The sequence below is a fragment of the Rhinolophus ferrumequinum genome, chromosome X (assembly GCF_004115265.2).
Source record: "Rhinolophus ferrumequinum isolate MPI-CBG mRhiFer1 chromosome X, mRhiFer1_v1.p, whole genome shotgun sequence".
In the NCBI taxonomy this organism is placed as follows: Eukaryota; Metazoa; Chordata; class Mammalia; order Chiroptera; family Rhinolophidae; genus Rhinolophus; species Rhinolophus ferrumequinum.
Window position 1 is genome coordinate 94776290 of NC_046284.1, and position 260499 is coordinate 95036788.

At 39.6% G+C, this 260499-nt stretch overlaps 2 protein-coding genes across 2 annotated transcripts; both read right to left on the reverse strand.

Moving 5' to 3' along the window:
• Nucleotides 1-32812: 32812 nt before the first annotated feature.
• Nucleotides 32813-33148, reverse strand: LOC117027191 (protein FAM136A-like). Its single transcript, XM_033114691.1, has one exon. The coding sequence runs from the start codon at nt 33146-33148 to the stop codon at nt 32813-32815; it is 336 nt and encodes a 111-aa protein (XP_032970582.1).
• A 46354-nt stretch (nt 33149-79502) lies between these two features.
• TSPAN7 (tetraspanin 7) lies at nt 79503-213252 on the reverse strand. Its single transcript, XM_033104190.1, has 8 exons — nt 213112-213252; nt 103373-103561; nt 99370-99444; nt 96280-96375; nt 94702-94857; nt 88649-88732; nt 80722-80797; nt 79503-80454 (listed from the first exon to the last, which is right to left on the reverse strand). Exons 1-7 carry the CDS (start codon nt 213190-213192, stop codon nt 80729-80731), a joined length of 750 nt encoding a protein of 249 aa, XP_032960081.1. The 5' UTR covers nt 213193-213252; the 3' UTR covers nt 79503-80454; nt 80722-80728.
• Between the last annotated feature and the right edge of the window lie 47247 nt (nt 213253-260499).

Sequence of the window (260499 nt, forward strand, 5' to 3'; positions counted from 1 at the left end):
GGTACCTACTAATTTGAGGAGACAACTTTAATTGCTACCTAATTGAGTGACTCTGAGTCATTCTGGGAGAAGTGGAAGGACACTGATGTTTTAGGAACCCTGTGAAGTTCAGGGGGCTCAGCGCCAAAGGTGTTTTTGTTACCGTAGCCATTTTTAACCATACCTTCATCTGTCCATCCTCCTGGCCAGTGTGGGCTGAGCAAGTAAGGATTAATCAATATTGAATAAAATGCTAGTCTCATTTCCCAGACTATTTACTTCACTCAACTGTAGTGGTCCTCCCACCACTCTCTATTGTCCCCATGGGTAAACTTTGAAGTTGCATGAATTGTCCTCAAGTAGACAAACATTTCCAGTAGGCATGGGAAAGCAGCATTCAGAGGTGATGACTTCGCCCCCACCAGTGTCTGGGCCTCTCCTTCACATCCTGCTGCCCCCGGTAACGTAGTTCAGGACTCTGATCATTTCTTTTCACCGTATCGTTTCTTGACTGAATTATTGCAACAACCTCCTAAGCATCCTTGCTTCCAGTCTCTCTGCTATATTTGTCACCAATTTGTTTCCTTTTAAAGTTGCTTTTAATTATCTAAACTATCTCTACATTTCCAATGTCAAAATAATACAAGCTTTGTTCAGAAAAGTTCCGCTTCAATTGTTGGTTCCTCCATCCTGCTTCCTCCCTCTCCTCTACAGGTAAATATTTTTATTAGTTTTTCATTTGTCCTTCCAGTGATTTTTATTTTTGTCAGATACAGCAAAAATGTGTGTCTATACATGTGTTTATTAGCATTTTCTCCCTTTCTTTAATGTAAGATAGCATGCCAAATACACTGCTTTGTGTCTTTTTTCTTAAAGACATATTCTGGAGATGTATTACTGTATACAAATCACGCTCATTCTTTTTTATAGTGGCTTACTAGCCTATTGTGGGGATGTACTATTCTTTTTCCAACCAATCTCTATATTGAACATCAGGGATATTTCAAATCCTTTTACTGACAACAAATTTAAGAAAAATAAATTTGGCAGCAATATCACTCCCTTGCTCAAAAATCTCTGTGGCTTTCCATTGTCTGCAAAATCCAAATGCCCTAGGTCTTCTAAAGTCCATCTTAACCTACCTTCCCAAACTTATTTCCCCCCCACTATTAACCTCGTGTAGCAGCCACAGTGGAACCTGTCTTCTTCTCCATTCTCCAAATTTACCCTGCGCTTTGCTCATGCAGTTCCCTCATCTGCAATTACTCTTCCCTCCCATCCCTTCCCTTCTACTTCTTCCCTCCACATTGGTTAAAATTATTCCTCAATCCCTAGAAGAAAAGTAATCTCTCCGGGACACCTTCACTGATTCCTGTACCCATCCACACCTTTCCCCAGGTGAAATTAATCACTTCACCATGGTATTCCCAAAACATTGTACTTACATTTTAGTATTTCATTTTTTGCAATTTACATCACGCAGTGTTTCTGGTTATTTATATCCACATCACCCCCGTAGATTATGGAAAAACAATTCCAGCACAGAGCTTTTACATGGTTAAGTGCTCAATAATACTTGTTGAATTGTTTTTATTAAATGTCTGTAAAAATAAAGCACACATAATAACTACAGCCAACATTGCTTATGGCTTTAAAAAACAAATGAATGTCACTCATCCTTTAACTTGCTTTGTTTTACTCTACTGGGTGGTGGGTGAGGGCCCAAAGCAATTCCTGAAGAAAAAAGAGTTCTCTGAATAACTAAAGGTTGTTATTTTTGTTTTGTACAGCATATTTATGTAGTTTTAAAATTACCATGTTTTGACACATCAACTTTCCTCTTAATAGCTTTTTGCCAGCAACACTAAACTTCAAATTAAGTTAGTTAGGTTCTATTCAGAATGACTGCCAAGCACTTGTAGAGTTCAAACGGTTTATTGATAACTTAAAATCAACACTTGAATTTAAGGACATAAATTGTCACTGCCCAAAGAAACTGCTACGGCAGATTCAAACCATATATAGGGTCTCTTTAACAGGTGTACAGACCTAATCTCTTGGAAGCTACTAGAAAATCCTTGGAAATATTTGATTTACGTCTTTCTTGCAAGAAAAAGAAACAAATTTTATTAACCATCTTAATAAAAGTTGTAATGAGCTCTTTCAAGGGAATTTAATCAAAACTAAGACAATGCAGTACAAAGTTTCTGATTCTAGAGATGTCTTTCCAGACTTTTTGGAAGACCCCAGAGGTCATATCAACACTCATGGGATTCTGTCAAATTCTAACTGACATGAATGTTTTTGGTAGGTTAACAAATGTTAGTAGTGGTGGGTAACCTATTCAGTATATGAATAGAGCATACAGTCTATACCTTAAAAGGATGACAGTCTTGTTAGATATATGAGACTTCTCAATGGGAGAACTGTCAAGGAATTTGTGGCCATCTTTAATCTACCACAGACTTGGTTCAGGATAGTGACTATGAAAATAAGTAGATCCCAGGCTTAGCTCTAGCACAGAACCCCCATTGATAGCAATTTTCTTGTCACTTAATACATATCTAATGGATTAACAAATAGATATTAGAGATATTGTGGAGAAAAAAGCTGGGGTCTGTGGTAAATTGTATGGGGGAGGCCGAGGAGGAGGGAGACAAAGGGATGAAGTTATATAAAGTTTGGAAGCTGATGGGCCCTTTGATAGTAACATTGAGCAATTTCAGGAAAGGAATATTATTTCATTTTGTGATGGATTGACTTTCAAAAACCACTAAGACCATTCCCAGAAATTGTAAATTTAAAATATTAATAAACAAAATGTTAGATCATATCTTAAAGGTAAGGAACATAGGTGAAGATTTGGAAATCATGGAATTCCAAGCAATGGTTAAAAATGAAACAAAATATTTCATCCATGGGAGAGACTATAGCAGTTACAATTTTAAACAGTCACTGAGCAGCACTATTAATAAACACTATTACAAGAACATTTTTGTTGCCCTTATTAGGGTTGTTCTCCCATTGGCGTTAGTAGGTGCTCCGTAGAGATCAGTAATAAAGATAAATCTGAGAAAGAGCGGTTCTCTTGCCAGAATTTCAGGGGCTTCCCAAGTTGTCTTAAATCTGTGATCAGATAAAATACGTTTGATTCATATTCCATTCCATGTTTTCAAGTTTACATTTTTTTATATATATAAATGTGGATCTGGCCACCTCTAAGGCAGAGGAAGCAGAAATTTCTTGTGAATCAGGTTTGATCTGGCTGAGGTTTGTGGAGAGGCTCTTCCAGTCTTGCATTTAAATCCCTCCCTGCCTTCCTGTAGCACAAGTTGTAAAGTGCTCCATAACCCCGTGACCAGGAGAAAAGAGAGATTCTACTGAGACTGTAATCTCCCTCTGAATAGGTCTCTGACGAGGGCTGGTGAGGGGTGATACATCACGCAGCTCTCTCCTCTAAAGGTGCCCAGTGTCACCTCCACAGTGCTCCACAGTGCTTCCAGCTCGGGCTGGAAGACAGGAGAGCTTCCTGGGAGCCTCAGATCGAGGCCTCCCGCATGTAGCACGCACAGCACATTAGCTGCTGAGCAATAGGCCTGGCCCACAGCCTAATTATTAACATTTGAAAGTCAGCTGCCGGGCAACTGCAGGAATAGCTTCTATGACATTTAAAAATATGGATTTTTCTCATCCTTTTTACTGGACAGGCCTATTGCATATTAGTTTCTGGATATACTGTCACTGCTATCGAAGAAGCCATCTCCACCGTGACTACTTTGACTATTGATCAGCAAGGACAAGGCACATTCTTCCGGGGACAATAAACACTAAACATATATTGGAAAATGAATAAGAGAAATATTCATATCACAACTATTATTTAATGCTAATACTAATATTATATTTATGTAAGCATTTAGGTGCTACAGTCTGTAAAGAACAAATAGTACCGAAACCTCATCATTATAGATAGTATCCCTATCCACAGGATATTTTATATTCTGTTTAGATAAGGCAGACGGGTGTGTTAGAACTGTATCTCATACATTCAATCAATAGGCCATAATGATTCATAAATATAGAGAGAGAGTTCACTTAAATGGATGTGATCTTCCAGGCTCGGAAAAAAACCTTCAGAGTTCCAAGGATTTGCTAATATGCAGTTAAGAGAGTATTTTAGGCTGGACATATTGCCGAATGCTGTAGAAAGTGGGTTACCTTTTAGAAAAGGAATTTCTTCCACGCCCCGTCCAATAAATGAACCAAGACTGAATGTGGCTCTGGGGAGAGACAGGGGGTGAGTTACACTAGATCCGACATTTTCCTGCAGTCACTGACAGATTCTGAGATAAGTCACATCCTGCGTATGCTTAGCGCTGTCATGTTGCTTCTTTCTCGAGGGAAGCCAAGGACCAATGCATCCACTGAGTGCTCAGCAGATCATGAGAAGGAAGCATCTGTTACAGAGATGTGCCCAGTGAGATGGTTTGGAACTGCTCTTCTTAACCCTAGATAACACTCTCAGTAAGGGCAGGTGCTTGCCTGATGTCTAGCTCATTGGTTTGCGAGTCATTTTGTACTGTGGCTGCAAGGGGGCAATATACATGTTCAAAGTTGTTCCCTTCATTATCTGATGTTTTAGCTGGTTCATTTAAAAAATTCAAAGAATAAGAAGAATATCCCATATAAAGTGGCTATAAAAAAACTCAGGAACACAAATATTTAAAAAGCACTTTTAAGTAATAATAATAAAAGTAATAATACTTTACATCTATAGAATAATGTATACCATGTAATGCTTTGTTAGTAACTTTGCATACATTATACCGGATGTTTAAATCTCGAAGCCAACCTACAAAATGTACAAATACTTTATAAATGATAAATAACTTATACCAAAAGCAAATTAGCTTAAAAATTAACTTTACAGGTGAAATTATTTTAAATGAAGAGAAAATCATTCTTTTAGTGATAGAACATTGGCACCAATACCCCAGAAAGATAGACAATTTGACCTCAGCTTTAAAGTTGTCTTCCTTGTTAATTTCCATAAAAACCCTAAGATTTGTCTAATTATAGGGTTCTGCATTCATTGATCTCACTAATTCAACTGTTTTATCTGAGTGCCTCTCCTGAATTGATAAATCTAAATTGCACATTTTCTAAACTGCTAAGCTCAGGAGAAATCGTGAAGGTGGCCCAAATGTCTGTTGGCGTCTTTTGCACCCATCTAGCACCATCTACTGTAACTTTGTAATACTGGATTTATCATCCTTTTCTTAAAACTGTGATGTTTAGATTCCTTTACTCTGTCCTGGCATTACTCAGTTCACCAAAGGTGTGTTTTCATGGTTAAACTGAAAACTAAACAATTTGGGTGGCAAAACATATAAAAAGGAATTTAAACTTCGTGGCATTGTTCAATTTTATCATCTAGGTATAGGTTTCTCAGATCTCCTGGCTTATCTTGAAGTCTGTTGTTGCATAAGCTGTATTTCTGCTAAAAACCTTTTTAAAAGGAATGAGCAGTTATATATGAAAAAACAGTGAAGCCCTTGCAAGTGCTTTGTCCTGGAAGAATGTGTGTTCACATGATTCACACAACTTATTGTTTTATCATTTATCTGCCTCCCTGGAAATAACAGGACATAAAGAGAATGAAATCAATATTCTTTTCTACTTGCGTAGCACAAATGGATACTTACTTGGGGTCAATAGTCCCTTTTGAGGGTTTTATGTAATGTTCAAAAATACTTCTACACCAGGTAGGGAGAGGGCAGAGGACGGAATGATGGAGGCAACATAGGGTTAGCTGTAGTTATTACCAAGGTCATGGCTTTTGTTTTGAGCTGTGGATTTGCAGGTGATTATTACATTATTCAAACTAACCAAATAAACAGAATGAAAAATTAATTGAAGCAGGCCATGAATGGACCAATGATAAAGTCCGTCATGGACAAAGGATTCTGATAAATCCAATTCTTTGCTTGTACAATCCAGTGCTAAAAGGAAAAAAATAGGAAAGAAAAGATTTCTTCTTTGGTTAGAATACTGGAAACCAAAGATGTTCTGCCTAGTTTTTGACAAGTGAGACAACATCCTGAGTCAGACCCTCAAGACTAGTTAGGAACTGCCTAACTAGTTTCCTGTTCTTCAAAGGAGTTTCCTTGTCACTAGTTTCTCTACAGGCTATTCCATCTACACGTGTTGTTGCGTTGCTGCAACGATTAGGAGATGGTACATCTATGCATCAAGAGACAGATACAAGAAGGTTTCTAGCAGCACTATTCATGATAGCCTCAAACTAGAAACAATCCATCAACAGTAGAATTAATACAAAGGCATACTCTCTAAAGCAATGAAAATGAATGAACTACAGCTACCACAGAAACATGGATGAAGCTCACACATACAACACTGAACGTAAGAAGCCAGACACAAGAAAAAATATATACTACATTACTGCATTTATATAAAGCTCACAATACAAACAATATGAAACTAGGTTTAAGGAGTGCGTGCTGAGGTGGTAAAACTCTAAAGGAAAGCAGTGATGCCATTATCATAACAGGTGAGTGGTTACCTTTGCGGGGCTGATATAGTGACTAGAAAGACACATGAGAAGCAGGCCTCTGAAGCACTGGCTATGTTCTATTTCCTGACCTGAGTGGTGGGCCCATAGGTGTTTCCTTTATAATTCCCTTACCTATACTCTTATGATTTATACACTTCTCTGGATTTCTGTTGTATTCCACAATTATGAAAACAGTTTAAAAACAATTAATGAAAACCGTGCTATGTTTCTCCACTGTCCACCCAATTCCCCATCTTATTAATTAGAACTCCCCATATCTGCTCCCAGCTCCTAGTCTTATCTGGTTCCCTCTTCTCCCCATCCTGTACAACATCATCCAATCAGATTATACTCGTCAGTCACTGTACTTTTGCGACTTCTGTGCCTAAATGCCCATCTCCTTCCTTCAACCCCATTTCTACCCACTGAATTCAAATCCATCTTTTTAAGGCATAGCCAAACCGAGACTTCCTCCATGAAGTCATCCCTGAATTCCTTGGTCAAAATAACATCTTCTGCCTCTGAATTCTCATTTCCATTTGAGTCTCTCTTATAGCAACAACTATATTTTCCTTGGTCTGGTTGTGTGTGTGTGTGTCTTTGTCCATAAGCAGAACAGTTTTGAACACTGTAGGTGCTCAATAAATATAGAATAAATTCATTCTTCAAAAGGTGAATGAGAATAATTATCCATTTGGCTGTTTGGAACCTGAAATACCTTTGTAGAGGCTTGTTTACAAAAGAAAAAAAAAGGGTCATTGTTTATTATGGCCACACTGAAGAATAAGTCAACCCAGGCAGTTGAGTTTACTGGCTGTTATGAGAGTCGTGTTGTACCATTCTGGGAACTGACCTGCAACCCCCAAGTTGGTTATATGGGTCACTCTACGCTGCTGGTCCTGGGGTTGTGACCCACATCAGTTATGTGGAATATATCTGGAAGGCCCTAGAAGCTACTGGGTAATTCCTAATGCATATATGAAGACACGCTGTCTGCATGTGAATGAGCATTTGTGGCGATCACACCACTTAGTGAGCATTTGCATGAGTGTTGGCTGGGGGTGGGCTGTGTAATTACTTTGTAAATCCACACCTTACAAGGGTACATGTTATTTGATAGAATTGAGAATACGTCACTCTTCGTCCCCTCCCCAAAGTCTTCGGAACAGTCAGAGAAGAGAATGAAACCAGGCGTTAGAGAAGACTCTTAAGTCTCCTTACAAAGCAATTGGGGAGGAGAGGAAGAGTGATGTATTCTCAATTCTATCAAATAACATGCACCCTTGTAAGTTGTGGGTAGCTGTTTGCATGCAGAAGAGCATTCCTAAGTTAGGCATTCCTGAGTCAAGAAATACCTATGTCGTGAGTGAGTATGTTTGTGTGCATGTGTTATGGCCTATATTTGTGAACCTGTTCTTTAGCAAATGAGCCTCTCTATTTTGGTTGACTTCACAGAATCATCTGAAAGTAACTGAAGTGTCACCACATTCTGGAGGTGGGCTTATAGTAATGCAAGAGTTGACTTAAGTAGAACTTAAAATTGAACAGAAAAAAACAAAACAATAAAGAAAGAAAAGATTCTGGAGAACTTTGCTTGGGTGACTTTGAAAGGCACATAAAGTATTTTTGGAGGAAGGGTCCTGTTAATCTGTTTTTCCCCAAATCAGGACTAATTGCTCAGATTTGGGTAGGGGGGAAGCGTTGGCCTTAGTGGTTATTGGGCAGGGCCATTAGTAGAGCCACAGGATCACAAATAAGTTAGTTTTGCATGTGGAATCTAAAATGCGTTATACACATATGGAATATTAGATGCAATGTGTAGCTAATGGCTAACAAATGTTTGAAATTCAAAGCTATTCCAGGAAAAGAGGAATGAAATGAGTCCGTGTTATATTCATTAGGCAAACGGCCTCAAACATTTGATGTGTTTCCCAAACATTCTGTGAATTGCTGGCTTTAACATGTTGCAATTTTGTTGTTTAAAAATTATTGAGAAAATTCAGTAGAAGCCATCAAAATGATATACCACAAAACGATCTGTGAAGAAGGACTTTTAATATAGAAATAGGAGAGCACTCCCTGTGCTTTTTCTCAGGTCCTAGATGAACTATAGTTCAGGAAATGGAAATCATGTGATTAGAAAATATCATTAACTTTCTTGTTACTATGTCATGATTTTTTAATGGTTTGGATAGTTTCTTTACAAGTCCCTTACGCAAACTCTAAATCCAAATAGTTATCTCCGTTTTGGAAAAATTTGGCACTCTCTGTGAATTTTTTCTAGTTGTCCATAAGGAAACAGCAAAAAATCGGTGGCTGTTGAATTTGCTAGTTTAAAAGTATTGCAGCTGCATTTTTCACTGGGGTTCTCTAAAGAAATGTGGAGTTCGGATTTTAAATGTCGAGGTTGTTCTTTTTCTCTTTTCCTTTCTTTCATTTATTTATTTATTTATTTTTTACCATTGTCATCGGCGGTTCACAAGTGTTTTTCAGTTGTGGATGCTGGTGAAAATGAAATAAACCATAATAAAAATAATTTTGTCCAGGTGGTACATAAATCAGTTGAGGAAATACAGTTCTTTGTGGCAAATAAAAAGCATATGTATTACACAGTGCACCGAAATGTTATTGTTCATCAAATGAATGTTATAGATGTGTTAGGATTTAGAGACGTGCGGAAGAAGAATATTAGGGTAGAACTTAGCAATTTCGCATATTTTTGCCTAATGTGGAATAATTGGAAACAAATATGTGAGGAATTCTACATGAATTAGGCAGAGCTGAAGTTCATTTCAGGGGTACATGGGGATTTCCCCCATTAGGAAGATTATCTGCTATTTCCGCTTAATTTATGATTTGTTGAATACTGCTGAATTACTACCAAACTCCAACTAAAGAATTAAAAAATAGAAACTACAGTGAATACCTAGAAAAATGCCTGATTACCAGCGTTATCTGGAAGCAACAGGAATGTCTAATTGTGTGTGTATGTGTGTGTGTGTGTGTGTGTGTGTGTGTGTGTGTAGAGTATATGTGTATAAAATATGTCTTTTCTCCCCCAATTACCAGGGTATGTAAATTCTTTTTCTAATGTGAAACCACACATTTTCATCTATGTCCTTTCAGTTTTTATATATACAGATTATGCTATATTATTTTATTTTCCTCATTACTGTGTTGTTTTATTATTTTCTGATTGTTTTATGTATATTGCTTCCCAATTTAATTTCAGCTTAGAAATGATTTGAAACTTTTTAACCCCCCTTCAACTCTTCCCATAACGTGTCTAATACATAAGATATGTAGGTACTCAAAACTGCTTTTAAACAAATAAACGGATTTATTTATTTGCTATTATTTACCAATGAGTTATCCTAGGAGATTAGACTGAGGGTTCAAGGATTTGATGCCGGGATATAAAAATAAAAATAAACCTTTAGAATGTTATAGTTTGTTGGCTTTAGTTACAGCAATCATTTTCATATTTTAATATTTTTCAGTTCTTTGTGTTTTTCTTATATTTTTAGGTCAATTTTGAATCAAAGCCACCTGGTGATCAGGATATGTTAGCAGGGGTACTGATCCTGAACCTACTTTAGTGCTTAGAATGTGGTCAAGCATGCTGAATTAATGAGTTAATGTCTAAATGAGGCATGAATTAATCACTTTTTAAAGAATCACCCCAATAAACTTGAATTTTAAAAAAAGATTGACCTATTGCCCTTCACAATTCTGGGTCCTCATTTACAAACACATGTAGAGAATAATATTGGTTCTGGAGGTACTTTAGGAAGTCATCGTTCACAGTTAGTGTGTATTTTGTGGAATGTATGAGGAGGGTAATCACGACAGGGCACCTTCTCTACTCTATTTACTTTTGGGACCGGAAAAGGAGTGACGAGTGCTTCAAGGAACTTAGGAAATCAAGAGCTGACACACGGAACTTGGGAAATCAAAGAGCTGGTGGTTCCGGGCACTCAGGTTTTATGACATTTTCAACATCCTCTAGCTAACGTAAGAAATGTCACAATGTGTCCGATCATGGGTCCAACAGTCTTGTGTTCTGTATGGAAAGATGATACCATTCCCATGTAAGAATGTGACAATTTTCATCCATGACATCATCCTTAGTGTTTACGAATGTAACTTGAACTTGCCTAATTTCCCCTAGTATACTGATAAGGTTCTATTATCCATGAATTGATCCAAATTCTCCTTGACCACATTTACCTTCTCATCCTGCCCAGCTCTGTGGGTGTAATGAGTTCCATGTGTTTACTAGTCACTGCATAAACAAATTCTTCATGTTTGTTCTAAAACCATGCTGTATACGTTTTAGGATATACTGTACATTCTAGACTTTCATCAATAAGCTCATGTTCATAGTGGCCATACCTTGTTGGTGTTTTACATGTTAATCCTATCCCCTCTGTTTTAGGGGAGAATTATTTTCGAAAGGAATGAAGATGTTCTAATACAGTCTTTCACATCTAAGCCCAAATAATATACACCCATGTTTTTCAAGCTCTGAAAAATTCTTTCAGAATAAAAGTTTTTCAGTGTTAGAGTTTGGAAACTCCCAACTCCCTTACAATAGATTGGTTCTGTAGCAAAGAAAAAGATTTGGTATGCAAACACTCCTAGCCAGAGCACATACTGACTTTCATAATTCACTCAGATACACCAGTCTAACCCTCAATATGTGATAAAAATTGATTATCCATTTAAAGTTGTTTCATGGTCCATGCATGTGTTTCCACTGGTATTTTAAGTGGCTTTACATAGAGTGAAATAGCATTACTTAAACAGTAAAGTATAAACATAATATGGCTCGTTTATTAAGGTCCCAATGCTGCAGCTGGAAGGCATCCCAGGCAGTCCTGATGCATAGAAAATGTCACTGTTCTTGGCTTCATCACTGTGAGACAATTGAGACACCTCTATGTGGACTGTGACCCTTTTCTCCTTTCTCTGTAGCTATAGATGAGACACTGCTTTTTTCTTTTCTTCTGATCTAAGCCATTTCTTGTAAGTTATGCATTGTGTACCTGAGTTGTTTGGTAATAGTGTTGCAGCTGAAATTTCAGAGTGGATTGAAATCCATTTGATTCAAAAGGTTGGAGTTATCATGTTTGTTGATGGCTATTGTCGAAGGAAGGACTATGGTTGGAAAGATCATGAAAAAAAGGTAAATGAAACTATTGACTTTTTGCATAAAATCCTAATGAGATTTCCCAAATATCTTCTGTTTTGAGAGTTGGCCATACCCCAGGGATGCTTGTCATAGCAGACACTGTTAGTGCCTCACCCATATCTTCTGGGCATTCACCATCCTTGTGCAAGCCAACCAGATGGCCTCCAACTGACCACATCTGCAACTCTTTGCCTTTGGCCTTTCTCTGGTTGCCAGAGCCCCTTTGGTTCACCTGTAAGTCAGGCTGGCATTGCCAGGGAGTCAATGATAGAAGTTGTCAAATACCCCAGTTACCTTGGGTGGAATATTTCTAAAATGTGATCTTTACTGTCCCCGTGAGTTCCTAGTGGGATTGACCTCTGGTTTCCCACAGTGGTACCTGCTCAATACCACATGCCTTGTTGGACTTCTCCCCTCCCTCACTACCCTATCATTACTTCCTGGAATTACCTCCCAAATAAACTTGTGTCCTTACTTTTTTGTCTCAAGGTCTGATTCTGAAAGAATTAAACCTCAGACACCATATATATATATATATATATATATATATATATATATATATATATATATATATATTTCTTTCATGCTCTGGCTCAACCTCATATGAATTGAATCAGTATCTCAGGGGAGTGAGGCCCAGGAAATCCATAGTTTTAACACATACAAGTGATCCTCATGTGCAGCCCAGTTTAGGAAACACTGTACCTTTTCACCACAATCCCTGTCTCCCCGCAGATCTCAACAGTGAGAAGGGAAGCTGAGAATGGCTTCCACAATATGACAGCCAGCAGTGAAGTGGTATTCACAGTGTTAAAAGATGGCTTCCATCACCTTCTTCTTGCTGGGGATCCCATAAATTCTAGGAAATTGTACGTGAAGTTTGGATTAAGGCAACCTGCCCTCTTAGTTTTAGACTTTAGAGAGGTCATTCTGTTTATTTCCCACTTGGATGCCATAGGTTAAGCAGAAGATTCTGAATTGTTTATAGATCAAAATCACTGGGATGTATTTAAAATCAAACTGCATATTTAGAATTTACTCTGGTTGATTTCAGGAGAAAACAGTGGCCCACTATGCCATTCAAGACAAAAGCCCTACTGCTTAACAATGAAGAGTAATACTAACTGAAATTAGGGGCGAGACCTTCATTATACCTATTAGCATCTTTTAGTAACTAGAAAGAAAAGCTACCCAAAGCCAATCCCAAACCTTTGCCAGACCAGGAGTAATGAAGCATTGATGGTTCAGAAGTCACTAAGGCCATTTCTTGCTCCATGACTTTAAAGGTTTAAGGATAATTTGGAGAAGTCTGAACAAAATCACTTTGAAACCAAAAGAATGAAAATGCATTTTCTGAGGAAAAAAGTAGAAGTATCTATGTTTACTTAATCTGGAGAAGATGCCACTAACGGAAAATAAGACCAAATTGTCATTGGACCAGGTCTCAAAGAATCAGTAGGCTTGTTTGAAGAATATATTTTACATATTTTTATTATTGAGAACAGCTGTGCCTGGGGAAGGATGAGGGAGGCCATCAAGGAAGATTTCAGAGAGAAAGTGACTTTTGTCCTGAGGCTTGAAGACAAGAAAGCATTCCACAGGCAGGGTAAGGAGCAAAGGCAATATAGGCGGTACGCCCAGTGTGAACAAAGCTGGGAAGTTCGTATTTGGAGCTTCTTGCTGACTGTCGATCAAATTCTGTATGTTGCAAACATTTTCTATTCTCCCCTAGGCCACCAACCCCTCCCTGACTCCATTTACCTCTCTTCAACATTACAGACATCCATGTGAACTTGCTGACTTTTCTTTCTGGCCACCTCAACATGTCTGTATCTTTTTCTACCTTCTTCTCACCAATCTCAGAGATGACACTCTCAGAAACCATAAATTCAGCCCACTGGCTGATTTCTTCGGGACAAATCCTCTGCTCTTAGACTAGCTCTTTCTTCTGTATCCATGATCTCATTCACCCCTGGTCTTTGTGATTTTTGAGCCCTCTCCTGACTCTCCTCTGTCATCTGAAGTCTTTCCTACTCCAGTGATTTTTTTTTTTGCTTTTTCTTGAATTGCATATTCAAGTTTCCCCTACCTTTGAAAACAACTCCCCCAAAATACCCTTCCTTTTACCTCCTTCTCCTATGAAATGTTAGCCTGTCTCCTATCCCTTCCCCCCCAGTGTTCTAGAAAGCTTAATCTATACCTGCTGCCTCTGCTTCAATACCTGCTCCCTCTGTAATTTCTTGTAATCTAATTCCACTTCTTCATAAACAATCTTTCCCTCATACCACTGGGCTGCACATGCTTCAGGGGTTTACCAGGGACACTCTACGGGTTCTGCAGCCCGCATAACAATTGGCATTGCACGCGTGTCTCTACTTTTCTCTGGTCTTTCTTCCTCAGCTTTAAGGGGTAGAATTCACTCCTTCATTCACTAAACATCCGTGGTTGACCCTATCCAGCTTCCCTGCTGGGTGCCAGCTTGATGCATATACAAATAAAGCCTCTTTTCCCCTTAAGATGCTCACCGACACTCATGTCAATATGTTGGAATACAAGCATGTGCTAAAGACTCCTGGAATGCTGACTAGGCAATGATGAAATGAGTCTAGGGGTTGAAAAAGCTTTGGGGGTGACCCCAAGGGCAGTTGTAGCCTAAAGAACCATGTCGACCGTCATGCTGTTAACAGCAGTGGAGGAGGCAGAAGAGGAATCTTTAGTTTGTGGATGATGAGTTCAGATTTGGCTGTGCTGAGTACGACATGGCAGCCAGATATCCAGGAAGTTGAGCCAGTCTGCCTGGCACAAGATACAGAATAAGAGGTGGATTTAGTGATTACCTGGCTGGGATGGGGCTGACACTAGAAGAGTGGGTGAGATCAACAAGAGACAAGGCCAGAGAAAAAGAACAGAAGAGATCAGGGCTGTAGCTTTGTAATAAAGAGAGACCAGAGATGCCCTAAGGAGGGCATTGGCCCTCCTTTCACATCCTCCTCCACACCATCAGGAGAAGGATAGATTTGAAGCACAGATCTGTTCTGGTCACTTCCTTACTTCCATACCCTCAGTGGCTCTCATTGTGCCTACAAGATAAAACAAACAGAAAAAAGAAAGAACAATCTTCCTAGCATAGGACCTTCAAGGTCTAACCTCTGTGAAAATGACAAACCTGAAGCTGCCCTACTTCGGGCACATCATGAGAAGGCAGGCTTCTTTGGAAAAGACAATAATGCTGGAAAAAATAGAAGGCAGCAGAAAGAGGAAGACCAACTAGGAGATAGATTGATTCCATAAAAGAAGCCATAGGCGTGAGTCTGCAGGAGCTGAGCAGGGCTGTTGAGGATATGACATGGTGGACATCGCTCATTCATAGGGTCGCCAGGAGCCGGAGCTGCCTCAGTGGCAGGTAGCATACTCTATCACCCCTCCCGGGCAGGGGACTTGCTCTAATCCAGGGGTTCTCTACCTTGAGCTTGCATTAGAATCACAGGGGCAGCTTGCTAACACACAGATGTTCAGGCTGCACCTCAAAAGATTCTCATTCAGTAGCTCTAGGGAAGAGTCTAAGAATTTGCATTTCTAACAGTTTCCTAGAGATGCTAATGCTACTGAATGGACCACACTTGAAGGACCACTGCTCTAACCCTTGCAGGCTCCTCTGACTAGGACAGAGTTCTCTGCCTCTGTGTCTTTGCCAAAGATATTCTATGCCTGTAATTCCACCTTCTTTTTATTGTATATGGTGATGTTCTAGAAAACTTCCTGGACAATTTTCCTCGATGGCTGTATACCATGGTCCCTCACCCCTCCTGTTATTAGTTATTGTGCACCCTTGATAAAGCAGGGATTCTGCTAGATTTGATTTGCCAAGGCAATTCAGAGAGCAATACAATTTCAGCCCTGAGCTACTGCTGGATGGGGCCAATCTTGATATCTTGATGTGCTGCCTGCCCCCTCTTCCCTCCCGCCCCCTTAACCCCCCCCGCAGGACCCTGGGTGGTCCTAAGGCTTGTGGGGTGGGGGAAGGCAGAGGGGATCAGCAACTGTAAATGTGAGGCTCTGGAGAATGATCCTGGGGCTGATGGTTGACAGTACTGGTACATTTGTCTTTTGTCCCCCTCTAGAACACAGATTTCTTAAATGCCAGAGTAGAATTCTCTTTGTATTCTGTGCTGCCTACAACTGCCTTGTACATAAGAGGTGCTTATTCTTGAACGAACGAAATGAGAAACAGCAGTGTGTCCAATTTGTTATTTGCTTCTAAGTTTATTTAAACAGAAGAGGCCATGACAGATGACATCTGTGCCATATACATTTGTCACATTTATGTCACATTTATGTTAACATGCAGCTTTTGAAAGTACATTTCATACTATCTCCATTATCTTCTGTTATCCTCCCGTTTTTATCTGATCAATTAGGAGGTAGCTTTTGACCAGCTGGCCATTAGGCAAGGAGACATATATTTACCTACTTGATAGAGCCTAGGAGACTAGGACAATTCAAAATAGGGCATTTCTAAACAATGATTTAAAAAATTAAGATATTAACTTCACATAACTTTGTTTTCCAAGAATAAACAATTTTTTTTTTTTAAAGGACAGCTCAGTGGATTTGAATTTTTTGGAAGACATATCAGGCTTTTTCGGATCACAACACAGTAACACAGCACCATTTTGCCATCTAGTGTTGCAGGTCAGTATTACCTGTGACTGAAGCACCACGTAGTTTTCTTCAGCCTTTACTAAAGCTCGCGAAGATGCCTATGTCTACGGGGGTTGAATTGTCTTAGAACACCAAGGATCCTAATTTCTAAAACGTCAGTCTTTCTCATCCTTTCCTTCTCAAAGTCTTTGGTAAACAACCAACCTGAGCTAAATTCATAATATATTGCAATTGTCTCCTTTGAAATCCCCCACATGCATCTGCTGGGAGATTTCCTCCTTGGGGGCAACGGACGGTGGAAGAGGACAGTGCAGACAGAAGTAGGTCAAAGTCACTCAGCTTCAGCAGCCATGAGGATGGAGCGCAGCCTTAGAAATAGACGTCAGTTGATGAGGAAGCCCAGTGTAAAGGTTACACAGGCAGCGACCGGAACACTACCAGGGTTCAAATCCTCATTCTGCCATTGACTAGCTGTGGGACATTGGGTGAGTCATTCATTCAGTCTCTGCATTTTGATTCCCTCACCTATCAAATGGGGATGATGATACTCTCCGCTCGTATGATTATGGTTAATATTAAATGAATTCATACATGGGAAGCATATGTGCTTTCTTTATTGACTGAAATATATATATTTGAAATATTGGTCTACGATTTACTACTTTTGTGAATTTAAGCAAATTTCTTAGCCTCCTTGAGCCTCAGTTTCCTTCTTTGTGGGGATACTCTTTTTGGTTATAAGCAGTAGCATATCTACTATATTTGACACCCAGAGCAGATAATTTTTAACACTCTTTTCTTCCATATGACAAAATCTTTTTCAGTAATGATCATGAAATGAAACAAATGATTATAACAGCCAGTGAAGAAACACAGTGTAAAATTTCCTTTTATTAAACTTTCATTCTGGTAGATGAGGGTAAGGGGGATCAAATATATGGTGATGGAAGGAGCACTGACTCTGGGTGGTGAACACACAATGTGATATATAGATGATGTATTACAGAATTGTATACCTGAAACTATGTAACTTTACTAACCATTGTCACTCCAATAAACTTCAATTTAAAAAAAGAAAAAAGAAGGGGAACTGATTGGCCTCTACCAGGGTCTCACAACCGGGTCAAGCCAACATTTAAAAAAACTATTAAAATTGTTGTGTCACCTCAGACACCCTGGACAATACCAACAAAAACAAGCAAACAAAACATTTTCATTCTAGTAAAAATGTAAAATAAAATAAAAATGAATATTCCAGTACCAAAAAGGAACAAGAAATTGGATAAATAGTTTTATTGATATTAATGTATTTTTTTAAGGAGGGGAAAACCATATGAAGAAACATGTTCAATAGAATGCTCACCACGTGCTCCAAAGAATGATTTGCACCTAGGGTGACAGATTGAAGCATCTTACGTTCTATTTCTTCATTTTCACAGTCATTGTACTGTCATTGTGTTTCCCAATCTACCATTTGAAAGCAGGAATATGTTGCACCACCAGGGCTGAGACAAAACTGCACTCAAAATGAGCTCGGATGATTCCGAACCAACACGAACTTCCTCTAAAACTGAACGTGTGTGGCTGAGTCACATGTGACCTATTGTATAACTGAGGGTTCTCTGTATCTTCCATGCAGAAAACAGTGTTTACTAAAGGGTAAGTCATGAAACTGCTCATTTCAAGCTTTCACATACCGGGGGTGCCAAAAAATGTACTCGTATTCATCTTTTGTTATCGGTATGTGTTGAGTATTACAGTTTTAGTACAGTTTTTTCCTTTCTTAAAATGTGTATACATTTTTTTAGCACCCTCTGTATGTTCTTTAAAACTCAACAGTTACACCTGAAGCTGAACAATAATGAATGTCAACTACAAGTTTGTATGTATCTGTATGTATATATGTGTATGTATATATATACATATGTATATGTGTGTATATGTATGTACTTACAAGAAGCGGAGTACAGCATTAAGAATAGAGACAGTGGAAATGTAATGGCTCTGTGCGATGTCAGAGGGATAGTGGATGGGGGGAGGGGGGTTCACACAGTGTGAGGGATATAAAAGATAAACGTCTAAGTATTACTTTGTCTTGTGCACCTGAAACTAATAAAAAAAAAACTCAACAGTAAGCTTGGCAATTTTAGAAATTAAACCAATTAGATATTTGGGAGGGGAGAAGAAGAGTATTATGACTGACATTGTTTAGAATTACTTGGACGTGTTGATAATAAAAGATATCAACGTTTAGTCGGTTTTATTATTCTTTTTAATTCTACAAACAATTCATCCTCTTATTGGAGGTTTGCACCTGGGGCTGATTGCTCCCACCACCCTGCCCTTGGTACCCATTTCCTGCAAACGTTAAATGAGAAAAGCTGTCAGGACAATGCATTCAATATTGAATATTTAATATATCTAGTATTCTTCTTCCATGAGTTATCTCCTAATCCTCCTCTTCTTACCTACTCAAAGCCTGCTCTCCATCCCCCCCATGCATATATATATACATGAATAAATGATTTTGAGCCTCCAGGTGACCAGACAATGAATGATAAGCTAACCAACAAATCCAGTATTCTAGATTGTTTGATGATAAATAATCAATGGCTTAAGCTTTCATTTGGAAACATGGACCTAGTCTGGATTTCTTCTCAGACATCTCTCAACACCAAAAGTTACAGTTGTTCCAAGGTGTCTTGGCATTAGGGTGTAAAGGTACCACTAATGGCAAGACAGGGTATGGCCCACAAGCCTGTCATTTGCCTCTTTGCTCTCAGACCTATTCCCAGCCCTTCACATTCACCACTCTGAATCACAAAGCACTCCAGTTCCCTGGCATGCGGGAAGGTTAGGCCAATAGGAGGTACATGCAGAAAACTGGAGAGAAAGAGGAGGGGAGAAGCCTGTGATTTCCCCATCTTCTCACTACCTTAGGCAGCATCTCTGCAATAGCTATATCTCCTCTACAGAGATACGTTTCCTGAAAAGTTAATGAAGCTTAAGCTCCAGGGTCTCTCACTTGTACAGGCCCTTTCCAATGCCCTGTGTGTATAATTTTTTAACAGCTTTATTGAAACATAATTTACAACCCATAAAAACCAGCCATTATAAGTGTACGGTTCAATGATTTTTAGTAAATTTATCAAGTTGTGCAACCATCACTACAATCCAGTTTTAGAATATTTCCATCACCCCAAAAAGTTTCCTTGTGTCTCTGCAGTCAATCCTGGCTCCTAATCTCAGCCTCTGGTAATCACTAATCTACTTTCTTCCTCTATGGATTTGCCTATTCTGGACATTTCATACGAATGGAATCATATAGTTTGTGGTCTTCTGTGACTCGTTTTCTTCACTGAGCATCATGTTTCCAAGGTTCATCCATGTTGTAGCGTGTGTCAGTACTTCATTCCTTTTTATTGCCAAATAGTATTCCATTGTATGGGTATTCCTCATTTTGTTTATACATTCACCCGTGGCTGGCCGTGAATATGATTTTACATTTGTAATTTTGCATTCTTTGTCTTAAAAATGGTTCCCCATTGTGTGTTCACCACCCAGAGTCAGTTCTCCTCCCATCATCATATATTTGATCCCCCTTACCCTCATTGGGATTTATAGATGATGTGATACAGAATTGTACACCTGAAATCTATGTAATTTTACTAACAATTGTCACCCCGATAAATTTAAAAAACAATGGTTCCCCAGATCGTGTAAGCTTTGGGTCCCCCAAACCTGGAGCTGCCTCTGCCTCTGTGGCTGTGACCCCGTGGCAGGCAGCCTTCCAGAGGGCCCCCCATCATCCTGACTCCTGGTATTTATGCCCTTTGTAATCCCTCCTTCTTGAGTGTGAGTTGGACCTAGTGGCTCCATTCTAATGAATACAATATGGCTGAAGGGTTGGGATGTCACTTCCAAGATTAGGTCACAAAAAGACTGTGACATCCATCTTGCTCTTCCTTTCTTTTTTATTTCTTTATGGTTTCTTTATTTGCTCTTCCTTTCTCAAATTCATTCTCTCTCTCTCTCTCTCTCTCTCTCTCTCTCTCTCTCTCTCCCTCTCCCTCTCCTCTCCCTCTCCCTCTCCCTCTCCCTCTCCCTCTCCCTCTCCCTCTCCCTCTCCCTCTCCCTCTCTCCCTCTCCCTCTCCCTCTCTCTCTCTCTCTCTCTCTCTCTCTCTCTCTCTCTTTCAGCCCTTGCTCTAAAGAAAGAAAGCTGCCATATTGTGAGTAACCCTATGGAGAGCCCTACATGGCAAGGAACTTATGTCTTCAACCAACAGCCAGTGAAGACTTGAGGTCTGCCCACATCCATATGAGTGATCTTGGAAGAAGATCCTTCCCATTTGAGCCTTGAGATAACTGCAGCCCCAGCTGAAACCTTGACCACAGTCTTGTGAGAGAGATCTTGAACCAGAACTGCCTAGCTAAGTCGCTCCCAGATTCCTGACCAGCAGAAAATGTGGGGTAATACATTTGTTGTTTACAGCTGTTAAGTTTGGGCATAATTTGTTATGCACCAATAGACAAATACAAGCCTCCAACTGGTAGCCTCTCCCAGTACCCACTTGACAGCCTTCACTATGTCTCTAGCTCTTACCAAACGACCCCAGCTTCTGGGCTCTAGTAACGCCACCTCCTCCTGTGTCCCCCCGAGTCTTAAGGGTGGTAGCACCTTCCTGCTGTGACTAATCTCCGTGCACCTCTTTGGCCTCTTACTCTTCTCTGACCTATATAACCAGCTGCTGGTATTAACCCCCCTCTGTTTGAAATACCTAGAGTGGTTTCTCTTTCTAACATTGCAGGGGAAAATATTTCATCTTCTATGACATGTAACCTCACTTGAGCCTTCACAAGTCTATTTAGAGAAGAGAAAAAAATTAGTGTGGGACCGAGAGTCTTGTAGGTCCTAGAATCAGTCTTCACAAATAAAATAGGTTAAGACAGGAAGCCACCCACTGCGCTACCAGATAGCACAGCAACAGTTCTGAAAGGTGATGACAGTGACTGTGCAGCCGTTCTCACCGTTCTAGTCCCCGGTGAGCATACTGGAGCAGGGAGAGAGGGTGTGTGAGCAAGAGTGTGTATCTTCCAACGGCAGCAGCTGTCCTTGGGATTCCCCTCTGCAGAGTCTCCCTGAGACTATGGCAGGGCACGGGCAGGTCTAATGGCTGCACAAGGGGTGGACATGATCACGATCTCAAGCCCACCTCCTCTGGGGCCTGGACAGCTTTACGGAGGGTTCCATGTTGCTTATGTCATAGCCTGGCTGCCCTGGAGATGGAATTCCACCTCCAACATGGTGAAGCAATTGCTATAGACTGCTGGAGCGCTGATACACCACCAAAGGTGATACACCCTTTTCCCCTGGGGAACAAAGAAGCTACTCTTTCCTACACCAACCTGGGAAAACAGAAAAGAAGCCCTTGGGCTTGGCCCCTCATCTTTCAGTCCCTAGCTTGGTTGAGAGCAGGGACTGTTAGTTAGGGAAGTGTTTTGCTTGGAAACTGTCTTTGCTTCCAGGCCCTAGCGTGATTATTGCCTCTTCTAGGTGGGGACCCAAGAGTAAACTGAGCAATAGAGTAGCCCCTGGCATCTTTTGGCCGCTAGGGGCTTACTGTCCTGCACAACTAGCTATCATTCTTCATTACACCCTGTAGTCCATGATTCTTTCTTCCCGCTTCTGGCGGCTTTTTCCTTTTTCCTGTGTTATTTCATGGACCAGCACCTTCTGACCCACCTCCAAGCTCTGACTGAGGAATTGGCAGGAACTTCTGACACAAGTGGGCTCAGCAGCTCTCCTCACTCTGCAGAGGTGATGAATTGCCTTGGAGTCATCATGTCCCCCTTAGCAATGCAGACACCCAGCTGACAGAGGGACATACAGAATGTTGGCAACAGGGAAGTCTAATGTCAGAAACCCTATGTGGAGTTTGTTTCTGAGTGCACAGTCTGAACAGAAAGGATGGATAAAGTGGGAAATTAAGAATAAAATGGCTAGGAGGATTATAAGATTGATTTCACTCTAGCTGTAACTGTCAGCTGTTTGGGGAATCTGAGCCAAGGCCTCAGCTAGAGCTGGAGAGAAGTTTAAGAACAATGGCTCATGAGAAAGACAGTTCCCCTCAACAGACCATTGCCGCTTTCTCTTGCTGGAATAGATTTCACCAAGCAACTCAGTATTAACTCTCATCATTTATATCTTCATTAAATATTAATTTTGGATCCTATAATTGTTCATTACTTTTCAATCTGGGCTGGATTCTGTGAGGTACTATGCTGATTCGCTCTTCTCCTGTTGGGGCTCCTGATCTCTTTGGGATGTTACCGCCAAAGGCTCTTGGGCATAGGGTTTGGATCCAATGCAGGACACAAGTTCAGAAACAAGGAAGGTACTCTTTGCTCACCAGTGTGTCTGATGGTTATTACTCATGTGATGGCGAGGAGGAATGTATGTTATGCAGCCTCTCAGGGCTCTGCTGGTGAATTACAGATCGCTCTGTCCTTTAGCCTGTTAGCACATTCATAAACTAGACCCCAGCCTGGGCAGAGTTCACATGGAAAACTACCATTAAAAAAAATCTTTTCAGGCGGACAGTTGGCTCAGTGGTTGGAATGCAGTGCTCATAATACCAAGGTCGCCAGTTCGATTCCCACATGGGCCAGTGAGCTGCGCCCTCCACAACTAGATTGAAAACAACAACTTGACTTGGAGCTGACGGGTCTTGGAAAAACACACTGTTCCCCAATATTTTCCAATAAAAAACAAAAAATCTTTTCGGGGTGGCCGGTTAGCTCAATTGCTTAGAGCGTGGTGCTGGTGGCACCAAGGTTGCCAGTTTGATCCCCGCATGGGTCGAATGTCTTGCACAACTAGCTATCGTTCTTCATTATACCATGTAGCTCATGATTCTTTCTTCCCTGCTTCTGGCGGCTTCTTCCTTTTTCCTGTGTTATTTCAACCAGCACCTTCTGACCTACCCCGAAGCTCTGACTGAGGAATTGGCAGGAACTGCCAATGTAAATGGTTCCCCAGATGTAAATGATGTGAGTGAGCTGCGCCCTCTTCAAAAAAAAAAATCTTTTCTAGTGTCCATAATTTGGGGCCCACAAATTAGTTAAGGTATCATTCATCATAAACACTTAATGAGTTGGGAAACAGCAACCAACTCCATTTTGTGAATGGAGAAGATTTGAAGGCAAGCAGTGGGGAGTGTGGAAATGGACTCAGGGTTTGGGAAGGACACACTCCCCCCAGTGGCAACTTGTTGGGCATCTTGTCAGGCACATTAAAGGAAAACTGGGTTTAGGTTCTATTGAGATATTTGAAAATGAGAGAACTCCTTCAATGTATTAGTTATAAAGCTTTTGGCTGCATGTAAATACCCAAGTCAAATCTCTTCAACAGTAGGATAGCGTTATTCTTAACTAGTATACTTAAATAATAAATAAATATTCTTATTTAATACACAAAAACCCCAGAGGTTGGTGGTGTCAAGGTCAATTCTGTGACTCCATAATGGCACCAAAGATCCAGGCTCCCTCCATCTTTCTGCTCTGCCCTCCCTAGGGTATTAGGTACCCAGGCTTGTGCTTTTATAGTTGCAATGTCATTGTCGTGGTCCCAGGCATTGGATGAAAACATAGCAATATCTAACTGAAAATGAGAGATGTTTCCACCCATGAGGGATTTCTCTTTAGGAAGGAAGCCTTCCCCGGAAGCCCCCTTCCTCAGTTCTCATTGGCCAGAATTGGATCACACGTCCATGCCTTAGCAGCAAAAGAGGCTAGGAAGTGAGAAACTGGCATATTCAGTCTTTGGTATGGAAGACTCTCTGCCATCAAGAAAGGAAGATGAAATGGCCTTTGTGCTTATAATCAGCAGTGTCTTCCACATTAAGATTCAACTTTTATTGAATTCTTAGCACATGCCTAGTACCCCGTTAGGCACCTTCACATGCATTACATTATTTACCTAATTAAGCTGTAATAAAGTTAGGATGGTCAGTAAATTACCTTCTGGGGTCTTAGAAGTCACTTATTTATTTTTCTCTGCAGCCCTAGAGCTGGTCATTAGCAAATAAGAATACTACCCAACTGATTCAAATAACCAATGATTTGATAACCAATATTAAAAAGACTGAAAAATCCTATCAACATGACTTCAAAAAATCTGGATTATTGAGACATAGATTTTGTTTTGTTCTAGCAAAAAGTTATCTAAGGAGACTAAATAGGCCGCTCCTGACACCCAGAGTAAAAACCACACGCTAAGAGGTCTTAATTCTTGTTCTTTCACGTTGGGTAACAACCAAAATTGGCCACAAATATAGACTCACCTCACTACAAGGAATGGCTCAGAAATAAAGGTTCCAAATACTGCTGTGTTCCAGTTTATTAGCTTAGGTTAACACCATTGGCTGGGCTTATTCATTTGAGCCCACTGAGAATACATTGTTGTTCACCTATGTTTTGCACTGGAGTGTCTGTCAACAAGTAATCAAGTCTCTCCAGATGTTTCACTAGCTATAACAAAGCTACTGTCACAAATAATAACACACAGATGTTCCTTTTGAAAAGCAGATTAAAAATGTTTTTGTTAATGTTTTCGAATTATCAAATGAATTGTGAAGAATATGGATGCAAAACTGGTTTCAGGACTATCTATTTGAAACTGGAGTTTTTAAAAAATTAATTAACTATAACCTCTTTGGGTAAGATTTATCAAACTTCACCAAATTAAGAAAAAAATAAACTTATTGCTTTTTTGTCAGATAAGATTCAAGTGGTTAGAGATTATGAAATCTGCTTTTCACAAAAGGATTTTATTTCTATTTGACTATTTCATTTTGTTTTTCTATCCTCTATTTCCCTTACTGTACTTCACATGGAGTCTATTCTCTTTTGTGCTACTTTGAGTCTTCATTTATGAAATGACTTTTTTATTTGCTGATTCTCTCTTAAGTCCTGAAAACTCTTTTGACACCCTCTTCTTGGTTAGCCATAGCATTTCAGAGCTTTGCCATTTCTTATTTCTGATTTATGGTGCTCTTGTCTTGCTTTATAGTTTTCTTACTTTCTTTTAACTTTATTTTGTATTATTAAATAAGAGGTTTCATTTTTTTCTCATATTTTTCTGTCGTGCTTTCATTATCTGTTGGTATGTTATTTGATTCATTCCTCTTTTTCCTTATAATATCGTTGTAAAGGGTTTGAGCACGATCTTTTTCTATTGTTCATGTTTAAACAAGGTGGGTTTACCTGTGCTTTTAGGAGAAGGATGCTGAATAGAGGGTGGGCAAAGCAGAGCTGTTTTCCTAGCTTCCCTCTCTGCTTTGACTCAGAAGCAGGGCTGGTTTCACTACCATATGGTCTGTGTAGTCGCACAGGATCCTGCTTGGGTTTCTATGCTCTGCTCTTACTCTTTTGAAATTTGTAATAATTTTTTTAACAAAGGGCCTTTGATTTTCAGTTTGCACTGTGCTCTGCAAGTTATGCAACTGGTCCTGCTAAGGGGTATTAAGAAACATGACTTCTCTGTAGCCACCTGCACAGTTCTGAAGACAGCCCCCTCTGGACCTCTCCTGGCCAGTATATGAAACTTCTCTCTCTCCCATCAGTGTGTCTGGATTGTTCAATTTGGATTCCACTCCCAACAAGATTTTTCTTTTCTCAGGGAGGGTTTCAGTTCTTCTGGATGGTGGATGTTATCAGCTAGCTGAGGTTCTTGTGGGCTTAATTCACCTTAGTATCCTGTGACCTTCCTGTAGAGGACTCTTTAGTGGGTCCTCATGGTCCTTTCTGAACTTACCTGCAAATGGAAACTATGAAGATGTCTCTCAGGTTGTTCTCGGACCTGCTCATTGAACATTCCACTCAAAGTGAGATTCTCTTCTTTTGTAAGTATTTGTTGGTAATTTCTGTGTCCGGGATCTCTTAGGATGATCAGAACACCACTTTATCTTCCCTCTATTGACCTTGAACAGCTACTAAACCCAACCCACATGGGTCCTGCTACTGTCAGGGTTACTGTTAGGGTTTGGACCCACCCACCAGTATTCTGGAGTTCATGGGCATATTTGTTACTTACTTTAATTTTATTTTATTTGTGGAATATTGGGGAACAGTGTGTTTCTCCAGGGCCCATCAGCTCCAGGTCGTTGGACTTCAATCTAGTTGTGGAGGGCGCAGCTCAGCTCCAAGTCCAGTCACCGTTTTCAATGTTCAGGTGCAGGGGGCGCAGCCCACCATCCCATGCGGGAATTGAACTGGCAACCTTGTTGCTCAGAGCTCACACTCTAACCAACTGAGCCATCCAGCCGCCCCTTGCTACTTACTTTTGTTGAAGATGTTGTCCATGGGTTGTGTTGTTTCTTTTGTTACCCTAGCTGTTATGAGGGTATTTGGAGAGATTTAAAAACTACATTGCCATCACCATCTTGTCCCAACTATAAGAATTGTAAGATTTGATGCATTTATTACAAAATCATTATCCATTAACTACTACTACACCAGATTTTCAAAGATTACTTCTATAACAGTCTTTCTCCAGGCACACAATATCTAAGAGGCTGAACAGTAAAATAGGAAGAGATGTAATTCTAATTAGCAGTGCACATGTGGTCTCATTTAAGCACTGAACATTCAAATCATTTTAAAAATTTGGCTCAAAAAGTAAAAAAACCTTCACAAAATGAACAAAGTTCTAGTCATGAGTATTGTAAGCCGGGAACATACATATGTCCATCATATTCTCCAGATCTCACAAAATAGTAAACCTTGGGATAACTAAAGCAGATAAGAGCTGCCCAATCAACACCGAGCAAAAGATACACCATTGTTTTTAGAAAAATCATTTATATCATAAATAAAATGAAGTAGTACTATATAATTTTCGCTCAGCGTATGCAGCATTATTTATTTCGGTAGAAGCAGGGCATGTATCAAGAGTATTTAGAATCAATACATGATATTCCAAGAAAGTCCTTTTTCAACAAAGTTCACCTGTCATTCATTCACTCATCTACCACACAGGAAATAGATGTACCATGAAATATACCACGTGCCAGAGATATTTCAATGAGATGACAGAGCTCCTGCTCATGGGAAATTAAGCAGGCAGACTTGAAGTTCTCAGAACATGTGATGGGTGCTCAAGCTGGGACCAAAAAAGGGAAACCTGCTTAAGTTTAGGAGGTCAGAGAGGGCTGAGTTCCACATTCTGACTTTGGTTCCTGCTATTTTCTAAACGCAAGGTGCCCTCATAACTGAACTACATCACATTCTTCTTCAAGTCTTTACGATTCCACTTATCAGTTTAGCCTTGCCTCCATTTTGTAGTGACATTTCCCTTTCTTTGAATTCTGAAGTCCATAACACCATCTCATGTTTGTCTCTATGTTATTTTAGAATCATTCTACAGTTGTTTTCAAGTGTTTATTTGTACAATTGCTTTTCTCCAGCCGGATTATAAGCTTTTCCACAACAGAAGCCATATCTTGTATTGCCGTTTATTTTCTCTAATATCTAATGTGATACTGGGCACAAAATAGATATTTAATAAATGCTTGTTAAAGGGGGAACAAGTGACTAAATGAGATTATAGAGCTTAATTGCTGCAAACTAAAACGTAAGATTTGTTTATGTGTAGTTTGCTACATGAAATTTGATAGAACTGGTTATGCATTCTTCAAAATATGAAAGAATGGAGCTGCTTTTGAGACTTAAATGATACAACAATGTTGACTTTCTTTTGCAAGGCACATAAGGATACTGGTGCTGGTATAAAACATACCTTCAAGTGAATTAAACTCTTAATTCAAAGTATACAGTTTGTAGAGAATCTAGGGGAATCAGGTGAACTTTATTGGTGGGAAGAAAATAAGCTTTGGAATCAGAGACACCTAGAGTCAAATGCTGAGATGTCATTCACCAGCTACGCGGCCCTGGAGAAGTAAACGAGCATCACCCAATTGCCTCCTGTCTATATATACATTTTGTGTACAACTATAGGTCTGCATTCTTCTTCATATATTCTCAACTCAGATCAATATAATAGGTTTACAAGTCTAAACATTGCATATCAATTGATATTATAAACTTTGCATTGGTGTTCTAAAATTGGGTCGGTGCCTCCGAAGTTTCCATAGTTATAGGACAGATTTTGAGAATAAATATTTAGCTTCCTGTAACAGACAAGATCTTTTATCCCAAGCTCCAGTCATGTACAATTAGAATAGTGCTTGGAAATTGTACCATCTGCAATTTTTTAAAAAGACAGGCCTAATTTTTAAACTTGTCATATGTGGTCTGACAATTAAGTTCGCGAACTTTGTTGCGTTTGTATTGCTAACCTTTTTTTTTTTAATTATTGGGGTGACAATTGTTAGTAAAATTACATAATTTCAGGTGTACAATTCTTTATCACATCATCTATAAATTACATTGTGTGTTCACCACCCAGAGTCAGTTCTCCTTCCATCACCATATATTTGATCCCCCTTACCCTCATCTTAGCTAACCTTTTTTGATATCAGAGGGATTATTCATTATGAATCTGTACCAACTGGACAAACAGTTAACCAGGTTTACTATTTGGAAGTGCCGAAAAGGCTGCGTGAAAAAGTGAGACGACCTGAACTTTTCGCCAACAATTCATGGCTCTTGCATCATGACAATGCACCAGCTCACACGGCACTGTCTGTGAGGGAGTTTTTACCCAGTGAACAAATACCTGTATTGGAACACCCTCCCTACTCACCTGATCAGGCCCCCAAAGACTTCTTTCTTTACCCAAAGATAAAGGAAATATTGAAAGGAAGACATTTTGATAACATGCAGGACATCAAGGGTAATACGATAACAGCTCTGATGGCCATTCCAGAAAAAGAGTTCCAAAATTGCTCTGAAGGGTGGACTAGGTGCTGGCATTGGTGCATAGTTTCCCAAGGGGAGTGCTTCGAAGGTGACTGTAGTGATATTCAGCAATGAGGTATGTAACACTTGTTCTGGGATGAGTTCTTGAACTTAATTGTCAGACCTTGCACATAACAAGGCAATAATCATAGGCTTAAGAATTATACACTTTTGTACTGAGCTTGATGTAAAAAACAAACACCAAAACATCTGTCTACCATATCAGTGGGGTGTCTCAGCCTGATAGAGAAAGAGGTCAGACTCAGTTCATCATTTGTTTGTCATCATTCTGCTAATACAGTTTCTTATACTGTCAAGTTCACAGGACTAAGATCAGAAGAATGTTTAATAAAGTAATGAGTTTCTTTATATGTCAGCTCTTTTCTTGTAAGACTACGGAGCTGATGAGAATGTTTAAATATGTTGACAAGAAAGAAAAAAAGATATTTTTAAGAACTCTTGTTTTGTCTAGTACCCTACATTTCATCCTTGCCACCAAAGCCTCAAGCTGAGGTCAAACTGAGAGCTCACAAATTTCATTCATAGATGTTGGAACAAATGTTGCCAATTAGACACCACCCTTCTCATGTATAGCTCAATAACACAACGAAAATAGCAACATGTGCATAATGAAATTATAAGAGACAGTATCTCAAGCAAACAGGAAAAATAACCTTTATTTCTTTTTAGAAAACTTCCACTCTCCATCAATTCTCCAAAGTTATGTGCATTTGAGCAAACACTAAGTAAGTCAAATAATAGATGATATAAGGTAGTATGATAATTTCTATACAGTAATTTTTGCCTGTTAGTGAGATATTATTTGACATTTTTGAGACATTTTTATAATTAAGTATGTAGTCAATTTTTGTATATATTCTTAGGTGTTCTTGAGAAAAATATCCATTCACAGGTTGTTGGATTCAATTCTACACATTTCATTAAATCAAGCCTTTTAATTCTGTTTGACTCTTCTATACATTTAAGTTTTCCTCCTCTTGATCTGTATCTTCTAAAAGAGATGTGTTAAAATTCTCACTAATTGTGGAGTTTTTAGTTTTTCTATGCATTATTGTTGAATTTTTCTTTTTTTTTTTTTTTGCTTAATATATTTTGAAGATCTATTGTTGGATGCATACCAGTTCGTGACTGTTATATATTCCTATTTTTTTCTTTTATTACTATGTAATGAGCTACTTAATCTCAGATATTGCCTTTTTACCTTGAAGATTATTTTATTTGACATAAATATTGCTATGTCCGATTTGTTTTTGTTATTCTTTGGTTGACATATTTTTCTTCTTCATTCCTTTACCTTCTACCCTTTTCTGTCATCACATTTTAATTTTTCTGGCTTAAAAAATAATCTGAGGTGAGAAATTATTTTATAACTTCTGAGTTGAATTCATACATATTATTGTGGTTACTGACATATTTTTATTTATTTCTTTTTTTATTTTATTTTTTTATTTCTTTTTTGTTTGTTTTCTTTTCTTTTTATTTTTTTATTTCTAACATTATTTTGCATTTTCTTTGTACTAATGCCTTAATTTCCTTTTTTCTTGAATTGATTTTTTATTGTTTCCTCTTTTTTTAACATCTGGTTTGGAAGTTATCGTTCCATTTCTATTCTTTTAGGGAACCCTTAAATGTTTAATATGCATATTTGACCTAAAAACTTAATATCTTTACCCTCCTTCTAAACAAGATAAGGACTCGGCACACAATCTGCAAGCAAAATCCTCCCATTTTCCATGTTTTGGTTGTCTAGTATTTAGTTGTCCCTTGTTTAACCTCCCATCACTCATTATCATTGTTATTGTTTTTATAGTTTACACTTACTTACATTTTAACTGAATGTTCAGCAACGACAATTCATATTGCCTCTTACATCCCACTTCTTCCTTCCAGGTTCAATTTCCCTCTTTTTTTTTTGGGGGGGGGGGAAATTAAACTTTATTTGTTTTTTAAAACCAGACCACTAGGAAAATATGTCACAGTCCTGAAATAGCAGACAGGCTATATTATCATTTCAAGTAAGAGGCTGGTAAAAAGACAACAAGGTCCTTATCAAAACAGTAAGGTGCCAGAGCTGGAGCAGGAACACTACATGTTGCAAAGGCCCCAGGCAAAAGTAGTATTTGGTAAGAGGGGGCTGCCCCTCTTTTGCTCTAAAGGAGCCACAGCTCACCAGAGTTGCATACTTTTTCTCCTTTGACCTTCCTGTCGCCAAGGGATTGTCTCAGTAGGGCTATTTTATTTCAAGGGGCTAAGTAAGCAACACTGGGTGTAGATTTCATTCCTGAAAACCAGGTTATTTCCAAGTCTTGTACTTCATAACTCTCTTAATTAAGCACCCAACAGTCCCTCTTCCGCTGTTCATTCCCAAATACCAGAAATATAGCACAATCAAAAGGTTCTTTCCCTTCAAGGGAGAGTGTCACTGCAAGATGGTCCTGTCACTCTGCTGCAGACAGCCTCAGGGCCCATCATGGCAGCCAGTGAGAAGGAAGGTCTGCTTCCCATACCCACTGTGACATCCCTCTCATGTTTTTGGACGGCTCCAGGCTGAACAATGTAATGTGTGAGAACTTTATGAAATGCACATCCACATCTTCATGGCCAGAAATGAATATCCAAAGAAACCTTTCAAAGTTCTTACCTAAACCACCTCTCCCAACTCCACATCTTAAATCAACTTCATGCCCTTATATGTAAGACAACACCAAGCAAAACAAAAGACCCAGAAACCTTTCTTCCCCTTTTAAATTAGTGACCTCATGGACTTTGTTTTATAGCTTATGGAAAATGGTGTGGTGATGCTTCTGGTAAATAGGAGGTTGGCAGCGAACAGAAACAGCTCTCCTCACACATCAGTGGGACATTAGAGGAACCTGTCAGCATATTGGTACCTGTGGACTGAGAAGAATCTGGTACCTTAGAGGGCTCTGGCTTAGTACGAGGGAGATGCTCACTGCCAGGATAAGCATTTGCCACAAGAAATTTAGGCTCTCAAAAACTCTCTGACCCATATTTTTTTAATTTTTTAAAATTTATTCTAAGTGTGTTTTTCCAGGATCTATCAGCTCCAAGTCAAGTAGTTGTTTCTATCTAGTTGTGGAGGGTGCAGCTCACAGTGGCCCATGTGGGGATTGAACCTGCAACCTTGTTACTAAGAGCACCGCTCCAACTAACTGAGCTAACCTGCCGCCCTCTCTGACCCAAATTTTAGCACCAGTTTTTCCATTTCATTTTCTCGGATTAAGACATAAATGAACCAGTGTCCAGAGGCAAGCGACATATGCCTTAAACTTGCTGCCATCCTTAATTTCTTCATTCATAAACTTCACTTAAAAGAACAAAATTCTCACTCTTCTTTTTAAATAGATTCCTGTCCTCAGCACTGATGGCCAATGGCAAGGACTTGATTTCTGAATAGCTGAGACAGACTCTTTCACCTTCCTGGTCATGGTTGGAATGAGGTTCATGTGGTCACACAACTCTCCAGCTGTTGCTTCACCTGAAGCTCTTTACTCCCAGCATGCATTGAATCTTTGGCTTTGTCATCACGATGCATTATGTACCAGGCCAGGTGGTCCTGGAACTTCTCCAGCTCGCTGCTCACCAGGGCCTGAGCCAGAGGCGCATGGCAGCACTCAGTGCCCTGGTGCACCTGCTGCCTGGTCACCTGGCTGTCCTCACAAAAGCTAGCGCTGCACGGGCACATGAGGCCCTGTATCTTCCAAATGTTATCTCTCTCTAGACTCTTCGCCATGGAGTCCACTGCCTCCTGCACTCGCAACTGCTGCAGCTCTGCCATGGCGACCCTGCGCTGCACCTAGCCTCCACGGTGCCCCCATGGACTCCCTTCAGTTTCCCTCTTATTGAAATACATCCTTTGGAGTTTTTTCAGCAAAGGTCTATGAGTGGTCACCTCTCATTCTTTGTTTTTCTAAAAATGTCTTTGATTTTCCTCAATCTTGAATACAAATCTAGCTGAGTGTGGGGACAGAGCCCCAGATAGCAGTTTCCAGGCTCTCGGCCTCACGTGGAAAGGTGCTGGCTCGAGTAGTAGATGGCCATCAGCTGTGACTAGTTGGCCTTCAGCTGTTACCAGTTAGCCATTAGCCCCTGATATAACTGTGGGGGCTGAGCTAGCAAGAGCGGATTGCAGTTAGCAAGTGAGGTTGGTCGGCAGAGAAGCGGACGCGGGTTGCGGGTCGTGTGGCTCTTGCTTCCTGTGTCTCCAACCCAGCTGCCAGTGAGACTATAGTGGTATGACTCCCCTATCTATGGCTCCGTGGGTGTTCCTTTTTGGCCTCACCATGTTCTGCGTTCTTGTGTGGGGAGCGGGACTAGAGACCCCACATGACACCCTGCGTGACACTTAGACTACAATTCAAGTTAACAGCTGAAGATAGTAGCCAATTGTCTTCTGACATTATCGTCGATAAGTCTGTTTTCAGTCCAATTTTTCTTCCTTGGTCTTTCCCCGCTGATTGCATTATAATTTTCTTTTTGTTGTTGGTATTTTTCAGTTTTATTCTGGTGATCTCTACCCCATTCTCTCTAATCTCTCCTTCTGGAAACTCTTATCAATGTATGGTGGACCTTCTCATTCTCACCTCCATATTTCTTAATCTCTTTGTCATATTTTCCACCTCTTCATTTCTCTTTGCTGAATTAGTTCACAAGTTTGTTTTCAGCTGTTTCCAATATAGGCATTGAGTTTTTTAATTCTAATGACTCTATTTTTCATTTCCCTTTATTACTTACCTTTTTTCATAATGTCTTTTATTAAGGTTTTGACTCCTTTTACCATTTTTAAATGTATCACTTTAAAGTCTCATTTTATTCGCATAGCTTAAAAATTAAAAAAAATACTCCTCCTGAATAAGTAACTTCATTTATGAGTTTCCTGTGTATACTCCCGGTGTTTCTTTAGGCAAATATAAGGATTTTGGAACATATATTCTGGTTTTCCCCCGTTTTTACCATAAGGTAGCATCATATACTATATGAATACTGTCCTGTTTTACGTTTTGCACATAAAACATGACCTCATTCTTTTTTAACATGAGATAGCATTCTATTGTGTGGATATACCATGGTTAGTTTAACCCAGGGGTGTCCAAACTGTGGCCCGCGGGCCAACTGCAGCCCGCGATCCATTTTTTATTGGCCTGCAGCAAATTCCAAAAATATATTTGGTTTACTTAAATAAACCAGGTGAGGCAATACGTACTTCACCTCGAGTGAGTGGCCCGGCTGTTTGTGTATTTTACTGCATATGGCCCTTGGTGAAAAACATTGAAAAAAGTTTGGACACCCCTGGTTTAACCAGTACTCTGTACCTGGGTTATTTCTGGCCTTCTACTCTTACAGATAATACTGTAGTGAATAAGTTGTACATTTGTCATTTTACATGCACTCCGGTGTATCTGTGGGATAGCATCGCAGAGTGGATTGCTGGGTCAAAGGGTAACTATATTTGCAATTTTGATAGCTGTAACCCAATTGTTCTTCATAGGGTTAGAACATTTTGTGTCCCACCAACAATGCATGAAAGGTGCCTGATTCTCTACAATCTCACTGAGTGTGTGTCAAACTTCTTTAATCATTTTTAAATATTATAAATTAAATGCTATACCTGACATACAGTTTCTTTCAGGTTATTACATTGTCTCCAGTTCTCAGTATTTCCCTGCATGTTGTCTGTGGACTTCTCCTTCACTGAGAACCATTTCTTCTCATGTTCATAATTTGTGTTAGTGAGCACCTTTTCACCAGAGAGTCCCCCTTCCCCCCACCTCTTTTTCTTGGTTATCTATTGCTACAGACAAGTTACTCTAAAGCATAGTGGCTTAAAATGACTATTTTATGTTGCTCACAATTTTGGGGATCAGAAATTCAGGGCTTGACTGGGCAGTTCTTGCTTGAGCTCTTTTATGTTTTCATAGTCCAATGCCAACTGGACCTAGAGTCACCTGAAGACTTCACTGGGTTAGACATCCGAGATGGCTCATTAGCAAGGCTGCCAGTTAACCTGGTTATCAGCCAACAGCTCAGTTGACATGTAGGTGGGAACACATACATGTAAACTCTCAAGCACGGCAGCCTCAGGATCGTAATACTTCTTTACGTGGAGGTTTAGGGCTCCAGCATGAATGTTGCCCCAACTAAGGTAGTAGGTTCAAGACCTCTTAAAGTCTAGCCTCAGAAATCATGTAGCATCACTTCAGCTGTATTCTGTTGGTCAAAGCAGTCACAAGCCTACCTGGATTTAAGTGAAAGGACATAGACCCCAACCCTCAGTGGGATATAAATAACATTTTGGCCAATATTTCTTTATTTTTTTAAATTTAAATTTATTGGGGTGACAACTGTCAGTAAAGTTACATACATCTCAGGTGTACAATTCTGTAATACATCATCTATATATCACATTGTGTGTTCACCACCCAGAGTCAATTCTCTTTCCATCACCATATAGTTGATCCCTTTTACCCACATTTCTGAAGTCCCATGTGTCCTGGATTGTAGAATTCCTACAGGATGTGTTTCCATTTCCCTTAGCCAGGGGGCTGAGAGGTATTGTTGGTCTGGAACCAGTATTTATATTGATTTCTCAACTTGAAGATTCTCATACCATATAGGTAGTGAAAATTCATACTCCACATCCACTTGTGGCACAAACCTGTGGTTTTCTCTTCTAACAGAAACTTTTTAAATCCATCTAGAGTTGTACACAGAGATGACTTCCCTGTTAAATCCTTGGGCCAATCAGGAGAACTTTTCTAGTGTACCTCCATTGAGGGGACAGCTCTTTTGGAATTCTGGCTTTATAAAATAAAGTCCAATTTGTCTTGCATGGACACAAGACCATGTCTTCTGTCCCAATATGACCATTAAATTCCAATGCTTGGCCATTAAGACCTATATCTGGGTCTGATGCTTCACCCTATCCCCACTTCAAACCCATAGGGTTTTATTTTGATTCCTTCTTAGTTTTGCATTTGTAAGAAGGGATTTCTTTTCCTTTATTTTTAACTAAGCTACATATTTTAAAGTTATTGTTGATATATTCTATCCACCATCTCTATGTGTTACTAGTGGGAGGATCATCTACAGTAAGTCAGCCCAAGATGTTCCCAGAAGTCCTCAGTTCTCAAACAATTTTTTGAGGTTAAAAGAAGGAAAACTGGGCAGCCGGTTGGCTCAGTTGGTTAGAGCACAGTGCTCATAACATCAGGGTTGCCAGTTCAACCTTGGGCCAGTTCAACATGGGCCAGGGAGCTGCACCCTCCACAACTAGATTGAAGATAACGACTTGACTTGGAGCTGATGGGTCCTGGACAGACACACTGTTCCCCAGTTGTTCCCCAATAAAAATTTTTTTAAAAAGGAGAATTATTGAATGACTGTCCTTGAAGGTAACTTTGAGAGGCCATCATTAGTGGGTAAGGACAAATATTTTTCCTCCACTGGCATGCTTTTTTGTAAGGCCATCTCTTTCTTATTTTCTGATCTAGATCAATAGGTAGATGCCATTTTAGTCGACCTCAAATGGCAGCTGAAGCATGTGTAGTCACTGCCTTTTTGCCATCCATCACAGCTATTCTTCTTGTCGTAGGTTTGGCAGGATAATCAATAGGACCCAAATGGCAATCAATTTCATGTGATTGCACTTGGTTTCCCATCGATTTCAATGTTGACTGTATGGTAGAATAATGAGGGAAATCTAATGCCAATCATTGCTTGTGAATGCCACTGCACATCTTTCTAGGTGACTGAACAACATCGAAGAGATGGGGAGAAAGAGATGTGCTGGCAAAAAGAAAGAGAGAGAGAACCAAGCGAGCCCCAATGCTGAAGATGAAGAAAAAAATGTTAATAGAGATGTGAAAAGGAAAGCCTGAATTATGACACTTCTCTGATCCAGAACACCACTGCAAAACCTTCTGGGATTGGTACAGTGGAGGATAAAATCAGCCTCGGGGCCACATAGCCTGAGCAAGATTCCAGGTATGTTTCCCTAACAATCATGATGTTTAATGGCTTAATCTTAGGGAGGCAATCTTGGTTGTAAGTTCGCACTTGGAAATCATTTGTCTAATTGCTTTCTGACCATCAAATAATATTTTCTTGAAGCCAAGAATCACATTTTTATTTACCCATAAAGTATTCCACCACCCTCCACTATATGTATTCTCAATGAATAATTAATGGTAATATGTATTGTACCTTTTATGGATATATTTTTCTAACCTATGGGTGTAGTGTGTTATTAGTATTCGCCAGACTTCTCCTGTCAACACTGACATCCTAGTTTGACATATGACAGAACTATTACACCAAGCAAAGGGTCATAGTTGATCTTAATAAGGAGGTAAAGTTAACAATACAATAAAACACATTTAACTTAGATTTCTTCTAAAGCATAAGCTCTACTCCACTCTTGTGTTATTTATCTCTAACTTTGGCAAAAGTTTCCTGTAGAGTACATTTTAAAATTTTATTTATACATTTTTGAAAAGGAAATACATTCACAATAGCCAAAAGTTAAAATGATATGGAAAGACATATATTAAGGCATATCCCTTCTACCACTAACTCCATCCACTTTTTTCTCTTCTAGTCTCTGTTAGGTAATTAGTCGCACTAGTTTATTGTGTTCCAGTGCTTCCTTATGCAAATATAAGCAAATGTGAATAATTATTCTTATATTTTCCATTTCTTATACAAAAGAATAATACTACATATGATGTTTCACCCCTTTTTTCACTGAATATACCCTAGAGATTTTTTTCCATATCGGTACACATAGAAGAACATCTTCATTCTATTTTAGCAGCTGCATAGTATTCCATTGTGTGGAAATGGCAAAGTTTACTTAACCAGTCTCCTATTCATGGACAACTGGGTTGTGTCTAATCTTTTGCAATTACAGTGTTACAATGAATAATCATGAACATGTCATTTCTTACATGTGCAAGTGCATCTATGCAATAGGTTCGAAAGGTAAACACATTTGTAATTCTGATAGACGTTAATAGATGTAATGTGTGAGAATACCTACTGCCCCAAAACTTTATCAAGAGAATGTGTTGTTACACATTTAGATTTCAGCCAATCAGAGAGGTTAAAAATAATACCTCAGTATAATTTCAATTTGCATTTCTATAATTATGACTGAGGTTGGGCATATTTTTACATGTTTTAGGGGCCATTAACTTTGTTTTTATTTTTTTGTGAACTATTTGTGTATATTCTTTGTCTATTCACCCATGTTTCTTGAAATGCTTTTATGGTTTCTTTTTTCTTCTTGTTCCTTTTTTTACACTTAAATCTCCAATTCATTTGGAACTTGTTCTAGTGTACAGTTGTACATTTTGAGGTATAGATTCAACTTTGTACTTTTTCAGATCACAACCCAGTAGTCCGAAATCCTCATGAACTAGCAATTAGGGATGCCATCTTTATCATATATTAACAGCACATACCTGGTTTAATTTCTGGACTTTCTATTCCTTTCCATTGGTCGCATTCTTTATTCAAGCACTTTTCAATTGTTGAGACATCCCTGTATGTTTTAATTTCTGGTAAGGTCACGGTCCTTGTATTGTTTCTTTTTCAGAATTTTACTGGTTACTCTTGCTTATTTTGTAGTGAAGATTTCTTACAGTTTTGTTAGTGATCATTTAACCTTGGGTGTGAGGACATGAAGGATGAAGGAGACTTCTGCATATGTTATAGGAACTTCTTTTTATAGATGATTTTTTCTCTCCTTGTTAAAAAAATTAAAACTGAGGCTAAATGAAATTACCAAGTTTATATGGAGAGTGTTCTTGTGAATCTAAGGTTAACCTTGAATTGGCCAACATAACCCAATAGAACTTGCTCTGAAGAATTATCTCACCAAGGAAAATAAAGTAGATGAGCCCACAGTAGTCAGAGCCCCATCTTTCCAGGTCCTAGGATGAACTAAGCCAGTAAGACATAAGCTCTTGGCTTCAGTTCTAACAACCTTAAGACAAGGGTTCAGGAAGCAGCTGTTTGGCTCTGAGAAATAAAAACTGGGAACACCATGACATTCGTGAGCGAACCCTGCACCCAGACTGGGGCATGCAGCTCATACCCTACCTTAAGCTACTCTTTCTGCAGATTGAAAAATGGTGGCCCAAGCAGCCCAGGAGGAGCCATTTACAGTACATCAGTTGAACCACAGATGTTCATGTCAGGGAAAGCACATTTGGGCATACCTGCCAAGGGAGGGACTGGGGTTTAGGGAGGTCAGGAAAGACATCGAATAGGAGGGTGCACTTGAACTAGGTCTTGAAAGATGAAAGGGAGTTTTTTGATAGATGAGCTTGGAAAGGACATTCCAAACTGAGGAAACACCACAAAAGCAAAGAAGTTCAGGGATGTGCAGTTCATTCTGGGCATGGCAAGTGGTTTGCTTGGGCTGTAATGAGGCATACCGGGGCATGGGTGGTGCCTTGTGGACAAACAGATCCTGCAGTATTCTCTATGTTAATACCTGAACTGTAACTCTAACTCCTTTCTCTATATGGGAAAATACTGAAGGATTTATTAAGCCTGATTTTTATCATAAACATCTTACTTTCACATAGTAAAAATTTAAATAGCACACCAGTCTTTTTTGCCCCCACACCTCTCCTCTAAAAAGACCACTGTTACAATTTCTTATACATTTTTTTTCCAGAATTTTCTCTCCAGAAACATGCAAGTATTATGGGGATATGTCCTTTTTAAAAGGAGATTGCACTAGTTTTTTTTTTTCCACTTTATTACTAATCTGTTCTATAATTGCTCTTGAAAAGCCACACCATTTTTGGGAACGACACCTTTTTTTTTTTTTGAATTGGTATAGTGACTTTTCTTCCACAACACATACTAAATAAATGTACTATGAAAATTCTGACACTATAGTTTCAGGCAAAGATACTTTCACCAATTTACTTGAATAATGGTCTCTAGTTAGAGATTATCATACAGAACTAATTGGAACTGTGCACCATGTTTGGATGAAGCCAAAATGTTTTGTTTGGTATGCGCAGACCAAGCAAGAGGGATGAAGCAGTATCGCCTTCACACATCTTCAGTCTGTAGTTCATGTGTGCTATTTCCACACGATCAAAGCACTCTGTTTAGTCTTTACATCACCCTCACATTATTCTATGCTATAACTTTATGATTAAGGACAATTTCATGGCAATATAACCATAAGCCCACATAAAAGGGAAGAAAATGGGGGCGGCTGGTTAGCTCAGTTGGTCAGAGCACAGCGCTCATTAACACCACGGTTGCCGGTTCGATTCCCACATGGGCCAGTGAGCTGCGCCCTCCACAACTAGATTGAAGACAATGACTTGATCTGGAGCTGTTGGGTCCTGGAAAGACACACTGTTCCCAATATTCCCCAATAAAAATTAAAAAACAGAAAGTAAAGAAAATGGCACAGAAAGCAGAATTCACCTTCCAAGGCAGGACTCCCTTGCGCCCCATCCTACCACCCATCACCCACTATTAAGTCTTCCCCAGGGGTGTCCAAACTTTTTTCAACATTTTTCACCAAGGGCCATATGCGGTAAAATACACAAACAGCCGGGCCACTCACTCGAGGTGAAGTACGTATTGCCTCACCTGGTTTATTTAAGTAAACTAAATATATTTTTGGAATTTGCTGCGGGCCAATTAACAATGGATTGTGGGCAGCAGTTGGCCCACGGGCTGCAGTTTGGACACCCCTGCTCTTCCCCTTTGGGCAAGAACAGTGGACCTTCACTATGTGCACACTTGCAAACTGATGTTTATTACTTACACAAACTTGTTTTCATCGTTCACCTGATTTCTTTTTCTATTAGTAAAACATTCTTGGTTATTTGAGGTTGGATTAGAGCACAACACAATTTTCCCAGTAAAGTTGATGTAGGTAGTTTTTCATGAAACAGCTCTTCACTTAGTGGCCAGGCTTTCAGGAGCAGATCACGGTCTTTGAGGGGGATGTGGAGGGTCTCCAAGGGTGTAGATCATAGCCCAGGTCACAACAGCACACCCCGATCTACACCATTTGGTTTGTGACTTTCCAGTGTCCAGTATCTGTAGATACCACAGTGACTCTAGCCCTCTTACTCTGACCTCTTACTGGATGATCTAGATTTTGTTTCTAAGAAAAAGAAAAAGAAAAATCAACCACAAAAATGCTGCACTGGAGATCCTTTTATACAGATCTTGAAACACTTGTGCAAGAACAGCTGTAGGAGAAATTTCTAGGAGTGGAATTGCTGGGTCAAGGAATGTTTACATTTACGATGCCAAATTGTCCTTCCGTGAAGATGCACCAATTTACACTGCCATTAATGCTGGACAAGAGTCCCTACACCCTTACCAACAGGGGATCATAGAAAACATTTTTAGATGTGAAAAGCAGTCATTTATCTGTTTCTATATGCATTTCTTTAAATGCTAGTGAGGCATAAGAGTGAAAGAAACCATTTTTCATGTGCTTAAGGCTGTTTATAATTATTTTTCTTTGATCTGCCTCTTCATGTCCTTTGCCTATTTTTACATTAATTTGCCACATTTCTTTTATTGAATTGTAAGACTTAAGGATTTTAAATAGGGGTGAGATTCAATCACATTTTAGAAAGTTCTTTTGCTATTTAGTACCACACTGATATTATAGTTTATCATTTAATTGACTAATGTAACTATATTTTAGTGATTTCTGAAGAACCTGGGCATAGATTTCTCTGAGGCTCTCTGAAGGAGAAAAGTTACTATAAAAGTATAAAGTTTATAGAATCTCATAGGCTAAGTCTCACTGAGGGAGAGTTTTATTCTTTTTTTGAGGTTTGAGGGTTACGCTGAAAATAACAATAACCAGAAATTTGACAAAAAAAGAGCAGAAAACCATACTTTCTGAAAATAAATTGATTTGTCAGACTGTTTCAAAAGTGGAAAATAAAAGATACACCAGCATTGTATTAATTTCTCTAAAACACTGCTTTCATTCTCTCGGAAGGTCAGAAACATTTCATCTTAAACTGTTCTTTGCAGGATACACACTTAGCAACAGCTTGTTAATGAAGGCAACCCTTTTCCTGCACTGAACTTTCCATTTCCATTTATATGGAATCTGAACTCCCCAGGCAGACATTCATGCCCTTTTCAGACCTGGCTTTGAGCTACCTTTCCAGTATGATCCATCTCTGTTCTCCCATGTGAAGTGGCTGCTCCATCCACAGTAGCCATTACATTGTCCTCGTCTTGGTCTTGGTTGTCATGTTTCCTTTCCATGGAGAACCCTTCCCCCATGGCCCACCCAGCCCCAGGGTCAGCCAGATCCTGCTTCACTTTGAGATTTTGGTTCCCTCGCTCCCACAGTCTTCTTGACCTCACCCTCCTCAACTGTTTGCCTTTTCCTAAGGCTTTCATTTAACTTCTTTTATGAGTGAGCTTTGTTCCCTCAACTCGATTCTAAGGCTCATTTTTGTTGTTTATTTCATCTCTATTTTTTAAAATGAAATTTATTGGGGTGACAATGATGAGTAAAATTACATAGGTTTCAAGTGTACAATTCTGTAATACATCATCTATATATGGCATTGTGTGTTCACCACCCAGAGTCAGTTCTCGATTATAAGGCTCTTGAGGCCGAGTCCTGTGGTAAATTTCCTAGTGGCCCCCTCCCCTCACAGGGACTATCACAATGCACTCATATATTTACTAACTTAACAACATGAGTAGGGTCTTATGATGCTTCTAACCTGTAAGGTGAGGTCCTTCTCAGAACTTTCTACCACAGGATGCTTGCTTCTGACCATTCCTTCTCTGCCCCAGCCTGGTGACCCACATCCTCCACCTATCCCTTTCATACTGGGGTTCTCTAACTATTCAGTCCTTGCCCTTCTGCTCTACTCCTTTTCTGGAAAAATCTCATCTACCCCATATTGTCTGCTACCAGTAACTTAAGAATGTAGCCTAAACAAACTCCGGAGCCAAACTCAGGCCCACTGGGCTGAGATTCACATGCCTACCAGACATCTGCACCTAGGTATCTCTGAGGCACCCAAACTCACCCTTCGTAAAATAGGACTCGTTGTCATCTCCCAGCCCTTCTCCTGTTCCTGTGTTCTCCATCTCCACTCGTGGCCCCACCACTGTCCCAGTCATCCGAGCTAGAAATCCAACAGTCATCCTTGATTCCTCCTTCACCCACATGCCATTCCCATATTCAATCAATTACCAAACCATACAGATTTGAATCCCAATATGTAACCCCTTTCCACCCCAACTCTCAGTGCCTTCGCTGAGGCTGGCATCATCTCTGGATAATGGTAGCCACTCCTTAGTCTCTTACCTTAATCTCACATCCCTCAACTCCTTCCAACATGATCCATTTTCCCTGCACAAAACAGTTCCCCACCTCTTTGTTGCCTACAGGCTGAAGTGTCTGATTCTCAGCTTGATATAAGGCCCATACTGCTCTGTCTCTCACAACTCCCACTGAACACAGCTAAGCAATACCCTGTTCTAAATCATTATGATTTCACATAGAATGCAGCATTGTACTTATGATATTTTTCCTTTTCTGTACCTGGCTTCCCACTTGATTTTGACCTCCATGAGGACATGGTTCAGAGTTTATACATCTTTAGTCTGACACATATTAAGTACCCAGTTCACTGAATGAAAAACATCAGGGTTTATTTCTCCTCAGTGTATAGACAATTGCAATGATATAATGATATACAGATGAAATTGTTTAGGATACTTCATAATCCACTTCTACCGCCTTATAAAAGGTATGTCTTTGTGGGTTTATGGGGGATAAAGGTTTCAGAAATTGGCATGAATGCCATGATTTATTACATGTATTTGATACTTCTTTATTTGTTCTTTTGCAACTTTTCCTGGCTAAACTGTAACACAGTATTGCAGAGTGGGAGAAGTGAACTCTATCCCTGTTGTGAAATGATTGTGGTATAGGTTAAATGTGTGTGCCAGTGAGCTGCCTCATAAAATCAGATTTGTTTGGATATTGCTTCTGGGATGAGACCACAAGTTGTCAAGTGATGAGAGAAACCACAAGCAGAAGCCTAAATAAACCAAGTGGCTGTCAGGATGAAGAGGATTGTAAAACTGGAGTTGGAGAGGAACAGAAAATAAAACAGAATTGCTTTGTATTCATGTAACTGCTATTATGGCTCCTGGGTCAGTATTTCTCACCAAATGGTGACTTAAGCATCAGAACAGAAACGAAAAAAGAAAAATAGGCAATTTTATCTTGGTTTCTGGTTCTTAGTAAGGAAATATGATAAATTCAAATTCAACTTAGCATATTGGAGGAAATTATCAGCAGTCTATCTCAAGTCACTCCAAGTGTGAATGGGTTCTCAGGGCAACTTGTTGTCAGTTTCTGTCTGCTTCTGCCCCCTAGCGGTCCATTTATAGCTGTTGACATGTAACCTTGAAGAGTTTTTGGCCTTTTATACAGAGAGGGAAGATGATATTCCCTAGAAATGAAGAAAAGAGAGTATCTCTGTGTACAGGCCCTTGAATTTAAAATTGGAATTTATGGAATATATTTCATTTATTTTGTAACTATTCAGTAACTACCCACTCCTGAAAGCCTAGGTGAACCTATAAAAAACTATATCAACTATTACTTTACATGCCCTTGAAAAATATTATGGCTTCTCGATTCTGGGAGAATGATTGACACATTGATTTTATTACCTTCGTCCTGTCTAGAATTATTAATAGTTTGTTGTTCCACTTGATCTTCCTTCCTTGTTAATCTTTGTGAGATTTGTGGTTTGTAATTGTTTTGTAGCCAGCATTCTCAAATAATGTAGTTTTCATTTTACATTAATCTGAAATGGAATGTTATTGGGTAAAATACCCCTTAGGAGTATAATGAAAAGAACCCATTAATTTTCAGGGCAAGAGGGCTAATTACTCCCCTCCCCCTTAAGTCTACATTAATTGCTAATAACTTTTTATAAAATTGAGTACATGAAGCTAATTTTGATTTCTTCTTTCCAATATACAGCATATCTGAAATGCTTCGCCAGAACAAGAAAAGGAGCTTTAGAAGGTCGAGTGTTTAATATGCTTTATGACACTGCAGTTTGTAAATGAGTCAAAATTGAAAGAAATTTGGGGCTCCAAGAGAGAATGCTCGTGTTTTTAATTAAAGGGGGATGTGATTGGGAGTCCTGACTATTTGAAGAGCACACACATGTAGTACTCCATGGGTGATACTTTGTAGCATCGTTATACAAAATAAAGAAGAGGCAGTATAGCATGGTAGTTGAGTGCAAGGCACAGGTGCGAGTCTGATTCGGTGAGAATCCCAGCTCCATAGTGTGACCTTGGGAAAGTTTCTTAACCTTTCTGTTCCTCGGTTTATTACTCTGTAAAATGGAAATAGTGAGAGTGCTTCTTAATTCATATAGTTGCTGTGAAGACGAAATGAAATAATGTATAAAAAGCCTTTAGTGCAGTTCCTGACATTAATGTCATCAATCAATGTTAGCTATTTTTAATATTAAAAGACATTCTCATATTTATGAAGCATTATTCACAATAGCTAAGAGGTGGATGCAACCCAAATGTCCATCATTAGATAAATGGATAGGCAAAATGTGGTATATACCTACAATGGAATATTATTAAGCTTTAAAAAGGAAGGAAATCCTGTCACATGCTGCAACGTGGATGAACATTGAGGACATTATGCTAAAGTGAAATAAGCCAGTCACAAGTAGACAAATATTGTATGACTCCATTTATATGAAGTATCTAAAGTAATCAAATGTATAGAAACAAAGTGGAATGGTGGTTATCAGGGGCTGGGGGAAGGGAAAAATGGAAAGTTGTTGTTTAATGGGTATAGAGTTTCAGATTGCAAGATGAAAAAGTTCTGGAGATTGCAAAACAATATGAATACACTTATCACTAGTGAACTGTGCACTCAACAATGGTTAAGATGGTAGTTTTTACATTGTGTGCTTTTTATTATTTTTTAAAAAGATTCACTTCTCAACACGAGGGAATTTCTGGGGAGCTGGAGATATTCTGTATTTTGATCCAGGTGCTAGTCATGTGAATGCGTTTAGTTTGTGAAAAATCATCAAATACATGTTTATGATAGGAGCAGTTTCTCTATGGCTCTTACACTTCACTGAAAAGTTTAAAAACAAAGATATTCCCCTCCTTCCATGATGACCTTGCACTCTCATAGCCAGGAAAAGCACATAATTGCTTCTAGAAACACATTTTTAAAATATTAACACACAGAGACATGATTATACAATGAAATAGAAACAACTATCTAGCAAGCAGGTGTGCTAAGAATTCAAGGAATTCAAACATCCTTCATATAATGTTACAACCTGAATAAACATTACTTAAGAAAATGTTACACAATGCAGTGGAGACAGAATTCTTGCTTACCTGCACAAGGATCTTAGTCACTGTTTTTTACCAGCCACATTTAGGGGAAGACTCAGAAGAACTCAGTGACACAAAATATACCTCTTAAAAAATAATTAACAAACAATAATTGACATACATTTTTTTTTTACTAAAACTTTTTTTGTTTTCAATTTTTGGGGAAGGTGAACAGGACTTTATTGGGGAACACTGTGTACTTCCAGGATTTTTTTCAAGTCAAGTTGTTGTCCTTTCAATTGTAGTTGTGGAGGGCGCAGCTCAGCTCCAGGTCCAGTTGCCATTGTTAGTTGCAGGGGGCACATCCCACCATCCCTTGTGGGAGTCGAACCGGCAACCTTGTGGTTGAGAGCCCACTGGCCCATGTGGGAATCGAACTGGCAGCCTTTGGAGTTAGGAGCATGGAGCTCCAACTGCCTGAGCCACTGGGCTGGCCTGACATACATATTTTTAAAACAGCTTTATTGAGATATAATTCACTTACCATACAATTCACCCATTAAAGTACACAATTCGGTTATTTTAATATATTCACAGAATTGTGCAATCATCACTACAATCGATTGTGAACCTCAGAAAGAAACCCTGTAAGCGTCAGCAGTCAATCCTCATTTCACCCCAACATACACGCCCCCACATCTAAACAACCATTAACCTACTTTCTGTCTCTATAAGATATGCCTATCATTTATATTTTATAAAAATAGTCATACAATATATAATCTGTTCTGACTGGCTTCTTTCACATATGTTTTAAAGGTTCATTTACATTGTAACATGTACCAGTACTTCATTTCTTTTTATTACTGAATAATATTCCATTATGGACTTATTATACTTCATAAAAGAACTTTCTATTATTGGTCCCTTTACTTAATTCCCACTGTGGCCACAGAATATATTTTGCTTAAGTTTAAATCCTTTTAAATTTATTGAGACTTGTTTTGCGGGCCATAATATGGTCTCTCTTGGTAAATATTCTGTACAAAGCTGGTTGATTTTGTTGTTCAAGTCTACTAGATCCTTGATGATTTTTTGTTTACTTTATTTTTAATTTATTGGGGTGACAATTGTTAGTAAAGTTACATACATTTCAGATGTAAAATTCTGTATGATGTAAAATTTTGTTCAGATGCAAAAATTAATATAAGACCCAGTCTTATTTTCAGGGGAAAATAGTAGAATCTGAATCCAGCTTATTGTTTTCGCCTTATGCTCCACTTTTATCCCATTTACTTGAGATTACATTACTCTGCTTAATACATGCTTGTTTTCACCGTGTAATATTTCTCTTGGTTACCCTGTTTGGCATGCCTCTCCCGAAGCCTCCCATCTTCAAAGACCATCTCTTCTGTGATAATCTTCCTGATGACTCCAAGTCCCATAGCAATTTTTTCTCTCTGTGCCTCACATTTTAGAGTAGCTATTTTCTAGAACATTGTCCACTTCTTCTATCAAATTTATGAAGCTGTTATAATGTCTTATTTTTGAAATCTTAATGGCATCTAGATTTGTTAACTTTTTCATTCATAATATTATTTGATTTTTCTCTTTCTTTTTCTCAGTCATGTCAGAAATTTGTCTCTTTTATGTCTTTTAAAACAAAACAAAACAAAACAAAAGCCTTTGGTTTGATCCTCTCTGTTGTTTGTTTTCTATTTCATTAATTTTTGCTCTTTTCTTCCTTCTACTTCCTTTTGGGTTTCCTTGGGTTTTTCCTCTAACTTTTTGTGTTGCATTCTTAGCTCATTAATATTTTCTACAATGTTTTCTAGTATGTTCATAAAAGGCTATACATTTTTTCCCAAGTGTTGCTTTAGCTGCATTTCAGTTTTGGTTTACTATTTTTGTCTTTCAATTCTACATATTTTGCAATTTCCATTAGGATTTATGCATTGAATGATAAAGTAGAATTTTTCAATAGTTTCCAAATGTATAGAGTTTGAGGCTTTATGTTCAAAAAACTTGGTTTGTAAGATAAAGAGTTTTTATTTGTCGAGGCTTGCTTTATGCCCTACTATGTGGGCAGCAGTTTTTCTGTATGTGCTTTAAATGTATGTTTTCTTTCTAATTATAGGGGGAAGGGTTAGAACAAGCTTCAAAATATATCTAAACAGTAAATTTTGTGAATATTATTCAAATCCCTTGTGTTCTTGTGAATATTTTGTCTGTTTGACCTATTAGGTTCTGGGAATGATGCATTAAAATACCCCACTATGACTGTGGATTTTATCAATTTTTTGCTTTATGTATTTTAAAGTTATATTTTCAGGGACATGGGAGTTCAAGATTATTTCTCATTGATGAATTAATTTTTTTATCATTAAGGACCCTCTTTATCCCTACTTAAGATTTTTCTTTTAAAGTTCATTTTGTCTGACATTTCAGTTATCATTAACTTTTTTTTTAATTTATTGGGGTGACAATTGTTAGTAAAATTACATAGATTTCAGGTGTACAATTCTGTATCACATCATCTATAAATCCCATTGTGTGTTCACCACCCAGAGTCAGTTCTCCTTCCATCACCATATATTTGATCCCCCTTACCCTCATCTTCCACCCCCCACCCCCCTTACCCTCTGGTAACCACTAAACTATTGTCTGTGTCTATGAGTTCTTGTTTCTCATTTGTTTGTCTTGTTCTTTTGTTGTTTTTGGTTTATATACCACATATCAGTGAAATCATATGGTTCTCTGCTTTTTCTGTCTGACTTGTTTCGCTTAGCATTATACTCTCAAGATCCATCCATGTTGTCACAAATGTTCCTATATCATCTTTTCTTACCGCCAAATAATATTCCATTGTGTATATATACCACAACTTCTTTATCCATTCATCTTTCGAAGGACATTTTGGTTGTTTCCACGTCTTGGCCACCGTAAACAAAGCTACAATGAACATTGGAGCACACGGGTCTTTATGTGTAAATGTTTTCAGATTTTTTTTGGTAGATACCCAGGAGAGGGATTGCTGGGTCATATGGTAATTCTGTTTGTAATTTTTTGAGGAACCTCCACACTGCCTTCCATAACGGCTGCACCAGTCTGCATTCCCACCAACAGTGTATGAGGGTTCGTTTTTTTCCAGAGCCTCTCCAACACTTGTTGCTATTTGTCTTGTTGATGATAGCCATTCTGACTGGGGTGAGGTGATATCTCATTGTGGTTTTTATTTGCATTTCTCTGATGATTAGTGACGTTGAGCATTTTTTCATATGTCTATTTGCCATTTGTATGTCCTCTTTGGAGAAATGTCTTTTCAGGTCCTCTGCCCATTTTTCAATTGGGTACTTTGTTTTTTTGTTGTAGAGTTTCATGAGTTCCTTGTATATTTTGGATATTAGTCCCTTATCGGAGGCACTGTTTGCAAAAATCTCCCATTCAGTTGGTTGCCTCTTTATTTTGTCGATGGTTTCTTTTGCTGTGTAGAAGCTTTTAAGTTTCATATAGTCCCATTCGTTTATTTTAGTTTTTACTTCCATTGCCTTTGGAGTCAAATTCATAAAATGCTCTTTGAACCCAAAGTCCGTAAGTTTAGTACCTATGTTTTTTCTATACAGTTTATTGTGTCAGGTCTTATGCTTAAATCTTTGATCCATTTTTAATTAATTCTGGTACATGGTGACAGATAGCAGTCCAGTTTCATTCTTCTGCACGTGGCTTTCCAATTCTGCCAGCACCATTTATTGAAGAGGCTGTCTTTCCTCCATTGTATGTTTTTAGCTTCCTTGTCAAAAATTATCTGTCCATATTTATGTAGTTTTATTTCTGGGTTCTCAATTCTATTCCATTGGTCTATGTGTCTGTTTTTCTGCCAATACCATGCTGTTTTGATTATTGTAGCCCTGTAGTACAAACTAAAGTCAGGGAGTGTGATACCTCCAGTATTGTTCTTTTTTCTTAAAATTCTTTGGCTATTCAGAGTCTTTTGTGGTTCCAAAGAAATCTGATGATTTTTGTTCTATTTCTTTAAAAAATGCCATTGGGATTTTGATGGGGACTGCATTAAATCTGTATATTGCTTGGGGTAATATAGCCATTTTAACTATGTTGATTCTTCCAATCCATGAGCATGGAATGTCTTTCCATTTCTTTGTGTCTTCTTCAATTTCTTTCAAAAATGTTTTATAGTTTTCAGCATATAGGTCCTTCACATCCTTGGTTAAGTTTATTCCTAGGTATTTTATTCTTTTTGCTGCAATTGCGAAAAGAATTGTTTTTTGTATTTCTTTTTCTGAGTTTCATTGTTAGTATATAGGAATGCAATGGACTTATGTACATTGATTTTGTAGCCAGCAACTTTACTGTATTCGTTGATTGTTTCTAATTGCTTTTTGGTGGAGTCTTTATGTTTTCTATATATAGCATCATGTCATCTGCAAAGAGCGATAATTTAACTTCTTTATTCCCAATGTGAATGCCTTTTATTTCTTTCTCTTGCCTGATTGCTCTGGCAAGGACTTCCAACACTATGTTGAAAAGCAGAGGTAATAGGGGACAGCCCTGTCGTGTTCCTGAACGTAGAGCAAAGGGCTTCAGTTTTTCACCATTAATTATGAGATTAGCTGAGGGCTTGTCATAGATGGCCTTTATTATGTTAAGGTATTTTCCTTCTATACCAATTTTATTAAGTGTTTTAACATAAATGGATGTTGTATCTTGTCAAATGCTTTTTCTGCGTCAACTAATATAATCATATAATTTTTGTCCTTTATTTTGTTTATGTGATGTATCACATTGATGGATTTGCGGATGTTGAACCATCCTTCTGCCCCGGGGATGAACCCCACTTGGTAGTGATGAATGCATTATCTTTTTAATGCATTGTTGTATTTGATTTGCTGGAATTTTGTTTAGGATTTTTGCATCTGTATTCATCAGAGATATTGGTCTGTAGTTTTCTTTTTTTGTGTTGTGCTTACCAGGTTTTGGTATCAGGGTAATGTTGGCCTCATAAAATGAGTTAGGGAGTACTGTCTCTTCTTCAATTTTTGGAAGAGTTTGAGCAGGATTGGTATTAGATCCTCTTTGAAGGTTTGGTAGAATTCACTAAGTGAAGCCATCTAGTCCTGGACTTTTGCTTTTGGGAAGGTTTTGGATGACTGATTCAATTTCGTTACTGGTGATTGGTCTGTTTAGATTTTCCAGTTCTTCATGATTCAGACTAGGAAGGCTATATGTTTCTAAGAACTTGTCCATTTCTTCTAGGTTATTGAATTTGGTGGCATATAGTCCTTCATAGTACTCTTGGATGATCCTTTGTATTTCTGTGGCATCCGTGATAACATCCCCTTTTTCATTTCTGATTTTGTTAATTAGTGTCTTTTCTCTTTTTATCTTAGTGAGTCTAGCCAAGGATTTGTCAATTGTTTTAATCTTTTCAAAGAACAAGCTCTTTGTCACATTAATTTTTTCCATTGTCTTTTGTTCTCTATTTCATTTAGTTCTGCTCTGATTTTTGTTATTTCCTTTCTTCTGCTGACCTTGGGTTTCACTTGTTCTTCTTTTTCTAGTTCTTCAAGGTGTAGCATCAGGTTATTTATTTGGGATTTTTCTTGTTTCTTGAGCTAGACCTGTAATGATATAAATTTCCCTCTTAAAACTGCTTTCGCTGCATCCCAAAATTTTTGGTAGGATGTATTTTCATTGTCATTTGTTTCTATGTATCTTTTGATCTCTCCTCTAATTTCTTCTTTGACCCGGTCGTTCTTTAAAAGTATGTTGTTTAATCTCCATGTATTTGTGTTTTTTCCTGCTTTCTTTTTGCAGTTGATATCCAATTTCAAAGCCTTGTGATCAGAGAATATGCTTGGTATGATTTCAATCTTATTAAATTTGCTGAGGCTGATTTTATGTCCCAATGTATGGTCTATCCTTGAGAATGTTCCATGTACACTAGAAAAAAATGTATAGTCTGATGTTTTAGGATGAAGTGCTCTATATATGTCAATTATGTCCATTTCATCTAATGTGTCATTTAGGGCTGCTATTTCGTTATTTATTTTCTGTTTGGATGATCTATCCATAGTTGTCAGTGATGTATTTAGGTCCCCTAGTATAACTGTGTTTTGGTCAATTTCTCCCTTTAGTTCTGTTAGTAGTTGGTTGATATATTTCGGTGCTCCCTGATTGGGGGCATAAATATTGATGACTGTTATGTCTTCTTGTTGTATAGTCCCCTTTACCATTATGAAATGTCCATCTTTGTCTCTTGTTATCTTTTTCACCCTGAAGTCTGTTTCATCTGATATCATTATGGCTACACCTGATTTTCTCTGGGTACCATTTGCTTGGAGTGTCAATTTCCACCACCCTTTCACTTTGAGTCTATCCTTGATCTTGTAGCTGAGATGTCTCTTGGAGGCAGCATATGGTGGAGTTTAGTGTTGTGATCCAGTCTGCTACTCTGTGCCTTTTTATTGGTGAGTTCAGTCCATTTACATTTAGGGTGATTATTGATATATGAGAATTTCCTGTAATTCTATCTTTAGTTTTCTGGTAAGGCTGTGTCTCCATTGTTTCTTTCCCTTTTTGTTGTTGTCTATTATTTCTGTGTGGTGGTGTTCTGTGTGGTGGATGTTTCCCTCTGTTTCTTCTTTTATTACAGTATATATTTCAGTTCTGGATTTTTTTTGAGTGGTTACCCTTAAGTTTATGGAAAAGAAAGTTTGATACTTAGAGTATTCCATTTTCTTCAGCACGCTTACTTTGTCCATTCCCATATTCCGGTTCAGGCCTTTACTCTCCCCCTTTTTATGTTTTGGTTTCTACAAATTGTCCCTGTTGATGGTGGTCGAATAGCCTCCTTTAGTATTTCTTGTAGTGCAGGTCGTGTGTTAGAAAATTCCCTCAGCTTCTGTATGTCTGGAAAGGTCTTTATCCCTCCTCATATCTAAAGGATATCTTTGCTGGATATAGTATTCTTGGCTCATAATTTCTCTCTTTCAATAGTTTGAATATTTGGTTCCACTCCCTCCTGGCTTGTAGAGTTTCTGCTGAAAAATCTGCTGATAATCTAATGGGCTTTCCTTTGTAGCTTACCATCTTCTTTTCACTGGCTGCCTTGAGGATTCTTTCTTTGTCGTTGATTTTAGACAGCTTCAATACAATGTGCCTTGGAGAAGGCCTGTTGGGATTGAGGTAATTAGGTGTTCTATTTGCTTTTTGGATTCGAGGATGCAGTTCTTTCCACAAGTTTGGGAAGTTCTCATCGACGATTTGTTTGAATATATACCCTGTTCCCTTCTCTCTTTCTTCTCCTTCTGGTATGCCCATTATTCTTATATTGCTCTTTCTGATGGAGTCAGAAAGTTCTTGTGGAGTTCTTTCATTTCTTTTAAGCCTCAAATCTCTTTCTTCTTCCATCCGTGTCATTTGCAGGTTTCTATCTTCGATGTCACTGATTCTTTCCTCCATCTGGTCAACTCTACTACCTAAGCTGGTTATTTCATTCTTAATTTCTTCTATTGAGTTCTTAATCTCCAGAAATTCTATTCGGTTCTTTTTAAAAATTTCAATCTCTTTCGTAAAATGTTCATGTTGTTCTTTGATTGCGTTTCTGAGTTCATTAAACTTCCTTTCTGTGTTTTCTTGTGTCTCGTTGAGTTTCTTCATAACTGCAATCTTGAATTCTCTGTCGTTTAAGTCACATATTTCCATATGTTTAAGTTCCTTTTCTGGAGACTTTTCACTTTCTTTCTGAGCTGTCTTGTTGCCTTGTTTATGCATGCCAATTACTGTTTTATTAGTTCTCTTCCTAGACATCTACAGGAGTGGCTTCTGCAACAGGTTGATAGGAAGAGATCTTTCTTTTGTTTTCCAGTACTTGCTGATAAAATGTTTTATTTTCTCTCTTACTGCAGCCTCTTTTTTCCTTTTTCACATGGTAGTGTTATGTTTTCTTTACACTATTCCAGCTTCTCACACAATGGAGGGTTCCCTGGGAGATGAGCTTTTCCTCTGTAAGTAGTTCGCCTGGGTCACAGGGCACAGTGTCCGTGTGGGTATGCAGAGAGCTTTTGAAGTTCCAAAGCTCTTCCTGCACCAGATTCAGAGCCCGTATGTTTCAGCAGTTCTGTTTACTCCTGAAGGGATCCGCCCAGATAGGTGGACACAGGGGCGGGCTGAGTAGTGAGAGTGGCCCAGAGCAATGGCAGCGACCACCACCTCAGCCGGTCCTGCTTCCACAGCTCCCTCCCCTTTGCCGGAACTAGTTGGGCTGCGAATCTGTCTGAGGACCACAGTTCTCAGAACAGCAAATATTCTGTTCTTTGATATGACACCGCTACTGTTCCACTTCTAGCACCGGGCAGGTGGGTGTGGGGCGAGCTCTGGGAGGGTAGGAAGGGGGTGGCTAGTCTCAGTGCCCAAGTTTTCCGTTCTCTGCTCGGCAGTGAGGCTTAAACCACCGTTTTCAGCCTTCTTCCCTCAGTCTTTGCTCCGAGGTCTCTGCCGTGATCGTTGGGTTCAGCTGTGTTATATGCTGCCCCCTCAGCCCTGTGGGCCATATGCGGAGCCCTAGCAGTCTGAGTTCTTCCCTCTCCCGCAGCTGCGGTAGCTCCGGGATGCAGCGAGCTCAGAGCACTGAGCCAGGTCTGCGTCCTGCACCCGCGCAGCTCCTTCTCTGCACTTCTCCCTTCCCTCCTCCCCCACTTGCGTGATTCACCCACCTTTCAGTGAATTCAGTAGTGGGCCTCCTCGTCTTGCCTGTCTGCTGTGCACGGTGTCCTCTATGGAGTTATTGTTGTTCGATTAGTTGTAAATTCCAGGGGAGCTTTACAGAGGCTCACCTCACGCCACCATTTTGATCGACATTGTCTGTTGTTTACTTTTTAAAATCAATTGTTGAGAAAGGAGCATTGAAACATTCAACTATAATTGTGAATTTGCCTATTTCTCTTTGTAGTTCTATCAGATTTATGTCATTTATTTATTAGGTCTATAAACTTTCAAGATTGCTATTTCTTCCTTTTGAACTGATCACTTTATCATTATGAAATGACCTTCTTTAGCACTGGTAATACTCTTTACCATCTAATTTGTCTAGTAGTGTTGTAGCCACTTCAGGTGTGTGTCAATTAGTTAGCATAGTATATCTTTTCCATCCTTATACTTTTAACTTATTTGTGTCTTTATAAAGTGTGTTTCTTGTAAGCACCATATAGTTGGGTCTTGCTTTTTAAAAAAATCATGCAATCTGACTATCTCTACCTTTTAAGTGGGGTATTTAGACTATTTACATTTACTGTGATTACTGATATGGTTAGGTTTAAATCTATCATCTTGCTACAAGCTTTCTTTTTTTCCTGTGATTTGTACTTTTTCCTAATTCTTTTTTAAATTGAGTACTTTTAAAATTCCATTTTATCCCACCTATTGACTCCTTAATTATAACTTTAAAATTTTCTTGCTTGCTTTGGGATAGATACGTCTTTAAATAAATACAATCTAACCTTCCAGTGATATCATACCGCTTCACATATAGTGAAAGAAACTTACAGTAGCATTCTTCCACTTCTCCCCTCCCAATCTTTGTGGTATTGTTACACAATTAATTTTTATACATATTATACAACCCACACTACATTGCTATTATTTTTGTTTAAACAGTCAACTATATTTTGAATATATTGAAAAGACAGACCTAATTATTATGTATTTACGCAAGTAGTTATTTCTGGTGCTCTTCGTTCCTTTGTGTAGATCTAGATTTCCATCTGGTATCATTTTCCTTCTGCCTAAAGGACCTCTTTTAACATTTCTTACAATGTCGATCTACTGGTGATGAGTTCTTTCATCTTTTTTTATGTCTAAAAAAGTATTTCCCTTTGCTTTGAAAATAAAGAAGTCTAAGTTAATAGTTTTTTAAATTTTCTTCCCATATTTTAAAGATGTTGCTCCACTATTGTATTAGTCTCTTCTGGCTGCTATAACAAAAATACCACAGACTGGGTGGCTTAAACAACAAACATTTATTTCTCACAGTTCTGGAGGCTGGGATGTCCAAGATAAAGGTGCTAGCAGATTTGGTGTCTGGTGAGGTGTCTGGCTCACTTCCTAGTTCATCTTTTTGTTGCAACCTCACATGGTAGAAGGGGCTAGGAATCTCTCTGAAGTCTCCTTTGTAAGGGCACTAATCTCATTCATGAGGGCTCTTTCCTCATCCCTTAATCATCTCTCAAAGGCCCCACCTGCTAATACCATCACCTTGAGGGGTAATATTTCAACATATGAATTTTAGAGGAACATAAATATGCAGTCCATTGCAATGGTCTTCATGCTGACACTTTTCTTTCCAAACAGAAGTCTGTTTTCATCCTTATCTTTGCTTTTCTGTACATAATCTCTTTTTCCTCTGGTGAATTTTTAAAATTTTCTTTTTCTTGCTGATTTCATGCAATTTGCTTATGATGTGCCTTAATTTAGTTTTCTTCTATTTTTTTGTGCTTGGGGTTTGTTGAGCTTCTTGGACATATGGGTTTAGAGTTTTCATCAAATATTACCCATTGTGTATTTATAGGAATACAAAAATATTCAGTACTTGCCTCACTAATGGGGAATAATTAGCCCTAGAATAAACATGGCTCTAGTCCCCCAAAGAAACTTAAAAGAAAGACTTAAAAGGATTTAATAGTTTTAAAGTAACTGAACTGTATCTCACATCCTTTTGAATACTTTGCCCAGTGCCCTGTGAATTGTGAGTTTTTCTAGTCTGACGGATGGGAACAGGCAATATTCCTGTACTTGAGTGAGCCCCAAGTACTGTTTCCCTGTTGCCTTTGGTGTGATTCCCCAGCCTCTGGTCATTTTCTGACAGGTGTGTACCAATCTCTATTCCACTAAATATTCAAGGTAGTTCCTTTGTAATCTCTGAATCTCTCTCTCTGTTCACCTCTCTTCTTTCCAGTACATTGTCCTGCAAACTCTAGCTGCTTTGGCCTCCCTACTCTCTCAAACCTGTCTGTGCAACTCAGGGATTCTGCCTCAGTGAGTTCTTGCTCCCTTCATCATGGCATGGAAACTCTCTCAAGGCAGGCAGCTGAGGGAATCACAATGGGCAAAAAGCAAGAAACTATCAAAGTGATTGCCTTCTCTCTCTAGTGAAAGCAGCTTGCCAAGGTAGGTAGAGGGACTTAAAGAACTTTGGCCTCATGACTATGATTATTTTTCTATTTGAAGACATGAGACACCCACGTCTGGTTTTCCAGGTGCTGGATTCACTTCACTCTGTGCCACGCCTTTATTCATCAGGTACTGGGCTGAAGATAGCACTGAATTAGGATAAATGTCCCTGTTGTAGCCAATTACTTTCATAATAATCTCACCTATTTGTGAAAAAGCTATAAACTGCTTGAAGGGCAACAGATGTGACTGATCAATTCTCACCTTCTTGCCTATCTAGATTAGTTTTAATATATAGTTGTTTTGAATTTTAAACAGTATCCCCCCCAAATCTCATGAGATTCTCTGGGAAAGGGCACATTTATCCTCATTGCCCAGCCCCTGTCTGAGAAGTTATTAATGACACTTTTTATTTTTCCCATAAAACTCTTTTGGAGTTAGTTTCTGCTAGGCTGCTGGTTTGAAGGTAGGGGACAGGCTGTGAGTGGCTTTGGAAGAGATATGGTGGGTCATCCTTAGGCTTTCCTGGGAATTATACTTTTTCAGAATCTCATTTTTAGGAGACTACAGAGATAAGCACAGTAAGGTAGTGTTGATATTGCATTAATATATAACTCACCACCTGCTGATAGGCTGACAGCGAAGATTTCATCAATGTGTTTCAGCTATAATCTGGAAACCAGGCTGTGGCTGAATATCATTCCAGAGGAATGCCCGACCTAACCCCTGAATTTTCCTGCCAACATGGCCCAATGGCACAAATACATTCTCAAGGTTGCCCATAGGAATTTACTTACCTAAGGCTTTTGAGGGAAAGCTACTGGGTGGCCTGGAACATGTGATCTGAAAAAAAAGTACTATGTAAAGGGCATTTTTTTAAATCCTAATTTCTCATTGACTTATATTACAAATTCAGAGCCATTGTACTTTATTTCTGGTAAATATTTCATTGGCAGTGATACCTAATACTTTGGCTTTATGTTTCCTTCGACTCTTATTCACCACCACCCATCCCAGGAAAATTGTTACATTAAGGAATTCCTGTTTTGAAAGCTTCAAAAATTTCTTGCAATTTTGAAGTTAAAATCTGAACAAGACTAGAGATTGCCTAGCCTTGTAACTACCTTTGTGGTCAGATTCCCTACTTCCAAAGCACCTGTCCCTCCAAAATATCTTTCCAATTCTTGGACTCAGAATCAAGAAGTGAACACACACGAACACACGAACACACACACACATAATGGACTACTACTCGGCCATAAAAAAGATGAAATATTGTAATTTGTGACAACATGGATGGATCTTGAGAGTATTATACTAAGTGAAATAAGTCATAGAAAAAAAGACAAAAACCATATGATTTACTGGTATGTGCAATATACTCATAAAACAAAAATGTAACAAATGAACAAATGAAACAAAAACAAACTCATAGGTACAGACAACAGATTGGTGGTTACCAGAGAGGAAGTGGGGTGGGGGAAGGTGAAATGGGTAAAGGGGGTCAAATATATTGTAATTGATGGAAACTAAAGTTTTGGTGGTGAGCATACAATAGAGTATACCCATATCAAATTACAACATTGTACACCTGAAATTTATATAATGTTATTAACCAATGTTACCTAAATAAAACATTGGAAATATCTAATGCAGATTGAATTTGTCGAATCACATTTCTGGGAGACGGAGTCGGTAAAAGAAGGAAGAGTTTCCCTCCTAAAGGTGTCCTTTTCTGATGTTCAGTCACCTACTCCCCTCCCTCAACAACCTCTTGCTGTTTGCTTTATGACTTAACAAATGCATAAGGTCATTCTATTTACTGCATTCAGAGGTTTGAGCTATCCCTGTGGCTTCCTTCCCTGGAGGAATTTCATAGATAAATTATTGCACACAATTACATAAAATAAATTTAACTGGATAGGGTGAGTAGCAGGCAGGCTAGTTTTTCTGAGTGTTTCTGCTGAGTTAATCCTTGGTGAAGAGGGAAAATCACTGCATATAAATGAGATCTCACTGCTGTCTAAACCAGCTAATAAATGATACCATCTACTAGAAAGGAATTCTCAGTGCCCTTGCCACTGCCCACTTACAAGAATAGCCATTCTCCATTCATTATGTACTAGATTTCATACGCAACGAGGATGTTGGGCTGAGGTGGGGTAGGGGTGAGGGTTCTATATGGTTGACTTATACTATAAACTTGGTTTGCCAGGTGGCCAAACAGCCAACATTTTCAGGATACCGATCAGTCTGTGGCCTAAATCAGTGTTCCCAAACTTGGCTGCACATCAAAATCCTCTGGGGAGCTTTCACTCCCAGGTGATTCCAAAGCAAAGCCAAGATTGGAAACCAGTGGCCTAAATCAGTACTTCTCAAATTTTTGTGAATATGAATCCCCTTGAGATCGTGTTAAGATACAGATTTGGGGTGGGGCCTGAGATTCTGCCTGTGTCACCAGTTCCCGGGTAAAGCCCACACTGCTGAACTAGGCCACATGTTGGGCAGCTCTGATTCCTCTCAGTAGTGTCATAATTGAACTCAGTGATGTTCAAGCCTTTTTCTTATAGCTATGAAACCCTTTCTTGCAATTCAATCTCACAGGAAAGCTCCATATACAACACATAGAACTGGGTGTGGTCCCCAGGGTGAAGGGCCAGAGCTCATCCATAAACCTAATCATGATTATAGCATGCATAGTCCTTCTTAATGGACACACCATGCCCATCGTCACACCCTTCTGCATGAGGTTAACTCTTCTTTACAAGGGAATAGTTATAATTAGAGATTAATTGAATTTCTGGAAGAGTCTTCAGGGTCTTTATTTGGGGAATGTTTTTAGCCTTGTTTGCATAACCATAAATGGCTGATTTCCATATATACAAACAGCCACCTGGGGCCACACTGCCCCACCCAAACTTCAAGTATGTACAAATCTGACTTCAGCCCACCTTTAAATTAACTCAGATGAGAGGATTGTTAGAGTCTGATTGCCCAGGCTCAAAAACTAACTTAAACATATAGTAAAAGTTGGATTGTTTAAAGTAATATCACCAGTGTTACCCGTTTTCATTTTCTTCCTAAAACACATCACTAATTGTATTCATTCATGCATGTATCAGCTTCCTGCTTCCATAAAAATGTAAGGCAAGGGCCTACTTTGTCTTGTCACCACCGTACTCCCACATTCAGAACAGTGCTTAGCATAGTAGGTGTTTAATAAGTAGTGTCTATGGAATGACTGCATAAAGGAAGTCCACCAAAAATTCTTGTTTCTTTTCATCCAAACCAGATTGATCTGGACTTTCCCTCAATATGGTGTCCAAGTAAGCCTCACCACTGCCATCACTCTGGGTTTCTATCCTTTCAGCCCTGTGGTTGGTTGTTAGCAGCTGACCTGTATAGATCTATAGTTCCAAAGATAAGTGTGAGCTTGTTATTTGAAGATGGAAGTCACTGGCGTATACATAATCATTGAAGCAATAGGGGTGGATAAAAATGCCCAGGAGGAGACTGTGCAGAATATGGCTCAGGCTTGAGCTCTCATGAACTCAATATTCAAGAAGACAATGTCCGACATGCTCCACTCCCCTGCACAAAAACCTGCACAACAAGACTACCACAAATTCCGTCAACCATAACATGATTTCTAGACCCTTACTATTCTGGAGAGTACTTTGGACATATTCATTTATCAGCTTATCAATGTCCTCTTAAAATGTTAATCATGTTGCTACCAAAGAAATTATAAATAAGACAAATAACCCCACTGCTCCATTTCTTTACCTGAACCAATCATCATTTAAAAGAATTAATCCTCATGAAGTAGAGGTAATGGAAGAAAGGGTAAAAACAAAATACCAAGTCATTTATTTTTAAAGATTTCTCTTCATGGTTATTTTAACAAAAGCTGTGTGATATCACAGAAATGAGATAATTACTAGATTGTTTTCGAGAGAGAGAGTAGACATGCAGAAATTAGAAAATCTTCTAAGATAACGGAAAAAATATGTCTGATATATTTGAAAACTTGCAGCATTTGATTTTGCTGATCATCAGGAATTCTAACTCCTAACGAGAAATATTTCAGGAGGTAGTGCCAAAAAAAAAAAAAAAAAAAAAAAAAAAAGGCTTGGGTAATAATGAAAGAAATGGAAAACACCAAGATCAATGAAAGTGCAGGATAAATTTACTTGTAAAACAGTCTTCTTCCTTAGTTTAGTTGCCACTCTCTGTTAACTGCGTGCATCGTTGAATAAGTCCCAAAGGGAAGCAAATCAAGCATAGTTGTGGCAGGCAGCCTCTAAGATGTTCCCTGATGATCCCAACCTCCTCGTATTCACACCTTTGTGTAATCCCCTCCCCTTCTGCTTGGGCTGGACTTATTCACTGACTTCTCACAAACAGAATATTACAGAGGTGATGGCATGTCACCTCTGAGGTTAGGTTATAAAAAAGTGGCTTCTGCCTTAAACATTCTCTTACTCCCTTCTTTCACGGATTTCTCATCTCTCAGCAAGCCAGCTGCCAAGCACTGTTATGGAGGCATAGGGCAGCCCTATGCCTACATGGCGAGGGACCAAGCCTGTCAACAATTACCTGAATGAGCTCAGCAGCTGATTTCCCTTCCCCAGATTGAGCCTTCACAGGAGATCACAGCCCCAACCAGTAGCTGCAACTTCATGCTAGACCTTGAAAGCCAGAGGCACCCATCTAAGCCACACCTGGATTGCTGATCCACAGAAACTGTGATAATAAATGTTTGTTATTTTAAACTGCTAAGTGATGGGGTAATTTGTTATAAAGCAATAGATAACTAATACAGCTGTATTTGTAGAAGATGTCATATTGGCCTTTTCACAATCAACTGTACAAGCCTGAATTATTCTAGTAGAAAGATTAGTAGTTTGTGTAATCTATAGACATAGAAATTAATTGACACTTCTTGAAGACACATTTTCTTATGCTTCCTCACGTGTTCCATGGTCTGAATCTAGTAGCTGTTCAATTAATTTCCTTTGAATTAAATTATGTTACTCCATGGAATCATCACACAACAGGTCAAAAGGATCCAAGAATAGATAAATGAACTCCTCTCAGCCCAGGTAGTTCTCTGCAACAAGCAGTCCTGGGTAATAGATCAAACTTTATGTACATACATTACCCAGTATTGTTTGTTGCAGAGAGCTATCAGGGCTAGGAGGAGTTATCTGTTCTTAGATCCTTTCCGTGTTTATTAGTCTATTTGTAAAAGTTATGTTGGGAGTTCTATTAGGAGACAGAGGACCACTTTCCTTCCTCCAAGAAAGAATCTGGCAATTCTGACTATAAGTCTAGATGAGCATCCAGGTTGGATCATATCCGTACTACTCAAGGCAAGTTGAATTATTTATTTTGAGGATAGTGGGAGAAACTATGACACATCCATGATAAAAGCAGTGATACATTAACTGGAGTACAAGACATGAGGCAAAAATAGAATGCCACAGAATACTAGAGGTAAAACAACAAATAGGACTCAATAATAATAAACTAAGAAAATATATGTACCTAAGACCAGTTAAGCTTCTGGCACATAGTTTAAGGACATGGAGTTTATTCATTCATTATTCATAAAATAATTTGAGAACCTGAAAAGTTCTTAGTTATGTGCCAGTCACTATGGTGATATAAAGGAAGTATTGACATTGTTCTTACCCTCAAGAACATTACTGAAAGATACTAACTATGAGTGAAATTATTTACACATGAAATAATTAGAGAACAAGAAAGCAACATGTAATATATTGCAAATAACAGAATATAGGTCCTAGCAACATGGCAAACTGAAAAAAAACAAAATGAAGCCACACACACTGGGCAGAACCTCAAATACTGAATAAAAATATGTTTTAGAATTAAACATACATCTAAAAACAAAAAGATGAATCTTCAAGAGACAGAAACAAAGAAACTTAAAGCTAGAACAATAGGCTCATGAGCTGTGTTCCATCAATGACCAGGAGGTGGGGTACTGTGGGATTTTAAACCTACTATACTCCTCTATGCCTTAAGGGTTTAACCCCAACAAGGGGTAAAGAGACATGTCCCGGAGCTCACTCTGAGCAATGATCTGCATTCTTATGATCTTGCTTAGATCCAGTCAAAGGGGAAATAGCAAAAACCATGCAGAAATAACAAGCCATATACAGGTGTGGAGACAAAATTTATACTCCCTATGTTGTGTATGACTCCTCGAGCTGATAAGGTAATATGAAATCTGGTTCTGGAGGAGAAAAACTCCTAGGGTGTCTGGCTAAACAAATACAAAAACTCTTTGTAGGGATAATCATATAGCCAGATTGCATGGTATTGACGGTACCACAGAAAAAACTATAACTTTCTAAATGTAATATGGTATCCTGGATTACATCCTGGAACAGAAAAAAGACATTGGAGGAAAAACTGGTGAAATCTGAATAAAGTCTGGAGTTTAGTTAATAGTAATGTACCGGTATTGGTTTCTTAGTTTTGACAAATGTACAAGGGTAATGTAAGGTGTTAATATCAGGGGAATTGGTTGGAAATCTCTGTATTATTAGGTTGGTGTAAAAGTAATTGTGGTTTTTGCAATTATTAACCTTTTAAACAACAATTACTTTTGCACCAACCTAATATCTTTGTAACTTTTTCCACAAATCTATATTTATTCCAAAATAAAAACGTTTATTTAAAAAATCCTCACCAAAGAGAAACTTACAAAAATTAAAAATACAAGAAAACAATCTACCATGAGTGACAGTTAGCAAACAAAACATACAAGACGATTAGCACCCACAAACTGTAGCTAATAAAATATTTGAAAGAAAGGATAAAAATAGTTGAGGATTTTTAGAGAAAGGATGTGAAGTCAGTGAAAGAAGAGACCACTGTAAAAGGGTACAGGGGATTTTTTTTTTAAAAAAATAACTTTTTGAATATTAAGACACATTAGACAAATTTGAGAAGAGAACTAGAAGACATAACTGAGGAAATTATCCAGGTGTTCTACGAGAAATAAAGACATAGAAAAAATGAAAGACTTTAAGAGACGTAGAAGATAGAATTAGAAAGTCAATCATATATGGATGAGGAGCATCAAAGGCAAAGAGAAAGTCTTAAAGGCAACTAGGAAGAAATGATATGACTAGGGAGAAATGATAGATTACCCAGAAATGGACAATTAGGCTTACGATTAATAATAATATAAGAAATACTTTTAAACACAAATTCAGAATTTTATCCCCAGTTAAACTATCATTCATGAGGGAGGATGATATGATTTTTTTCAGACAACCACTGAGATTACCATGTATAAGCCCCTTGATGAAATAACAAACAAAACATGTACTTCAATAAAAACAAAATTGAACCCAGAAGGACTGAGATGCAAGATGGCAAACAGACATGAAAAAATGCTCAACCTCACTAATCATTAGAGAAATGCAAATAAAAACCACAATGAGATACCACCTCACCCCAGTCAAAATGGCTATCATCAATAAATCAACAAACAACAAGTGCTGGTGAGGATTGCAGATTGGTGCAGCCACTATGGAAAACAGTATGGAGGTATCTCAAAGAACTGAAAATGGAACTACCTTATGACCCAGCAATTTCACTCCTAGGTATCTATCCGAAGAAATCCAAAACTCTAATTCAAAAAAATGTATGCACCCGTATGTTTATTGCAGCACTATACACAATAGCCAAGACATAGAAACAACTGAAATACCCATCGGTAGATGACTGGATTAAGAAACTGTGGTACATTTATACAATGGAGTATTACGCAGTCATAAAGAAGAAAGAAATCTTACCATTTGCAACAATATGGATGGACCTAGAGAACATTATACTAAGTGAAATCAGTCAGACAGAGAAAGACAAATACCATATGATCTCACTTATTTGTGGAATCTAAAGAAAAGAATAAATGAATGAACTAATCAGAAACAGTCTCAGAGACATAGAGGAAAAACTGAGGGTTGTTAGATGGGAGGGGGTTGGGGGTAAGGGGGAAGGTGAGGGGACTAGAAAGCACAGTCAGTAACCACAAGATGGCCACGGGGATATGAAAGTCAATTTGGGGAATGTAATCAATAATGCTGTAAAGATTTTGTAGGGTATCCGATGGACACTTGTCTCATTAGGGAGACCACCCCAGGGATGATGTAGATGCCTGGTCACTGCACTGTACACCTGAAGCTGAACAATAGTGAATGTCAACTATAATTATATATATATTTATGTATATATTTACAAGAAGTGGATTACAGCAATAGGAATAGAGACAGTAGAAATGTAATGGCTGTATATGATGTCAGAGGGGTAGTAGATTGGGGGAGGAGGGTTATCACCTTGTGGGGGATATAAATGATAAATGTCTAACTATTACATTGTTTTGTATACCTGAAACTAATAAAAATAAATAAATAAATGGATAGATAGATAAAAGCTAAAAAAAAAAAAAAGATGTAATGGTTAAAACAAAACATAAAAACCGGTATATACACATGTAGGAAAGTCTAAATAAACTTTAAAAACACTAACAGTGATGATTTATTTCGGGAGACAGTAGAATTAAAATGCCAGGCAATAAATACATGGAAGTTCAGTGAGACTTGACTGGAATTAAAATATCCCAAGGTCTTTGTGTCATTTTGGAGTAAGATGGGCATTCTGATTAACTTTACATTTCAACTATGCAGGGTAAGAAATTAAGATTAACCACTAAAATAATAAAATATAATGTATAATTTCCAAGAGAAGGCAGGGAAGAAGAAAAACATGAACTGAGTAGTAGGCAGAAAAAAAATGTGATAGAAATAAAAACAAACATATCAGTAATAACAATACATAACTGAATTAAGCTTTTCAGTTAAGACTTTCTCAGATTAAGCTAAAAAATAAAACAAAATGCAGTTATATGCTGTTTAAGAGACACATCTGAGAAGACATCATCAAAACGGCGGCATGAGGTGAGCCTCTGTAAAGCTCCCCTGGAATTTACAACTAATCCAACAACTATAACTCCACAAAGGACTCCCTGCACAGCAGACAGGCAAGACGAAGAGGCCCACTACTGAATTCACTGAAAGGTGGGCGAATCCTGCGAGCGGGGGAGGAGGGAAGGGAGAAGTGCGGAGACGGAGCCCCGCGGGCGGGCGCAGGACGCAGACCTGGCTCAGTGCTCCGAGCTCACTGCATCCCGGAGCTACCGCAGCTGCGGGAGAGGGAAGGACTCGGACTGCTAGGACTCCGCTTATGGCCCACAGGGTTGAGGGGGCAGCATATAACACAGCTGAACCCAACGATCACGGCAGAGACCTCGGAGCAAAGACTGAGGGAAGAAGGCTGAAAACGGTGGTTTAAGCCCTCACTGCCCAGCAGAGAACGGAAGCCTTGGGCACTGAGACTAGCTACCCCCTTCCTACCCTCCCAGAGCTCACCCCGCCCCCACCTGCCCGGTGCTAGAAGCGGAACAGTAGCAGTGTCATATCAAAGAACAGAATATTTGCTGTTCTGAGAACTGTGGAGTGCAGACACAGATTCACAGCCCAACTAGTTCTGGCAAAAGGGAGGGAGCTATGGAAGCAGGACCGGCTGTGGTGGTGGTCGCTGCCATTGCTCTGGGCGACCTCTCACAACTCACCCCGCCCCTGGCCCCACCTATCTGGGCGGATCCCTGCAGGAGGAAACAGAACTGCCGAAATATACGGGCTCTGAATCTGGTGCAAGATGAGCTTTGGAACTTCAAAAGCTCTTCACATACCCACACGGACACTGCGCCCTGTGACCCAGGCGAACTATTAACAGAGGAGAAGCCCGTCTCCCAGGGAATCCCCCCATTGGGTGAGAAGCTGGAATAGTGCAGAGAAAACATAGCACTACCGTGTGAGAGAGAAAAAAAGGCTGCAGTCAGAGAGAAAATGAAACATTCTACCAACAAGTACTGGAAAACAAAAGAAAGACCTCTTCCTATCAACCTGTTGCAGAAGCCACTCCTGTAGATATCTAGGAGGAGAACTAATAAATCAGTAATTGCCATGAATAACCAAGGCAACAAGACAGCTCAGAAAGAAAGTAAAAAGTCTACAGAAAAGGAACTTAAATATATAGAAATATGTGACTTAAATGACAGAGAATTCAAGATTGCAGTTCTGAAAAAACTCGACGAGATGCAAGAAAACACAGAAAGGCAGTTTAATGAACTCAGAAAAACAATCAAAGAACAACATGAGCATTTTACGAAAGCGATGGAAATTTTAAAAAAACAACCAAACAGAATTTCTGGAGATTAAGAATTCAATAGAAGAAATTAAGAATGAAATAGCCAGCTTAGGTAGTAGAGTTGACCAGATGGAGGAAAGAATCAGTGACATCGAAGATAGAAACCTGCAAATGACACAGATGGAAGAAGAAAGAGACTTGAGGCTTAAAAGAAATGAAAGAACTCTACACGAATTTTCTGACTCCATCAGAAAGAGCAATATAAGAATAATGGGCATACCAGAAGGAGAAGAAAGAGAGAAGGGAACAGGGTATATATTCAAACAAATCATCGATGAGAACTTCCCAAACTTGTGGACAGAACTGGATCCTTGAATCCAAGAAGCACATAGAACACCTAATTACCTCAATCCCAACAGGCCTTCTCCAAGGCACATTGTATTGAAACTGTCTAAAATAAACGACAAAGAAAGAATGCTCAAGGCAGCCAGGGAAAAGAAGACGGTAACCTACAAAGGAAAGCCCATTAGATTATCATCATTTTTCATCAGAAACTCTACAAGCCAGGAGGGACTAGAACCAAATATTCAAACTATTGAAAGAGAGATATTATGAGCCAAGAATACTATATCCAGCAAAGATATCCTTTACATATGAAGGAGGGATAAAGACCTTTCCAGACATTCAGAAGCTGAGGGAATTTTCTAATACACGACCTGCACTACAAGAAATACTAAAGGAGGCTATTTGACCACCATCAACAGGGACAATTTGTGACAACCAAAACATAAAAAGGGGGAGAGTAAAGGCCTGAACCGGAATATGAGAATGGAGAAAATAAGCGTGCTGAAGAAAATGGAACACTCTAAATATCAAACTTTCTTTTCCATAAACTAAAGGGTAACCACTCAAAAAAAAATCCAGAAATGAAATACATACTGTAATAACAAAAGGGAAAGAAACAATGGAGACACAGCCTTACCAGAAAACTAAAGATAGAATGACAGGAAATTCTCACATATCAATAATCACCCTAAATGTAAATGGACTGAACTCACCAATAAAAAGGCACAGAGTAGCAGATTGGATTAAAACACTACACCTAACCATATGCTGTCTCCAAGAGACACATCTCAGCTACAAGGACAAGCATAGACTCAAAGTTGAAAGGGTAGAAATTGACACTCTAAGCAAATGGTATCCAGAGAAAATCAGGTGTAGTCATACTGATATCAGATGAAACAGACTTCACGGTGAAAAAGGTAAGAACAGACAAAGATGGACATTTCATAATGGTAAAGGGGACTATACAACAAGAAGACATAACAGTCATCAATATTTATGCCCCCAATCCGGGAGAACCAAAATATACCAAGCAACTACTAACAGAATTAAAGGGAGAAATTGACCAAAACACAATTATACTAGGGGACTTAAATACATCATTGACAGCTATGGATAGATCATCCAAACAGAAAATAAATAACGAAAGAGCAGCCCTAAATGACACATTAGATGAAATAGACATAATTGACATATAGATCACTTCATCCTAAAACATCAGACTATACATTTTTTTTCTAGTGTACATGGAACATTCTCAAGGATAGACCATATATTGGGACATAAAATCAGCCTCAGCAAATGTAAGAAGATTGAAATCATACCAAGCATATTCTCAATCACAAGGCTTTGAAATTGGATATCAACTGCAAAAAGAAAGCAGGAAAAAACACAAATACATGGAGATTAAACAATATACATTTAAAGAAAGACCGGGTCAAAGAAGAAATTAGAGGAGAGATCAAAAGATACATAGAAACAAATGACAATGAAAATACATCCTACCAAAATTTTTGGGATGCAGCAAAAGCAGTTTTAAGAGGGAAATTTATATCGTTATAGGCCTATTTCAAGAAACAAGAAAAATCCCAAATAAATAACCTCATGTTACACCTTAAAGAACTAGAAAAAGAAGAACAAATGAAACCCAAGGTCAGCAGAAGAAAGGAAATAACAAAAATCAGAGCAGAACTAAATGAAATAGAGAACAAAAGACAATGGAAAAAATTAATGTGACAAAGAGCTGGTTCTTTGAAAAGATTAAAACAATTGACAAACCCTTGGCTAGACTCACTAAGATAAAAAGAAGACACTAATTAACAAAATCAGAAATGAAAAAGGGGAAGTTATCACGGATGCCACAGAAGTACAAAGGATCATCCAAGAGTACTATGAAGGACTATATGCCACCAAATTCAATAACCTAGAAGAAATGGACAAGTTCTTAGAAACATATAGCCTTCCTAGTCTGAATCATGAAGAACTGGAAAATCTAAACAGACCAATCACCAGTAACGAAATTGAATCAGTCATCCAAAACCTTCCCAAAAGCAAAAGTCCAGGACTAGATGGCTTCACTTAGTGAATTCTACCAAACCTTCAAAGAGGATCTAATACCAATCCTGCTCAAACTCTTCCAAAAATTGAAGAAGAGACAGTACTCCCTAACTCATTTTATGAGGCCAACATTACCCTGATACCAAAACCTGGTAAGCACAACACAAAAAAAGAAAACTACAGACCAATATCTCTGATGAATACAGATGCAAAAATCCTAAACAAAATTCCAGCAAATCAAATACAACAATGCATTAAAAAGATCATTCATCACTACCAAGTGGGGTTCATCCCCGGGGCACAAGGATGGTTCAACATCCGCAAATCCATCAATGTGATACATCACATAAACAAAATAAAGGACAAAAATTATATGATTATATTAGTTGACGCAGAAAAAGCATTTGACAAGATACAACATCCATTTATGTTAAAACACTTAATAAAATTGGTATAGAAGGAAAATACCTTAACATAATAAAGGCCATCTATGACAAGCCCTCAGCTAATCTCATAATTAATGGTGAAAAACTGAAGCCCTTTGCTCTACGTTCAGGAACACGACAGGGCTGTCCCCTATTACCTCTGCTTTTCAACATAGTGTTGGAAGTCCTTGTCAGAGCAATCAGGCAAGAGAAAGAAATAAAAGGCATTCACATTGGGAATAAAGAAGTTAAATTATCGCTCTTTGCAGATGACATGATGCTATATATAGAAAACATAAAAACTCCACCAAAAAGCAATTAGAAACAATCAACGAATACAGTAAAGTTGCTGGCTACAAAATCAATGTACATAAGTCCATTGCATTCCTATATACTAACAATGAAACTCAGAAAAAGAAATACAAAAAACAATTCTTTTCGCAATTGCAGCAAAAAGAATAAAATACCTAGGAATAAACTTAACCAAGGATGTGAAGGACCTATATGCTGAAAACTATAAAACATTTTTGAAAGAAATTGAAGAAGACACAAAGAAATGGAAAGACATTCCATGCTCATGGATTGGAAGAATCAACATAGTTAAAATGGCTATATTACCCCAAGCAATATACAGATTTAATGCAGTCCCCATCAAAATCCCAATGGCATTTTTTAAAGAAATAGAACAAAAATCATCAGATTTCTTTGGAACCACAAAAGACTCTGAATAGCCAAAGAATTTTAAGAAAAAAGAACAATACTGGAGGTATCACACTCCCTGACTTTAGTTTGTACTACAGGGCTACAATAATCAAAACAGCATGGTATTGGCAGAAAAACAGACACATAGACCAATGGAATAGAATTGAGAACCCAGAAATAAAACCACATAAATATGGACAGATAATTTTTGACAAGGAAGCTAAAAACATACAATGGAGGAAAGACAGCCTCTTCAATAAATGGTGCTGGCAGAATTGGAAAGCCACGTGCAGAAGAATGAAACTGGACTGCTATCTGTCACCATGTACCAGAATTAATTAAAAATGGATCAAAGATTTAAGCATAAGACCTGACACAATAAACTGTATAGAAAAAACATAGGTACTAAACTTATGGACTTTGGGTTCAAAGAGCATTTTATGAATTTGACTCCAAAGGCAATGGAAGTAAAAGCTAAAATAAACAAATGGGACTATATGAAACTTAAAAGCTTCTACACAGCAAAAGAAACCATCGACAAAATAAAGAGGCAACCAACTGAATGGGAGATTTTTGCAAACAGTGCCTCCGATAAGGGACTAATATCCAAAATATACAAGGAACTCATGAAACTCTACAACAAAAAAACAAAGTACCCAATTGAAAAATGGGCAGAGGACCTGAAAAGACATTTCTCCAAAGAGGACATACAAATGGCAAATAGACATATGAAAAAATGCTCAACGTCACTAATCATCAGAGAAATGCAAATAAAAACCACAATGAGATATCACCTCACCCCAGTCAGAATGGCTATCATCAACAAGACAAATAGCAACAAGTGTTGGAGAGGCTCTGGAAAAAAACGAACCCTCATACACTGTTGGTGGGAATGCAGACTGGTGCAGCCGTTATGGAAGGCAGTGTGGAGGTTCCTCAAAAAATTACAAACAGAATTACCATATGACCCAGCAATCCCTCTCCTGGGTATCTACCAAAAAAAATCTGAAAACATTTACACATAAAGACCCGTGTGCTCCAATGTTCATTGTAGCTTTGTTTACGGTGGCCAAGACGTGGAAACAACCAAAATGTCCTTCGAAAGATGAATGGATAAAGAAGTTGTGGTATATATACACAATGGAATATTATTTGGCGGTAAGAAAAGATGATATAGGAACATTTGTGACAACATGGATGGATCTTGAGAGTATAATGCTAAGCGAAACAAGTCAGACAGAAAAAGCAGAGAACCATATGATTTCACTGATATGTGGTATATAAACCAAAAACAACAAAAGAACAAGACAAACAAATGAGAAACAAGAACTCATAGACACAGACAATAGTTTAGTGGTTACCAGAGGGTAAGGGGGGTGGGGGTGGAAGATGAGGGTAAGGGGGATCAAATATATGGTGATGGAAGGAGAACTGACTCTGGGTGGTGAACACACAATGGGATTTATAGATGATGTGATACAGAATTGTACACCTGAAATCTATGTAATTTTACTAACAATTGTCACCCCAATAAATTTAAAAAAAAGTTAATGATAACTGAAATGTCAGACAAAATGAACTTTAAAAGAAAAATCTTAAGTAGGGATAAAGAGGGTCCTTAATGATAAAAAAATTAATTCATCAATGAGAAATAATCTTGAACTCCCATGTCCCTGAAAATATAACTTTAAAATACATAAAGCAAAAAATTGATAAAATCCACAGTCATAGTGGGGTATTTTAATGCATCATTCCCAGAACCTAATAGGTCAAACAGACAAAATATTCACAAGAACACAAGGGATTTGAATAATATTCACAAAATTTACTGTTTAGATATATTTTGAAGCTTGTTCTAACCCTTCCCCCTATAATTAGAAAGAAAACATACATTTAAAGCACATACAGAAAAACTGCTGCCCACATAGTAGGGCATAAAGCAAGCCTCGACAAATAAAAACTCTTTATCTTACAAACCAAGTTTTTTGAACATAAAGCCTCAAACTCTATACATTTGGAAACTATTGAAAAATTCTACTTTATCATTCAATGCATAAATCCTAATGGAAATTGCAAAATATGTAGAATTGAAAGACAAAAATAGTAAACCAAAACTGAAATGCAGCTAAAGCAACACTTGGGAAAAAATGTATAGCCTTTTATGAACATACTAGAAAACATTGTAGAAAATATTAATGAGCTAAGAATGCAACACAAAAAGTTAGAGGAAAAACCCAAGGAAACCCAAAAGGAAGTAGAAGGAAGAAAAGAGCAAAAATTAATGAAATAGAAAACAAACAACAGAGAGGATCAAACCAAAGGCTTTTGTTTTGTTTTGTTTTGTTTTAAAAGACATAAAAGAGACAAATTTCTGACATGACTGAGAAAAAGAAAGAGAAAAATCAAATAATATTATGAATGAAAAAGTTAACAAATCTAGATGCCATTAAGATTTCAAAAATAAGACATTATAACAGCTTCATAAATTTGATAGAAGAAGTGGACAATGTTCTAGAAAATAGCTACTCTAAAATGTGGGGCACAGAGAGAAAAAATTGCTATGGGACTTGGAGTCATCAGGAAGATTATCACAGAAGAGATGGTCTTTGAAGATGGGAGGCTTCGGGAGAGGCATGCCAAACAGGGTAACCAAGAGAAATATTACACGGTGAAAACAAGCATGTATTAAGCAGAGTAATGTAATCTCAAGTAAATGGGATAAAAGTGGAGCATAAGGCGAAAACAATAAGCTGGATTCAGATTCTACTATTTTCCCCTGAAAATAAGACTGGGTCTTATATTAATTTTTGCTCCAAAAGACGCATTAGGGCTTATGTTCAGGGGATGTCATCCTGAAAAATCATGCTAGGGCTTATTTTCTGGTTAGGTCTTATTTTCAGGGAAACACGGTAGTACAGAGGTGTCTTATCCTAGCTGCACATTAGAATTACTTGGGGAGCTTTAAAAAACAAAACAAAAAACAACTCAATGTCCAGGTCAAACCCCTAGAAATCAGCCTCTGGATGGTCTATGATTATAATTTCAAATATCTTTCAGCCTAAATTTTTTCCAGAGGCTTTTAACACCGACAAATGTATGCAAACAATAAGAATCTTTGTTTTGTGTATTTTCTGTTACTTTAATCTTAATATTTTGGTTAGACTGTCCCAGTATTTTTTAATGACATGCTCCAATTATTTTCTCCTTTCAGCCTCAAATCTTTACATAGTTAGGAAATTTAAACTAATTGTATTAGAATGAACACAACAAAAAGACAAATCTCATTCTAAAATCAATCCACAAATAATGGAGGCACTATGGAATCAAACATTGCTCTTGCTAGGAAGAAAGGACTTTTTATATTTTAGATTGTCTATATCACTGCATTCACCTCTCCCTAGAAATGTGGTTAATCAAGAACTGACTGAATCAGGAAATCCAAGGTGGAGGAGTAAACACAGTGCCTGCTTCCTTCTGTGAACAAACTAAAATTACAACTAAATTATAGAACAATCAACGTGTAGAACCACTTGAAGTCTGACTGAAGAGAAGTTTTATAATTAAGGATATAAAGAATAAGCCACATCAAGACTGGTAGAAGGAGCAGAGACACAAAACTGGCTAATCCTAAACCTCCCTGTGATTGTTGAGAACCGGAAGGGATATTAGCCATGGAGGTTCCCCCCAGAAGAGCGAGGGACCCCAGCCTCATACTGACCTCCCCAGCCCACAGTACTGGTGCCAGGAAGAGGAGCCCCCACATCTAGGTGTGAAAATAGTGGAGATTCCGACCATCAAGATGGGATGGAAGGCTGCAGGCGTCCTCTTAAATGGCCCTCACATCGACTCTCTCACTCCCAGGCACTCACCTTGGGCTCCAGCGGAGGGACTGTAACTCGGGGGGATGTCAGGCACATACAGGGGCCAGCCTGAGTTGTGTGGCTTCAAGACAGATTGGAGGACATTCAGCATTTTCCCTGTGAGGTCCTCCTTCCGGACAGCCAGCAGGTGGGCGCCATCTTTCCTCTGTTGACCCCGCCCCCTATGCTTATGGCCAAATCTGAATCTGATTGGTCTGTTGAGGTCTGCAGCTCTGCTCTGCTGACTCACTGGGACGTGCCTTACCCAACTTGCATACACCCCAAGACTTTATCAGTGGCTGAACCTTAAGGGAGCTGGCAGGTGCCATCAGGCCTCGGGATATCCTGGAATTTTGTGGAGCTACCCAGGCCGGTACTGGTGGCAGATGTCCTCGGTTCATAGAGTGGCTCCAGGGTTAGCACAGGCAGCGAACAACCATGGATGGCTTTGTAGCTCTTACCAGGTAGTCCCTGGCCAGTCACAGGCAGTGGGTGACCTGGGCCTGCATCGGAGCCCCTCCCAAGAGGCCCCAGAACCAATATAACTTGGAGGTTGGCTTCAGATCACAGCAGAGCACTGCCCAATTAGCCCCCCAAGTGGCACACCCAAAGGGTGGTCTCAACAGGCACCAGAACCCACTGAGGCAAATCTCATTCAGTGGGGTAAGCCCCCTGCACAATTAAAAATGGGCAGAGGACCTGAATAGACATTTTTCTAAAGAAAATATACAAATGGCCAACAGGTACGTGAAAAGGTGCTCAACATCACTAATCATCAGGGAAATGCAACTCAAAACCACAATGAGATATCACCTAATAGCTACCGTGTTTCCCCGAAAATAAGAACGGGTTTTATATTAGTTTTTACTCCAAAAGACACATTAGGGCGTATTTTCAGGGGATGTATTATTTTTTCATGTACAACAATCTACATTTATTCAAATACAGTCATGTTATCTTCTTCTGGAACATCGTCATAATGTACTAAATGCGTCCATCTGGTTGACGATCTTAACTGGGGCTTATTTTGGGGGTAGGTCTTATTTTCGGGGAAACATGGTATTAGAATGACTACTATCAAAAAACAAAAGATAACAAAAACTGGTGAAGTTGTAAAGGGAACCCTGTGCACTGTTGGTAAATTGGTAGGTAAATTGGTATACCCACCATGGAAAACAGTAGGCAGTTCCTCAAAATCTTCAACTAGATCAAACAATCCTATTTCTGGGTATAAATGAAATCAGGATTTCAAAAAGATATCTGCATCCCCATGATCATTGCAGCCTTTTTCAAAATAGCCAAGATATGGAAACAACCTAAATGTTCATCTATTAATGAATGGGAAAAAGAAATGTGGTGTATATATACAATGGAATATTATTCAGTCATGAGAAAGAAGGAAACTTTGCCATTTGTGATATGGATGGACCTTCAGGGCATCATGCTAAATGAAATAAGTCAGACAGAGAAAGACAAACACTGTATGATATCACTTATATGTGGAATCTAAAAAGGCCAAACTCAGAGAAACAGTGAAGTGGTGGTTACCAGTGGCTGGGAGGTAACGGGAATGGGGAGGTGTTGGTCAAAGGGTACAGACTCCTAATTATAAGATGTACAAGTTTTGGGGATCGAATGTACAGCATGGTGACTATAGTTAACAATACTGTATTATATACTTGAAATTTGCTGATAATGTATCTTAAATGCTCTCACCACAACAAATGGTAATTATGTGAGGTGATGGAGGTGTCCACTAACCCCACTATGGTAATCATTTTGCAATATATCAGTGTATTAAGTCATTATGTTGTACACCTAAAGCTTATACAATGTTATATGTCAACTATATCTCAATAAAGGCTGGGGAACAAAAGAATTGACTGTACACGAAAAAGGCAAGTCACAGGCTGGGAGAAAATATTTGCAATATATATGTGTAAGAAAGGACTTGTAGCCAGAATACATAAAGAATTCCTACAAATTAAGATAAATGAGTCTTTAAAAATGCAAAAGACTTGAACACCTCATAAAAGAAGATATCAAAATGGCCAATGGCAAAATGAATGTTCAATATCATTACTCATAAGGAGAAGGCAATTTAAAAAATCACTGCACACTCATAGAATGGCTAAAATAAAACAGACTGAGATATCAAGTTGGTGAAAATGTGGAACAACTAAAACTTTTTTACACTGCAGTGGGAATATAAATTAGTGTAATCACTTTGGAAAAATGTTAGGCAATACCCTCTAAAGCTAAATATACCTTATTTCTGAGCAATTCCACTCATGTGTTTATGTCTACCAAAAAGCATATACCATAATGCTCATTGCAGTTCTATTCATAGTAGCCAAAACCTGAAAGCAAGCCAATGTCCAGCAGAATGGATAAATTATGCTATATTCATACAGTGAAATCCTATACAATAATGAAGACAAGACTATGTTTACATGTACCACATAATCTTGGGGACAAAATGTTGAGTAAAAGAAGGTACATGAAACAGTCCATACTGCATCATTCCATTTATGTGAAGTCCAAGAACAGAAAAAACTAACCTATAGTAACGGAATTCTGAGTAGTGGTTACTCTTGGGGTGGTAGTGGTGGTTACTGACTAAGAAGGGGCAGAAGGGAACATTTAGGTGTGCTGAAAATATTCTGTGGCTGTAATACTGGTTTATACATCTGTGAAAATTCAAGTGGCACACTTACATTTTGTGCAACTTATCATACGTAAATGTTACACCTCAAAAAAAGTTTTCAATTTATGTCTTTTTCATTTCCTTTGAAGGAGGAATGTACATTATATACAAGGCATGCAAGGTTGAAACATGAATACTTTACATTTTTAAAGTCAAATCAACCTTGGTCCAAATGTTTCCCATTGAAATTATATATGATGAGATCGGAACACAATTTAGAAAATGTGTAGATTTCTTGCTAACCAGAGTATACTAATATTAGTATACTAATGAATACATAGTTTGCAAAAGGATGAACTATGGGTGGGGCTATTTAGGATTTTATAGAAAAGCCTCATTTCAATATATAATAAAATAGAAATTTAAAAATGACACTTTGAAAAGCTTTGAGCTATCTATGTTTCCCTAGAAGGGATCTCCTTTTGAAGAGGAAACAACCAAAGGTGTGGGACAGTGCCCTTTGTAAGCCTTTTAGGGTTTACCCCATGCAGAGTTCAGGCAAATGAATGCATATAATTAGAACGCCATCTCCATCCTAATTACACAGGCTGTTCTACAGAGAAAAGGGAGCTTTTTACATCCATTTATTTGGGAACAGATCAATATATGCTTTTACCAGTTTTGGGGTTTTTTTAAGGTGATGATTCATTAGAAGGAAAAAATAGATCACAGATAATGTATATTGTACCTATTGCTAAAATGCTCTTTAAATGAAGTGTAAGGATATCATACTTAGTTCAAACCAGGGCATGGGGACCACTAAATTGTATGGTATGATGACTTCTCTTCTCTGGATTGTGTGTATTCAATTCAGAGAAGAAGAAAGGAGGAAGGAAAGAATACATGCTCATTAGAAATGATGAAGGAAAGAATAGATGCTCATTTCCTTTTTTAAAAAAATGACATCCAGACTTTTAAAAACTCTCCTGAAATGTTTCCGCCTCTAGCCTGAAGGAATATGAAGGTTCTATTTTTGCAACCAACAATATATCCTTCTCATGACCAATGATTCAAGTTTCTGAAATAAAAAATTTCTAACCCTTCAACTTTTACTCTGTCCAATGCTATTTTGGTGGGGTGGGGTAGGTGCATGTATGGAGGGGTATGTCAGTGTGTACGGTGGTGTACGGTGGTTGTTAGCCAATCACTTGTGGGACAAGATGGAATAGAAATACGTGTTTTAAAACTTGTGCAATAAGCATAGAACAAAACCAGGACACAGGAATTTGTAATGACTATTTATTAATACATGTATCACAAATGTTCACAATATCAATGCATTCTTGTTGGCATGCTAGACAGAGGCATTATTTAAGATCTTGGAAAAATATTTTGACTTTTGTTCCCCCTTCATACTCATTTTTCAATTGTCCTTGATGTCTGTAGTGTCAATGCAAAGAAAACATACAGAAAGTAAAATAACACAATAGCAATTAATTGGGGGGAAAACAGAAGTAATATTATTTCCCTCACGGGAAGCAACAATACAGCTTTGTAATAGGATTATATGGGTTTCAACTGAGAGGCATAGGAGCACTAAACTATACATACCCAGGCATGTGACAATAATGAGGAAGGAGGCCACCTAAAGCTCAACAATTTCCTTCATGCATCACGCATGCTTTTTTTCTCCTCATGAATAATTCTGATGTACCTCTTTACATGTCCTAGGCAGCCTGGAGAAGGTAGGAAAAAGCCTTAGTAAAGGGCAAACCAAACTAAAGGAGATTAAGTCAAAAGAAGAGATAGCTGTTTATCTACATCAAGGGGTGTGGCATTTGTCAGTCATGATGAAGGGCTAACAGGAGCCTCCTACACTACATGCAAGGCCCAGCGGGGCCAGTGATGGTGTGATCACCAGTCACCTACGATGAGTGGCAGTTGGACCAAGTACAGATGGAGGAGCCTCGGGTGGGGTCCACTAGACTAGATGCAGGGAACCTGGCTACACTCTGGCACAACAGGGCTTCACAAAATGGAACACTACACATGATTTGGGCTGAAAGGCAGGGCAGAGACTGTGTGGGAGTGTCAGTTGTGCACGGGGTGGGGGCGGTTAGGGGGAGCAGGGCAGGTGTAATATGCACTGTGCTCTAACATTCTTTGGAAGTCTTTCAAGGATTGCTGCAGCTCTTTTCAAAATCAGGTCTCTTATTCCGTCGTTCGTGAAAGACTAAGAGAGAGATGAAAACATGTGAGTGACTCACCATGAATAAGGACTTAAAATAAGGTAATAAGCCAAAAAGAGCATTTGTACATCTCCCACCATAGCAACGATCACAGCTCCTCCCCAGCACCACAAAAATGAGGTTTTGGCACATGGACAAGTACCACTAAGATCAGGTAGCTAAGTGGATGGGCAGTACCCTTGCCCATTTAAAGGGTAGTACGTGCCCCAAAGGGAGAAACCTGAAATTGAACACTCCCTACCGCCACTCACCTTCTCCTTACACCATCTCATACTGGTTGGCCGTGATGAACCGGGACAGACAGCAGGCCAGCAGCATGCCGATAAGCTGTTCCAGGAAGAAAATTGAAAATGGCAATCTCAAGTCACTAAACTACATCCTGCATTGAACCCCCAAATACAATTTTTAACAATGTAGGGCTTTTATATACGAAGGGAAAGGGCACTACAGAAAAAGGTCAAACCTGAATTCAGTTGTGAAATCTATGTCTCAGGGAGTCTAACTACCAGTGAGGGACAACTGGAGGTTCTCAAACTGGCCATAAGGTTCTAGCTCACTTTGGCCATTTAAAAACAAATTTTGACACATAAGTAGTATTAAAACGTGTCCGTGTTATGAGAATAATGAAAAAAATTAAGTACACAGAATTAATGAGGTATTTTTTTAAATGCCAAAATTTAACTTAAAACTATAAACGCATGCATCGGGAAGATATCTCAATGTACTGTGATACCCTAGCCACACCTGGCTGACTGAATAGTTCTTTCCTCGAGACAACAAGACACTGTTCTTAATCAGGTGAGTTTGCCACTGAAAAAGTAATAAAGTTATGGTGTGTGAGAAAGGGGGGGTGGAGGGGAAGAGGGGTTTTAATTTCTTTTTGTCTCTCAACCATGTAGATACCTTAGACCTAAATAGGCCCATATACATCCAAGGTCCACCTCCTAGTTTTTCAGAGGTCCCAGAACAACCAATAACAGGGTATCTCCACCTCCTCAGAAGACCTCAGTCCTCTACCTGTATATGTGCTTTGACTTAACCCATAGCATAGGTAGATCTAATAAAAGCCATTGTGACACTATCAAGACATCCTTAAGCATATCTGTTCTGCTCACTGCAAACCACAATTCTCTCTCCTGACTCCGGACGATCAGCATCCTTTGGACAGGAGCCCAATTGTGTACTTGAGTCTGGAGGCCTACAGCTTCTCTTAGCCAAACGGAGTCCCTTCTCCTTAAACAACTGACCGTGTTTTATTGGATCAGAGTGGGAAGGACCTTTAGAGACTGTCTGGTACAGTGTGCTCCAAGTGTGGCCCCAAGGCCAGCAGCATCAGCATCTCCTGGGACCATGTTAAAAATGTTAATTCTCAGGCCCCACCGCAGACCCGCTGAATCAGACATCTGGGGGGGTGGGTCCCAGCAATTGGTGTTTTAACAAGCCTTCCAGGTTTTAACACCTCTTCCAGGTGAGAGGACCACTCATCTAATCCATCTATCTAGTTACCCTTATCTTACAGGTGAAACACCTGCGGCCACACCGGGCCCTCCTGTTGGTCAGGGCAACACCTGAATTCTGTTCTCCCTGGCTCTCTCCCCACCCGTGCAGGTTCCTGTCCACCTGCCTGTCTTTCTTGCTGAAATGCCTGATTCTTATCTTTCTTTTTAAAATTGAAATTGTGCTGTGAAATATGAAACTGTATCATCTGTCAGGTAAGGAAAAATCACCACCTTATTGGACTTACCCTGTCTCCTACCAAGGTTCTGGTCAACATCATTTTGTGGCACAAAATACATCGTATCATGCATGTACTGCCAGATGGCCAAAGGAACCGTGGCTGTAAATTCCAGATATTGCGCCAAATAAGAAGCTAAAATTCTCTCCACGAGTGCGAGGAGTTTGAACCTCACAGCTTGTCCCGTCTCTTTAGAACTGCCATTTTCCAGGACCAACCTACACCAGAATGCACTTGATACTCTCAAAAACCAGCTTCCAGCCGAAACAAATAAGTACTGGAGATGCATAGCACATTCAGGTATATCACGTTTTAATCCTTACCCCATCTCTGTGCAATATTACCATCCCAGTTTTCCAGATAAGGAAATGGGTTCAGGTAAGGTTAAAGAATCTCCCCCAAACCACACAAGTAACCCACACAGAGTTGAGGGTTCCACCCTCATCCCCTAGCCAAGAATAGCCCCTTTCCCCCACCCCCACTGCAGCACTAGACCCCTTTCCTTTCCAGAATAAGTCCTAGGTCTCATACCACCAGGGGTTCCTTCCTGCCTTATATTGCAAACTTTAAGCAGAGGGTTTTCAGTGGGCATCTCTTTATTTGATTTCAAGTTCCTAGACTTTCCTTTCTTTGTAAAGCTTATCACGTTAGTTTTTTCTCATTGCCCTCATGTGTGTTTTAAGCACTTACAATAGTCGCCATTCCACCTCACAGTTAGCAATGATCCTGGCCAACATGGTAATTTGTGAGCCACATGGCCAGGATAGTCTTTAGAACACCTAAGTATTTCTTGTATCTAAAATCTCTGCTTTCAAGGAAATATACCACGTCCCTCCAGCTGTTGTTCTCTCAACACAGGAACAGCATCATTTTTAAGCACTGGACATACTTTCTCACAGAAGCAATAACTTTTCAAAATATAAGGGAAAAAAACATTTTCTTTTAAACTTACTATATTTTGCATTTCTGGGGCAAGAACATACTTTCTTGTTTTTGCTCATGGAAGAAGACAGATTTATTTATTAAAAATTATTTTTTAATATCTACTAAGAAATATATTTTCCTAAAAATATGTCCTGAACTGAGGCACATATACATAGAAGCTATGTGAAAACAGTGTTTTATATACATTGGCTTTTTAGTTAATTCTAGTGCAAGAAAAACTAGGATTTGGAATAATGTAGGTGTTTTGAATTATTCACAGGACTACTGATTTCAAATTTAATAGTGTTTTCACCATATTCGAGAAAAAACTTTGATTGCTAATTTCCATAAGTACCAAGTTAAGGAAAAGTGGAGGTGGAGGGTGGAAGCATCCTATACTTAATGTCAATTATTACCAGATTATTTTTAAGTACATAACAAAAAGCCTGTTCAGCCTAAAGACATGTCCTCTTCCCCAGTCAGGGGCAGAGAAAATTCTCACTTGCCACTAGACCCAATTACTCTCTAGATAGAAAAATCCATCCTTATATAAATGAAATAGATAGAAAAATCCATCCTTATATAAATGAAACCTTTTTTTAAAAAGGTTAAATATATGTTAAAAGTGCCTCAAAAAGCAGAAGTCGGCTCTGTGGGATTCTGGGCTGCCCTGCAGAAGAACACTGCTGATATGCATTAAGGCTGCAATAGGTGGGCACTTGGACAAACTTCTGCTTTAAACCCTGGAGGGAGACAGGAAAAGGAGAGCTTGTCTCTTATGCTGAACACCCCTCAGGATGGAGACCTTATAGCCACCACTCACCCTTCCCATGGCTGGCGAAATGACTAATCCTGCACAGTCTAGGGAGCTTTCGCTCAGATTATTTAATTTGGTTAACTAAGACTTTGTAATTAGCATCCATCTAATTTTTTGAAGTAACTTTTTACTTTTACCACTATCTGTCTCATCAGTACTATATTCTGATTTCCTTTGGGTCGTGAAAACCTCTGGGAACTCCTGCTGCTTTAAGAACTGAGAAGCCAGAGAGGGAGACAAGAAGGACCCTCTACTTACAAAAGGCTGATTGCAGGCTTTCTGGAGGCACCCCCCACATAGACAGCTGAGGGGTCTGGGCAACACAAAGCTCTAGTAACACAGATTGCATCACTGGGGTTCTGCAAATTACCAGTAACGGGCCAACTTCAAAAGGTGGGGTGAGGGGCTAAGAGAGAGGCGGGGCCAAAGTCAACAAAGACATGAGATGTTAAAGGCAAAGGGCAAGGTCTCTTTCCCTGTAATCACCATGGGAAGCAAACGTGGCCCAATCCCTGATTCCTGAGGGGCAGAGAGAGGACAGCCAAAAGCTGCAAAGGCAACTTTCTTAACAAGACAGTGACAGGCAATAGGTTAAAATTGAGATTCTTATAATGCCTGTGGAGATTTTATGTTAATGACTTAACTAGGAAACAAAATAAAACTACCACGTCCTTGTGAAAATGCCAAGGAATCTTGTTTGAAATAAAACTGTATAAATGCTATTAGGGACCATCACAAAGGAGTAAATAGTTCCGTTAGCCTTATTCGACCATGTCTCATCAAGGCTATCAACAGCTTCGTCCTGGCCTCTACATAGAGAATATAAAGAAGTCCCAGGAAAGAATTCTGGCCCATAATGAATCATCCCAGAAGCTCATTGGGCTCTGGGAGAGGGATGAGGGTCAGGGGATGGATGGGTAGGAGGAGGATCTGTAGTTTTTGATGAGTACCTTTTCCCTTCCTATTCCACAGACTCAAACCCTTTAGGTATAAAGGCACAAAGTGAGTTCCCTTTAAGTGCTATCTGAGGCAAGAGCAAGGGTGATCTTTAGCCTAAATATTGAATACAGCAGACCAGGTGAGGAAGTCAGAATTATAATCCTGGACCTATAGTAACCACTCAACCTCAAGCAAGCCACTCTCCTCTCCCCTTCTTCAAAACAGCTCTACTGTCCATACTCAGGACTATAACATTCTGTGATGTGGGGATTTATTCCACTCTAACAGGTTCTAAGTCTAGTGAAGCCCTGTGTCTACTATTTATATTGGATATAGAAGTGCTAAATACAGAGGTGCAGGGGACACCTCACACCACCACCACCACCACCATCACTATGACTACTCCTACACACACACACACACACACACACACACGTGCATGTGCACAGACCAAGGCCAACCAAGGTGGGAAGCAGTGTCACAAATGGAGCACGGCAAGTGTTCATACTCAGACACCCTCATTCTTGGCTTCCAGGCCAGGGTGCAGGGGACGTAATGCCCCCGCATTGTGTGTATGTGTGTCTCTCTGTGTGTGTGTGTGTATCTCCTCAAACCCTCTTGAGTGAAAGAGTAGCTGCCAAAAAAGTAGGGAGGAGTACCCTATGAAAACACACTCAACCTCCTGCTATAAATTTATAGAGCAGCAAAACCTGCCCATCAAGTCTAGACAAATGGGCTTTTCCTTGAGAGTACAAAGACAATGGGAGTTTGTTGAGAGAAGTATTAGGTTGGTGCAAAAGTAACTACAGTTTAAAAGGTTAAAGATAATTGCAAAACCGCAATTACTTTTGCATCAACCTAATATTAAATGCCTGCCAGAATCCTGCTGTCCAAAAATAGAACTCGAGGGCTTTAAGTTAGCTAAATTAGCCAATAGGGACAAAGTTCTTGCAGTCTGTTAAAAGGCTAGACTCAGCTTAGTTTGTCTTGTACTTTATACCACTTTTAATATCCAAGACAACAGATATGCAAGGTCAGTTTGTTCCAAAAGATGATAGCATGGAGGTCACAAGAGCAGGTAAGGAAAAGGGCAAGGGGAAGGTAGAAGGCAGGTGAGGAAAGGTAGGTAGAGAGGTAGAGAGAGAGAGAGAGAGAGAGAGAGAGAGAGAGAGAGAGAGAGAGCTCAGTTGTTTCCTATATGCTTTGATCTCTCTGTGGCCTCTACTCAGTAGAGCTTGCTTTATTGTAGGAAGGCTAAGACATAGGCCAACATGATTGATTCATCAATATTAGCCAACATTTGCTAAGTTTTACTGTGACATGGGTCCTACAATTTTGAACACATGTAGCTAAAGCTTTGGTTCTGGGTCATTGACCAGAATCAGTATGGTTGCTTCTTCTTAAATAGGCATCTGGTAAGTGGCCACCAATGTCCCAGAAATGCAGGGGATCTACTGGCATCTGGAAGCCAACTTCAGCTTCCAGGAACCCTGAGGCTGCTGGCACCATTAAAAGCTGCAGTTCCTAACACATCTGGCTAATAAAAGCCAGCCGTGGCCATTCCTCTCCCTGCTGAGCATAACAAGACTTAAGTCCCTTCCCCACTGCATCTGTCTGGCCATGTGGGTGAATGATACTGACTGTGCAATGCCACCAGGCTTTGGGCTTTGTTTTCTTATGCCAGCAACTGGGTGATACCTTATCAGACCTAAACTCTCTGCAGAGAGTTTCTGTGTGGTGGTTCCTTGGGACCACAGCCCCTCTCTCACTGCCCCAGAGGGCCACAGAGTAAACTCAACAGTTCCTGTGTGAGGGATTTCTTCAAGGTAGCAGGGAGAGGTTAATGGTCATCAGGCCAGATAACCATTTGTCTAAGCACAAATCCCTTCACAGGGCTGCATGAGAAAGAAGTGGAGGAGAGGTATCAGTCAGGCCCTTTATGACTTGGGTCACTTCAGTAATGAAAACATGATTGCCCCCCCACACACCCCATCATGGCCACATGGGAATATTCTTGGGTGATAAGATGTTTTACCCATGAGATTCCAGGCTCTTTGAGGTGCTCTTCTCCCCACATAAAGTACTGGCATCATGTCCCTTTATGGCTCTAAGACAGCCATTAGGGAAGACTTGAGCACTACTCCTTCCTCCAAGGGGACATTCCTCCTCCACTGCCCAGCACCAGTCTGTCCTGCATATGGGTGTGAATGCTGCACATACGTGTGTAACGTCCACTTTATGTGCAAGCTGTCAAATGCACCCTGGACATCTGCATTGAACACAAGATCTGGGAGCCTCTCAAATGTCCCCTGGCTGTTAAAGATAAGTCACTGAAGTGTTAGTACTGAAATACGAGAGCAACCAGAAGAAAGTTCAGGGCAGTAACTTCTTTTGAAGCCTCTGGAGACTGGTTGATTGGCACTGTTTGTGACATCACTCTGGTTTGTCTGTGTGTTGGTGTGTTGAGGGTTTAATTTACTCCATGAGCTGCGAAAAACAAAGCACGGCCAAGAATTTTGGAACGGCCATAAGAAACACACTCGTGTTGGCTGAGTCCACATGCGCTTGTGAGGTGACGTGTCACATGGGTTTTTGTAACTGCTTAGAAAGGAAACTTTGCCACTTATCTAAGGCTAAGCCCTCTATTTGCAAAAACTACTCGGTTAATGTTCAATTCCTTGATCTAAGTGACATTTACCGGGGTTTGTTCATTTTGTGACAATTAAGCTGTATACTTAAAATACTTATAATTTGCTGCCACATTTCAAAAAAAAGTTTTAGGAACAAACTGGAATAAGATTATTGTTCAGCAGGAAAGAAAGAGGTACAAAGAAGTGGAGAAAAAGTAACTGTAGTCTGAGAGAGCCAATACATAATTCAGCCAAGTGAAATTAGAGCCATGGATACATTACTGAGATAATATTAATTGGGCTTTGTTGAAAAAATGATCTGTTGCTCTGAAACAGTTCCACAAGAAACATAAATTTTTTATTTGGCTGTTAAGTATATATGCCAATCCTTCTACCTATAGCAATATTATAGCAACAATATGTCATTTAGTCAGGTGATCAGAAGCCTGTGGGGTAGTATGCTGCCTGGTGAAGGTGGGCAAAATTTTAGATTTAGCTTAACCTTGTTCCATCCTTGAGTATCTGTGGCTTACTTACTTTGCATAATTACTTTTCCCACTGTTTCTTAGAGGCTAGGTAGAGATAAAGGGATATAAAATGTAATATGCAGGAAGTCACCTTCCTCTTAAGAAACAATAGTCAAACCTAAAGATTAACATACTGACCACAAAATGAAGTTGGCTAAATTTAGGCTTTCTTTAAAGGAAGAGGTCTCCTGCATGATCTATAGGAATTAAGAACAGAAAAGGGACAGACAGGTCAAGCAGGGAAAAAGCCTCCCCCTAAATCCCGATCAGCCATTTGATGTTTGGAGTTGTTTATGCTCCAATTAAGCCAGCATTTTTGTTCGGTTAACCTCCATTTGACCTACAGAAGAAGCAAGTTGTTTTTCTGGAGCTAGTCATTAGTTGAACTGTAACCGATATTCCCTTGATGGCAAAACTTCATTTAAGTTGAAAAAGGAAAATCAATAAACAGATGACCTGAGGACTAATGAGCAAGGAGTTCTGACCCCATCTATCAGCCTCTCCCAAGGCACAGGGAGGCGGGCAGAGAGTCTGGAGACCAGGGACGGAAAAGAGAGCAGGAGACAGGGGAAAGGCTTGACCGGACTACACAATTACATAGGCTACCTGGGAGAATGCAATTCCAAAAGCCACTCCAGCGATGATTCCCATGTTAGTCTCCATGAAACTGGTCACCAGATCATAACAACCCTGGAAACAGAGAGAGACGGTCTTGGAGACGTATTTGACCCAGGCCAGACTGGGCTGTGTTAACTTGCAACACTCCCACGTGCACTCCAACCTTCATTCGGCAAATATCATTGTAATGCACCCTAGGAACTTAACAGCATTATTCTCACACTTAAAAAAAAAAATGAAGATTTTCAAACATACAGAAAAGCATAGAGAGCAAGTACAATGAACCTGCAAATGACCCTTCTTCTAACATCACAATTAACATATGGCTAATCTTGTTTCACTTAAATCTCCCCAACTCTCATCCCCTGATTAGATTATTTTAAAGCAAATCATATATATATATATATATATATATATATATATATATATATATGCATGCATATACAGTTGACCCTTGAACAACACAGTGGTTGGGGTGCTGATGCACCACCCGCACAGTCAAAAATCTATGTATGACTTTTGACTCCCCTAAAACTTAAATTGTCCCTCAGTATCTGCAGGGGATTGGTTCTAGGACCCCTGTGGATATCGAAGAATGCTCAAGTCCCCGGTAAAAAATGGTGTAGATCAATGCATATAGTTGGCCCTCAGCATCTGTGGACTCCCAGATGTGATCGAAAAGAGTACAGGCATTTATTGAAAAAAGCCTGTGTATAAGTGGACATGCGCAGTTCAAACTGGTGTTGTTCAAGGGTCAGCTATATTTTGATCCACAAATGTTTCAGTAGTCGGATTAAATATAGCAAGATAACTGTAAAATCTATGACGCAAACATTGTAGACATACAGAAATAGACTTAAAGAAATGAAAAGGCATTCCACATCCTTGAACAGGAAGACTCAGCATCATAAGCATAGTTACTAACATTTCGACACCAAATGGCAAAATGTGATATAAAGTGAAATCATCTGGTTAGAGGGAGATGTTTGAATACCTGCCAACTTTACAGCATTTTAGGATTCTTCCTAAGGAGACTATTAAGTTTTTTTTTTTAATTATTATTAATAGGGAAAACCTGTGTTCTAGAGTCTTTTCCACAAATTTCCTATATGCCCTTGAACAAGTCACTTCCCCTTTGTGGATGTCAATAACTTTATCCATAAAATGAAGGAATTTAACATACTACGAAATCGCTAAATGTTGAGATTAAAAGCAACACCAGTTTTACCAGTTCCAGTGTTAGTTCAAAACTTCATTATTCACCTTTCTTTAAAAGAAATGATCTGGTTGGCATTCAACAGCATTGCTGAACAAGTTTTTTGTTCTTGTCATTTTGGATTACATTTTATCAATCCAGTACAGCTAGGAAACACCAAATTTTGTACATCACCAATAATGCAAAGTCAAAAACTAACTCTACCTGTTAAATCCCAAACAGCAGGGGGGATAGGGAATGGGAAGGGTAAGAGGAGAAAGGAGGAGGGGAAGGGGAAAAGAAAAGGGAGGGGAAAAGGAGGAGGAGGAGGGAAGGGAGAGAAGGAGAAACAGGGAGAAAGAGGGAGGGAGAGAGAGAGAGAGAAAGAGAGAGAATTTATATGTTCATTTGGAACTGGGCCAAATCAACCTAGACTTCTGAACTGACGTATACAGCTTTGGAAGACACGGTCATTTTCCAGTTTTCTGAAAAAGGGCTTCAACTTGAATGTATAAAGTCTGTGAAAAATCAAGACATTAATTTTATAAACAGAGTAAAATGGATTGTTATTTATCAAGAAAGGCACATTAAATTGCAATAACATCTGAAGAACAAAAACTATGTCTCCCATTGTTAAATTCTTGAAGAACTCCCATTGTTAAAAACTTGAAGAATTTAACATTTCTCATAGCTTGTGAAAATCCTGAATCTTCTAATAAGTGATATTTTATGCATTCACAGTCTGTTTGCAGAGAAAAAGACACATTAACTTAGCAGCAGTGCTTTGACACATGTTTCCAATGCAATGGACAGACTATACTCCATAGTTACCTGATGTAAATTCGAAGGCCAGGGCAGGGGTGGGAAAGGAAATACATTATTACTCATGGGGAGTTTTGAAATTTGATTCTCTCTTTATAGTAGACGCTTGCTTGCTGAGTTCATTTTTACTAGTGAAACTGTATATCGCACTATTTTTCAAAAGGTTGTGGAAGGGAGAGCCGTTTGGGTTAGGAAGAATTCAAAGCGAGAAGAAAGGTGGATAGTCTAACACTTTCCCAAATGGTAGCAGCTAAAATAGAGTTTTGCCGTGCTGGCCATCATGACTGTATCTTCCTTCCAGTGCTGGTCGATGGTTGGGCAGAGGAATGAAGTTCAGACTAGCACCAGTGTTAGGTCGGCTCCAAATATGGAAATACAAACCCAATAATAAAACGTAGAAAGAAGTGAGGTGGGCTATTACCTTATTCTGCACAATAGATTGGCATAGACATAGAAGTCCTGTGAACTTCAATTCTCCATATAAGCTGACTATGTTTTTCTAAAGTATGATTTCTACTCCATTTTAGGAGATTTCAGAGTCAGTCACATTATTTTTGATATTTTTCTCTCACTCCAACCAGTAAGAGAAATCAGAAAAACGAAGTAGATGCCTGGCATTGGTACAACTGCAGCAAAATCCTTCTCTCTAAACCTTGTTCCTCAAAGTGGGGTTCTTCCACAAGCAGCAGCAGCAATACCTGAGATTGAGTTAGAAATGCAGAATCTGAGGCCCCACTCCAGACCTACTGAATTAGAATCTGCCTGGGTTATTTGTTTTTAATGCATTTTAACGAATGTAAATAATATCCCCAGATGTTTCACATGCCCAATAAAGTTTGAGCAGCACTCTTCTATAAGAAAAGTTCCCCCACTATTTTTTATTCCAAATAAGAAACCAAACTAATGAATCATATCAGTAACAGGGTTACTTAAAATGAGAAGATAAAAGTGATTTAGCTTCCTTGTTTAAACGATACAAGACCAAGGTTAAAATCAATGACTTCTACCTCTGGATTTAGCTCTGTTACTCACCATGTGGACCCACAAGCCCATTTTCCAGATCTCAGCATAGACCTGCAGACTACAAGAACTGCCTTGCTACACAAGGCCAGGCCCTGTTTGCATTCCACTTGAAGTTCTCCACTAAACGATGATCTTATCGCCCACAACGATCTCTTTTAATTTCCTAAAATGAAAGCCTGGTTGTCAGGCGTGAGATAAACCTACAGAGGCCTGCTAAGTGTCCTAAGAAACACCCAGAAACAGAACAGGTAATTTGCTCACCCTCTCAGCACATCTAAATCAACACGGTCACCAATGGAAAACATGTGTGAGTGGCAGACTTTCAATACCGCGAGTAGACGGCTAGTCCCAGACAGGTTCTGGGAAGTGGTATCTCGGTAGCTGCCGACCTGAATAATTCTCATCCTCTTGCCTCTGCTCTGAAAAAATGTCAAGGATTTCCTATGGAGGAGGGACACAGTCAATGGCTATTGGCCAACTGAACCTACAGACATGTCATCATCCTGTTAAACAAAAGCAAAATAAACTCCGTCCCCCAAACAAAACAATAAATATCCTGCTTAACTATTCTCCCCTCCTTTCTGCCATCTCCCAGTTATTTATACAAGGTAGGTTTCTCAGGCTGCCACATAAGAGCCAAGAGTCGTCTTTCTGTGCTGTCAGAGCAGAGGGTTCAAAACACCAAAAGACTTATGAGGATTTAGAATGTATTTATTCTCTCTATAGGATTCTCTCTACAGGATTCCACGTAACTAGAATGAGGCAGTACTAACGCCTCCTGGGGGAGGGAGCCAGTAGGGGGGCTAATCTTTATGAGCATCTACTATTACTATCTCTACCCATCTGTTTCCCACCTTTTATAGATGAGGTATCAGAGACTCAGACCTGAGAAGTACCGTGTTTCCCTGAAAAATAAGACATAACCGAAAATAAGCCCTAGCATGATTTTTCAGGATGGTATCCCCTGAACATAAGCTCTAATGCGTCTTTTGGAGCAAAACTTAATATAAGACCCCGTCTTATTTTTGGGGAAACACGGTAATTTGTCTCAGAGTTTCATGTGGGCATTAAATGAGAATATCTAATGAAACTCAATGAATGATTTTCCGTTTTCACTCACTTTTTCTCCTCTCAGGGAGCCAGGCTGCAGAGTATAAGGGAAGTGAGAGATATGTTGAGCACCTCTTCTGGGTATTTGAGGTGCTCAGGAAAATATAAAGTAGGATTGTGGGGAGGGGCGGGGAGTGAGGTCAATTTGTAGGTTATCAATGCAATGAAAAAAGGCTACCCTATCTTTCATTCTGGAAATAATTGTCAGGATTATACAAGTGCACTATGGGATATGCCTGTAAACTTGCTTTTGAATACTAACAAAAGATCCTTCCTACAAGGACCAGCTGCATCATTTCTAATAAAAGCCACAGTATGGTACATTGGAAGGCAAACTTCACCATCATCATCCTGACGTTCACATCACAGCTAACATTACATGCTACAGTTAACATTTCTTGTGTCCTTCCTCTGTGCAGGCACCAGGCTTTAGAGACTTTATATCATTCAATCTTCATATCAATCCTACAGAGCAGGAACTATTATCTCCATTTTACAGATGAGAAAAACAAGACCCAGAAAGGTTAAGACACTTGATCAAGATCGCATGACCAGCAAGTAGCTGAGACAGAATTTAAAGTAGAGTCTGACTCCAGACCACATACTCTGGACTTCTAGACCCTCCACTTTCACAAAAGAAGAGAAAATTTGGGTGTAAAGACTTGTATCAAAGCTTGATGACTGCTGTGTCTATAAACAATTTCCTGAGGCTCTGGCACGCCAACATCTCACTGCCATAAAGCGCGTCTTGCCTTTTATAAATCGGAGTATCCACCATCTGCTAGACAAGCTTGGCACTTCATAAAATGGCAGCATAATGACATGTATGGAGATGCAGTGGGGATATCCATGAAGAAACCAGAAGCTACCTTGCTGTTGAGAGGTGAAGGAGGCCTCCAACTTTGGGTTCATAAGGAAACTCCAATAGGAGCAGATGTCCTCTTAGCCAAGACATGACACCTTACCTTACCACACCAATAGCAAAGTAATAAGCTCAGAATGACAAAATGAGCTTCCAGAATGGCAACAATGCTTGGCAGCATTTATGCTACAAACACCAACGTTAAATGGATAAAATACAGAAAACGTCTCTTAAAATTCTAATCTTGAGAGAATGAATGATTCAGTAGTTGACCCAGATCACATAGAATGTTGAAGATCTTAGAAGAATGGAACTTTATCTTAGTAAGAAAAGAAAATTTACCTGATGGCCACATAACCACAGGTAAACTCAATAGGAGGGTTTTATTCTCCCTTGTGTTTACCAAAATAGATTTTCTACCTGGCATTTCTCTGACTGCTGAAATTTCATTTCCCTCATTTCCACTACATACTCAATTTCACGTTTCTTTTAGCCAGTTTTGTTTTCTCTCTCTCTAATTTCTTTTGGAGTCAGGATGTCGACAGTGAGTTGAAGTGGAGTTGCTGATTTCTTTTCCTAGAGCAGTGAACTCCCTAAAACAAAGGCCACCCTCCTAGCAGAAGCAGATGCTGTCTGTCAACTTGACTCCCCCTTCCTGCTAAGGACTGACACCCAGCTGTGAATAATTTCATGTTGAGAAGATATATTAAGCAGAAGAAAGACACCCAGAAAGAAGAAAGCCAACATTCCCTGACATCACCATCAGGGTTAACAGAAACCACTTGCTAAACCTTCCTAACTATATGCCTGGTCCAATTCTTGTGAGAGGGATGCCAGGCTGAGTTGAGTCACAGCTTTCTCCTTCAGAAGTGGGCAGCCTCGAGTGGCTCTCCCAGCCAATAAAGGACCACAAAGGAGTATTCTTGACTCCCTCTTAAGACTACCATGTCTAACCTACGTCTCAGAAACAAAACAGCCCTCCCCAAACATTCACCACTGATCCCATCAGGGCAGAGAGGAAGCAAGTACCTTCTGGTTAACTTTGGTGGCGGCCACGGTCAAGTTGTGCAGATCCTGGGGATTACAATCGGTTTCGTTCATGCAGCAACTCGGGGGGATGCCATGCTGCTGGAAGTAGGGGCTGGTGCTCCAGTTGGTGTAGTTCTGCACACCACAGCAGCTCAGCTGTTAACAGGGAAAGGAAAAGAATCAAAGTGTGGCAGATCAAAGACTATGTTCTCCTCACTCACCGCCCTGCAACTTTTCAAAGAGAAACAGGGGCCAAGCCTCTAAGTCAACAGGCACAGCTTTGGTGAGTACAGATGAGCTAAAGCTCCACTCACAACGATGCTCACTGGGAAGCCCATTTGAACTCAGAGAAGGAAGGTCGTCCCAGATGACAGGCCGTGTTGGCTTTCGTAGCACGTCCACAAAGCACAGCAGTATTTCTCTGGCCTGGCTAGCCATCGAAACCACCTGTGTGTTTGGGTGATGTTCAAGGTATCGAGCAACTCAGTGAGGATTGGTGATGGGGGAGCTGAGGCAAAAATGGTTTTCAAAAGCCCTTCTAAGGATCTATACTGAGAACTAAACAAACGGTTTAAGGAAAGCAAAAGATGCACGTAGATGAAGAAAGAGAGCTGGTGCTGGTAAACTCCAGCCCAGCAGCTGCCTGGTTTTGTAAATGAAATTTTATTGGGACACAGCCAGGCCTCTTTCTTTACGTGTTGTCTATGGTGGCTTCTGTGCCACAGTGGCAGAGATGAGTAGTTGTGACAGAGACTGCATGGCCTTCAAATTTACAGAAAAGATTGCCCAACCAGTGACACAGAGAATATTAAAACAAATGGGACAAAAATATAATTTGTGTATCTGGGTAAAAGGTATACAGTTCCTTGTACCATTCTTGCAACTTTTCTGGATAAGTTTGAAATTTTATCAAAATAAATTACCCCCAAAATTAAAATACTGCTTCTGAAGTAAAACAAAACAAAATAAACAAACAAATGAAAACCACCCCCAAACCAAAAGCCTCCATGGGTTTTTGATGGGCTTAAGCACTAGCACCTCCCCTCCTGAGTGACTCCAGACAAGGAAACACTTATTTTCCTCATATCCTCTGTAAAGCACCAGGCAGCCTGGGCCACTCACACCTCACCTGACTGATCTTCAGTTTCTTCTAGGTCCGCTCTCCATCCCCACTGCACTGCCCAAGCCAGTGAACGCAGTTTACTTGAGCTCTCCACCCAGACTAAAGACACTATTTCCGGAACGCCAGCCTTTAGGAACCAACTCTAAACGAGGCTGTTAATACACTCACTGCCTACCTCTTTCAACAAGGCTTCAGACTTTAAGGGCAAACTGGCTTTCCTTGGGATGTTCACCATCCTTACTGATGAAAAGCAGACCAGAGACTGGGATGCTTCTTGACACTAATTACCTGGATACCTGGACCCTGGACAGGTACTGGATATCAACGCTTGGAAACGGAACTGGACCAAGAGCTGGAAAACTGGAATCAACAGCAAATGCTACTGGTCCAACATCAGCAGCAGCCCACAAGGCTAAGGCCAGTCCTTGCAGGCAGTTCCCTTCCCTGGAACTTACGCTGCGCTGTACGTGGTCCACCGCCCGGCTCCTCTCATCATTGCCATTGTAATTCTGCATGGCATCCGTGTAGGTCCTCAGGAAGGTGTCCTTGATCTATGGAAGACATGGAGGAATGGGTTCTGCTCCACGGCAGCCCAAACCGACTCACGCGTCTTAGCAACTTCTACCCTAAAAGAGCCTCTTCTAAAGTCTCGGAGTAAGTCTAAGCAAGGGAGAGAGAATACCCTGTTTTCTGAGACGAAAGAGCTCAGGAAATTCGCCCAGGGTTTATTAGTATTAGCTCAGGAATTTAAAAGAAGTCGTTCCCTTTACCCCTAATCCAGAGGAAGCCTGCCTGGTGAAAGGACCCACTGAAGTGGCTGGTCAGTTTGTAAAAGGGCTTTGGTGGTGAACCACTAAACTTGGGTTTTCTAGTTACTTTCTCTGAATTAATTAGTGCCCATGTTTCTTTTTTTTTTTAAATTTATTGGGGTGACAGTTGTTAGTAAAATTACATAGATTTCAGGTGTACAATTCTGTGTTACATCATCTATAAATTACATTGTGTGTTCACCACCCGGAGTCAGTTCTCCTTCCATCACCATATATTTGATCCCTCTTAGCCTCATCTCCCACCCCCCACCCACCTTACCCTCTGCCATCTTTCTTTCTATAACTTTTCTGCCCTTCCTCAGAAGAATGACAAAGGACAAGCCACTGGGGTCAGGAAAACCAATGTTTTGACCAGAAACATCTTTATTCTAGCATAGAGGAGTGGGGCAAAACCAACTTTCACTTATATGTCTTTACTAAGGCCAAAAAGAAGAGGCTAAAGAACACGAACCTTTCTTGTTAATAAACGGTTAACAAAATCCTTTCTCCTCTGTGAACACATTTGACCTTTGGTTAACTCTCAAGCTCTGTTCCCCCTGGAAACCTGCTGAAGGTGGAGGGTCAGGTGTGTTACCAGGCAACCCCACTTCACAGTAAAAGGGTCCCTGACTGGTGAAATTACCCTGGACTGGGAGGACAGCAAATGACAATAATTACCTGGTGGGAGGCTTAGGGCTAAGTATAGTGACTCTCCTAACTAGGCAATTTCCTTGCTGAGATACTGGATGCTATGCCCACGGGACACTTACCAGAGAAAAGGAGACACTGGTTACATGGAGCTTCTAAGCCCAGGTGGCTACCACACCCGGCTGTGTCCTCTCATTTCACTGTACCTGTACGGTCTCTTAGGGGCGGGTGGGTGTCCACTTTGTGGACTCCGGCTGAAGAAACAAACCCTCTGCTGTCCTGCTGTGCTTCTCTCACCATATGCTTGTGAGTAAATGGTGCTAAATGTCACCTATTGTCATCATGCGTGTGTGACTGTTTAGCCACACTCAAAACCAGTACTGGTGGACAAAGAGTGGCATTGTAAACCCTCCCCATCACTCCCGTAAGTGTTTCAGATGAAAAACTTAGGTGGATGAGGTCGTCCAGGCCCTAGGTATCAGGAACCATTAAGAGAACATCCCCTAAGTGGAGCCCAGTCACAGCAGCACAGGGGAGGAAGGTGGGCAAGGGCTCAGGTAGGAGCCAGCCAGGTTGTGCATGGAGTTCACAACACATGTACTGGGGGTACCTCTAGGGCTGTCAAGACTGTGATGTCATCAGATTTCGCCTCACCTGAGAATAAGAATGGGGCTTCTAATTCCAGATGCACTGTGCATATGAAATGGGTTCTAGAAGTCAGCCCTGGCATCTGAGATACCATCTCTGATAAAGGGAAAAACCAGGGCGATAGGGAAAAGGGACAAAAAGTGCATAAAGCAGACTCACTGGGCACTTAACTTGTTCTGAGCACAATAGCAGGACCTGAGACAGACGATGCCAAACTTCCAAGAGCCACAGAAACACTTCAGTGTGATTTCCTGCTACTTTGTTCCTTTCTAATACATGAGTATCTACTTCTGGTTTGACTGCTATTTACAGGGCACAATAACGGATTTACAATAATGGATTTTTAAACTTTTGGCATTAGAACCAGAACTTTATTGTAGCATACACACTTTCTAACCTATCATCAATATACCGGGGGTGCCAGAAAAATGTATACAAGTGGATACTTTGGTCAACGTTGCCCAAGCAGTAGTTCACCGTCATCAGAAGTGTCTGGGCACTGATGGTAACCACTCTGAGCACCTTTTGTAATTGCAGAAGTCAAACGTGACTTGTATTCATCTTTTGTCACCAGTATATATTGAGTATTACAATTTTAATAGTTTTCCTTTCTTAAAATGTATATATACTTTTTGGCACCCTCTGTACACATCTGAAAAGTGATACCACAAGCAGCTACGGGCAGCATGAGAACGTCTCGTCTCTGCATTAGCGTTGATCCATCATCTAGAACAGCTACCGTGACAGTACATGGAAGGATGACCACACGAATCACAGGACAGCTGACAGTGTCCTTGAAACCAACCGTTGTGATCACAAAACAGTGTTCAGAATTCTTTTTCCCCAGCTTTAGAAATCTAAAATTTTACATGTGAATTCAAAACAAAGCGCTGTAGGGGTTTTGGATCATGACTGGCTTCTCCCCTTTTCCCTCAGCACCATGCAAAGCAGCTGGGCTCCTCACTACTGGGCTGTGGATTTTACCCCTGGGGCAGCAGGGGAGGAGAGAAGAGAGGACCGGCTGCTCTGGGGAAATCTCGTGCTTTGTCTTTGGGCCATAACTAGTTTGGCTTACCTTTGCAATCTCAGAAATCCTGTTATACAGATACACACTTGGACCTTGCTGAAGCAGGCTGTTTTAAAAGCAGTCTTTAATCTATATTGAAGGTCACTGCTTTAAAACAAGGTGGAGAATCATTTTCTATCATAGCTATATAAAGAAACAGCGTGAGGATCAACACCTAAGGTTTCGAGTTTGGTGAAATTCCTACATTTAAAATTTTATTGGCATTTCAGCCCGTATTACATGACATTTGGAAAATAGCGATACCACTAGAGATGCCAAGTAGCCTATATGCGCCCTTTTTACATTTCATGAGGTTTCAGAATTCCTCCTCCCAAAGACCCTTTAGCTGAGAGCTCCAGTTTGTGTATACGCACCTCATGACGAAACACGAACCCTGAAATGCCAGCTACAAGCTCAGCCAGGAACACCAGGGACAGAAACATGGCATACTGAAAATCAAGTGGATAATGACAAAGTCAGATATGTCAAGATTCCGAAGAGTGCTTCTTTGGGGTAGGTTACTTCTTGTCAGGGGGGATCAGACAAATCCTCATATTCCCTAGCAATGTTTACGAAAAGTTTAAAACTACTCGTCTCCAGATTTACCCACATGAGCCTCAATATAGGAATGTGTCTGTTTAATATGCACAAGCATTTTGGGGCAGACATGCTGAGGAGAGCTCATCCAGGAACTGGCCTCATGCCTGTCAGGCTCAACCAGGAGAAATCTGGAAGAGCTTTTTAATACTAAGGTATCCGCCATTTTGAACATTAGAATTTTTGAGCTAGAGGGTACTCTGGAAGTCACAGGACACAGTTCTACTCTGACTGGGAATCCTTCATACCACCTTCCTCATTGTGGTCATCTGGCATCTGCCCACATCCTCCATCGAGCATCTGCAAGCCACGCCGACTCCCTCCACCCACCCACCCCCTGCAATCTATTCAATATTCAAACTGTTCAGCTGCTGGAAAGACTTCCTTTCCCTCGGCCACAGTCTTCCACTGTGTAGTCTTCCACTTGTAACTTCCACTTGCTGGGGTTGGATCTGCTTTCAGGAGGCACAAGAACCAGCCTAACCTCCTTTTTTTTTACAACAGACCCTTCAGATGTACAAATAGCCAGGGGCAAACCTGCTGCTTTTCTTCATTTGGACAAACCTCTCTAGTTTCCTTAAGACCATCTCGTAGAAAATGACCTCAAACTCCCTCCCTTCGGCATTGTATCCCTCCCGTCCTCACAGGAAGACCAGAATGTGCACAGGTTGGCCTTCGTCCTCAATACTGCAGTCAGACCCGGATGCAGCACCCACAGCAGTGGCCAGCGGGCTGCTTACGTCCCTGGTTCTGCACACTACGTGGACTGGATAGCCCTTAAAAAAGCAAATATGTTACGCTACTGACTACCAGTGGTTTCAGACATCTAAAATCCTTAGTGCTTCTTACTCACTTCATGCTTCCTGTACTTTCCAAGTTGATTTTGTATGTGTGCGTGTGCACAACTAAATTCAGGGATATTACATGGCACGTATGAGACATTAAGGGTTTCCATTTTTGTGACTTTGAAAAGCAGATAAAAGGAAAGAATCTATTCCTTTCCTACGAGGTATATGCCTTAAAATCTGCTTTTTCTCATCTCAAAATGAAATTCAACAGTCCCAGCATTTGGAATGGCCCTAGGTGATGCTGTAGAATTTAGATAGACTGCACGTGGCCACATGACTTCCTTGTAAAGTGTACATATCTCCTGACTGTGTACATATGTACACAGGACCAAAACTTACTTTTCTCAGCTAGTGGTACATATTTAAAAGGAAGAAATACTGCCTTAAAATGCCAGTTTCATTTGAAATATTAACAAAAGTCTCTACACACAAGTACAGCCATTAAAATATCAAACACAGTTATGAGTAGAATGTCCCATGTACATGACTTCTCTCTTTCGAGTTGGTACAAAAATGCAGGTAGAAGCACAGTTTGTTCCAGGGAGAGTCTCACACCAGGCCTAGACTCCACCAGAAAGCCCCATGGAAAATTAACTGTCAGGAGGCAGGTGGGAGAAAGGATATTGGACTCTGTGGTCACAAGTGCTCCTAGGTTTGAGTCCTCGCCATGCTACAGACTAACTCTTACAAAAGAAGCAGTGTCTCTGGGACTCCGTAGAGTAGAAATAGTCATTTTCAGTTGTTTTGCAATTAATGAGGTGAAGTGACGACTGTAAAATTCTAGATTGGCAGTTAATCAAATGGCTTCTGCTCTTGTCAGCCAAATCAGCAATTTTTGGTCTCTAGAAGTCCCCTGCTTCCAGGAGCTTCCAGAGAACAGCTCCTTCACCTTCAGAAGGCCTTGGCCAAAAGCCTATTGGGAAGAGCTTGTACTAAATACAGGTGGTAGCGTTGAAGTTTTCTCCAAATGAACATACCGTACTAACATAACACTGACTCTGGAAAGAGACATATAGGAGTTCCAATCCCAGCTCTCCCCACATTAGCTGTGTGAACCTGAGCGTGTTATTTAACCTCAAAGTCTTTATCACCTAATATGAAAACACAACCTGCATTTCACAGTGGTGGTGAGGAATAAATAAACTGTAGTATGTACCCAGGACAGCATCTAGCAGGTAAAAGGAATAAATGATGGTTTTTAAAAAACCAAAACCAAACACAAAACAAAACCGTAAAAATTTATCTACTCCCCAAAAGGCTCACCTGCCAGTGAGCTCCCAAGTGTTAGGAGAAAATGACAGCGTGGTATGGAACCACCTTTAGAAGAGGGCAGAGATAACTATTCCGGTATTGTACCCCTCTTCTGGCCCCTCTTCAGTCATAGTATTTGGGCTGGAAGAAACTTTGATGAAGAAACCTTGACCATTCTTTCATAAATGAAGACAAATGCCCAAAGAGGTTACAACCTTGCCACTAAAGACTTAAGTCAGTTACTGTCAGAATCAGTCAGGTCTCATGACCAGGTCTCCCCTTCTTGTTTGGACGGATGGATTTTTAGCAATCCTTCTTTTCTATGCCTCTGAAATGAATCCTCCTCTTGCTACTCATTGTACTAAACAAGAGGTTCTCGACCTCAGCTGTATAATAGAATCCCCAGGAAAGCTTTTAGAAAATGTGATACCAGAGCCTCACCACCATAGACTCCAGTTCAATTGGCTAGAAGCAGAGCCCTGGCAAAGGTGTGTTTAAAAAGCCACCCAGGTGATTTAAGCATGCATCTGAAGTTGAGGACTATGACACTGGAGCAAAAGAAATCCTAGTGCTTGTTAAGAAATACCAGAAGGTAGACTCAGGATGTTAGCATAGAGTGGCAGGTGATAGCACCAGAAGTGGTTCCATCTGGCCTCACTAAGGCTTTTCCACCAACCCGGAAGAAATCAGTGGTGGCCAGGGCATCTGCAGACCAGAATGTGCTGAATCAAGCACAACTTCCAAGACACTGCCAACAAAGAGATTGACCTGTGCCAGTTTGGACGGTATTTCCTTTGGAGTGAATTACCCTCATACCCATATCTGTCACTAGATGGTCTTAAATGTTACTACGAACTAGAGCTAAACAAGGAAGGGCAGGCAACACAGTACTGAAGGAATCTCTGCTCCCCCCTTTCACCGAAGGAGATGTCTGAAAAAAAATCCTTTAACATGAGCTCTTAATGAAGAGCGTCGGCAGTGAGTAGACACTTAGGCAACTAGTCTACCCAAAAGTTAAGAATCATAGGAACAACGTTTTAACAGCCTGCCCTAAACTCTTTGTGAAACATCACTGCTGTCTCTGTCCGATTAGAATAAAGGCACCCAGCACTGGTACTGGTAGCCAATCCATGGCACTGCACCAACCCTCTGTTGAGTGGGGAAACCCTGGCTTAGCTCAACTCCCATAGCACTGAGCCAGCGTGTGCAGGTTTAGAGAAGAGCGTGCCCATTCATCCAAGCATGGCCAAGCTCAAGGAGACAGAAAGTATTTCTCCAATGGGAACTTAGAGATGAAAAGCTGCTTATGTTTGGGATGCTCCCTTGCCCACCAAAGCTGCATATCACATGCTTGAAGAGATTTCTAAGACAAAGTTCAAAACTGGAACAGGGAGTCTTGCCATGAGGAGATCAATGGCCAATTGGAACTGCGGGCCACTGCTTTGTCATCATCTACCTCGAGGGACCAAGACTGGAGTTTTTTGTGCCAGGCTGTGTGTTTAGGGTTGTTTTTCCCTCTAGGGGATTAAAAGGTGGATTATGTAAGAGTCTGGACTAAAATTAGAGTCAATAAATAGGAAGGTCTTGTTTGTGGCTTCAAGAAGGGCCAGTTCACTTTCATGGGATTTATATTTTTACAAAAAGGAATTGAGAAAGCAGTATGATGTTGTGACATACTCACCAGTTTCAGCATCCATGGGCTACCACGGCATGTAGCAAAGCATCCAAACAGGCCAAAAACGACGATAGTGGTGCCAGTTCCGATGAGCACATAGGGAGCATTTGTGGAGTTCTCGGCAATAAGGGAGATATAGGTGCCCAGAGTGAGTTTGCCCCAGACTCCAACGGCCAGCAGGATCACCCCAGTGATCTGAAAAGGGGAAGAGGGAGAAGGGAGTATGAAATCAACACAGCACTACAGTCTGAATCTGAAGGCTCAAGTTTCCGTGAGCAAGATGGCAATTGCTGTAGGATCCCCTACAGCCATGGAAATGTTGCATAGAGCAAAGACACTTTGATTGTATCTAAGTTGACCTGTCTCTTACCCAATTCCATATGCAGTTACTATATTAATTGGAAGTCAAGTCAACAATAAAGAACTTTTTAAGCTGCTTAAAAAGTACATCAGCATACACGTCTCAGAGCCTTTTCAGGTCTGGTCTGAGAGCTGCTGTCCAATGCCGAGCTGGGTAAAACCCCAGTGAGAACACCAGCCACCCTCTTCAATGGCATGTGTGTATAAAGTATGTTTAAAGACATCCCACATGTTTTAAGGAACAAGGTAATTTTTTTGACTACTTTCACAAAAATCTTTATAAAAGGAAAGCATTCCAAATATTTTTGAATCCCTATTGATTCACTGCCTTATTTATTCAATATAAAACAATAGAAGAATCCAAATAATTCCTGGAATTAGCTGTAATGCGATTTGTCAAACCCCGCGGATCAGTCCACAGGAAATTCCCACAGCATGCCTAAACTCTAGAACCTTGTGCCAGTCAGGCCGTTACTTCAGGGCTTAGACTTGGGGCTGCATGCTATGCCTTATTTTCCACTCCCTAAAGCTTTAGCTACTGAAGCCAGTGGTTGACTTTGTGCCTCTCTCTAGCTGATGTCTCCTTTAGTTTACCAGCAGCTTAGCAACTCACGCAAATGCCTCTAAGTGCCACCACTTCTGAAACCGTATGAGGCTCGAGGAAGCCTGGGTGTCCAAGGGAGCCCTTCCCCAGGTTGGTCCCACCCTATCACCCACTGTCCCCACCCCAAATGCCTCAGTTGCTTGTCCGGCTTGCCCATTCAAATGCGGAGGCCAGATGAGAAACTGGAGAAAACCAGTATGATACCAATCAATACCCACCTCACCAAGATTTCCCGTCAATCAACACCCTGTCCCTTAATACCTGTAAGAGAACACCACCAGATATATGCTACATGAGGAACCAAATGGCTGGGCTAGTGAAGATGCCAAGGCCTCTCCTTTATACTCTGAAAACTCCTTCTGCAGTTTAGCGCCATCAAGTTCCACCATCAGATTGTTTCTCTGTGCAGGAGAAATAACGGACCCTGCACCTTTCCCATGGCAGATAAGAGTGGGCGCCACTTATTTGGGGCATGGACAAGAACAACCCCTTTACCCCCACCCCGACAGCCTCTCTACTTTGTAGAACCATCACTATGAAAGACAGAATTAAGAGGTTTAAATCAGAGAAAGATTGAGGAACTAATGCTACTTTTATAAGCCAAAGGTGAGTGGAGGTTATACAGTCTTGAAGAGAAAGTGTTGGACACTAATATTTGGGAGACGGTGGCCCAGTGAAGGTCTACTGCCTTTGAAAAGCTCCAATGGAGGAGAGCCTTCCTGAGTTAAGAAAATCAAGAATGCAGACGTTGCCAAGTCCTCTGCTGACACCTGGTGGTTGCTAAAGAAAGTACCTCCTTTGAACAGCCTCTTCCATACTCCTCCAAAAGGAAACATAAAACGGTCTTCACCCACTAGAATCAAAATTTAAGATTCAATTCTCCATTCATTAGGGGGAAGAATGCAATGGACATTAGGTAGAAAGGGCAGTGCCTAAGCTATGTTTTATTACTCAGTGCTTAGCACAGTGCCAGGCACAGAGTAATTGCTTAATATTCATTGGCAAACAAAATACATCTAATTTCTCTGGATCTTAGAACCTCTATTTTATAAAACAAAGTCTTTCAAATGCCAAATACTTACAAAACATTTCCATCAGGTAAATACTATGAGCTAAAATGGAATCAAAGAGAAACTTTCTCCCCTACTTCCCACTCTAGCATTATCTGCCCAAAGCTGTAAATATCACAATGAAAATGTATTGAACAAAACCAAAAATTCAGTTAAACTAGTCACTGTTTACATAGGCTGACTATAAGTCTCATCTAAAGACTTGCAATTTCACATGATTGTCCCTAAAGATTAAGTCACACTTCAGACATATACTGAGCAGCTGCATTCTATACATTATTATTGCCAGTCATTATTGGAATGTGATTGTTTTAATGAAAGTACAGAGGGTGCTAAAAAAATGTATACATATTTTAAGAAAGGAAAAAACTACATTAAAATTGTAATACTCAATATATACTGATAACAAAAGTCACGTGTGACTTCTGCAATTACAGGAGGTGCTCAAAGTGGTTACCACCAGTGTCCAGACACTTCTGATTACAGCGAATTACTGCTTAAGCAACGTTGACCAAAGTGTCCACTTGTATACATTTTTTGGCATCCCCAGTACATACTACTGACCAACTTTAGAGTCTGATATTATCTTATATTTCTGTGACCAGTGATTCCATGAAGTTCACTTATTACCATAACAAATATTATATGCAATATGTCAAAGTTAAAAGAAATTGTGATTTTTAAGGCAAACAGTATTGACATTTTTATTCCTTTTCTCCTTTCAAAAAATAATTTCTTTATCAAATATATGGTGATGGAAGGAGAACTGATTCTGGGTGGTGAACACACAATGGGATTTATAGATGATGTAATACAGAATTGTACACCTGAAATCTATGTAATTTTACTAACAATTGTCACCCCAATAAACTTAAAAAAAATGAGAAAAAAAAGAAAATCTTGGATATCTCAGTTCTCCAAAATAGATGAGAAATACTTACATTTTATTAAATATATGACACTTCTTCGCTTAAAAAAAATAATTTCTTTGAGTGTAACCACTACTTTGTAGATGAAACACCTCCTCATGTAAAGTACAAAGCCTATAATATCAACTTGCTAAAATGTTCATATAATGTAATTTACACAGATATTCCTCTTTTTATTGCAAAAAGACTATCTTTTTAAATTAAAGTTTATTGGGGTGACAATTGTTAGTAAAGTTACATAGATTTCAGGTGTATATTCTGTATTACATCATCTATAAATACCATTGTGTGTTCACCACCCGGAGTCAGTTCTCCTTCCATCACCATATATTTGATCCCCTTTACCCTCATCTCCCACCCCCCACCCCCCTTACCCTCTGGTAACCACTAAACTATTGTCTGTGTCTATGAGTTCTTGTTTCTCATTTGTTTGTCTTGTTCTTTTGTTGTTTTTGGTTTATATACCACATATCAGTGAAATCATATGGTTCTCTGCTTTTTCTGTCTGACTTATTTCGCTTAGCGTTATACTCTCAAGATCCATGCATGTTGTCACAGATGTTCCTATACCATCTTTTCTTACCGCCGAATAGTATTCCATTGTGTATATATACCACAACTTCTTTACCCATTCATCTATCGAAGGACATTTTGGTTGTTTCCATGTCTTGGCCACTATAAACAAAGCTGCAATGAACATTGAAGCACACGTGTCTTTATGGATAAATGTTTTCAGATTTTTTGGGTACATACCCAGGAGAGGGATTGTTGGGTCATAGGGTAATTCTATTCGTAATTTTTTGAGGAACCTCCACACTGCCTTCCATAGCGGCCGCACCAGTCTGCATTCCCACCAACAGTGTATGAGGGTTCCTTTTTCTCCACAGCCTCTCCAACACTTGTTACTATTTGTCCTGTTGATGATAGCCATTCTGACTGGGGTGAAGTGATATCTCATTGTGGTTTTTATTTGCATTTCTCTGATGATTAGTGATGTTGAGCATTTTTTCATATGTCTATTTGCCATTTGTATGTCCTCTTTGGAGAAATGTCTCTTCAGGTCCTCTGCCCATTTTTCAATTGGGTTGTTTTTTGTTGTTGTTGTGTTGCATGAGTTCCTTGTATATTTTGGATGTTAGCCCCTTATTGGAGGCACTGTTTGCAAAAATCTTCTCCCATTCAGTTGGTTGCCTCTTTATTTTGTCGATGGTTTCTTTTGCTGTGCAGAAGCTTTTAAGTTTCATATAGTCCCATTCGTTTATTTTAGCTTTTACTTCCCTTGCCTTTGGAGTCAAATTCATAAAATGCTCAAAAAGACTATTTTTGCAGACCTCGAGGGTGCCTCTCGAAGACTACCAATGGGCACAAACACAGCACTACAAGCACCATATTGCATGGGAGAAAAGCCATCCAACATCTTGACCTTGACCAAGTCAGTCATCCTCCAAGAAAGTCGCCCACTAAATGACATGGAGGCTGGGATAGGTAGGCCCCTTCCAGCACCCGTGTGCTAGGCATCTGAGACCAATCCAGAGAGAAAATGCTTCCTCCAATGTTGAGCTTCTCCTACTCAAACATTCCTGATGCACTAGCTGTGTTTGGAAGCCCAACCTCCACACACCAAACCCACCTCTTCAGCCTCTTCTCCCTCACTACTTTTAATGCACTCTATGTAGTTCCAGGAAAACTGAGCTGTTCCCTATGCACCTTCCATACTTTACCTGCTTCCCAACCTTTGCTCATGTTGATGCTCTTACCTCGATTTCTTACCCTTCCTATCACTACCTGTCTACATCCTAAACTCTAATGGTGCACTGCACCCACTTCTTCCAGCCTCCCTAAAGAGGACTTACTCTGTAGTATGCCATCGTCACATTGTGCCCTATCCCCCTCCCATGTACATCCAGGACTGTGATTCCTCTGAGGACAGGGGTTGTGTGTCCTGCACATAGTCAGTGTCCAGAATGTGTCTGTTGAATGAATGAATAAGTAGCCAATTGTAGATGTCAGAAGGGGAAAGAAGTTTCACATTAGCCATCTACCTGCTATACCCTCGGACCATCTCTGAGCACCTATCAGAAAAATGGTAAGAATGCCAAGGTGAGCAGGCATTGTAATCTAGGGAAACAACAATCGAAGGACAAAGAGGTCAGGATTAAATAGACAAGGGAGAAAAAGGTTGGGTTGCAGTGTGCCCTGTGGTGAATAAAACCATACTTGGTGGTGGCAGTGGTGGTGAACTTGAAGTAAGTATTAGGGAAAAAATATCAGTTGAAGGAAAAAAACTATAAGCAAAGGATTAAAGACCCATAAAACACAATAAACTAGTGCTTTCTCACATTTTCCCTATATAATAATGCTTCTTACGAAGGATAAGAAACAGAGAGACAAGCCAAAAACAAACATTATTGTTATCTGTACGATTTTTTCCCCTTGGTTCCTGCCAACATACATACACTCATCCACACAGATAACTTTGCAAACAAACACACACAAGGTGAAAAGGGACAGGTTCTTTTGATATCTCTCTTCTACTTTTGGGATGCAATGAGTAGGTTTGGAGCTCACCAAAGCAACTTTGTGTCTGAGCGCCTCAGAGACCTCAAATTTCTAAATCAACCAGTATGTCACAGATTTAGCTTTCTCATGGAAGTTTTCCTTCTTTCTCAGAAGAATCAATTAGCAAGCAGACACTAGAGCCCAGAGATAAAGCACACAAATGGCCTGGTGAAAGCATCACCACCACCACTTTACATGCTCCCACATCAACCACAAGCCCGGAGGGCAGGCCCAGTGCCCACCAGCAGTTGCCAGACTGAGGCTCTCAGTCTCTATTCCCAGCATCTCATGGGGACTTGACATTACCTGTCTGCTTACAGCACAGCTCAAAATATTGGGTAGGAGTACCTCCGCCTACTTCTGATTTAGGCTTGGCGATGAGGCTGAAAAGCCTATAATGGTAGCATCAGAAAAGGAAGGTAGATCAGAACTCGAAAAGCTTTTCTGTGATAGTTCATGTTACTTTAAAATTACATTCAAAGTCAAGTGTAATTGGAAAAAATAGTTAAAAAAATTAAGTTGAAAGAAAAGGTCAGGTTTGCCAATATACCAACGGATGTCCGAAATGCTCCGGAAGAGACTTACTGAGTTTTATTTTCACCCTGCAGAGGATATTGGGGAGCAGGCAGCAGAGATAAATGATTCTTCTTGCTCCTGCCAGGTCAACGCAGCCAATGCTGAGAAATCTCCCTACTGTCCTTGTATTGTAGCGTCCTGATTTTGACAGAGGAGAAAAGGATACTGTACTTCCATCTTTCTCACATGCCCAGAGGCATTTTCCTTGAGCCCACTCCCTTTTCTGCATGCAGACCACAGACTTTCTGATTAAACTGCAGCAGCTCCTCTCATGCCCATGAAAGGCTGAGCCAGGTTTGGATCTAACAGTGGAAAGTCCATATATTCTTTTTTTTCTTTAATTGCATGATATACTAAAAATGAACTTGTGTCATCATTAGAATAATGTCTATATATTCATGTAGAAGATGGGGCTCATGAACCATTTATTCTACAATTAAAGGAAAAAGACAATGGAAAATTGAATTATAGAAGCACAAGTTATCTAGAAGACACCCCGTCCTAAGAAGCCATATGGGGGATAAAGCAGGATCTAAAGCGAGCCAAAAGAAACACAGAAGAAATCATAGGCAGAAATCTCAGCTAGATAGCATTTTAGGTGAAAGCCACAATTCAATCTTCCTAGAGGTTTACAGGTTAATTCACTCACAGCAGCTACACACAGAGGTATTATAAAAAGTTCTTCCCCCACTCCAGATGATTCTAGAACTCACACCAAAAAATGCATGACACAGAAACTGCATACCTATCATCAATAATTAAAATACAGGGTACTCAGAAGTTAGCTTTTAAGAAGAAAAGTAGCTAGCAAACTGTGCTTTTGGCTTAGTCTTACTTGACCATGTATGCTGAGGAGACAGCAGGCGAAGGTGAGTCTTTGCACAATGTTCTGACCTGATTTTGTAGAGGTGGATAAAGCAACCAGAAAGGCAGAGAAACCAGAAGCTTCTAGAATCTTACAGTCTTCTCTTTAAATTTGAAGAAGGAACCGTGTGAATCTGTCATATTTACAACTTAAGATTTTATTAAGAATTATTTGTGTAAATACTTAACGTTTTAAAATAGACTAAGAACCAGAATTTATTGGGGTTTTATAGCAGGCTTGAGAACTCACTCCAGATGAGTGGCAGAAGGGGGCAGACGTAATCTTAAAAGATAGGTGAATGGAAGAGCTCTGGGCTGGGGGTTCAGATATCAGGGCTTCAGCTGCAGTTTTGCCACAAAATAGCTGTGTGACTTTGGGTAGATCACCTAACCTTTCTGGGCCTCGGTTCCCTGTTCAGCAGGCTCAGAAGGTGGAAAAGTCTGATTTTCAGTGCTTCTCCCAGCTTTAACATTTGGATACAACAAATCTGAATCTCAAACTTGATGTGCTTATTGACTCTGAAATATATTTATAGATGTGCCATTGGGCAAATAAGCACAAGACAATTTATGAGGTACTCCTGGTAAATGACAAACCATAGCACTGGGAGTAGGAAAGCTGGTTATTTCTGGACTTGAAGCCCACTGTTCTGCCAGCTTTCAAAGGTGACAAGTGGTTGCTGGGGGAGGGAAGGAAAAATGCCCAGGAAGTCACACCTTGTAGTTTACACAGACATCTAAAAATTCATAAGCTCACTGGCATGACAACAAGCTTTACGTTTTCTTTATGAGGATGACACTGTTATCTTAAGAGCAACAAGACATATGCCTTGAGCTGTTTCTTGCGAGGCAAGTTATGTTATCCAATTCAGTCCTTCTCTCCCTCACGTTTATGTCTATGCATAACGTATGTAATCTCACATGTACATACGTGTACATGTATGTGTGTAGAAGAGAACACACATTACATGGTGAGGAGATTAGTGGTATCATTCAAAATGGATAGGGAAGTTGAGAAGAGGGAGAGAATTGAGGTGATCTTAAATGCTGGTTTGCTAAAACTGAGTTTGGAAACCAATAGGAAACTCAGAGACCATCTGGTCGAGGCCCTGTTTTCTGTTGGGTTTGAGGTGATCAAAGGCCACATGGGTAACATGTTCAGAAGGCAGTTGTGGATGTAGGACTGGAGTTCAGGAATGAGTCAGAGATGTAGGTGAGGGCTGAGGCCAGAAGTGACAGCTGAGAAAACAGTATGTCTCAGGAAACAGAAGCAGAGGATGGTGGGATGGACAAGTACTAAGGCTTAAGGAAGATGGGCACTAAAACATGGGAGGACAATACCAGAAGACAGAAAACAGTGAGGATACACAGAACAGAATGGGTAAGTCTATGAACATAGCTGCCAATAGGAAATGTAGGAGACATGGAAGAAAAGAGACTTTTTTCTCCTCCAAAGACTTACAGCACACAAAACACCAGCACAGTTCATTGACCCCAGGCATGCCAATGAGCAGACATGGTACGCTTTATTTAGATACTCAGTAAAGCCCATGAAAGTTGTATTTTATATTTAAATATTATTTCATCCTGTAGCCAATTCATAGAATTCAAGTTCCAGGATCTAGGTCATTTCTCACATACTCTAGCTTCTATTTGGATTTTACCTATGACCATATAGAAAGGACTGAAGTACAGACTGTCTAACGGACCATAGATGCTTTTAAAAGTATGAAAAGGACTTTGAATGGCGCTATGAAAAGTCAGGAATTCCTGCTCTGGCTGTGAGCCCACCATAGGGTCTTCTTCATTTGTGTAGTGAAGCCGCTGATCATTTCATAGGAAATGGCTCCAAGAATGCTTTAAATCCAACAAACAATGTTTCCTTCTGCCAGATGTCTTTAATATGTAACCAGCAGCTTGCACCAGTCATGTTGCATATCTGTGCTTTAGTTCTTCATCTGTGAAATGACAGGACTGGCTCTAGTAACATGTATAGGAGCCCTTCCAGTGCTCAAGTTTTCTGTGTTTCTTTGAATTGCCCAATGGTCCTCAGAAGGCCCAAGATCAAGCCCAGCTATTAGCTAGGATGCAGACCACACTGGTCAACAGCATGACAGAAGACAGAGGGATTGTGCTAGCTCAGCTTTGAACTCAGACTGGGAGAGTCCAACTGGGCAGTGACTCAAGCAGGTGACTGGCTGGAGGCTGAATAACCTCTAAGAGCTCAGGAAGTGGTAGAAATTGATCAATATGGTGATGGTCCTTTCTGAATTAAAAACTGGGTCTGAACATGGTAGAGACATTTGAAATAGGCCTATCATAGAAAAGCAGGGCTACATAGCTACTAAAATCATAATAAAGAACACTTCTTAAAAATAGCCTTTTACTACTTGAATAACCAAACTCCTTTAAATGAGGCCCAAGCGGTTCCACCTTATACTTAATTCCATTATTTAACAAAGGGTCACAGGAAATTTCCAAACATGTTATTAGGAACTCTGTATATCTCACTAGGAAATGAGAAAGAATGGATGGCCCTGAATTGGTTTCTCATTTCCTGTATATTACCCTAAAAGATTCTGGACTTTAGGTCTCCTCCCTCTTAAAAAAACAAATCCTCAAAGAAAGGCCCCAGAAGTAAAAGAATTTCATTCAATGTGCTTATTAGCACACTGAGAAATGTTCCATTGTATCAGAGAGACATTTTAAAGGCAGCTTATTCTGAGCCTCTTGGCATTACTTTTTATTTGTAAGTGTTGTTGATGAGTTCTCTTCAACAAGATGTTCAAAGCAGGACTTCGGTTTCTGATTTACACTCATTGGGAGTGTCTTACTCCAACTTCAAGTCTCTGAGAGCATGTAAAAGGAAGAAGTGAGCAAATCAGAGGTTAAGGCTATCTGGATGTAGCTCAGACCTCTGGTTTCAGGGTTGACCCAGATACATAAATAGACAGCATATAGGTGAATGCCTATTAGGAATTGGGGCCAGCAAAGCTACTTACGAGGAGATTAAAGTGCTTAGAAATCAGCACCAGATGTAGTGGCTAAAGTGACAGAAGCTTAAAGTTTGGGGGATTCCCTCTATGCCACACCTCCTCCTTGGAACCCCCAGTTGATCTCACTCGTATATAAAATCTGTTGACCCAATTAACACACACAAAGGTGGATGAGTTCCAGAAGCACCAACAGCCTTAGTGTCAATAGCAGGTGGCCAACGAAGTGCAGGAAGAGCTGTGGGGAAAAACAGCTTTGCTTGCCTCCATTCCTTGGTGACATAGGACTAGACCAGCACTGTGAAAAGATGGATCAAATTCCACACTAATAAGAAAAGATATTTTAAAAGAAGATCGTGTCAGTATAAGCTTATAAACAAGAGCTACAACTATATTATTAATGTGTGTTGACGGAAAGTTTCTGCTGATCACACATGAATCCTGCCCTGCATTGTTAATTGTGTGTACATCAAGATTTGAAGAGTCCTGTGGGAGGAAATAAGGTCCTTTACCTCTTTTGTAAACAACAAAGCCTCACCCACATCCTGTGGCTGATTTTCTAAGACAGCATGTCATTCAGGCATTCTGTCCTAATACCCATTTTTAAGTAGAATCACTGCTTGTCTGACAATGATTCTCAACTTTTTATTTGAAAACCAGTCACTGTGCCATAATGAGTACATAGTGAAAGCTCAATAAATGCAAAATGAACCTTAGTGGTGATCTGGTCTTCAAACTCACCTCCCTTAAAGTGGCCATGTCCTTGGAAGTTACTAGCTGGAAATGAACCTGGATAAACTAGCCCTAACAATTATCAAATGTGAACCTACATGGAGCCCACATGGAGTCTCTCTCATGATTATGTTGTTGAACAGATTGAGCTTCCTGGGAGTTCCATTATTTTCGAAAGGGAAAATTTTCTTTGGATAATTTCTATATGGATTATTATTTTCAAAATACCAAAAATAAAACCATAATCCTACATATATACATTATGCCTTATAACCACCGGTGTTAATAGGAAGAAGCTAGAACTCAGATGGTGAAGAAATCCCTTAAGGCCTGTGCTCTACCTGGCTATGAGTTGATGGGGGAGGGGGAGGCAGTGGGGTATTTTGAGGAACTCATGCCTCTTTGCCCATAAAATTGGAGCTGATAACACATAATGCCAGAGGAGGACTTATTATTCAATGACTAAAACAATCTGTGAAAGAAACATACATGCAGTATTCAATAATAAGATTCTTACACAAACAGTGAGGTGGTGTTTGCCTTTCAGTGGCCCTAACTTTCTCCTGTGGTGATTTAGGGGTAAAAAAACCACTCAATGAGTGATGTAATTGACTTCTCTCTCAACATTCAAATATCCACACTGCACATATAAGTGACACTGCCATCAATAAGACATACAGAGAAATGCCTAATGTTGAGAGGATATTGTGGGGGGTAAATTAACTTTAAGTAACACGTGATCTAGGTAAAAAGAAAAAAATCAGTCATTTCAGGAAAACATAAAGAGGACAATTTGCCGTCTCTACCTCTACCTCTTGGGCCAAGCCTCCATCTCTCCCTGTCTTCCGCCATGTCCCCATGCTGGCTATGTTCTCAACATAGCAGTCAAGGTGATCCTGTTCAAACCCAAGTCCAATAATATAAAACCTTTGCTCAAAACCCTTCCACACATTCCATTTCCCGGAGTGAAAGCCAATGTTCTCATCCTGACTTGCACTCCTCACTAGTTCCTCTGATGTGACCTCCACTGGCTCCCCTGCTTGCTTACTCAGCCTCACAGGTTTCTTTGCTGCCCTCAAACAGTAATAGCCTGGTTCCTGCCTCTGGGACTTTGCACTTGCTCTTCCCTCTGCTTGGACATCCAAGAGCTCTCATTTCTTCAAGTCTCTGTTCTTCAATGAGGTCTCCCTGACGACCCTATTTAAAACTAGAACCCTGCCCGTCTAGCATTCCTTCCTCCCTCCCTTCCCTGCTTTATTTTTCTCCACTGCACTTATCACCTTTGAACACTATTTAATTTACATTCTTAGTCTGTCTCCCAAAATGAATGTAAGCTCCATGAGGGCAGGGAATGTTGCCTGTTTTATTGACGTATCCCTAAAGCCAAGACAAATGCCCGCTCATAGTAAGTGCTCAGTAAATATCTGTTAAATGATTGAATACAAGATGACCGGCAGGTGAGCACGTGTGAGCTTTGGAGGCCATGAGATCTATCATCACTAGTGCTACTCTAAGGAAGCCAAAGAGTGGACTTGACTCTTACAAGGCCCGGGCAGTTGCACTCAGATAAATACCTGTTCTTTGGCCAATCCGCTTCTAATCCAGCACAATGCTTTATAGATGTCTGCTTTTGACCACAAGGGGGACTAAAGGAGAAAGCATGGGAATGGTTCAGTCTAATCCATCGCCATTACTGGAAACATAATCCAAAGCTCTAACATTCTGTAACTCCATGAGGTCTGTAATTGATGGTTAGGAGAATGAGCAGTGCTTATACTAGCAAGATTTCTCTCTTTAAAAAAAAAAGTCGGGCGGCCGGATGGCTCAGTTGAGTAGAGCATGAGCCCTTAAGAACGGGGTTGCTGGTTCAATTTCCACATGGGACGGTGGGCTGCACCCCCTGCAACTAAGATTGAAAACAGCGACTGGACTTGGAGCTGAGCTGCGCCTTCCACAACTAGATTGAAGGACAACGACTTGACTTGGAGCTGATTGATCCTGGAAAAACACACTGTTCCCCAATATTCCCTAATAAAAATGTTTTTAAAAAGCACAATGGTGGGAAGAGAGTAGGCACTTACTACATGCTAAGTGCTTTAATGCTTTATCTAACTCAATCCTCCTAATAACCCTATAACCTTGTCTAAGGTAGTCATCACTAAGTGGCAGAACAGGTACTCAAGGCCCTGGCCCTCAACTAATGCCTTCCTTCCATGCCGGCTTAAGTAGCCTCACCTAAAGAAGGTTCTTTCTCCCCAATCCTCTACTCCTGACTTTTCTATAAGAAAAGCTCACAAGCCAGTGTCATCCATCCTGGCACTCAACTATGAGAACTTGACTGCTACAACTAAAAAATAAAACCTGCAGGTGTAGTCACTAATTTATTTTAAAATGCTATCCATTATTTCTCCCCTTTCAAGCAGGAAAATCTATAGAAATGTAAACATGTTCTGCTCCAAGCTACAGTTTGAGTCTTTGAAAACCAGTACGAGAAATAAATATCCTGATGTATATGTCAGGATGAGTCCAAAATGTTAAATATCACAAACAGCAGACACAAATTTACACAGGGACCAATATGAAGAATCACTAAAGTTTGACATACAAACAGGAAACTGCAGCATATTCTGAGGAAAGTTTCGGAAAGTAAAGTACTACTCTGGGTTTAGCCCTAAGAAGAAAAACAAGAGTCTGTGGCTAAAACATACATGAGGAGAACTCACTTTGAAGCTATGGAATCATCTGATTTTTTTTTTCCCAGTATTTTGAATTTTAATTTTAGTCAGTACTGATGTAGGACTTAGTATAGAATGGTTTGTGCTTTTTTTGTTTTTCCCCTTCTTCCGTCTCCCCACCCCATTTTGGTTCAAGCCGTTGTTTCTCAGTCTAGTTGTGTAGGACCCAGCTCCCTGGCCCCTGCTGGTATTATGAGCCTTGCGCTCCCACCGCCCCCCGCCCCAGGCTGAGGCAGTCGGTCACCAGTCATTGGTCGGCCGCTCACAGCAGCTCATGGCAGCTCTCGCCGGCTGCCGGCCACTCACGCTGGTGGCCAGCTGCTCATGGTAGCCCACGACAGCACACAGCAGCCCATGGTTGCTCACGCTGGCTGCTGGCCACTCACGCCGGCTGCCGGCCTCTCATGCTGGCCACTGGCCACTCATGGCAACACAGCAGCCCATGGCAGCCCACGGCAGCTCACACCAACCTCCAGCTGCTCATGGCAGCCCAGCTCCAGGGAGAGCCATTGTTCACAATCTTAGCTGTAGAGGGTGCAGCTCACTGGCCCATGTGGGAATAGAACCGGCGACCTTGGCGTTAGGAGCACAGCACTCCAATCACCTGAGCAACCGGGCCGGCCCAAATCATCTGATTTTTAAAAGTAGCTCTGGCCCAAAGCGATGAGCTGAGTCTCCAGCTAAGGCAGTGGTGTCCTATTTGCCTGCCCCACAGCCTGGAAGGGGGATGGGATCAGTCTTTCACAAACTAAGGTCACAGTCCGGAAACATAGTTAACTGCATACGTGCCTGGGATAAATGGCATTTATTGAGCTGTACTGTGCTTCTATATGCCTCATCACATTTATTGTTAATCGCTGTTTTACAGATAAAATACAGGCTTTGAAAACTGAGGCTTTGAAACATTCGGCAACTTGCTCAAAGTCAGAAAGCTAATAAGTGGTACAGCCCAGGGTTAAATTCATGTGTCTGATTTGAAGGCACTTTCCCCAACCATCATGAATTCTCTGCCTCCTGTGGCAGTGTGAGCAAAACAGCGCAGTTCCTAGGGCTGAGGTTCTCTTTGCCCAGTATTACCCAGTCCCTAGCCCTATCCTCCAGGTAGGTGAGTGATGCAAAGAGAAGCCCGGTTTTCTTTACACTGCCTCAGTGCTTCTTAAGATGAAGAGGGTAAACAGGGTCAAATATATGGTGACGGAAGGAGACTAAACTTCGGGTGGTGAGCACACAATAGAGTACATAGACGTCATATTATAGAGTTGTACACCTGAAATTTATATAGCATTATTAACCAATGTTACCCCAATATGCATCAAGTTAATTTACAAAGAGTGAGTAATGAGGAAACTAGCATTCTAAACCAATTTCCACAAGTTTTCTAGACAGTTTCTAATTGTCAACATGCAGGAAACACGGGAAAAGGCAGGGGGAAGGGATGGACTCTACAGACAGACCGGGTGAGCACTGATCTTCTCTCTTCTCCATTCCTGGGGCATATTTCCCGTGTCCCCTAGTGGGCATGCTCCAATTATGAATGGGGTTGTGCTCCAAAAGATTTTTTATACATTGTATGTTTGGAACTCAGAACACATTGTATTTGGAAACAGTGTTAGACATGGTACCTGTGTTTCTAGGCCAATCCTCAAAAGTCTATAGTTAAGCCAGTATTAGGGAAGTTATAGGGAGACAGAGTTTTGTTTCAATACAAGGAAGAGCTTTCTAGTAATAGGCATTGCCCAAATGGAGTGGGTTGTCTTGCAAATGTAACAACAGAAGGTAATCAGCTTTCTGGGCATTTCCACAGAGTCACCAGAGGCAACCATGGGACAGAAGTCCTATGAATGGGAAGCCAGCAGGAAAAGGCAGAATTACCTGAGAAGTTGTCTGATCCTATTGCCCTGGAAGCCTTGTGCTTTTCCTAGATAATTATCTCCCTGGATTTTCATACATTAATGAATAGAAGCTTTAACAACACAGGAACCAAGCAAACTATTTTCCCAGACTCTGAGTTGTATATTCTTTGATCTCCAAAAAGAAGTGATAGGTCACATCATTTTGTTACACAAAGAGCAAGACAAATACATGATCAACATAATGAGACTGCAAATAAAATGGGCTGTGGTCTTTAAAAGGGGATATGGCCCTTGAAGGAGTGTTTGCCTTATTATTATAATAGCTCTATTTTCCCTAGGCAACTACATTCTACCATTTGTCAGCTAGAGTACAAATCTTGGCTGACTTTAAAAATCAGTGATGCTTTACCAGAAGGAGAATAAAGAGAGAAGGGAACAGAGAATATATTCAAACAAATTGTCGATGAGAATTTCCCAAACTTGTGGACAGAACTGGATCCTCGAATCCAAGAAGCAAATAGAACACCTAATTACCTCAATCCCAAAAGGCCTTCTCCAAGGCACATTGTATTGAAGCTGTCTAAAATCAACGAAAAAGAAAGAATCCTCAAGGCAGCCAGGGAAAAGAAGACGGTAACCTACAAAGGAAAGCCCATTAGACTATCATCAGATTTTTCAGCAGAAACTCTACAAGCCAGGAGGGAGTGGAACCAAATATTCAAACTATTGAAAGAGAGAAATTATGAGCCAAGAATAATATATCCAGCAAAGATATCCTTTAGATATGAAGGAGGAATAAAGACCTTTCTAGACATACAGAAGCTGAGGGAATTTTCTAACATATGATCTGCACAACAAGAAATACTGAAGGAGGCTATTCGACCACCATCAACAGGGACAATTTGTGGCAACCGAAACATAAAAAGGGGGAGAGTAAAGGCCTGAACCGGAACATGGGAATGGACAAAGTAAGCGTGCTGAAGAAAATGGAATACTCTAAATATCAAACTTCCTTTACATAAACTTAAAAGTAATCACTAAAAAAAAATCCAGAACTGAAATATATACTGTAATAAAAGAAGAAACAGAGGGAAACATCATAGAATACCACCACACAGAAATAACAGACAACAAAAAGGCAAAGAAACAATGGAGACACAGCTTTACCAGAAAACTAAAGATAGAATGACAGGAAATCCTCACATATCAATAATCACCCTAAATGTAAATGGACTGAAATCACCAATAACAAGGCACAGAGTAGCAGATTGGATCAAAAAACTAAACCCAACCATATGCTGTCTCCAAGAGACACATCTCAGCTACAAGGACAAGCACAGACTCAAAGTGAAAGGGTGGAAATTGACACTCCAAGCAAATGGTATCCAGAGAAAATCAGGTGTAGTCATACTGATATCAGATGAAACAGACTTCAGGGTGAAAAAGGTAACAAGAGACAATGATGGACATTTCATAATGGTAAAGGGGATTACATAACAAGAAGACATAACAGTCATCAATATTTATGCCCCCCAATCAGGGAGCACCGAAATATACCAAGCAACTACTAACAGAACTAAAGGGAGAAATTGACCAAAACACAATTATACTAGGGGACTTAAATACATCATTGACAGCTATGGATAGATTATCCAAACAGAAAATAAATAACGAAATAGCAGCCCTAAATGACACATTAGATGAAATGGACATAATTGATATATATAGAGCACTTCATCCTAAAACATCAGACTATACATTCTTTTCTAGTGTACATGCAACATTCTCAAGGATAGACCATATATTGGGACATAAAATCAGCCTCAGCAAATTTAAGAAGATTGAAATCATACCAAGCATATTCTCAGATCACAAGGCTTTGAAATTGGATATCAACTGCAAAAAGAAAGCAGGAAAAAACACAAATACATGGAGATTAAACAACAGACTTTTAAAGAACTACTGGGTCAAAGAAGAAATTAGAGGAGAGATCAAAAGATACATAGAAACAAGAGACAATGAAAATACATCCTACCAAAATTTTGGGGATGCAGCGAAAGCAGTTTTAAGAGGGAAATTTATATCATTACAGGCCTATCTCAAGAAACAAGAAAAATCCCAAATAAATAACCTCACGTTACACCTTAAAGAACTAGAAAAAGAAGAACAAGTGAAACCCAAGGTCAGCAGAAGAAAGGAAATAACAAAAATCAGAGCAGAACTAAATGAAAAAGAGAACAAAAAGAGAACAGAAAAAATTAATGCGACAAAGAGCTGGTTCTTTGAAAAGATTAACAAAATTGACAAACTCTTGGCTAGACTCACTAAGATAAAAAGAGAGAAGACACTAATTAACAAAACCAGAAATGAAAAAGGGGAAGTTATCACGGACACCACAGAAATACAAAGGATCATCCAAGAATACTATGAAGGACTATATGCCACCAAATTCAATAACCTAGAAGAAATGGACAAGTTCCTAGAAACATATAGCCTTCCAAGGCTGAACTATGAAGAACTGGAAAATCTAAACAAACCGATCACCAGTAATGAAATTGAATCAGTCATCCAAAACCTTCCCAAAAGCAAAGTCCGGGACCAGATGGCTTCACTAGTGAATTCTACCAAACCTTCAAAGAGGATCTAATACCAATCCTGCTCAAACTCTTCCAAAAAATTGAAGAAGAGACAGTACTCCCTAATTCATTTTATGAGGCCAACATTAGCCTGATACCAAAACCTGGTAAGGACAACACAAAAAAAGAAAACTACAGACCAATATCTCTGATAAATACAGATGCAAAAATCCTAAACAAAATTCCAGCAAATCGAATAAAACAATGCATTAAAAAGATCATTCATCACGACCAAGTGGGGTTCATCCCCGGGGCACAAGGATGGTTCAACATCCGCAAATCCATCAATGTGATACATCACATAAACAAAATAAAGGACAAAAATCCTAAGATTATATCAAATGATGCAGAAAAAGCATTTGACAAGATACAACATCCATTTATGATTAAAACACTTAATAAAATAGGTATAGAAGGAAAATACCTCAACATAATAAAGGCCATATATGACAAGCCCTCAGCTAATCTCATAATTAATGGTGAAAAACTGAAGCCCTTTGCTCCACGTTGAGGAACACGACAGGGCTGTCCCCTATCACCTCTAGTTTTCAAAATAGTGTTGGAAGTCCTTGCCAGAGCAATCAGGCAAGAGAAAGAAATAAAAGGCATCCACATTGGGAATGAAGAAGTTAAATTATCACTCTTTGCAGATGACATGATGCTATATATAGAAAACCCTAAAGACTCCACCAAAAAGCTATTAGGAACAATCAACGAATACAGTAAAGTTGCTGGCTACAAAATCAACGTACAAATGTCCATTGCATTCCTATATACTAACAATGAAACCTCAGAAAAAGAAATACAAAAAACATTTCCTTTTGCAATTGCAGCAAAAAGAATAAAATACCTAGCAATAAACTTAACCAAGGATGTGAAGGACCTATATGCTGAAAACTATAAGACATTTTTGAAAGAAATTGAAGAAGACACAAAGAAATGGAAAGACATTCCGTGCTCATGGATTGGAAGAATCAACATAGTTAAAATGGCCATATTACCCAAAGCAATATACAGATTTAATGCAATCCCCATCAAACTCCCAATGGCATTTTTTTAAGAAATAGAACACAAAATCATCAGATTTGTTTGGAACTACAAAAGACCCCAAATAACCAAAGCAATTTTAAGAAAAAAGAAGAATACTGGAGGAATCACACTTCCTGACTTTAGCTTGTACTACAGAGCTACAATAATCAAAACAGCGTGGTATTGGCAGAAAAACAGACACATAGACCAATAGAATAGAACTGAGAACCCAGAAATAAAACCACATAAATATGGACAGATAATTTTTGACAAAGAAGCTAAAAACATACAATGGAGGAAAGACAGCCTCTTCAACAAATGGTGCTGGGAGAATTGGAAAGCCACGTGCAAAAGAATGAAACTGGACTGCTATCTGTCACCATGTACCAGAATTAATTCAAAATGGATCAAAAGACTTAAGCATAAGACCTGACACAGTAAACTGCATAGAAGAAAACATAGGCACTAAATTTATGGACCTTCGGTTCAAAGAGCATTTTATGAATTTGACTCCAAAGGCAATGGAAGTAAAAGCTAAAATAAACAAATGGAACTATATGAACCTTGAAAGCTTCTACACAGCAAAAGAAATCATTGATAAAATAAAGAGGCAACCAACTGAATGGGAGAAATATCCAAAATATCCAAAATATACAAGGAACTCATGCAACTCAACAACAACAAAACAAACAACCCAATTGAAAAATGGGCAGAGGACCTGAAGAGACATTTCTCCTAAGAGGACATACAAATGGCAAATAGACATATGAAAAAATGCTCAACATCACTAATCATCAGAGATATGCAAATAAAAACCACAATGATATATCACCTCACCCCCGTCAGAATGGCTGTCATCAACAAGACAAATAGTAACAAGTGTTGGAGAGGCTGTGGAGAAAAAGGAACCCTCATACAATGTTGGTGGGAATGCAGACTGGTGCAGCCGTTATGAAAGGCAGTGTGGAGGTTCCTCAAAAAATTACGAATAGAATTACCATATGACCCAGCAATCCCTCTCCTGGGTACCTACCCAAAAAATCTGAAAACATCTACACATAAAGACACGTGTGCTCCAATGTTCATTGCAGCTTTGTTGACGGTGGCCAAGACATGGAAACAACCAAAATGTCCTTCGATAGATGAATGGATAAAGAAGTTGTGGTATATATATACAATGGAATACTATTCGGCAGTAAGAAAAGATGATGTAGGAACATTTGTGACAACATGGATGGATCTTGAGAGTATAATGCTAAGTGAAATAAGTCAGACAGAAAAAGCAGAGAACCATATGATTTCACTGATATGTGGTATATGAACCAAAAACAACAAAAGAACAAGACAAACAGATGAGAAACAAAAACTCATAGACACAGACAATAGTTTAGTGGTTACCAGAGGGTAAGGGGGTTGGGGGGTGGGAAATGAGGGTAAGGGGGATCAAATATATGGTGATGGAAGGAGAACTGACTCTGGGTGGTGAACACACAATGGGATTTATAGATAATGTCATACAGAATTGGACACCTGAAATCTATGTAGTTTTACTAACAATTGTCACCCCAATAAATTTAAAAAAAAAAAGAAAAAAGAAATAAAAATAAGTACATAGCTCCTTAGAAGAGCTATGTAATTAGCTCTTAGTCAGGGTCATGGGGGTAAATACAGCTCCACTTTTTGCCCCTCAGGTGACACAGCTGCCACTGCTGAGTTCACTGCTGTATGGTGGTTCTACCTGCTAAGCCCCCTTCCCACAGCCAGGTCCTATCTGCCCTCCAAAGCCCAACTAAAATGCCTTTTCCATCAAGAGGCCTTTCCAATCACTGCAAGATAATAATCATTTTATCCTCCTCTGAACATGCTTAGGATTGTCCACGTATCTCTTATGAGTGGCCGATTCCCTTGCATTCTGCACCTCTGTGAATTCCTTACTGAGCCCAAGTATCCACTCTCCAAAACCAGATGAGTCCCTAGCACTTGCTTTGGAAAACAAAACATGATCAGAATGAGCACTTTGATAGCAAATGGGCCGCATCTAGGCCACATCAGTGGGTATGCCATTTGGCCCCTGAGGGTGCTGAGAGGGCACAGGATGGGAGAGGCGGGTTGGGGGCCAGACAGGTAAAAAGGACCGGAGAAACACCAACAGTCAAGTGTGGCACCAGTAGTAAGGGCTGTTGCATTGCTTCCATGTTGCGCTTAGAAGCAAATACTACTGCTGGGGACTTAGGCACATTAGCAGTTCAGCAAAGTACAACTTGGTAATCAGGCCCCTCCAACTCAGGGACTGCGAATGTAAGTCCCCCGCCTTCCCTAAAAGTCCCCATCGGCAATTTAGCTTGGAAAGCTAGGCTTCTCAGCAAACAGCAGAAATCCTTCCTCACTGAGAGTGTTTGCAGCCAGTGACTGGCCCACTGACCATTCTATAAAGGAGCATGGAAGAGGCCAGAATGGCTGAGCCCTCCCTTTCCTCCATACAAGGTAATGATCAAGGACACTCTTTCCTGGGCCTAGAGGAAGCCACCGGATCTCACCATATGTTTGCACTCAAAGCCAAGAGCCCTCTGAAGTCCTGGCACACACAGCGAGTGACTGTCACCACAGGACTGCAGTGACTTGCTGGCAGCGTGGACCAGCAGGCATCATGGGTATAGTCTGACCTCTGAAACCAATGGACATTGCTATTTTTGCTAAGCTATTCTTCCAACTCACTTTACCTTGTGGTGTTCAACCGGAAAGTTTTGTAACCATGGACCATATGGCTCCAGGGAAAAGCCATACAAATTACCTTGAGCCAAAGGAAGGTCTCCGGAAGGCCACGGGCATCCTGAGGGCAGCACAAGCAGCTGGTAACTCCAAGGAATGGAGCCTGGGAACCTACCCTTTCCCTCCGCTACAGTGAGGGCTCTGGGATGTGCTTCTCTTGCACATCTGCCACATTCTTCTCCATCTGTGCAGACTGGCTCTCTGTACATAGTGACAAAAGCCTCCCATTGGAGCACCTCCCAACTCAAATATCCATCACAGACTAACGAACAGCCTTGGACACTGATTTCTAATGGGCAGAGGAGAGGACGTGAAGGGACCATCTCAAGTCAGGTTATCTCTCTGACGTAACTGTCTGTGATGGGAACAGGACCATGTCCCTATGCCCCATGTTAGGAGCAAGAGCTAGGAGAATAGAGGCTCAGAAAAAGCTGTAAGCAGGGTCACCCACTGACTACCTGCCCCTGAGAGGACTGGCCATCCCTAGGAAGCAGTCTACCTATTCAGCCTCACTTTACACACTCTGTAGTCTGTGCAGCAGCAGAAAATTCTGGTGGGAGACCAAGACCAAGTCACTGCCTTTCGAGATTGTCCCATCACCAGCACAGCCCTTTGTCCAGAAGAGGCCTTGGGGAAACTCCACTCTGGTAGCCAGAAGCAGCCTGCAGTACTGGAAGCCCTGGCTGCCTAACTGGGGTGACTGCATGGAGGCCAGATCCTTCCCTCAGCTCCTCCCCAAACGTGGCTCAGGACCTTGACCACATGTGAGGCTCCATGCCGAGTGACCTTGAATAAATGAAGACACTATCCTAAAGTAACCAGCCTATTAAAGACCTCTGTCCTCTAAGGACCATTCAAAGTAGTTCTCTCATAAATGATCCAATGGGGTTGGCAGGATGCTTTGGACATCCTTGGGCCTACACCGAGCCTTGCACCACATCGGGTTAAATACCATTCCTCTTCTGACTTGCCAGCTCGGTGGACATTGGCTTCTACTACTACGGTTGGGACTCCACTGACATGAGAACGAGGGCTGGGCTGTTGGGAGAGAAATGGATAAATATAGACAGTACAGTGTAGGCAGAGGTGTCACACTGTTTCACAATCTGTTAACATATTCATTTGGGGCTAGAAAGAGCCTGAGACTCAAGCACATACAAAATAAACACCTTCCAAAATGCTAGAAGGGTATTAATAAAAATATTTTTAAGTAAATGATATAGTAAATAAAAAAGCAAGCAAGTTTTGGGGATTGCACCAGGGGCCTTCTTACCCAACCGAAATAACGTAATTGTGGCATCAGTTGATTCGTAAGACATTTCAATTGGAAAAGCTTAAACTAACCTATGGTGATAGAAATCCTAAGAGTGACTATCCATGGAGGGACGAGACTGACAGGCAGGGGCACAGGGGATGACAGAGATAATCTTTATCTTGATTGAGGTCCTCTCTCAAAACATAAGCAGGAAAAGAATAAGTGAAGAAATGCCATTATACAATCATTAGAGACAGCAAGAGGAAGAAAATGGCTCTTGGATTTTATATTAACAAGTAAAATTAAATTATTATCTCACACTTGTAATGTGCTTTACAGTTTATAAAGTATTTTCACTCATAAAATTCCATTTAGTACTCCTAATAACCCCACGAGGCCCACATAATCAGCGTGCCCACTTGCAAAATGAAGAATCAGGTTTAGAGAAAATTAAGTGTTAACCCAAGTCCCACAGTCTGTAAGTGACCAAGATGGAACTAAAACCTAATGCCCTGACTGAAGGTCAAGTCTTTTTGACTACACCACACCAGGAACTTATAAAGTAGTTTTCTGGTACTTGGTTTAATTCATTTTATGTTATGTAGCCAACTTGTGCCTGCCCGGTTCTCCAAATTGTAAGTTCTCCTGAAAAACGAGTTTATTAACATCTTCTAAATGTATTCGAATCAGAGTTGACCATCTGCCTCAAACCACAGGACTCCATCCAAGCCTAGCATCCAGCCTCCAGGGCTCTTCAGTATTCAAACCCTGAGAATAAAGACTGAACATTAAACAGTTAAAAATAAAACTTTCTCAAATTAATGCTGCCACAATTATGTCACTTTGCAGATTGTAGTTTTCATCTGTCTTGAAACTGCCAATATCTGACGTCTTGTCATCTTAATAGCATGCACCCAGGTGACGTTAGGCACTGATCCATTTTATTTTATATTTCCAGTAGCACCCAGTATGGTGCCCTACTTACAGCACCCACTCCAGAAATGCTTATCTTCTCAACAGATTTGGTAGCTTCTAGAAGTTAATAGTGTTAAAAACAGAATCCTTGACACAAAATTCTGTTTTGCAAAAAACATATTTCAGTAAAAGTCTAGAGAAATTTATTATGATAGTTTACGTATTAACTGGATGTGTTCTCTCCCTTTAATCCAACTGGGGGAATAATTTACAGAGCTTAACTAAAGGTCTCTAGCTAGCAAAACCAACCTGTAGAAATTTCTGTGTTAAAACAGAGCAGTAAGAATAATTTTTTATTTTTATTTTTGAAATTGCTTTTTGGTTTTTATTTTTTCAATTACAGTTGACGTTCAATATTATTTTTTATTAGTTCCAGGTGTACAGCATAGTGATAAGACGTTTATGTAATTTACGAAGTGATCCCTGTTTGGTCTAGTACCCACCTGGCGTTATACACAGTTATTACCATATCATTGATTACATGCCCTGTGCTTTACTTTACATCCTATGAGCCCCTTCCAAATCTCTTTGCTGATCTTCTCCCCACCCCCTCCCCCAGCACCTTAATGCTCCCTGAAGTTCAGATCATTCTCAAGTTATCTTCAAGACACACATCAGCACTGTTCTTTATAAGTGGAGGATGGGAGAATGTAAGTGCTGACCTCAGTGAAGGGTCACGAACTGAAATGACCTGCTCTCCCATGGCCCCCAGTCTCTGGCAAGCTGAAGACACAAATGTCCCAAAAGTAAAGATGAAAGCAATGAAGTTGCTTGATTGCGCATGTGCTTGCTCTCTTGCTTAAAGGCAGAATTTCACAAATTGAATAATACCCCAAATCTATCACTTTAACACATTTTTTTAAACTTTAGGGACATTTCATTTCACATGAATGCATATAATTAATTACAGCATATATCTCACATATCATTATGCACAGGAACTGTGAAGTCACTAAAGCTTCTTAACTTTGAAACGGACATTCCTTTTGGTGAGCATAGAAAAGTTCATGCCCTCCTTTAAGATTATTTGGAATTTCAAAAACTGTTCCAAGTAATGGTAACAGTGAACATACTTCATCCATTTATACTCATCTCTCTCATCTAGTTTCTGACCTCCCATGTCGAGAACCCCTTTTTCACATGCACCCATCCCTCCCAATCTTTCTACTCTATTCCACTGTCACATCAGTTTCGGAAAGAGGGAAGACAAATGCCATCTTCTCAAAATCCCACAGCTACCCGTATTAATGTGCATGAGCCAAGTTACCAAACAAAATTTATTAATCAAAGCCACAGCCACATCCCATTGGCTACAAAATCCTGCAGCCTCGCCTTTCTTTAGTGAACATATAATAAAATGATATTACAGCAAAAGCTCTGTGGTATTGTATCTATACTTTTTGTCGGAAGACGTTTTTTCCGACAAAATTTTAAAATCTTTATAGGATTCCTTAGAAAGTGCGTCAACTATTACCAGATTAAAAACCAAAGTTTTAAGTCTATTTGACCAATAAATGTCCGTAACTTGCCAGGTCAGTAACTCACTGCCAGGTGACTGACAAGAAATACTCTAATTTAAACAAAAATTGGGCAGACACCAAAAACAACAACAAAAACAACCCTACACTTCCAAGTTCTTCATGTTTACAGAGGTTCTACTTTATTATTTCATTGGGTTGATGAATATACTCAGCAACCATTCAGGCCTGGTAAGCAGGAAATGTTAACCAAAAACTGGTTATACCACTGTTATTTTATTATTAATATTGTTACTATTAAGCTCTTCCAAATATTTCCGCAGCCATGGATGCTACCAAGAATCTGTACCGCCTAGAATCCTTTCATGTTCTGAATTGCCTCGTGGGCAAGTGTTTTATTCTGTTAAGCATCTAGACAGTTATGAATAGAGAGATCTGCTCTGGCGTTTAGGAAAAATAAGCCATGTTGGTTTGAAGCTAGAGAATACCCATCTCCTCATTTTCTGCACAGCCATCTCTGCCTTCTAAAGAAAAAGCTTTTTATCAATCATTTGTAAATCCCTGATAAATTGATTTAAATTGAGCTCTTGGAAGAGGTGCAAAATTTGTCAGCTCCTTCATCTGCAGGTCTGCTTTATGATTACTCTGTAGGGACCTTGGTCAAGGGGGTCAGGCCCAGCCAGGCAACAAGAGGCTCCTACAGTAGCAGGACTAGAAGAAGCTTCTGGGTGCTCCCTCCATACCCCCAGCCACCTCAAGAAACCCCACACATCACAGGAGCAATGAGCAGCCTGAGTGGGCTCAACCTCATGCTGTCAGAGTATAGTGCCGATGAGTGGGGTGACTTCACTAGAAACACTGAGCTCGTATCTCCTAACCCCCCACTGGACGCCACGTTAGAAGTAACCCACTGTCAGCAAGGGGAGAGTGAGAGGCAGGAGGCGGCAGTGGCCATGAGAACAGGCTCAGCGGCAGTCTTCCTGGGTTAGAATATACGTGTCTATACTACTTACCACCTGAGAGACCTTTGGCAAGTTCCCTGTGTGTGTTCCTTCCCCCATCTGCAACATGGAGTCAGTGATGACAGTACCTCCGTGAAAGGGTTGATGGGAAGATTAAGTGAGTTAATATGTGTAAAGCACTTGGAATCTACCTGGTGCAGTAGAGGCAATCAATGTTAGCTACTTTCTTCATCAACATCATCATCTAGTCCAACCCCTACAATTTTACAAATGAGATGACTGAGGCCCAGAGAAGCAAAATATTTGCCTGAGATCACACAGCTAGTTTAGAGGCAGAGCCAGGACTAAAATCCAAGCCACTCACTCACCCACACATACTCTTTCAAAGTCTTCAAAGCGTTCCCTTTAAATGCCTTTAAATCATTTCTATCACAGAGAGGAGCGTAAAAGAGTTCCTAGGGAACATGGGTAGATTTATTAGGACTGTTTACAGTGACAATATTTAATTTATTATGAAATTCAAAAATCATTAAGGAAATGCAAAAGACAGATCAAAAAGGACGCTTGTTAAATTACTGAAAAACCAAGCTACAGTATAATGTATAAAGATTTATTTTGATGTTAGTGTGCCTTCTCCCCATTCCCGACCACTGTCCTCTGGTCACACAAGGTTGAAATAAAGACTTCACATCATAGAACGTCACCAGAACAACAGTGCGGTTGTTTCTTAAACTCAAGGTCAGAAGCATCAGCACTTCTCAGCAAAATGGTCCCCAAAACAGGTGACTCAGAATAATTTTAGCCTATACATCACCCTATTGAATCAAAATCTCTCTCCTGTGCATAGTTTACTGAGGTCAGCACAGTTTGGGAAGAGGGGGGAGTTTGAGCTCCACTAATTTTATGACACTCACTGGAGCCATCCATCCTACACCGAGAGCAAAATTCATACCGTTGGAGTGAGAGGAGCACAGAGCATTCACGGGATGCTATGAAGTCTGGTGACTTACTGTGCTAGTCTTTTATAGCAAAGATACCAGCCTTTCCGCCCTTCCTTCTCATCATCTTTCATTCATTACCACCAAAGCAAAACTGGTTGAAATTCCCAATTTTCCCTCCTTAACGCATGCTTTGTCCTCTTGTCACTGATCTGTTTCCTCTCACGCCCAAATTCCATCTCCACAATTTTGCTTTCCTTAATAGAATCTGGGAAACTCTAGTTTATTATAGGCTGAATCTCAATTCCACGTTTTAGTATTAAGTCCTTTTTCCTGAATCTTAGCAACCAACCGCATTGCTGAAATGTCCCCCTTATGACCTTCTTTGCATACTCTTTTATATTTGTTTGAACAAACAGCCCCAACCCTATACCTTTGTTTATACATTCTCGCCAACGTGAAAAGCATTTCTTTCCACTAATCATTATTTGATTCATCCTTTACAGCCCAACTTGGGTCATGTTTTTTTCTGGGGTTTAAATCCCCTACACTCAAGTCTGATGTTTAAACAATACCTAACAAGCTGCATCTCCCTATAACCCATCCAGCCATTTTGTGTCTTTAACTCATTGTCTGCCTGGACATTTTAATGACCCTTTGCTAAGGACCCACTGTACAACTTTCATTGCTATGTAAGTGATGGTGAAGAGCAGTACAGAAGGGCAAGAGAACCTCTGCTGGAAAAGGATAGGGTGGAGGTAAGTGGAAGTTGTACGTGTGTGCAGGTGTGTTGACTTAGTTAATCCTTATAACAATCTTACCTTCTATGAGGTGGATACTATTATTATTCCCCATTTTACAGACAAGGAGGTGGAGGTACAGAGTGGTTAAATAAGCTCCCTGAGATCACATGATCAGTAAGTGGCAGAGCCAGGATTTGAGCCCAAGCCGTATCATTCCAGTCTATGTTTTTAGCCCCTGCCTCTAGTTGCCTACTCTTGTATCCGTTTCCATTACATGTTTACACAATACATTTTAAATTTTTCAATTTATTGGGGTAACATTGGTTGATAACATTATATAGGTTTCAAGTATGCAATTCTATAATACAGCATCTGTATCTTGCATTGTGTGTTCACCACCCAAAGACTAGTCTCCTTCTGTCACAATATATCTGATCCCCTTTACTCTCTTTGTCCTCCCCCCACCCTCTCTCGCCTCTGATAACCACCCTTCTGTTGTCTGCATCTATGAGTTTGTTCATTTGCTGCTTTTTGCTTTATATCACACATATGAGGGATCACTTCCATGTGTACCTTCTCAGTAGAGGGAGCCCCCTGCCCTTAGGTCAGAGGAGCCCCCCTTAGGTCAGAGGTGGTATCTTATTGAACTTTTTATACATCCCATGTTTGCTGCCCTGAAGCCAATTTCTCAGAGCACCCTCAATTACAAAGGCCACCCTGTTTTTGCGCTTATAATGAGATGCTTATTCTTTCCTTATTTGTTCCATGTTTTAGGTCTTAGATCACAAAATAGATTATGGGTGGAAGTTGGAGACAACCTCCCAGCCTTTTCTGAGTCCACCACAGCACTCAGCACAGTGATGATTAAAGTGTCATTGTCCTATAAATATCCACTGAAAGACTGGTGGCTTTCCCCTCCCGTGATGGTACTGTCAACTTGCCTCCTTTATTCAACATCATTCTGCTGACTTCTATTACTCATGCTCACCCTGAATCATAAGTTTAGTCTTAAGATGTCCCAGCCACAGCTGCCCGATTCAGTGGAACCTATCGCCTTGAGATGTGTTCCCTTTAATCCCCAGGAGTCACTGCAGACAGGGTTGAAGACAGTTATAAATTCACTCTTGCAAAACAAATGCGCACATGAGAGCGTGCCAGACAGAGAACAAAAGAAACTGCTAATGGCTTTCAGGAAGAAAGGTGACAAATATCTACTGTAATAGGAGGAAGGCTCTTCATGCCTAATGGAAATCAGTATTTTATACTTTGTAATGAAAATTAAAGGGCAGTGGCAGCATGAGGTGGCAGCGAGTGGAGACAGACCTCACAAATCCCAAGATAAAATGGTAAAAGGGCTTTCCAAAAGACTAAAGGAGATGGTCCAGAGGGGAAAAGCATTTTTCTTTTCTGTTCCTTTTTTAACCTCTCCCTTTACATCCTACCTTTGCCATTTTTGGTCTGAGCCTCCACCTCTGATCTGTAAAATGAAGATAATCTCTGCCTTAGGGACAAAATGGGGAACACTGTGAAACAAAATGGGAAGCGCTCTGAGAAGTACACTGAGGAAGCGGTATGAACGAAGGGAGCCCTGCTGTTGGGTAGAGCTGGCCAGAGGGCTGCTGCCACCTCCTTCAGAGACTCCTTTCCTCATAGTTAACTCCATCAGCGTCACCCTGAAGATAAAAATAAGCCACAAGTCGGGTTTGGCAAGTTACGAACGAGGCACATGCCTTCACAAGGGCAGTTTCATTACTAGTTTCGTGCAATTTTCTCTGTTCTTCAACTCGAAACAAACATCGAGAAGGAAAACCAAATAATTTTCATTTGAGAAAGTTCAAAGCCTCTCTTCAGAACTGCAGACAGTAGAAGTACTTAGAGAGGTAGCTGCATTGTGAGAACAAATGTGCTGCAAACATATTTGGGACCTCTCACTAGAAGGCTGTGCACTATTCTCCAAGGCCAAGAATGTACGCACAAATTCTATAGTACAAAGACTGAGCATGGGCTTTGCCTTCCATCTGACCAGACACAAAACCCAGCTCCCATGACTACCTAACTTTGTGCATGACCTTGGGCAAAGTCTCCCTTATCTCAGGTGTCAAGTGGGGATACCATACTTATTTCAGGGAGGTATCGTGAGGATTAAATAAAATATACCTAAAGTGCTTAGCACTGGGCCTAAAATCTAGCAAGTGTTCAATAAATGTATTGCTCACCGCTGCTATTTAACCTCCAAGGAAAAATCAGCCTCCACTCCTGGACGGATGTCTCCTACCTAATGTCATTTGAGGAGTACGACGTGTATGATCTTGCTCTAATCTTTCCTTCATATATACATGTCAGAGTCCCTGAAATTTCACTTTGAAAGGCATATTAACTCTTTCACTGCATTAACTGATTTCAAGATTTTTTTTCAAAATGTGTCAGAAATCCCCCCAAAAACAAAAAGTTGATATTTTGACTATTTTATGCATTCAATAATAACAATTTGAGCTGCTTTGTATATAAATGACATTATTTTTATGTATCAAAATTTCCTATTGTTATTCATTCTTGAAAAAACACAAAAATAGAGAAAAATGTACATCTGCTTTCCTAAACTTCCTTTCTGGAAGTTTCCATCTGCAGTCGGCAGATGGAAATATTCATTTAGACATATCCGACAGTCATGGCAAAGGCTTAAGTTAAATTTTAGCATTTTAAGGGAGAAAAATATCCTTAATAGTCAATACAATAGCAATTCTTCTCCAAGTGCAAGTGAGCTAGTCAGCCTTGGCAAAAGGAGGGGGAGGGGTTCACGCAACACTAACTGAAAGAGTGTGCCTCTTATCGTACATAGAAAATTCCAGGGCTTCTCCTTGAACAGCAAATCCTGTGGACAAAGAGCCTTGAAGAAAGGTGGGCCTGGGTTCCAATTCAACCTTTATCAGATAGGGACTGTTGTGAACTTGAGCAGCACCTAACTGAGCCTGTTTCCACATCTGTAAAAACAGTGATAAGATGGAATCTTGGGAATGCCCATTTGTTCCCCTATTTTGCTGTTATGCTCTTTATGAGTTTTCAAAGGGGGTGGGGAGGAAACCAGGAGGAGTAAAAATGTGGAGCCCCGCACAGAGCAGGGTGTCAGGAAAAGGAAGTTTCCCTTCCCCTATTATAAGTCAAGCACCCTAGATATCCAATCCTGGTAAGCCAAGTTTCAATTACCTTCAGACTTTTTAAATGCAATGAAAATCCAATTTTGATATCAGCATATTTTAATCCTACTTCTATTCCTCCTGGCATCTTCCCCATCCCCTTCCAAAGCTCGTGAAAATATATAACAGCAGAAAATGGAACAGATCTGTCACAGAGAAAAGCTGCCAATTTTTGCTTCTATATATATTTCCAAAAACCTATCCTATTCATGGCTGAGGTTTCTAGAAGAATCACTCTGGCAAATACAGTTACAAACAGAAAATAATGATCCTCATATAAAATTACTTCCTCAAGATTCCTATAAAGGTGAAGGAAAATATTCTCATCCCTCAAAGAAAGAATCATTGTTCAAAGATGAAGGGAAGGTTCAGCCTGAACTTGAAATTGCCAAAGCAGACCCCACTCATGAAGACAGTAAGTACCTCCTCACCCAAACCAAAGCAGCAGCAACAGAACCATCCATTGAGTTTTGCAACCCAAGAACAGGTAAACCAATACACAGCAGAATGTGACATGCCAAAAGACGAACAACCATGTGCCACATGGGTACAGAGAACAGGAAATCACTTCTCACCAGGGGTAGCAAAAAGGGCTTCATGAAAGTTAACATCCAAACTAAGGCCTGCCAGGTGGAATATGTTCTGACAGCTGGGGTTGGACAGGAGAGAACATTCCAGGCAGGAGGGAATATACGTGTACAATCACCAAACAAGACAACATTGCATGTGAGTGCTGGGCTCACGTGCTGGACCCATTTGTATCCTTTCTCCACCACTCAGGCAGGCGACCTTGGATAAGTTACTGAACTTCCTGAAGACCTACTTTTCTTCTTTGTAAAAGGGGGATGACGATAGCCACCTGAGAGGGTTGTTAAGAGGACAAGATGAGATCGTGTAAAATTACTTAGGCCCATGCCTAACCATCAATATCCAGTAAACTGCCAGTGCTACTAGTTGCATCTCATTCTCCTTCTAAAAACTAAACATGCCTTTGATCAGACTTTCTAGATGTTGCTCAGAAGAGCTTGCCAGAACAATTCCTTTGCTTGCTAGGCAACGGGTGTTGTACAGATAGGTAAATGTATTCCTCATGGACACTAGGAAGCCCCCACCTATTAAAGCATGAGAAGGAAAGGTACCAAAGACTGCCCTTTCCCCAGAGAAGGTCCCTGCTTGCTGTTGCTTTACACTCCTGCACTCTAGGGGTAAGTGTAGATTAACCAAAATGCTTACAGAGTGTCATGCTGGGGTTCACTGAGTTTTCTTATTAACTGAGAATTAATAGAAAACCAATTTTTTTTAAATCATAAAAACGTAAGTCCTTGAGTATATACTTTGCTTCAGAAAGTGCACTGTGTTCATAACTTAATCTGTCTTTGATGATTTAAGACCCAGCAGTGACCCAGGTCCATATAATTAAGGAGGGTTCCGCACGGTTGAGGCTTTGCAGAGCAGGAGCTGGGCCAACTGCAAAAGCAAGTTAATGGGAGTATGAGGCAATTTCAGACTAAGACAGAAGATAGGACCCTCCAACTCATGGGCTTCAGACTTGACCATGATCGATCTACACAAGAAGTAAGATTTAGACTGAAACCCCATATACCCAACTTTAAACAGTTTCTCAAATCAATGCTTACCCTCACGATGAGCATGCATTCTGGTATTTTCTACTCTACTGTAAAAGCTGTTTATAAGTAGCAATTAGGTTTCACCTAGGAGGGCCTGCTCTGTGTTTTTAGAGAGAGAGAGCTCACCATGGTTAAGGTGATAAGTTAATACAATTTCATTATTTTTCTGTTTTTTCCAGTTACAGTTGACATTCAGTAGTATTTTATATTAGTTTCAGGTGTACAGCATAGTGCTTAGACATTTATATAAGTTATACAGTGATCCCCTCCATTAGTCCAGTACCCACCTGGCACATAGTTGTTGCAACATTATTGATTATGTTCTCTATGCTGTACTTTACATCCCCATGACTATTTTGTCACTTTGTAATGCATTTCTTAATCCATTCCCCTTTTTCACCCAGCTCCCCAATCTCCTCCCCTCTGGCAATCATCGGTTTGTTCCCTGTATCTATGAGTCTGTTTCTGTTATGTTTGTTTGTTTATTTTGTTATTTAGATTCCACATATAAGTGAAATCATATGGTATTTGTCTTTCTCAGTCTGACTTATTTCACTTAGCATAGTCCTCTCTAGGCCCATCCATGTTGTCGCAAATAGTAAGATTTCAAAATAATTTCAATTAAAAAATGGACAAAAGATTAAAGGCTACAGTATTTTGCCAGAATTGGGGAGTGAGTGAGGAGAGAGGTATAGCTCCCTAAGGTGTAGTTCTAGGGTGCTGCCCTTTCTTCCCCATCACAGAGTTAGCCAGAGAGCCATGCCATGCCCTAAAAGTTAGGGTACATAGTGGAGAATCCTTAACACTTTTCTTCAACAGATGATTCAAATGAGGGGGGCTCTACGGGACTCTCAGGGGCTCCAGGTCTGACATAACAGCCAGCCAACCCTCCTGGGGCTGGGGTAGTCTGTTACCTCTTGTGGGGCCTACAGCATATACTAATCTGGACACATCTTCTGCTCCACCATAAACATGAACCACTACAACATGAAAACATTTTCTGCATCACTCAACTGTCACAAATGTCTGTGGGAACCCCAAACACCTCAGAGGTACTTCACCACAAAGAAACTTCTATCAGTGAGGAGCCTACGGTATTGTAGGCCACCTGTGTGGCACAGCGCTGCCACCCAGGGAAAACAAACTCCTTGCAACTAGAGAAAACCATTGGCAGCCATCCCCGCTGGCAAACGACTGTATGCATGTGCACACAGAAAGATTTCCTATCAGCTGGGACTTGCTCTCCTGTGAGGAAAGATGGCTGTGTTTCAAGAAGCACTGGGAAGGAAAAACTGAGTTCAGCATCCCCAACAATAACTCAGCAGTGCAGAAAGGAAGCGAAGCTCTGATGAGCTGGGCCACCCGAGGGACCCAGAATGGAAAGGAAGCAATGACTACCATGACATTTCTAAGTCTAGGACCAAAGACACAAGATTATACAGCTCTTAGATATGTATATGGCCTTGAGCATGTGACACGGAAATCAACTGGGGAAGGAGTCTTGGAGGAAGCCATGATGTACAAGGTTAAAGCAACATCAGAATAACCGTATTCACGAGCACTCACAGGTCAGATGAATTAAAAACAGCACTTTTGGAATTTTACAGGAAGGAGATTTGCCTGTTAGAATACTCAAAGGTCAATTTGCAGGATACCGACAGCAGCAGTAAGATGAAATCCTACCAGGACACAGGAACTTGCGGTGTGGCCAGCTAAGGAAAAACCTCCCAGAAAGTCAGGATGCAACAATGAACTGGGATTACGAAGGAGTAATTTCTTACAGTCACATGCTTTGTGACATCTTGGCAATTTGCCCCATGGTGCTTCTTCAATAGGACCATAGTTTTATTAGAGAATGCACTAGAACAAAATCCCTGCCTGGCCCTCATACTGGTTCTGTTTGTCACAAGGGGCAAAGGCCTGCGGTCCCCCAGCCTGGCCAGTCCCACCAGGCACCTCAGCACTGTCCTCCATTGTTGGTGTCACCTTTCACTATTGCTCAACATGATGGCTCTGGTGCTGGAGTTCCAACTTTTTCCATGATGTTCTACTCTTTGTGCTAATTCTCATCCCAAAATTAACTCAGAAATTTGTTTAGTGGCATCACTGTTTCTGAGTGTAAGAAATCTGTTTGTGCAATCCAATTTAAAAATGGGCAGAGGACCTGAACAGACACTTCTCCCAAGAAGACACAGAAATGGCCAACAGATATATGAAAAAATGCTCAACTTCACTAGCCAGTAGAGAAATGCAAATCAAAACCACGCCATAGCATATCAAACCTGTTAGAATGGCTATCGACAAGGCAATAACAAGTGTTGGTGAGGCTGTGGAGAAAAAGGAACCCTCACACACTGTTGGTGGGAATGTAAATTGGTACAGCCACTATGGAAAACAGTATGGAGGTTCCCCAAGAAATTACAAATAGAATTACCATATGACGCAGCAATCCCTCTCCTGGGTATCTACCCAAATAATCTGAAAACATTTATCTGTAAACATTTATCTGAACGTGCTCCGATGTTCACTGCAGCTTTATTTATTGTGGCCAAGACATGGAAACAACCAAAGTGTCCTTCGATAGATGAATGGATAAAGAAGGTGTGGTATATATACACAATGGAATACTACTCGGCCGTAAGAAAAGATGAAATAGTGCCATTTGCAATAACATGGCTGGATCTTGAGATGATAATGCTTAGCGAAATAAGTCAGACAGAAAAAGTCAAGAACCATACGACTTCACTCATCTGTGGGATATAAAACTGAAAGCAACAAAGGAACAAGACAAATGAAGAAACAAAAACTCATAGACACAGACAACAGTTCAGTGGTTACCAGAGGCTAAGGGGGGAGAGGGGTGGCAGAAGAGGGAAAAGAGGGTCAAATATATGGTGATGTATTATAGAAATGTATACTTGAAACCTATACAATTTTACTAACCAGTGTCACCCTCAAAAATTTAATAAATATAACAAATTTGCTGTGAACAGTGACAACTGTTTGCAATTTTAGATGTTTCTCTATGTGGAAAGAAAAAATAATAGTTAACTCAAAGTCATAATACTGATTATGAAACAATTTGAGCAAGGGGGAAAAAGGAAAAATACTGCTTTTGTCCTACTGCTGAGTGGTTTGAGTTATTAAAGAGTGGAGAGAACAGATATACTTAAGCTATCCTAATTATCAATAGCAAGAGGTTTCTGCACTATTTGGCTCAAATGTGGCCTGTCTGAGCTAGGGTAAAACCCATGTGAGTTTTGCAAAAACATTTCCTCCTAATTAGCAAGTGCATATAAATTAGTGGGGCTGCCAGTAAGGAATTTTAAAGTTTTGTCTAAAAATGAGTAATTGAATCCTTTGGCAGAAATAGGATGCCTGCAATGAACTCCATGGGTTACTATTCATAAACTAAGTCCTGCATGGCATCCCCTGGAGTTTGCAACAGGCAGCCACACAGAACCACAGCCCACCTCACCTGGAAGGGCCCACACAGCTAGTGTAAGGGTTTTAGAAAAAGAATGAGAGTCCCACTCTGCAATTTACTGCTGTGGGACTTTGGGCAACTTACTTATTCTCTGCCTCAGTTTCCTTATCTGTAAAGTGAAGATAAGATTACTACCTTTTTCACAAGGTTGTGCTAAGGACTAAATGAGGAAACACATAGTACAGGCATACCGTAAGTGTTCAATAAAAATTAACACTCAGCATAACTATTATGGATGATTCCAAAGCTTGCTTTATTTTTCTTTTTTCTGGCAAGGGCATTTCTAAAAATGAAATGGCATGAATCCTTGTCAGCAGACAATGGGAAACGGTGTCTATTTCATAAGCAATTTCACCAGAGATCTACATCCTTTTCCTCAGGAAATGGAAAGAGTAAAGAAGCAAGATCCTTTCATGACATTGTCTCTGTCCCCCAAAGTCTTGCCAAAATGTAACAGAAGAGACATTCTATAACATTTTTCTTTTTGCAAAGGCAACTCAGCCTCTACTAGCAAACCCTTCCACCCAAGTTAAAGTAGAAAATTCAAACTCGGTCTTGGGGGTATGTTTCCTTTAAAAGTAATTGAAAATTGATTTTATTGACTGGCTTAATTAGCTCTTGTCTCTTCCAACCTTCAGAGTCCCAGGTAAAGATGTCATTTATTTTCACAGAGGGAAGTCATAAGTCATAGAAGTCCCCACAAATACACGTCTGTGTAAGGCAGCTATCCAACAAGGAGAGGAAGGCGGATCTTCAATGGCAGTAATAGAGTCTGCACAGAATCCAGTCAGCAGATACTGAAGTTCAGGATGAGGCAGGCTTCACTGCCTGGAAGTTCACCATGGAGTCAGAACCGGTGCTACAGCCCCGCCTGGTGGGCCACATCCTGCTTCTGTTGTGGCCTTTGCCCTAGATAAGTGTCCTCGTGGGGGAAGGGCTCACTTCCCAGATGGCTCCTGACCATGGTTTCTTATCAGCGTATGCACGCAGGCAGCAGCGGAGGTTTAGAGACATCACACAGCTGAGATTCAGGTGCTAGTTCTTGCACCTCGGAGTCTCAATTTTCTCATGTCCCTGCTCTATCTCACAAGGCACTGAGAGGCTGGAAGGAAATTTTATGAGGACCGTCTGGATGCTGCAAAGAGCTGTGTCAATAAAATATTAGTCCTTCTATGATCTACTTTATTCAAATGGAGAAAGCATTTGGAAATGTAAAAGGAAAATAAAAATTAAGAAACCAAATGGCACTAACCCATAAATAAGAAATGCTCAATTAGCTATGTAACCCAATAATTAGTTCACATTGACATGAACAAAATATCAAAATTTCAAATTCCATAACAAATGGATGAAAAGGTAAAGAAAGTGCTTTCTTTGTGAATGTGTATGTTAATGAAAATCATCATGATTAATTAACCAGTTAGGTTTACTTGGGGAAGTATCTGCGTCTCTACCTCAATAAACATTGTAAATATGCTCGTCAGTTAACAAATAGTTTTCTGATGTAATGATTTTTTTTTGCTGAAAACTTAGAGGTTCCTTTAAAAATTAAACTTACTAGCATCTATAACAGTACCGGTTTTGTGGTGCACTTTGGAACCATCATTTGTGTACATAGCTTCTATTACTAGATTCTTTCCCTTCAGGCCAAATTCAAACATTACAGAATTCTATAAGGCCTTCTTCAAAGTATGTACTCTATAACCATCTGATGGTTGAATGAATTAGGAGCACTGGCTTCTTACTAGAAAAACTAAAATACTCTAATAGTTTAAATTGAGTTCACCTTAGCATCAGAAAAAAACATTATGGATATTTTGAAAAATCTTAAGGTTTATAATATGCAAGTATAAGAAGAAGACTTATTCTGCTTTGCTCGCCAAAGTAAAACCAAGACTGAAAGATGTTTCAAAAAAACATATTTAAGAAAATTTCCTTGTACATAAACCTATACTACAATGCCTTAGACTACTTAGCGGAGTCGTATGCTTCCCATCTTTGGAGGTTGGATGCTCCTTGATCCAGGAAATGGCAGAAGAGACTTGTAAATAAAAAAGAAAAGGAGAACCAAATGACCTCTAGTCTTCTCTCCTTGTGCAGCTGCATATCCTCCTAAGGATACCCTCCTACAGCTTATCTTTCTGTTTATCAGTGACTGGTCTGGTTTATATACTGAGTACTAGAGCAAATTTTTTCTCATCCATAGTGATGACAATAATGAAATCATCACTCAATATTAAGCCTTAAAATGTTCCCTCCCTGATAAGAGCCATTTTGTAAATATTCACATGTGTAACACTTGGTAGAGATACCTTCCTGACAGTGGAATGCTGACAAATGACAGTCAATGAATATTACAGCATTAAGTCATGAAATCAAACTGGACATCAACTTTTTCCAAGATTAATTAAGTGCCAGAAGGCCAGCCATTTGAAACTCTCGCTTCCATTTGCCAGGTGGTAGCCAGAAAGGAACTCGTGAGGGTACAGTAGCTCAACAGAATCAGTAGCTGAAATAAACTCTCATTCTGCTTGTTAACACAACTCTCTCCCCCTAGCTCACACTTAAAAGTTTAATGTTTCTACTTTTTAGAACATCTTATACTAGGGTTGCTCAGAAATAAAATTTCCAAAAAAGGGTTAATAGCCACTGATTTGGGGGCAGCTGGGTATAGAGAGCTTTATGCAAACCGAACAAATAAATACTAACTTGGAATCCTACAACTCTGTCCAGTGGAATTTTACTAATTAGCATCATCATTGCTACAGGTACAAATGAAGATCAATTGTCTGAGGCGACTTCAGAATGCCATACTGTTGAAACCTTAATGGCATTATCACACTTAGCAAGTGAACAGTTCACACCAATTAAGGCAGGTGTAATTTTAGAACCAATCCACTAACGAATGTTCTTTAAGTGATGTGTCTTCTCCATAGTTTAACACAGCCGTAAGACCTACAAATATAATTGCATAAAATATATCAAAAAGATTTACCAGAGCTGACAAAGCCTTTGGATGCTTTACACCTGTTGAAAGCATTGTCCTAGAGAAGTAATATGAGAGCCAAGAGTTTAAGTACATTCAACTTTATACTAAGGTATAATGGGTCACAGAGCCAAAAAGCAACTACTCTTTCTTCAGTCCACATCTAGGGGAACAATAGATTTAGCAATTACTCCCTTTTAAACCTGAGATTCTGGAAAAACTCAAAACAAAGAGCAAGGCCGTGTTTGTTCAAATGGTCTCGATTTAAATAAGTGGGGAACTGAAATCCCCAAAAGGACTGTGGCAATTCAAAGACACATCCATGCCAATCCTCGCCAGCTCTCCTTTAAGTTGTTCTCAAACATCCTCCCATAAAATGCACCATCATTAGAATGCCAGAATAAAAAACAAAATCATAACTAATGTTGAAAGATTTGGATGTAAACTATCTACTTTCAAGTTTGGTAGATTAAAAAATTAAAATAAAAGCAGCTCATGTTCAAAAAATTATTACACCTATGAATCATGAAGAATTCTAGCAAATGGATCATTTATGAACTAACGGAAAGGGAAAACACCTCCCTGCCCCACTTCGTTCCAGAGAAATGCTGAAATGGGCAGCACAAGCCAAAAGGTTAGGGTCCGAGGTTTCTCCAGTGCTTGGGACTCTACTTCTGCACTTGCACTGTACACACGTGGACACGAGCAGGGCTCCCTTGTTACACATGGGGCATTTCTGCACAAATGTGCTGCTGGATGGCAGGGGTCTTCTTAAGGTGACTAGGAACTAGAATGAGATCATCTGAATCTATCCTACACCATACCATAAAGACAGCTGTAAAAGTTGAAAGAAAGAAAGAAGAGGGATTATAAAAGAAAGACATGCTGGCCCCTCAGTGGTCCACAGGTATCTAGTACACATAACACAATCACTACAGCAGGAGAGTAGAGCTATACACAAAAACTGCCCTACATATATTTGATCCCCGTCTGTAGCCATGTTTGGATTTTAAGTCACATTATATGGAGGATATTGCTATATCCACAGTCTTTCACCTGGGCATACCAGTGTGGCATAGTTCTCACCAGTAGGTCTAACTTTGAGTCTGGATGGAGGGAAATCCAGTCCTACCATGGGAAATAGAAAACTAAACTTTACAAAACTCATTAAAAATATTATCATACTTGTTAGGAGAGGCTTGAGCATTTACCACCCTTTAAGCCCGTAGCTTGTTGATTTTCAAAAATCATTAATGTAAAGACAGACCAGAGAGGTATATCCATTACATGTTTTCCCCTGGAAGCAAGTATGCATTTGGCAATAAATCAAAGTCATAAATGTAACAGTGCATGGCAACCCCTTTTAGACAACACGAAGGACACAACCATTTTCTAAACGGACTTGGACGTTTTGGGTTGTAAATAGGCATACAATAACTAAATTAAAATGGATAAATTATCACTTTTTGTTCTTTTCTCCTTTGTAACATTCTAAATTTTGAAAATGTTTAATTCTTCTTCCTAAGCACAACCACAAGAACCCTAAGCCTTCCATAGTACAATATTATAAACTGCAAGCCAAACTCATTCTGGCCATAACTATACAATTAGGCCAATTCCAGAGTCGGTCCTCAGCCGCCCCGTGCAAAAAAAAAAAAAAAAAAAAAAAAAAAAAAGCAAATGCCATTTAGATGATGACCTGGTTTCCAGAGTTTATAGACTAAGGCTGCAAAAGTACTCTATCATTGTAGAACAACAAATACTAAACTGAGTAGAGACCTAAAGATGAAAAAACATCTGGGGGTGGGGGGTGGGAACCATGAAAAGGCCACTTTTCTGCAAGTCCTACAAACATGCGCAGTGCCAGCCATACTTCCAGGCATTGGAGGCCTAGGGTCAGAGCAGCATTAAGCTGTAACCAGCTCTAATGCTCTTAGGAATTTTAGCTCTGAGTATCACACCTGTCCTTTTTCCTCAGAGGAGTGACTAAAGCGGTGAGTCTTTCATTGTGTACATGCAGCCACGTGAACCCTGGCTTGCATCCCAGTCAGGTTGAATCTGTCTGCTTAGCTGTGCTATTCCAAAGCTCTTTCCAGAAAGAACAGTGGTTCTCCACAAGTTCTCTATCAAGGCTACTCAAAAAAAAAAAAAAATACAAAAAACACAACAACAAGGAGCTGAAGGGTAATCAAATGAACAATGTGATAATTGTGGCTGCAATTTAAACACTTCAAGTGTATCGCCCCAAATTTAATCAAAACAATGCTGCTAACAACAACAGTATGAGAACTGTGGTGGGAGAGTCTCCACACCATATCACATCACCCCCTTTATGCTGTAGATCTGAACTGTTCATCGTCCATTAGAGTAGCCACTACCCACAGTGGCCGTTGAGCACTTGAAATGTGTCTAGTGCAGACGGAGATGTGCTTTCAGTGTAAAATACACACCGAATTTCAAAGACTTAGTATGAAAAATAAGGAATGCAAAATAACTCATGCATTTTACCTCTGTATTTTTACTTTTTAATGTGAGCACTAGAAAAAGAACGACGTGAGGTTCGTGTTCTATTTCGATTGAACAAACCGTTGTAGGCTTTCTCTTAAAAGAAAACAAAAATATCAATGGGAGAAAGCATTTGAAGTACATGGCATAGTCCTTCATGATATCTATGCTACTTAGCCCAAACACAAAAACAATCTAAGACCTAAAACTTATTGGCCATTAAAAATGGTGATGAAAATGTGAATTACCTCCCACATTACACTAATTTCCTTAGGTCAGAGGTTCTCATTTTTACTCAGCAACATGAGGAGGTGCTCTCAATCTCTCTGAATGTTAACTCCCCTTTCCCTGCTGCTGGCCCTGCATCCCAAAGAAGCCACTAGGCAGGTGGTCTAGAAAAGCAGGTAGGGGCAGCAATGGGGTACATAATTTAGGAAGAAGAAAAAACCCTGGGACCAGGTCAAGTTACGTCACGGCCAATGATCTCAGCAAGGAAGGTGGCTGAGCAAGAGAAGGACTCCCCATTTTGAGCTGTAAGAGCCCCAACTACAAGAGCCATGAACGACACTGCAGTGTCTCACTAGAGTTGTGATCATTGTTCCCAACCCCTCTGGACACTGCAATGACAGTCCCCATGCTGATTTGGATAAATCCTGCTCCAGGCACCAAGGCTCAGTGGCAGGAGCATTTCCTTAAACAAATAAGCAGAGAACAGGCTGATTATCATTTTTTGAGCTTCTGAAACTGTTTGCCAAGTTTCTGTAATGTATCTGTGTTCCAGTAAATTTGTAAACAAGTTGGCCTCTGGTCAAAATTTAAAACTGCACAGTAGGAATCCACATGTCAACACTTGGCCAATACTAAGCTACATTACTGATTTCTAAAGTAAATAGGCAGAAATTTCTCATTACAGATCTCAGTTTTTAGACATATCCCATATGTCAGTTTTACAAAACAAACCTAAATATACCCTAGTGAATGGCTCTAATACAGATCTGAGATGAAACATGGAGCAATAAGGCAAATAATGAAACCTGGCATGCAGAAATATTTATTGTGCTACTTAAGATGCATGACATTCATTTGGAAATCTCCACAGATGGCCACTGTGCACCTGGCCACACCACATACTGCTAAGGGCACTTTCCCTGTTCAGTAAAATAGGCTGCAGATTGTTTAAAAAACAGAATTGCCACCGCATAGCTTCCCAGGATGCAAAGGCCATGTTTGGTGCAGTCCCTCTGGAGCTATGTTCATAGTCACAAATGGGTAGCAAATAGATATGACCAGGATCACTCCGGAAGTCACTTGCATACCTGGCTTGTGACCTGTCAAACCCTCCTGAAAGTCCATTTACCAACACAGTTTCCCTTGCCCATGGTAGGCATTGGGGAGCGGCATAGGAAGAGTCCTTGGGATGAATGCCAATGGGATAGGGTCTAGACCCCTGCATCTGAGGAGCCTCCCCTAAAGAGAGGGAAGTTCCATTTAGCCAAGGGAGGTCAGAGAGTCATCGTAGAGCAAGCCACTCTGGGAGTCAGGCAGGCTCGTTTTCCAGATTCTAGGCCAGAGGGCTCCAAGCAGCTTCTCTGAAAGAGCTATGAAGTCCTACTATAGCCACCGGAAGACTTACCAGGGGCTGGGTAGAGGACACTGCCCTCTAGAGGAGCCATGCATTATTATTGCTTTAGGGTCTGTCTTCTGTGCTGTCTGATATGAGTCATCCATGCTGTCCACTCCAGGGGCGAAAGCTACTTATTTTGACAGTGTCCTAATGATAAAGAATATTTTTTTCAGGAGACCTGTGGTTGGAGTCACTGAAGTATTGGTAGGGGTTTGAGCCATCTACCCTGTTTCCCCGAAAATAAGACTTAGCCGGACAATCGGCTTTAATGTGTCTTTTGGAGCAAAAAATTAATAGAAGACCCAGTCTTATTTTACTATAATATGAGACCGGGTCTTACATAAAATAAGACCGGATCTTATATTAATTTTTTCTCCAAAAGACATTAAGCTGATTGTCTGGCTAGGTCTTATTTTCGGGGAAACACGATAGGTACAGACTTTATTTATATGGTAATCTGGCCCCAACATTCCTCAGTGTGGCTCTTGTAATCTTGCCTGGACTTCCTCACGTGCTGAGGGTTAGCTATCTGCCAGCTGATCGATGCACACCTACCTCCACATCTTAAGTTCATCATTTGCAACATGTTTTCAAACTTATTACCTCACTGTAGTCTTAACAATCTAAAAAATATTAACATCCCCATTTATACATAAGGTCAAGAAAGTACTTGGATTCGTACTTTTTTTTTTTGGTTAAAATAGTTTATTTGTTACATAGTTCTCTTATCTCATAATACATAACAACTGAAAATGATATTTGAAAACAGTACGACATTTTGTGCTGTCCTTTAGTTTCTTACCTATATATTTTTTACTATTACCCTGGTAAAGCATATCACCTTTTACTTAGTATCCTGTTATAGCTTGTTGCCTTTGGTTTTGTCTCCTGTTAATCATCCTACTCAGGTATTTTAATAGAGATTGCAAATCTGTCCCTCCCCTGCTTAAAACTTTACAATGGTTTCCCATTGATGGAGTCTCAGTCTTCAGTATGCATAAAGCTTACCTAAATGCAGATACGTAAGCTGGTTCCTAAAATTCTGATTTAGTTTTGGTCCGGCGTGGGGCTCATGAAACTGCACTTAAAATATACTCCCCAGATATGAGCTGCAGTAGTCTTTTGTCTATACTTTGAGGACTATTGGAGATAAAGTCCTTGGATTCGTACTTTTCCTGAGAGGGTTCAGACTGCCCACCCCAATCCATCAGAGGGCTACTGGAACCAGCCATACACCACAGTTGTTTCATTTACAAGTCGTCCTTGCTCAGTCCTAGAATCAAACCCTCCTACTCCCTTCAATTCCTCTCCTTATCTAGTTTCCCAAAGTGTGGCATATTACAGAAATGACCCCAATTTCTTATCCTTCCTTATATCCATACCTATGGCCATATAACTTTCTGGCTTACTCCGAACCTAGCTATGTGACTTGCTTGGACCAACGGGATGTTAGCAAATATGACCCAAGCAGAGACTTGACAAGAACTTGAGCAATTGTGCTTGCTTCCTTTCTTGTCTGCTATCATCACTATGATAAGGCTATGTTCAGGCTAGTCTACTGGTCCCAGGAAGATAAGAGATGCACAGAACAAAGCCAAGTCAGCCCTGCATAGATCAGCTGACAGCTAGCTAACCCCCAGACATATAAGTAAGCCCAACCGAAAGCGTTAGACCTACCCACGTGATCCCCATCAGATTCTAGAAACGTGAGCAATAAACACTTATCGTTGTACACCCCTGAGGTTTTTGGTTGATTGATAAGCAGCATTAATATGGTGAGAGATAATTGATACATACTGCCAACTCCCTCCAAAGTCTTCCCGTTGAAACTCAGTTCCTTTGTTGAGGAATAAGCTCCTCTGCTCTGAATGTCTGTTTCAACTCCTGGACCTCTGTAGAAGCCAGCTCTCCTCGGAGGATACCATGTCTTCTGCGGCTTTTCCCCCTATATCCAACACACTCATGGCCATGAAGCTTGTTAGCATTTTTCTCATGATCCAGTGTCACTTCCAGACCATTGCCCTTTCACTCGCAAACAGCCATTCCTTCTCCGCTGATGCTCAGACCATCTGGCTATACTGTATACTACACTCTACCTCTTCCTGTTACAGTACCAATCCCTTTATGTTTTTAAAGATTGACAACTGGTTGACAGTTTTACCCTCTAGTCTATGCCCTATCATCTAGGGTGACTTCCTGCCTTTAGCATTTCAGTCCTGAGGAATCCCCACAATGGCAACTTCATCTCCATTCCACTGTTACCACCTACTCCCATGGCCACAACACAAAATTTGTCAGCACCTGGAAACATTCTAACTCCAAAGGAGTAAATTAAAAATCCCACTTTCTGCCCATACCCCCCATTTTTCCAGCTCTCACTTCTTTAGTGTCACTATATTTATTCTCCAGTCAACCATTGATTCAAAACTTGCCATGTCCCAAGCACAATGTTGGGTACTGAAGAAAAATAGCAATGAATGAAAACTATAGTCTTTGCAGTGACAAATTCACACGACTTCCATCCTTAGTGAATTCTTGACGCTAACCGCTATTATCTCCCTTGTATCTCTTTCACATTCTCCACAAGCGCTTTTTCAAATATCGTCTCCTCAAACCACCTACGCTGCCTTAGGAAGTTCCCATAGGAGACTTATCTCTTATGCATCACAAAGACAACCGAAGCCATCAGAAAAAAACCACCTTAATTTCCTGCCATACCTCTAAATGTACCTGAATCCACACTCACTTTTTCCTCCTTCCCAACTGTCAAAATCAAAACACATGTCCTTTCACCTGTTCAAAACTAACACTTCCACTTGTGCTCTGGATCCTCTATCCCAGGATCTCTATTCCACTGTTTTCACCTCTCCATATAATCTTCAGCCTTTCCCTTTCCACTGAATCATTAACGCACCGTGGTTGTATCTGGGTAGGACTAGCTGCTCAAACAGGTAAACCCCCCTATCTCTTCCCTAACATTATTTTTCTTGTTCATGTAGAATTATACTGTAGATATTTGGCAGGTGGCCATCCCAAGGTGATCCTCACTTGTAGCCAGCAGGTGAGGAAAGAATAAAGGATGATCTGGGGAGGCCAGGCATAGAGGTGGCATATGCTATGGCTGCTTCCATTGCACGGGCTAGAACCCAGTCACATGGCCGCACCTAACGTGGAGGGAGGCTGGGAAAGGGAGTCTAACTGTGTGCCTAGCAAGAAAATGAAATGCCTCTTGGTGAATCCTAACAGACTTTGCCCCAGTGGTTAGACAAAGAAGTTTTGGGCTCAGAAAGGTCAGGGTTCAAGTCTCAGGCCTGCAACTTCCGGGCCAGGGGATAGTGAGATGGTCGCAGGGTTTAGACACATTAAGGGAGAACACTAATAAGAATCTCCTACACTGAACAGGGTGTGAAATGTGTCTGCTCCATGCTCCTGTAACTGGCTATGTACATGTAGCTAGTGCTCCAGATTCTGGAAAAGCATAAAGTTTAAAAACGAGGGGAACTGTTTTTCATATCTTCCACAAATGAGTAAAAGATATGGAAAATTTCAAGGAGGTTCCTGTCTCTTCCAGAAAACAAAAAATTGTTCAGATATCTTCAAATTATTTTCCAGTCCCTATTATAAGAACTCCCACCCCTTGGTGGCACATTAGAATCCCTGGGGGAGCTTTTAAAAATCCTGATTCTCTGGGGGTGGAAACCAGGCATCCATGTTCCTTAAGCACCCCAGGTGATGCCAACCTGCAGCCAAGGATGAGAATCACCACCTTAAAAAATGGACACTCAAATTATATTTTTACTTTTTAATTCAAGTGAGCAAGATACAGAAAGATCAAATTCGCTACTTATAACCAGGCAAGGTAATTCTGCCTTGATAATTTGTTTTCTTCTCGCTTTAATATTTTAGGCTCTAGGAACTATTTCTTGGCAATGTTTCTTAGTTTAGAGAACATCAATACTAAAACCTATTTCTAAGGACCTGTGAACTTACTAAGCCTTATTAAGACCCTACTAAGAGAAGTCAACATTTATTAGTCACCAAGCAAAGAAGTTACTCCAATGCTAGCATAAATAATTTATCAACCTAAAAATAAATACAGTAATTTGCCCTGCCATAGCACCTTTCATTGTGAATCTGGTTTTAAGAGTCTCAAGAGATGTGTATGGTCAGAACCAATCTGGCAGCAACATTTCCTCCAGCTGCTAGGCTTGATGCAGCTTTATGATTCAAAGTTTTAAATAACAGCACTCTTGAGGGCTGAAGATTGTGGTTCACTGGGTAGAAAACAAAAATGCTGAATGGAAAATCATGGCTAATACCTGTATGTTATTTGATTATACCTTTTGCCTGGAGCCAGCCTGGGCCATTCCATCTTTATATATGACTACACTGAATGGCTCTGAAAAAAAATAAAACACCTAAAAGCTCACACAGCTATTTGCCAAGAGAACAAGAATCCATGAAACCTGGCTGTGAGACCTTGGGCCTGTGCCCTCAGCCTTAAAATAAGGGAAGTGAATGACAACGTGTTTAAGTTCTAGCCTGAGCTGCTTTTTTCTCCTCCATGTGATTCTACCACATGTACTTGGGGTGGGGGGGTGGAGCATGAAGAAATATCTAGAACATAATTTGGGAGAGAAAGAAGTGGGAGCTTAAGGAAGGGTGCAGCTGTAGACAGAACTGGTTCTTCTTTGTTGTTGGTTTTGAGAGATCGGTTCATCCCGAGGACACATTCAGTTGGAGATATCAAAGTAGAAAAGGCTGTGGGATACGAATTTGGGTTTCAGGAAAATGGGAATTTTTACGATTTACGTGGTATTTAAAAAGTCATGAGATGGGACGAAGTCACCAAGGCAGTGAGCACAGAGAAGAGAGGCACAGACTGAGACCTGGGGCGTGCCTATATTAAGAGATTGGGGAGAAGAGGAAGAACTAGTCAAGGAGGCTGAAAAAACCAGGGAGGTATACGGGCAACCCAGAGAATGGGGTACTTTGGAAGTCAAGTCAAGAGAATCTCCTAGAATGTACGGTGAGCTTTAAAATTCTTACCAATTGAAGTTCCATCCTCTTGCTTCATTGGAAGGATAGAAGCTGAGCTCCAGGAAGGTCTTTGATCTGACTTCCCACATAGTGTTATTTTCAGTAGTTTGTCTCATCATTCCAGGGAAAGCCAAGTTGCTCAGAAACCATAGGATCGGCCAGTAACACTGACAAATGGGAAAAAATAGAACTAACGATGATCACACGTCAGTGTTTACAAAGTGCTGTCATACACGGCTCGCCTTCGAACTCCACAGCCGCCCTGTGATGTGAGGAGGGGTTGTACTCAAATGTACAGATAAAAAAAAATCTACAGCTCAATTGAGACTTGTTCAAGGCTGGCCACCTAAGGGTGTAGAAAAGCTAGAGGAGAACTTGGCTCTTCTGACCTCCAATCTTTGGTTCTGTCTCCCACACCCTGTTGTATTGCCTGTTAGTAAATGGGGAGAAAAACAGCTTCTTCTGATCCTCAGTAGGCAAAGCTGTACCAAATACAGAGAAATATGTGAGCCAATCGTATTTGCATACTGCTCTGTGGATCGCACTATCACACAGTCATCATCAGGGAAAGAAATGTAAAGACCCAGGTCTGAACTGAAAGAGTTGGGGAAACCAAAATGAAACACAGGCATGAGAAATAGACCTGTTTTTCTTTGCCTCACCAGTTTTACTTTACACTCTACTGAAGGTGAATTGCCAACATGGTTATTGATTTCTCCTCTTTTCCAAGAGGACTCAATGCTGATTTAACACGAGATATCACGTACCAGTCAGAGTTTTAACCACAGTTACAGTCTTTTATTTAGGACCAAGGAAATTTTACTTAGAGCCTTTCAGTCCCAGGCAAATCAAAGAAAGCTCAGATCCTAAAACTAAGCATTTTCAAATTCTTTCAAAGAACTAACTTCAAGGCCAATAATCAATAGACTGTGGTCTGGGCAAGGCCTGGCAACTTGACAATTTTCGGACTCACTTCAGGGATCCAGAAGCAGAGTACTACATTAAACCAGTTCTTTTTGGCTTTATAAATTAGATGTTTATAGACTATTGGCTATAAAAAGCTAAATGGTAGTATGTAAATGTAGAAGTTACTCATCTATACAGCATACCCTAGATTAAAATTCTGCATCTGCATCTGTTTGTGAAATAAGCCTCGTTGGAAAGTAATTATATCAGCAAAACCAAGTAGGATGGGTTAACACAATCACCATCAGAGCTGGATGCTGTTTTTGAAAGACAAGTGACAGCAATTATTTCCTCTTTCTCATCAAGAAGCTGCTGTGTTTTTGTTTTTAATTAATTTCTGAAAGATCATAAATGAATGTAACACAAAATTTAAAAGACACAAAGGGATTATATGGTGAAGAGAATTGCAGAACCCCTGACCTCCCAGTTCCCTTTCCCGGAGCCAACCACCATTACCAGTTTGTGTTCAGGGGACACAAATGAAATATTTTAATGAGAATTCCTCTGATCTCCCACTCTTTTCCTTATAGTCTTAGATCTTATTACTTTACTCTTTGTTCTTTCTCTAGCTGGCTTTTTGTTTAAGATATGTCATTCAAAAACCACCATGAAAAGCCAGGGTTTTGAACTCTTCTCATATCGCTGTAATGGCAGACAATATCTTATTCAGAGGCTCAGGCTTGGTGTAGTAGGATTACTTCCTGAAAGTTAAAAAAAACTTCCAATGACAAAATAACCAGGCACACCATCCCATGACTTCTTCAACCACTGTGCCAAATGACAGTAAAAACAAAATTATCTTTAAAAATCATAAATAAAATTCTGTACCATGGGCTGATCTTGCTTAAAAACCAGGGAAGCAGCATGTTCTCAGGGTAAATTAAAATGTCTGTCTTTCCACAGACAATAGTCTACTGGTTACCAGAGGGTAAGGGGGGTGGGGGGTGGGAGATGAGGGTAAGGGGGATCAAATATATGGTGATGGAAGGAGAACTGACTCTGGGTGGTGAACACACAATGTAATTTATAGATGATGTGATACAGAATTGTACACCTGAAAGCTATGTAATTTCACTAACAATTGCCACCCCAATAAATTTTTAAAAAAGTTAATAAAATGTCTGGCTTTCTAAATCTATGCTGTCTTTGCTGATACCCAGTCTTAATATCTTAAGCCTTCTCACATCAGCATCAGTCTGTTTCTTATAGACAGTCATTTTTCAGTAATTGATGACCAGAATGCAACACCCTTGGTTACCCATTATCATGCCTCCAGGATCCGTAGACTGTCCCAATCTATCCAGAAGGGAAAGCATCCCGAATTCTGGCAGGCTCTACGTACATGTCTACTGGGCTTCTGCCATGTGCCGGACATCGTGCTAAATGTCTGGAATAGAGTGAAGAAAACACCCATGCTCTGCCCCCCAGGAGTCAGCAATTTCAGGACACCCATGGGTAGAGCTGAGTTACAAGTTTTCCTACAGTCTTTATTCCTTACCAAATGTTGTGCCAAAACATACTAAGACCCCACCTGCCTGATACCTAGTGCTCTGCCTGATGGTAGGTTACCTCACGGCCCTGAGCGGAAGTGAGTTCTGAAGCTGGGGTGGCTTCCTGGAAGGCTCAGAGTGGACAACAGAGGAACTAGCGGCACCGTAGAGCCACTGCTGGAGTTAGGGAGGGAGGCTTCTGACCTCTCCCACAACTTGTTTTCTAGACAGAAATGAAGGCCCATGGTGACAACTCCCTTGCTTCATTTGGGATACAGATTTAAGAACAATCTGACTGTCAGTTTCCAACAGAAAAGGCAAGCAATTTCTAAAGCAAAGATGATCAGAGGAGGACTTCCAAATGCCACCTGTTCTCCTGTGTCATAGATTCCGGGCCTACCTCCCAATAAGGACTCAAAGACCGAGGCAGGACCTTGCTCGACAATGAGACGAGTTAGGTCTGGCCATCCCATCTGCTTCCATAAGGAGGGGAATTCTTTACTTGTTTGTGGTCAGAGTAGTGCGACCCAGGAATAGGAGCTTCCTGCCGGCCTGCAGTTGCAACTGAAAGGTAAGGAGGCTGTCAGAACTGTGTTCTAGCAGAAGTCAGCCTGCTCCCCTCAAGGATTCCCCACCTGTTTTTCCTCCGTGTCCCATCATTTCTCTCCTCAAATATGGTTTCCACCTGGCTACATAGGCAGACAAATCCATCCACCCTTGCCATGTCCCTCAGGAACTTCCAAATTGACCTGCATAACAATAAATACATCACACTCATTTCTCTAGCACAGCAGATATCATTGTCTTAGAGAAAAGAATGGGAAAATACATTATCTTTAAATTAGAAAAATCTGAGCTTTGTTTTTCGTTTGGATAGCTCACTTTTTCATTTCATCTCCCCATGTAGGTTTTAAAAGCGCATGTATTTATTACTATCTACATCCCCCAAATAAAAAGGTGATGTATACAATGTAGAAAAGTCCCCAATAATCCTAAAATCCCATTCTTAAATGGTCTGCAATTTTGCAGTTCAGTGTCAGTGTGCTCTGTGCTGGCAACCCACAAACACAAAATAGAGCACATCAACACGGTGGAAGTCACGCGCCGCTCAGGTTTCCAGGCTAAATTAGGAACGAGGGTTATGAATTTAAACTGACAGTACGTCCTGTCTGAAAACAGGCTCCTGCCCTTCGCACAGATAGAAGCCCCCGTAAGGCTTCCACGGCTCTAAAAATAAGCAGCCAAGGATCACTTCGGAAACCATACAAAGACCTTTTATAAATTTAGTTTTCAGAGTTGACATACAATATTACACTAGTTTTGGGTGTACAGCACAGTGATTATTTATCTACCTTACAAAGGGATCACACTGATAGGTCTAGTACCCACCTGGCACCACGCAAAGACCTTTCAGGTGGCTTTCGGAGAGGGACTCAAGGCTGAGGCCCTGCTTCAGGTAATGAACACCGATAACCTTCCCCATCTCAGATGCCCTTTGGAGTGCAAGCAAGGTGAGAGCAGGAAGAATATCTTGGGCACACAGAGAACACACTACTGCTGTTTTCCAAGGAGAACATAGGAGGCACCAAGTACTCCAAGCAGAGTGACCACAGCAGGGGCTGGCAGCAGTGTCAGGTTCACGTTCGGGCATCACGAATTCCAGCAGGGAAGACTCTGGTGCTACATTCCTGGCACGACTGGGGTCCAAACAGCTGCCATGGCTGCTGCACCTCTGCCTCCTGGTCACACAGGAGGCCTGGAACATCCCAGGGGCATCTGGATGTTCTTACCATTTAGGCTCTTGACACTAGCAGAAAACTGGATTTCTGGGCTGGCTAAGATTTCAGAATGAGTGGTAACTTGACATTGCCAGCAAAACAGGCAGGTTCTGAGATATAATCTCAGAGCAAAGACAAGATGGGGGAGGAATCGTTAGTAAGACATGGGTATGAGAGGAGCACGACGTGCTCAAAGCCAGCATTTCAATGCCAGGAAGCAAAACCATCTGGCTTCCAGTGGAACACAACCATTTGCCCAGTCTGTGATACCAGGCATGCCTCCTTATGTGCTGCCACCCACAGACAGACGACTGGCCACCTACTCCCAGTTCCACACAGGCAGGATGTGTGTCCACTGTCCCTGGAAGCCCCTGGACCTAGCACAGCATCTGTCAGAGAATTCGGTGATGAAAAAAATGTCTTCCCTTTAAACTGCTGAACTCACTGAGAAACGGAGTTCACACGAAGGCTCTCCTCTTAGGAAACCGTACTATGTTCAAGGTAGCTCTATGACTAGGGATACAGTCTGAGAAGCCAGAACTGACTGAAAGACTTGTGGGGGACTGAGCTTTCCTTACTCTCCCACACTGACTCTTAGACACAAAGAAATACTCCCACCGGAAAGCAAATCGGAGGGAAATTAAGGTCTCAACCACCCTGACTTGATGGTACTTTCCAGGTACCCTGTATCAAGGACACCCACCCATCCGCCCCTTTGCTTTTTCACACAGAGAAAACCTAGTAGAAAGGAAGTCAGTTTGCTGACAGTCTGGGGCTTTTCTGAACTTCCGCATCCTCGGGAAATGCACAAGCCAGATTTGCTGTTTTGTCCAGGGAGGAACAGCATTTGAGGGAGCAGAACAGCTGCTGGCAGTTCAAAATCTGCAAGAAAGTAAATGTATAATGGATTGCCAACTTACTGAGTTCTGACGTCCGTAACGTGCTTACTGAGGTCTGTGTAGTCCTGTTTAAAATCCATGCTTCCTGCTCTTCCAGTCTGTGTTCACCCGACAATCCCTCCCGTGCTGGCCTAAACCTCCCGGTCTCCCTTCCTCCACCTTCCTACAAATGCACGAAGCATTTTCAAGGTTTAATCATCCTCCAATGCAAACTCCCTTTCCTTAGTCCATGTAAACTATTTTTACGATCAATTCAGATTAAATCTCCCTCCATCCCTTTGGTTTTTCTTCTTGACATGAGCTAACAAATAGCAAAGTTAGAAGATGATGAGTTTTCCCCAATAGCCAGACTTGCCCCGTCCGCACCACACCCTACAACAAAGAAACTATTTGTCATCCATCTAGTCAAATTGGGAGGTGAACCTCACAAGATGAGGGTTGATGTCCCTAAATCAGGAGAGAGGAGTGCAGAGCAGAGAGGAGTATTCCAGGAAAAAGAACAATGTACCTGCATACATTGTTCCTCCATGTGTGGTATGAAGTCCTGGACCAAAGCTTTGGAGATGTGTTCAAAATGCAGATTTCTCAGTCTAGCAGTAGACCTATAGAACCAGTCTCTCTAGGGTATATAAAATATGTGTCTCACAGGAAAACTGTACATTGTCTTCATATAGCAAATCCCTTCAGACTACTATCAGGCTTCAAGCTTTCATTGCCTGTGCCATTTTGCAGCTCTTTAGGTTATAGGTAACTGATAGACATAAAAACTCTCATTGTCCAGTTTTGATTGACTTCTCTCCTGCTTGCAGAAAAAAATCAGTTTTGCCTCCATTTGCAAGTCAATTCCTTTATTCAATATAAATTTATGCTTTGACTTTATCCCTTTGAAGTGCTTACAGCATCTGCTAATTTCCCTAATATGAGTAAAATGATATCATTAACACATGTTCATTTTTATATTTGCATGAAATCAATGATGTTACCTTTTCCTGAAAGTTATCCTTTAACAGGGGTAACACCCAGGAATCTATTCAAAAAGGTATGTTCTAGGTGATTCCACAGCACTGCAGAGAGGCACAACCAGCAGTACTCTGTGGCAAGACTGACAAAACACAGCTCTCAGGTCAAATGTGGCCAGCCCGTTCCTTTTTGTAAATAAAGTTTTCTTGGAATGCAGCTACACTCATACTTTTATTTATTGTCTATGGCTACTGTCAAGCTATAATGGAGAAGTTGTGACAGAGACTCTATGGCTTGTAAAACCTAAAATATTTACTATCCGACCCTTTATAGAAACAGTATGCCAACCCCTGCTCTAAGGGAATAGCTTTCAAAGATTCGTATTTATCAAGCAAATCTTTCAGTTATTGTAAGGCAATTGGGCCCAGGTTGGCTATGGGCAACAGCCCTGCTATAGAAAAGTTCAGTAGAAAGTTCAGCAGGAAATCGGATTTTCTTCCAAAAATTAGCTCAAATCCAGAGATTAAAGCTTTGGCACCAGCACCCTAAGGTGAAAGGAGTTACACCAGGGCTCAGGGAAATTGAATAGAGTGGCTCTAAAGAAAAACACGGTATGTGTAGCAAAATGGACCCACCTCAGTAAGTTATGGAAATTTCTTCATACACTCATTCAGCACGCACTTACGGAGCACCCGCTCATACATACAGCATGCAACAGGCACCGCAGATGAATGAGGCAGAAACTGCAGAGTCCTACAGATGACCACAATGCAACACATCATTAGCTGCTGCCACTGTGTGCTAGTTAAGACAAAAGCTCTGGAGTCAGTCTGGGTTTAAAGCCTGGCTCTATCACTTACTAGCTGTCTAACCCTGAGCACACTAAACTCTCTGTGCCTCAATTTTCTCATCTGTAAAATGGGGATGTTATTATAATACTGTACCTTGGAAGGTTGTTGTAAAGCTTCGATGATTTAATACACATAAAACCCATGGAACAGAGGCTAACAGGCCGCAAACGCTATCAATTAGTGCTACATTATGATTAGAGCATTAGCGGTTATACACTAGTTGCTGTTGTAGCCCCCGTCCCCACCACGTGTATTCTCTCTAGACCTTACAATAACCATGCAAGTTGGGAATTATCCCCATTTTGCTGACGCAGAAACAAGACCAGAGAGGTCAAGTGACTTTTCCAAGAATGCAAATTGTGGGCAGAATTGAAACCTACATCCAACTCCAAAGTCCAGGCTTTTTCCAGTAGAAGTCCCCTCATGAAAGCTCTAAAGGGATGGTGACCCTGAGATTGTAGGTCTGTATTTACAAGGTCTTCTAAATTTTTCTTCTGATTCAAAATCTGGCTTTGGTATAGCAGATTTTTCTGATATCAGACACCTAAATATTTTTCTTTGAGTAATAAGAATGGAAAAGATGGCTTTCCGAGATGAAAACCGTTAAAAAATAAATTAAAATATAAAACATTTTATTTCTCCCAAATAAAATACTCAAGGCATATATTATCCATTGTTTTCTCTCCTAGGTAAAGATTTAGTTACGTTTGAAAGCCAGTACTCTAAAGCAGTTTACAGATTGTCCTTATAATGTTCTTTACTTTAGGACTTGAGGGAACATAAAAAGGTCCCAAATGTGCATTTTAGAGCAGCTGAAATTGGTCCAGCACTCTTTTAATTCCTTTAAATGAAAAGGATTCTCTCCATAGAGACTAAAAATTATTTGGCTTGAAATGCTGTATTAAAATGGAACCGCTGCTAATTTCAAGAGTGTAGCGGCAGGTTGGTATTACTTTGCATTGTTTTTTTTTTAAAAAAAACAAACCCTTATTTTCAGCTATTTGATGTTTTATATTTCAATCTTCTAGGCAAAGGACTAGCTATAGTTATGGTAAAGAATATGAACAGAATCTTATTAACAAGCCAGTAGCCATGCTTAAGACAGCTCACTAAAGCTGAAACCTGTTATAACACTCTCAACGTATAGAAAAAAAGGGTCTCATTGCTTACCGATATTTCTAATACCCTAATATTCAAACCTGTCTCGTCCATACTTAAAGCTACAGGCAACACTTTTGCTCTGAAGCATAATTTTTTTGATACATAATTTGGTCTGAAAATTTGGTTTCAATAAGGTTTGCAAAAAACCATAATAAATAACTCAATCTGTAAAGACTCTAAAGCTCCCATTTACTGCTGTATTTATTTTGCAAATCAATAGCTTCATGCTGTTGCAATGAAAAGCAAAACTGCCAATAGGGAAATGAGACGCTAGTGCTCAGGACATTGAATACGCAGCGAGCCCTGGAGCCACACAAAAGACAAGTCCCCCATTACAGCACAGGCTCGCCAGTAGGACACATTCTCCTGGGTGGGCGGGCCAGAAAACCATGCACGCTTTGTTCTATGAACGGTCAGAACAACTGTACCTATGAATGACCTTCAGCCACACACCAAGTTAGCAGGGAGGGGCGAGGCAGTGCAGCTGGGTAAAGCAGGCACTTCTCACACTTTGTGGGTGCCCCATTCACTTTTCAAAAGCCCAGGCAAGGTGGCAACCCAACACATGTCAGAATATTTTTCTCCTTCAGAGTCCAATGAACTCAGAGATCCCCATAAAACTCACAGGCATTAGTTCAAATCAGCTCCTGGTACAGAGAAAGCCCTGGGCTTGTAAAAACATCTCACAGGGTTTCAAAGCCTAAATCTTGGACTGGATTCAGATCGCAGCACTGCCACTTTTTAGCAGTGACCTTGGGTACATGGCTTAACCTGAGTCAGTTTTGTCTTTTGTAAACTAACATCTATTCCCACTTGCATGTCTACACATGCAAAAGGCTCAACAGCACCTGGCACAAAGGTGTTCCATAAATGGTCAGAAACCTCGTTAATGGATGTGGCCTTTGGCTTCACATAAGCAAAAATGCACTGGATTCAATCATGACAGAGGGGGGAAAGAAAGGAGGGAGGGCAAAAAGGGAGGAAGGGAAAGAAAGGAGAGAGGGAGGGAGAGAGAGAAAGAAAGGGGAAAGTAAGTTCCAGCTTCCAGTTTAAATTGGTGGACTAAACACATGCACCTAATTTCACCCTCTTGTAACCCCACTAAGACCACATAAAGGAATTTTTTCTTTTCATTTGTTTGTTTGAAGGTAAACCTAGGAGAAATGGAGAGGGAGCAACAGCAACAAAGTTTTGGAAGCTACAAAGCAGACAGTTGAATGGTAACCAACTCAGCAGGTGAGGACAAAAATAAAACGACCTCAAACCATCACGGCAAAAAGCCGCACATGGACACCGGGCTCCCCTGGACTGGGGATGAAGAAGGTGGAGAAAGTGCAAACAGCTGGAAGGCAAGCTATCTTAGAAGCCATTGCTTCTAGTTCTTCACTCCATTCCACTGACTAACTGCCCCTTCCCCGCCCAGGCAAATCTCCAGAGTATTACTTTCGGAAGAGGGTAAAACACAGGGCATCTGCCTTGGGAGACATAGTCAGGCTACTCTGGTGAAAACATGGTCTTGAAGTTCCTAGAAAGGTGCATACTAAACCCTGAATGCAGACACAGCCCCCACCTCAGTCCCCTTTCTCAGGAGCTGCCAGACTGCGTACCAGACCCACCACTCCTAGCAGGAGACTGGAAGACTTTTCAAGGGCAGTTAAGCAATCCAAGGGACACAGACATCGGGGTTTTCCAATAAATGGCCAACTCAGATCACCCTATGGTGAAATAAGTCCAGTAAGCTCCATCACCTGCTCAGAGTTTCACAACAGCTTTTTAGTCCCCAAGCAATGAAGGATTGCTTACAAAGCATCTGTGAAAAGCCTCCACCAAAGAGGACAGAGATCAACACAAACAGAAAACAACAACTTGGAGGGAACAGAGGCTACAGAGCTTGGAGAAAACTTAAGCAAATATAGATCATGGATATCATTGGAGAGATAAGATATTGTATCCACAAATAAGAAAATGATAGAAAACAAAATGATAGAAAATTAAAATGCAAAATCAAACACTCTCAGAATTGAAAAATATTATGAGAAATTAAAAGCAATAGAAGTGTTAAAAGATATCATTCAAAATTAGAGCAAATCCTTCGATAGATGAATGGATAAAGAAGTTGTGGTATATATACACAATGGAATACTATTCAGCGGTAAGAAAAGATGATATAGGAACATTTGTGACAACATGGACAGATCTTGAGAGTATGATGCTAAGCGAAATAAGTCAGACAGAAAAAGCACAGAACCATATGATTTCACTGATATGTGGTATATAAACCAAAAACAACAAAAGAACAAGACAAGCAAATGAGAAACAAGAACTCATAGACACAGACAATAGTTTAGTGGTTACCAGAGGGTAAGGGGGGTGGGGGGTGGGAGATGAGGGTAAGGGGGATCAAATATATGGTGATGGAAGGAGAACTGACTCTGGGTGGTGAACACACAATGTGGGATATAGATAATGTATTACAGAATTGTACACCTGAAATCTATGTAATTTTACTAACAATTGTCACCCCAATAAATTAAAAAAAATTAGAGCAGATCCAGAAATTAAAAATGGAAAATCAAATAACTGCTATGGAGAGTCCAGCTCCTGAATGTTAGTTTTAGAATGAGACAAGACAACAAATGGAGAATAAAAGGAATATTCAAGAAAAATTTCCCAAACTGAAGAAGTTGAGGTGTCAGAATGAAATGTCATAGATCATCTAGCACAGAGGATGGAAACAAACCCATGCCTTGGCCCATTAGTGGGATATTTCAGATCCTTGGGGACAGAAAGATTTTACAAGCTTCCAGAGGAAAAAAAAAAATCGGGTCCTAAGTAGCCTTTCAGGAATCAGAATGGCCTCACACTTCCTGACAGCAATGGTGGAAAGACAAGACAATGGAGCAAGGTGTTCATTTCCCTTCAGGACTTTCTAACTTGGAATTCTATTCCCAAACTGCCAATCAAGCATGATGGTAGAATAGACATTTTCAGGCATGCGAGGCATCAGAAAATTGACTTCCCACGTACCCTTCCTCACAAAGTTACTGGAGGATGTGCACCGCCAAAAACTAGCGAAGAGGAAAACAATACTGAAGGGAAAACAGTTCTAAGACAGGAATGGTCAAGGGCAGCCCCAGACGTGTGAAGGATGAGCCCAGGATAATAGCTAGGCCCTGAAAGAAGAGGGCAAACAGTCCAGATGGAGCCAGGGGACTCCAGAGACGGGACCGCTGAGGACTCTCCTCACAAGATGCTTGCTGCCATGAAATCTGAGGACAGAATGACCAGGGGAGCAGGGCCCAAATCCTTCCAGTGTTGCTTTTCTTGACCATGACTGATGGTGGCCCCACTCTCCCATCATGCTCTGCTGCCTGCATTAGCAGAGGACTTCATTTCACTGCATGACAGCGTTCTGCTTTAACCTATTCCCAAGGGCTGGAGGCAGGCCCCAGCGAACTGAAAAGCAGGAAATACCGGTGCCAGCTCCTAATCTTCCCCACCATCTTCCTGCTGGGCATCCAGTATCCAGCCCTACACTACTGCATCGTCAGAGATCCTGAAGGTGAGGAGCCCCATTTTTCCTTGGAGTCACTCGTGGCCTTGTCCACCAATTTCCCGAGAATAACCTCATGGCACTTGAACCCAGACTTCTCTCAGAGACCTGGCTCAGCGTACCTTCTCTTGGGACCTTCATCAAACAGAAGCAATGGTTTTGAAAACAGAAAAATAGTGTTTAGGGATACATACATACATGGGGACACTAAAAGAAAAGGAAGAAAATGAGCAACGAGTCAAGGTAGTGATTATCTCTGCGAGGAAGGAGTATCACGCAACTGGGGAAGGACGCAGGGAAAGGGTGTTTCCAGAGCTGCTAGCGTCCCATTTCCTAAAGTGGGGCGTGGGCACATGGGTGGTCATTCTCTGTAGCGTATTACAGCTACTAAACATTCTTCTGGATTTAGGATGCATTTTGGAATTTAAAAATTATTTGGGTCACCGATTATATTACACATGCCACAGAATCTGTATCATTTGTCTCTGGTGTCCCCCAAAACAACAGCAGACAGTCTATTCCATTCATCACAATCCTTTTATGTGCTCCAAGATAGCAGTCACAGAAGTGCAATTCCAGAAGACACTTGACAACAGGAACAAACAGAAACAGGACCTTCTGTCATTAGCTTTCATGTACAGCCATAATAAGAAATGCCTTCGTGCTCTTGTACCAGTGGGATTCTACGAGCCGACAGCCTTCTGACACAAACCGAAATGTCTAGTCAGGAGACAGTGTGCTCACCACTTCCCTGACACATTGTCGTCTTGTTTAAACAGAAAGGCAATTCCAAAATAAATACCCCAAACAACACATTCACTTTCTCAGCATGATTCAGACGAAAGAGCAGAAGTATGTACCGTTAACTACTGACCCATGTTTGGTAGATTTCCTTAAATGCTATGTATGCTCCGCTCACACCACCATGACTAGAAGTCATTTTTCTTGAAAGGCATTTTGCTATGCAAGGGCACAAAGCTGCTCCAGTAGAAACACTCATTCCGAATTCTCACATGCTCAATGTTTCCCTTCTATGTCCAGTCAAAGAAAGAAAAAAAAATAGTTCTACAGCTCTCTCAGGGAATTGAAGATGCTGAAGCCCAAACCTCTTACCCTTGTTCAGCCATCTGGTTGAGACATGACTTTCCTTCCCGGCTGCCAATGATTTTCTGGTACCTCTTGTGGGAGTGACCTGGAGGTTCACATGCAGAAGATCAAAACCACTCCGGCTCTGATTTGAGTAAGGGCATGTATTCCATTCACCCAAGTAATAAAGTGAAACATTGGCGAAATTATATTAACACAAATGGATTTACACCCCTGACTCTTCTAAAATATTGTCAGAACCAGAACCTTCAGAAAGAATCATGTTCTCCACACTTCCACTGCCTCCACTCGAAACGAGATTGCTCCTTTGTGAATAATCTCATCTCTTAGAAGACTAGGCGAAGTGAATCAAGACACCACAGTGCTCTCTTGTATCCAATGTTTCTGATAAAGTAATGACCATCAATAATATGTTTTCTTCTAGATCAGAGTTTCTCAACCTTGGCTACACACTGGAATCACCTAGGGAGCTTTAAAAACTACTAGTGACTGGATCCCACGGGTTTACCAAGTGAGGGGTGTGGCCTACTACTTGAGTTTGAAAAGTGCCTTGGTGATTCCAACATGCAGCCAAGAGTGATAACTATGGTCAACTAGAGAATAATGGTGACCAATTCCTTCCTGTCAAAAATATAGACTAACATTTCCCAAAACCCATCACTGCTGTGTGCATGCTTATATACTTGTATGCCAGGCAGCACAGCTAAATAATTAGGAACACAGCATCTTGAGGCAAGCTGCCTGGGCTTGACTACCCGCTTTGTCACTCACCGACTAAGTATTCTTGGGTGATTTATATAATTGCCCTATGCCCGTTTCCTCACTTGTGAAATGGGCTAATATTAGTACACACACTTCACAGGATGGTGGGTATTAAATTAGTTTTTGTTTATAGAATGCTTCCTTACAACAATGGCTATGACACAGGACATGTCTTAGAAATGTTTAAGTGTAATATCAAGCTAATTTCTGTCAAACCCCAAACAAAGTGAAACTAAAAAAGAAATTGGCTCTCAACATCACTAATCATCAGAGAAATGCAAATAAAAACCACAATGAGATATCACCTCACCCCAGTCAGAATGGCTATCATCAACAAGACAAATAGTAACAAGTGTTGGAGAGGCTGTGGAGAAAAAGGAACCCTCATACACTGTTGGTGGGAATGCAGACTGGTGCAGCCATTATGGAAGGCAGTGTGGAGGTTCCTCAAAAAATTACGAATAGAATTACCATATGACCCAGCAATCCCTCTCCTGGGTATCTACCCAAAAAATCTGAAAACATTTTTACATAAAGACACATGTGCTGCAATGTTCATTGCAGCTTTATTTACGGTGGCCAAGACATGGAAACAACCAAAATGTCCCTCAATAGATGAATGGATAAAGAAGTTGTATATATACACAATGGAATACTGTTCGGCGGTAAGAAAAGATGAAATAGGACCATTTGTGACAACATAGATGGATCTTGAGAGTATGATGCTAAGCGAAATAAGTCAGACAGAAAAAGCACAGAACCATATGATTTCACTGATATGTGGTATATAAATCAAAACCAACAAAAGAACAAGACAAATGAGAAACAAAAACTCATAGACACAGACAATAGTTTAGTGGTTACCAGAGGGTAAGGGGGGTGGGGGGTGGGAGATGAGGGTAAGGGGGATCAAATATATGGTGATGGAAGGAGAACTGACTCCGGGTGGTGAACACACAATGGGATTTATAGATGATGTGATACAGAATTGTACACCTGAAATCTATATAATTTTACTAACAATTGTCACCCCAATAAATTTAAAAAAAAAAGGAAATTGGCAATTGTGTTAACTAAAATAATTCAGAATCAAATAAAACTTTCTTTAGATGCCAAATGCACATTTTGGGGACAAAAATCCCTCAAGTTTTCTGTACTACCTCTTATTTACACAATGGAACTTCATCCAGCTCTGGCAAAAAGGGCATTTTTGAGGTCCAAGACGGAAATTTAATGTAACATAGCAACATTCTTCCTTTCTGTGTCCACCCTTCTTTTCATCATTTCAGACATCCATGTCTTTGTTAATAACCTGGTGTGAAATGGGAGCGCTGTTATTTGCAGGAATTGGCAAGAACGGCTTTAGAATTCCAAGTTTTTCTTTTCAAAGGAATATGTCCCTGCCTCACTCAGAAGATAAAGGAGATAAAGGAGTATTTTTTCAAAGAGTTCTCTGTACCACTGTAGGAAACAGAGGTCCCTGAATTCTTCTAACTTTATTTTTTAAAAAGCTGTATGCCAAGCACCACATACAGAAATCCGTTAATTCGAAAAGATATTTAAAACAGGAGATCAAAACTGAATACAGTTTTGACATGTCTGAGTAAACAGATATTTGGCTGCATGAGCTTTTCAACTATAAGAATAAGTATAAAGTAGTATTTGAGGAAAGATATTTCATACATGCAGCTCCTAAACACAGAGGAAACCCGGTGGTTAAACATTTGAGTCTCGCCCACTGTCTTCCACTAATAATAGAACTGGTGGATCAAGGCACGCTGCGGAAAGGTTGTGCAAAGGGAGGGTTCCCAATGATATTCACCAGCAATATATCCAGCTTGCTAATGCTGTCATTCAAAAAACCGGCACTTAAGTTCTCTAATGCCATGAAGCAGCTTCTTAAAAATATTTAAGACCCATTTTGAAACATGCAGATTACTAATCAGATACTGCTGAGAGAGTATGTATACAGGCCCAACATTCCTATAGGGCAAATTGGCACTGGTTATCAAAAGCATTTCCAGAGTGTATATACCCTGTTTCCCTGAAAATAAGACCTAGCTGGACCATCAACTCTAATGCATCTTTTGGAGCAAAAATTAATATAAGACCTGGTATAATATACTATATCACAATATAGTATATTATAGTAAATATAATATATATTTATAGTAAAATAAGACCAGGTCTTATATAATATAATATAGTATAACATAATGTAATACAGGGTCTTATATTAATTTTTGCTCCAAAAAATGCATTAGAGCTGATGGCCCAGCTAGGTCTTATTTTTGGGGAAACAGTCTTATTTTCTCTGACCCAGGGTTCAGCTTCTAAAGATTTCCCTTTAGGAATTAATGGGACACACATGTAAAAATGCATATGCAAGTAAGTTCATCACATTGTTTAATAGCTAAAAAGGGAACCAAATTATCATAGAGCACTGGTTTCCTAGAAGATTCCTGTGGCATAAAACTGTATTGAGAAAAATGGAAAAATATCTGCAATAATGTTAACCAAAAAAAGGTGGTTAAATTATTTGGATAGCAGGACTCCATTGTTGCAGAAAATAAAGATACTGATTATAGGAAAGTGTATGTAAGGTTGTACTCCAAAATGTTAAAGGAAGTTATCTCTGAGTAATGGGATTGTGGGAGTTTTTCTTTGGTGGAGTAATTTCTAATTACTTGATTATATATAGCTGGTAAAATTAAATGAGTGAGTAAAATATAAAATAAAAATTCAAAAATAAAATGTAATACAGATAAATTGTATAATAAAAAAATAATAATAAACAAGAGAGCAGATCACTGTTTAAACTTTTCTCACATTTCTCAAGAGCTGTACACAACAAGCTTCAGGAATAATACCCAGGAAAAAAGAGAGTTACCCACAGCAGCTGTATCCACTAAGAAATGGCCAGAAAACAAAGGCAATTTGGGACTGAACATTTTAAAACTAAATACTGTCTTCGGAGGTAAGAGCTGCCCACACTAGATTCTGCTGTCGGGGTGGTTGGCAGTCAGGTATTTTTTGGAATGTTAGGTTCTCAAGACCCTAACTGTGGTATATTCTAACAGTTCAGTTACCCTCACTTTGTTCTCTTTAAATTGCCTCTTAAGAACTCTTCTGGAAGTGTGAATTGCCTATAAAAAAACAAATGTTTAAAGAGAATTAAAAGCTTAGTGTCCCAAATTAACTTTGACTTATTTCTTACAATGCTCTGCCCTCATCTTCCTCCCCTTTGATTTATTTACTCTATTATCCCATATTTCCCTCTCCACCAGGGACCAGGCTAAGTCAGGGGAGATTCAAGGGATGCCCGAGTTTGGGGATGCCAGGGAAACAAAAAGATAGGGCTTTGAAGCCATTCAAGATTCACTTCATAATCTTAATTCCAATTTAGAAATGGCTTCTGCTCTTTCCCAGCATTTTCTCTCAGGGTTAAAGTAGACCTGAAACCAGTGCTTCTGTGGACATTAAGCATGGCCATGATTTGGTTTCTGCATGGTCAAGAAGAAAGTGAGTCCTAAAGATTGCTGAGCAATTCAATAGTCAGTGCTCACTTCTGGTCCCAAGCACACGCCTCAGATGTTAGAACCTGAAATCAGAGAATTGTAGAACATTGGAATTGAAAGTGGCTTTCTAAATTTTATAGTTGCCACAAGTGTAGTTGTTTAGGAGTATCACTTGGATGCTTTTTAGAAATGCAAATTCTCAGGCCCCATCAGGAGCCTACTAAACCAGAAGCTCAAGGGTGGGGCCCAGGTATCTGTAGGTTTACTGGTTCTCCAGGTGCTTAAAGCTACCCTAAGTGAAAACTACTGTTACAGAATAAGAAACTGAAGGACAGTAAGGGTAGAATTGCTTGTTTTCACAAAACTAGAGGGGAAAAAAGCAGTTATTCTGAGTAAGACATCTAAATAAAGCTATATTGCTTTCCCTGTTTCAAGATCTACAATATTGTACCTGCTGGTCTCTGGATTATCTTTCATTCCTAGCTGTTTTTTCCTTTTTACATCACTACACTGGAGAAACTGTGGCAACCAATACAGAGCAGCCGAATGCAATCTCTGGAGCATGAAGAAGCGTTTAATTCAAACTCTTTTTACAAATGACTGGATTAATGAAATTCATTATACACTGGAGTTCTGGGATGTCGACTGCATGCAAATCACATTTAACGAGCTAAAGTGCACACTTCTACATTAGCTCCCAGAACATCGGAGCAGCAAACACAAAATAGGAATTTGACTACGCATGAATCTACAAGGAGAACTGGAGCCCCTTATCTTATTTTCTCAGGCTGTCCTCCTCGATAACCCACAGCAAGACAGAGAGAAGCTCTGAACTGTAGGCAGTTCAATCTCACAAAAAAGCTGAGTTCCCAAAAGATCATTTTAAATCATTTATTTGAAACCTGGACATATTGCCTCATACAATGTTATAAATTATCTTAGATGTCTAATCACAATAGATTTACAATAAAACGGATACTATAAAACCTTAACCATTTAAAAAGGCTTCCACTAGGCAAAAAAAAAAAAAAAAAAAAAAGTTCCAAGCTCCCATTTAGATGCATCTTCACAAAGGGGATTTCCCTTGTGCAGGGGCTCCTCTGGGTGTGGGGGTCACAGCAGTAGCTTCTGGTGAGGCACAAATGTGGGGGTCAAAATGTCCTTTGTGGCATTCAACACCTCCAGGTCATAGGCTACCAATACTATGGACTCCAGATTCAGGATCCCAGGATCAAAAAGATCTCTCTTACCATATCAGCTACTACACTAGAAAACTCTGAACTAATACCTTGAGGAAGGCTGTAGCTGTGGTTCTTGTAGGTATCAAGACCAAAATCAACTGATACTTTATCTTACCCATTTTCCAACTACCCCTCCCCCTCCTCAGTTGGGCTAGTCTGTGTAATTCTAGTCTGCATTTATCACTGATTTTTCTAAAACATTCCTATTTATATTTCCTTTTTATAATAAAAAGATGAATTAAATGCATAATAAGATTAATAGTTTTAAAGTAACATTAAAGAATCCTGCACCCCTTAGCTGTTGCTCCCAAATCCTCCCATCCCCCCCATAAGTGAATACTAATCTACTTTCTGTCTCTATAGAGTTTCCTATTCTGGACACTTTTTATAAATGGAATCATACAATATATGATCTTTTGTGACTTTTTTTACTTAGCATAGTCTTTTCAAGGTTCATCCATGTTGTAGCATGAATCAGTACTTCATTCCTTTTAATTGTCAAATAATATTCCATTGTATGTATATAGCATATTTTATTTATCAATTCATCAGTTGATGGACATTTGGATTGTATCCACTATTTGGCTATTATGAATAATGCTGCTATGAACATTCATGTATAGCATTCTTTGTGGAAGTACGTTTTCATTTCTCTTGGGTATATTCATGTAAGTGGAATTGCCTCATCACATGATAACTCTATGTTTAAGTGTTTAAGGAACTGCCCGACTATTTTCCAAAGGGGCTTCATCATTTTACATTCCTACTAGCAATTTAGACGGTTTCAGTTTCTCCACACCTTTGCCAACACTTGGTATTTTTTATTATAAACATTCTAGTGGGTGTGAAGTGGTATCTCAGTGTAATTTTGATTTGCATTTTCCAAATTAATGATATCAAGACTTTTTCATGTACTTAATGGCTTTTGGATATCTGCTTTGTGGAAATATCTATTCAGACTCTTTGACTACTTTTAATTGTATTATTTGCCTTTTTCTTATTGACTGGTAGGAGTTATTCATATATTCTTAATACAAGTCCCTTTTCAGATATATGATTTGCAAAACTTTCTCCCATTCTGTGGGCTGTGACACCTGCTTTTTTACTTATCACACCGTGTCTGATTGCATTGCTATACATATATTTTAAGAAAGGAAAAAACACATTTTAAGAAAGGAAAAAACTATTAAAATTGTTAATATTCAATATATACCGATAACAAAAGATGAACACAAGTCATGTGTATACATCTTTTTGGCACCCCTGTATGTGTGTGTGTGTGTGTGTGTGTGTGTGTGTGTGTATATATATATATATATATATATATATATATATAATTTCTATTTATATAAAGTGTCCAGAGTGATAGAGAATCTCAACATATTCTCTACTATTTCCTAGCTCAGGTGGTTGCAGCCACACACTGACTGGCTTTTCCACTGCTTTGTACCACCTCAGGAGCTCACCATTGCTCTTACTTCAGCCTGGAACATTTCTAGAACACATGGCCTGTGCCCTCATTTCATTTAGGCCTCTGCTCCAATGTCACCACCTCAGAGAGGCTGTCCCTAAAACTGCAACTCCCCCACCCATCTATTCATTCCCTTACTCTTATATAAGTGCTATGAAAATGTATCGGGAATTGACACTTATCAGAAACTTACATTTGTTTGCCTTTCTTTGATTACTGATTAAAACAAGTGTTTTCTTAAATGTTTATTGGCAGCCATGTATATATTTATATTTCTTCTTTTGTAAATATCCTATTCATGACCTTTTCTGATTTTTCTACTGGCACATTTGTCTTTCTTGTTAATTTTTAGGAATATTACCCCTTTGTCTGCTATCCATAATTTCCCCAGCTGTAGTTTCCTTTTTTAAAAAAATTATTTTTTTTTAATTTTATTGGGGAATATTCGGGAACAGTGCGTTTCTCCAGGGCCCATCAGCTCCAAGTCATTGTCCTTCAACCTAGTTGTGGAGGGCGCAGCTCAGCTCCAAGTCTAGTCGCTGTTTTCAATCTTTAGTTGCAGGGGGTGCAGCCCACCATCGTATGCGGGAATTGAACCGGCAACCTTGTTGTTAAGAGCTCGCGCTCTAACCAACTGAGCCATCGGCTGCCCCTCCAGAAACTCAGCAGCAGCTCGTTATCGTCAATCTAGTTGTGGAAGGCGCAGCTCACTGGCCCATGTGGGAATCGAACCAGCAACCCTGTTGTTTAGAGCTCGCGCTCTAACCAACTGAGCCATCGGGCCGCCCCTAGCTGTAGTTTTCTTGTTTATTCACAGTGTTTACCATATAAGAGCTCTTCAGGGGATAGCTCAGTTGGTTAGAGCACGAGCTCTTAACAACAAGGTTGCTGGTTCAATTCCCACATGGGATGGTGGGCTGCGCCCCCTGCAACTAAGATTAAAAACGGCAACTGGGCTTGGAGCTGAGCTGTGCCCTCCACAACTAGATTGAAGGACAATGACTTGGAACTGATGGGATCTGGAGAAATACACTGTTCCCCAAACTTCCCCAATTAAAAAAAAATTTAAAAAAAAGAGTTATTCCTTTTTATGTAGTCTATTAGTCTTTACATAGATTCATTGCCTTTAGTTCCTTATCTTCCCAAGAATACACAAAAGTGATTAGGTTTTATACTTAAGATACTTTTCATGAAAATCTCTTGGCCAGAGTGTCCTATGATTTCTCATTCACACAGCACATTCATCACACCAACTGCAGAAACTTGGTTTTTCTCCATTCTCAGCTCTCATCCCTCATCACAGCAACCAGAAGCTCTTTGTCCATTTGACTGAAAGCATTTAGCAACTCAAAAGTCTACTGTTGGAGACTGATTAACACACTCAGTGAGTCACACCTCCCTGTATCTACGCCCTTGTGTAGTCTCCCCTCCCACAGTGACTCTGGGCTTGCTGATGTGACTTGCTTTGGCTAGTGGGACTCTGGCAAACTTTATGTAGGTAGAGGCATGAAGGGTGCATATGCATTACGTCTGGGAACTCTTCTGCTAAGATGTGAAAAAGCTGAGGCTGGCCTCCTAGAGGATGGGAGAGAATGTAGAGAAAGTGCCTATTGCTACCAGAAAGAACAGAAAGCAGCTTTCCTGCTAATTGTGACAAAAGAACATTGCTCTTAGTTAGAAATTATCCAAATTCAATCAGGCAATAAGTTTATGGCACCTGTTCGCTGAACAGACAAGAGAAATGAGGCTTGGAAAACACAAAAACATTGCTAAATTATAGTCTCTCGGGCCTCCTATTTATAGGTCATCAAAGAGTAAGATTCCACTCTTACGTAGCTGGGCTGGATAGACGTGACAGAAACAGCATAATATCTCTGGAAGTGACAAACAGCTGGCAGAGCTGAAGAGCTTCCCTTGCAGATGGAAGAAACAGAACAAAGGGCCAAAGAAAAGAAAGGCAGCCAGTAAGCCCTAAGTGAGGTGCTTTTCACAAGTGGGACTTCCATTTCTGTGCTGTACAAAAAAAAAAAAAAAAATAGAGGGCTGGGGAGACAAACAAGATGAAGGGAAATTTAAGACATTTTGTCTGCCTAGGCTTCCCAGCTGGGTACACAACTCATCCAAATATATATCCTCTCTTGCTGTTACTAAAAATATAATGAATAACTCTTTCAGGAGGAAAATGGTCACATATCACCAAGGATACTGGAAGACACTCATGATATATTTTTTAAATGACTTAGGAATCCAAGCACCGCTCGATTCTTCTTCTCTCTGGACTCTGCCAAGAGGGTAAATAAAGCTCCTGCTTAAACAGAGATAGAATTCAGATAGAATTTTGTCTGTTCATGTCTGATACTGGGAATCAGCTGAAATCTAAAGTGCCTCAAAACCAGCTCATTGTGAAGGCAGACATTCTGGCATGAAAACTAGAAAAGGCTGCCACCGAAATAAACGCACATTGTCTTGCACCAAATGCTGCTAGAAAGAGATTTTCAAGGATTCTAGCAGAAAAGGGAATGCAGGATGGATGAGAAACTGAGCATGAGAGCAAGTACTATTGGGAAAAATGTAAAACAAAATCATTTCAAATGAAGAGTGTCATAAAATTGCAACATAGAAAAGACAGGATGCATACTTTTCTCACAAGCCTCACACAGTTGCTTTTCTTTGAATAGTGAGTGCCCTTTGCTTTCTTCCTGCTGCCAAGAAAATGTAGGACAAGCTCTTACAAGTACCACAAAATGGGGGACTTTAAGGTCTTAAAGCTGATCGCAATCCATCTCCACATCTCCAGTACTCGACTGACTCAAACAAGCCAGGCTATTTGTGCGATGTTCCCATTAGCTTCTCACTTTTATAATGCCTATTGTCTTTGAATTCACCACTAATATTACATTTTATATTTGGTTATTTTATTCACCTTTTCCTCATGTGAAATACTTAAAATTTTTACCTATGTGTTTGATTCACCCTCAAGAAAGGGTTAAAAGGGTGGAGGCTCCCCCAACATTTCCAAACAAGGATTTTTTTAAAGTATAGAACTCAGGTAAAAATAATTGGATAACTCACGTTAATCAAAATACTTACTTCATGACCACTCATCATGGCCTTCTTGTTCATTTGTGTTTATTATATTAATATGCACATACATACATGAACCTACTACTTTAGAACATGGACAATAACTTACATCTCTCCATGTGGTCCTCCCCATACCCTTCCCCTACCTTTCTCCTCCCAAGGTAACCACTATGTGAATCTTGTGTTGAATGTTGATATACTCCTATCATGTAATCTTGAGGGACTTATTTCCATTTATTATATTAATAAGACTTTCATAGTGTTCTATATCACAACAGTTCATTCATTTTGACTGCTGTACATTACTCACTGTGTGAATCAGGAAAAGGGGAGATTAAACTGCTTTGCTGCATTAATTCATTCTCCATTCTTTACTTCTTAACAAACAAATGTTACACTACGCATCACTTGTTTTAAAACAACCTACCATATAAAACAAGTTGCTACTGTTTCAATTGCACTTCATAGCTATTTCTTCATCCTCAATTTTTTATTTTGTATTTTCCAGGATTGAATGCTTAGTATGCGTTCTACACTTGGTTTCCTTGGAGATTAGTGATATTAGAACTGGCACAGACCAGGGCTGTTGACATAATGCCAGTCTATTCTGACACTAATAAGATCAGACTCACCTTTAAATTCGCATTTATTCAATACTTCCAGTGTCCTCATGGCCAGACACTCCTGGAAAAGGCACTAGTAGCACTGAGCTGAACAAAACCATTCCTTTCCGTCAAGGCTCTCACTGCCTACTGGAGGGGGGAAAATCCTACAATCCCAATACAAGAGGTAATTTTCAACATCTTAGACCAGAAGGTGACTGCCTCGTAGATGAAGAAAGTGAAATAAAGGGACAAATCATGCAAAGGCACAGAGGTGGGAAAGGATCAAGCAGTCAGGGATCTTCAAATTTAAGCACAGTGGCAAGGAAGCCAGAGGTCAAATCTCAGAGCATCTTCAATTTTATCCCAAGGTAAATGGGAGCCACTGAGAGACTTCACAGAGGAGAGATAGGATCGCGTTTACTACAGTAGAAAGTGAGCTGCACTGGAGTGGGCTTTAGGTAAGAGCAGGGGGACGTCAGTCTAAGATCCAGGCTATAAATGATGTGGATCTGAAATGAGGCAGCTGCATAGATCACGGATGCAGGTGAGAGGACATGGATTTCTGTGACATGCAGGAAAACTGATTGAAAAAAGAGGACATGGACCCAAAAGAAAATGAGCTTAACAAAAATCGGTGGTCTAAAAGCAACTATAGTACAATTGTTTCACATGCCATGCCTAAAAGAATGTAACCTCACCCACAGGAAGACAAAAGCCTCCTCCTTTTCATATTGTTTCGATCCCAAGAAAGCCTCCAAATATTGGTGAAGTACGTTTTTGTACATTACCAGGTATGTTTATTTGAAATGAGCTCACAAAGTACAACTAAATATTTCTTATAACAAGTTTCATCACCAGCCATAAGAAAGAAAATGATGTCCAGTTGGAATCCCAGTCTAATTGAATTTTAAAGATACCATTAATTCTCATTATTTGCAGCAGTTATGTTCTATAAAGTCACCACAAACACCTTGTTTTATGTGGAGTTATGTTCAAAGATACCTATTTAAAATATATTGTTGGTTCATGAACATTAACTCATGGCCAAAATCACAGTAACTCATGCCTGAACAAAGCTTATCCAATACACGTATTTTCTCCATAAGACACATCACAGCCTTCTTAACACTTAGCAACACTAGTCAGCACCTTAGCACCACACTCGGGAGCCATTTCATACAGCAAAATCACCAACAAAACGCACAAAACTGGGAATAATGTGGCACTAAATGGACTACGAAAAGGACACTTGTTTACAGGGTGAGAGCTGAAACAAGCACGCAGTGTCGCCTCATCTCACCTCATTTGGAAATATGCACATCAGGCGACTCGATTTTTTCACCACTCTGTGCTTGTCTGTGAATGATTATAAAAGTACTGCGAGTATTGATTTGCGGGTTACAAATGGATTTTAGCAAGTCGGCAAATTCACAAATACTGAATTGACAAATAATGAGGATTGATCGTATCTGGAAGAGATCATTCCCTGCCTTGAGGTGTCAAAAGGCACTTTCGAAGGTGGGCTGAGCAAGTCAGTAACAATGCCAAATCTTTAGTTATGTGCTTTCCCCAATGAGTTCAAAATGTCCCCTTAGACATAGCAAAACGACCCCTTTGCTTATCTCCTGTGAGCCTAGGAAAACCGAGTTATAAATCAGTTTTTAAATGAGAGAAAATAGGTGCTTTGGAGAATTAAGAAACATGTTCCTGTTTCAGAAAAAAAGACCAAGAATAAATTTGAGATGCCCTGATTCCTAAAATTGTCCACTTTCTATGTCCACCTTCTATGTTCAAACTTTACTGTGCTCGTGAATCCCCTGGAGACCATTTGAATAATGCAAATTCTGACTCAGAATAGACAATGCCATTTATTTTTCTATCTGTATCTATCAGTATCGTAAAGAAATTAAAACAAAGTACATTAGGATCTCAATATTGCTTTCCAAATAGAACCTCGGGTTTGGGAGTATTTGTCTCCTCTCCCAGTGGACCATTAGCAGCATTAAGGAAGGAAAGGAACAATCATCTGAAAGGTACAGAATGCTTCACATGCAGGCAGCTGACATACAAGTGGACAAAGCACCACTTGTCCATTTTAACATGAAGATAAGGGCTGGGATTATTAGGAAGCTGTTATCTGTAGATAAAGACATTTGCTTCTCATTGCCTCTGTGCTCTTACCCCAGATACACTATAAATCAAAGATGACTTTGAAACAAAGGTGGTAGAACTGCAGGTCTAGTGACCTGTCATTTTGGAAGGAAATCTGGCACCACAGAGCCTGAGAGAAGAACAAATTAATGCAAAAGCCCCGGTGAAAATTTGACTTCCAAGATATAATTCAGAGGAACATTAGTCTCCCACAAAGATTTGCAGAGCTACAAAAATAACTGCAAAGCAGACAAAAAGAAGAATGTGTTCATTGGCGCTTCAGAGGGGCAGACATTTGCAGGCCTTTGGGATACTCAAGATTGATCCTTCCAGCCCATGGATTCCAACTTGATAGTTTGTGTTTAACAATTTAAAGATTCAAAGTTCTATTTGAGACTAAGTGTAGTGTTCTCTACCACTCAAGCAAGTATGATTTTCCATGTAACTTGAGAATTATCCACAGCTGTCTTTTTTCTTGAAACCATGTTTCTTTCAGTACACATGATACCAGTTGCAGTTAAGAAAAAAAATAACTGTCTTCAATCGACTATCTGTCACTGATGAAACACCAGTTTTGTTGTATTTTTAAATCTGACAAAGATAAACTGCAGATAATTATACTTCAGTGAGCAAATCTCAGCTCAAGCTACAAATTAAAGACAGTTCAGAACATATGTAAGAGAGCTCTATGAAAAAAGATATTTAAAGAAAGAGGGGGGAATGACTATAGGAATCTAATGCTCAAAGGATGACAGATATCAGGAGGAATGTACTTGAAATACCAGACAAGTCAGGAAAAGTCCTCACCTATATTCCTGTGGGGGGAAAAAATTTTTTTTTTTGTTTCACTCAAAGCCATGGGAGGAAGGAAATGCAAAAAAAATCAAAATAAAAACAAAACAAAACCCTGCTATTTTCTGATACAAATCAGAAATTCTTCAGGCAAACAGAGGGACAAAAAGGGCTATTTTTCCCAAGAATCCCACTTCTAGAATCTACACTAACGAAACACTTCCAATACAAAAATGCATATGCATAAGATTATTCATTGCAAAGCTGTTTGCAACTACAAAATAATGGAAACTACCTAAATGCCAATAAATAGGAGAGTGGTTAAAGCCACACAGTGGAGTATTGTGCTACTGTAAAAAAGAATGAGGAAGATCTCTATGAACTGATATGGAATGAGTTACAGGAGAAACTGTTAAGCAAAATAAGTGCAAAAAATATATCCATGGTATGCTATCCTTCATATAAGAAAAAAGGGGATATAAGAAAACATTCATGTATCTTCTCATTTGTGCAAAAGAAATACGGTAAGGGTGAACAAGAAACTAAAGAAATTGCTAATCGAAGAGGGTGAATGGGAAGGGGTGACAAAAGGGGGCAAGGGGAAGGCGTAGTAGGGATGAGGAGAGAGTGATACCTGTGAGTATACCTTTTTGTATAGACCTGACTCTGAGAGCTATAGTAATGTTTAATAGATTGAAAATATAAATAATTGAAATCAGGATGTCTGTGCTTTAGGGGAAGAGGGCAAAATGGAACACAAACACTAACAGAAGAACCAAATGTATCACAAGTGAACAACGTAACCACACTGAAGGGATGAGGAAGAAAAGAACTAGCTTTACTAACTGTGAAAAACAGTATCTTGATGGGATACTGTAAATTAAGGCAAAAAAGAACTTTACCCAGAATGGTACTCTAGCTAGTGAATGTGTTTCTCACAAGGGTATGGGTGCGCAATTTTGAAATTATTTTTGTGTATACTAAGATTAAAGAAATAAGTAAATATATTTGCATATATTACAGATAATGAGAGCCAGATTTCTCACCATCAGAGAAAGAAAGCTAGAATGAACAATGTGATGTTGGATTAGAATCAGAGGTATCAGTACGAGCTCTTAATTTTGATAGATAGATAGATAGATAGATAGATAGATAGATAGATAGATAGATAGATAGACAGACAGACACACAAGAAGGAAGGAGGGAGGGAAGCAGGGAAAGAGGGAGGGAGGGAGGGAGAAAGGGAGGGAGGAAGGAAGATAGAAAACAGGTATGTTTGCATGGTTAGTGTACCGGGGATGCCAAAAAAAAAATGTATACACATGACTTGTATTCATCTATCTTCTGTTATCAGTATATATTGAGTATTACAATTTCAATACAGTTTTTTCCTTTCTTAAAATGTGTACACATTGTTTTGGCACCCTCTGTATTTCCATATATGTCCTAACCACTGGGAGGGCCTAAAAGCAATGACACTCGGTATCAAATGAGCACACCTAGGACCCAGGTTCTAATTTCTAAACACCATTCTGCAATAAAAGGAAACAAAAAAGGGTGGGGACAGAAACATATATTTGTAAATTATGGACCAGAATTTCCCAAATTTTGCACAAACAATAGTACTTTAACAGAAAACGGAGAGTCATTTCAACAAATTGGTACTGGAACAATTGAACATCCATATGCAAAAAAATAAACTTTGAGCTATACTTTGTGCCTTTCACAAAAATCAAACCAAAATGGATTATAGACCTAGATGTAGAACATGAAAGTATAAAATATCTAAAAGAAAACATAGGATAAAATGTTTGTGACCTCTGGTCAGGCAAAAATTTCTTAGATATGAATTCAAAAGTGTGCCCTTAGAGGAAGAAATTGATAAATCAGATTTCATTGAGATTAGAAACTTTAGCTCTTCTAAAGACACTGTTAAGAGAATGAAAAGTGAGCTACAGAATAGGAGAAAATATTTGTAATTTATGTATGTAGTAAGAAACTTGTATCCAAAACATATTAAGAACCCTTAACAATCAATTGTAAGAAAATAACCCTACAAAGAATAATGGGCAAAAGCTTTGAACAGTCACTTCATCAAAGAACATATGCAGATGCCAAACAAGCACATGCAAAAAATGTTTAACATCATTTATCATTTAGGGAAATGCAAATTAAAACTGCAATGAGATACCACTACATATCTATTAAAAGAAAAATAAAACTTCAAAAGCTTACCATACCAACTGTTGGTGAGGATATGGAGAAACTGAAACTGTAAATGTGAATATAAAACAGTATATCCACTTTGAGACCAGTTTGGCAGTTTCTAGAAAAGTTAAACAGATACCTACCATATGATCTAGCCATTCCACTCCTAGGTATTTACCCAAGAGAAATGAAAACATATGTCCATAGAAACACTTGTACATAAATATATATAGCAGTTTTATTGCTAACTGACAAAAACTGGAAAACACACAAATGTCTGTCCACCAACAGATGAATGGGTAAACAAACTGAGATATATCCATTTAATGAAGAACTACTCAGGAGTAAAAATGAATAAATTTGAAATGAAATTGAAATGAAAAATGAAATGAAATAAATACACACTACAACATGGATTAATCTCAAAATCAGTGTGTGAAGTGAAAGAAATCCAGACAAAAAAGTATATACTGTATGATTCCATGTATATAAGATTCTAGAAAATGCAAGCTATAGTGGTAGAAAGCAAATCAGTAGTTGCCTGGGAAAGGGGAATGGGAAGAGGCATGATGACAGATTACAAAGGGCATGGGAACCTTTTGGCACGATAGATATCCTCACTTTCTTAATTGTGGTGATATACATACGCCCAGGTGTATACATACGCCAAAACTTAAATTGTATACTTAAATTCTATACTTAAAAAAAAACTGTATGTCAATTACACCTCAATAAAGTTATTTAAAAAAGAATCAAGCAAGCAAACAAATACGTGTAGCAAAATCCTACCTTTTTTCCTCACATTTATAGCATGCCCTCCACCACTGGAATATAAACTCCCTGAGAGCAACGACTGTCACACACATTTCTGGCCAGGCTAACAGACATGAACCATTCTCAATAAACATGCCGATGGCATTGCAAAACTAAGAAGACTTAGAAATTAAAAGACAGTATTTACCAGGAAACTTTGATCAAGGACTTAAGTAGCAAAGACTAAAAACTTTCTGCAATTAGTAGTGATGACCTTAATACAATAAAGTAACATTCCAACCCAGTTCATGAGATGTAAGGCAATTAGAAAAAAGGCGGCGAGCGGGTTATAAAAGTGCTAGAAAAAAGCAGAATCCAGACCAGACCAGAAAGCCTCAGCCACAACGCCTTAGATTATGCCCAGTTAGGTCCTGATGGAAAAGTCAATGGATAGTAATACCAACCTACTCTATAGCATTATGGCTATCTAATGAATTTACATTTTATTTTATCGAATTCATAAATTATATGGCTCATACCTCATAAATTACAAGAGGAATGTCAAATTAGGTAATCTGCAACAACAAAAATGGACTAATAGCTTTAATTTAGAAACACTCATAAAACAATAAAACACCACTAACATAAAAATGGCTAGAGTAAAGGAACAGATAATTCATAAAATAAAAATAGTTTTAAAGTTATACCTTATAATTAAATATATACATACACATGTACATAATTTATCATTTTTTAAATCTATGAATTCTAAAGTTTTAAAAATCTCTGTCAATGGCAAGAATGTGCTATGATTGACATTTTCTCATACAATTAGAAGGGGGATATTGGCAAACATCCTTTCTGAAAGCACTTCCAGCAAAAGTTTTCAATATTTATAAAATATTCACACTTAATTCTGCCAGGAAGTTAGCTTAAGCAAATAGAAATGTGAAGCCGGCTGTGAGCTACCGTGGGCTACTGTGTGTTGCCATGAGCGGCCGGTGACCAGCGTGAGTGGCCGGCAACCATCATGAGCTGCCGGGCTACTGTGTGCCTTTGTGAGCCTTTGTGAGCGGCCAGCAGCTGGCGAGAGCTGCCGTGAGCTGCTGTGAGCGGCCGACAGGCGACCGACTGCCTCAGCCGGGGGGAGCGCAAGGCTCATAATACCAGCATGGGCCAGGGAGCTGTGTCCTACGCAACTAGACTGAGAAACAACGGCTTGAACCGGAGTGGGGCAGAGGGAGGCGGAAGAAGGGGGAAAAAATGTGAAGCCAAAAATTTAAGTGCAAGGCTACTAATCACAATCTTATATTAATGAAAAACTAGAAACAATCTTATATCCAACAGCAAGAAAACTGTTTAATAACTGAACCTCAGGATAGAAAAATACATGGCCATGTAATGCTATTTTTAAAGAATTTTTAAAGACACGGGAAAATTCTGGTTAAAAATGAAAAATATTAGGACACAAATATGTTTAGAACAACATGATTCCAAATCTGTCTCACTCCTCCAGATTTTTAAAGTTTTGTGCTGCTCTTTAAGCACTTCCATGAAATTGTGACCTATTAGTATCTCGCCAATCATGTGGCTAACCAACTAAAGCCTTAAGCATCACCAAACAGAAATTCTGAACTCAGAATATCCAAGCCATCCTTCTAATGCTAACCTGCCCTTGGCTTGAGGGTTATATAACCACAAATCCATTAGCAAAATATCCTCCAGGTCAAGAGGGACAGTACAAGTAAATGGTAGAGAAGAGTAAGTAAGGCAGTGATGAAAATAGAGACAAATGGGGAATTTAAGTGCTTGAGATTTTTGTCCATGATGCAATCCATTATTAAGAATAAACTGGGATCATGTTATTAATGCTTTCTTTCAAACAAAAATAAGGCCATTTCAAAATATCACTTCTTCAGGACAAGACACTCACTCCTGGGACTGGATTGCCAGGGGTTAAGATGGCACCTTGGGCTAAGAGGCCAAGGAGAAGGGACTAAAGATAAACATACCCACAGGAAAATCTTCTTTTCTTAGCATTTGAAATGTTCCAAAAGAGTCCTAATTTTCTCATGTTGGAAGACTGTTTTCATCAAGAGTGTTCTGAAATACTAAGTTTACCACGAGGGGCAATTCAAATACAAATGACCCCAAGATTATATGGTGGAATTGGCAGAATTGTTCAACATGACTTCTTTCTCCAGCAATTCTTGATTGGTGCATCAGGCCAAGAAAGGAAAACGAGCAAACATAGCATTTTAAATTTGTTGGTACATTTTTTTTTCCTTTTCACAGAGTATCATTTCAGTACTGTTGGTACTTTGCCTAAAATAAACCCACAAATAAAACTAGAAAGATACCTATGGTTGTTCGAAGCCATAGCCTATAATATTAAAACATAGTTAAATACCTCTAAATGTTGCAATGCTGCAATCCTTACCTAGTTTTTTTTTTTTTGCCATTAAACAAGAATTGTTTTATTCTCATTACAGCACACAAATCAAGAGATTTACAGCTGCACCTTTGCATCTAACATTTCTGTGTTTCTCCTTGAGACACATGAACAAACTCACTATGAAACCCTGATTATGAATATCACCTTGACTGGAATGGGAACTAAAGGGGAAAAGAGAAAACATGTGCCAAGCACTTAGATTCACCTATCACTCAAGTCTCATCTCAAATCATCTCCCAGGCTCCAATTACAGCAATTAGTAGTCAAGGTAAAGCCCCCTCACACACCTCCGCCCCGCCCCTCGGAGAATGTGGTTCAACAATGTAAGCAAGGGTTTCCATTCACTTTACCACAGACAACTGCTGCTACTTACCGAGGTTAAACTCAACCACTGAAGTAGCCAACATTCTGGAAATTATCCTTTAGAAGAGAAGTATATATTCTGTTTGTTTTCAAACACCCAGTTTTATTTTTACCTGCATGAACAAAAGAACCTAGAAAATATAAAGGGAATCCAGAAATTTGTGGATGTAAAACTCAGTACTTTATGGGGGCAGTTGTTTAGCTCAGTTGGTGAGAGCGCAGTGCTCTTAACAACAAGGTTGCCGGTTCGATCCCCGCATGGGCCAGTGTGAGCTGCACCCTCCACAACTAGATTGGGACAACTACTTGACTTGGAGCTGATGGGTCCTGGAAAACACACTTAAATAAATAAAAATTAAAAAAAAAACTTGGTACCTTATGATAGAGGCTGATACGGTTTCCTATTTTACAATATGCAATGTACAACAATCCCCTAGCCAATCATCCAGAGGTCTAAATGTGACCCTCCAATTAAAATAAAGTACCCACCAGATTAATATTACAATAGAGTAAAATTCAGAACTCAGTCCAAGGGCATTATCCTTCAGGTATTACCATATACAGTCTGCCAATCAGTCACAAGCTACCCATCAGTACCTGAATTACTTTTAAGTTTTCTTCCTTCCTGGAATATAATATCACTTAGTGAATGCATATTTGAAACTATAGAATTAAAATGTAAACATATTGGCTGGCCAGGTGGCTTAGGCGGTTGGAGCTCCGTGCTCCTAACTCCAAAGGCTGCCGGTTGGATTCCCACATGGGCCAGTGGGCTCTCAACCACAAGGTTGCCAGTTCAATTCCTCGAGTTCCGCAAGGGATGGTGGGCTGCGCCCCCTGCAACTAGCAACGGCAACTGGACCTGGAGCTGAGCTGTGCCCTCCACAACTAAGACTGAAAGGACAACAACTTCACTTGGAAAAAAGTCCTAGAAGTACACACTGCTCCCCAATAAAGTCCTGTTCCCCTTCCCCAATAAAATCTTTTTAAAAAAATAAACATATTAAATATGCTTATAATGGTGGTTGCATAACTGTATACATTTGTCAAAATTCATCAAGTATACATATATTATATATATACACATACATAACATACACACAACATATATGCAATAAAATTTGCCAATTTTAACTGTATGGTGTATATATATATAGGTGTATATATACACCTATATATAGGTATATATATATATATAGATAGATAGATAGATAGAGAGAGAGAGAGAGAGAGAGAGAGAGAAACACCAAAAAAATGTATACACATTTTAAGAAAGGAAAAAACTATTAAAATTACGCTGATGGTAACCACTTTAAGCACCTCTTGTAATTGCATAAGTCAAATGTGACTTGTATTCATCTTTTGCTATCGATATATAATGAGTGTTACAATTTTAATATAGTTTTCCTTTCTTAAAATGTGTATAAAATTTTTTTGGCACCCTCCGTATACAAGTATATAAAATCTCCCCAACAAAGCTGATTAAGCAATATGAATCATACTACATCCCCATGGAACATGAATGTGAACTGATAGTTCACTCATAAAACATGGAAATAACAGTGACTAGGGAGGAAACAGAGGAAAAGAAACCTGTTTATACCAGAGCAGGGTTTCTCAGCCTCAGCACTACTGACATTTTGGGCCAGATACCTCTTTGTTGTGGGGGGTCGTGCTGGGCATTATAGGATATTTAACAGCATTCCTCTACCCACTGGATACCAGTTGCACCTTCTTTCTTCAGTTATGACAACCAAAAATATTTCCAGACATTGCCAAATGTCCCCTGGGGGGGGGCAAAAACACCCCGGGTTGAACACCTCTGCAGTAGAGCCTTATAACAATAGCTATTACGCAAATTCAGCTAAAGCTAACAGTGGTGACTTTAGGTAACTATCCCAGAGAAAGAAAAAAATGGAGAATGTTGATGACTTTGGATTTATTTAGGACACTTTCAAATACAGGTAATCAATATTATCAATGCTTTCCTCCACAGCTAATGAGCACAAGTAAATCTGGAAACATCTCAAGTACATTTTTCCACGAGTCGTCATTAAACTTATGTGAGGTTTCATAGCTATAAATCATCACCATTGACCAACTCTCTTAATAACTTCATAAATTGGTCATTTGCTCCAGTAGAACATAAGGGAATTAAAGAATTGATCATATACTCTGAGGACACGATGCAAATAGGCGCTAGACTTTTAATAAATGATTTTTCAAGGAATTGACTTTTTAAAGCTCAGGTCCCTAAGTTTGACATTTAGTGAACTTAAAAGAAAAATCTATACTACTTCTGCCGACTAATTAAATTAAGAAATGCATATTAAATAAGGCCATATGTGAAATAGACTGGATAAATAGCTAGTTTGAGCTAGTTCATCTCCTAACCTGTGAGATACCAGGTTAAAAGAAATAAACTGTTTAATAATTCCACATTTGGAAATATATTCCAAAAAAATTAATCCCCAAAAGAAATTAGATAAAAATATTCAAAGTATCCCTGATATCAAATATTGCACAACTCCCAATTCTGCAAACTGAGACAAAAAAACAGACATAATGCTTTATCAGACACATAGATGACAGCTAAAACTGAGTTTCTAGTTCAATGCCTGGTCTTGAAACCACTGAGCGGAACTGAAAGTAGTAAAGAGGGCCCACTGAACATTTCCAGAGCTTTTTAAGAAAGTGCCTAGGCCAAGGCTCCAGGTAGTGGTGCTAAGCTGCAAGGTTCAGAGAAACAAAGAAGCACAGTCAGATGGATAAATGACACGATTAGCAATTGCATACTTTTGTATTGTATACAAATCACTATTTATATGCAAATATATTGTGTACAAATATAAGAAATTACAGTTATAAAAACATTCTTAAAAATGCAATTATTAATTAAAATTCTTTCAAATCTTAAGAATTAGGGAAAAAATAAGATGCCTTTTTATGAGGAAATAAAATATTGCCCCCAAATTGATATAAGAATGGGCAAATTATGAAAAAATATATTTCCTCATTATTAATCAGGGGAACATAGATTAAAAGAAGCATGATACTCTTAAACATTCGCCAGATTGGAAAAATACTAAGAAGTTTAACAAGATCAAGTGCTGGAGAAGATGTGTAATAGCTAGAATTCTTAATAATCTACAATTGCTTTAAAAAACAGTTTAGCAGTATTTTTTAGGTTAAAGATGCACTTATACCTTCACAAATATTCAACAGGAAACAAAAGAATGTTCATAGCAGCATTATTCATAAAAGCAAACTAAGGAGCACCCAAATGCCCAATAACAGAATGGGTAATTTGTGGTATAGTCATACAATGAAATACTATACAGCAATGAAAAGGAACAAATGTGGCCCCAACCATCAATATTGATAGATCTCATACAATGGTAAGTGAAAAAAGTCACACAATACACAGAGTATTACCCACTTTACATAATATCCAAAAATAGACAAAAACAAAATAGAGAGAAAAGAGGCCATTTAGGAATGCATTCATAAGTGGCAAAGCTATAAAGAAAAGCAGGGAGGTGGTGAATAAATCTATATAGGGTTTCCTTACAGAGGGGAGATGCGAGAGAGGAGTATATGATGGAGGGTCACTCAGGTGGCTTCTGGGGGTACTGACAATGTTCTATTTCTTTCTCTTTTTTTATTCTTTTTTTAACTAAATTTATTGAGGTAACATTGGTTAGTAAAATTACATAGGTTTCAAGTATACAATTCTGTATTACATCATCTACATATCCCATTGTGTGTTCACCACCTAGAGTCAGTTCTCCTTCCATCACCATATATTTGATCCCCCTTACCCTCATCTCCCACCCCCTCCCCCTTTACCCTCTGGTAACCACTAAACTATTGTCTGTGTCTGTGAGTTTTTGTTTCTCATTTGTTTGTCTTGTTCTTTTGTTGTTTTTGGTTTATATACCACATATCAGTGAAATCATATGGTTCTCGACTTTTCTGTCTGACTTATTTTGCTTAGCATGATAATTTCAAGATCCATCCATGTTGTCGCACATGGCACTATTTATCTTTTCTTATGGCAGAGTAGTATTCCATTGTGTATATTCTCAACCTGCCTATTAAACATCTTATTTCTTAACCTGGGCGGTAAACTACATGAGTATTTGCTTCTTAATTATTCTTTACATGGTATATAAACGTTTTCATAGTACTTTATGTTTCTCCCACAACAGAAATGCTTAATTTTTTAAACACAAAGCAATACACAGACCATTTTGACACATGCAAGTCCATATCTGAATAATATTCACTGGAAAAAGCAGAACTCAGTATATTTAGGATGATTATAATTGCACAGATATGAAAGTACAATGACAAAGACCACAGGCTAATTAGAAGTGATATGGACCCAGCAATCCCTCTCCTGGGTATGTACCCAAAAAATCTGAAAACATCTACACATAAAGACACGTGTGCTCCAATGTTCACTGCAGCTTTGTTTATGGTGGCCAAGACATGGAAACAACCAAAATGTCCTTCGATAGAGGAATGGATAAGGAAGTTGTGGTATATATACACAATGGAATATTATTCGGTGGTAAGAAAAGATGATATAGGAACATTTGTGACAACATGGATGGATCTTGAGAGTATAATGCTAAGCGAAATAAGTCAGACAGAAAAAGCAGAGAACCATATGATTTCACTGATATGTGGTATATAAACCAAAAACAACAAAAGAACAAGACAAACAAATGAGAAACAAGAACTCATAGACACAGACAATAGTTTAGTGGTTACCAGAGGGTAAGGGGGGTGGGGGGTGGGAGAGGAGGGTAAGGGGGATCTAATATATGGTGATGGAAGGAGAACTGACTCTGGGTGGTGAACACACAATGTGACATATAGATGATGTGATACAGAATTGTACACCTGAAATCTATGTAATTTCACTAGCAATTGTCACCCCAATAAATTTTTTAAAAAATTGTATTATGTGGACAGGGATTAGTTTTATTTTATATTTATATAATAATTTTTTGTTGTTTCCAATAATCTTTTTAGAATTTAATGCCTCCAAAGGAATTCATATGGTCCTGGTACTGAGGCACTTGGCGTTGATCTAATCTAATCCAATCCTTTCATTAATAAAAGAAATACAAACATCAAGAAATTTAAAAAAAAAGAAGTGATATGATGAAGTCATGCTCATTAGGGGCTTTTCTTGCAGGAGTGCTTAGGTTCATAACTTCAAAACTAGTTGATTGATGTCACACAGCAAATTAAATCCAGAGCTGGTGGTGTCAAAAAAAATAATATACAAAAAAAAGGTCTAATTGACAATGGATTTAGAATAACCACAAGTCTCTGAATTGATGTTTAATAGGCACTTTCAGGAGGCAAATATACAAGGTGGATTTGAGAGACTTAGGTTGTGTACACAAGTTTAGACGTGGACTGATTCTACAACGAATATTTGTCAGCCAGAGAATTTTGGGTTGGCAATTATATTTTGTGGGAAAAGTTTTTGTCATTATAAAGCAGAATACTGTATTTTAAAAAATTAGTGTTGATAATCAGTAAAGATAGAGATTGTATGTGTGAGGAAGGCATGAAGACATATCAACTTGGATAAAAGAAATAAATGGAGAAATTTTCAAGATTAGATGTATGGGAAATGAGATAAGGAAAGGATCAAGAAAATTTCAGAAAGGGGAAGAATGGCCCACCCTATTTTCATTAGCTCATCCACATCACAATTATATTTAACAACAAAGTGCTTTATATCATGACCATCTATTAATTGCCAATATGTATGCCAATATGTAGATTAACCAAGACAGTCCTTTTACATTTGTACTACACTGTTTATCTAGCTCTCTTAAAAAAAAAAAAAAAAACAGGTTCGTGTTTTTTTTCATGCTCAAAGAACTGATACTTACAAAGACAAACCTGGTGCTGCTGTGGGGGGAGGGGGAGGTCACCACAATCCAAAAGAGTAAACTGACTTCTAGGCTATCTGCTTCAGCACAGAGAACTGGAATGGTCAGGTTAACAATGATCAGCAAATAGTAAAATAACACATTGATTTCTGCATTATCTCGATTCTAAATTATGGATCTTCCTTATTCTTCAGGTCTCAGGTCAAATGTCACCTCCTCAGGAAGGCTTTCTGTGATCCCTCTATCACGTAGGTCCCAACACCACCATCCCATGAACTCTTCCCTTTGGAGCACCTATCACTGCTTGAAATGATATTTGTTTTCTTTTTATTGTCTATTTTCCTCCCTTCCTAACAGATCATCTCGTTCATCAGGTCCAGTTAAATCTCAGAAACTGGCATGTAACAGGTACTCAATGTTCCTAGACTATTCCTTGAGTAAATGCAATGAATAAATAGGGAAGGCTGACAGGTAAGCAAATAAATTATTACTGTGAGTACTAAAATGGATGGGCAAAGTTCAAAGAGGGTATAGAGGAAGGAGACTGACTCCAGAGTAGCAGGGAGAGGCTGCCAAGAAAGGCAAGGCTTCCTTGATAAGACAGGGGGATTGTAACGGTGGCACTAAATCTTCTATTTTGAGATTTGGATCTCTGGTATAATTTGATCTAATAAGTGTAATTTAGCTTGGGACTTTTTGAAATCTTTCTTTTCTTTAGTTTGCCTCCTTTCTGCCAGGTCTTGATGGCTCAGTCTGCTGTACATTTACTATGCCAGTCTCAATGGTTCCGTTTAGTTGGCTGGCCCTGTGACTTGGGAGAGGTTTTGCATCTGTATGGTATCCACTCCAGGCTCCAACTTAAATCTACATAACATGCAAAGGTTGCGATAACCAGTTTAACCGCTTCCCTCACCCTCAACAAAGCCAAACAGAAGATTCCACTACAGACTGAAGCAATTTACATCCTAGTTAGAAAATCTAAAACTTCAGAAGAAACAAAGACTCGAGACAGTAGTCTCCAGCAGACTCTGCCCAGCCAGCCCTCCTCTTACATTAATAAATCTTCCTTCAGCATTTCTATCTGCCCGCGAGCGAGCAGCCACAACATTCCTAGAAAATTTGACATTGGAATTAAACCTTGAAGACAAGTGAGATTCACTAAGCAGAGGAACTGGAGCTGGTGACCAGAAAGGAAGCTAAAAAGGTGGTGGGGTGCAGTGAGGATCAGGAAGGGTCTTTGATCAGCACACAAAAAAATTGAACTTAGTCTTGTAGGTAAGATCAAACAACCACCGTTTTGTTTTTTTTTCTTAATCAGATTGTTTTAGAGAAATTGTTTCAATAGAATAGATGGGATGAAATGAGGAAGCTGGGGGTAGGGAAAACATGAAAATGCTGTAATGATTCAAGTGAGAGCAAATTGTGGCAATGTGATGGAGAGAGAAAGCAAGCCATGGGCGAACTATTTAAGAATTAGAATCAATAGGGCTTGGTGATTCATGGGATATGAGTGAGGTTGAGACCAAGCAAAAATCTGGCATTTACACCTTAGGTAAGTGGATACAACATATGCATACACACACACACACACACAATATTTAAAGGAGTTTAGGGGAGGTAGGAACGAGAGAAAAATAACACTCCATTAATTGCTGGGGGGTGAGGAGGTACCTTACATCCAAAAGACAACATAATTTTGCACATTCTGCTCAAGTTACACTTAACCTGAACGCAGCTTTTTCTGTCTCTCTGGCCAATGCCCTCATCTACAAGCAGATGTTTTTTAATCCACCAAAATCATTATTACTCAAACCTTACAATGTTGGGCCCTGATGCAGAGGGAAGTCAGTGGCCCCAGGGTAGAAAAATGGTGCCATGGTTACACAGGAACACTAGATTTAAGCCAGGTCTGTTGAAGCTAGACCCCAAGTCAATGGGCTCCAAGGTTCAAATCACTTGCTTCTGTCACCTGATAGATCTAGGACAGGAGAATCTTATCCCAATTTGGGTGATGGTAGAAGTAGAACACATGTTTATTAATTAATTTAACAAATAACTTAATAACTTATGTTAATGAGCTTTGTAATCTGTAATATATGATGAATTATGACCACTGCTATTGGTGTACGGTTGGCCTAACAAGCAGTAAAAGAGGCCCATCTACGAGATGTGATTTTAGCAGCCTAGAAGGGATTTCCTTTTTAAAACTGGACCTTCTCATGCAGCCGTTATGGAAGGCAGTGTGGAGGTTCCTCAAAAAATTACGAATAGAATTACCATATGACCCAGCAATCCCTCTCCTGGGTATCTACCCAAAAAATCTGAAAACATCTACACATAAAGACACGTGTGCTCCAATGTTCATCGCAGCTTTGTTTACGGTGGCCAAGACATGGAAACAACCAGAATGTCCTTCGACAGATGAATGGATAAAGAAATTGTGGTATATATACACAATGGAATACTATTCGGCGGTAAGAAAAGATGATATACGAACATTTGTGACAACATGGATGGATCTTGAGAGTATGATGCTAAGCGAAGTAAGTCAGACAGAAAAAGCAGAGAACCATATGATTTCACTGATATGTGGCATATAAACCAAAAACAACAAAAGAACAAGACAAACAAATGAGAAACAAAAACTCATAGACACAGACAATAGTTTAGTGGTTACCAGAGTGTAAGGGGGTGGGGGGTGGGAGATGAGGGTAAGGGGGATCAAATATATGGTGATGGAAGGAGAACTGACTCTGGGTGGTGAACACACAATGGGATTTATAGATGATGTGATACAGAATTGTACACCTGAAATCTATGTAATTTTACTAACAACTGTCACCCCAATAAATTTAAAACAAAACAAAACTGGACCTTCTCTAAATGCACTCTAACATCTTAAATCCTTTTCATCAGAGCTAATATAGCTCATCACCCTGATATAGGCAAGAATTCCTCTTGCCGTTCACAGGAGGTATAAACAACTGGTCAGATTATTGCTTGAAAGCAAGTTCAGGGGAGGGAGCGTGATCACCCCAGGTGAAAAACTTTTACTTGGCAATTGTGCCAATGAGCTTTGTCTGTGTGTCCCTGTGTAGATTAGATAACTGCATTTAAGCTAGTGTCAGCTCCATAGGAAAATGCCTGACGATTCCTGCTGCTTTCCGCTTTGTTTCTTTAAAACAAAGAAAAAACTGCATCTCTAGAAGCTTTTCATGCCTTGGCTTCTGTCTTGTTCAGAGTGGTTGGGCGCTTATAGCCACAGGAGACAAGTTCACATCCTTACCATGTTTCATAGCAGCAGGAAAATAATACCCATGCAGTTTGGGCCAGCAATTTGGAGTCCTTTTGGCATAAGATTTTTTTTTTTTTAATGACAGAGTAGAAAGAATACCTATCCCCGTGAAAGTTTTCAATATTTCTTATGTCTTGCCCACATCAACCACAAACTGAAGATGGGAAAAGACATTACAGATTCAAACCTCTGGAAGTGAATGGGCATTACCAGTCCTCAGACAGTTTTCGGTATCCACTATCTGTGAAGCAGTAGAACTCACACTTAGAAAACCAGAGTTTTGAGGTGGGAGGACAGGAAAAAATGTGAAAAGAGGGCCCTGGCCTCAATTTTCTATGAAGGGCCCACGTGGCATGAATACTCCTACTGAATTTGTAAACTTTGACCTTTCTGGAAAACCAAAACTTTTCCTTTGCGCATGAAGCTTTGGCCACTTGTAGGAGCCAAGGCTGGAGTTGATGAGGACTTGTGCCTCAGGCAGCGTGGATTCCCAAAGAGTATCCTTTCTTCCATCTACAAAGATTCACCACGGAGAACTGCGTCCCTGAAACATCAAGCATCAGGCGCAGTACAGGTGGAGACGCCCAGACTGAAGCCTCACTGAAACATGACCTTGGGCCAAACTCTGACCTCAGCTGCATCTTCTCAAAATGAGGAGTAATAATTACCACCTCAACAGGTCAGAATGACGATTGATGCACGTGACGTTTTTCATACTCTCCTGGTCCTTTAGTAAATGCTCAATAATCATAGTAGCTGCTATTAATAGTAACAATAATAACGACATCACTACGACTTAAAATAGTGAGCTGCACACAGTGGGTACTCTCTTGTTGCTGACAGGACCATTCATAACTCTCACTTTGCTCCATATGGACTACTCAGCCCTTTTCTTATTTCCAGCAATAAAAATCCAGTTTGAGAAATAAACATCTAAATCAAGAATAAAAATAGCTTCTCTATCTCAAACCACTAAATAAAATACCAAACAGGTAACGGTCATTTTTTTTTTTTTTTGCTAACTATGGAAAACAGGATGAAAATACAGTGGTATCCCAGTTTTCGAACGTCTCCATTGACGAACATTTTGGTTTATGAACGCCGTAAACCCAGAAGCAAATGCTTCGGTTTGCGAACATGACTCAGAAGTCAAACATGTCACACAGCTTCCGCTGAGTGCAAGATCCTGAGGCCTAGCTGTCAGCTGTTTTTGAACGTTTCAGAACTCGTGGATTACGTTAAAAACCGAGGTACCACTGTATATAGACGCTTGTATCATAATCAATATGCTACACTAGAAACCCTCTCATAGGGTAAGGAGATATATATGTCAATGTTCAGCAAACCGTCACTTCTTTACAAATAAACAGGACATAAGTGTCGATGGAGGGGAAAATGGACAAACAGTGATATATCCATACGAAGAATGAACTAGATCAAAGGTCGGCAAACTTTTTCTGTAAAGGGCCAGACAGTAATTATTTTAGGCTTTCCATGCCATACAGTGTCTGTCACAACTACTCAACTCTGCTGTTGTGGTGTGAAATCAGCCATAGACAGTACATAAAGTTTATTTACAAAAAGAGGTCGCTGGCTAGATTTGGCCCATGGGCCACAGTTTTTTCAACCCCTAAACTTGAACCACATCTATCAAGACGGAAACATGTCAAACGATGCCTGCAAAAAAACGCAAGTTTCAAAACCAGATGTATGGCATGATTCATGTATATAAAGTTTTAAAATCTCAAAGCAATACTTTATAATAATTATGGATATGTATATATTAGTAAATGTATAACAATAGGCTCAACTGATAAACTGTGAATTTCTGAGAGAGAAGGAGATATAGGGACATGAACTGTAAATTTATCATATTTCTGTAAAAACTAAATGCCCAAAGCAAATAAGGCAAAAGGTCAATATCTGACAAAGCTGGGTGGAAGGTACACAGATAGTTATCATATTATTCTTTGTCTTAGTATTATATTTGAAAGACATGGTGAAATTTTTCTTTAAAAGTTTAATACGAACAGGCATTTTCCTCTATTTTGAAGAGACAAGACTTAAAAATCAAGTTAAATGTGGTTTTGTTCTGCATTCATTTAATCCAATCTAAAATGGACGGGATCGGAGAGCTGCTGGATTATAAGTGAGACGATGTAGTAAAAGCAGGCATTTTATATTTGAGAAACAAAAGAAAAATATATAATGTAAAATGTCCAAAAAAGTTTGGTTTTTAAAACAGCATTTACTGTTTTCTTAATTGAAAAAGTATTTCATACTATATGTAGGTGAAGGGGGGAAAAAGTGGGAAATGAAGAAAAGCACAAAGAAAAAAGTAACCCATGAATGATCTTACGACTTTAGCATAACCATTAACATTTTGATATGAGTCTCCCTCCAGGATTTGTTACATGCATTTTTGTCTTTACAAAAATAGTACACGATATATACATATTGCTTTGTAGACAGCTTATGTGAACATCTTTTTTATTAGAATATTCATGTATGCACCTTTCTTTTCCTGTATCTTTATCTCCAAATAATTCCCATGCCAAACACATAGAGTTCACTCCTTACATCTTAGTTTAAAAGATTTTGATTTCAGTTTCCAATGCTGGGGAAAAGTGCATTTCCCCTCCATTTGTCATCTAGACTAAATCAACCCCCCACCCTCAAAGTACTCACTGAGACTCCAGTCAGCAAGCTGCCTATTCTAAGCCATTTATAGAAGCTATCAGGCTAGCTACCACCTCTGTATACCAGGATTATCTTATGAAGAATACAAAACACAAAACGGTTACTTGTTTGTCCTCAAAACATCTCTGAAGGATATAAACTAAAACAACTGCTAGCCACACTCTGCAAATAGAGCAGCTGCTGTTAAGATGAATAAATAACTGGCTCAAATAACTGGCTCCTATCCTGTAGTAGAACCTTCATCCCTTAAACAAGACCTACTGGAAACTCAGGCTTCCATTAGTGCTGCTAGCTGGATGCTTCGATAAACCTATTCACACCTATTGTCAGCAAACAATTTAGCGTCAACTGCATTTCACTCTGGGCTCACTGTGCAGTTGAAAAGAATACTGCTTATGATCTCATGCACCTTATATGGACAAATGGGCTTTTCTCAACTTTGCATCACCACACCAAACTCCTCTTTTAATTCTAAACCTGCCTTCCTAACGGCTTCCAGCATCCACCTAATCACCCTTCTTGGTTAGCCAAGGCACATTACTGTTAGGAAAAAGGAAGGAATAAAATGGGTGGGAATCAACTGCTTGGCTGGAACCATGAAAAGTCACTCTTCCAGGCCAGAAGGGGAAAGCATGGGCTGCTACCGTGTTTCCCCGAAAATAAGACTGGGACTTATATTAATTTTTGCTCCCAGAGATGCATTTGGGCATAATTTCAGGGGATATCTTATTTTTCTACAACAATCTACATTTATTCAAATACATGTCATCTTCTTCTGGAACATCATCATAACGTACTAAATGCGTCCATCTGGCTGACGATCTTAACTGGGGCTTATTTTCAGGGTAGGTCTTATTTTCTGGGAAACACGGTATAGAGCTGTCCAGGAGCCTACACAATCTAGTGGCCAGGAGTTCACTCATCACACTGAGCTATCCACTACTCCCATGACTTAGTGTTTTTCCTGTCCCTGCTACTTCCCCCTTTGTTTCTTTCTCCTTCTGCCTCTATACCAACTGTGTCTCTTGTATCTCAAGTTCAAGTGCCTAAAAAAAGAACTGTTCCATTCACATCGTACAAGCCTGATCATCTCAAGTTCCACTGACCAGCCAACAAGCAAATACCCAAGGAAGGATCAGATCCTCTCGCCAGTCAATTAACTGTGACCATGGTGGGCAGTGGGAAGGGTCAGGAAGTACAGCGATGGCCAAAAGTAGATTACTGCCCAGGGCCACTTTTGTCAGCAAAAAACATAAGTGAGCAAGCTTCGGAGAGCTGGCCTACCTTTTAAATCTAATGGTATCTCAACCTAAACCCATGCAATGGAAAACATCCTATTAGTCTCAAGCCAGTCTCTTCTAAGGTCTGCATTTCCATGAAGGCATCACCATCATGCAGGTACTTCAAGCACATACGAGTAACACTAGGGTTCTCACTCACTCACAAATATGCTTGCCACATCACCAAGTGGCTTTCTGATGTCCTCTGTTCTTCATTCCTGCTGCCACCCTGTATTATACCTTCGTTCATTCCTCGTTAACCTGGTTTCACCACTTCTTGCCTTTCTTATTCCAATCCCACCAACTTACTGTTTCTAGATGAGACCTATGAACAGCTTCCAAAGTTACCACTCCCTGCTCGAAATATGGCCTCGTCCCCACCTCACCACCAGCCCCCTCCAGCCAATAGGTCCAAAGCCCTAACCCATGCAAGTCAACCCACAATAGGGCCTAAGCCTACTTACCTAGATTCATCACATGCTTTGTCCCTTATTAGAGCTAAACGAACTCCTGTCCCAAACACAGAAACCATAGTGCTTTCTCCAAACCTTTACTTATGCCACATCCTCCATCTGATAGCCTTCATTATCCTCCCAGAGCACCACTTGTCAAAATCCCGTCATTCTCCAAGGTCAATTCTGTCCACATAACCTTTCTTAATTCCTGTTTGATGAGTTCTCTCCCTTGGTCCCACAGGACTTAATTTAAACTTCCAGTACTCTAATCCATTGCTGTCCAATAGAGATATATTATTGGCAAGCTACACATCTAACTTTAAATTTTCTAGTAGCCACATTCAAATTAAAAACAGATAAAATTAATTTCAATGTTTTATTTAACGTAATGTCCAAAATATTACCACTTTGACATGTAATCAATATAAAATTTGAGATATTTTACATTTTTTCATATTAAATCTTCAAAATTTGCTGTGTATTTTACACTTAGAGCACATCTCAATTTGGACTATCCATATTTGAGGTGCTCAAGAGGCTGCCTTATTGGATAGTGCATGACTAGCTCTCTCAGGCTAAAAATTCTGAGGTTTGCTTCATTCCCACTCCTATAGGCCCATATAAAACTTCAAACTTTAATTCTGAAGCTAAAGATTATGTCATCCTTATATTGGTATCTCCTAGATCAGCAGTCAACAAACTACAGGTCATCAGTCAAATCTGGCTGGCCACCTCTTTTTGTAAATAAAAATTTATTGGAATATAGCATTGCTTATTCATTTAAATTTGTGCTGCTTTCACAGGATAACGGCAGAGCTGAGCAGTTGCAACAGAGACCATATGGTCCACAAAGCCTAAAATACTATCTGGCCCTTGACAGAAACAGTTTGCCGACCCCTACCCTAGAGCAGTAACTCCCAGTGTAGTCAGTGGGCCAGTGCTGGTCAGCAAATTGTTGTCAGTCCAGAATGAGAAGGAGCTTGCATCAGAATATAAATAGATGTTTTTGTGACAAGACTTCTTAATGAAGAAAGCAACATATTAGTTAACACTCTGGCACTAGCTCCTTATCTCACCACAATCATTTAATTGACTTTGTTGTACCTTCTGCCATATAATTTTAAAAATTATAAGCAAATACAATGATTTTTTAATTTAATTGCTTCTGAGTCTCCAGCTTGTTTAAGGACCATCTCTCTGACTCCGGTATTATATATATGAGCTCTATATTTTCGTTCAGTATTTTGTTTTTTGTTTTCATATTTAAGCATTTAAACCAACTAGAAGTTTTAATATAATTTTAAGTAAGGGTTCCAATTATATTTTCTTCCATTTTATCCAGTTGTATAAGCACCATTTAAACCTAGCTTTCTCTCACAGAAATGAAATGTCCCTTTTCATATGTTAAATCATAAACACTGTAATTTATTTCTGGATTTTTCTATTGTTCCACTGATCTATTTGTCTATTTCTAAGTCAAAATCATATTGAATCAACTAGTGACTTTATAGTTGTATTAGTTATGTATTGCTACATAACAATATTACCACAAACTTAAGGCTTAAAGCAACACACAATTATTATCTCATAGTTTCTGTGGGATCAGGAGTCTGGGCACAGCTCTACAGGGTTTTCTCTTTAAGGGTCTTGCAAAGCTTCAATCAAGGTGTCAGGTGGCTGTGGTCTCATCTGAGACCTAAATGGGGAAGGATCTGTTTCCAAGATCACTTGATTGTTGGCGTCATTCTGTTGGTTGCAAGCTACCAACCTGAGGGCCTCAGTTTCTTGCTGGCTGTCATCCAGAGACTGCTCTCAATTCCTTGCCATGTGTCCCTCTTCATAGGGCACATCACAACATGGAAACTTGCTTCTTCAAAGCCAACAAGGGACAGAGTCTCTCAGGAAGATAGATATTATAGTCTTATCTAATACAATCATGTACACATATTGACATACATTTGAACACCCTTGTTGTATGCTATTAGTTAGAAGCAAGTAACAGGTCTTGACCATACTCAAGTAGAGGAGATTACACCAGGGCATGAATACCAGGAAGTGGGGATCAAGGTGGCAGCCATTTCATAATCTGTCTGCCACAGTCCCGTGTTTCCCCAAAAATAAGACCTAGACAGACCATCAGCTCTAATGCGTCTTTTGGAGCAAAAATTAATATAAGACCAGGTATAATATAATATAATACTGGGTCTTATATTAATTTTTGCTCCAAAAGATGCATTAGAGCAGATGTCTGGCTAGGTCTTATTTTTGGGGAAACACAGTAGTATATTCTGATAACTGTTAAAGCACATACTTTCTCCTCCCCCCAAATTTCTCTTGATTTCTCAGGTATTTATTGTGCTACATAAACATTTTTATCAAATACCACCCCCTCCCCTCAGAAAAATTCCTGTTGGAATTCTATTTGGAATTGTATTAAACAAATTTTTAGAAAACTGATATTTTATATTAAATCTCCCCAGTCAAGAACACAACATCCTTAAATCTGTTCAGATCTTATTTTATGACCATCGATTAGACTTTAGTTTTATTCATATAAGAGCCTTGCCTTTCTTGCTAACTTTATTCTGAAATATTTGTGATTTCTGTTGCTACTGAGACTAGAATGTTTTCCTCCCTCTCCTTTTTAAAGGGGTATGCTAAAATAATGAAAACCCATTAATTTTTGTATTATTAACTTGTATCCAACTATTTTAGCAAATTCTTAGGTTTTGGGTTTTGTTTTTTTTTTTTAAACTAGAATCCATTGGGTTTCTTAGTATATAACAATTGCATCTGTGAGAAAATAATTTCATCTCTTCTTTTCCCAACATTAAGTTATTTTTATCATATTGCATTTACCAGATAAACCAAAATAATAAATAATAATGGTAAGCAAGAATCCCTGTCCAATTCCCAACTGACTCAAACGTTTTTAGTATTTTACTCTTTGCTAGATCAAGTATTTACTGTTGGTTTTAACATTTGTTGAATGGAAATTATCTGTTAATAAAAAGAATGGTAGATACTCCACCTTCAAGGAACTGAAGTATAACTCTCCACTTCTTAATTGTGAGCTAGTAGGCATAGTGACTTCCTTCCAAAGAGTATAGTATGAAAAGGGGGAAAAAGAGTAACTTTACGGTGAGAAACCTCACAAACTATTTCAGGCAAGTGATCAAGATCAGTATCAACAGTGATTTTTTTTTCTGTCTGACTTATTTCGCTTAGCATGATAATCTCAAGATCCATCCATGTTGTCATGAGTGATAGCACTTCCTTTTTTTTATGGCTAATATTTCACTGTATATATGTACCACATCTTCTTTATCCAAGCATCCATCGAAGGACACTTTCGTTGTTTTCATGTCTTGATCACTGTGAATAATGCTGCAATGAACATAGGGGTACATATATCTTTATGGATAAATGTTTTCAAATTTTGGGGGTAGAAACCCAGAAGAGTGATTACCATATGATTTCACTCATAGGTGGGATATAAAACTGAAAGCAACAAACGAACAAGACAAACAAACAAAAACTCATAGACACAGACAACAGTTTAGTGGTTGCCAGAGGGAAAGGGGGAAGGGAGATGTAGAAAAGGGTAAAGTGAGTCAAATATATGGTGACAGAAAGAGATTTGACTTTGGTTGACGAACACACAATGCAATATACAGATGATGTATTATAGAATAGCATACTTGAAACCTGTAAAATTTTATTGACCAATGTCACCCCAATAAATTAAAAAATATCAACAGTGATAAGTCACGTTGATAGTAGGTATCCTTCATATAATGTGATGAAAATGGCACACTTAACCTCTGTGGTCTTCCTCCTCAAAACACATAATCCCAGTCTAATCATGAAAAAAAAAATCAGAAAAGTCCCAATTGAAGGGCATTGTACAAAGTACATGTCCTATACTCTTCAAAACTGTCAAAGTTATCTAAAACAAGGAAAGTCTGAGAAACTGTCACAGCCTAAAAAAGTCTAAGGAGACATGACTACTAAATGTAATTTGGTAGCTCGAATGGGATATCAGATAAAAATTCAGAAAATATGAATGAAGTATGGACTTTAGTTAATAATATATCAGTCTTGGCTTCATGAACTGTAACAAATGTACCATCCTAATGTAAGATGTTAACAATAGGAGAACTGGTTGTGTGGTATATGAGAACTCTATGTACTATCTCCACAAGTTTTCTGTAAATTTAAAACTGTTCTAAAATTAAAAGTTTATTAAAAAAGAATAAGGGAAATCATCAATTCCTCATTTGATTTTGAGTGACAGGTTTGTATTTATTTATCCTAGATAGGAATACCCTTATTCCAATGACAGGGCTAAACTCAGCAACCTAAACTTATTATATTTTTGGTTCCCATTCAAACCCTTCTGGAATCCCAGATCTCTTTGGTTGCAAACTATAAAACCCAAAAGGGTAATCATCCTTAATTTCCAGGATAGGGAGCATTCTGATCAACTTATATGTTTAACAAATATTGATATAGTAACTCCCTGTGCAAGAAATTAAGAAAAAAGCAACATTCTACACCATAACGAATAAGTTGCCAACACATGTGTGTCAAACTTCACAAAGCCCTTGAATGTCATTTAGCCTTCAACACTTGACTGAGGCGTATAAGCACAGATATTCTCAATTCTGAAGAAGAAACTAAAGCTCAAAGGGACTATGTGATTTGCCTAAGGTCACCTGGCAAATATCCAAGCCAAGACTTCACACAGTACTAATTTCAAATCCCCTCAATAGAAGGCAATAGTTAAAAGAATACCAAGTGAGCGATACAGGTTAGAATATATGAAACAGAAATTGGGAGAAGCAAGAAATCCTCAAAAGCCTCATCATAAATAGAAACTGAGCACAAGAAAAGACAAGGATGTGGAAGGGATGTGTAAGAACATTTACCACCCAGCCTCATTATTAAGCTTTGGGTTCCTTTTCAACCCAAAGGGGTCTACTTTTGGGAAGTCCTAGTACAATCCCTGGAAATCAGAAACTCTCATTAGTGTTTGTGAAAGATTAGAAAAATGAACTGATCCAGGAATTCTATTCATCACCAGGATGATGTTTGGGGAATTGTAATTGAGGTACTCAAGCAACCTCATTTCACCAGAGAAGCAAGGAACGGTAGTCAGAGACAAGAATAAAAGTCTATGCTCTTGGGGTGGCGTAGGGGGAGATTGATTATTCAACAGGCAATGGTAAATAGTAACCACCAGCACCCGCTTTTAAACCTATTTGATCAATGACAATATACCTCAATCTAATTATCGATGGCAACTTGCTTCAGGGAACATACTTATGGAAGCCAATTATAATGACAGTCTCATACAATGCAAGGTCAACCAATCAGCAACAGACACACTGCAATGAACACGCTTCTCAAAGTCAATGAACACCAGTTTCACCCAAATAGCCATGGTTCTAAGGCCAAGGTCAACCACTCATGCCTCTGTAACCAAAGCAACCCCCAAACACCACCACACTTCCCAGAGATCAGCAAGCTGCTTCACTCAAAAACTGTGCTTGACTAACACAGCTCTCTGTTACTTTGGTAAGTAATGAATTCAGCTTTGTGTTTTACATATTGGATGATAGTCTCATCTTTAACAGAGGGCAAAACAAGAGACTTCTTTTTTTTTTTTTAATTTATTGGGGTGACAATTGTTAGTAAAGTTACATAGATTTCAGGTGTGCAATTCTGTATCCCATCATCCATAAATCACACTGTGTGTTCACCACCCAGAGTCAGCTCCCCTTCCATCACCATACATTTGATCCCCCTCACCCTCATCCCCCACCCCCCAACACCCTTATGCTCTGGTAACCACCAAATTACGTTCCCCAGATTAATTTTCAAACCCGTGGCCATCCTGTGGTCACCGACTGCCCTCCAATCCCCTCACCCTCCCCCCCATCCCCCACCCCTCCCGCCCATCTAGCAACCCTCAGTTTTTCCTAAAACAAGAGACTTCTTAACTTCTCAGTGCAACCGTGAACAGAAATAGATTCCCCCGAAGGAATGGAAACTACCCCAAACTCCAAGAGTTCATTTGGAGACTCTTGCCAGAGACCAGTTGAGAGAGAAAAATACTACATTGGCCACATCTTGCTTGTGGAACCTTCTCCTCCAACTAGCTTTATGGTAACATAGGTCAATTCACAAGAAAGCATTCATACAGTAAGAATTTACTTATAACAAACTGCACCATGGACCATGGAGTCACCTTCCAGGAATTAGAATCACCTTGGGAATGGTTTAAAAAATTACATACCCAGATCTCTCTCCGATCAATTAAAATTGAAACTGCATGAGATAGGACTAAACATCTGTGTTTTCAAAAGCCCCTTAGTATTTCTGATGAGTACTCCTCCAGTCAGGAACAACTCGCGAGGTCTCCTAAGAGTGACAAGGCCATGTGGCCTTACTAAGATACACTGGAGACCTAGTGCAGACTTTTGGGCAATACAGACAAAATCAATTGGCCAATGCTAGATACTCCTTAGGCCTGCTATTACATATTGAGTTCTCTCCGAATCGATGGTTTTCAATCCTACCTGTACAGCTGAATCACCTGGAAAATTATTTTAAATATACCAATGCCGGTACCTCACTCCAGACCAACTGAATCAGAATCTCTTTGGGTGGGTCTAAGCAAACATTTTAGTCCTCCTAGGGGACTCCTGATGGGTAAACAGGATTGAGAAGCACTGATCTAGATTGCTCAGCTAGTACCTGTGCTGACCAACCCCATCTAAAACAGATGATGATGAAAAAGCCCATCATGCATTACAAAAAGCTCTAAAGAAAATCTTTCCAAGTAGAACTGGGATCCTTAATCCTATCACCAAACTATTTAACATGCCTACATGTTCAGCTGATCAACTAACCAAAAGGGAAAAACAAAACAGAAAACCCTCTCCTATCTTTTCCCTCGCCCCGAGTCCTTTTCTTGATGAATATCGGGGCTCTATATAAAACAGGACAAAAGTGTTCAGCCAAGAATGAAAAGCATTCAGTCATGGCAAGGGAAATAACAGCCAAAAGAAAAAAAAAGAAAAAAAAAAAACCTGTTACAAGCAGTAATCCAGCGATCTGGTTGCCATGAGATAACCCAGATTGGAAGCTGCTCTAATGGAACCAAAGGAGGAAAAGACATAAGAATATATTTTAAAACTGCGTTTCAAATTGGTTTAGCAGTGCATTAGTCACCCCTGTCAAGGGTTTAATATGTTTAAACAAAGAAATACAGTTACAGATGACTTTCAATTTTCGGCACCTTCTGAGGTGCTTACTTAAAACAGTATATAATGCTAAACAGTCAATGAATCATATGTAGCTCACAGTAAGGTCAAATAAAGAACTCTAGCTATAATTAAAATTGAAGAAAGTATTTCATTCTATTTGGACAAAAATTGAGCTAGTTTCTAAGCAACTACTAAGTGCAAAAGACTTAATGTTCTCTAAATGCTATAAAAGGTAGTGCACATACCCTAACTGCATGTTGCATATGGGAAGGAAATTTGATTAAATAAAAAGACTCTTCGGATTATAATGTACAAGTCCTATAATAAAAACGAAGGGTTATCATTGTAGTAACATAAAAACGACAGAACAATGACCCATTTAACATTAAGCACCCCACTCCCCACCATACTTAGAATTCTTCTGCTTCCACATTAATCTAGCAAGGTCTGAATTAGGTCAGAAGACACATGGGCATTCACGTGGTGGAAAGAAAATTAGAAGAGCAGAGAAAAGCAGCAGCAACCTTCAGACCTTCATTTCTACTTGTCCAACTCCAGTCCCCAATAACCAGATGATCCTAAAGAGGATGTGCCTTATTCGACCTGTTCCAGCCTAGAACAGTCCCCTTGATATCCAAAGGCTCTTTGAAATTTGAAAAGTAGATACCAATATCTACTAGAATAGCCCAACTATTGCCATTTTAGGTGCTCTATTTAATCCCTCACATTCACCTATGCATTTAATTAGTACCATGCAATGTAGAGATACAGATGGAAAGGACTTCCAGTTAAAGATGATGGATTGAACACATCCATTTACCTTGGCTATCTCCCAAAACTCCACTGAAATGACACCTAAAGGATTTTTTTAACACACTAACAAACAGAATGGAAGAGGAGACAACCACAGTGACATTTTGGAAGCTGAGAAAAAGCCAAATCTCATGGCAGCTGTGGGAAAAGCCAAGAATGAAATATTTGCACACAAACCCCCCCCCCCCAAAAGGTGGCTCCATGAACATCTAGAACTTGGGACAAAGGGGGGCTTAAGATAAGGAGGCTCTGGTAAAAAGCTGTCTGAAAAGAAATTAGGTCCCCTCCAACTTCCTGTCTCTGGCCTCTCCCGCATTCCAGCACAGGTTCAAAGATTTATTTTCTAGGGAGGGTCTCTGACCTGGAGAACAAAAAAGTGTAGTGTACATGGATTCTCTACTGGAAATAGGAGATTAAACAAAGGTTTATATACTGCATGTGGAGACCCCCATTTCCCTAACATTCTTCATCCGGAAAGAAGATTGGAAGATTCTTCTGCAGGAAATCTGATTGGACCAGGAGGAAAGACTTAAAGATACTGACTTTGGTTCCGAAACTCAATTGCCCAGGCAAATCACCCAACTTACAATTAACAAACTCCCACTTCATGCTAGGAGCTTCCAATCAGCTTCTTAGTGCTCTACTCTTAAACATGAACAGAACAACACAGCGAATGGTCACCAGAAATTTGAGGAAAGTCTGTAATATAGCAGAAAACAGAGAATTTTGGAAGAAACTATGCAGAAAAAAGCAAACTTTTTAAAAAAATCATTAATATTATCAGAGGGCTTTACAAAAGATACTACACTTATGAAACAAGAGCAAGATGCTAGAAAAAAAACATTCAGATATCAAAAAAGAACTCGTGGAAACCAACACATGGAACAAATGGAAAATTCAATTATGAAAATTAGAGGATCTGTATAAGAGGTCCAACATCAAAAGAGAGAGAACAGAAAAGACAGGGAATGAAATTTTTAAAAAAACAATGTCAGACAATTTCCTCAAACTGAAGGAAGGACCTGAGTCTCCAGATTGAAAGCAATGGAATTAAATATACAACACAGCACTAAGAACAAGAAAGTTTCCAAAAGCTCTCAGAGAAAAAAAAAATCAGAATTTAAGAAAAATCAGAAATAACATTTGATTTTGCAACCGTAACAAGAACAAGAAGACTGGGTGAGTGGACAGAGGGAGACAGCAATATTCTGAAGGTAAATGATTTACAAACTAGAACTCTATACTCAGTCAAACTATCAAATTAAGTGCAAGAGCAAAATAAAAATTTCACATCTGTAAGGCTTAAATACACTCTTTCCCAGAAAGTTACTAGCAGAGGTACTCCATCAAAATGAAGGAAGAAACCAACAAAAAGAATGAGAGGACGGACATATAGGAAACCAAGGATCCAGCATAAAAGGAGACAGGATTCCCCAGGGTGATGGGTAGCAAGTATAATAATGTCAGCTGTTTCAAAGACCCAGATGGAAGGTCAGAGTGCTCTAGGAGGAATGTCTTCAATAGGAACTGATAGGATACATGAAGGGTTTGAACATACTGAGTGAGATATACAGTTCTTGGGGAAAGCATGGAGAGAAATTGGTGGTGAACACGGAAGACTAACGGAACACGGAAGCGAAGGATATAAAACAAAGCAATTTTAACGACAGGGAAAACAAAAAGCTGTGCAAACAATCCTAAAGAGCACACTACATGGCTCAGCTGTGAACAGGCTTACCTAGTCGCATTAGTGGAATCACCACATACTGCTCTAACCAAAACGAAAAGGGACAATAATAAAAGGATAAATGATAGATTGGGGTCTGCCCCAATTTGGAAAGATGTGGATATGGGAGAAAGAAGTAGAAGAGTTAAATCTCCATTTTCCACAGTAGAAAGACAACATATAACACCTAACACTGAAAAGTCAAGAAGCGGTAAAATAAGTACATGACTTAGAAACGAAGGTAAAATGCTAAATGCAGCAGCTAGTAAAACTTGGTAAACATTCTATTCAAACACTTGGCATGTAAAAGACATCCAGTGAATGTTTGTTGAGTTGCACTGACATGCAAAATAATAAGTATAAACTTTAGTTTGTGCCCAAATTCAAACACTTTGCAAAACGTTAGGGACTGCTTTATAAGATTCACCCCCCTCTATTTAACCTAACAAAAAATCTTCCCCCAAAGAGATTAGTGATGTTTCCCAAATGAAAAAAAAAAATCACTCCTATTTCACCATAAGAGAATTTTATTGCACTATTGATAACTAATTACTTCCTTGAATAACCAAAGAAGAAATCAAATTTAAGATACACTGGAATGATGCAAAAAATATTTCTTTTCACAATATTATTTAGCAGATTTAGATACAGTGGATTTAAATCTTAGCTTAGAACTCAGATGAGTATTTAAAATACATGGAGAAACTTATAAATCAAAACAGAATTTACCTTGTAAGCAGCATATTTATAAGGTTTTCCCGCTTGTTGAAGAAAATGTATTTATTGTGAAGGAGGGATGTTTGTTTTGTATTAGGACAAGATAGATATGTTTTTTTGAATTCAAGCTTAACAAATTAAATTCCAATTAAAAATTTAGATAACTAAAATGTTTGGTAAACTAGCTGGTCATAAAAATATAAAAATTAAACTATCATTAGGATAAATAAATCTTTATAAAGTCCTCTATCCCACATTTCTATACATCAGTGTCAGGAACACATTTAAATCACCACAGATATACTGGAAATAACATTGTTTTAAAAGTATCCCAATTGAGGTGAGTAGAAATAAATAAATGAGCCCAAGAGTAGTCAATACAATTTTATTTATTCATCATTCATTCATTCATTAAGTAAACATTTCCTCAGTAAACCTCCTAGGTATATGCCAGGCACTGCTTGCTAGTCTTTAAACCACAGAGTAACTTACTCCTAGGTGTGTTTTTTCCTCCTCTTCTATTAACCTGAAAACGAAACATAGAAATCAAGGAAAATAAAGAATCCATTTATATAGCATTCAGGTGATGTCATTTAACTCTAAGACAAATCATCCTACCCATTTCAACACCATTATACAAAGAACTACCTACCTTTCATCTTCAAATAAAGAATTACGGTGTACTAGTGAACGTTTTTCTTCTTACTTGCGACTATGTTGAGCACGGTCTGGTATGGTGGCTCCACACCCAGTAAATATGGTGAGTTTTGCATAAGACTTTATTTCTCTTCATAGGACTTACTACTATGTAGAAGTTCAATAGTGCAGAGGTTGCAGGCGCGGTTGACATTTTGAGCCAGGTAATTCTTTGTTGTGAGGAGCTGTCCTTGCCTTAGAGGGAGTTTAGCAGCACCTGTGGCCTCTAGATACGAATAGCACTCCACCCCCATCTGTGACCAAAAATGTCTCCAGTCGGTGCCAAATGTTCGGGGGCGGGTGGGAGGACAAAACTATCCCCTGCTGAGAATCACTGCCTTAGAAGAACACCTCAAAGAGAGAAATTGTAGACAGAAGAGGATGCCAGATAAGACAAAAGTCTGTTTCATAACTGTAGACTTCTGCTTTGGTATATGCTCAAGTACATCAATCTCTTAATGCTACTGGTCTACCACAACTTTAAGATCAAATGTCTAGTAGTCCTAAATTTAAAGTGCAGTAAGGGAAGAGAAGTCCTATTAAAACGATTCATAGAGAACACAAAGGAAAGAATTCTGCCTAATATTTCCTCCATCTTCCACTTAAAACAACACCAAGGTCATCTTTTTTGTTAATTACTTAACATAACCCCAGAAGTTTTGACAAATATTTGAGTATCTACTATGTGCCACACATAGCTTTAGGTGCTAGAGAAAGAGAAACGTATCAACTGCATTCGCTGAATTGATAAATCACTTACAAACAGCATTTTCTTCATGATCTTGGCTTTGGCAAAGGATTCTTAGAGATGACACCAAAAGCACAAAGAGCAAAAGGAAAATAAGTAAATTGGACGTTATCAAAATAAAAATAAAAACTTTTGTACTTCAAAACTTTACTATACCATGTAGAAAATGAAAAGATAACCCACAGAACAGGTGAAACTATCTGCAAATGATGTATCTTTTAAGAGACTTGAATCAAGACAATATAAAGGACACTTATAACTCAATGATAAAAAATGAATAACCCCAATTAAAAATGGGCAAAAGATAGGAATAGACATTTCTTCAAGGAAGATATACAAATAACCAACAAACACATAAAAAAATGCTCGACATCATTACTCATCAGGAAAATTCAAATCAAAACCAGAATGAGATACCTACTAAGATGGCTAGAATAAAAAACTCAGATAATTACAAATGTTGACAAAGATGTGGAGAAATCGAAACCCTCATACACTGCTGGATGGAATGTAAAATGGTGCAGTCACTTTGGAAAACAGTCTGGCAGTTCTTCAAACGATTAAACATAGAGTTACCATACGACCCAGCAATTCGCAGCAAAGAGAATTGAAAACATATGTTCAAATAAAAACTTGTACATGAATGTTTACAGCACCAATATTCATAATAGCCAAAAAGCAGAAACAAACCCAAAGTCCATCAATGGACAATGAACAAAATGTGATATAGTCATGCAATGGAGTATTATTTAGCCATAAAAAAGAATGAACATGGATGAATCTTGAAAACATCATGCTAAGTGAAAGAAGCCATTCACAAAAGACTACATAATATATCATTTCATTCATATGAAATGTCCAGAATAGGAAAGTCGATATATAGAGTAGATTAGTGATTGCTTAGAGCAAGGAGGGGTGAGGAATTGGGGGAAAGGTGGGATGATAGCTAAAGAGTATGTGATTTCTTTTTCAGGGAATGAAAATGTTCTAAAATTGGGGTGATGATTGCACTTATCTATGACTATATCAAAAACCAATGAATTGCACACTTTAAAAAGGGTAAATTGTATCTCCATAAGGCTGTTTTTTTTTAAAAAAAAAAAAAAAAACAACACAGCATTTAAGGTACAATGGAAAACACAGCATTTGGATCACGGTTTAATAACAAAAATGACGTATTTAAAATACCCTCACATCTGGAGAGATTTCATTCTTTTGGCTGTGAAGTAGGAAATGATTATTGAATGCTATTTAAATTATTGAAAATGCTCCAGGTTAACATTTTATTGCAGACTATAAAATATTGAAAGTAGGAAAAAATTAAAACGCAGGCATCAAGGAACACCAGAGGACAGGAAATGCAACGCTTGTTTAAGATGTATTAGGGGGCATTAAGTAATTACTAGATTCATGGGAATGGGGGAGAGGTAAGCAAGAAGACTTAGGGAGCTCACACGAAAAACCTCAGTCTAGAAGACTCCTTCCTCTACCAGCCTGCAGTGATGCTGAAAGAACACTCCTTTGTATATACTGTAAACCTTATTTTTCAAAAAGCTAAAAATAATCACCCATATGATTTACTCCAGTAACAAAAATGAAATCAAGTAAATACTAAAGGGCTAAACAGAAAGAAATTTAAGGAAACAAACGAAAACCTAAAACAGTTCCTAGCAATGGCTACTGCGAAGTTTCAGCAAGCAACATGCATTACTGCTTTTTCCAGGCAGAACCTAAGATATGATCCATACATAGCTTACAATTCCACTACTGAAAATTTTCAACCTGTGTTGTTTCCAGTCCAAATAAAGTGTGTTTCTGTTTGCCTTGTGTTATATACCAGTTAATATATCCTGTCTCATCGCAGAGCTCTTGGTATGCCTGGTCCCCAGAGTCCAGTTTCCCTGACCTGAAGAATCACCAATGCCAGTGACAAGGAAATGCTCGCAGGGGTGGAGGTGGGGAAGCATTAGGGATTTTTTTTTTTATCCTTAATAAATTTCAGCTCCTGCCTTGGTAATTACAAACAGCCTCGTTCACCATCAAGCGCAATCTGGGTACCTCATAGAGCACTGTGTCCAGTCTCAAACCAAAACGAGGGCTAATTTTCTTTTTCTTTTTTTTGGGGGGGGGGGGTGGGTAGGTGGCAAGGAGAAAAACAACCGAAGACGGGACTGGCTTTTTTCTACAGAGCCTCAGGTCTCAAAATGACTGCTTTGGAAGCTGAAACGACCCAGATTATTGGGGAACGGGTGGTGGGGGGGTGTGGAATGAGAGACATTCATTCTCCAGCAGGGTGGCTGTGGCTTGGTGTGGAAATGAGGAACTTGTGGAGGGGGAGGCTCTCTACATGTAAAGAGAAATAACGGGTAATGTTCTTTAGGTACCACCCACCCCTCCAAGTGAATCACCGCAGTGTCAGTCCCGCACCGATTGCACGAATTGCCAAACAGGATGAGGTAAGGCACAAGCCTCCAGCCCCCTCCTTCTCCCCCCTCCCGCGCGCAGATGGGCGCATCGCTCCGCGAGGTGCACCACGCAGCCCCCCGAGGCCTTGGCTGAGGGGCTGACGTCACCCTTCTGCATTGAGCTTCAAGGACTGGTAGCAGCACCAGTTTGATGGGGAATAGAGTTGGGGCGCTATTGCTGTCACCAAGTGGCGGGAGTCCTCCCCCAGGGCTCTGCGGATTGAGCTCACGCAATGACAGAAAGGCCAGATAAAGAGTGTAAGGGTGGAGGGGAGTGGGAAACAGGTCGCAAGACCCATTTCCTGGGTCGCCGAGAAAGCTCAAAGATGCCCTTGGTTTATGTAAGACCCTCTCACGTCCGTGCGTCTTCGCGCGGCGGCGGGGCCCCCACCCCCAAACAGTGCGTTTGAGGGGTTCTGGCCACCTTTGCCCTGCCAGGCAGGCACAAGGCTCCTGGCGCATCCCTCTCGTAGCTCCGCGGAGTCGGGAATAACCGGGAATCTGGGATCAAGCCCTGCGCTCCCGCGCCCGCTCCCAGCTGCCCACAGGTTAGCTCTAAGTAGCACCTATTACAGGCTGGTAAGGGAGGTTGGGGAGGAGGTTTCCAGAGAGGAAAATAGATAAATAAATCCGCAACTTTCCCCAGAGGCTGACCCCATCCAGAGAGCTTAAAAAATAAATCAACGTATTAAACAACGTTTGGAAAGGTCGACAACCTGCAGTCACCGCCACCACGCAGCCCCTTGCAGCCTGCGCCCGACGGGGTCCAGGGTCCGAGCAGCCCCAAACCTGCACCCACCATCCTGCAGCGCCAGCCCAGCACCACCCTGCGCCTGTCTCCTTAAGGAGGGGGCCAAGCTTTGATTTTTGATTTGGGATTTTTCCTCCCCCTTCCTTTCTCGGAGCATCACTGTACGGACTGACCGGCGGCGGCCTGGTCGCCGGCCCGGCTTGACCACTCACCCAGAAGACGAAGGAGTAGATGATGAGGAGGGTTTTGAGACAGGTTATCACAGGTTTGGTCTCCATTCTCCTCGATGCCATACTACAGAGCTCCGGCGGCGGCGGCGGCGGCGGGCGGCAGGCGGGCGCGCGGGAGGGGGGAGGAGGCGGGGCGGGGCGGGGCGGGGCGCGTGCCGCGAGAGGCCCCGTGCGCGAGCAGGCGAGGCCGTGCGCGTGCGTGAGCGCGTACCCCGCGGGGCACCCACTGAAGGAGCGAGCCCGGCAGCGACTGCGCATGCTGAGAAGGCCGCCCGCCCCCGCAATCCCCGCGCAGGCTCAGACCCCCAGCGGAGGAGCAGGACCAGCGACAGGGAGGGATGGGAGAACCTGGAGGTTGGGTCGGAGGTCAGGGCAACATCTTCCAGGCCGCCTTGGCACGTAAGTTTCTGCTTTGTACATAGTAGGTCGTTACATTTGCAGGGCTCTCCTCACCTGGCTACATGAGGTTTATTGGTATCCTCGAAAAGCAGTCCCGTTGCTGCATTTGGACGCCCCACCAAGCCTTCTCAGATGGAAGTGGCCCTAGTCATGTCCTTGGAACAAGCAGGCCTTGTCTGTGCCAGGAACAGACAGGTGGCCGGAGATACAGCTGGAGGGGATGATCAGGAACCTGGGAGCTCAGACACTCCGAAGCCTCGCCACCACAAGTGCTCCACTTTTTAGATTTCCTCACATTTTGAAATGATGAAACTGAATGACAAGAAGTTTCTCTGTGGAGGGACCATTCTCCCTGCACATACAAAGTGTGGGGACAGAGCCCCAAAAAGCAGTTTCCAGGCTCTCGGCCTCACATAGAAAGGTGCTGGCTCAGATAGTAAATGGCCATTGACTGTGATCAAATGGCCATCAGCTGTGGCTAGTTGGCCGTCAGCTGTAACCAGTGAGCCATTGGGCACTAATATAACTGCCGTGGCTAGGCTAGCAGAAAAAGAAAGGGGAAGCTAGCAAGGAGATGGTGGCTGAGCCTGCAAGCGGCGCAGTGAGGGTTGAGAATTGTGTGGCTCCTGCTTCCTGTGTCTCCAACCCAGCCGCCAGAGAGAGTATAGTGGTGTGACTCCCCTACCTATGGCTCCGTGGGTGTTCCTTTTTGGCCTCACCGTGTCCTGCGTTCTTATGTGGGGAGCGGGACCAGAGACCCTGCAGACCCCACAGGCCGCCCTGCATGACACAATGTTTAACAGATAACAAGAAAAAAGTTTAAAGTGCCTGAGAATCCTTTTCCCTACCCTAACAAGTACAGACCACTTCACACCCAGGAAAGAGAGCTGTATCAAGGTCAAAAAATAATCTTCAGAAACAACTTGGAAGTTCCTGAAAAAGCTAAATATAGAGTTACCATATGACCTAGCAGTTCCACTCCTAGATATCCAAGAGAAGTGAAAACATGTCTTCACACAAAGGCTGGTACATGAATGTTCATAGCACCATTTATCGTAGCCAAAAAGCAGGAACAACCACAGTGTCCACCAATTGTGAATGGATAAACACAATGTAGTAAGGACGTCCATACAATGGAAAATTATTTGGCCACAAAAAGGAATGATTCAACATGTATGAACCTTGAAAATACACTTAAGTGAAAGCAGCCACACACAAAAGACCACATATCAAATGATCCGTTTATAGACAACCTCCAGAATAGACAGATCCAGAGAGACAGAAATAGGTTACTGATTGCAGGGGGGCAGCAGGAATGAAGAGTGACAGTTAATGAGTAAGGGATTTCTTTTTTAGAGTGACAAAAATGTTCTGTAATTAGAATGGTTGCACAATTTTGTGAATGTACTAAAAACCACAGAATTGTACACTTTTAAAGGGTGAGTTTTATAGCATGTGAATTATATCCCAATAAAAAAATAATATACGCTCCATCCAGATTTCCTGTGGCTGGTTTGTAGAAAAACACACAGTATAGATTCTGTGGGAGACTTAGCTTGCTTCCTGCGAGACTCTGCAGTCAAAACAGCAACACTACCACAGGCTAACTCAATCGTGGGTGATATTAAAATACTCTTACGAAAGAGTAAAAACCAGTCAATAAGGCTTGAGGAAAGCCTGCCAAAGTCAGTTGTTGCAGGACTAATTATTACCTCCAATGAGTTGTACATGGTCCCAGGTCAGTGAGGTCATTGTATAAACAGGACACAAACAGGAGGAAGAGGAGAACTTGCTCAAGGAAATGATCAACCATAACAAAAGTTTATGTGGGCATAGAAGGGAGTGGAGAGGAATATGGGTGCTGGTGGGAAAAGATTAGGAACAAATTGGCAAAGTTACTGTTTTAAAGGAAGACCCTGCACAATGATTCTCAACTCTGGTTGCTCATTTGCATCACCTGGAGAGCTTAAAAAAATTATGACTGGCTGTGCCGAATCCCAGGTAGCCTGAGTCATTTGGTGTTGGGTGCAGACCGGCAGTTTTTAAAGTTCTTCAGGTGGTCTTAATAGGAGTCAAGTTGAAGGATAGTGTCCCTACTTCAGTATGCTTAAATCCAACTTCAGAAAGGAGCTTCCCCCCTCCACTTTTACAGTTTCCAGGCAGCAACAGGACAAGAATACTGCAGACTACAAACACACTGGGTAGCCTTAGCCTCAAAAGCTTTTGCCCTTTCATGGTTACTCTGTAAAGGGATTAGAAATCTCAATTTTCAACCCAACAGGGACACTACTGAGCATCATTGATAATTTCATGAGTTAATATATGATATTCACCGATGGTACCCATCAGCTCAACTAGCTCACCATTTCACAGTTTTGTCTGGAGTTTTTTTAGGGTATCTGTTAGGTCCAGATTCTTGGAAACTTGAATTGTTCTGGCAAAATAAATTATGGAAATGTAAAGGTACATGTGAATATTCAGTAATGTAATTAATGGGGCAATTTACATAGCTTGTAGCTAGATCCTTGCTCCTCAAACTGTGGTCTGTGATATAATAGGGTGACAAGCCATCCTAGTTTCCCCAGGACCGAGGGATTTCCTGGCGCTTTGGATTTCCATTTCTAAAACCAGGAAAGTCTTGGGCAAACCAGAACAAGCTGGTTACCGTATCCCTGAAGTAGCAGCATTGGCATCGCTGAGAGAGCTTGTGGTAAAGGCAGAACCTCAGGCCCCACCCCAAGCCCATGTTAGCAAGATCCCCAGGGAATTCAGATGCACAGTAATGTCAGTTTATCATTAAATGAATTGTGTCCTCCCAAAAGACAAGTTGAAGTCCTAACCCCAGAACCTCAGAATGTGACCCTATTTGAAAAGAGGGTTGTTGCAGATGTAATTATTTAAAATGAGGTCATACTGGAGTAGGGTAGGCCCTTAATCCAATATGTCTTAAAAGAATAGACACAGGGGGAGGGTCTTGTGAAGACACGGAGACACCCAAGGAGAAGGCCATGTGACTGATTAGAATGATGCAGCTGCAAGCCAAGGAATGCCAAGGATCGAAGGTCACCGCTAGAAGCGGAGAAGAGGCAAGGAAGGACTCTACCCAGTCTCAAAGGAAACATGGCCTGGCAGACACTTTGATTTCAGCCTTCTGGCCTCCAGAATTATGAGAGAATAAATTTCTATTGTGTTAAGCCACCCATTTTGTGGTACTGATACATGTCTAAGATTCCCTGATCTCCAGTTCTTCAAAATATAACCACAGCTACCACATCAGTCCAAACAAAAACGTGCACATGAATGTTTATAGCAGCATTAGTCACAACTGAAAGGTGGAAACAGCCCAAATGAATGGCTGTCAGCTGATGAATGGATGGATAAACAAAATGGGTATAGCTATACAATGGAATATTATTCAGTCACAAAGTGGAATGAAGTACTGACACATGCTACAATATGGATGAACCTTGGAAACTATACTGAGTGAAAGAAGCCAGACACAAAACCACAAACTGTATTATTACACTTGTATGAACTATCCAGGACAGGCAAATCCTTAGACACAGAAAGCAGATTGATGTTACCTGGAGCTCAGGGAGAGGGGAATGGAAAGTGACTGATAGGTAAGGGGTTTCCTCTTGCGGTGATGAAAAGGTTTTGGAACTAGATAGTGGTGATGGCTGTACAGCATTGTGAATGTACTTAATGCCACTGAATTGTATGCTTTAAAATGGTTAAAATAGTCACTTTTATGTGATGTGTATCACACACACATAACATAACCACAACAAGTGCAAAGGCCCTGTGGCCTGAAAGAACTGTGCCTTTGGGAGCTGACAGGTCAGTAGGGCTCAATAGCAGGGGCAGAGATGGTGTACAGGAGGCTGGAGAGAGGTCAACCCATCCAGGACCTATTAGATGACAAGAATTTTAATATTTTGCCCCAAAGCAAAAGAAGCTTTAGATTTTCATTTGCCTTAAATTCATCAAGGACATCAAGGAGAACTGGACTGCCACCAAAGCATCTACCTGGTCCCTGCTCCTACTCTCACCTTCTCAATGTGGTGTTCGCACAGCAACCAGAGTGATCTTGTTCAAACACAAAAAATATCATGTCACTCTCCTGCTTAAAACCCTCCAGTGGCTTCCCATCATTGCGCAAAGAATCAAATCTCAACTCTTCACCCTGATTAGAAAGGATACACGAGCTGGCTCTGACTGCCTGTCCCACTACTCTCCCTTTGCCCCTGTGCTTCAGCTGCTCTGGCCTTTCTGTTCTTCAGTCAGACTTAGTTTACCTGAATACCTTCACACCGCCTGCTCCTATCTTTAGAATGCTTTGCCCCCTAAACTCTGAATGGTTGGTCCCTTCCTTCGTGGCATTCAGATCTCAGTATAGATGTCATCTCCTCGGAAAGGCCATTTCAAATGAAAATAGCTACGCAGTTACTATACGTTCCTTATCTAACATTTTCTTATTCATGAGCTTGTCCGCTTCTCCCACTAAGCTCCACACGGGCATGTCTTTTTGTCTGTTTTGTTCACAGTCGTATCCCCAGAACCTAGGTACGATAGCAACTAAAAAAAAAAAAAATGTACAAATGGATGGTACATAGTAGTCACTCAGTAGATGATCAATGACTGAAGAAGAGTGTGTTATTTGAAATGGACCTTGAAGTATGGATAGGATAACGGTAATCTTTGAGGAATGGAGAAGATCATTACAGGCTGGGAGAGTAGGATGAACAAAAGCAGGAAGCCTAGAAGAGTAGTGAGGTGCACCGGAGGACCTAGAATAGGAAGGGTACAGCAATGTAGGTGGGGCTGTGGTGAAGGGGGGCCTTGCTCAGGCCAAGTGAGACTCTCATGTAAGCAGTGGGGAGCAGTGAAGGCTCTCAGTAATGGAGTGACCTGATCTGATCTGTGTTTTAGGCAAGTCATTTGGGAAGCAGTATACAGGATTAGAGGTTGCAGGAAAAGAGGATGTAACAGCAATAACCTAATTGATGAGGGCTGGACCTCAGGCAGTGGCAGTGGGGCTGTAGGAGGGGCCAGAGCAGTGCATGTCAACTCTGGCTGCATTAAAATCCACTGGGGGAGCTTTTAGATGTATGGATGCCTGGGTTCCATCCCCCAGGTTTTCTGATTGACTTGGTCTGTGGTGAAGCCCCAACAATCAGTATTTCTTAAAAGTTCCCCAGATGCTCTAGCTGGGATTGAATCCTCTGGGATAGAAACTGTTCAGAAATAGAATAGACAGCCCTCAGCACTGAGTGGATTCAGGCAATGACAGAAAAGGAGGAATTGACTAGGACTTCCTTCTAGTCTGAGTAAACTTGGAGGACAGCTTTTTTTTTTTTTTTAATTCAAGTTTTTGGAGGGACAAGTGGTAGTAAAGTTACATAGATTTCAGGTGTACAATTCTGTATTACATCATCTGTATCTCACGTTGTGTGTTCACCACCCAGAGTCAGTTCTACTTCCATCACCATATATTTGATCCCCTTTACCCTCATCTACCACCCTCCTCCCCCCTTACCCTCTGGTAATCACTAAACTATTCTTTGTATCTATGAGTTTTTGTTCCTTCATTTGTTTGTGTTGTTCTTTTGTTGTTTTCAGTTTTATATACCACATATCAGTGAAATCATATGGTTCTCTACTTTTTTTGTCTGACTTATTTCGTTTAGCACTATAATCTCAACATCCACCCATGTTGTTGCAAATGGTACTATTTCATCTTATGGCAGAATAGTATTCCATTGTGTATATATACCACAACTTCTTCATCCATTCATCTATTGAAGGACACTTTGGTTGTTTCCATGTCTTGGCCGCCATAAACAAAGCTGCAATGAACATTGGAGCACATGTGTCTTTATGGATAAATGTTTTCAAAGTTTTGGGGTAGGTACCCAGGAGAGGGATTGCTGGGTCATATGGTAACTCTATTAGTAACTTTTTGAGGAACCTCCACACTGCCTTCCATAGCGGCTGCACCAGTCTGCATTCCCACCAACAGTGTATGAGGGTTCCTTTTTCTCCACAGCCTCTCCAACACTTGTTACTATTTGTCTTGTTGATGATAGCCATTCTGACTGGGGTGAGGTGATATGTCATTGTGGTTTTTATTTGCATTTCTCTGATGATTAGTGATGTTGAACATTTTTTCATATGTCTATTTGCCATTTGTATGTCCTCTTTGGAGAAATGTCTCTTCAGGGAGGACAGCTATTAAAATGTGTTAATCCCAATCTATAGTACATCTAAACAAGGGACTAGTTTACACTTATTAAAAAGTATGTGTATGAGGAAACTTTTAGTCACAAAGCAAAGTTTTTGTTATAATATTAAACAAAACAGTAAAAAACTGTATATACATTATGACCTCAACTATGTGAAAACATAGAAAAGAAATCAGAAGAAAATGGATAGGAAATATTCACACTGGTTGCTCTGGGTAGTGGGGTTATAGGTGATTTTATTTCCTTTTTTATATTAGCTCTATTTTGCAAAATTTCTAAATATATACGAGGTCAGACAATTAAGTTTGCGAACTCATCCTAGAAAAAGTGCTACATAGCTCATTACTGAATATCACTACAGTCACCTTCGAAGTACTCCCCTTGGGAAGCTATGCATTGATACCAGTGCCTAGTGCACCCTTCAAAGCAATTTTGGAACTGTTTTTCTGGAATGGCCATCAGAGCTGTCGTCATATTACCCTTGATGTCCTGAATATCATCAAAATGTCTTTCTTTCAATATTTCCTTTATCTTCGAGTAAAGAAAGAAGTCATTGGAGGCCAGATCAGAGGAGCAGGGAGGGTGTTCCAATCCAGTTATTTGTTGACTGACTAAAAACTCCCTCACAGACAGTGCCATGTTGAGTTGGTGCATTGTCGTGATGCAAGAGCCATGAACTGTTGGCGAAAAGCTCATGTCGTCTAACTTTTTCACGCAGCCTTTTCAGCATTTCCAAATAGTAAACTGTTTGTCCAGTTGGTACAAATTCATAATGAATAATCCCTCTGATATCAAAAAAGTTTAGCAACACTGTTGCAATAAGTTCTCAAACTTAAGTGTCAGGCCTTGTATACCATTTAGAATAGAAAAGAATATTTTATAAAGGAACCTAAAACATTAAAGTTTTAGGACTTAAGGGAGAAAACCTTGACTTGTTTTGAGAAGCTACTTGGATGAAATTTGAGCATACTCGTATGTCCATTCATCTAAATTCCTATCTTAACATTAATATATGTGTGTGTTTCCAGGGTCTCTACTTGAACACCCAAAATGACTTTCTGACTTTTAAGATTCAGAAACATCTCACAGGGTTAAAACTGAACCTGCAAAGGGTATGTATGCTTGCAGTAGCTAACTAATACACACCTTTCTTATTTTTGTAGAACTCTTTATAACTGTGTAATACATTATTACCATTAAGTCCATTTCTGCATCAACTTATAGAGTGTTTTCTGTTTGCCTAACTGGATACTGTTAGGCAAACAGAAAATACTCTGACTGTTACAAATGCCTATGTCCATAGAATGGAATTCTATACAGCCATCAAATTCATGTTGAAGTAGAACACTTTGACACAGGGAAATTCTCAGTATGTTTTTAAGTAAAAAATGAAATTGTAAAAAGTAAATGTAGTATGATGCCGATTTGAAGCTACACACCCAGAGAGTGATAAGTGTTACCTCATGATCTGATATCATTCTGTGATTTTTTTTCTTTTCTTTTTTACATTTTCTTCATTTAGTAAATGTTCTGAAAAACATGTATTTTTTAATAATTAAAAAACATTTTAAATTAATTTTTCAGGACATCTAGATTGATATTTGGTTTTGGGGAGCCATAATACCTTCTGTAAATCCCCTCTTTAGTAATATATTTAAAATGACATTTATTTTTTAAAAAATCGGTGACAAGAGAATAGTGTCTTACCTCTGTTAACAGTACTCCAGGCTAGACTGCAGTCACTCTTATTGCCCTGTAATCCATAATCACGCAGTAACCCCTGAAATGGGATATGAACAGCTTTTTTCTTCTTTGTGCTCTCTTTCTGAATAATCTAAGTCACCTTACCTCACAGCAGCTGCTGAAATGTCCTCCTGACATGTATCCCCTACATGTGTCCAGCTCCAGATAATTCACTCAGCAGGTATATGAATCTTTGATTACTGACAATCTTTTATTAAAAGGATATTATGCTTTTATACTAACTCCAATACCTGTGATGAATACTGTATTCCTGTGACATGAAAGATATAAATGATGGAGATTTGGCTCAGAAAAATTCAGCCAAAAATATGATAGTTCCAGGTATCCAGGTTCTCTGTAGTGGTTTTTTTTTCCTTCTGTTTTTACTGTTTTAGTCATTTATATCATAATTTTTGTTGACACTATTTTTGAAATCCGAACACTAATTGGTGTTAATGGTTTCAGTAGAAATACCCTCTACATTACTGTGACTAATCTATTTCAGTTAGTTGCATTTATCAGAGAATTATTTTGTACTTTAATAAACCAATATATAAAAATGAGTATATTGAAATTCCTTCTATCTAGTTACAATGAAATGTGTTTTAGACATTCAAGGATGGAGATGTTTTATAACTCAGGCCAGAGCCCCATCTTATTTCAATACGTAAATGGCTAAATTTAGGGTTAAGACTAGGCCAGCATGGCTAAAGCAGAGCAGAACACTGAGCTGATTATCAATGAGTTAACCACTGAATTTAGTTAACATACATAACCCTGACCCTAAACTTCCTTTTGTTATAATTATCCCCATCAATGAGCTGCTGGCTTCCAATAACTGAATTATATCATGATCATAATTAGAAACACTTCTTGATTGACTGTTGGCATCAGAACCCAAAGAGTCTGATGTAGGAGCCTGCACTCTTGACAGTAGATTTTGGAGTCAGACTGCCTGGGTTCCCTTCTGGCCTCTGCCACTCACCAGTCTTCACATCTATGGAATGGGGATGTTAATATAGTACCCACTTTGTTGTCTTCACTTGAGGCAATATATGTGAAGTGTTTGAAACAGTTCTGGCATAGTGAGTGCTCAATACATGTTACTTGTCATTATAATAACACTGTGCCACCTCCTAATTACAGAAGTTTAGATCTGGAAGGGACCTCAAAGATGAATAAGTTCATAATTTTTCACCTACAGGTCACAGCCTGTTAGTGGATTATGAAATCAATTTAAGGGCTCATGTCAGCATTTAGTAATGCAAATAGGAATATAACCATATAGAAATTATCAAAGTGCATTGCATGTAATAAGGGTAAGTGTTGTTTCATGCAACATTTGTTTTAGAGGGTTAGCAAATAGAGTTGATGCTCTGTCATCACCTGTAGGTCTCTTCTGCTGGTTCTGCCCATCCCCCAGCATGTTTGTGCTTCTCTCCTAATCAATCTTACCTGTAGTTCTTCAGAAAAATAACCTTCAGCTGCAGGAGATGCATTAGCCTAATGTGTTTGTATTATTTGTTGTATAACAAAAATTTCAAAAATCTAGTGATTTAAAAAGACAGAAAGGTAGTATCTGACAGAATTTCTGAGGGTCAAGAATCCACGAGCAACTTTGCTGGGTGATTCTGGTCAGAGTGTCTCATGAGATTGCAGTAAAGCTGTTACTAGCTGGGGCTACAGTCATCTCAAGGCGCAACTGGGGCTGGAGGAGCTGCCTTCAAACTCAGGTGGTTGTTGGCGGGCCTCAATTCCTTGTTATGAGAACCCATGTAATAGGCCTCTTCATAGGCCTGCACATGAAGTGAGACCTTGCTTCCCCCAGAGGCAGTGATCCAAGAAAGGAAGAATCTAAGATGGAAGCCACTGTCTTTTTTATCTTAATCTCGGAAGTGACATACCATCACTTCTGTATTTCTTTGGTTACACAGACCAACTATGGAACAGTGTAGGAGGTTAACTACGCACAGGTGTGAATACGACAAGGCGGGGATTACTAGGGGCCTCCTTTGGGGACCGGCTACCACAGGTGCCATGAGCTGAAATGCCTGGGACGGTACATCCTCCTGGAGTGGGCTGTAACCAGTGAGTGAGTAGGGATGAAATAGGAAATCCCAGCTCTCTGCCTCAGGGCGAGTCAAATTCTGTGGTACATTTTCTGTGCCAGAGCTCCCCAGCGGATCAGGCTAGGACCTCTCCTGAAATCTTACCCTTGGTTGATTTCAACCCCTTTTCTGCTCTGCCTCCTCTACTTCCATACTGGTTTCTTTGGGAAACACATCCTTGATATATCACTTGCACTCGAGTCTGTATCTGAAGGTCTGCTTCTAGAAAACCAGACCGAGGACAAAGTGGGCGTGTGTGTGTGTGTGTGTGTGTGTGTATGCGTGTATGTGTGCGCTCATACTCACACGCATGCATGCAAGCACTGGACAATATAAAATATTTCTTACTGTAAATCATGACATAAAATGTTGAATTGAAAAAAGAATCCCGATCTATATCTATCCCTTCATTTTATAACTGAGTATACTGAGGCCCAGACAGGTGAAGTGATTAACCCAAGATTATCCAACCCTTAGTGGTTAGATGAGCCCTTGGTTTTATTTTGACTTCCTATTCCTAGCTTCTGGTTGTAAAATCACCTCCATTGGATTGACTCCACCTCTGCCTCTTGACAGTTGTTTGACTTAAATCAATTCAGTCCTTCTGGGTCTTAGTCTCCTGATCTGGAACCTGGGGATAATAACTGCTCTAAGTACAAAGACATGGTTGGATAGAAATGAAATAAGATTTCAGGCTTCACCATTTACTGGCTTTTTTTCCTCCAATTTTTTTATCGTGCTAAAATACACAACATAAAATTTGCCACCTTAACTATTCTTAAGTATACAGTTCAGTGGTATTAGGTACATTCATATTGCTGTGCAGCTGTCACCACCATCCATCTTCAGAACTCTTTTCATCTTACAAAACTAAAACTCTATACCCATTAAACAATAATACCCTATTCCCCTCTTCCCCTAGCTCCTGACAACCACAATTTGACTTCCTGTCTCTATGATTTACCATTCACTGCCTTTTTGACCTTAAGCAAATAATGCATTTTCATTCTCCTCATCTTGGGCAAAAAGAGACTAATACTTTCTAGTGTATAGTTTATCAAAATACCTGGCATATACAATCAGTGGCAGCTGAAATTACTATCATGTACTTGGAAGTGCTTTGTAAACTATAAAGCACCATAAAAATGTGAATTATTGTGATTATTATTATAACACTATACCTAGATAGGACCCCAAATTCTGCTTATTCATATGGCGTTATACATCAAAACATTATAAATTTTTGATCAAACTCATGTCATTATTTAAAAGCAAACTATGGTAATGGCAACACCAAGCTTGTTTTCCTGTTTTTCCTTATGGTCAAATAATCTAAAAAATAATTTTATGAACAAATGATTTTAGTTCTTTGTGTCTCACAAGCTGGTAATATTTCTGACAGTAAGGTAGAATTTGATAATGTTTAGCCTCAAGGGACCCTTCTTTGAGTAAAGAAGTGGAATGATTTTATAGTATGTATTAACACGAGCTTGTCTCTCCATTTGGAGTTACCGCCACTGTGTCCTGATGGGTCAAATATTTCAAAATTTTAAGAAGAAATAGTTAAAAAGAAATGTATCACGTAAACAGAAATTTTATCAGAAACCAGAAGAAAAGATGTTTAGAAATGTAATAACTTGTGGCCCATGTTTAGAAAAAACCTACTTGGACTTGGGATAGCCTGTCTGCAAGTTTGAAGAATGAACTTGCCTACACAGGGAAAAAATTAAGCCTGATTCTGGCTGAGGGACTATAAACTGGTTTTTGGTTTTTCGCTTTTTTGGTTAAAAAAACAATTGAGTTCATTGAAAACTATGGCCCTCCACATAAAGAAATAAGCACCCATATACATTTCTGGTGGAAAATAGTATATCTCTTATGAGAGGCAATTTGTCAATATTCATCAAAATTACAGATGCAGTTTGGACCCAGGAATTGTGCTTTTGGACACGTACATGTGTGCACATATATGTCACTTATTCTGTCAAGTGTCTCTTTCATAGCTGAATAGATTATATAGATAATATAGGGTCTCTAATTAGTTGGGGAGACTTTTACAGGCATCAAAATGGACATTTATCAACCACATGTGTGTAAAATGTATATGCAAGGTTGTTCACTGTAGCTTTTATATTTTGGTAAAAGTTAAAGGTTTGGAAACTACCAATGTCCATCAATTTAGGTTTGGTTTAAGAAATTATGACACATCCACACAATAAAATGCTATACAAATTTGAGGAGATTGAGGATGCTTTTTATGTGTTGATAAGCTACAAAATCTAAAATATTACTTAAAATGGCAAGATGCAGTACCATACATATGCTAACTTTTGTGTGAAAAAAGGAAATACGAATATCTGTGTTCAAACACTGGTAGGGTAAAGAAACAAGCAAGCAAACTAAATACCAACTTTCTCAAAACTGGAGGTAAAATAATAAAATGTGCACGTTCAATCCTCCCCTTTGTATAAGGAAGTGTACTAATAATTGAAAAACAAAGCTTCCCAACATTTGGACTCATCTCTGAGAGCGTCAGACATCTCCCAAACCTAGAGACACGTGAAGCTGAGCAGCCACCTTGAAGCCAATTATGTGTCTTTAAGATAGATGATGTGCTAAGGATTGAAAAACATTACTTTCGCTCCATCCTCTTTTGAAGTCCTCAAGCACAGGAATGTATTTGGAATTTGCTGAGTTTTCTCCTCCTTTGGGAACTCAACCAAAACTGAGGCAAAAAGAGTTTCATTCTTATATCCTCTTATACAGTTTTACCTTTCACTAGCAGAGTGCAGGATTGAGCTTATCAGTCGAAAGTTGTAAAATTGTCCTGCACATCTTACCACTTAGGTTATCAGTTACTTCATCTACTAAATCACAATTGAGCAATTGTTCTCACCCCTGTATTCCCTTCCTTACCTAGCACAGGGCCTCATTTAACACATGCTCAATAAATGTTTGGGGAATTCAACCATCTGCTTTATTTTCCATTGAAAAAAATCAGCCAGGTACAGATGAAATATTAAACTGATTTAAATTTCAGTTGTGAAATTAAAATCTAGATCCACTACCTTCCTTTTGAAATGAGAAATGCTTATGTCAAAAAAGGGGGATCAAATATATGGTGATGGAAGGGGAACTGACTCTGGGTGGTGAACACACAGTGTAATTTATGGATGATGTCATACAGAATTGCACACCTGAAATCTATGTAATTTTACTAACAATTGTCACCCCAATAAATTTAAAAAATAAAATTTAAAAAAAAATTTAAAAAAAACCCCCTTAGTTTAGCATTTTGGAAAACATACTCTTGTGTTTTGATTTCCAGTCCCTAGATAATCGAGGCAAAACAATTTTCAACAATACTGGAATTTAAACCAGTGGTAGAGACTATACAATATACTGATTTGGTTTTTGGGGATATATTTAGTCGTCTTGTATATTTGTTTCTTTATTTTTTTCTCCTGATACTAGTTGATGGTCAAGGTATAGTTTTATAAGCTTTCTAAAGTAGCTGAATTATTGCGAGCTATTAGATAACTACAATTGCCTTTTTTTTTAATTTATTGGGGTGACAATTGTTAGTAAAGTTACATAGATTTCAGGTGTACAATTCTGTATTACATCATCTATAAATCCCATTGTGTATTCACCACCCAGAGTCAGTTCTCCTTCCATCACCATATATTTGATCCCCCTTACCCTCATCTCCCACCCCCAACCCCCTTACCCTCTGGTAACCACTAAACTATTGTCTGTGTCTATGAGTTTTTGTTTCTCATTTGTTTGTCTTCTTCTTTTGTTGTTTTTGGTTTATATACCACATATCTGAAATCATATGGTTCTCTGCTTTTTCTGTCTGACTTATTTCGCTTAGCATCATACTCTCAAGATCCATCCATGTTGTCACAAATGGTCCTATTTCATCTTTTCTTACTGCCGAATAGTATTCCATTGTGTATATATACCACAACTTCTTCATCCATTCATCTATTGAAGGACATTTTGGTTGTTTCCATGTCTTGGCCACCATAAACAAAGCTGCAATGAACATTGGAGCACACGTGTCTTTATGTGTAGATGTTTTCAGATTTTTGGGGTAGATACCCAGGAGAGGAATTGCTGGGTCATATGGTAATTCTATTCGTAATTTTTTGAGGAACCTCCACACTGCCTTCCATAACGGCTGCACCAGTCTGCATTCCCACCAACAGTGTATGAGGGTTCCTTTTTCTCCACAGCCTCTCCAACACTTGTTACTATTTGTCTTGTTGATGATAGCCATTCTGACTGGGGTGAGGTGATATCTCATTGTGGTTTTTATTTGCATTTCTCTGATGATTAGTGATGTTGAGCATTTTTTCATATGGCTAATTGCCATTTGTATGTCCTCTTTGGAGAAATGTCTCTTCAGGTCCTCTGCCCATTTTTCACTTGGGTTGTTTGTTTTCTTGTTGTTGAGTTTCATGAGTTCCTTGTATATTTTGGATATTAGCCCCTTATCGGAGGTGCTGTTTGCAAAAATCTTCTCCCATTCAGTTGGTTGCCTCTTTATTTTGTCGATGGTTTCTTTTCTGTGCAGAAGCTTTTAAGTTTCATGTAGTCCCATTCATTTATTTTAGCTTTTACTTCCATTGCCTTTGGAGTCAAATTCATAAAATGCTCTTTGAACCCAAGGTCCATAAGTTTAGTACCTATGTTTTCTTCTATGTAGTTTATTGTGTCAGGTCTTATGCTTAAGTCTTTGATCCATTTTGAATTAATTCTGGTACATGGTGACAGATAGCAGTCCAGTCTCATTCTTTTGCACGTGGCTTTCCAATTCTCCCAGCACCATTTATTGAAGAGGCTGTCTTTCCTCCATTGTATGTTTTTGGCTTCTTTGTCAAAAATTATCTGTCCATATTTATGTGGTTTTATTTCTGGGTTCTCAATTCTATTCCGTTGGTCTATGTGTCTGTTTTTCAGGCAATACTATGCTGTTTTGATTATTGTAGCTCTGTAGTACAAGCTACAGTCAGGGACAGTTGTCTTTTCAATTTGGAACTTTGGAAGCTGAGTTCTACCAAAGCATACCTTCTCATTAATTCAATTTGCTTCCAATTTGATGCATTCCATAAACAAAATCAAATAAGTGGTGATAATTATACTATGGAAAGCATAAAAATATCGGTTCTAGACTGAGAGAAATGTTACAGACTATAAGAAAATATTTGCAAATTCTATATTTGATAACGGTCATATATCCAGAACATATAAAAAAACTCTTACAACTCAGTAACAAGACAAATAATTAAAATGAAGAAAAGGTTTGAATAGATATTTCACCAAAGAAGACATGCAACTGGCTAATAAGCACATTGAAAGATACTCAATATCATTAGTCATTAGGGAATGCAAATAAAAACGAAAATGAGATACCACCTTAATACCCACAATCCGAAAGACAGACATTAAAAAGTGTTAGGGAAGATATGGAGAAATGGGAACCTAATACACTGGTGGTGGATATGTAAAATGGTACAGGAACTTTGGAAACAGTTTGACAGCATCTTAAAAAGCTAAACATGCATTTACCTTATGATCCAGCAATTCTGCTGGGTATCTATCCCCAAAAAATGAAAATAATGTGTACAAAAGGACTTATATGTGAGTGTTCATAGCAGCATTATTTATAATAGTCAAAAACTGAAAACAATCCAAATGATTGTCAACTGGAGAGTAAAGAAATAAAGTGTGGCATGTCCATGCAATGAAATTTTATTTGGCAATAAAATGAAACAAAGGACTGATACAGGCTACGGAATGGATGAACCTCAAAAACTCTTTGCTAAGGGAAAGAAACCAGACAAAGAAGCCTACATGCTATACAAGAATTGGGAAATCTACATAGACAGAAATTAGATAGTGGTAGCCTGGGACTGAGTGTTAAAAATTTTTTTTAAAGAATAGAGAGTGACTAAAAGTGGGTAGGAGTGGTCTTAACAGGGCGGTGGAAATGTCCTAAAATTGGATTTTGGTGATGGTTACTAACTATAAATTTACTAGAAAGCATTTAATTGTACACTTAAAATAAATGAAGTTTATTATATAACATTAAATCTCAATAAAGCTGTTAAAGTGTTTTTAAAAATTCAGATTACAGGTATTCTTTTTGACATTTTATCCTGAATTTTTTTCTTACTTAATTATCAAACTTAGATTTGAGGATGTGTTTGCATGTCTTTTTTGTAAATTAAGGAATATCTGTTCATTGAAGAAAATTCAGGAACTATATACAAGAAAAATCCTTTGCAGCTGCTATGAAAGGCAGTGTGGAGATTCCTCAAAGAATTACGAATAGAATTACCATATGACCCAGCAATCCCTCTCCTGGGTATCTACCCAAAAAATCTGAAAACATTTATACATGAAGACACATGTGCTCCAATGTTCATTGCAGCTTTGTTTATGGTGGCCAAGACATGGAAACAACCAAAATGTCCTTCGATAGATGAATGGATAAAGAAGTTGTGGTATATATACACAATGGAATACTGTTCGGCGGTAAGAAAAGATGAAATAGGACCATTTGTGACGACATGGATGGATCTTGAGATTATAATGCTAAGCGAAATAAGTCATACAGAAAAAGCAGAGAACCATATGATTTCACTGATATGTGGTATATAAACCAAAAACAACAAAAGAACAAGACAAACAAATGAGAAACAAGAACTCATAGACACAGACAATAGTTTAGTGGTTACCAGAGGGTAAGGGGGGTGGGGGGTAGGAGACGAGGGTAAGGGGGATCAAATATATGGTGATGGAAGGAGAACTGACTCTGGGTGGTGAACACACAATGGGATTTACAGATGATGTAATACAGAATTGTACACCTGAAATCTATGTAACTTTACTAACAATTGTCACCCCAATAAACTTTAATTTAAAAAAATCCTTTGATTCAACTCCCTAAGCTAAATATTCTCAGTATTTTGGTGTATACCTTTTGTAGAGGGCACCCATCATAGCCCCATATATTCATGGTTAACCATTAGCTTTGGATGATCTTTCTATAGAGGAAGGTATAATGGTTTTAAAACCTGTCAAAATTCTTTGTTTCTTAAAGATTTTACTGGGGAAGGGGAACAGGACTTTATTGGGAAACAGTGTGTACTTCCAGGACTTTTTTCCAAGTCAAGTTGTTGTCCTTTCAATCTTAGTTGTGGAGGGCACAGCCCAGCTCCAGGTCCAGTTGCCTGTTGCTAGTTGCAGGGAGCGCAGCCCACCATCCCTTGCGGGAGTCGAACCGGCAACCTTGTGGTTAAGAAGACGCGCTCCAACCAACTGAGCCATCCGGGAGACAGCTCAGCTCAAGGTGCCATGTTCAATCTTAGTTGCAGGGAGTGCTGCCCACCATCCCTTGCAGGACTCGAGGAATTGAACTGACAGCCTTGTGGTTGAGAGCCCACTGGCCCATGTGGGAATCGAACTGGCAGCCTTCGGCATTAGGAGCATGGAGCTCTAACCGCCTGAGCCACCAGGCCGGCCCTGTGTCAAAATTCTTGATCCCATCAAAAGGTGGAGTCTAATCCCCTTTTTCTTGAACCTGGTGAACATTTGTAGTTATCTCAGCAACTAGAATGTAGCAGAGATGATGCTGTTTGACTTCTGACCCGAGGTTATGAAAGGCTATACCACTTCTACAAAGCTCTGTCTTTTGGGATGCTCACCCTTGAAACTTAACCATCATGTTGGAAAGAAGCCCAGGCCTCATGATGTCAAATGCTGGCTTTCCAGATATCACCAGACCAACACATTGATAAGACAAAGCTGAGTGTATTGCTTAGAGCACTACCTTGTGGAGTTTGAGAGTGTCTCAGTGAGGGAAGACAATATAGCTGGTGATATATTGAGAGTTGGAAGGTGGGTTTAAAGTGGGTCTTTCCATATAAGGACTTGATTAGATTTGGGTAAAGATCTTAGGATTGGTGTCCACAAGGTGAGCATTTTGAAGCTAGAGGCTCAAACCGTCTTGGTATGTAAACTCTTCTGTTGAAGAGTGATGGTTCTTTCTGGAAGTTCCTATCAAAAGCAATAATTTTATTTACAACTTTTATCTTCCTGGGCAGCAGTCTACTGGAATACTAAAGTTATGCAAAAAAAAAAAAAAATACAGTGGAATAGTGAATTCAAGTTAATGTAGAAAGTAAGCTGTGAATGGGGTAAATATTTTGGTTCTTTATGGAGAGGACACATGTAGGTGTCTGGCCAGTGGCCCCAGGGAAAGTCACAGCCTAAAAGCCATCGTCAATCACTGGACATGTAAGTGAGTGAGTTGTCAGAGAATTCTAGCCCCCAGTTACGCTGAGCCAAGCAGACTAACCTCTGAACCTTGCCCAAATTGCAGATTTTTGAGCAAAATAAAAGTTGTTGCCTTAAGCCACTAAATTTGTGGATGGTTTATTACACACCGGTAGATATCCAGAAGAAGGAAATTCCCCTATCAGAGTCCAGCTTCCCCAACATAGGAGTAAAAACTCAAATTCACAGCCCCACTTGCATCGAGTGTGCAGGGATGTGACCTAGACCCTGTCAATCAGATGCACCCTTGTGAGACTCCAATTTAGAAGTAAGCAATCTATGATGCTTCTGTTTCTTCTGAGATGTATTTTGCCTCTAATGGTGGCAATGACAGGAGTTTCCTGGTATTTGCAAAGTTGAGTTCCTGCCACAGATACGGCATCAGGATGACAGCAATGAGGGCTTTCTTTAGTGATCAGTGGCACTAGTAGTTTATCAAGTCTGTTTTGAGGTAGCATTTTGGGTTCTGTTCCTGAAAGTTTAGCTTCAAACCCAATTCTCGAGCTCACTGCCCAATAGTGACAACTATTAATGAGTGACTTTTCTGCTTAATAATGCACCTGATCAAGAGAATGGTACCAGAAGTGGTTGCAGGCAATTTAGCTTCAGGAAGATTGGGGTAAATCGCTGGTTGATTATCTCTTTTAAGTGTTGATGTTTCTGAAAACCTGAGTGGTACGAAGTCAGACCGAGACATGCATCAATCAAACAGCTAATTATCTGTGCTTACTAGGAATAACAGGCTTGTTTTGAGGAAGGCTCTGGGGATGTAGGTGCAGGTGTAATGGAATAATATGAAAGGCTTAAGGAATTTAAAATTTACAGTGGAAGTTTGTTGCTTCTAACTGAACTTGACAGTTGAAAGAGAGGGGCTCATGTCAAGGCAAAGGCAGAAATCTGTGCAGTTTCTGTGATTTTATTCAAAGACTTTCTTATCATTTGCAGCCACTGGACTAAGATAGCTAAAACAGAACTCAAATTTTGATTCTTAGGCTTCTGTATGAAACCATTGATTTCCCAGATATTTTACATAAAACTTATATTTGGATTGTGAGGGAGTGGGATCCCAGAATTGGAATGGAGACCCATAGGACGTCGGTAACTCAGTACCCCAAACTCCATAGAGCCTTCCTTCCTCTCCTGGTTGATGAGGCTGTTCATTCCTTGAAGACTCTGTAACAACCTCGCTGAGAGTGTTACCTTGAAAAGGAGAGAGAATTTCACCCTTAGCCCACTACTCCTGATCATTGCCGCACCTAAACTACAACTGGGTCATGGCAGGCTCCAGTTGGCAAATTACAAATTTGCTATTAATGCTGTATATTGGCAAAATCAGAATACGTTCAATGAGTGCTATACCAAGGAAATCAGAACAGAACATAAGATCAGGCTGAATTCATTGTTTAGGAAGCGCTTAAGAGGCGTTCATTTTGCTAGCTTAACGTGCTGGAAGTGATTCTAACGGTTTGTTCAGTTGGATTCAATAAGGAGGCCAGGGTAAAGGAACTTGAGATGCTAAAAGTTTCTTGCTATGATATCGGTGAAAGAATCCAAAGGCAGGAAGATAGAAATATTGTAATGGATTTATTATGCTCACCCATTCAGGTCACATGGTTTGGTATTTTATACTTAGAGCTTCTGCCATAATCTCTAATTGTGTGTGAGATAAATAGGCCATGGATCAAGTCACTAGTATAACATGTAGTTAAATCTGAAAACTGGTAACAATAACCCCGACGCACCCTTTCCAAGGACAGAATGCAGGGCACTCATTGATGCAATAAAGTGTGCTTCATCAGTGACTAGAGACAGTTAATGCCCACTGGTCTTGGAAGGTGGTAGGAAAAATATTCGACACTGCTTTGCCCCTGCTGGCCACTTGGAATACCAGCCAGTTGTGGTATGTATTAAGCCACAGCCTGCAAGATGCATGAAACTGCTAGGTCCCAATTGATGGTATCGGTGGGCAATTATAGGTTAAGTCAGTGATGCTCAACTAGGGGTGATTTTGCCCCCCAGAGGGTATTTGGCAATATCTGTAGACATTTTTGGCTTTTGCAAATGGAAGGGTGCTACTGACACCCAAAGAGTAGAGATCAGGGATGGTGCTAAACATCCCATAATGCACAGGACAGCCCCCACTCCTGCCCCAACAAAGAATTATATAGCCCCAAATATCAGTCGTCCCAAGGATGAGAAACCCGAGGTTAGGTGTATGTAAAATATGTACAGGAAATAGAGACTGACCAACCCTGCCATGCTGCATGTAGAACAGAGGTTGGCAAACATTTTCTTTAAAGGGCCAGAGAGCGAATATTTTAGGCTTTGTGGATCATATGGTCTCTGTTTCAACCATAGACAATACATAAAGTAAAGAGAGAGAGTCTGTGTTCCAGTAAAACTCTGTGTTCCAGTAAAACTTTAGTTACACGAACAGGTCATGGGCTGGATTTTGGCCTAAGGCAGGAGTTTGCCAACCCCAGATACAGAGATGAGCCTGAAGAGTATTTCTACAGTGGTTTTTGTCATTTGTTCTATTGTTTGATAATGCTTTTTATTTTGCAATAAACCCTTTCAGTTACAATGAGCTAAAACAATGAAGTGCATGATTTATTAATGACAAATGAATTACTGGATTGCCATTTCTAAAAAAGTCGGTCATAGACATGTAATTTGCACAAAATTTTGGGAAACATTTACCATCCACCCTGGGAGCCAAAATAATATAATTGACTATGTAAAATCAAGAAATATAAACCTATTAAGGATGTATAAATATTCATTTTGAAACTTAGTAATTCGTTTAAGAAGCCTGGGCCTGAGAACAATAGTTTAATATGTACATCTTCAGAAGGTGTATTTATAGATCACTCTGTAAAGCGTGACTTTTCATTCAGATCAAGTAATCATTTTACTAATATCATAATTTTTTATTCCAAGTTTTCATGTGCATATATTAAAAATGAAATGATAGATATTATTGTATTTGATCCATCAGCACGAGAACTGAAAAAAAGAATTAAGTGAGGTCAGTTTTATGTCAGTAGTATTGGAAGGTCCAGATGGAAAACATGTTAATCTCAATGATGGTTACATTTTTTTTATTAGTTTCAGGTGTACAAAACAACGTAATAGTTAGACATTTACACCCCTCACAAAGTCATAACCCCCCAAATCTACTACCCATCTGACATCGTATATGTTACAATTCCATTGACTATATTCCCTATACTGAACTGCACATCCCGTGACTCTATATATAAGTATATATTTAACTTCAGCTTCAGGTGTACAGTGCTGTGGTCAGGCGTCTACACAGTCCATGAAGTGGTCTCCCTAATAAGTCCAGTGCCCACCTGGCACCCTACATAATCTTTACAACATTATCGATTGTATTCCCCATACTGTATCTCACATACCCGTGACTATATTGTGACTACCAATTTGTGCTTTATAATCCCTTTACCTTCTCGTCCATACCCACCTCCTGTCTAGCAACCATCAGTTTTTTTCTCTATATCTCTGAGTCTATTTCTGTTTTGTTTGTTCATTTATTCTGTTCTTTAGATTCCACATATAAGTGAGATCATATGGTATTTGTCTTTCTCCGTCTGACTTATTTCACTTAACATAATGTTCTCTAGGTCCATCCATGTTGTTGCAAATGGTAAGATTTCATTCTTCTTTATGGCCGAGTAATACTCCGTTGTATAAATGTACCATAGTTTCTCTTTTTTTTTTCAGCTTTATTTTTTAAGTGTATTTTTCCAGGACACATCAGCTCCAAGTCAAGTAGTTGTTTCAATCTAGTTGTGGAGGGCACAGCTCACAGTGGCCCATGTGGGGATCGAAACAGCAACCTTGTTGCTAAGAGCACTGCGCTCTAACCAACTGAGCTAACTTGCTGCCCCATTACCACAGTTTCTTTATCCAATTGTCTGTTGATGGGCATTTTGTTGTTTATATGTCTTGGCTATTGTGAATAGCGCTACAATAAACATAGGGGTGCATATGTTTTTTCAAATTAGTGTTTTGGATTTCTTTGGATAAATACCCAGGAGTGGAATTGCTGGGTCATAAGGTAGTTCCATTTTCAATTTTCTAAGGAACCTGCATACTATTTTCCATAGTGGCTGCACCTATCTCACCAACAGTGCACCAGGGTTCCCTTTACTCCACATCCTTGCCAGCACTTGTTGTTTGTTGATTTATTGATGACAGCCATTTTGATTGGGGTGAGGTGGTATCTCATTGTGGTTTTTATTTGCATTTCTCTAATGATTAGTGAGGTTGAGCATTTTTTTGTATGTCTGTTTGCCATCTATAGGTCCTCTTTAGAGCAATGTCTCTTCATGTCCTCTGCCCATTTTTTAATTGGGTTGTTTGTGTTTTTTGGTGTTAAATTGTATGTTTTTTATAAATTTTGGATATTAACCCCTTATCAGATATATCATTGGCAAATATGTTCTCACATTCAGTAGGATGCCTTTTTGTTTTACTGATGGTTTCCTTTGCTGTGAAAAAAATTGAGTTTGATGTAGTCCCACATGTTTATTTTTACTTTTGCTTCCCCTAGCCCAGGGGGATATACCAGTAAAGATATTACTAAGGGTAATGTGTGTGAATTTACTTCCTGTATTTTCTTCTAGGAGTTTCATGGTTTCAGGTCTTACACTTAAGTCTTTAATCGAGTTTGAATTTATTCTTGTATATGGTATAAGAAGGTGGTCCAGCTTCATTTTTTTGCATGTGTGTGTCCAGTTTTCCCAGCACCATTTATTAAATAGACTGTCTTTACCCAGTGTAAATTCTTCCATTGTCATAGATTAACTGACCACATAGGTATAGATTTATTTCTGGGCTCTCTATTCTATTTCATTGATCTATGTGTCTGTTCTTATGACGGTACCATGCTGTTTTGATTACTATAGCCTTGTAGTATGATTTGAAGTCAGGTACCGTGATACCTCCCACTTTGTTCTTATTTCTCAAGATCGCTGTGGCTATTTGGGGTCTTTTATAATTCCACATAAGTTTTAGGATTATATGTTCTAGTTCTGTGAAAAATATCATTGGTAACTTGATAGGGATTGCACTGAATCTGTATATTGCCTTATGTAGTATGAGCATTTTAACTATATTAATTCTTCCTATCCATGAGCATGGTATATGTTTCCATTTATTTGTATTTTCTTTAATTTCTGTCTTCAATGTCTTATAATTTTATGAGTACAGGTCTTTTACTTCTTTGGTTAAATTTAGTCCTAAGTATTTTATTGTTTTTGAAGCAATCGTAAATGGGATTGTTTTCTTGATTTCTCCTTCTGATAGTTTGTTATCGGTGTATACAAATGCAACTGATTTCTGGATAGTAATTTTGTGTCTGGCTAGTTTACTAAATTCATTTGTCAGTTCTAATAGTTTTTTTGTGGAATGGTGGTTCAATTTGATTTTTACCCAATTCATGAAATCAAAGTAAAGTTTTTAGAATTCTGTCAAAGGGAAAATATGGCATAATCACTAATTCAATTGAAAATTCAGTTTAAAAAGTTCAACACTAAAGATACAGTTATTTGTATTGTGATACAATATAAAATAATATTTTGTAAAAGTCGGTGTCATGGTGAAAACCAGGATTTTACTAAGTGAAGATGCCTGTGGATCATAAGTGTACTTGGAATTGGTTGACACACACAGATGATTCCAAACTGAAGCTAAAAAGCTATGATATTATAACAACCAAAATTTAAAGACAGGAGCAGCTGGATGGCTCAGTTGGTTAGAGCGTAAGCTCTGAACAACAGGGTTGCTGGTTTGATTCCCACATGGGCCAGTGAGCTGCACCCTCCACTACTAGATTGAAGACAATGAGCTGCCACTGGGCTTCCAGATGGGCGGCAGGATGGCTCAGTTGGTTAGAGCGTGAGCTCTCAACAACAATGTTGCTGGTTCAATTCCCACATGGGATGGTGGGCTGCGCCCGCTGCAACTAAAGGTTGAAAACAGCAACTGGACTTGGAGCTGAGCTGCACCCTCCACAACTAGATTGAAGGCCAACAAATTGGAGCTGATAGGCCCTGGAGAAACACACTGCTCCCCAATATTCCCCAATAAATTTTTTTTAAAAAAATGTAAAAGGCAGTTGTCAAAATTCACAAATACTTATACACACATATTACTGAACCAAAAAAACTTTCGCAATAAAGTTGATATGGAGTAAAAAAAATACTTTAACATGGAAGTACATGGTTTCTCTCAAGCTGAGGAAAATACTTATAGGAAAGACTGGGAAATTTTAAAAAATTAAGATCAACTTTAGGTATATTACAACTTTCAAATTTAGATTTTGGCCTCCTTCCCTAGAAGGCCAGAGTGGGCAACACTAAAGTAATATTTTTATGAAGGTAAAATATTTATTCTGGCAATATTTACATGAATTGAAAATTAAAGTTTTCCATATTTCCATCTTCTAATGACTACTGTGTATATCTTGCTAGTATAAATGCTTTCCTCTGATTTGTGCAAGAAGTCAGCCATATCTTTTAACTTTTATATGTGTAAAATATGTGCCACAAAATTACATTCTTTGATATTTATTGTAGGCTTCTTGCTTACCTCCACGGAAAGCACATGGACTCTTAAAAAATACAGTGAGATCCGGAACAGGTCACTAGTGAGATAAATTGATGGTCAGAGCTCTCTGCTGCTCAGAGCTGTTGTTGAGATGAATTTAATGTGGTCACTAAAAAGGTTATTAAGCTTCAAATACAGTCAATTAAGAACCTGTGGAAAAGGGGTAAAGGCCTTTTTTGGTCTTCCACTCCCCTGCCTTGTGTACTCTCTGGTAGACATTTGTTGTTTTCAGCTGTCCAAAACCTACTGCCACTTCCCAAGAGTTTCCCAGTTTTCTGTTGCGGAAATGTCTCTCCCTCATTAGGATGGTCTTGGTGTGATATAATCCCAGGTCCCTGCCTCACCTTTTGGTAGCCAAAGGCATTCAATCCTTCCTTGTCTTGCCTACTTTAAGAGCCGGGCTGGAGAAGTTTGTCTGAGTTTGGCTAATAGGATTCTCTCTCCTGAAACTTGGAATCTTGAGCAATTAATGCACAAAGACAGTTGGAGGTCATGCACTAATTAGCCACTTCTTGCTTCAAGTTGGTGGCTGTGGGTTTGGTGGCCTAGGCCTGTGGAGCGAGCTTAGTTTCTGCAGACTCCTAAGCCTACCTTCCCAACCTTCTGCCTTCAGTTCAGCAGAACATGTTTCACTTACTTGTACAGTGAACCCTACCTGACACATCCCTCTTTAGCAGTGCTTTCCGCTCCCTCCACCCCAAGTAAATTATAACCTACCCATCCTGCTTGTCTCTGAGGAAGTCATTTCTCGCTAAAGGTATTTGCACTAAGGTATTAAGGACTTATTGTGTTCCTCTTCCTAGGAGTATTAGAATGGTGAAAAGATCTTAGGGAGAAGGCAGTAGACAAACCTTGAAAGATACGTGTACAGATGTTTGGTTCCCATAAGACTATAGAGTGAAATGCTACCATTTATTGAATGCTTTGTTATATGTGTGCCATTGTGTTAGGTAAGCACTTTAAAAACAATCCCCATGACAATACTTTGAAGAAGGTACTATTCTGCCCACTTTAAAGATGTAAAATAAAAGGCTTAGAATAGTAAAAAAAAAATTTCAGGGTCACCCAGATAATATTTGGGGAAGCCAGGATTTGAATCTATGCTATTTGACTCCAAAGTTATTTTCATAACCACTAGCATGTAGTGCCTTTCTGTATGATGGGGATCTTCTTGGAAAATAAGTATTTTCTCTTTCAGTTGCTCTGTATGTATGCTTTGCCACCTCTGTGTGCAAGTGGCCCAGCACGTGCACCCAAGTATAACATGTCAACTTGGAGGCTGACATTTCTTCCCTGTATGAAGATGCATGGGTTAGTTGGGCTAGGCCAGCAATGTCCTTGTCTAGTTGTTTCTGTTTAGACTCAGCTATTATTTTGGTATATTACTGAGATATAATTTACAGGCAGGAAAATTCACAGATATTATGTGTACAGTTTGGAAAATTTTAACAAATGTGTACATCATGTTATCATCGCCCAACTTAAAACTTAGAACATCTCCATCTCCCAGAACTATCTTTTATTCTCCTTTCTAGTCAATTCCTCCACTCACGGAAACAACCAGTTTTTAAATTACCATAAACTTTGCTTGTTCTTGAGCATCATAAAAATGAAATCATACATGTATTATTTTGTGTAAGGCTTCTTCCACTCAACCTACTGTTTCTGAGATTAATCCATGTTTTTGGATGCATCCTAATTAGTTCTTTTTATTGCTCATAAATTTTATGAATATACCACAAAGTTTTTTATTTGTCCATTTTTCTGTTGATGGACATTTGGGATATTTTTAGTTAATAGCTAATCTGAATAAAGCTGCTCTGAACATTGTACAAGTCTTTATATGGATGTACGCATTCATTTCTTTTGGGTAATATATATTTAGAAGTTGAATTACTGGGTTATGAGGAAGAAATAAATTAAATTTTGTTAGAAACAAGAATGCACATTTTTACATTCGTATTAGCAGTGGTTGAGAGTTCCAGTTGCTCCACATCTTCATCCACACTTGGTGTTTTTAATATTTTCCATTGTGACGGGTGTATGGTTTTATCTCATTGTGATTTTAGTTTGTGTTTCCCTAATGAGTAATGATGTTGAGCGTCTTTTAATATGCTTTGGCCATTTGGATATCTCTTATGAAGTGCCTGTTCAAGTCTTTTGTTCACTTTTTTATTGTTGGCTGGCTATGAAAGCATATGACGGCACACTTGACCAACCACACAGACAATCTGCATTCTGTACACGTGTCAGAGAGCATACCACCAACTCAGTGACATTCAGTACTTACCCAAAGCTGAGCTTTGGTAAAGAGAAAGGTCATATTTATTAGAACTGCATTAGATGTCCCCACCTACTTTTCAAGGCCAGGGGTTTTCAGCTGGCAGTGGTAGGCCAACTCTGGACTGCTAAAGTGTTTTATTCAGCCAGACTTTTAACTGATATAGTTGCTAATATATATATTATCAGGAGATAACTCCTACAAATCTGACTATAGCCTGTCTTAAGAAATCAGAAAATCTGGCAACATTGGGCCTACTTTTCCCTCATGGCAACATTGACTAAAGCTGAGTAGTTCCTGCCCTTTTTGACTTTGCATGTTGCTTTCCAGGTTAACACAGCCCCAGCCCCACCCCCTATTGTCTTATTCCCAATCTGCTTCACTCATTTACATTACCTATGCTGCCCCTTGTAGGCATGGAGGAATTTTCACTCTGGTCTCAGAACCAGGCTGGCCTTTACTGAGCAGCTGGTTTATTATTTCCTTTTGACTTTTGTGAACTAGATAACTCACAATATCTCCCTCTTAACTCTACAAATGCACAAATTTGTGACTCATTTACAAGAGACCTTATACATTTTATATACATATAAAATACATCTTAATACATACATATAAAGTTTTACATATACATATATAATACATGTAGGGTTATTAATTAACCTTATTTCAGATTTAATCTGTTCCCTATCCTTATCTATCTTTATTTTGAATTCCTCATTTACTTAAAATATCTTGTAGAAAATTTATTTAAATCTTTTGCTGGGGAACAAAGCAATGAATTATGCCTCTGCATTTCTATTAGGAATGATACCTAAGAAAGTAAAGCCAGCCCTTAGCTACAGACCCCAAGTAACTCATTCTTTTCTCTTTTTAAAAGAGGGTAGTCAAGGGGGAAGAGGTGGTAGTTAAAAAACAAAAAATGTCCCCTCCCACCATTTGACATGGGTGAGAAGTTTCTGAGCAAGCACTGGGCCTAGAGCCCCTGAAGAAAATAAGACCACTGGTAAACAAGAAGGGACAGAGTTCACGCACATCTGGTCAAACCATACTACAAAATATGTTATTGTATCAATAACCACACCTATCAGAATGGCTAAAATTCAAAATAGTGATAACACCAAATGCTAATGAGGATTCTGAGAAACCGGATCACTCATACATTGCTAATGGGAATGTATGGGACAGCCACTCTAGAAAAGAGTATGACAGTTTCTTACAAAACCAAGCATGTACTTACCAAACAACCCAGCAGTTTCACTCCTTTGCATTCATCCCAGAGAAATGAAAATTTATGTTCACACAAAAAAACTGTACATGTATGCTCATAGAGCTTTATTCATAATATCCCCCAACAGGAAACAACCCAATTGTTCTTTAATGAGTGAATGCTTAAACATCTGTGGGACATCCATACCATGAAATGCCACTCAGCTATAAAAAGGAATGAGCTAATAATATGCACAACAACTTGGATGAATTTTCAGGGAGTTATGCTGAGTGAAAAAAAATAATCCCAGAAGTTTACGTACTCTATGATTGCATTTACATAACATTCCTGAAATTACAAAAATCATAGAAATGGAGAATATAGGAATGGTTGCCAGGGATTGGGAATAGTGGTGGGGGTGGGAGTGGTTGTACCTATGAAGGGTCCATAAGAGATCCTCGTGGTGGAATTGTTCTGTATCTAGAGTATATCGGTTGAAACTACACATGTGATAAAATTGCATAGAACTCAGTACACACGAAAATGATTTTATATAAAACTGGTGAAATCTAAATAAAATGTGTGAGTTGTATCAATGTCAGTTTCCTGCTTGTGATATTGTACTCTAGTTAGGCAAGATGTTAACATCATTGGGGGAAACTAGATAAAGAGTATATGTGATCTCTCTGTAGTATTTCTTACAATTGCATTAAAATCTACAATCACTTCAAGATAAAAACATACCATTATTTAAACAACAGTATTGATTAAAAAGCTAGCTTCAAGCCAATGGACCTAATATTACAGCCAAAGCTTTTAGGTAATTATGTATGATTCCATATAATAATACATGTAAGTCATTATATCCCCATCAGTCTGGCAAAGAGCCCTTTTCAGTTACTATGGCTGTGTAACAAATTATCCCCAAACTTCATGGCTTGAAATAATGACAAAATTCACTTTGTCACAAATCTGTAATTTGAACAAGACTCAGTGAGTCCAGATCATTTCTCTGCTCCATTTTGGCATCAGTTGTGTGGGTCGGGGGGAGGGCGGGGAAGGGGTGGTGATAGTTGTGACCCGGGGCAGAAATTATCTGAAAACACATTCACATATTTAGTGACCTATGCTGGCTGTTTGATGCTAAAATCTTAGCTGGAAATGTCAACTAGGGCATGTACATGTGACCTCTCCCTGAGCGCTGGGCTTCCTCATAACATGGGGACTGTTAATGTTGAGAGTCTCCACAGAGATAGAGAGCCTGATAGAAATTCAGTAACCTTTATGACCTAACCTCAGAAGTCATGCAGTGTCACTTCTGCCATAGTCATAGTCCTGACCAGATTTAAGGGAAGAGAACATAGACCACATCTCTTGATACAGGAGTTTCAACATTACAGTGTAAGATGAACATACTGGAAGGGATACATTAATGTGGCTGTCCTTGAAACATACAATTTAGTACAGGGCCTGAGTAAATGCTCAATACACATTTTTAATGAATAAAAAGAGGGAGGGCAACTAACCAAATACATACCTTCATACCTCTCCTTGTAGCTCCCTTGCCTTCTTTTTGCTCTACTATGCAAAGACCTTCAGTCTCATTTTTTGAGGCTCATAAATCTCTTAGCACTTCTCTCATCTCCCTGAGTGTATAACTAGTGTGGTCGCTTTGTAGTGTGTCAACTTCGCTAGGCTGAGCTACATATTCCTGAAATCCCTTTCTTACATGTTTCCAGTTATGGTGGGCCACACAAGAGATTCTTGTATGAGATTTGGAAGGAAGAATAGAACAGCAGCTATTTTGTAGCTCACACACACTGGCACTGATCTGCTAACTCATCTCAGAGTGAGACAGCAGCTGGGCTTTCAACTGCTCCACCATCCCTTGGCTCCACCTTCAGCTGCTTCTACTTCTGAGCTAGGTGTGTGGGTTTAACTCTGATGAAGGGTCCCAAGCTTTCACAGGACAGCCATCCTACTAAGGTCAGAGGCAACAAGAACTGACACAGGTTTCAGCCCATCCTGTGGTCTTCAGCTTGTGCTTGTGGGTGCCAACTCATTCTTGCTTTCCCTCACTTCATATCCATCTTTCCTTCCCCCACTGCCTCATCTGTGGACTTTGAGCTCCAGCATCAGAAGCAAAGACAACAGCTTTACAGAGACTGCATAACTAGCTTCCACAGTTGTGTAAGGTCAAATCCCTGTGACAAATCCTTTTTGTGCGTGTGTGTGTGTGTGTGTGGTTTTGCTTCTCTGATTGAACCCTATATGATAGAGAACTTGACGTCAGAAGGCCCCAGTTCAAATATCCAAGTTCCTATAAATTAATTTTTAAAGTTTATTGAGGAATAATTGGCATACCTATTGATTAACTTTTCATTCATCCAACATTCAACAAATATGTGGAGCTTCTTCTATACTTCTATTCATCTAGTCTTTTTATTTTCAATAGACTGTTTATTTCAAAAGTATGACTAGGTGTGATTTAACTTTTGATATTTTTTAAAGTCCTGTTAAATAAATAGATGAGAAAATAAGTGTGTGAACCTAGGTCCCATTTTTCTGTGGAAGAAAAGGTTACCAGAGATATAAGCGTTTATGGCTTATCAGGAATAATTTTTTATTTGGGGACTCTTAAAGACAAATGGAATGTTGGCATTTCAAGCTGTAGGAGAGATGTTTTGGTCTCTTGGGTAGGGAGAACATTTCTGTACATCCTATTGTTTATGAGGTGTGATCAAACATATGAGGTGTGATCAAACAATATGGTGAATGTTTAAAAAAATGTATTACAGTAAAACACACGTTGCCATTAATCCCCCTCAAAATACTCCCCCTTGCTTCAAACACATTGATCCCATCATTCTTGCCACTTTCTGAAGCAGTTATGGAAGTCCTCTTTTGTCAGTGTCTTCAGTTGCGCTCTCATGGCTGCCTCGATGTCTTGAATCGATTCAAAGTGTTTACCTCTATGGTCATTTTGACTTTGGGGAAGAGCCAGAAGTCACACAGTGCCAGATCCAATAAATAAGGTGGATGAGGACATACCACAATGTTTTTATTTGACAGAAATTGCCGTATACCAGAAGGGATGTGTGACACGGAGCGTTGTCATGAGGGAGGATGATTTATGGCACCCTTTAAAACACACTTCTTGGGCAGCCGGTTAGCTCAGTTGGTTAGAGTGTAGTGCTCTTAACAACAAGGTTGTTGGTTCGATCCCCACATGGGCCACTGTGAGCTGCGCCCTCCACAACTAGATTGAAACAACTACTTGACTTGGAGCTAATGGGTCTTGGAAAAACACACTTAAATAAATAAAAGTTAAAAAAAACAAATAAATAAAACACACCTTCTCTCAACCGTAGCTCACACCCAACTGACTGCACCGAACAAGTTGAAACTTGTCACACACTGTTACTAAGGTTTGATGCACCGCTTCCCATATTGAAACTTGTCACACACTGTTACTAAGGTTTGATGCACCGCTTCCCATATTGAAGCTCCCTGACTTTCTGTTGGATGGCACTCAGCAGCCATATTCACTGTATCTTTTGATCACAACAGAAAGGCCCCGTGTCACACATTGCTTTTGGTACGGCAATTTCTGGCAAATAAAGACATTATAGTGTGTCCTCATCCACCTTATTCACTGGATCTGGCACCGTGTGAGTTCTGGCTCTTCCCCAAAGTCAAAATGACCATGAAAAGTAAACATTTTGAATTGAGGCAGCCACTACAGCACAACTAAAGACACTCATGAAAGAGGATGTCCCGAAATGCTTCAGAAAGCGGCAAGAATGATGGATAAGTGTGTTCAAAGCGAGGGGGAGTATTTTGAGGGGGATTAATAGCAATTTGCCTTTTACTGTAATACTTTTTTTTTATTTAAACATACATTGTGTTGTTTGATCACTCCTTGTACGTACAGTTTACTTTAAAATATCTTGGGTGCCTTTCTATATTGGTACATACAAATTTACTTAATTCTTTTCAGTGGCCATGTAATATTGTGTTGTGTGATTAATCCATCATTTATGTAACCTACTTACAAACATTTAGGATTTTTTCAGCATTTGTCACATTTACAATGTTACGATGAATATTTTTGTCTCACATATATCTTATACTTCGGTTCACTTGTTTGTTAGGGTGTCCATACAATAACTTTCTGGAAAAAATACTACTACATTAAATTTATTACATGATACGTTTTGATAAAATGGCCAAATTTGTCTTCCAACTTAAGCTCTAACCCAAGTTAAGCTCTAACCAACTGTTTATGAGTATTCCACGTTCCCTAAACATGACAGCTCTTATGTTTCCATGTTTTTAATGCATCTTCTCCCAGCTAAACAGAAAAGTATTCAGTTAAATATATTCCTGTTCTCCTAAGAGAACAGATGTTATGAGGATAGAAAAGTGATATAAATAAGCTTGGGGACTTGGAGAAATGCCATGTAACAATATCTCTACTAGCCAAATGGATAAAATCAAAGAGTGTCTGATGAATTTCATTGCCAGGTTCCTAAACAGGGTATTTAATCTGAATCTTATTTTTAAAATGCATTTTATTATGTATTTCATTCACAGAAAAGAATATACTTAGAAAGTATAAAGAATGAATGCCTGTGTAGAATCTTTCTTTATGGCAATGAGAGTTTGGGTTGAATAGAATAATGGCAGTTTTCATTTCCACTGACCTGATCATTATGGAGATCACACAGTCTTCCCTTTTTGTATCCTCCTTTGCCTAACCCTCCCCTAACCTGTATTCAGTGAAGTTACACGTGATTAGTAGAGCATATCCATTTTAATTTTGAGACTGTTTTGAAGGAGTTAATTTCAGTGAACATTGTGGGTTTGTTTAAATTCAAAAGCTAAGGGATTAAATGTGTTATACATCCCAGGATTATATGCGTCTTACAAAGAAATAAGGCCTTACATCCAAGGAATAGACCCCTAGTTGTGAACTTTTCAGCATTAAAAAGCAGATGGGAGGGTAAAGGGGATCAAATATATGATGATGGAAGGAGAACTGACTCTAGGTGGTGAACACACAATGGGTATAAATGATGTGTTACAGAATTATATACCTGAAATCTATGTAACTTTACTAACAATTGTCACCCCAATAAACTTTAATTTAAAAAATAGCAGATGGGAATGCATGTGATAGAATGGGCCTGGAGGGAAACTTAAGTGAAGGTACGTGTGTATTGGAAAGGTGGAGCAGTGGTCCATGTGCTTCTGAAATACACCTGCTGTTCCTGGTTATGCAAATTGATGAAAAATGCCAGAGTTGGGAAGCTGGCTGATGGTAAGAAATAGGTCCTTTCTCTCCTCCGCCTCAGCCTGCAGCACGTGACCCCAGAGATTGTTACAAACAGGAAGATAACTTGTATGTCCCATACTGTATCCTAGAGGCATCCTACTACACCACAGAAACACAGCCTTCGTGTGTGTCTGATCAAGGAGGAGGTGTTTTCCAAGCAGGAATGTGGAGCCTAGGACAGAAATTTCAGCCAGCTTATAGCTCTGAGCGTTGGTTTGCTACTCCCTGACACTTTGGTTTTTATTACCATGGCTACAGTTCCCACACCCTGTGACCATGGGTATTCACTGGCTTCATGTTGCTTTTTTATTTGAACACCATACAGCAATTTTTAAGCCCCAGTAGTCAGGCATTTGTTTGTAGAACCCAATTCCCACACAAAATAAATAAATAATTAAAAATTGCTTCCTCTTTTGCAAGGCTGCCAACTTGCTTTCTTCAAGGGGTAATTCTGTCACTGCCAAAACCACACTGACAAATAATCTCCCTGTATCTGAATTTTAAAATGAAGCCCTCCAGAGGGATAGGCTCAGAAAGAGCCAGTGATAGCTTACTTTGTTGGGCTCATGCTCAATTTAAAATTCACATCTTAATAAAGAGAACTTCTTTCTTTCTGGTTTGGACTTAAAGAGAGAAAATAATGATGAAAGGGAGTTCAGACTTACCTTAGCAATTAGGGAGTCCCAATGGATTAAATTTGCTAATAGAAACCCAATTAAAACACAGTTTTGCAAGGTTTTGTTAGAACTTGTAAACACCCTAGAGCTAGTTCTAGAATGCCAGCTTTTCTCTCTTTTAAGTTTACAATTACATTTTTGTTGTATGTTGCATACCAAGTAGGACTAGAGGAAATCAGTCTCTATTAATCAATTTTTAGACAGTGCATAAGTCCCTACGACTTTAGAGCCAGATCTGGCTTCACAGTTTACTTGTAATCCACATGTCATGCCTATCCTTTTATTAGAGGAGCCTGTCATTAATAAAAGAATCTACGTTGCTTCATTTGTGTCCGAAGATCTGAAAATGCTGTACTTAGTAAGTTCACAGCCTCCCTGCCAACAGGCAGGCACCTGCCAGGTTGAGAGGGTACAGCCATCTGGAACAGCATGGAATAGGGTGAGGAAAGCTTTTTTTCAATTTACAAGGAAAGAAATTACTACATAAAATGAGTAAGATGGGACCGAAAAATGAATGCCCTATCTACCTACCTGCTGTTCTTAAACTAGAAATAATTTAGTCCTTTGGTTATTTTCAGGGAGCTTTGGGAGGAAACCCATTTCATAAATCCCCGTGGCTACAGAGATTGTTGCAATGGTTATCATCGCATCCAGCGCCCTAAGATTCCTGTGGACTGTTACATGGCTTGGTGGACTCTGACTCACTGACACATGGTGCTGTAAAGCACTTTGATGTCCTCACTGCTGATAAGCCCAGTATGAGGGTTTGAGAATGATGAATTCAAGATGAAATGGCTGCCTTGGGATCCTTGTAGGTATTAACACTCTCAGTTTTCCTTGGGTGCAAGTCAGAAGACTGGAACGGTAAACGTTACACATTTAACCCATTGCACTGTCAGCATGAGAATATCATGAAAAGAGGCTTTTACTGACTCTGCGCCTAGGATTCCAGGAGCCTTTCTGGGGGTATTCATAATGCCAAAGCAGTGAATGTTCAGTTCAGTGATTAATCAGCAGAGCTGGTTCTCTTAGTTTTGCTGCCCCCAGAAGCAAACCTCAAGACAGGTATCCAAGTGCAAGTAGCTTATTTGGGCAGTGATTCCCAGGAATACTTAGGTGAGTACGGAAGTGAGACAGGAAAGATAAAGAAAGCAATAAAGTGTGAGTTTTCCAGCTAGATACCACTGGGGGATCCCAAAGGAAACTTTGAGTACTAATGTAGAACAGGGGTTAGCAAACTACAACCTGTGGGCCAAGTCTAGTCTGCTTTTATACAGCCTGTGAGGTAAGAATGGTTTTTATGTTTTTAATGGTTAAAAAAAAATCAAAAGAAGTCTAGTATTTTGTGACATATAAAAATTATGTGAAACTTAAATTTCAGTTTCTGTTAAATAAAGTGCATTGGAACACAGCCATGCTCATGCATTTATGAATCATTTATGGCTGCCTTCACTCTACAACAGCAGAGTTGGATAGCTGCAACAGAGACCATGTGGTCCACAAAGTCTAAAATATTTACTATCTGACCCTTTCCAGAAACACTCTGCTGACCTGTGATGTTGACACGCACCTCAGATTTATCCCACCCGAGAGGCTTTAGAGCGGGAGTCCTAATCACCAGTTCCCATCCATCAGCACATGAGGGTTGCGCCCAGAGAGCTTTAATTTCCCAGCACTACAGCCTGCCCTGCAGAATATCAGAACATTGAGGTATTCGGAATTCTATGAAAATTCATTCTCATCTCCAAATGACATAATTTCATATTTTCCTAATTAAACGTGAAAGCACACATTTTGTAAATGCCCAGTTTTCTAAATTCCTGAGAAAACTCAGTTCCATTCTGGGCCCAAGAGCACAGAATGACTTAAATGTTTCTATCCATGTGCCAATCATGGATTGAATTAAGCAATCTAACAAGTTATGTAGAAGAGCATTATGTTCAAAATATGTTGCCTCTGTGCCATGAAGTGTGTTTTCTCAATTGACAACAACCCATGATACTGGGTCAGTTGGAGTTGAGAATGTCTTTTAGTTCCACGTAACTTCACCAAGTAGATAGTGAGTTATTTCAGTTAGAATGATATCAAAACTGAAGGGGAGATTGTTACATATTTAATTTCATAATTAATAATATTTTGTTTGTAAATAACTGAAATCAATGAAACATAAAAGGCAGAAACACTGTCCAAGTAATTGTAAAACAAAATCGGCATTTGCTGAGGGAAAACTCGTTCTGGTCCTGGATTCTAGGCACCACTCGTTCCCAAGGCTGCATGTCCTCTGCACAGGTGCTTTTTAAATGAAGCCTAAACTCAGCCACCTTTATATAGCCTTATGCACTAATGTACTTAGATGGTCAGCCACCACCAAACTCTTTCTTTAAAAGTCACAATAGCAGCACAGCTTAAAACCCAAAATGAAAACTTCAGAGATTAAATTGAAAACAAAATTTTTTTTTAATTCAGAAACTGTTTCAAATTCATCTTTGGTCGCTAAAACTAAGCACAGGTGGTTTCCCCCAATAAAGGTGTTAAAGGCTGCAGAATTTTAGATGTTGTTTATCGCCCGATATACCAGTATATTGTTCAAGAGTCAAAAGTCTATTTTTCCAAGCCCCGATTCAGAGTTAGAACAAACTGTATACTTGAACAACCTTCTGCCTGACCCTGTTTTCCCGTACTGTTCATGCTAGAGAACTGCCAGATTAAGTGCCGCCCCATTTCATCAGGCCCGCCTAAATGTCCCCCTGCTGATTGGAAGGTTAACCTTCCCGTCTTGGGATTCTCCCGCCAACAATCAAGCCTCCTGTGCAAAGCTATCCCAGTTTTCCTGCCTGAAGAGGAGGACGATTGGTGACAGCAAGGTAGGGAAGCACTAACCTTATCTACAGTGGTCTGCTTCTACTTTGCTGTCTTGCTTTACCTGTTGTTCCCAGGCCAGAAGGCACTTTTCATTCCACTATTTAAAGTGGTCCCCAAAATTTCTCTCATTCATTCAATGACTTTATTCATTTGATAAATATTTGAGTTCCAATAATATCTCAGGCAGTATTCCCTCATATCCTCCTGCTACCTCACCCCCCGCTACCACACACACACACACACACACACATACACACACACACCCCTTTGACTCATCTCAGGTAAAGCAGATAGGAGGCTGGAGGAATGTATGCCCTGTCCTAGGGTCTTCCACATTACCAAATCCACCAGAACCACATGACAGATCTCTATACCTTTAGATGGTAGAGCAATGATGTGGGGCTTGACTCCCCTGAAAGATCTTTTCAGGAAACCAACATGATATTACCAGCAAGATGTACCCTCTGGCCCCTGAAGGCCATTAGGCAGCTGAGTAGGCTTGACTATCAAAAGAAATAAAAGTTATTAAGCATTACAAGGGGTCAGAGTTCCAGCTAAGATTCAGGCAGTATAGCTTTGGGGTTAACAAGATGGCTCTGGAAATGGATGACAATTGCAGTTTAGCTCTATGCCTGTAAAATCAGTTTTGTAATCAATATTGGGAGAATATTATCTGTGTCTTCCATTAGGCCAAGCACTATGGTATATGGCAATAATGATACCAGTTCTGTTTCCTCTCTCCTTTAAATCATACCTAAATGTCCTCCTCAGAGTTCCAACCTTAGTTTAGGGGATTTGCAAAATAGTTTATCTGTTCTGTGTCTTTTCCTCTTCTATTCGATCTTTTTTTCTTTTGAACAATAAGTAGGCCCTATTTACATATTCTTGGAAGGAGTCCATTAGGTCATGCACCAAATCTCAGTGATACCTGGGAGATCATACGTATATGCCTCAGAATATTAAAGTATTAGATTACTTTTGTATCGCTTTTAATTATAAGTACTCCTCGTGTTGTCATATAGCAGGAGTAGCAAATACCTGATAAGCATGCTCTAATCCCTCCTTCTGAACGGGCAGGCATTGCTAATCAGACACAGCCCTCTGAATGCAGCTTCAGAATATTTCTCAACACAAAGTTCAGGAAAACTCTATCAAGATGAAGCCTCTTTGCCATTCTTGGTATATTAGGCTATGAATCCTGTTCTTAGGGGTTAATATCAAGAAAATTACTTTTGAGATAGGTTCGAGCCAGTTTTTAATTTGGAAGGGATGAAAAGAAAGAAAGAGAAGAGCAAATAGAGCATTGCTCATATAAAGCAATGTTTTTCCAAGGAGAATGCTTATCGGATTTAATTTCCATTGCAGCAGATGGATTCTAACGTTTAAACAGAATCTCTTGGGTTTGGAGAGACCTCTCGTGGGTCGTTTAGTTCATATCTCAGCACTACCACAAGGTAGATCTCATTAGTTTTCTTAAATCCTGTCTTAAAAATGAATGGATATCTAATGAGTCTTTAAATAGTGATTTTACTACCTCCTCTGGATGCATCTGCCATAACTTCTGTATTCTAATAGCTTCAGAGCTTCTGTATTTTAATAGCTACCAATGATTCTGTAATATTATTTTAAAATTTCCCATAGCACCACAAGTCCATTGCTGCATCCTTTATATTTACCCCTGCCTTTAACCTCTTAAACTAATCCCGTGGGCAGTCACAGCTGGCAGCCACTGAATAAGAAACATGAGCCATGGGTGTTATGAATGGGCTGGTCACAGGTACCCCCTTGGACTTAGCAGTTGATCCTGACCAATTTCCATGTTGAGCTCCACCTCCCTTAACTCTAAAAGCTGGAAGAATGCTTGGCAATCACGCATCTGGCCCTTTGGATTTAATATTGTTACTTTGGGTCTTGACTTTTCTTGCTTGCTTTTCTACTTCTTTGTACTTAGGGCTGCTTCAGCCAGGAATCCCTGCCATGCTTCTCCCTATTATTCAACCCTGACACTCGCACAGGGGTTATTCAGACAAATTATTTTTGAGCCTCATTAGAATGTTGACATTACAGCATGATTATGTCTAGACTGTGCATGCTCAGGTCTATTAATTAGGGTGTTTATCACCCATAGATGGAGTGGGAAGATGTCTTTGTGATATGATTTGAGTGGGTAGCCTCTATAATCAAAAATATCTTCCCTGTTCCAGAGAAGTGCTGGAAATTCCTCACAGGAGAGCCTTTCTCTTGATTAATCATAAGGCAATCCAAGATTCTCTTTTAAAATGTTGATGACCTCTTTTAAAAGGTCAAAAACTCTTTAGTATGAATTAGGTATTTCTTAGCCCATTTTCTTCCCAAATATGTGATAGTTAAGCATAAGTAATATAATGGAGTCCTTGGGAGAAGTGATGCTGAAAGGAAAGAAAAGACAGCAAAGTCGTGTTGGAAAAGCACCAAAGGAACATTTTGCCTATTTCACCATGTGGTCATGGTCTAACCTGAAGTCAACTCTCACACCCACACAAGTAAGACTTTCTCATTGTATTTCCTCACGGCTAGGTTCCAAATCAATAACTCTCCTTCTTATCAAGTGTTCTTTATTCATTAATCCTACCTTTGGCTGCCTGAGGCTTCAAAGATTAGCTTCATGCCATCTTATTACCAGGACCTGAGAAGGCCTTTATTCTTTTTTACTGTCCATCAAATCTCAGCTTCCCCTCAAGGCCAAGATCATTACATACCTTCCACAAAGCCATCTCTGAGGCTTCAGAGGTGACACAATATCTCCTTACTCTCAATTTCTTTAGCAAAAAGTATTCCAGGGAATGAAAATGAAGACGAAGCCAACTATTTTCACTGAGTCCTCAGTATGTGCCAGGCACTACGCTAAGCACATGTCATAAGGTATTTCATCTTAATATTCGCAACAACCGTATCACATAGTTGTTATTGTCTCCATTATCTAATGGAAAACTGAAATCAGAAAGGATCTGTAACTTTCCAAAATTTAGAAAACCAGGTCTGAAATCCCTATTATTTCTCTGCCTGTCATTCCCACGGGAAGTTAGCATACATAGCTTTGTATTGCTGTTCTTCATGTCTGAGGAAACTCCTGTGTAATAGTATTTAATGTTCTCTTTTAACTGAAAAAAAAAAATTGAAGTGTTAAAAAGTGAAAGGCATTACGTAAAATTAAGCTGAATATGATAGAAACTCAAAAGGGAAACCCACAGGGATTGCTATAGCATGAACTTGCATTTTATGCTAAAATAGTTCCCATCATTCTGATTGCAGTTTCCCACAAATGGGTTACAGGTGTTTCAATGCAGTGGCTCCCTGTAGCCTTCAGGGCAGCTCAGTGCAGCCTAGAGGAACTAAACCCCTTTGGCCAATTGCCTCTGGCCATGAGCATTCTCCTCTACTTATCTAGAACATCTTATAAATATTATCACTCTCTATGTGTGCTATGATGTAGACAATGTAGAAAATTATCCTTCTAAAGAACTATTCTTATAAAGAAGCGTTTCAGAATAATGGTATCTCCTTACCTGTGGTGGCCCCACATAAATTTCATAACTGACAAATGAGACTCAAGGCAAGTGATGTTAGGTATATGACCACCTTGTTTTCTTACAGATTTGAAGCATAAGGCTTTGTACTACAGAGGGCGTAAAATGAAAATGGGGAAAAAAGATCTGTTTTCATTAAAGGAAACAGAGATCTGCCTGGAAAATTACCCTGCACCTAACTGGGAAAGTTAAGAAGAAAAATGTATGTCTTGTGTTCTTAAAGTAAGCCATTAGATTAGAACAGTCTTCAAGATTCTAATTGACAATCCATGAACATTCACAAAAACTAGCCAGCTAGCACTGGGCAACATTTTAATATATGGATGCCTGGAAGGTCTGTGGGTAAGATGGAATAAAACTTTCCTGAGAAAAGAATGTAAATAATTTATTAAGGAATTATTGGTGACAAGTAGCTTAGATTCCACATTGTATGACTTTGCCATAGTTTTTGTTTTATTACAGTCACTCTAGCTTTCCTTTTTTTAGTATTTGCATAAAAGTATATATTTTTTTTTACATTTTTTTTAAAAGACTTTATTGGGGAACAGTGGGTACTTCCAGGACTTTTCCAAGTCAAGTTGTTGTCCTTTCAATTGTATTTGTGAAGGGCGCAGTTCAGCTCCAGGTCCAGTTGCCATTGTTAGTTGCAGGGGGCACAGCCTACCATCCCTTGCGGGAGTTGAACTGGCAACCTTGTGGTTGAGAGGACGCGCTCCAACCAACTGAGCCATCCGGAAGCTCAGCAGCAGCTCAACTCAAGGTGCCGTGTTCAATCTTAGTTGCAGGGGGTGGAGCCCACCATCCCTTGCAGGAGTCGAACCGGCAACCTTGTGGTTGAGAGCCCGTGCTCCAACCAACCGTCTTGCCACCCGGGAGCTGAGTGGCAACTCATTGACTTCATTCTAGTTGCAGAGAGCACAGCTCGCTGGGCCAGTTGGGAATCGAACTGGCAGCCTTGTTGCCCAGAGCTCACACCCTAACCAACTGAGCCACCCGTCTGCCCTCTTTTTCACTTTTAATATACCTATACCATTATATTTGAAGTGAGTCTTTGATAGACAGCATATAATTGGCTCTTGTTTTTTAATTAAACAGTCTTTGACTTTTACATTTGCATTTCATGTAATTATTGAAATTTGGATTTAGACTTACTGTTTTATTATTCATTTTGTGATTGTTCCCTCTATTTCTCATTTCTCTGTTTTTCCTTTCCTGCCTCCTTTTGGATTACTTAAACATGTTTTAATATTCTACTCCAAATCAATATTTTACTACTTCAAGTGGAAAAATACTACTATCATATAGGTCCCTTTACCCTCCCCCTTTATATTGTTGCTTTTTATGTAGTATGTCTACTACATACGTTAAAAATTTCATCAGGAAATGTGATAAATTTTGCTTTCAGTCACCAAACATATTTTAAAGAACTCAAAAGGAGAGAATATTCCATTTACTGAGATAGTTACCATTTTGTTGCTCTTCTTTCACTCTTAATGTTCCAAGTTTCTTTCTGGTAACGTTTCCCTTCTGTCTGAAGAACTTCCTTTAGCAGTTCTTTCAGAAAAGGTCTGATGGCAAGGGACTTCTAGTTTCCAGTTCTGCGTGTAAGGAGCTTAGAAATCGCCACTCTGTCCTAACAAATAAAAAAGCTGAACAGACTGAAAAATCAACAACTCTTCTCATATCAATAAGAGAGGGGAAGACATAGGGCCAACCACTGCACCCAAGATTGGAAAGACAGGAGAATAAAGGGATTTGCAGCTTACAGCAGCAGAAACTCACTTGTGGAAACCCCTGCAAGACCTAGTGTTGCGATAGGGAAACCTGAATTATAATTGACAAATTGCTGGAGGCTCAGTGTTGAAAACTCTGAGTTAAAACTCCAGGGGGATCTACACATAGAGGAGCCCCTATAACTGTGAGATTTACCTCCAGGAACTCAACCAGGTACCCATAGTAAATATCCATGAAAAATCCCCTCACGCTTCCAGCAGGGGGAGGGGAAAAGGAACTATTTTGAAATACACCAGAGCACTCTGTTCTTCTTAACAAGGTTGGCCCTCAGGGGAAACTAGTTAACCAGAACCTAACTTGCTGGGGTAATATCAGAGCCACACTGAACTGTGGAAGTGAAATACCCAACTCCAGCCCACTCTACCCATCCTGTCCCACCTAATAGGGGAGAAAAAACTGAGAAACACTTGTGAAGTTCATAGTCTAGAGGCTTGGGATCACTAAAAGACTGAGACCTAATCATGGGACTTCCTCTCCCACACCTTACTACCACACTACTAAAGACTTATTTGCAGCAGTTCCTTTTACCTGATATATCATTTCTGGTTATCAAGAAAAAAAATTATAAGGTACACCAAAAGGCAAAACACACAATTTGAAGAAACAGAGCAAGCATGAGAACCAGATGTGGCAGGGCTTTTGGCATTTCAGACTGGGGATTTAAAACTGTGATACTTATGCTAAGGGCCCTAATGGATAAGGTAGACAGCATGCAAGAACAGATGGGCAATGTAAGCAGAGACGTGGATATCCTAAAAAAGAACCAAAAAGAAATGGAACAGATAAAATACACTGTGAGAGAGATGAAGAATGCCATTGATGGGCCTATTAGTAGACTGGACAGAACTGAGGGAAAAAAATCTCTGAGCTAGAGGATATATCAATAGAATGCTTGAAAACTGAAAATTAAAGATAACAAAGACTGAAATAACAGAACAGAATATCCAGGGACTGTGGGACAAATACAAACTGTGTAACATAAGTGTAATGGTAATACCAGAAAGAGAAGAAAGAGAAAAAGGAACAGAAGAAATATTTGAAACAATAATGACTAAGAATTTTCCCAAATTAATGTCCGATACCAAACCACAGATACAGGGAGCTCAGAGAAAACCAAGCAAAATAAATTCAAACAACAAAAACAAACAAAAAAAACAACCAAACAAACCTACTGTGGGGACAGAGCCCCAGCGAGCAGTTTCCAGGCTCTCGGCCTCACGTGGAAAGGTGCTGGCTCAGGTAGTAAATGGCCATCAACTGTGATTGGATGGCCATCAGCTGTGGCTAGTTGGCCGTCAGCTGTAACCAGTGAGCCATTGGCCACTAATATAACTGCTGTGGCTACGCTAGCAGAAAAATGGGGGCTGGCAAAAAAAATGGGGGCTAGCAAGAAGATGGGGAGCTAGCAAAAGCGGACTGAAGCTAGCAAGGGGTCGGTTGGCAGGCAGAAAAGCAGACAGCAGGTCGCACATCGTGTGAATCCAGCCTCCAGTGAGACTAGAGTGGTATGACTCCCTTACCTATGGCTCTGTGGGTGTTCCTTTTTGGCCTAGCCACATCCTGCGTTCTTATGTGGGGAGCAGGAGCTGAGACCCCGCATGACACGCTGCATGACACCTACAACTTGGCATGTTATTTTCAAATTGCAAATAAATTGAAGATAAAGTCCTGGAAGATGCCAGAAGAATAAAACACCTTACCTATAAAGGAACAAATGTAAGAATTACACCTGACTTCTCAGAAACCATGCAAAGTGGAGTGAAATATTTAAAGTGCTGAGAGAGAAAAAAACACCAACATAGAATTCTGTGCCCTGAAAAATTATCCTTCAATACCAAAGGATAAATAAAGACTTTATTGGGCAAGGAAAAATTGAGGGAATTTTTGCCAGTGGAACTGCCTTGCAAGAAATGTTAAAGAGGTTCTTTGAAGAAGGAAAATAATATGAGTAAGAAACTCAGATCTATGTAAAGATAAGAAAGGCATCAAAGAAGGAATAAGTAAAGGTAGATTTTTTTTTAATTTTTCTTACTCTTAATTCATGCAACAGATAGCAATTTGTTCAAAATAATAACAGCAACAATGTATTCAAATATATATATTATATATGTTATATATAATATATAATATATATATTATATATGAAACATATACAGAGGGTGCCAAAAAATGTATACACATTTTAAGAAAGGAAAAAACTATTAAAGTTGTAATTCTCAATATATACTAATAACAAAAGGTGAATACAAGTCACGTTCGACTTCTGCAATTACAAGAGGTGCTCAAAGTGGTTACAATCAGCATAATTTTAATACAATTTTTTTCTTTCTTAAAATGTGTACACATTTTTTGGCACCCTCTGTATATGCTTATGTATGCTTATATGTAAGTAAAATGAATGACAGCAATGCTACAAGGTAGGGAAGGCAGCAATTAGGATTATTTTGTTATTATAAGGTGCTCACACTACCAGTCTTATTTGAAAGAGGATTTAGATTAAATATAAATGTATATTGCAATCTTTAGGGCAACGGTAAAATAAAGTTTTTAAAAGATGTATATCTATATGCTAAGAAAAAAGATAAAATAGTATTATATAAAATGCTCAATTAAAACCACGAAAGGCAGAAAAAGAGTGGAAGACAATCAAGAAACAAAGGCAACAAATAGAAAACAGGAATGAATATGGTAAACATTAATCCACCTATATTAACAATCATCTTGAATGCCTGTGGTCTAAATGCAGCAATGAAAAGAGAGAGATTATCATAGTTGATCAAAAAACACAACTGGGCCGGCCCGGTGGCTCAGGCGGTTAGAGCTCCATGCTGCTAACTCCGAAGGCTGCCAGTTCGATGCCCACATGGGCCAGTGGGCTCTCAACCACAAGGTTGCCAGTTCGATTCCTCGACTCCCGCAAGGGATGGTGGGCTGTGCCCCTGCAACTAGCAACAGCAACTGGACCTGGAGCTGAGCTGCGCCCTCCACAACTAAGATTGAAAGGACAACAACTTGACTTGGAAAAAAGTCCTGGAAGTACACACTGTTCCCCAATAAAGTCCTGTTCCCCTTACCCAATAAAAAAAAAAGTCCATTTTAATCCACCTATTAAAAAAAAAAATATATATATATATATATATACACACACACACACAACAACTATATGTTGCCTACAAGAAACCCACTTTAAATATAAAGATACATATAGATTAAAAAGTAAATGGATGGAGAAAAATATACCAAGCTAACACTAATCAACAGAAAGCTAGAGTAGCTATATTAATTTCAAGTAGAGCTCACTAAAAAGTAAGGAAAGTTATCAGGATTAGAAAAGGGCAATATTATAATGAGAACAGGGTTGATTCTCCAAGTAAACATAACAATTCTTAATGTGTATGTGCCTAACTAGAGCATCAAATTCCATGAAGCAAAAACTGATAGAACTGCAAGGAGAAATAGATGAATCCACTGTCGTAGTTGGAGAGTTCAACACCCCTCAAAAATAGACAAATCCAGCAGGCAGAAAATCAGTAAGGACAGAGTTAAACCCAACAACACCATCAATTAACTGGATATAATTGACATCTATAGACAACTTCATCCAATAACATCAAAATATGCATTTTTCTCAAGCTCACAAGGAACATTCACCAAGATAGACCACATTCTGGATCATAAAATACACCTTAACAAATTTAAAAGGGTAGAAATTATACAATGTCTGCTTTTAGACCACAATGGAATTAAACCAGAATTCAATAACAGAAAGATGACTGGAAAATCCTCCAAATACATGGAGATTAAACAAGACACTTCTAAATAACACATGGGTCAAAGAATAAATCTCAAGAGAAATTAACTAGTGTTTTTAACTAAATCAAAATGAAAACACAGCTTGTCAAAGTTTGTGTGAAAGCAGTTCTTAAGAGGAAAATTATAGCGTTGAATGCATATATTTGAAAATAGAAAGATCTAAAATCAATATCTAAGTTTTCACCTTAGGAAACTAAAAAAAAAGAAAAAAAGGCAAATTAAATCAAAATACAATGGACTATTACTCAGCCATAAAAAATGAAATTTTAGCATTTGTGACAACATGGATGGACCTAGAGGGTATTATTCTAAGCAAAAGAAATCAGACAGAGAGAGACAAATACTATATGAT

Bases quoted from the DNA above. Each gene is read 5' to 3' on its own strand.
- LOC117027191 (XM_033114691.1), bottom strand. From the start codon at position 33,148: ATGGCAGAGCTGCAGCAGTTGCGAGTGCAGGAGGCAGTGGACTCCATG.
- TSPAN7 (XM_033104190.1), bottom strand. From the start codon at position 213,192: ATGGCATCGAGGAGAATGGAGACCAAACCTGTGATAACCTGTCTCAAA. The intron at 88,733-94,701 runs GTACTTGCTTCC...CTCTGTTTCCAG, and splicing joins CCACCAAAGTTAACCAGAAG to GGTTGTTATGATCTGGTGAC. The intron at 80,798-88,648 runs GTAGCCTATGTA...TTCCTGGAACAG, and splicing joins TTGGAATTGCATTCTCCCAG to CTTATCGGCATGCTGCTGGC.